The 275247-nt window shown below is 36.5% G+C and overlaps 4 protein-coding genes across 9 annotated transcripts; 3 read left to right on the forward strand and 1 right to left on the reverse strand.

Moving 5' to 3' along the window:
- The first annotated feature begins 7470 nt into the window (after positions 1-7470).
- LOC149775297 (replication factor C subunit 2-like) lies at positions 7471-73878 on the forward strand. 2 transcript variants are annotated; one of them, XM_089944396.1, is made up of 9 exons: positions 7471-8829; positions 22146-22257; positions 25757-25863; positions 31263-31364; positions 33381-33481; positions 39154-39311; positions 41413-41478; positions 57114-57308; positions 63606-73878. In XM_089944396.1, the coding sequence occupies exons 1-9, from the start codon at positions 8765-8767 to the stop codon at positions 63720-63722; spliced, it is 1023 nt and encodes a 340-aa protein (XP_089800522.1). In that variant the 5' UTR covers positions 7471-8764; the 3' UTR covers positions 63723-73878. The 2 variants fall into 2 exon arrangements, with proteins under 2 accessions (XP_089800522.1, XP_089800521.1); XM_089944395.1 differs by lacking the exon at positions 7471-8829 and adding an exon at positions 18971-19097.
- A 5112-nt stretch (positions 73879-78990) lies between these two features.
- Positions 78991-125588, reverse strand: LOC149775298 (coiled-coil domain-containing protein 74A-like). Of its 3 annotated transcripts, none has more exons than XM_089944407.1 (9): positions 125429-125588; positions 119819-119962; positions 118246-118505; positions 115458-115562; positions 114931-114990; positions 99793-99931; positions 94825-95005; positions 89244-89419; positions 78991-86373 (listed from the first exon to the last, which is right to left on the reverse strand). In XM_089944407.1, the coding sequence occupies exons 2-9, from the start codon at positions 119887-119889 to the stop codon at positions 86238-86240; spliced, it is 1128 nt and encodes a 375-aa protein (XP_089800533.1). In that variant the 5' UTR covers positions 119890-119962; positions 125429-125588; the 3' UTR covers positions 78991-86237. The 3 variants fall into 3 exon arrangements, with proteins under 3 accessions (XP_089800533.1, XP_089800532.1, XP_089800534.1); XM_089944406.1 differs by lacking the exon at positions 125429-125588 and adding an exon at positions 125224-125380; XM_089944408.1 differs by lacking the exons at positions 114931-114990; positions 125429-125588 and adding an exon at positions 125224-125380.
- Positions 125589-125752: 164 nt separating this feature from the next.
- Positions 125753-205970, forward strand: LOC149775299 (FACT complex subunit SSRP1-like). 2 transcript variants are annotated; one of them, XM_089944281.1, is made up of 18 exons: positions 125753-125773; positions 159518-159621; positions 162232-162417; positions 166472-166577; positions 166889-167076; positions 173169-173263; positions 175598-175733; positions 176480-176583; positions 177535-177663; positions 179196-179417; positions 181875-181950; positions 182707-182842; positions 185106-185154; positions 190845-191004; positions 193539-193736; positions 198896-198990; positions 200493-200697; positions 201908-205970. In XM_089944281.1, the coding sequence occupies exons 2-18, from the start codon at positions 159568-159570 to the stop codon at positions 202004-202006; spliced, it is 2238 nt and encodes a 745-aa protein (XP_089800407.1). In that variant the 5' UTR covers positions 125753-125773; positions 159518-159567; the 3' UTR covers positions 202007-205970. The 2 variants fall into 2 exon arrangements, with proteins under 2 accessions (XP_089800407.1, XP_089800406.1); XM_089944280.1 differs by lacking the exon at positions 125753-125773 and adding an exon at positions 155661-155695.
- Positions 205971-209396: 3426 nt separating this feature from the next.
- LOC149775300 (uncharacterized) lies at positions 209397-221249 on the forward strand. Of its 2 annotated transcripts, XR_016416625.1 has the most exons (3): positions 209397-210354; positions 217616-217706; positions 218393-221249. XR_016416625.1 is itself a non-coding variant. In XM_089944493.1 (2 exons), the coding sequence occupies exon 1, from the start codon at positions 211569-211571 to the stop codon at positions 211947-211949; it is 381 nt and encodes a 126-aa protein (XP_089800619.1). In that variant the 5' UTR covers positions 210361-211568; the 3' UTR covers positions 211950-217706; positions 218393-221249. The 2 variants fall into 2 exon arrangements, 1 of the variants encoding a protein (XP_089800619.1); XM_089944493.1 differs by lacking the exon at positions 209397-210354 and having other exon boundaries at positions 210361-217706.
- Positions 221250-275247: the final 53998 nt, after the last annotated feature.

Below are 275247 nucleotides of genomic sequence, written 5' to 3' on the forward strand. Positions count from 1 at the left end.
TGAAGCTGACGTAAGCAGTGTACTATATAAAGCCCAATCAGATAGGTTCAGCATTTAAAATATTTTAGACGTTGTGCGAGACAGTTCAAGCTACTGTTACATAAAACTTATTATTTTATCCATTTACGTACAATAAAGAACAGTAATGCCTCGAAAGTGTGTTAATACCGCGGACAATTTTTGTTATATTTGTGGGGAAGTGACATTTGCCAACCAGAAGAAAAGTATCAATTCTCAAGTGAAGAAGGCATATCATCTTTACTTCGGATGCAAGGTTGGTGACCAAGACAAGCCTTGGGCTCCGCATATATGCTGTGCTACATGTACAACACAGCTTTCACAGTGGTTGAATTGCAAAAGGTCATCAATGCCGTTTGCAGTCCCAATGGTGTGGAGAGAGCCAAGCAACCACCTAAATGACTGTTACTTCTGCTTGGTTCCTCCTCTTTCCGGCGGAATAACGAAGCGAAAGAAGTCGAGAATAGTCTACCCAAACATTCCGTCTGCATTGAGACCAGTTCCACATGGTGAGGGACTTCCTATTCCAGAACCTCCAGCAGAATATTCTCTTGATTCATCTGACGAAGACAAAGGTGAGTCGACCTGTTCTTCTCCTGGTCCATCAGCATGCAGTGATCCAGATTTTCACTGTGGTGCATCATCAACCCCACACAGAATAACACAGGAAGAACTAAATGACCTGATTCGTGATTTGGACTTATCAAAGAACAAGGCAGAATTGCTAGGATCAAGACTCCAACAATGGAATCTTCTAGAAGAAGATGTCACAATTACTGCATATCGAAAGCGCCACCAGCAATTGGAGCCTTTCTTCAGAAAGGAAAGTAATCTGATATTCTGTTCCGATATTGAGGGCCTCATGAATGCTTTAAAAATCACTCATGACCCACAAGAATGGAGACTATTTGTGGACTCTTCGAAACTGAGTCTCAAGGCTGTGCTTTTGCACAATGGAAACATTCTTCCATCTATTCCAGTAGCGTATGCTGTCCACATGAAAGAGACATACGATAACTTAAGGCAGCTACTGAATTCCATTGAGTATAACAAGTACAGCTGGCACCTCTGTGGTGATTTGAAGGTAGTTGCCCTTTTAATGGGACTGCAGCAAGGATATATAAAATACATGTGTTTCTTATGCGAGTGGGATAGCCGAGCAAGGGAAATGCACTACATGAGGAAGGAATGGACTCACAGGCAGAATGTAGCCATTGGAGAGAAGAATATCCAACACCCAGCTCTGGTTGAGGCTCAGAAAATCTTGCTACCACCCCTTCACATCAAACTAGGTTTGATGAAGAACTTCGTGAAAGCCATTGACCGGACTTTGCCAGCATTCCGATACCTGCATGAAAAATTCCCTCGACTCAGCGAAGCAAAGATTAAAGAGGGAGTTTTTGTGGGTCCTCAGATTCGAGAGCTTTTCAAAGATGACCGGTTCAACAACTTGCTGGAAGGTGACGCGAAACAAGCATGGAATGCTTTTCGCCTAGTTTCTACAAACTTCCTCGGAAATGTTAGGGCAGAAAACTATAAGGAACTAGTAGAAGACATGTTGATGAAGTATAAGAAACTTGGCTGCAATATGTCTCTAAAGATTCACTTCCTTCATTCCCATTTGGATTTCTTTCCTAGCAACTGTGGTATTGTTAGTGATGAACACGGCGAATGTTTTCATCAAGATATCGCAACAATGGAACAAAGATACCAGGGAAAATGGTCCACTACAATGCTGGCTGACTACTGCTGGACACTCCTCAGAGATGCTCCCGAACAGCTGTACAAGAGACAGGCGAAGAAATCTAAGATGTAGTCAATGACTTGATTTTTTATAGGTAGGCTATTACAGTTGACCTTTTACTATTGGAATGCATTTCGTTATGTAAACATTAATTTCTTGCAGATTACAAAAAAACTAGAGCCAATTTTGCAATTTGACTGTCATATTCGTGTTCAGCACATAAAAATTGATAAGAATTGACTAATTTTTTTTCAGTAACATGACTTTTGTAAAAATTTGTTGTCCAGTGACATCTACAAGTCGAACGGCACTTTTTAGAGCCACCTATATGTCAAAAAAAGAAGAAATATTAATCGTATTTGCTAACACAATTTGTGTTTGTACGTTTGTGTTTGTGTTTGTAAATGTTCTCGTCTTTTCGCACACAAAAGCAAAATAAAACCTAGAATGTCTTTATGCTTTCTCTTGTGGATGTATCTATGACAAGGTATAGTAGTATCTACAAACACTTCATACCCTGTATTTGATGGTATGTTTATGTGCATAGTGTGCGTGTATCAATACTCCAACCCTTTTCATTCGATAGTAATGGTGTGCTTGCATAGTAATCAAAAAATGGGTGCTGGATTGTAATAAAAACGTTGGTGCTGGATAGTATATATGGTATGCTGGATTATGATCAAACATCGGGCGACGGATACTATATATAGTGTACTGAATTGTAACTAAAAATTCGGGTGCTTTGTAGTATGGATCGTAATCAAAAAGTAGTAGATGAATTGTAGGGTACGTGTTGGATTGTAAGTTAAAAAAAATGTATTCAACATTACCGTTATATATATATATATATATATATATATATATATATATATATATATATATATATATATATATATATATATATATACATACATAATGATTAAATAACGTAAGAATGTTAACTTTCATCGTCCATTTAGTAATTAAATAATTTTAAAGCATCTCATTCACTTTTGTGCAAAATTTAACTAGTTTATTGTATTGATAAGTAATAAAATTATTAACACTGAAATAATTCGTTAAATCAGGTCTTATGCAGTAAATTTGTGTCTCTCTTTTCTCTCTTTCTTTCTTTCACGTACACACACACAAACACACACACACACACTACATATATGCAAATGTTGATGTGACTTTGGTGGTCTGTGTAGTGGTGATGTGCCATTAGTCTTTTGTTGTTGTTGTTGTGAGGTTTAACGCCATTTTTCAGCACACGATAGGCTATACATGGCGGCCAGTATTAATGGTGGAGGAAGATCCCGGGAAAACCCCGGAAAGAACCACCGACCCTCGAGAAGCTACTGGCAAGCTTTCTCACATACCCACATTGGCTGAATCTTAGACTCGAACCGCCGCAGACAGAGGTGAGATGGCAGTGATCCGTAACGAAGAGCGCTTTAGACCACTCGGCCACTCGGGGCCCCCCATTAGTCTTTTGTAAGATCACAATAACAAAAGAATATGTCTGTATTTGAAATTACACTATGAATTCAAGTTTCTATTTCTTAAAATTGTTTTTTTTTATGAGCACTTTGTATATCAAGTGTATAGAATTTATTCTGAATACATGAAATTCAAGCCCCAATGAAACTATGGGCACAGCCATAATACAATCAATTTTTCTCAGATCTCAAAGCACATATGAATAAAAAAGCAGCATGATATAGTTCACTACTTGACCTTCGTTCACAAGTAGCAGTTTCTTTTTTTTTTAAACAACAACAGAAAATAACATTCTAGAAGGTTTCTAAGTTTTGAAGAAAAACAACGTAGTTATAATGGGAAGTCTATTACTAAAATTATAGTATAAAATATAGTAAACAATATGCAGACCCGGCAATTTATTGGTAATTTCCTAAGGTCTGGACTTCGAGTGAGATAAACATGTTTACATCCTCGATATCCAAATAATTTCACTGGTGCTTGTTTAATTTCTTAGAAAAATTGCATACTGGATCATTTACACCATTTTTGTTTTCTTGAATCAATTCTGCACCAACCCGAACATCACTTGTATCAACAGACATTTCAAATGAATGACTGATATTTGGAACTGAAAGAACTTACTCTTAAGCATGGGTTTAACTTATCAAAAGCCCCCGGACATTTTTTCAGGCCAATTTAACTTTGTTTTCTTACTCAATAAATTTGTCAGGGGTTCAGAAATTATGGAAAAAAATTGGAGATAATGTCAAACGGTATCTAGCCACACCCCAAAATCTCATCTGTTGCTTTTTACTGATAGGTACATGGAATTCAGAGATAGCCTTGACCTTAGAAACTATAGGTTTAACTTGTACATGTCCCACAATATGGCCCAGAAATGTAACACAAGAATGGTAAAGTTCACTTTTGGATAAATTAGTTGTTAAATTTTCATTAGTGAGTATATCAAATAATTTCTGAATTGCCTCTAAGCGATATTTCCATGTGTCTTTATAGGTGATGACATCACCAACATTGCATCACAATTATCTAGAGCAGATGTAATCATGTTCATTAAACATTGAAAAGTACAAGACGAACTTTTCATCTCAAACGGCATCATTTTATATTGACAAAGTCCATCTGGAGTCACTACTGCCGAAATTTTCTTTGCCCTTTCCGCCAGTGGAAATTGTCAGAAGTCTTTCAAAAGGTCAAATTTGGTGACATATTTTGCATTTCCAATTTTATCAATGCAGTCATCTATTCTCGGCAATGAAAATGTACCTGTTTGGTTAACACTGTTAACCTTTCTATATAATCTCTGCACGTGCGCATTCGCAAAGTATTATCTGGTTTCGATACAAGTATACATGGTGAACTCGAATCAGTTTTACTTAGTTTAGGAAGCCATTCTCTAGCAAATGCGGTATATCTTTCTTTCCCCCCAAACGTTTCTGTTTGCGAGGATTCATCCTGTACGGATGTTGTTTCACAGGTGTGGTCTCGACAATTTCAAGGTCATGGTAGATCTTCTTTGTTCGTGTAGGAACATCTGGAATCCAGCGCTCATATTCAAACAATAGCTGTTTTAGTTATTCATTTGTTGCTGCTGAAGATGTGAAAGATTCTGGACCAGAATATTCATAATTTCTGAATTCCGAAGACTGGTTATACCAGAGTCACAACAGTCCGATTGCATTCCATCGCTTAAATCCTCGCTGTGTGGGACGTGTACAACTAACTTGATTGCATGATTAACCTGGCTATCTCTATCAAAATACTGGTACTCCTTTACAATATTTACATCCCAGGAGCGTAACAAGATCCAAAGTATTTACAAATGTCACTTTTACTTTTGGTATATTAAAGGGATGCAAGATCTTGTGATAAGTCTTATTGAACCCTAAATCACCAGACAAAGGTGTTTCATTGGCTAAAGTAGAATTTCCTGTATATACGATTTTGGAATTCACAGTTTAATAGTTAACCGACCATTCGGCACCAGCAGGCACCTCAGTGATCTACATTTTCTAACCAATAACCCTATTTTTAACAACAACAAAAACAAACAGTTACTTCTGTGACTTCAGTTTCTCTAATAACCCTTTGAAACAAACAGGAGATTTCAGAATCTTGTTCCTGCTCGAAGACAATTGTTTTCGTTTGTCTTACTGATTAGAATAAAGAGAACGATTAGTTAAAAGAGGGTCACTTTGATCAATACCCGTCGATAGATCCAGACGAGAAATAAGAATGACCACATAAACAACCTGACCAATACATGTGTCAGCTAAAGGAATAATTTCCTGATTAACATCATTCTTAAGAGCTTTCTTCGACATAACTCTAGTAATTGCACAACCTGTGTATAACTCAGGGATTTCTTTTCAACAGGATCGACTTTTTGTTTTTATCCAAACAAGGCTTGTTATTTACAAGTGAATTAACCACAACCTTATCTACAGCCAGGTGATTGCCAAGTAATAAATGAATACCTCAATGGGTAAAGAAATTAATGTTCCGACTGTCACGGATCCTGAGGCTATGTCTGATGGCAACTTTACACAATGAAGAGGAATATTAACGAAGCCGAACTCTGCTCGCTGAATAAGAACACTCTCATTAGTAGATGACTTCTCAGAAAAAGGCAACGTACCTGATAAGAAAAGACTCTGAGAATCTCCTATGTCCCCTAAAATTTTAATTGGGATAGGATTGGAAGAATCACTCATGAATGATATGGAACCGTTCTACATGGTTCATAATTCTCCATAATAAAATCAGACAGGGGTTTGTTTAAACCAACAAATGTATTGCTTTCGATACAAAGCCGTGACCCTAACCTCTTAGAAATAAAATCATTTGAAATATGTTTATTTTGAATCTGCTGCTTATTTTTCAATTAAAATTTGCTTACAGTGCACAACTTAGATTCTGAACTAGTTTCAGTCATTATACTACTTACGCCAGTGGCTGGAAATGCTGGTGTTAATCGTAACCTCATACTTGTAACGTATTTGTTAGTTACGTGTAAGACTTAAGAAATATATCTACTGATGATTTTTTACAATAATATACTGATAGACTTTATTAAGGTATACATATTAGAATCACATAATATGAAAAGTTATAACAATAAATTTCTTCATTACACAAATTATATTTATCGTACAAATGTAAATTACAATTCCGAAAATTACGCTTTCTAAAAATTCTTTTTAGAAAAATTACATTTAGCAATCTCAAAAAATTAGATCGCAACATAGCTATCTTATATAAATTTAAAAGCTGAAAATCAGCATTTTACGTTTTCTTATTATGTTTGCGCAAACAGGTGTGTGTGTTCCATTGTTTTTCTTTTAATGGTGCACGCGGTCCGAATCAGCTTGGCATTTGGGCCTAATCATCCCATAATTTGAGCCGACTCATTCACGGTCCGAATCAGGCAGCTTTCATGTTAATTCCCATGTGACCTCACAGAGGCCCATACAGCTAAATAGCCGATAGTCTCCTATGTGGTCCATAATGTAAATCTAGCGGTTAATGTTAAATCCTTTATGTCCCAGTAGAGGCCTATACGGCTTTTTCCTATCACCGATGTAAGGTCACCGACGATCTGCCAGTCAGAGTGTGCTGATGGTAAGGTCTGTCTGATATCTTTAGTTTGTTGTGGCAGCATGATGTGTCTCTCTACGGCTTCCAGGTAGCATTTTGAGTGCTGATGTTTCTTGAACTTTGTCGTTGCAGTTGCAGAAGCCTTTTGATATGAAGCATTTGTCCGCCTTGGAATTGGAGATCTTCCTTTATGCTATTGCCGATATGCATATGAAAGCAAAACACAAGGTCTTTAGAATTCAGGTATATATACACGGCAAATTAACAACAATAAACAATAAAGACTAAATGAAAATCTTATGTATGAAATAGTATTTAATTAAATGAAGACGACGATAAGGACGCATGTAAACATTTTACAGCTTGTCGATACGGGTTCAAACATCATAACAAGCGTTTTTTATTTTTTATTATTTAATTTGTGTTCTAAATTGGAACCTATTTTAATAGATATCAGAATCATAGATTTGGCCAGGCCGAACACGACAAAATAGTTATATTTGCCATGCCATGCATATATATATATATATATATATATATATATATATATATATATATATATATATATATATATATATAGAGAGAGAGAGAGAGAGAGAGAGAGAGAGAGAGAGAGAGAAGAGAGAGAGAGAGAGAGAGAGAGAGAGAGAGAGAGAGAGTAAATATAATTATCCCGGCTTAACTATTCTGATTTAAATTAACACTGTTCTATATGTTCTGTGTTCTTTATCCCAAAAGATCGCTAAGGGAAATTGAAGTTGAAAGGTCGATACGGACTACCCATGTAAACAAAGCAAGTGCAATTTACAGAATTGGTCTTAATTTTATATTGTCCTATCAAGTAATGCAAGATCAAAGTAATGCAAAGACTTTTATTCAAGGATGGTACTATTTTCTTTTTGTCTCCAAAACAATGGGCAGGTGGTCGCCAGTTTAGCAGAACACCTTACCAATTGGCGCTCTAAGTTATTTACTCGTGGGCATTACTCACTTACAATTATCCAATAATTAGTGATTGACTGTTTGACATGTCCCGCATGCACAAGCCGTTTTCCAATATCAATCGTGATCGCCAAGATGACAAATAACATGTCATATTTATGCATATTTCTTGTTTATTCGTACAAGATAATAGTGGATTTTAAGCATAGATTTTTTTTTTTTTTGTCCTGCCGAACCGCCGCCCCAGAATAACTTGGACTTTCTGAACATACAAGTGTAGCTCTCCAGTTTTTTCTTTTTGTTGCGCAATACTGGTGTAGGTTCCTTGATTATTGCTTTTTCCCCGGCGATATAAAATCACCAAATGGTAGTGCGGGTTCTGATCCTTTTTGGCGTACAATATACCATTTGAATCCGCTTGGGCTGATTGAGTAGATTTTGTTTAGGCACTCTGGGTTCTGTACTTTGATTGCTATCATGACTGCAGATACTCCCTTCACTCCAGAAATGATCCTTCATTGGTCTATATTCTGCTTGTGTTGAAATATTTCTCTAGTTCCCTTACTTCTCTATTTGCTCGTTCAGTCGCCATCTTTTCTCGTGCGTTTCGTGCTGCTTGCGGAAATTGTTCCATATTATATATGTTCGGTAGATTTTCTACTCGTGTTGATGATGTTTGTATCTGTTTGATTCTTAACTCGTAAGTGAGGTATCAGTAAGTTATCTTGCATAGTTTCTGCTTCAAAACATCTGTCCGGTGGACTTTCTTGCGGTTTGCTTTGTACATGCCATTGCCGAGACTTTACTTCTCAAGAAGGAGTATCAGAATCTATACATTATTTACATTCAACGTCTTTTCTCTCTTAAGTTCAACTTATCCAGCCTAAAGAATTTGAATTGAATTCAATTGTCAGTGGGTCTTCAGCAAAATAACAGTAGTAAACCAGTCAGTCATCGCGGGAAATCGAAAAAGGACAAATGGAAGTAGACAATCCCTCTTCTCAAAAGCAAGAAATCAGCAAATTTGACTTTGAATCTCCGTGGTAAGGGAAATGTCTGTTAAATGGAAACAATGCTAAACGATAATGGTTACATGTTGTATAATAATGTGTATCGTATGAACTGTCGAGTCACCCATTTGTCAGCGTCACGTAAATTGGAGTCATAGCTATGCGCATGGTATTTTGAAAACGAGTTTTCAAGCTGTGTCATTAGTTTCTTTGGGTTTATCATGGTCTCATAATTACCTATTTATATTTTTTTGTATATAAACTCTTAGATATTACGCCGGGAGCTGTAAAAAAATTGGAAATGTAAAAAATAACTGGTCGTCAAACATTTCGACTTTTGGAGATCAAGATCAACAGTTCTTTCCTTAGTCCTACAAAGTAAGACACATCACCCGGTATTTTTGTTCTTGGGGGTGATGGGTATTACTGCCATACTAACTGCGCTGTGTGTAACGAAAGTAAAATTTTCAGGAATATCACACAAAACTGGCAACCTAGTCCTATAATGTAAAACATAGCACATTATTTTTGTTTTAGTACTGTCTTACTTTCCAAATAATGGCCTTGTATAGCCTGTTCCGATATCCATTGACATTGGAATGAGTAGTCAGAGTTTCAGGAATGTCTCACACACTTGGCTGTCTATATTTACAATCTTCCACTAATTTGTGTGTAATTATTATACTTGAGTTACTGTGCTTCTTTATCCTGGTGGAATGAAAATATGACACTAGCAAATGGACATATTTTCATGTTCCATTGACATACATTTGAATTTCTTGCAATGTGACGGTAGTCGAGGTTCGCTAAAGTATGTTTAAGTAGGTTCATGTGTTGGATATGCTTCTTGAACGAAAAGAAACTTTCATTACAGTTCGAATAGGCATAATGTATTTTTATTCATTTCATTAAAGAATTTCAACTTAACCTGATTTCAGCATTATCAGCTTTCATGGCTTTCCAGCCAACTGAAATGTAGACCAACGAAACTTGAAAACAGGTCCATTTCTTTTGTGAGAATTTGAGTCTATTAGTAAAAAGACATAAGGGTAAGTAAAGTCTGGCAAAATGTTATGACTTTGTAGAACAGCATTGTTATTGGTTGCCAGTAGTGTGTGTCTTATGTTATAGGTCTACTGGCAACCAATAACGACACTTTTCTGGCATGCTCTTTTCTTACCCAATTTTGTACCTGGCCACGATTGTAAAGTCCTTAGTGATGAAAAATTTTCATCTGGAAGTTTCTTGATGACATTTACAGTGCCAAGTGTTCAATAATCAGGATTGAATAGATTTTGTTTAAACTATATTGGTATTAAATTTTAGAACAACTAATATTTTATTTGAATAAATGTGCCTTCATAACTACATTAACATACATTATAATATCCATGGTTTGTGCCCTTGATGTGAAATTGTAACTCTTATGTAGTGTGACTCTACTGAAGCACGCACTGTTATAACATGAATTCGGATATGACGTGATCATGGCATGTCCCCCAAAATTACGTATACATATATTTTTCTCATACATGAAGAAAATTCTTTAAGAGCCCGAAAAAAATCATGTGAAAAGTTATCATTTTTGGGTAGAGATAGTTTATGATTATAATACATTAAGATGCCAGTGGATAATAACCTGGTAATAAAATGGACAACTGGGTACTCCTTTAAAAAACACAAAAAGAACCCCATGTTTTCTGGTTTGATTGTGACAAAGAATAATGATTACAATTCGAAACTCAAGTCATGTGTATATTTATTCATTATTGCAGGGGCTCGTAGTGTTACCTATAATTTACTTGTCATATGTGTACCACATAATAATACAAAGAAGAGCATTTCTCTCCTTTCTTGTGTGACCTATTTAAGAATCAAAGATGACATTTCAAACTAGAATTTGCTTAGCGTAATAAATTTGGTACCAATGCAAAGCTCAGGTATTTGACTTTGCTAATACAAAGTTTGGTTTGCTATCATACCTTTAAGGAATGTCAGACCATTTTCCCATGCTACCGCTCAACATTGCCATGATTGCGCCTGTTTAGTATGCAAGCACAACTTGGTGAATGGAATATTGCCCTCTCATTGGCCAAAGGAAAATGACTGAGTGTTAAATTGGAAACAATGATACGGGCCCCTGTGTTCATTGGTAGACCTTTGTCATGTTTCCTTATTTTCTATTTTTAGTATGTACTTCAAACAGAACCAAGAAAACAGATGGGTTTCTTGAATGTGAAACCACGTCACTCTATTTTGATACCACATACATAGTGGACAATTCTAAACTGAAAATAAATGGCACCAGATATCCAAATAAATGGGCTCTATCAATCTGACTGGTGGATGTTATATTGCTGAAAAATATTAGAGAGGGATTTTGTTAAACTTAAAAATATGTTACATCTGGAAAATGACAAATCAATAGCACTTAAAAAATTTGAAATAAGAATTCAACAGTGATATAATAAAACAGTCATCATTTGTGGGCTTTACGACTATTTGCAAAAGTTACTGTTGACATGTAGACTAATTAAAGTGGATGTTATATATCAGTTTTCCTTTTTTGTCTATACTCTTGTGCTAACTACTAATCCACATGGATTTAGCCTATTTGTGACAAAAAATGTAACTGTAGATCCAGGTAAGTAGCAAAAATAGATTTACTTTTTCATAGTTTTTCGGTTACTGTGGCAAATAATATATAGATTGTTCTTTTTATGCTCAGATTTCTCATTTTTGTCATATATTACTAATAATTCTGCTTATACTGCTCTTGGGAATTGGCATGTGTGAACCTACCACAAAGTAGTTTAGGTTTCATATTTAATACAAGTTCCCTTTGATTGTATACCTGGGTAACCGATCATTAGGATCAGCAGGTACCTGGTAGAAGTTTCCTAAAATGTTGACATCTCTACTCGTCTTGTGGCTTGGATCCTGACATTTCATATACATGTATTTTTCTTGTACATGAAAAAATAGTTTTACTAAAAGTATGAAAAATAACGTGTAAAATGATTATTCATGGATTGCATTGGGCATTGTCATTGGCAAGAAAAGATAATATCTCGTGATTTGTTTTGCAACATTGTTGGCTGTTTAAAGTTATATATATGATCTTAGGTTTGGATTGGAGAAATTCAGATGCACCATAAAAGGAAGCCACAAACTTTATATAGAATGCACTGAAATCTGTCTATTGTTACATAAAAAATTCTTTGTTGATATTAACAAATGATCTTAACAGTGTATTGTTGTATCATAATCCACTTATGCTGATATCTTTCCCGAGTACTGGTACTGGTACTGGTACTGTGTGATCTCAGCATTGCGTTTTTGTGTGGTTTTGTTGCCATTTTTGGTAGCAGAGATCAACCAGATGAGGCACTATCTCATATTTAAACTTTCGGATGAAATAGGATTGGACTGTCCACCGCTTGTTAATAATTTATATATTTATTTAGATTGACCTTTGTATGTGGATGGTAAGTAAAATTCCTCTTTTCACTTGTAGAATTAAATCGTTCAGAATGCTCACATTTTCTCTACTAATTCTGTCAGTACAGAACACCTGTGTATCCATTGTCTGTTGACCTTTTTAAATTTCTGACATATATGCAAGGCAGCATTATTCCAATGTCAGAAATGTTGATTAAAAAAAAGAAGAAAAAATCTTGATCTATCCAATAGTTATGGTTTTGGGACTAGCTACATTTGAAAGCAGAACAGTAACTGCTACAATTGACCAAACAGCTGCTAATCTTGTTTTTAAAAATGTACCCAGAAAAAATATTTTTGCTGAAACTTTAAATAAAACTGATTACTTTTAAAGCACTGATCATTCTGTGCATATACTAAGCAAATGAGAAAATAAAATTCAGTCTCAGTTAATGCTATCAATGTTTGATCCTCTGAAGCTGTCCTTCATTGGTGACTTCAATAACACATGCACCCTTCATCAAAGAAAGCTGACTGCACTCTTCAATAAAAGCAATGGAATCTGATGTATTGGTACATTTTCTAAAGTGACAGTTACTGTGCTGTGAAAGTTTCCTTTTTGCAGGAAAAAAAAGTTTGTTTTCCAATCTTTTGAAACCAGCAGTATCTGGCTGTCAAGTTGCCTGAAGATGGATTATCTCACGATGTTAAACTTTTTAATTTGTTCACGTTTTCATTTCCCTATGAATAGCATTTTCCCCAGGGTATCCTCAGCAAGATGATTGCTGTCTCCAGCTGATCAAATTCTAGGCCAATTTAAGTACAAGTAAACGTAGCATGTAACCAACTATATCCATGTGCTAATTGTGATAATAAAGTGAACTGTTAGTGAAAATCGTATATAGGTAAAGCAAGGACTGCCATTTGTTTTAAATATATGTATTTGTTTTCTAATTGGATGTGACAGATACACGAAATTTTGGCTAGCTCCTGGTATAATACAGGGCCTCTTCTAAGCTTCGCATTTGGCGACAGATGCGAAAGAATTTTTTACTGACTGGCAAAGGTTGCTGGAGAATTTTTTTTAAAGTAAATTTTTTTTCCTTCATTGATATAAGTGACTCAACCTACTTAATACCTGTTTTCACAATTGACTGCAGTCAGTGGATCTTGTCAATAGACAATGAATAGGACGAAGAAGTAATTAAAAGTGATTATTAGGAAAAAGGAATGACCATCTGATATACTCGATTGTTGAACAGGTTGGCAAAATGATTCGGTGTCATTTGCACTTGTTAAATTATGTTTATTGCAAACTGAGTGTGTGAGACACACTTGGAACTGCTTAGTGTTTTTAGGATTATTTACTTCGATAACATGTTTTTGTGGTGTGAACTTGACTGATTTACACAGGATGCTGCTACAAGGATGCCAGTAAAGGGTCTGAGTCTCTTATATCAGTGACAAATTAAAAATCTACTTTCTGTCAAATATTGCTAATCTATCTCAGAAAAACAAAGATTTATAGCCATCTGCATCTGACACAGCTACCAAGTTATTGTTGCCCTTATTTCAATTCCAGACTGAGAGGGGGTTCAGTCACTAGAATCTGTCATCAAAACAAACTTCAGAAATTCTATGGGTATATCTACTCTGAAAAATTTTATGAGAATTTCTGTTGATGGGCTCAGTGTTGAGAATGTTGATTTCAGGATGGCATTTAAGAAATGGTCTTGGAAAAAAATGAGGCAGATATTGATGAAGTGTCAGTGACATTGTTCATAAAGACTAAGCAGTATTTTGTATTATCAGTTATAAAGAAAGATTATTCATTCTTGCTTTTCATATGCTATATATTGAACTTCACGTGTATATAATGGTTTTATATTTATTAATAATTATTCTTGTGCTTTGAAATGTAATTAAAACATGTAAGAACTATTTTATTGTCCTGTTTATATAGATTAAAAATAGGGCCAATATAATATTAAGCACAAGTCCCTGCATCATTGCATAAAATGGCTCCTATGGATAAAAAGTGGTTAAATTTTTAAATTTTGCAAATTTCATGGAGCGAAGAAAAATATATCAAAGGAAGGCCCTGTAATGTCTGAGGGTGTATGGGGGAAAGAAATATATGTATAATATTATGATGCCATATTAAATCAAAAAAGTTAACATTATTTTTTGAAAATGCATCTTTCAAAATACCAGGAGTACTGCTAATGACGGTCTGTATTGACACTGCTGTACAATTAATTAGTCAGACATGACTTACTCTAATGTCTTTTTCCTGATGGAATCAAATTCTGGAACAAATAAGTTTTCTAGTACTGTTGTCACACATTCAGTTAGTTGACATTTGATGCTAAAAGAGGACTGCCAAAGTCAGCTGAAGTGCAACTAAGATTCTCTAATGAAATGAATCTGATCACGGAGAAAGCTTGCCAGTAGCTTCTCGAGGGTCGGTGGTTCTTTCCGGGGTTTTCTCAGGTTCTTCCTCCACCATTAATACTGGCCACCATGTATAGCCTATCGTGTGCTGAAAAATGGCGTTAAACCCTATAACAACAACAACAACTGTCTGATCACATTCAGTATTACTGGCTTACATTCTGCAGCAATGTCAGTATGGGCTGCCATGTACATGAGATATTCTTGAAAACTGGCTCTGTAGTTGTGAGGCTGACTGACCTCAACATTCTGCAGAGCAAGGCTTCCCTTGCAGTAAGACATTGTCCCTTTCCTATCATAAATGTCATAGCTGACATCTTTCATTCAGACATGGCTTTTCTCCATTTTAATTGTAAATCTGCTTTTCTCCATATGAGAAGAAAAAGATTCTCGATGTAGTCTGCGTTTTATAGTCTCCAATCCAGGTTTTTAAAAATGGCCATTCCATCCCATTTCGCAGTGATAGTTGCAAAGAGTATTTTGATTGGTCAAAGGTTTCTACTTCTCCAGTGAATCTTCATGAATAGAAACTGAAGGAAATAGAAAGAATGAAGCGTGCTTGCAAAACATGGCATCTTTGAGAGAGAACAGGATGCCAAAAGGTTTGGATAAAGGTTTGAAAATGTGTGGGAATTGGATGGCTGAAATAGAAATTTCATAATAAAACTGAACACCAGAGGACTAGCATTATGTGATCTTTGCAAGAAAGATTTGATTTATGCTAATCATGGTTGTTAGATACTGGTGCAGCTAGCTGTGATGTCGCAGCCTCAACATGGTAGTAGTAGGTATTAGTATTTCAGAAGCTGCATACAGAGAAGTTGAATATCAGAAGCACAGTTTACAGCCAATACAATGAGGTGTTTGAAAGGGGGAAAAAAATCCATGTTGAGAAAATAAAGACAGTTGAACACTGAGCTAAGAACATCATTGGTGACAAAAAGGAAACGAAAAGAAATTTTTATTGAGGCTGCAAACAGAGCATGGCTGGCATATTAATATCAACAGATTATGTCCAGTGGGGGAAAAGACAAGTGAATTTATGTGATTATTTGTATATAGTTGATGTATTTTGGTGTTTCACAAATATTTTCTGAAAGGAGGAAAATTGTAATATAATATTTGTAGCAAAAATTGACAAATCATTGTGACTGAATTACTGTGTGAACACTGAAATGCACATGAAATAACATACCACTAATATTATTGGAGAAGAATTTGGTGTTACAATGAATATTGTGGAATTCAAGTAAAGTTGAAATATTTTGGTAAGTTTATTAATTTTTCAAATGATTATTTACCATATATATTGGGACAGTATAGAATCATTTTTTCCTGTCCCCTTATTTAGGGTGAAACTTTCTTTTATCCAAGTCATGTTTCCCAAGACTTGAGAAATGAAATAAAATTTTGTTGAATTTGCACCTCCCCCCACTGCATGTTGCAAGAAAATAAACAAAACACTTATTTGATAAGAAAATGAAAGAAACTATATCATCATATATTATTCTTCATTCATCATGAGCAATTTATTAAAGAAAAAAAATATATCCACAAACTCCACATGTATCGCATAAGCATCCATACTGCAATGCATATCACTTAAACTCAGATGACACAACATATTATTCATGGACTTGAATATAGAGAAATGAATTGTATTTGCTTGAATATGTTATCAGACTGAAAACTATCCAACAAAATTGCAAATGAGAGATAAACCTATTGCTTGAGGCACCTGTCATTCATGCATGTCACAATGTAAGGTGCAAAATAGCCAAGTTTTTATGATGTCCAGGTTAACTACAGTATGTGACAGTATCTCGCAAATAAATGCAAGTGCAGATGATAATCTTTTTGTTAGCACAGGTTATAAAAGTATTATTAAAGCAAGTTATTGCTGTGTATACTATTTACCCTGCAGACATTGATGCCTGTTTGTATCAGGTATAATTACAGACAGCAAGCAAATAGAAACCCAGGTGGTAAATAAACATAATTGGCAGAGATGCAGTAAACTCATTGTTTGAACTTACTGACGGGATATCAGATACAAAGGTTATTTTATTACAAAGCAAGTGGACCTTGTTAGATGACTTTAGATTCTTTTAAGCATGCTGATTATTTTTATCACTTGAATTTTGAAAATAACTTGAAACAGTGGAAAAGTTTTTAAAGTGACACAATCTGGTGCTTCATGCATGGACATTGATTCCCAGTGTAAAAATTAAATTATTCGATGAATTTGTGAAGGCCAGAAGAGAAGCTGATTTCACCGACGTTATGATCATTAACATGGATGAAACTCTGGTGTACTTTGATCTGGATGGACTGTCACTAAGAAGGTGGCTAAAGTGTAACAATTTGCATGGCTGGTGCAGATAAAAAATCTTACTTTAGTCCTTGCAGTTTTTGCTTCAAGAGATGTGTCTCCAATGATAATTTTTAACTGCTTGAGGAAGCTTAAAAAATATTCATGCACCCAAAGTATGGATCATATGTGTGCAGTAGAACGGTTGGGTTGATGAGAAGATGCTGCAGTGGATTAAAATGTATCTTAAGTACACGCTTTAATATTTTTAAAAAAATGAAATTTAAGTTTTAAAGCAATTTTTGGTATGTTATTTTTGAATGAATTAAAAGGTGTGTTACAACTTACGAGTAAACAAAAAAGACATGTCCCAGTACATACAGTGCACAAAAAAAATTGCTTGAACAGTTAATTTATGGTGACCCAATATACGGTAAATATGGTAGTTAATAGTATGATAATAAGGTCCACCAGGAGCAGTTTTTTTAAATTGTAATATGCTTTTTTGGCAGAGAAGGACCAAAATCATATCTGTTCATTGTAGGACTAGTTTTGGTAGTGAAACAAGAATCACATATAGCAGGAAGGATAGCAGTAGTCTGCTCAAGTGAAACAAGAATCACACACAGCAGGAATCATAGCAATAGTCTGCTTGAGTGAAACTAGAATCACACATAGCACGAATCATAGTTAGCAATAGTCTGAGTGAAACAAGAATCACAAAAAGCAGGAATCATAGCAATAGTCTGCTTGAGTGAAACTAGAATCACACATAGCACGAATCGTAGTTAGCAATAGTCTACTTGAGTGAAACAAGAATCACACATAGCAGGAATCATAGCAATAGTCTGCTTGAGTGAAACAAGATTTTTTTTTAGTGCCATTTAAGATGAAGACTGGTTTTAACAGAGGAGTACCATAGTTGGCAGAACTAGGGTTTAATTCTTTTTAATGAAATGAATATATCTAATTACATTTCACTTAAGTCCCCGCTCAAATTTGTTCAATACCGACCGACTCATTTATACTTAAGCAATATACTAGTCATTACAAGCGATGTGAAGTCCAAATGCCTTGGCCTTAATCCAGTTGCAGCTTAAACAAAACTGTTATATAATATTGGTCAGAATTACACTGGATAAGGCATTGGCGGCTTGCTTGTGAAATTCTGTGAAACTACAAAATATACATCAACATTTTCATTTTATTCCACTCATGAGAACCAATCTATCCAAGAACATGGGAAGTAACAAACAGGCTTTGTACTCTTGCATTCCTCATCATTGAAAATTTTTTTTTGACTATGCCTTTTGGTTCAGCGGCTTTTCGGCAATTGAATCACCCCTAACCAGAAACCTCCATATTTGATGATTGAACTTAAACAATTACTTTTCATATTATCATTAATATATTATTATGTGTAACTGATCTCTCTGGCGTCAGTCAACTTGTCCACGTGGGAATTGTCTTTATATGGTAGCCATTGCCCCACATGCTGATAACATCAACAATTGCATTTGGTTCAGTTTAAAACTTGACATTGTCATTTAGCTAACATCAGCGAAGAAAAATAACTGTCAGATGCTCTACATCAAAACAGCCATGTCTTTGACAGACCAGTAAGTGTACTACTAGATCAGAACTTCAACAAGCCACGTTGAAGATCAAAGGAACTGCTGTCATGTCGGTGTGTTGACAAAAGGAAAACATTTGTGAGTCTTGTTTCTTTAATGGAGTCACCCTAATGTGATATTCTACTATTGACTGATTCATTAATAGGTAATGCACATTCAAAATTTTTGAATTAGTATTGTCTTTTATCGATAACAATCACCCAGCATGCCTATTGAATGGAAATAATTGACGTATCTTGCAGTATGCAAGTAAATATCTTGAGGACATCAACATTAAATGTTCACTGTAACACTTCACATTATTGGTTTTTAATATATTTTTAGGTTTCCAGATGGGCTTTCATATTGGGGAAAATGTTTGCCCAACATTACTTTGTAGTTGTCCTAGTTTCCTTGGATTTTCTGTCCTGGCATGGGATAAAAAGGTCATGTTCAGTTCAAAATGCTTTGTTTTATACACCGTGAGTACACCATGAACTCGCCATTGTACATGTATCTGCACCTTTATTTCATGTTTATATGCTTCATTTACATAAACACCTTCAATTTCAATCATCTGTTGATCCTTTATTTTCTAATAAATAAAAGTCCACCACTTTCATCTTCTAGTAATGTTAAAGACACATGTATTTTCTCATGCAGATAATGTTTGTACTTACTGTTTTGAAGTATTTTTTACAAATAGGGAATACATATTTATATTTTAATTTGTCAATTAAAACTGGTACTAACAGCTGCCTCGCTAGGTGCTCAACATTAAGAGGTTAGTGTTAGGACTGGTCGGACTGGTGTCAAGATAATGTGACCAAATGCTAAATGTCTGTGGCATGATGCCCCAGTGCTAGACAGTACTATAAACTGCCACACTTCAGACATCGTAGCAATTATGAATGACTTTTTAAAAAATCTGCGTTAAAAATCCTAATCACATGCATACATACATACATACGTACGTACATACATACATACATACATACATACATACATACAGTTTATCAATTAAATATTTTTCATAGTATTTGTAAGTATACAGGATTTGGCAACTTTCAACACAGGCAGCCACTGAATTGATTCCTCTCTATGCATTATCAAGGGTTGACAAATTTTCAGAGGACTACTTGTCGGAAGTTGTCCTGCTTGGCAAATGACTTAAACTTTTACTTGTCCTGCATCAGTTTCCCTCGTATACTGTATATAATACTGAATCTGCCTACAGTGCTACTGTCCAGTAGGATGAACATCTTGAAAAAGGGACTTATCCTTTCTCAGCCACTGCTTTTAAATACAATTGGATGAGTGGAAGTTTTTGGAGTCCTATTTATGCTGGCAGTGAGACCGCCTTTCAACTTTCTACCCCAATGAAATATGCTGAGCTTGCGGACTCAAATGTTGGCTTGGGAAAGGTTGTTTTGCTGCATCAATCCAGTTTAAAAGTTCTTAATTGCAAATGACACAGACTGTGAAATCTATGTTACAGATGTGTTTGGAAATAAGATGGATTTGTTTCTAGTGATTTTGCCACATGATAAAAATATATCAAAGTATCAACCATGTATGATGGTGTTGATGATCAATTATTTTTTCAGTTGAAATTAAATGAGACTGATACATTCTGTGTTGCTTACAATTATATGGATAAAAATAGATTTTCTTCATTTTGGTGTCTAAATAAATAATTACAAAACCATTAATTTCCACGTCACCCTTTCATTATTGTTCATGTAGTTCAAGAGATGAGTTTTTTTTGGGCATATTAAGGCAAAAGATATGAAACATCATGAAGTTTCCACCAACAAATGAGGGTATATAATGTTCAGTCATACTGGGGTAATTAGTCTGGACTGAGATTCCATTGTCTTTTTTATATATGGTTATTATTATTCTCTTGAGAGAAGCAATATTTTATAATCTTTGTCCAGTATTGTGCTGTAAAACTCATCATCTTGAAAAGTGACACTTGCATTGTAGAAACACCAAGAAACAGTAGTATAGGCATTTACATATCTTGGAAATGGGTAGACTAGAGCCATCTTTAGAAGGTATTTTACATGTAGAGACAATAGCACTGAATCCTTAAGCTATCATTCCAGTGTTGTGCAGCTTCATAAAATACAGATACAAAAGTCAAAATGATGTTGTATAAAACAGACCAACAAGATAAGTACTTGATTCAGTCCAGAAAACTGCCTCATGTACACATAAATATGTGCCATTGACTTTTTGTCACATTAAACATGCACTAGATTTCCACTGCTGCTGGTACCTTGTATTAGCAAGGATGGAAAAAGTCATTACAAGGACATATTTTACTTGTAGAAATGCAAATCATCCTGTCTAGTCAATGCATGTTGTATCATTTGCATAAAAGAGGGAAATACTTTGGAGAAAGAAAATGAAATGAAGATTTTTTTATACCTTTTCAGGAGGTGTGTTGATAAGGCATTGTTTCTGTCACTAACGAACTTAATCCACACAAAATTCAACATGGCTTATAGATCACATGATTTATGGTCATCCTATAATAGAATGTGGCAAAATCCAAGCTGTTCTGGTCTCACAGCAAACAAATGTGGTTATTGTTCTAAACAAGAAGAAATTAGAACTTGGAATAACAACTTTGAAGCAGAAAGAGAAGTGCAGCAAGTAATCACACAAAATACTGGAAGGAGGGTTGGCTTGTCACTTTGATGGCTTCAGGCATTGTTTTGACAATAACTACACATGATGAAACTCGAAGCTTCCAATTTGATTAGCTGCAGCAGCACTTCAATACTATATTTTATTTATTTGATAGCCATTGGAGTGACAGCCCAAACTGTAAGTTGTCCATTTCAACAGATTAGTGAGGTAGGATATACCTTATATATGTACCATTATACCACCTGAAGCCGTCAAAGAAATAAGCTGACTCTCCTTCTGGTGCTGTGTTGTTGCTGTCAATCATTGATCAAAGTTGGCAGGTATATAGAACTACATTTGTATGAAAAGGATAAGTCAGCTTCTGACAGACTTTGATATTGAGACATTTAACTGTCAGGACTTCAAACACATTTTACAGTTTATCAATACATGAATACATTCTTCTTTTTTCAGGATGAGGTCAGTTTTATTGGTCAGAATCCCAGCCTGTACGAGCGTAACAGAATCTCAGACTTTCACTTCCCCTTTGTCCATTTTAAACCTCTAAGGCCTGCCCCCATGTAATGGATCAAAATGAACCTCTAAGGCCTGCCCCCATGTAATGGATCAAGATGAACCTCCAAGGCCTGCCCCATGTAATGGATCAAGATGAACCTCTAAGGCCTGCCCCCATGTAATGGATCAAAAATAAAGCTCTAAGGCCTGCCCCCAAATAATGGATCAAAATGATATTTGGGTCATAAAGTGGTTTTGGTAGATTGTTGGCAAATGATAAGAGAGAAAACAGATTGGATATGCTGCTTTATAGCCACGTTTTACATGTAATTGAAATGAAATTACGATAACTATTGTTCTGATACTGCTTTCAGGGTTGAGAAATACAGACCCACAAAGCTGAATGACATCGTTGGCAATGAGGAGACCATAACTAGACTGGAAGTATTTTCCAGAGAAGGAAATGTACCTAATGTCATTATTGCAGTAAGTATTGCTTACTCTTATTTGGTTCAAGATTTTTTTTGATTTTGCATGAGTTTTCTCTGTTTCAAATGATCCAAGATGTTTACACAGTTAAGCCCTGTGGAAAACTCAACCCACCAGCTTAGAATCATCTTCGCTAGCCAAGGTTCTGATAACCTGTCTACACTTTGGCATATCGAGCAGATATTTCTGAGCTTTTGGTCTGTGAATTTCATTGGATGTGGCAGCAAGCCACTGCATCCAATCAAAATCAAGTTGTTCAAATTTTAACACTTTTCCTACCTGATCGAGACAAGGGGAACACTCAACTTGAATGTACTGATAGAAAAGCAATTTTCCAGAGTTGGTCCTTTTTAGGTCAGTTGTAACCACTGTTTTCAGCAGATGTACAATATACCACACTATTGGTTAGTTGTCATTACATACTAAGGGAGTTAACACATGAAATCCAATAGATGTCGCTAGGACAAGCACCAGTATAGCTATTCGATCCGCCAAGGTGTAGATAGGGTTATCGGAACCTTGGCTAGTGAAGATGGCTTAGAATGCACAGTTTCCCAATTTGTTGTCTTTGGTCTGACGAGGTGTGGGACTTTATATAAAGATGCCACATGATTAAAAGGAGGAGGACAGGCTCCTCTTCATTCTTGTCTTCAGTGGATGACTCCCTGTTCCCAGGATGGGTATGGATTCCTTCCCATGTTGGGAAAGACTACAGCCCCCATTGGGCAAGAACATTCTTTGACCTCCAAGATTTAGAGATCTCCTAGGGACCAAGGATGATTGATGATTGTTAAGAAGCTATCAGTGGAGGTGAAAGTTCCATCATTGGCAGTTTCCTAGGGAGTAAAAACACTTAAGAGCAAGTTGTACCCCCATCCCCCCTTTATGACTGAGATTATCCAATTGCACCTTCCTAAGAGGGAATACCAACGATCTTGTTCAGATAAATCTGATGTGTGCAGGTCCATCAGACTGTCACAGTCCGACTGGGCACAGGTCATCAGAACCAGTCATCCATCTATCACTGACCAGGTTTTTCATTATTGGTTTTGGAAAAGAGATTGTGTAGATACCTCCCCATTCCTGTGTTATTATTTAAGCCAGATAGGGAGTCATGTTGGACTCGCCTAAATAGTGCGGGAGATTGGATTGGCATCCCTCACCCCTGTGTTCCCTTTTAGTCCTTTTGCAAAGTGGGTCTTCCCTCCCTGTATAGCACCCTGAATGTCTCCCTTGGTTCCAAAAGGTTGCAGGAGCATGGTGATTTGTTGACATGCACATCTTCATTTGATGACCATGGTACTGACCAAGTTTCACAGCAATCCATCAGAGCTATTGCATTCACAGGATGGAAAGATAAATGACCACAGGAATCCTATTTACAGGGTATCCATGCTACTAGGTAATCAGGAACAAGCTGTAAGAAAGATTAGGTTTGTTTCGAAGACAAAAAAGTCCATTATTTTGCAAATAGTAGAGAAAAATGGGTAAATTCAGCGGTAACTAGATGGCAGATTTTCTTTTCTACATAAATGACTTACAATTGAACTGATCCCAGATTAAATTGTATGGAGTTCTTACCCAAATTTACAGAGGTTGCAGAACTCTTCAGTCATTTGAGATACAATTGCTTTATGGATGATGCTTAGCATAAACATATTTGTATAGTTAATCCAAGTACTCATGTGATTGGATTGGTCACATAGACTACTTATCCCTTAATGTGCTCCTTATAGGTATCTTTTATTATGTGGAAGAAAAGAAGACCAGTCTCGCATCAAAGTGTGCTAATAGTTTGTCTGCAATTTGTGATCTCCGTAAATGTTGGAGAAAACTTGTAAAGCTCATCTTCCCCAGTTTTCTTTTAATCTGAAAATGTATTGTGATAAATCATTGCTTATTATTTTGTAGTTCACACTGGGAACAAGGTGTTCAGCATTGTCATCAGTAGTAACCTTTGACAAACTTTCCTTTGTGGTGCATTTTAGTATCAGATCTTGTTACGTCATAGAAATATACTGACTTTTGGGGCAATCACTTGCTCTGGATGTGCATGACATTGCATTCATTATACAGTCTATATTGAGTAGATGGAAGGGCACCAATCAGACAAAAGCAGGCTAAGGGAAACCACTGTTCTTCTTGCTCTTAAATAGTAAAAATTGGTTGTGCCAAGGAAAAATTTACTACCTATTTGGCCCCGTGCCAAGTCGATGCAAATTCACACCTTTAGAAAATTGGTATACATTTTGTAACTTGAACAAGCTCTGAAGCTCAGCATTTCTTAACATCTAACAGCCATCAATTATCGATTGTCAATTTTTTCCTGCTTGTTGTCAATAGTTCAGTATTTGTTTTAGCTGTACTGGTCATAGACCAGACGAGCTTACAGGATGGTCTGTTGTCCATCTATCTGTTAGTGCAAGTTTGTTATTGCTGCTCCTCCTGAGCTACTTGGAGGATTGTCATGAAACTTTACACACACATTCATCCATTGGTCGGGTTGTTCCAACATGAAAACAGTGCCCCTTGGGCATCCAAATATGGTGGTCACCAGATTTTCTTGAAAATCTTATCTCAACTCCTCCTAAACTATCATATTAAGATATGGTTTTCAGTCATGATGACTAAGTTGGTTTTAAAGAAAATGGGGTAGATCTTAATTACATTATGACTGCCACAATGACCATCTGTACAAATTTGTTATTGCTACTCCATTTGAATGAAAAGTTTTCACCAGAAGACTTTTTATGATGTGTAGTTGGTCCAGAATGAAAATGGTGTCCGTCAGATGTTCAGCATGGCAACCACAGCGGCCATCATGAAAATATTGTTGTCCCTTCTCCTGAATGAATGGTCATATGAAAATGGAGACTTTACTTAACTTCTTATGATATTTAATTGGTCTTAATTGTGTCATTCAGACATTCATTGTGCCTGCCACAGTGATCATCTAGAAAATCTTGTTATCACTACTTTTCATAGATGGTTGGTCGTATTGCCATCAAGTTTTTACCAAAATACTTATGATGTCTTGTTTTTATGAAATAGAAATTATGTCAGTTTGATAACTCCAGACAAACATGACAGCTAATTTGCCATGAGTGGTCACCTAACTCAAAATTTCTGGTTTTGCTGCCTTTAATTTTCATTGAAAAATACATAATTTAATTATCTTTAATTCCATTCATTTTGGACATTTGCAACTTTTTTTTATTTTAGACAAATAGTTTCCTTATTTTTTAGAGTTCACAAATTTTTTTTTATATAAAGAAAAAGGTCATACATGTACAATGCAAATTTTGCCGAAGTCACCATCTTGTAGATCAGTGGATACCTGTACTTGGTTTTGTTGCATTTCTCCTCTTTGCACCACTTTCCAAATGGAAATCTATAACCAGTTTTTCTTAAAGTCGTTTCATATTAGTTAAGGTGACTGACATTGAACTCAAATGTTGTTTACTACATACAGTTTTGACATTTTTATGTTTGACAGGGTCCACCAGGTACAGGCAAGACCACAAGTATTTTATGTCTCGCTCGAGCATTACTGGGAGCCTCATACAGAGATGCTGTCTTGGAATTAAATGCTTCAAATGATAGGTAAGTGTTAAATATAGATTTTAAAGATATTCTTGTGGTGATTGTTGATTCTGAATGACATGTATGAAACTAATTTATTATGCAGCAATAAATCTTAATAAAACATTTTATGAAATATGTACAGATTTCTTTGCTCTCTAGAGTAAATTCTGTCATCCAAGCTAACATGAGGCTCCCAGGGTGCACAATCATGTGATTCACACAAAATTTGTGCAAATTCAGTGATTCGTGAGAACTCCCACAAATTAATTCAAATTAATTCAGTATGCGCATATGAAAATGTACTTGATGCTGTGTTCAACTTTGTTCAGCCACTCACCCTTAAAGTGCTTGTAGAAATATTGTAGCACTTTCCAAGTGTAATTTTTTGTAACAGTTACTGTTTACACATCTGGTTTCTTTGGCTTGACATGAATGGTTGTTAAAGTAAATTTGATTTGATTGGCACATTGGGACCCATAACAAACATTGTGTCGAGGTTCGAACCTTGCATCAAAGCTATCAAGAAGACCAAAAATGGCTAATTTCCAGCTTTGTTCATCTTTATACGATGATTTAGTTGAGGAAATATTGGCTGATCTTAGTAATTAAGGCAGTTTATTTTTAAAGTTAGAAAATACATCAGATTATAGGAGCAGGGGAAAGTGTTAATGGAGATACCAGTGGCTAATTTTGTACCAAACGATGGTATTAAATATGATTCCAATGTACATACTGGATGGACAAAAACAGATGTCAAGGTAAACCCTTCATTTTTGTGGTATTTCAAAATTAAATGTAGCAAAGACAAATCAGATATACAGACAATTTAAAAGTATAGTTTACTTTTCATTTTATTTCTTTTCTTGTCATAATTTAGCCCTGTGGGATCATGTGCTACAAAACCTTATGGCCCTAGCATAAAGATTATAACATTTAATAAATAAGAGTCTAAAATGAAGTTAAAAAGTAAAGATATTCATTTGATCAAAACCCCTCGGTTTGAACAAGTAGACTAGGGTATTAATGGACTCAAAATCCTAATACAGCATTGTGAAATAGTAACTCTGGCATAGTCAGTAGAGTACTAATTCAAGAAAGTTCAACTTTAGCAAAGCTTATATTTGTGAAAATCTTGTTTTGAAACAGAATTATACAAAAGACAGCACCTGTAACATAAAAAAAGGGGGTGTTCACTTTGCATTACAGAGCAGTATTCATCCACAGATAAGAAACAGGTTAAGCTGAGAAACTATGAACAGATTAATGCTTATCCAACTAGAGGCAACATCTCAGTGGATGAGGAAGAAAGAGAGATGGAAATTGAAGTGTTATTAAATTTGAACCATTGCTATTTCTCCCACCCTCATTCATTTTTGTTTTTATCCCCACTTATTTTTGTGACAATGGGGGACCCCCCCCCCCCCCATGATAAAATCCTTGGAACATCTCTGATGAGTAATATCAGACCCACTTGGTCTTCGGTTATAGAAGTGGAATCTTTTACTACAAGAATTTCACATCACATAGATTCGGATGTCATGCAGGATGGTCCATGTGACTTTTTGTGGAGCCTGTTTGCAGGAAAAGATTCCAGTGTTGCCTTCCTCAACAGATAGTGAATAACATGTTCCCCATGACATGTACCTTAACACAACTTTTCTTGCATCCTTGTTAGCAGGAAAGTGAGACATAACAGTTTCTTCACCACCTAACAGTGGCATCTACATTTTCTTAAAATTTGGGTCAAAGTTGTGTGTTTGCATATGTTTCCCAGACCTGCTGATAGATTCTCATCATACTTGGCATGAATCATTATAAAGCTACGACAATTCTTTCTGTGATATACTCACTTGCTCCTTTTTGACCTTGGGTTCAAAGTCAGCCCATCATAAGGAAAAACATAATGCTGTGATTTTTGCACAATAGCTCGAGTTTGCCATAAAGTGCTATTACCAAACTTAAAAGAAGTTGGCATTGGTAACAAGGAAGAAACAATTTCTAGCTGAAAAGTTCAAATTTCATGGTCACATGGACAGTGTTATGTATATTTAATTTTTATTATTTGTTGGCCTTTCTTAATGATTAAATGTTACATACATCTGTATTTGGTACTCGACCTTTTCCATAATCAAGTTCTGACTAGGGACATTTATTTTGTAAACAATTGAGTTCATGACGCAGAGGTCTTGGAAATGCATATTTGGATGCATATTTTTTTATCTGGAATGCAGAAAATCACTTACGCAGGAGCCCTCCATACGCTTGCAATAGCTGGGCAGCAAATTCAATGACTTGCCATATATGCCAACCATTATGCTTTTGGCATAATTCTTATGCTTTTTTTCCCTAAATTATGCCTTTCACATAAATGTATTCGGATTATGCGTTTTTGATATATCCCCCTCCAAATTAATAATTTGTTTTCTCATTTTTATTAACATCCCATTAATACACAGACAGAAAAGACGGCTTCTAACTACGACATAAGAGTATTCTTGTCTGTAGACTCACATGCACTTTCCTAACAGTATTATGTTCTATTTATAGCAGCTGCCTTATTTCAAAGAAACAGGCTGGTTCTACTTTCACACCTTTGACCTCGGTTTCTATTTATAGCAGCTGTATGGCTTAGGGGAGAACAGACTGGTTTTCTAACTTGTAATCTTTGTTTGCAGATTCTTTGTTCAAATTAATATCTGGTACAGAACCAGTCTGTATGTATTTGGTCCTAAAAGTCAAGTCGGATGTATTGTTGTTGATGCATGTGTTAGAGCAAAAATGTTTTCAGATAATTTCACAGATGGAGTAGAAAAGACGAAAAATCTATTCAGAGATGAATACATGAATTACATATTACAGTGTTCCATTCTAGGGTAGCTTCAAGCCCCTTGTAGGCTGTGTGGAAAGGATTTTAATATTGGTCATGGTAAAACAAAGAAACTTGAATTAGCTCATTTTACTAACTCCAATACTAAGGTAACTTCTTCTTTTTTTTACAGCAGAACTAAATTGTGGACATGAATTTTATAAATGTAGAGTTGTTATATACAGAGTTCTTAATAGAACACGGACTACCCCTAACGGTAGAAGACTACATTGGTCCTTTGTTCAAATGGATGTTTCCTGAAAATATGCATGTGCAAGAACAAAATCATCTAACATTGTTAGGTGTTAGCAGAAGATACTTAACTTAAAATTGCAGAAGCCATGAAAATTGGGTCGTTTAATATTGCAACAGACAGGAGCAGTGATTATGACAAAAGTTGTACCCAGTCTGTGTAAGAAAGTGACAACGAAAAGGGCAAAGTCAGAGTGCTCTTCCTTCATTACCAGAATGAACAGTTGATTCCACTGGAAAAAACAATTTTTTATTTGCTTGATAATGCTTTGAATAAATATAAGTAGGCAGAACTGTATGGGGTTTTCAGCTGATGCTGCATCAGTGATGACTGGAATTCATAAAGGAGTTGCTTTCTATATTTTGAAAATTGTCTCCATCATTGTTCTTATCAGGTTGTCTCTGTCATATGATGCACCATGCTGCAGGGAAGGCTGCTGATAAATTAGAAGGAGAACTCTGGAAGTATCAAGTTGGCATGCTACCTAACAATGTACTTCATGTGGACAGAGTTAATTTTTTTCATCTTATTTCCCAGCTAAAAGACCCAGTAAATGGAAGATGTAAATTTCCTCTTCTATGTCAGGTTATGAAAGGAATATTGGTTCTTTATCTTTCTAATGCTGACTGAGAGATTGTTTGGAATTGTAGTGAATTCAGACCAGAACATTTTTGGACTATATTGTGATACATCAAAAGACAGTACATCATTACACTTAAGGCCATTGGCATATTACCACATTCAAGACTACAGGCTCATCAACAAATTCAATATTGGAAGTTATTTAGAATGCCACTGAATTTTTAAATTAGAACTTCATTGGTTTGGACTTGGGATTGAACTTTTCGGACTATTGGGGATTTAATCACAATACTACAAGTTCATTTTAAGTTTTTCACTTTGTATTCTAGAGAAGTAAATTATTTGTTGAATTTTACAAAACTTTTTGTTTTTAGTTCTTTTCTGTTACTTAGTTTATGACCATTGAGTCATAACAACTGAAAGAAGGAAACCTATCCACAGAATAACTCAATCTCTACATCAGGTACAATAATGGAAATTTAGAAATAGTTGGCAATTGATGTAAGAAAGATGCATTGATTTGGTTACAATAATTCTTTGAAGAAATATGGCTTATGTACAGTGTCTTGAGTTCATTATAACCTATCTTGCCCAGATTTTATGGCTGGTTTGAATTTGAGACATAGAAGATACATATTCATTCTGGGGTCAAAAGTTGAGGTAACAGAATTAATGAAGAAATAAAAGATTTCCACAAAGCTACATGATTTTTTGCACCAAATGCATCGACTAAACTTTTCAAATGGCTTGCATTTGAGATGAAGACACCTATTGATTTTATTCTTTAAAGGTCAAAGGCCAATGTCAGATGTACTCCAGAAATTAAAATGGTTTTCACAAAATTACTTATTCATTCTGGGGTCAAAAGTTGAGGTAACAGAATTAATGAAGAAATAAAAAGATTTCCACAAAGCTACGTAATTTTTTGCACCAAATGCATCGACTTAACTTTTCAAATGGCTTGCATTTGAGATGAAGACACCTATTGATTTTGGTCTTTAAAGGTCAAAGGCCAATGTCAGTTGTACTCCAGGAAGTAAAATGGTTTCCACAAAATTACTCAAGTCCTTTTCCAACAACCATAAACAAACTTTGTGGATAGCTGCATTTGAGACATAATAGACACTTATTGATTATGGGCTAAATATGTCAAAGATCAAGGTCGCTGAGACTAAATAATAAAATAGCTTCTGTAATATAACTTGTGTTGGTCAGAATATAATGTAGCATTTGTGGTACTTTTGTTTTATTTGCCTGCATTTCATAAACCAATTCTTAGTGAATTTTGTTCATACCTATGGTTAATCATTATGAAACTGCAACATGTTGGCATAACCTTGTGATCATTGAGTCATGGTTGTAGAGAAATGCTTTGATTTATAGCTCAGTGCACAGGCCTTCTTGTTTGGATAATCACTTCGCTCATTTGTAAGTCAAGTTAAACTGCAAACGAGAATGATCAGGCTCTGTCATAGCATAATGCACTTGCAAATCAGGGTCTGTGTTGTTTGTTCTACTGACTTCTCCTAAATGCACACACCATAATCTGTCAGCACATTATGCAACAGCAGATCTATATGCAGTTTGCAGTTGGACTCATCTTATAAGTGAGTACATATATAGTATATTTCTGTCACTTGTGTATATAAGATAGAAAATGCAATGATCATGAAATGATTGCATTATTGTTACAGTACATGATCTTTTGTTTTCCAGAGGTATTGATGTGGTAAGAAACAAGATCAAGATGTTTGCTCAGCAGAAAGTAACCTTGCCGAAAGGTCGCCATAAGATTATCATCCTAGATGAAGCAGACAGGTTTGCATTTTTTTAAAACCTGGATTTTAAAAAAGTATCCATTTAAAACGAAGAAGCTAAAGTGTTCATACAGCTTGTTGAAAATGAAAGCAGACTCAAATACTGAAATGATTGCCATGAATCATTATAACTATTGCCGTTATGAGTTGTTAAAATGCAGTTTACTCATTGAGACATATGTGCCCCATCTAGTCATAAAGTAGTAGCGTAATTATCACAGGCACGTATGATGCAGAGTTGCTAATTTATTTACTTTTTCCATCATTATATATGTAAAGTCAGTTGTTGAGTCAGACTGTGGCATTTTTTCTGTTTACATGGCTATTGTTCTAGACACAATTATTTTAGCAGACAATGAAATTGTAGAAAACAGTGGTACAGTCTGACTATGCAGCAACTAATTTAGATTATAGAATGTTGGAAGTGAATATTTAATGCAGAAATTATTAAATCCACTGCCAGAGCACCTGTGTTCATTATAAGCCTTCCCTTAATTTCTCATGCTCATATACCAGTCTTTGAACCCAGGCAGAGTATACCAAAGAGTTATAAAAATGATACTAACAGCTGCCTTGCTAGGCGCTCAGCATTAAGAGGTTTGTGTTAGGACTGGTTGGCCTGGTGTCAGGATAATGTGACTGGGTGGGACATAATGCACATGTCTGCGGCATGATGCCTCAGTGCTAGACATCACTATAAACTGCCACACTGCAGACATCATAATAATATGATAGAAAAATTGTTAAAGCGATGTTAAAAATCCAAATCACACATAAACACACACACACACACACCAGTCCTCTCTTCAACATTTTTATAAAACAGTTGAGTCTGCATTTTTTTCCTTCTTGTAAGCTGCTATAGAATTAAGATGGAAGTGATTTTTGCTGAATAAATATCTTCATAGCATTTCTCTTCCTGACTATATGCTTTACCTAGTGCCCGTCAATGAGCAATGGTGTTCATATCATCCCATGAAATTGATCCTCTTGTGCATATTTTGCTAAAAGTGCACACTATTCAGCATGCACAAGTCATTCAGACTAAAATAAACCCTTATGATTTTTATCTTATTCTCTGAGGGGGGAAGGCAGGTTTAAGTACTGGTGCCATGGGGGAAACTTTCTTGTACCAAACATAACCAATATGGATCAATGCTTCAAAGACACAGCAAAACAAGGAACTCTGATGTTTGGTGTTAAAGATCAAAGGCCGAAATCACAATGATTAAAGAAGAAAAATGGTTTCTACACAATAACACAGTTCTACATCACATACCTATATCAACCTGGCAAGGAAGAAAAATGTCAGATTTCAAAGTCATAGGTCAGTGCCACTTTGGATAGAAAATTGTTTCTGCACAAAATGTCAGTTCTTAACCAGTACCTTCACCAAAGGTTCATTGTTGACTTGACACATTGTGTAAGAAAATAGCCTACCGATTTTTGGGTGAACAAGTCAGAAGTCAAGAACACTTTGACTTCGAAGACATGGCTTTTGCATAATAAGTTTTAGAATGTGTATTTTGACATAGTTTGTTTAATTCTTACAATTAAGACATGAAAAAGAGGTCTGTTGATTTTGGGGTCCAAAGGCAAAGATCAGTGTGGCTCAGAGAAAAATGGAGTTTACAGAGTAATCTTTGTTTTAGAGAAAGTTTCTTGACCAAACTTTGTGAAGGGGTTTATCCTTAGGGTTGTAAAGAAGTCTATAGGGTGTATTGATCAGAGAAAATAATAGTTTCTGCACTGTAGCTTTACTTGGAGACAACATTGAAACCCACTGGTTAATAATCTGTCAAAAATGTCCTGCTAGTGCATAAAAATAAGGGGAGTGTGCATTTAATGCTTGTTCACAAGCCCATTATTATGTAGTTTATGACTTTGGGTGGGGGTGGGGGTAATGTTGAGGGCATATTCAAGCTCAGATGTTGCAATAATGAAAGACAATGAACCCTTTATTATCAAATTGACTCGAGTCACTTTTGTAAAACAAAATTTATTCATATTTTTTCAGTATGACAGATGGTGCACAGCAGGCCCTGAGGAGAACTATGGAAATTTACTCCAAAACTACACGTTTTGCTTTGGCATGTAATGCATCAGATAAAATCATAGGTGAGGGATTAAGTCTTTTTTGTCAAAGATATACTTGCCTGATAGAAAGTTAATTCCTAATTCTCTGATGCTTACTTTATAGGTTTGATCAGTTGTTTCATTTCTCACATACATTATCGGATGACATTAACATTAGGAAAAAATATTCTCATCTACCTCCAAATCCAGCCATCCATGAAAGACAAAAATACTTTCTATCTGCATATGATATAAGTGAGCAAAAGTAACTTTTTCTGATTAACTCCGTTTGTTCCTGCTAGATAACCATCTATATCCTGGATGTAGGAAGTTTAAAATTTCATTTGCAATAGTTTCATCATAGGTAACTTCCTCTTAAAACAAGGGGGAGGAAATCATCGGACAAGAAGTTGTCCAACACGTACAAAATCGTCTGCTGCCCAACATGTCAGCTTGCCACTAGAACAAGATTCTCACAAAATTTCCCAGTGTATAGTCTGTTTCTAAATTCTTTAGTATTTTTTCCCCATAAACAAGACGTTGTAAACACATTACACCCTATTAATTGTTGTTTCTCTTCCACTTAATAGTTCATTTTTTAAAATATAAAATATTGAATTTTACTAATTTTTTTTACAAGATTGGTTTAGTTGGCTTAATATCGTTTGCCATTTATTGGCATTATGGTTCATTTTTGTAAAACTAGCTATAAACCTGATCAAATTACTCGACTGAACTGCTGACAGAAACGGTCCAAAGTAATGTATTTCATTTCTATAGCCCGATGGATAAACATTACATCTTTTCAAAGCTGTGCGCAGTATTGGCCGACAGATCGTGAGTCATGAAAACACGGTGGTGGTATCCTGTGTGTCCAAAAATAATATCATTTTGAACAGAATATTGTGGTGACAATTGCCTCTTTTTAAATGGTGAACATTACAGTATTTTATTTTTGTCAATTGGTCGAATTCGGTATGTTTTACTGCAGTATTGGAGACAGAAACCTTAGGTGAGCAGAAATGCCCGACAGCATTGTATATATTAATAAACGATATGAGCTCCTGTATCATTACATGTTTGGGAACTGGTTTAACGAATTACAAGAAAAGTTGATTTTACAGAAAATTCAGTCCTTGTTTATACAACAAGCATCTGACTTAAAATAATCGACTCATTCTTAACTGTAATCAAGTTAGCAATGCAACCAAGGAAAACGTGTACTTCAAAAAATAAAGAGCTTGGTTTCACAGATGTGGACCATTGTGGGCAAGCGAGTTTCAGAGAATTCCTAACTGGCACTTAAGAGATATCCTTGAGGATGACAACATCAGTATTTTTACTAAAAGAACAATACAAAAATTGAGTTTTGACAGAGACGATTGTGAAGAAAGAAAGGGAATCTTGTTTGGTGCTGTATCAACAGTTAGTCTAGTTACCTGCTACTTTGACTCCCAACTGGCACTGTAAGTACCATTCCGCGAACCAGGCTAATCAACAAAACAAAAAGCAGTGACGTAATACACAGATATTTTCACATACACGAGAAGGTTGTTGAAACCAGTTGGAACGATCTTTCATATTTGATCTTTCATATTTGAACATTTTGAAAATAAATGCTATTTATACAGAATAACGAACAACTTCAAAAAGTTCAAAACACAGCTGCTTGGATCATACTTAGAGTACCACGATTAGAGCACACCTCCCCGCTGCTCTGTACCCTACACTGGCTATCCATTCGATCCAGAAACAAACACAAAATTTGTTCTCTGTGCTACGTTTCACTGTCGGACTCTAGTCCAACATACCTATCCGACCTCACCTGTGTGTACAGACCAGCAAGATACTTACATTCCTCTTCTGACAATCATATACTCATTATTCCCACTATGAAAACAAAGTCATATGGACAGCGTTCTTTTGCATACCAGGGCCCAGCAACGTGGAATGAATTGCCAACTGAACTTAGACACAAAGACACAGTGATCACATTCAAGAGTGCTCTCAAAACTCACTTATTTCGACTGCAAGAACAAACTTAAAAACCTAATGTTTCCTACCTTAAATATTCTCAGCATGTTTTTTTCTATGTTTTCTAATTTCATGCTGTTTGTGTTTGTAATCACATTATGTTTTTTTTATCTTATTAGTGTTGTCTCATGTTGTAAAGCGCTTAGAGCTTCTAAAAATTAGGCGCTATACAAAGTCCTCATTTTTTTATTATTATTAGAAAAAGCACGTTATTAACAGTTATTATCGATGTGATTGTAAAACGAGTATTTGGTCATTAAATAGACCAGTTCCCTATCCTTATCTCCCCCCCACCAGTTTTCTCGATATCTAAGTGGAAGTTTTTCAATTCTTTTGAGGTCTCTCAGTAACTCATGCCCTTGCTTATAGTGCCATCTATGTTTGTGTACCCCATTGTGCATGAATTATCAAGGGAAAGGTGTAATAATCTGTTTGATTTATTATATTCTACCATGCAATCACACTAAAACAGAAACTTTTTCAAAAAAATAAAATAGCAACATTTTCAAAATTATACATGCATCAAAGGGAAACATCACCAATTGTGAACCACAAATAAAAATGTAAGAATGTGCAAGGAATCTGATTTAGATAATCATGGCATTATCTAGATAATAACAATGTACAGTATTGTTTATTCATTCTGTGTTTTAATCAGCACAGTTAAACCATGTCTTTTTAAGATGTACTGGTAATTATTTCTCTACTGAACAACAAATAACTATAACACTACCTTTATGCAGTGACTAATCACTATATGTAAATGACAAAATATTTGATGTTTTTAAGAAAAGTTTAAGGTTTGAGAAGAAATAAGTTTGAGCATGTATGTATATGTATATATATAGACATGCACACAAGATAACTCTAGTCAACAAACTAAAGGACATCTTCCTATCCACAGGTGACACACTGGTAACATCATTAAATACCATATACACTTGCTTACAAGAAAAGTCAAACTGCAAAAAAAAAAAAATATTTAGCTTTCGCACTTAATCTACAATTGTCTAGCCAAGATATCTGAATTTGTGTGGATAGAGCTAATATGTGAGTGATCTATTAAGGCAAGCACCCTAGACTACTGGAGGCCCTCAAACATTTTACAAAAGCCTATTCATTTCCCTTTCTTTCTCTGACACTGGCCTGTTTGTTATATGACCTGTCATAACTGAAATTGTCCTACAATTATTATTGAAAGCATAGGTACAAGTTTGATTCAGTTATTTCATCATCAGCATTCCAAACTGATTCATGCTCATCAGGGCGAAGCTTGCTATTCAGTATAACTGGAAAGTTGCGGGTCCAGTGTAACACTAAATTCTTGCTTTCTGTAACTGCCATTTTTCATTATTTTGCTAGAAGCATCTTTGTTTTTACAACATACTGTAAACACCTAACAAGCTGCTCCTAAGGACTAAATATGCTGAGACTTATTAATTCTTAAAGAAAAACCCATCAGACTGCATTCAGGGGTTGCTAGAATTTAGTATGTAGGATTTGCATGCCTTTTAACTTTTCTTTTATTCAGCTTTCTTTATTTGATTCAAAGACGTAATAATAATGATAATGCAAAGGAGGCCAGCTTTTAATTCAGTGCAACAATAAAACAAGTACTTCTGCAAGTCAGTTATCAAAACACAGCACTTAATTAGGTTATAGCTGTTACGGTAGAATTACACATTTTAGGTTTAAATACACATTGCATTTATAATGATTACACTTAAGAGGAACTAAAGATAGAATTAAAACACAAATTTCATCATATGAAGATTATTTGATTGGCATTTTAATATTGATGTACTGCATACACTAGGTGTAAGTGACATTTTCATTGATGAAAATTTCCTTGAATATCTTGAATTATGGTGTTCAAAGAATGTCGTTTAGAAAGAAAATGTAGCCAGTTATATGCTTTCTTATTAAAAGTTGATAATTAAAAAAGTTTGATTAAAATTTTCAGGTCCTATCTACCGTTTTCAACCATAAAACGAGTAATATATTGATGTTTCAGTTACCAATTTTGATTAAAATTTTCTTCAGGTTCAGGAAATAGGGATAAATGTTTTTGGTATTTCATGGTTTGAAAAATGGGATCCTCACCTGACCCCATGTTATAAGTGGGTTCACAAGTTTTCAGGGTGCATGTTATCGAGGGAGTGGTTATTATGATTACCCTTAATTTCAGAATATACAGATGAAATTTCACATTTACTGAAATAAATCTTTAAAAACTCATCAAAAGTATTACGGATATTAAGAAATGTTGGAAATATTTACATTTTCTCCATCCTTTCTTTCTTCATCTGTCATCAAAACTCCAAAGAGTTGGTGTAAATAATTAAAGGACAGAATGCTCCCACCATGCTTTGGGTTTATTACATAGTTGAATTAGTTTCAAAAGTCCAAAAGTTGTATTCTTCCTTTGTGATAGAAACTATTCTTTACCAGTAACATGTTTTGAGACTACCATGCTCGTGTCAGTTTGCTTTTGTATTTCAAAATGGGGAAAATGCAATGTTTTATGATTGATGATAAACCAATGTGCATATTTGCTAATCTATGATTATCCCATTGCTTTAAGTGGAGATATTGTGATAACCTCCATCTGGTCTTCCATCCATCTGTCTATCCATTATTTCACAAGTGCTGGGTAGAACTTCACTCAGCTTTGTTGCTATATTGTCTTTGTGCTTATAGTTACCATTAGCTAGCATAGTATCATTTTGGTTCTTGTATGTGGAATTCCATTGAAGAGGTTAATGCTAAAACGTATTTTAAACAATTCTGGTGCGCAGACATTTTTAAATAAGTTCTGGCCAACTTTAATATGCAGTCGCAGCAGATAGATGCACTGTACATGTAATGAATGTTGTTTTATAACCCCTCAGTCACCATCTTGTAATATTGGGGTGTACCAAAAGAGGGAGTTGGAATAAAATGCATGCATATTTGCAGTAGCATACCATTGCAGTTGTTCTTGCATTTAGTTAGCATGTGTAAACAAATAGTAAGACATAGTTATGAACTATTCCTACAGTGATGACTGGATGCAACATTTTTTAAGAATATGTGCAATGGTGAGAGCTATTTTCATACTGATAAAGCACAAACTATATTTGAGTTCCTTTTTTGCAAAATCACCAAACATCAGAGCATGTTATGTTACAATGGTCGTTGTGCATCTGCTGCCAGTTTCGCTTCTGCTCTGTAACTTGGTTTTCAACCATCAATAGTTACCAAACTTTGTGATCAGAAGGTCAAAGGTCAGTGTCACTGACTGAAAAAAATGAAAATGGTTTCAACACATCATAATTTTTACATCACATACCTGGACCAAACTGGATGGTTTACATTTGGGCAGAACTCCTGGTTATGGAAATCAAGTAAGAAAACATGGTTGTGCTACAGCATACATCTACTTCAAGGCTACATACTTTAACCAAAGATCTTGGTCATTAAGACCTGTTGATTAGTACAGATACCTACATAGAGGACAAATAAACACAGGGGTGGAGTTTAATATGCTATTTTTGGTGCTTTTGTTATTTAAAAAAAATTTGAAAGAAGAGTTTTTTCATATTCATGTTCTTTATTGAGTTACAAAACATCCTTGCCTCCACTTTTTATACCATGATCAAAGTTCCTGGAACACATGTTAAATTTTGTTTCTGAGTCAGAACCTATACAGTCCCGTTGTGCAGTGCTACGATATTCCAAGCTGACAGATGGACAGGTTTTGAAGCGGCTCTTGGAGGTGTGTGAAGCTGAAAATGTCAGTTACACAGATGATGGTTTGGAGGCCATTGTTTTCACAGCACAAGGAGATATGAGACAGGTAAAGATGCAATCAGTTTTGATAAATAGAGACTTATTGGCCTATTTTAAAAAAGCTAAATGTTTTTTTTAAAAAAATTTTTAAAACCAGTTCTAACAAACAATTTCAAGCTCTATATGTGATCTAGATGGTGGGGAAAAAGTGGTTTCTTATATTGAGGAGACCGGAGGACCTGGAGTAAAGCACTGATCTTGCATAGGTAACAGGTAATCCTCACATGTACATTGGATTAAACCTGGATTCAGAGTTGAAGAGCCGGTTAAACACAATACAAAGTGACCAGTCTCCCCTAAAACTTGTGACTAAAAGGGGTCAGTGATTTGATGTTAGCTAAATAGACATCAGAATTTTTAATTGATTCTGAATTTGAAAGTGTTTTTTCTTATAAATATTTCATGACCACATTGTCATTGCAATGTTTTTGTGATTAATAATAATAATAATAATAACTTTATTTAAAGAGGGTAACACTATTAGCTGAAGAGCTAATCTACCATGAGGCCCTCATACAAAGGAATTTTAGCAATTTTAAATGTATCTCTGAAGTCATAGGATGTATTGGGTTCGGAAGAAGGAAATAGACTGAGCATTTCTAATGTCAGCTGGAATACTATTCCAGAGCAAAGTTCCAGAGTATTGGAAACTTTTTGAATATTTCCTTATTTGGTTTGGGAATTTTATACTGTTTGGTAGACATGGATCGCTGTTAGGAGCATTACCAGGTAGCCTCTACTGGAATAGTGATTGTAATTATTCAGTAGCACCATTATTGGATATCCTGTACATTAATTTGGCTTTTCTCATCCAGATTCAGTCTTTAATACGTAATATTTTTAACTTGGCAGCTAAATTTTCTTTGCTGTCTTTCTGAATCAATTTTATTCCAAATGCTCTTTTTTGAAGGTGCGCTAGCTTGCTACATTTTTATCATTTGATTTACCCATACTGTATTACAGTAATCTAAATAGGGTTGAATGTGACTGTTATAAAATACTTTCTGTGCCTTTCATTTTTAGACAATGTCTTATTCTGCTGAGAAGCCATAAACTTTAACTTTTTTACTGATATGTGGGATATGTTGTTGTTGTTGTAGGGTTTAATGCCATTTTTCAGCACAAGATAGGCTATACATGGTGGCCAGTATAAATGGAGGAAGAACCCGGGAAAACCCCTGAAAGAACCCCTGACCCATACAAAGCTACTGGCAAGCTTTCTCACATACCCACATCAGCCGAGCCTGAGACTTGAACCCATGCAGATAGAGGTGAGATGGCAGTGATCCGTAATGGTGAGCGCTTTAGGCCACTCGGGGGCCCTGTGTGATGTATTCAATCCATGATAGATTATTATCAACCAAAACACCAATGAGTCTATCATGACAGACCATTTGCAAATTTTTATCCTTCCATGTCAGACATAGTTCATCACTGTGAAGATTTGTTCTTTTCTGCCACGCTGAGATAAGTAATATTTTAGTTTTACCAGTATTTACCACCATGCCATTGCATGTGCACCAGTTTTCCAGTTTGTTTAGAGCATCCTGTAAAAAAAATTCCAGTTCATGCTTTGTGTTTTGGAAGTCTGACAATGAGACATTTGATCCCATCTGACGGTCAATCACAAGTGTAATAAAATTGCATGTTAACAATCAATGGTGATTCAACAGTAACTAACAAAATACATATTTGAAATCTTTTTAGTTGTAAAATGTATAAAGGTCCTTAACAAACACAAAGGCTACAAACAATGGTCTTCTTGTGTTTGTGCAGTTTTTACATTTATTTAACAACATTGCCACAGGTTTCTGCTGATTTTATTGCAGCTTTTTGTTTGTCAATCCAAGATAATTGATGCATCATTGTGAAAAATTGCATTATTCTTGTATGCATCTGCTTGTATCCACTGTCTTTGTTTGAGGCAGTTTACAATGAACAGTAATTGGATTTTTGTGCATTTTCAAATTTCTTCTCAGTATGTAGTAGGATTTCAGTTTTGATAATAAACTTAGTTTATTATTACCTTTCTAAATTTTGGCATTTAATGAAAATACTGCTCCATCTTTATACATGGTATTAGATATAAATCAAATCTCTTTTTTCAGGCATTGAACAATTTGCAGTCAACATACCAAGGATTTGAACATGTAAACAGTGAGAATGTATTCAAGGTATTTATTCCCTTTTGATTGTAGTAGACATAATAAAAAATTTGGAACCTCAGGGAAAGGCTCTTTTAATGTGTAATAGTCATCCATGGATTCAATTTAGAAATCTATATTGTTTTTATATTAACTCTGTGAGTAATCCCAATACCCTGGGATACATTTTTGGAAAGAAAGTTCCTTCCCTAGGTATTTTATGTTTATATGGAACAGTCCTTGCACAGAAAAGGCAAACAACAATCATTCTTATCACTAAAGTAATATTCGTTGTTATATATTGAATTTTTCAGTTATACTTTCCTTTCATTCCCAAATTTTTCAGTTTAAGGAGTGAAACATGGTATAATTATATATCATCACTAAATGGTATGTCACATTGTGGATCCTGTCTTCAGGGTCAAAATCACAGCAATTGCTCAGGTTGGAGTAATATTTACCCTTCTATGTTCTAACTTGACAGCTGTTCAAGAAAAATGTTTGATGCTTTTTATACTTGTATATTGCCATTCGAAAATGTGTCGCATTGCATGTTCAAGGTTATACCCAAAGGTAAAGGTCACAGGTTAATATTTCAATTTTTTTGTCTCAAATCTATAGCATTTTTGAGGTACTGTGATGAGCTATGCATTGTAGACTCATGATTCTTGTTTTGATTGCATCTCGTGTATCGTAGTCATGGTTTTATTGTTGAGGTCATTGATCAGGGCTTTTTCACCACCTTTCTGCACTTCTCCAGTGCTTTTTAAGAAAGAACTGCCCCATAACTTTGCAGCTCAGTTTTAATGCTCATTGTCAGATTTTATGGGTGTGACTGAATGATGTTAGATGGGGGACCCAAAAATACTCTGAATTTACTTGTTTTACTATTGGATTTGAATGTTTACAGCATTGCTATTTTATTTTTTTTCTTTACTTCTTTATTGATGGAAACTTTTTAGGGTAACAAGCCCTGAATTGTCTTGCAGTTGAATCTTGGGAATATAAATGTATATATGTTGTAGAATTTTACGGCACTTCAGCACAATCGCTGCTGTATGGTGCCAGGTAAAGATAAAGTTCAACAAAAAGAGAAAAAAGGAATAATTGTACCAAAACTTTTAAGAATATGATCCCTTCCAAATAAATGAAAATATGAAGAACAACAAAATAAAAATATAACAAGATGTTAAAGTTCTGTAAAATGTGTATAAAATAAAGGTAATAAGTGTAAAATCCTTAAAACATGGTCAGAGGTTTGATTTGGAATCAACTGAAACACACAGGATGACAGATAGGAGAACAGAACTCCTCAGGGGTCCAGTGTGAGAAAAAGAATGGTGAGTCATATGTATTATTTTAATGTTGGCACTGTTTGTAGTGTTGGCATCTTAATTTAGTCCATTTGTAGCTTAGTCCTTCTGCCAGTCCATCCCAAGAAGCTGTTCAGCAAAGACAGGTGAATTTGTCCAGCATACTGTAAAGACTATACAGCAGTGTTGCATGTGGGATGGGGAGGTCCTGTCGATATGTGATTGGCATATTTTTTGAGAACAATCAGCAAAGAATTTCTTTGGCAGTGAATGCAGCTAACTCGGATGTTATAAATACCTGTATCTGTTATGTGATTTTCCTAATGTATATTGTTTTGAGCCCATGATTGGCTAATGTTTTCCTCACCATTACTGTTCAGTTTAATGTGGTGTTGAACCAAAATTAAAATTATAGATGCAAATAATAAATGTATTAGTATTTCAACGTGTAGTAAATAAAACTGATTTGATCAGTTTATTTCAGATAAGGGAGGGGGATGTAATAAGTAAAATCATTGTATATAAATTATTTCCTTGACATTATAAGCATGCAGCTTTAAGTTTTATATAGCAAGAGTTGAAAAAAGGTAAATTGCCCATATTAAGATTTATTGATCTGAAATTTTCATATTCCATCATTCTATTTGGAGGAATGGTTTGCACTTAGGGCTATTCCATTTAAACATACTCGGGGGTGGGGGGACAGAGAAGGCACATTCAAAAATGGGTGACTACCCATAGAAGTGATTTTTTCCTAACCATCACCAGTCAAAGAAGAGAATTTTGGACACCCATGCCCATGCATAGAAGCAAATTTCTGAAATTCGTGACTGCATACAAATATTTATAGAAGTGTATTATACATTGATCAATTTTTATTATTGGTAACTTTAATAGAAGTATTAAATGTAAATGTCAGAAATAAAATGTAATGGATCGAATTAATATTTATAATTAAAGATAATATTATAAATATAAAATATTTTGTGAATAGAAATTAAAAAATGAGTCATTCATTTTTTATCGACTGGGTATTTGTGGTTGGTTTTCAAGTTTATGGATGAAACATTGTCTTGACAGTTTATTTGGATTAAAACCCCAATTTTTACATGGTTTAAGATCAATATGTTTAAAAGCACATAAATAATAGTACCTAGAAATTATATATGAACAAGGTAATATGTATTTTTTATGAAGGGATTAAAGAAATATTAAAAGCACAAGATGCCTGAATTACTGTTATTTTCAGTAAACAAGGAAAATGTTCCCCAACAGACTGTGCACATGCAACTTTAGTTGTCTTTTATAAAGATGAAACGTCTCTCACCTTTTTACACATAGTATCATTGGATACTCTGCCAAACCATTTGAAGTTTTTACATGTTTATATGTTCAAACAGACATTGCAAAACAAAAACATTACCATACTGGATATATATCATTTCAAATCTAAACTTTAACTCATGTGAAACATTTAGGCAGTACTTGCTGTCTTCAGATCAATAGACTGCAGAGATATTATTTTAGAGGAAATATTTCAAAACTCATGACTTTTTTATGAATGTTTACGTTAACTGGCCAGAATTGGTCTTTTATCTTACAACTTGCAGGAGATTCAAGTAACAGTGAGTTACTTATGGAGAGTACCAAACTGTATTTGGCCAGCCAATGGCAAACTCACAGTGAGTAAAAATTAGAATATCAAACACTCCAGCATCATCAAACTCATTTAGATATACATGTTTTGATGAAATCACACCTCCCTGGCTTAATGTATGGTTTTCTGCGGTGTGTACTCATTCAACACTGTAGTATTTTGAAGCACCTTCTGCCAAGCTCTGACATTTATATTTATCAAGGTCTAATAGATACCTAATTAAAACATAGCGGAATTAGGTTATTTTATTTCTTGGTCTTTCATCACCTCCATCCACAGTGACTAGAATTTGAGACACTAACTCATGGTGTTCCTCTACAAAATGGTGTTTATACCTGTTCATTTACATTAGGTGCAACATTTCATGTCTGAATGCAGTTGTGTGTTCAAAGAAATTAATTTTGACAACAGAGGCCCCGTTTCTACATAAAAACCAGTAGTTCCAGTTCTTGACTGCAGATGAAGTTCTGAATCAACTGTTGCAACTTTAACAAACTGGTAAGTCGTAATAAAAAGTGCTCTGTTTTAATCTTTCTCCCATTCATGATCACTGTACCATACTCTTATCCAAGATTTAGACGGGCGTTGGATGACTTCAGCATCTATGTGCACCATTTGCTTTGTCATCTCATGGTAAGATGCAATATTGTTGCATTGATCTGAGTGAATATTGCAAATCTGCCATGGCATAATGAATATGTATTGATAGATGAGCAGTAATATCTCTGGTAGCCTTCCGTAGAGAGATCCCTGGATTAATGCTCTTCCCTTCATGGCGTCGTTTGGCCTGTAAAGATTTAGATCTGAAGTTTTCACTGTAGGTGTGTGCTGTTGATAAGGCTGTCAGTGTAGGTGTATGCTGTTGATAAGGCTGTCAATGTAGGTGTATGCTGTTGATAAGGCTGTCACTGTAGGTGTATGCTGTTGATAAGGCTGTCCGTGTAGATGTATGCTGTTGATAAGGCTGTCAGTTGGTGTGTATGCTGTTGATAAGGCTGTCAGTGTAGGTGTATGCTGTTGATAAGGCTGTCCGTGTAGGTGTATGCTGTTGATAAGGCTGTCTGTGTAGGTGTATGCTGTTGATAAGGCTGTCAGTGTAGGTGTATGCTGTTGATAAGGCTTTCAGTGTAGGTGTATGCTGTTGATAAGGCTGTTGGAATGCTGGAAACCTGATTTCAAAATACTGACGGCTCTTGGCATATCAAGCTAGGACTTTTCTTCAATAAACATTGTCTCACAAACTAGTCTTGGATGTGACTTAAGTCCTAAACTTGTGCTATCAAATAATGATAACAAACATGATGTCAGTTCTGGATATTCTGGAATGGATGGTTGTCCTGACCCAGGCAATTTATATGGCATTTCACATTTATGCTTTTTAGCCTGATATGCAATATATGAACATTGAGTGATCTCTTCAGTTCATTTAATTTTTGCTGAGTTCTTGATAATGTTGTGCTGCAAAGTCTTCATGTCAAATTTCAGTTCACTATGCATTGAAAGATACGAAGTACCAGTAATAATAGTTAATACAAATTGTGAAAAGCTGTCTTTTTATGTGGCTGCAAACCTAAGAGCTGGCTTAATGAAATGCTGAACATGTTTCATGGTAAAGCTGTACCGATGTCACTTTTGCCGATTATGCCGATACAGCGTATAGCCGATTATTAAAAATGCCCATACCAATTATGAGGCCAGTTTTTTTTTCATTATTTATTTTATAACAATGCCTGGTTCAGAAACATAAACCTATTAGGGTAATGCAAGCAGGTATTTTGCCGTGTGAGTTATAACATGGTTGTTTATGCGGCAAGTGAATTTGAACTTCTTTACAAAAACAAACAGAAACCAGATGAGAAGTACATTGCTATTTATAGAAAACAACTATCACACAAACATAAAACTTGAAAATCTTTAAAACTAACACTGATAAAACTTACATACATGCCAACCAGTATGCTTTTGGCGTAATCATTACGCTTTTTCCGCTAAATTACACCTAAAGCGTAAACGTTTAGGGATTACGCTTTTTCAATATATCAACCTTCCAAAAGAAATCAATTATTTGTTTTCTTCTTTTTATTAACATCCCATTAATCCCACAAACCGTATTTTAGAAAAGACGTCTTCTACGTAACTACAATATAAGTGTATGCTTGTCCGTGGACTTGGTTGCACTTTCCTAACAGTATTGTTATTATTATATTATCCATTACCAAGAAACATGCTGGTTCTACTTTCAAACTTTCGTCCTCGTATTCTGTTTATAGCAGCTGTACGGCTTAGTGAGGAGATAAGACTGGTTTTCTAATGTTTAATCTTTACTCGCTTATTCTTTGTTTTAATTCATATTTAGTACAGAACCAGTCTAAAAAGTGGCACTAAAAAGTATTTTATTTTAGTCGATGCATGTATGAGAGCAAAAATATCTCCTTTCAAATAATTTCACAGATGGATTAGAAAAGGCAAAAATAAACGTAACAAAAATAACAATCCTCCAATTATGAAGACATGATGGCAGCATCACGTGATGTCTATTGCAGGCCATGTGGAAAGAATTTTACTGTTTGGCGCTAAAAGTCTTCAGATGTATTCTAGTCGTTGTGTGAGTTAGAGCACATATTTTTTCCAAGAATTTCACAGATGGAAAGACAAAAAACAAGATAAAACGGATCCTCCAAAGATTCAAAGATGAATACATGAATGGCATAATACAGTGTTCCATTCTGAGGCAGCATCATGCTCATTGCAGTCTGCGGAAATGATTTTAGTATTGGGCATGGTGGTAAATTTTATGTAGAGAAACACTTGAAAACATAGAAACACATCGAATTAGCTCGTCTTACGAACTCCAGTACTAAGGTAACTTCTTATTTACATCAGAACTCAAGTGCGGACATGAATGTTATAAATGCAGAGGTGTTATTTACTGAGTTCTTAATAGAAAGATAATGAAGATTTTGCTATTGGTGCAGTTACTTATGGTTTGCCAATTCAAGATAAAAATGAATGAAAATGTATTAAGCTAGTCTTTTAACTAGCATCCAGTGTTGCAGGTCACCATTACTAGATTTCAATAAATGACTAAAAAAATATTAATAACGATAGCCCAATAATAATTGAAATTAATAATACACATGCTTCAAGACTTGGAAACTGAAACCTGTGAGCGTTCCAGCAGCCAGATATGTCTTCTCATGGGAACAGAGGGCTGGCCAGATACAATTCAAGTATCTTGTCAATGGCGTCATCCATGTGGGTTGTTTCTTTGACAGTACGGACATTTTCGTCACAGGCCACAGAAAACAAAGCCCAGAGACGCGACATTGATAGTCCAGTGGCGTTTGTTTCGATTTTTCTTTTTTGGGTCGGGGGTTTCTCCTGCTTGTCAGTTGATGCAACTATGATGCATTCTGCTCTAAGCCATTCTTTGGATCTGGTCACAAGTAATTCTTTGCTGAATAGGCGATGTTTGAGTCCTGGATCCAAGATGGTGGCCAAGACAAGCTTCTTGTTGTTGGCAACATCAGCAGAGTGCAGTGCATCCCCTAGGGGTGCAAGACTGAGAGTCAAAAATCTCCTTGGTGTCAAAACTGTGAGTCGGACTGAGTAAAAAGCAAACTTTGGTATCAAAACTAGGGGTCAAATTACAAATTTGGGGGTCTCTGAAGTGCAAATGAGGGTAAAGGGAAACACTGAGAGTGTGTTCAGTGATGTCAGCGTATCACGGCGCACTGTCTGAATACGTTGACTCGCTTCATGCTCTAGAGCCAGCAACTTTCAGAGCATTTTCAGCATAGGAAGAATGACATATGTTGATGTTTGGCTATCACTTACTTCCTTGGTAATGTCCGCAAATGGGCCTAACGTGTTCACAATATTTTTAATCAAAACCCACTGTTATGCTGTTAGACTATCCAGGTCATAGAGAGTAGCCTAAGCTTCCAAGACTTTTTATTATTCATATAAAGAAACCAACATATTGTATGCAGAATTCCAGCGTGTCTGGACATCTTGGACGAGTTTCTTATGGGTAACGCCAAATTTTTCCTACTGCTGTTTGAGCTGCAGTGTGTGTGCAAGACAGCTGAAGCTGTAGATTTCAGCCAGAAACATTGCTTTAACCAAGTTTGCACTTTGTCACGCAGAAGAACATGGATATGAGTTTTGGGAATGTTGTATTCCTTGCATAATTTTTCCAGTTTGCTCGCCAAATATTCTCCTGTGTGATTCATCAAGAGGCGTTGCTGCAAAAATCACGTTTGCGCCATTGTGCTGCAAGACTCAATAAGGCTACGTTGATGGACAGGTCTGGCCATGCATCAAGGTCAAACTAAGGTCATATTGGGCAGAAAGTAAATCATGGACCTTGCTTAGTATTGCCTTATGCGTGCAGGTATCAAAGATGTGGAAAAGTACTTCAGAGTTGGAATTTTATAGCGCGGTTCTGCCTTGGACATCAGATGTAGAATTCATTGTCTTCAACAATGGAAATTGGTTGCACATCTACTGCTGTGAACTCTGCAATAGCTTTGTGGCAACTAATAGCTCTTGAGTTGTCAAATGCAAATGGTTGCTTCTGGTCCAGCATGGCATCAATAGTCAGAGTACGAGGAGTTGCTGAGGTTAACTGCACAGCATCCTTTTCTTTTTTATCTGCCAGAAACAGGCCATGTTTGGCAGTGTGCTTGCAGTGCAAGTGCTAGAGAAGATTTGATGTATAGTTTTTAGAATCCTTTCCACCTCTGGAAAGGCATGCTTTGCGAAGTGTGCAATTTGCTTTGGACTCGTCAACTGCATTTACTTTGAAGTAATTCCAGACCAAACTCTAGTGTTTCGAGTTCAGCGTTATGCATAAGCTTGGTAGTATATTTAAAAGTGTACAGTCACTTGTCAATATTAATAATCCGATCAATTTGCACTCTTGAAACAATGTTTTAAATCAAGTAGGTTACTACTAAGTTGTCCACGTGCCTGGATGGATGCACACAGCTCAGCAGGTGGGGTAACATTGCTGGTATGCCAATATCTATGCTGCATAATATTTGTTTGTCAGCGTTATGCTGCTTCAACGTCCGACCACTATTCGTTGATTAGCAGCATTGCAGGACTGGCTAATGAACAGATTAATTATAGAGAGTCATAGTTTCATATTAGTTGGAAATTTCGCTAGCTATATAATCTGCCTGGCTATCTGTTAATCTGTATGCTGGAAGTTCAACAGCCACATGAAGCCTGATTGGCTGGTTGGCTGTTGTGATTGGGATGAGTGCATGAATGGTATTGATAATTTGTTGTGTGCAGACAATCAGCAGTAGTTCACAGTAAGTGTGTTTAAAAGTATTTACTTTTAAGAATATACTCTTTCAATTAACCCCCAAATCAAATGTTTATTCCTTAATTTCCACTATTTAATTCTGATTTAAAATTTCGAGCCAACTCTAGATGAATGTTATGATTGAATTTATCTTTTGGAAATTTGTTTACGTTGGCACCTATTATTTCTGCCAATACTGATTATACCGATTGTTCTAATAATCGACCTGATTATGAGTATGGCCAATTAATCGGTACAGCTTTATCTCATGGTTTGTTCTTTGAAATGAATTTACCGGAGGCAATATTTATAAAACTCATAACGGCACAAAAACCTGAACTCAGCTCAACTGCTTAATAAAGGAATTATTTATTTAAAGTCAGGTCATTAGTAAGTATTTAAAGCACCATAGACTGTTTTTAGGCATTAACAGGTACATTCTGTGATTAGTGTTCAAGAACTCTTTTTAAAACTTTACAGCAACACTTTGCTGTTTTCAAAAGATGATTTAGAAAAGATGGTACTTCATTCTAGTCCAAGTTTTATGTTCAATAGACTGATTAGCCCATAACCTGCTAAGCACAGTTACTATGGCCTTTGTGACCATTGTAAACCCAGACCAGTCTGCATGTAGCTCAGATGGTGAACAGGGTTTACACTGCTTGGCCACTCATCAGTAATTTCTCCAATGCAGCTGTTTGTAACATATATGGAATGGTCCAGATTCAAAGAAAGAATAGTCCATTATTGAAATAGAGGTTCAGTGTTAATATGATCTCATAAGTATAAGCAATTACACACACATATTTAGAGGAAAATTGCGATTAAGTTCTGATATCAGAGATTTATTCCTTTTTTAAATACCTTGAGTTTTACAACGGACACCGGAAACCTAGCTCTTTTTCCAAGGCTGGGAAAAAGGCTTTCAACTTCATATCATGCAAGGCCAGTAATGACAGTAAAAACAAATCTGATATTAAAAATTTTATTTGCAGTTCTCAATCACACATTCAAAACACTACTATGTAAAATATGTAAATTATTTTTAACAGTGCTCCAGATAGCATTCAGACTATTCAGGATGGTACAGGTCAACATTGTAAGAAATCATTAATGGTATGGTACAGGTCAACATTGTAAGAAATCATTAATAGTATGGTACAGGTCAACATTGTAAGAAATCATTAATAGTACGGTACATGTCAACATTGTAAGAAATCATTAACAGTATGGTACAGGTCAACATTGTAAGAAATCATTAACAGTATGGTACAGGTCAACACTGTAAGAAATCATTAATAGTATGGTACAGGTCAACATTGTAAGAAATCATTAATAGTATGGTACAGGTCAACACTAAGAAATCATTAATAGTATGGTACAGGTCAACATTGTAAGAAATCATTAATAGTACAGTACATGTCAACATTGTAAGAAATCATTAATAGTACGGTACATGTCAACATTGTAAGAAATCATTAATAGTATGGTACAGGTCAACATTGTAAGAAATCATTAATAGTACGGTACATGTCAACATTGTAAGAAATCATTAATAGTATGGTACAGGTCAACATTGTAAGAAATCATTAATAGTATGGTTCAGGTCAACATTGTAAGAAATCATTAATATTATGGTACAGGTCAACATTGTAAGAAATCATTAATAGTATGGTACATGTCAACATTGTAAGGAATCATTAATAGTATGGTACATGTCAACATTGTAAGAAATCATTAATAATATGGTACAGGTCAACCTTGTAAGAAATCATTAATACTATGGTACAGGTCAACATTGTAAGAAATCATTAATAGTATGGTACATGTCAGCATTGTAAGGAATCATTAATAGTATAGTACATGTCAACATTGTAAGAAATCATTAATAGTACGGTACATGTCAACATTGTAAGAAATCATTAATAGTACGGTACAGGTCAAGATTGTAAGAAATCATTAATAGTACGGTACAGGTCAACATTGTAAGAAATCATTAATAGTATGGTACAGGTCAACACTGTAAAAAATCATTAATAGTATGGTACAGGTCAGCCTTGTAAGAAATCATTAATAGTATGGTACAGGTCAACATTGTAAGAAATCATTAATAGTATGGTACAGGTCAACACACAACTGAAAAGTTTAAAGTATAAGTTGTAACTGTGAATATGTGATCAGACGATGTTCAAAATACTAGTCTAAAATTTGTATTTTATTTAGCAGCTGTATCAGTAAACTCATGTCAATCCTTTATTTGACCCTTACCTGCTGTAAATGAGGACGATGACTTCTGCCACCAGTGTAGACCTGGATCGGTTTGCAACTCAGTCAATAAATTCTCCGAAATGCCACTATGAGCCAATAACAGACTGATCCATTTTCAAAGAAAGAACTTATTGTTAAAATACAGTAGGATAAGAGATAAGGGTTAATATTTGGAAACGCTCAATGGAGTTTTTCCAAACTAACACTATCTTAAACATTCTTTTAATTTTGCTTTTAGTTAAACTCTGAATAAAATGTTTATTTCATGTTGATAGAGTGAATATCCTAACATATCTACACAGAAATGTATCGACTATGAGTTCAAACAGTGAGATAAAATGAGCATGCTAATATGCTTAATAGAACCAAGTATACATTGATTTTTTTAAAAATCCCCCAACATTTACTTTTTTTTTAGAAACTTGATTGGACAACCACTTAAAAATATACTTGTTGAGCAAAAATCAATATCTTCAGTTTCACTTACCTTTTCATCACCAAGAACTTTACGATGATGAAAGATTTCAAGATGAAAGATTTGGAAAGAAAACAATATATAGAAACATATATACTTTTTAGAGAGAGAAAGAGAGAGAGAGAGATGATTTATTTACTGAAGACCAGTTGAAACATTTTTACATTCAACCCATTTCCATGGTGACAAGTCGAGATTTTTAATAAAGTATCTCAACAAATGAGGTTTTTAATAAAGTAACTCAACAGACAAATTTGGGCATAGTAACACCTAGGGGCATGAGCCAGTTAATTTTATATCTCTCCGATTTTATGCCCTGGTCAGTATGAATATTTGGGACAGAAACAGCAAGATTTCATTTATATCCACATGAAGTATTTTCATTCTGTACTAATTAACAGAAATGTTAAATATGTACAAGTCAAGGCTTTTAATAAAGTAACTAAACAACAAAAAATTTGGGAGTCGGTAGACAGTACCAATCAACAGATAAAATTGGCACACAGTCGTAAATATTAATAAACCCATAAGTGAAAAAGCCATGTAATGCAACCATTTGGATCACAGTGCCAATTTTCCCTAGTTGATACGGAGATAGTCGAGTAGTTACGATTGGTATGACCGAATCGCGTACATTCAATGAAGAGTCAGTGGTACGCATAGTTGCTTACATTTTAATTATCAGTCATACATGCACTATAAAATACTACAAGGGAGGATACTTCTTTGCCTTCTCACGCTACCTTTTGAAGAATCATCGCTGATATTTTAAGCTAAACTGTGCATAGTGTAATACATTTGGTACCAATGTTTAGCTCAGGCATTCAACTTCATATACCTACTAAAACTTTTACTTAGTATTTATAAATTTACGGAATGCCAGACCATTTTTCTATGCTATCGCTCAACATGACCATGATTGCACACATTTAATATGCTAGTGCAATGCAACAAATTGAATACTGTCCCCATTATAGTCAACTGAAAATCAGTTTATCCCTAGGTTCAGTGCCTCATTTTCGGTCAACCAGTGAGAAGACAGCATTCCATTCTGTATGTTGCCCTTGCATATTAAGTGGGCGCAATCATGGCCATGTCGAGTTATAGCATGGGGAAATGGCCTGGCATTCAAAAAATGAATAATAGTATGTCATAGTTTTAGTATGCATACAAAGTCAAATGCCTGAACTAAACATCGGTACTAAATTTGTTACACTATGCTCAGTTTAGCTTAAAAGGTCACGTGAGAAAGCGCATAATACGGTTTTTCGGAAGCTCGTGCTTGTCATAAAAAAGTTCTAACCAATCACATGGAAGCTAAGAGAATGGGACTTTTTCTAAGTTTGCGGAGTTTCAAATGTACGATTTTCAAACTTAATTCTGAGACTGAAGAATGTCTCAACCTTGTATCTGTCTATGGTCAAGTTCTCACCTCTAAAATTATCCACAGCTGACTCCAAGTCAACCAAGGTCAGCCATATCCCCACATCTTCGACAGACCACATGTATTGTCTTTCATGTTCTAAATATTCTGCTGCAGCATCCATACCATATAAGGCTACATCCGAAAACTTCGGAGATCCACATTCAGATTGTTTTCGTATTCCCATTACAATTCACTGGAAATTGGTGGTTTAGTTTTTCTTTTCCCTGAAATTCCGTGAATTACAATGAGTAATCCGCAATAACATTTTTTGGGGTAAAAAAACGGGGGATAAAAGAAAACAAACAACGGTGGCATGACAGAAGCACTTTAAAATAAAATAGGCACCACTGATAGAAGCATTTTTTGGTTTGATATGACATGGCACAGAAGTGATTGTTTATTGATGACCATGCATGGAAGTTTATTTTGCCGTCTGTGGGCTAGTGGTATGTTTAAATGGAATACCCTTAGGGTAGGAAAGAACCCTATAGATGCTAGAGTCTTAAGAGATCAAGTTCATGGTGAGTCTGATACACACTTTGGGTGAAGATTGCATCTTAGTCCATTGGTCTGTAATCTCCAGCCAACCATGCCCTAACTATGTGTATATCATACCATTCCATTGGTCTGTAATCTCCAGCCAACCATGCCCTAACTATGTGTATATCATACCATTCCATTGGTCTGTAATCTCCAGCCAACCATGCCCTAACTATGTGTATATCATATCATTCCATTGGTCTGTAATCTCCAGCCAACCATGCCCTAACTTTGTGTATATCATACCATTCCACTGGTCTGTAATCTCCAGCCAACCATGCCCTAACTATGTGTATATCATACCATTCCAGTGGTCTGTAATCTCCTGCCAACCATGCCCTAACTATGTGTCTATCATGCCATTTATGGTATTCTTGTTTATGCATTTTAACTTTTTGGACTTGACAAAACCTAGTTTGCACAATTAAGTATAAACCACATGACAAAATCCTAGTTGGTTACTGTTAAATATACAGGCACTTGACAAAAACCTAGTTGCCACAATTAAGTATAAACCACTTTACAAAAACCTACTTGGCACTAGGGGTGAAACAATACATCTGTACCACATTTTGAGACTATTCACAATAAGCAGCCTGTGAAACGATACATATTGATACACATAAGAACTTGATGGTCTTTCCATCTTTGGAAGGTAGGTGGTGCCCTTTCATGTATATTGACATTCTGGTCCTATTTCCATTATGCAAACTACAGACGGACATATAGTTATCATATATTTACATGCAATTATCTTTGATGAGATGATAACAGTACTTTCAAACAGACTACCTGTTGGTTGAGTGAGTTTTATTGAGCGTTTTAGGCCATTTAATGGTGGCTTCATTTAACTCTTTTGTACAACATGAATGATTTGAAAACATTACCAATTTCGTTGTCTATATTTTAATTAGGCTCAGTATTCTGCCCTTTGTACTTTTAATTTTGAAATACCACTGAAAGGGTCATGCTGTCTATTTTTATCCATCCAGCATGTACATCTGACTCGTATTTAACACCATTTTGGGCTCATAATCATTCATTGGTATCTCCATTTATGGTTTCCCAGCTCCAATAATCTGATATACTTCACAACTTTTATAAAAAAATTTACTGTCATCATCACTATCATCAGCAAGTATTTGCCGCACAGAATTGTAATGAACCTCACCAGGAAACAGATATTTTGGGTTTCTTAGGTAGCCCATATTTTAAACACACATTTGTAAAACTTTCTTCATGAATGGTTTTAAACTACGCCATAATGCTTATTCCTGGGCATGTTGTACCAATCAAATTTGGTTTCACAACCATTCAAGTCATGCTTGAAGAACCCAGATGTGGAACAGTTGCTATCCAAAAAACAGATACTGTGACAAGAACAGTTATATAAAAAACGGTATACTTTGCCAAGCACATTTTCATATGTGGGGCTATCAATGATTTTGCAGGAGTTCTCGCATTTCACTGTTCTTCAAGTGCGCAAATTCATACAAATTTTGCATGATTCACAGAATGATACATCCTGACAGCATCTCCACATAAGTACTTAACATTATCTAATGACTTTTCAGCGAAGGCTATGTTGATTTCTGATTGGTGGTTATTGTTTGACCTGGACTGGAACAAGCAATAACCACAAATGAGAATTCAGTGTAACATATTTCACCATGCAATGAATCGGTAGCGTAGCTTTCAAATCCACCACATGAGTCAAGATACAATTCAAAGTAGAAACTTTGCATGAATGATGAGTAAAGTATTTCATTATATGTGTGTAACATGTTTGGAATGTATGCTAAATATACTTCTGGGTTAAGGTGATTAGCATTGGGGGGCCAGATTACAAACTGTCATTTTGTGTTAAGTTGTAGACAGTGAATTGGTATTCTTAGTCTTTTTTATATTTTATTAATAAACATGAGTGCCTGTGACTGCAAATGCTGTTTCAGATGGATCATAATTTTACAGAATAACAAGGCAACTAATAATAATTATTCATGACTGCTGAAGACTAAAATAACATGCATGCAGTATCGTTTTGTATCGATATGTGTATTGTTTCAGCAAAAGTATCGATATATCAATGAATAGTTTCACCCCTTGTTGGCACAATTAAGTATAGACCACTTGTCAAAAGCCTAGTTGGCACAATTAAGTGTAAAGCACATGACAAAAGCCTAGTTGGCACAATTAAGTGTAAAGCACATAATGTTAAGAAATGAAATTTTGGATTCATGGTTGAATGTATCTGTCAAGAACCTCATTAGATTTTCATGTCGTTACAGCAGATTCTCTTAATTTTTTCTGAAGTTTTGGTTTGGCAGTAGGACAATCATGTTTTACAGACTCGAATCTGGTGTTTCCGTCAGTTTCAAAGACAATTTTATTATTACATGTAAATGTTTTTGAAAGTCACATAAGAAGATTTATGTTCTACCGACAATAGCACAAAGCAATCATAGTGCTGTTTATGTGTTCTGCAGAGATAGAGTTTTTAGCTTGTGCTGAAGATTAGCCAATCAAAAGTAATGATGCACAAGTTAGGTCCCTTACACTCAGTACAAAATCTAAAGTTCAAACTTCAGCTCATCAGTAATGTTTAACTTGCAGAACAAAGTATATATTTTGTCTGATATACTTCATTTCATGGACCTTTTGTATTGTAGGTTTGTGATGAGCCCCACCCAGAGCTGGTTAAAGGCATGCTACAGCATTGTGTAGAGGGGAACATTGACGAGGCATACAAAGTGATGGCACACCTTTGGAAGTTGGGATACTCACCAGAAGATATCATCAGCATTGTTTTCAGAGTGTGCAAAAACCACAATATGCCAGAGTTTCTAAAGCTTGAATTTATTAAGGCAAGTTATTGTGTATAACAGTCTCACTCTAGTTTAGGATTTCATTCCCAGTTCTTGCATGTTTGCAAGGGAAAAACCCACATGACAGTATAGCTCTGCATTGTGATAGTGCAGTTATCAGGGTCCATAAATGCTTGCCATATTGTGCTGAACTGCATTAGAAAGATCCAGAGATAAAGAACTTCTTGTGTGTGTATGTGAAAGGAAGGATGTGGCAGTAAAAATGTTAAAAAACATGTAAAAAAAATAAATGTCACATAGTGCCTTCAAACCAGTCAGTAATCTTGTACGAAAATAACCAATTGTTACTGAAACTGATTGAATATAGACTCCTTTTACATCAGGAATCCTGATCATTCAGAAGACAATGGCAGTTTGCCACATTAAGTTTTGGCAATTCTATACTCGAATAAAACAGGTTTATAAATCTTGAAGTGAATGAATATTGGCAAGAGGACTTTCTCTTTGAATTTTTTTAATGTAGTTCAAGCCATGACTGCATTACATCCATATAATGAAGGGCAGTATGTTGAAGGAGAACTGTATTTATCTCCAGGCAAATCAATTTCACTGACAAAAGACCATGATCTTAAATTCAGTGGGAGTGCTTTATATTAGTTGTAAGAATGTTTTACTTATTCCACTCTGTAAAATAATTGAAATTTATACGATTCAAAAACATTCAGTTACAGTTGTGACCAAATATATTTATATGTGGTGTAATAAATTTAGGAAAGTAACATGTTGGAATTTGAGGAAAACTGTCTTGAATTCATGGATTAAGGGATGTTATTAATGGTGGTTTCACTGTTGCAAATGAGTTTTACTAGACAGGTGCTTCAGTAGAGCTGGTTAAATATTGGAAACTTAAACTACCACTAGAGTCCTCAAATCAGCAAGCACCGATAGCTATCCCCATTCTTGTACACTTGGGAAGTTTTTGTCAAAATTGGCTGAACGTGTTATTTTAATAGGAGCAATATATTACCTGCAATTTATATATTTTTTCTAAGAGTCTTATGCCATCAGTTTGTTCAATAATATCCTTTTGCAAAAGTTGGCATGTATGGTCAAAGAAGGCATAATTGGACACCCTCACCACCAGTTTAGTGTTCACCAGGTGTGAGCACTTTGACTGATGCTCCTTTCTTTGCTTTGTGTGCAGACAATATATGAGATTTAGCTGAGAATCATCACCATTACAAAAGTAGGAAGATTGAAGTATCTTCTTTGTCTTGACAAATTGTACCAACATACATACACCACTCCTTTCCTTCAGGAAAGATTATTGGCACTCCTGGGAACAAAAAATTAAACTAATTGATATCAGCAGAAATTGTGATCCAGAGAGGGAACAAGTAACCTACAATGCAAAGTGAGTTCTAACCTTTCAGCGCAAGGAAGGGGTTGTCTCTTTTTCGACCAGCTTAACTTGGCATTCTTGATCATCTGTTGTTTCTAGTTTGGGTACCAGGTGTTGGGATAGAAACTTTTCTCATTATCTGCTTGACTGGTCCTAGACCAGTGACTAGACTGCAATCACTGGATGCTGTGTTGAGACACCATTAACCAGTCACCAGTCACAAAGTAAAACTACAAATACCAGATTTTAGATACTGATCATTGAGCAAAGCTTAAGATACTAAGCACCAGTCACAGATCAAAGGGACAGAAACCAGGACCAGGCACCAAGCTCAAGTTACTTAGTAGGTCATATACCAGGCATTAGTTACTGGGGAATATGATTTTCCCCCTGACACAATGGATGAGTTTTCCTTATCCCCTTTGGCTGGCAGATGGGGTGACCATGTGACCATTTCTTCAAGGAGAGTGGACCAGATAGTCTAGACTTGCCCTAACAGCAGAAAAAGAATGATGAAAGGTCCGTTTTAGGATAAGACACAAGTTGAATAGGCCCTTCCCTCCAGTTTGTGTTCTGTCTCCACCCTTTGTCTGTGAAGTGATGAAAGATGAGGTTATTTGGACTTTTTACAAGACCGCGAAATTAACTACCTTTTTTTTTTCTGGATCTTTGTCAGAAACCTTGTGGGTTATTGGGCATGAAAATTCTTTGAAGTTTAGAGACTCTTGAGTTCAAAAGAAAGCTGATCTGATGTTGCTTTGCTTTCGAAGACAGTAAAGGATATTGCTCAGAGATAAGCAGAAGGCCAAGAGGCAGCCAGACAACAGAGGCATTAGTTAGTCCCTTAGGCTGCCTAGCAGCCACTGGCGTCAGCGAGGAGTACAAGGTTCACTCATCCACTTAGCCACTTAAACCTCCTGGTCTGGATCGTCTCGGATAGGTATTTCCTTGCAGGCCTTGCATTGCATAACTGTTAAGACACTGAAGGCTATGGAGCTTAAGCCACTTTGGTCAATATAGTCATACATGCCACTTTGGTCAGTATAGTCATACATGCCACTTTGGTCAGTATAGTCGTACATGCCACTTTGGTCAATACAGTCATACATGCCACTTTGGTCAATTTAGTCGTACATGCCACTTTGGTCAATATAGTCGTACATGCCACTTTGGTCAGTATAGTCGTACATGCCACTTTGGTCAATACAGTCATACATGCCACTTTGGTCAGTATAGTCGTACATGCCACTTTGGTCAATACAGTCATACATGCCACTTTGGTCAGTATAGTCATACATGCCACTTTGGTCAATACAGTCATACATGCCACTTTGGTCAGTATAATCATACATGCCACTTTGGTCAATATAGTCATACATCCCACTTTGGTCAGTATAATCATACATGCCACTTTGGTCAATATAGTCATACATGCCACTTTGGTCAATACAGTCATACATGCCACTTTGGTCAGTATAATCATACATGCCACTTTGGTCAATATAGTCATACATGCCACTTTGGTCAGTATAGTCGTACATGCCACTTTGGTCAATACAGTCATACATGCCACTTTGGTCAGTATAGTCGTACATACCACTTTGGTCAATACAGTCATACATGCCACTTTGGTCAGTATAATCATACATGCCACTTTGGTCAATATAGTCATACATCCCACTTTGGTCAGTATAATCATACATGCCACTTTGGTCAATACAGTCATACATGCCACTTTGGTCAGTATAATCATACATGCCACTTTGGTCAATACAGTCATACATGCCACTTTGGTCAGTATAGTCGTACATGCCACTTTGGTCAATACAGTCATACATGCCACTTTGGTCAGTATAGTTGTACATGCCACTTTGGTCAATATAGTCGTACATGCCAGTTTGGTCAATATAGTCGTACATGCCAGTTTGGTCAGTATAGTCGTACATGCCACATTGGTCAGTATAGTTGTACATGCCACTTTGGTCAATATAGTCATACATGCCACTTTGGTCACTATAGTCATACATGCCACTGTGGTCAATATAGTTGTACATGCCACTTTGGTCAATATAGTCGTACATGCCAACCTTTTCTGTGCAGCCTCCATTAACCTTCCAGGGGATTAGTTTGAACAGTAAGACACTTGGCTCTCACTACTTAGTCACCATTGTGGATTGTTCTTGGGTCCTGCTTGACCACAACAAACAGGGCAGCCTAAAGGATGCAGAGTCATGTTTAGCTGATTAATCACATAGGTGGTATTTTGGGATCTGGGAGATCAGCAGCACTGATCCTTTGCCACAGATCCAGGCCCAACTAAGTCGGCAAAGAAACACCCTCCACCTGAGAGGTCAGTGTGTCTTCTGACTATGCTTTCTAAGTAGGGGTTCCATCAGAACCACCAGACTCCTGTTAGACCTCCCTCTTGCCCCTCCTTTGCTTAGCAGGGTGGTTGTAAGTACTTTCACCTTCAAAGAGGGAGGCAGTTGACCATAGAAAGTCACTCCATCTCCTTACAAGTATCCATCTTCTCAATATCCCAGCAGGTACCAGACTGGGCCACTTTTCAGAGACATAGTCGGACCTAACAGACATTGCATGGGTCCTTTAAATGTTAAGAGAGGGTTATCTGTTTTGCTTCTTGGACACTCCACATCTGTCAAAATACCCAATGTATTTTCATCAGACCAATCTGGAATCTTCAAGGAAGTAGGTGTACACGCTTCAAAAGAGTGAGACTCTCCATAGAATGGGGACTAGCACCAGGAAAAGAGATAGAAAAGCAAAAATAAGGAACTAAAATTAGTTTTGCACCCCAAGACTACCATTATTGTGTCAGAATTTCCACATGTTGTTTTTAATTACTGTATATTGCTGTCACAAGATGTCATGTTGAGCTATTTGAATGAGCCACAATGGCTTAGTGGAATGGTACAGGTTTGAATCCTGCCAACCGATCAGCTAGGTCAGCTGCAATGATGTATTCCTGAACAAGGTACTTTTTCACCATAAAACACCAACTTAACAAACAAACCAGTCAAAAAAAGCGTAGTATATTTCCTGGAGTGTTAAAATACAATTTACTAAGTGGACTTGAAATAGATATATTAATTTTCATGAAGTATATTCTTGTATATACTTGCTCCCACCCCACCTGCAGCAGTTTGCACCCAACTACCAATATTAAAAATGAAAATGTTCAATTAATATAAAATATGCACAAAACTTGGTCCTATCATTAATTTATATTTTTTAACCAAAATATTGCCAGATGATCCATAGCAGTCATGTTCTTTTGCTTCAAATCTAATGGGAGTTTCTTTACCAGCAGAGCATCCACAACAGAATTGAAGTAGTTCATTGTCTTTGTAAGCTCCAAATAAATCTGTAAATTTCCATAACTTTGGAGGGTTACATCCTTTTTGAACCCAAGTAAATAAGATTTAAACCACTTGCCCTTTTTTTATTGTGTTCAATTTGTTTTGTCAAATCCTGAAACTATGCATTGCAAATATTGAATGCAGACTTCACATTGTATCTTCCATATATATGTAGTCATAGGAACCTCACCCCTTCACTGAAAATAGACTTTTCCAAGAACTGGTCTATTGTTTACGCTAAAAAGTCCCATTTGGTTTGAAACATAAACAAGATGACAGTTTTTCAAAACCCCCCTGGTGAAAAACTTTAAATTAATGAAATAACTTTTGTTTGCATTTTTTTTATCCTTGATACTTTTTGTTTTTTAAATCACAAATGGATACAGCCTTCTGGGGATAGGGATAGGCAGATACTACAAATATACTTTAGAATTTTGCCTATCAGATTTTATTCTTACACAGGGAAGATGAGACATAAAAGTTGGTTGGATCATAATCTCAAACCTACAGTTGTGTCAGGCCACAATAAATTATATTTTTTCGTCATTTCACCTTAGATCTCAAAAAGTTAAATGCACAAGTCATCATTTAATTTTGTGTCTGTTTTAATCTGTATCATATGGTCCTATGCTGTTTTCCATTTATATGTACACATGTCCATCCATTGACATTTGCTTGTCCAGCCTGTAACTTTGTAATGGTTGGGGAGATTTTCCTGAAGATGTGCAGATGGTGTGTTAGGCCCCAAGACCAAGGCCATAGCAAGGGAAAATATAATTTTGAGAATTGTATCCTTGACTGGAGTGACTTTTATGTATAGACAATGTCAGATACTACCGCCATGCCCTCACTTCATGAACAAGGTCATGGAAAGGGAAAAAGCAGTTCTGTGACTTTTATTGTTTTATGGAATTAAAACTTAAACCACTTTATAGGTTATTTTAATGAAACATTGGATCATTACATATCATGTAAAGATAATTGATGTGACAGATACAACAGCTATACTTCCTGCTTCAAGGTCACAATAACAGCAAGGAAAATGTAATTCTTTGACCCATATATAAAAGTTGAACTTTTCAATATTACATATCATGTATACATTATTTAGCAAATACTCTAGCCATGCCCCCTTCATCAAGGTGTCAGTCACAGCAAGTGAAAATGGAACTACTTTCCTTGTCTGGAGTAAAATGTTGAAAGATATTTTAATTTCACTTTGATATTTTATTTAAACTTTGGCCTTTTTTATATGGTCATGCCCTCAGCACCAGGGTCAAGGTCATTACACCAGTTAATGCAAATCAGTACCCTGTTTTCTTATCCACTGACACTTTTTAACCTATGCAGATATTTTGATTAAACTAGGTCACACCTTGTCATACAGTATTCCAGTCCTTAGTTTTAAAGTCAAGGTCATTAGAGGGAAAAGGTCATGGGATGGCCATATCATGTGCTGTTTGAAGTAGTCTTGTTTCATTAAAAGTATTGAAATAATAATAATAATAATAATAATCATAATAATAATAATACCATAATGTTGTCTATTTACAGGAAATAGGATGCACTCATATGAGAATTGCAGAAGGTGTGAATTCTCTCCTACAGATGTCAGCTTTGTTGGCAAGACTATGTAAAAAGTCAGCAGAACCGAACATTCTCAATTCATAAGAGGACAGTACTAATGGCATTGATTCTTATTCATATGTCAGCTGGTTATTTGATATTCTCTCTCAAACATCTGTGGTGCATGGAGTTTCTTGATGCAACAAACAGCTTCACTGAAACCCAGGATATGGTTTCATGTGTAAAAGATTCCATAATAATGGATGTCCTGTTAAGAAACGTGTTTATTATCTGTACAATCCCAAGAGACCATTATTCTGTATGAATTTATAATAGTGGGGTCATTGTATTGAGGGATAATTGCACATCATATTCAGGAAGACTGGAACATGTTTGAATAATATGACTGCATATAATGTGTTTTGCTCATATCCTGTGGTTTTCATATTATGATGAATTTTGCCTGTTAAATTGTGCTACGACTATAACCGTATACACTCGTATACAAGTGGGATCCAACTGCAAACAGCTAAGAGCCAGCTTTGTTGTCATATAATGCACTGGGAGATAATGATCCATGCAGTTTATTGGGATTAATAAATAGAACAAACAACAGAGGTCATGGTTTCCTGGTACATTACATAATGGCAGTGTCTATTTTGTTTGCAGCTTTCTTCAACTTGTATTCAAGCATGTATAGAAAAAATGTTTTCTGCTCTACTGGCCATAGACCAGAAGAGCGTGTAGGATGGCCTGTTGTTCATCATCCACTATCCATTGCCCTTTGTTCATCCTCTAATGTTTGTCCATCCATTATTAAAAATGTTATTGCTACTCTTGATAAACTACTCTGCTGTTTTGGGTTTAATGCCATTTATCAGCACAAGATAGGCTATACATGTTGGCTGGTATAACTGCTGGAGGACGAACGGGGGAAAGTCCTGGTAAGAACCATTGACCCACAGGAAACTACTGGCAGCTTCTCAAATACCCACACGGCTGAGCACAAGACTCGAACATATGCAAATAATGGTAAGTTGACAGTGATCATTCAGTATTGCCATGAAACATTTAAGCACACTTTTATCCCACAATCTAGTTGGTCTCAAATAAATATGGTGCTGCTCAGACATACCATATGGAAATCTACTTGTCATTCCTCCTTAATCAATGGTTATATCAATATGGGTTCTTTGCTAAAAGACTTACTACAATATCCGGCTGGTTCTAAATAAGAGTGGTGCTGATCTGACTTCCAGTATTTCCACAATCATAGGCATCTTTTTAAAAAAATTGTTGCTTCCATTCCTTATCTTAGTTTTATTGATGTGGAGTTTTCACTTATGTTGGTCTTAATGAAAATGGTGCTGCCTGGACATGCAGTCATGCTATCGCAACATAGGGCTTTCAGGAAAGGACTTCTTATAAGCAGCCATCTTGAAAATCTTGTTATTGCTACTCCTGAAAAGTCACATAAGTATGGGGTTTTCATTGAAGACTTCTTATGCTATATAATTGATCTTGAATATTGTGACATGATATTCAGTATGGCCACCACTGTGGCTGTGTCAAAATCTTGCCACTATCCTAAGTGGAGAGTTTTCATGAAAACAGTGCCAATCTGACCTCAGATATAGCTGCAACAGTGAAATATTGAAAATATCTAACTAGTTCTCTCTAATAGGATGGTCATATCAGCATGATCTAATCTTGTTTGTCCTAAATAAAAGAACTGTGCCAATCATAGATCCAATTCTAGATGCCAAATTGGCCAATTTAAAAATCATATTTTCAAAAATATCTGACGGTTTCTACACTCTGCAGCTAAAAAGATGAAATGCACTTCTGTTTCCAGAAATTCTCTTTAGATGGTAAAATGTTGGTTCCTTCAGTGGCCATTGTGTTATCCATTGACTGATCAATTCTACATTTAAACATTTAAAGCATGGCAGAGAAAGAGCAAAATGCATTATCAGTGAAATATTGAATGTTTTCATTGCCGTTGTATTTTTGCAAATAACTAGAAGGATTGATAGATTCATAATTAATAAAATTATTAAAATCAAGATGACCAAAGTGTATTTCACTTGTCTATGCCTCATCCCATTTTAACTGAGTTATGTCCCCATTTTGTAATGGTACTATATTGAGGCTTGCATGTCTTTGGAGATGATTTTTATTTGTCACATTGGTAGGAACAACCAATGTTTGACCTGGTCAGTCATTCCAGTTAAGTTTTACATTTACTTTTATGTTAAAATAGTGTGGTTGAGCATCAGTTTTTCCATTAACACTTCTGATCTGGGTAAGATATTTTATGTTTTAAGAAAGCTGTAGGGTCTCCACTAACTGAAAGAAAACAAATCACTCAAATATATTTAAAGCAGAGCCAAAAAGGTGGAAGATGAGAAGTGATCCTTATAACATATATTAGCCCATAACTCGTAAAGAGTATTCTGATTGGTCAAAAGTTTAAATCCATCCAATGAATCTTCATGTAATGGAAACTTATGGCAATGGAAAGAAGAAGCGTGCTTGCAATAAATGGCATACCTAGTTGTTGAGAGAGACCATGATACAAGAAGTGTAGATAAAGGTTTAAAAAATGCATGGAAATGGGAATGGCTGGAGCAAAAAGTCTATGGAAATTTAGTTGGTCAGTTTATAAGAAAACTGAATGCTAGAGGACTGGTGACCTCTGCTCTACGGTAATTGCTGTTGGAAGTATTTGGAACACCACCCACAAAAGAAGCTGCATATGGAAAAATTGAAGCTCAAACTGCATCTGGAAAAGTGCAGTTAATTACTACAAGAGGAAAGATTTCTTGCATGAGAGAACAGATGTAGCTCTTTGTCAGAATAGGCGCACTGCCTGTTGCCAATACAAGCACCAGCTTGAAAGGCTTTCATTGAGAAGCAAAAGAAACAATTGCACATTGAGCCATAAAAGTCAGTCAAAAAGGAAGGCTGAAGAAATCTTTGCCAAAGCTGCAAAAAGAGCTTGACCTGCATATCAACAGGTTATGTCCATTAGAGATAAAGACACGCGAATGTATGGGATTATTTTTATATAGCTGATGTTCTTGGGTGTTTATTTTACAGATTTGTTATGAAAAGAGAGAAGTATAATATATTTGCTGCAAAAATTGAGGAATTATTGTATTTTAATTACGATGTGAACATTGACATGCACATGAAATAAGTTAAGCACCAATAGTATTGGAGAACAAATTCAGGTGACAATAAATATTGTGAAGATATTCAAATCAAGTTGAATTTTTTTGGTAAGTTTGTTAGTTTTTCAAATGATTGTTTTGTTATATATTATGATCTTTAGTTGCTCCAGGAGCAGTTTTTTATGATTGTAAAATGCATTTTTAAACAAGGGGCCTTTGGCCCCTTTGACCTCGGCAAAAATTGAGAAATTATTGTGATTTAATTATGATGTGAACACTGATATGCACATGAAACAAGTAAAGCACCAATAGTATTGGAGAACAAATTCATCTGACAATAAATATTGTGAAATTATTCAATTGACTTCTGGATCGGGGGTGCTGCCCCTCGAGACCCTGTTGGGGGAAGGCCAACAAACCCCCTTTCAAATTTTTAGCTTTTTTGTGGAATACCAAACTCATGTCTGAAGTTGACACACAAAGATGCAATCATAAAAAAGGGGTTGGGATTAAGTAAGAAAAGCCAGAAAGATTGGTTTGGTTTTGGGTTTTACTGCACAGCAACATGAGTAGGTTAATTACTGCCAAGGCAACTGGAGTAAAGTGCATCACCTTGGCAAGAAACACAGGTTGGACCATTGGTAGCATACAAATACACATCATACAGATTGTGTTGTGGTGTCTAAACACTTGCAAGTGAATTGGGTAGAGGCATCCATTAGCACTTCCATGTGAATGAGTTAGGTGTCCTAAAGTGTGTACACAAGCCAACGGTGAAAACTTTATTACTGATCTTAATAGAGTGTGTGAACGGACATGGATTGTATAGATGGATGGACAGTTTAACACACATGGATGCACAAGTAACCACAATGCCATGCTTCCATTACATTGTTTGATAATTATTGAAAGGAATTCATGCGTGGAAACTTTATCAAATTTGCTCCAATTCTGTTCAGCAGTTTTTTTTAAAGCCATTTTAAGGTTGCTTTATTTTTTTGAATATTCAGTGTGGGCCACCATACTTGATAACACAACAGCATTACCGTATAAATCTGAAAGGCTTTCATGCCCAGCTGATGCCTGTCAAATTTGGTTAAAAGTGGTTTAATGGTTTTGGAACAGAAGGTGAAAACAGCAGTTGATGGATGGACATTGAATGACAAATAACACATAATGCATGCAGGGCTATGCTATAGCCAGGTGAGGTAAAACCTAGTGGAAATAATGGGAGGACCAACCTTTTGTGCATCTTGAGTAGATGTATGGGCAACCCCTACAACCATTAGCAGCAGCTTGTTTAGGTACTTGTGCACCAGAAAACTTCCCATGCAGTCACTAAGCACCTAAATGATGCAGAACAAATTGGTACTGCAAAAGTCGAGAACAAGAGCTTTCACGTCATCTTATAAAAGTGAAAATAGCATAAAATTCAAAACACCACATTGAATTTATAACAAAATATAACTGCATTAAATATTTCTTTTTATTCCATTTCATTTCAATAATACCATTCCAGTGGCATAGTGGTTAGAGCGTCTGTCTCGTATGCAGGAGGTCATGGGTTAAAACCCTGGCTGAGTCATACCAAAGACTTTAATTTTTTTTTTACTAACAGCTGAATCATTAGGTGCTCAGCATTGAGGTTAGTGATAGGACTGGTCGGCCTGGTTTCAGGATAATGTGAAAAGATGGGACATCATGCCACATGTCTGTGGCATGATACCCCTGTGCTTGACATTACTCTTAACTGGTCCCATTGCAGACATAGCGAAATGACTGAAAAATTGCTAAAGCCATGTTAAAAATCTAATTCCAATAAAGATTGTACAGATACAACCACTATTGATGATGTCATCACATTGACATTGTTAGTTATAGCATGTCAGCCCCTACAGGAATAAATGTCATATCCTGTATAGATCAATTACATTGCAGAAAATAAATAAATGAAGAAATAAACTATTATTTCAGCAAACATATCATGTGGATAGAAACTTTTATCCTCTCCAAGCACACGTTCCACTTCTCGTCTCCCATATTATCTACCTGGTAATCAGAGAGGGAAATATAATTATTGTATTTTCTGCATTTATTCAGATTTAAAAAATAATTTTTCTTCCAGACTAAGATCACACTAAAATATTTAAATGTCTCAAAAATAAAATTTTCAGGCTTTGGAGGGGTAGTTGTGATGTCTTGGATGCATCTTGCTGTTTTTCATTTATGGTCTCAAAGATACATTATGATTTGCATTTAGAATTTTCATTCAGCATTTTTGTTCATAACTCTTAATTTAGAACGCATTAACCAGTCAGAAGTCAGATTGCATCTTAATTGAAGTGAGCTATGAAATCACAACTAAATAAAATGCATTACAGCAATAAATTTACAATAAATAAAATAAAATCACAACTGCCGTAAATGTAAAATACAGTTGTAGAGTATTTGCAAGTAAAGATTTCTTTCTTATTTCATTATGTCAAATAAATAGCTTCATCTACCAGGCTGTAAGTAGTACAAAATTGTTGGCCTAATTATTATGCTTCATTTCTAATGTAGATTTTAAAGGAAAGAAACTAATTGTGACAAACCATTTTATTAAATGTAAAATGTGTAGAATATTTTCTTTCCTGTTGATAAGATATACAGTTGACACATTTTGGGGTTTATGGTGCCCTCTGTAATTTAACGCCTCTTTACTTGAGGGCTGTTCCATTTAAACATACATGGTACCCAGGGAAGACAGTTTTAAAGTGGGGTACTCACCATAGATGCAATTTAGAATTTTCTTATCATTTTAATGTTAACTCTGTGAAATCAAAGTACCCTGGCCTATTGTCTTGTTTTAAGCTGCCTTCTCTAGGTACCATGTATGTTTAAATGGAACAGCCCTGAGTGATGTGGTTCTCCAAACCAGCAATACTATCCCTATGCACACTTTAAGATAAACATTAAAAATATGCATAAAACTACCCAAATCAAGAACAGTGAAAAAGTCATTTACAGATAGTGTCTATTGACTTGAATCACCCACCAGCGAAAGCACGCTGGCAATCATTTGATGTTCAAAGCAGGCTGTTTCAACTATCTAATATTTCCCACACTATTCAAGCAGTTTCTCTTTTGTTCTTTTTTGTATTTAGTTATAATTATATCAAATATGTAATATGTCGCAAGTTGATGCATTATTGTCTTTAATAAATATTGCTTTCTCTGAGGGACTCGTTAGAGACTAACATTTAGCTAAATGATTTGTACCCTTTGATAATTTGTTATTATTATTGCAGTATATACAATATGTCATAAAATGAACAAATGAATACCGTAAATGAGACAATATCATACAGATGTTGTCAATAACAACACATTACTGCAACAGTTATATAAACTTGTGACATTTCCAACTATCCAGATATGTAGATTAACAAAGCATGTTTACAAAATTAGTACTGTACGTATATTAACAAAGTATGTTTACAAAATCAGTATTGTACATGTAAAAATATATAGTGCATTGCTATCAATACATATCTTAAAATTAGATTAAATGGATGTTAGACTGGCAATGGCTTAAACTGTTTAAAAGCATCTAGCAACACTAATGTACATTGCAACCCTGCTATTACGTGAATTCGGTTATAATGCGGTCATGGCATGGCTCCTGAAATTTCTTATATTCATTTGCACATGAAAAAATATTTTTTCTTCTTCAAAGTACATGAAATAGTGTATAAAATTGTATTATCATTACGGGGAAGAGATTGTTTATCAATTTGAATTTAATATCGTGGCGTGTTTCCTGAAATTTTAAATACATGTATGTGTATTTTTCTCTTACCAGGAAAGAACTTTTTTTTAAGTACGAGAAATAGTGTGCAAAAAGTTTAATATCATTTTGGGGAAGAGTTCGCAAATGAATTATAATATAATATGATCGTGGCATTGCTTCTGAAATTTAACAATATCACCAGGTTCTTGAAGTGTTATGCCAAAATAAACATTATCAGAAATGTTACTTATTACTGGTCCATGAGTAAAGTCAGTAAGTCGTCATTGTGATTGTCTTCAATTAATTCTTTATACAATTGTTGCTCAAACAATAGCTAACATGTGTTTCTTCTTTAACTGCATACACAACCAAGTAGCAGTCAATGCAGTGATTGATAAAAGATTCTCACAGTTTAATAAAGATAAAAAAAAATCAAAAGCTGCCAAGATGTTTGCTGGGCTTGGTGGTGTTATTAGACGCAATCAGTTGACCAGTAAATAATGTCCGCTTTATTTGCTGGAAATTGAAAGGTATAAAATTGTACACGTGTTCACCTGTAAAAAATTTTTTATAAAAGTGACTTGTGACCATTGCAGGCCTACTGCACTTCTCGGGTTTTACATGTTTATGGGGTTTTCTTATGAACTCGTTATTAATTTCCTATTTTTTATTTTAAAAATTTACCGTTGGGGAAAAGCCAGTTCACAAATGCAATTTGTTCTCTGCACTTTGCGCAAAAAAATGTGTAGTCATTTTTGGGAAGAGATCGTGTATGAATTCGAATATAATACGATCATGGTGTGGTTCCTGAAATTTTAAATACATGTACGTGTATTTTTCTCATACCTGGAAAAATACTTTTTTTAAAGTACGAGAAATAGTGTGTACAATGTTTATTAGCATTTTGGGAAAGAGTTCACGTACAAATTCAAATCTAATACGATCGTGGCTTGGCTTCTGAAATTTAACAATTTCACCAGGTTCTTGAAGTGTTATGCCAAAATAAACATTATCAAATATGTTACTTATTACCCATGAGTAAAGCCAGTAAGTCATCTTTGTGATTGTCTTCAATTCATTCTGTATACAATCATTGCTCAAACAATAGCCGACATGTGTTTCTTTAACTGCATACACAGCCAAGCAGCAAACAATGTGGTGGTTGATAATCACAGTTTAATAAACATTAAAAGAAAACGAAAGCCACCAAGATGTTTGCTGGGCTTGGCGGTGATATTAGACACAATCAGTTGACCAGTAAATAATGTTGTCTTTGTTAGCAGGAAATTGAAAGGGTATGAAATTGTTCATGCGTTAAGATTAAAATTTTTTATAAACGTGACTCGTGACCATCGCAGGCCCTACTGCACTTAGTTCTCGGGTATAACATGGGTATGGTGTTTGTTTATGAACTCGTTATTAATTTCCTACTTTTTATAAAAATATTTTACAGTTATGGAAAAGCAAGTTCACAAGTGCAAGTCGTTCTCTGCACTTTGCGCAGTGATTACTATTGTAGTTTTCACGTTTTTTTTTTGATATTCACAAAATCTGAAGTAAAAGTTATATGCACGTTGAAAGCATGTGTTGATTGGTAATTATTCTTGCTGTAGTTGTTCAAATGAATAGGCGTACAAGCGTTAATTATTGGAAATTTGCAATGAATAAATGTACACGGAAATGCATATGAGAACATTTTAGCAGTATGAAATTTGTACAGACACCGTTCATAGACCCTGGAACGTAATGAACTGTACATGTGCTTTGTCTTTCTTAACCTAATTTTGCTGTTAATTTTTCCTATTGAATTCAGACACATAATGATGTGTGACAAAATTATTGAATAGTTTAAATATGTATGCAAATTTGGCCATGGAATTACATTTATTATGGATTAATTGCAAGCCCCGACAGTATATCAGATGGCAAGTAAACGGTGCTGATACTCTGTTCATGCTGTGTATTAGATTTTGAATTCAGACACAATTATCTGGGATATTTTGTATTAAATATTTTAAATATGTGTGCAAGTTTCCATGGAATTACATGCATTATAGATGAACTGCATGCCATGAGGGCATGATAGTAAATGGTGTTGATACCCTATTTATTCATCATACACATTAGACATGAATTCATGTATATGTGCCAATGAATTGTTCTCTGAAAAAAGTAAAATACTGTAAAACCCCGCATTAATGCGACCCCGATATTAACGCAATCCAATTTTTTTGGCCTCCAATTATCGCGTTATGGCAGGGTTCCACTGTATCTTGAAAGTCACCCTTGGAAATGACAGACAAACAAGACCCCTCTTTATATATTTACTGGAACTGATTATTGGTGTGGTCCCTCTCAGACTCCGTCATGGAGTACCCTCTAGTGCTGAAAGTTTTTATGGGTTTTTCAGTATAGAAGTTTCCCCCATAGTGTAATGTGTTTGTGAAAAATGTAGTAAGAATTCTGTGAAAAAGTTTATGAATTTTGATTAGGGTTTTGTACACCATCCTACTCTAATGTTATAATGGCTCTTCAACCATGGCTAGTGTTGGAGCTTTAGTTATAGAAAGTGATCCTTGCCAGGGATCTTTGGTGTCCAATGTATGTTATATGTGTGTATTGTTTGTTATCCTTGTGGATTTGTGTGGACTGGCTTATAATCAAGTCACATTCACAAGTTGTCTTTAATTATAAGGGCTAGTTACTAAAAATAAAGTTCAGCTAAAAAGGTCAGGGTTGGCATGTGATGGTGGCAGGAGACTTTTAGCCCCCCTGCTTTCATCAGACTGGCCATTTCTTTCATGCTTATGCCTTAATCCCTATCTAATTTCAGTGGAGTGCATTTAATAGGAAAAATGAAAGAATGAATAAAAAACACCAAGAAGAAAATATATCTAATTTATTGTTTAGTGTGTGCATACATGGTATACCTTGTAGTGTTAGTATGGTACATGTATCTTTGTAACCCCGTGTTTTTGTAATGTTATTATTCGTCCTACCCTTTGGGGAGCTGTGGTATGATCCATGCTACCTTGTTTTAGCCACGTAGCTTTGGCATCATACCATGATTTGCTTTTTAGTAATTAAGATGATCCCTGTCCATCTGTATTGTTGCATATATGTGAGTTCGTTATTTTCTATGCGATTATTTTAGTTAATGTAATATGTTATTAGTATAAATAAAAAATCTTTTCTTGAGGATCTCTAAATTAGAACCAATTTGTTTTCATGATTGTATTGATGTATGTGATTAAGTCCATATATGTTGTCTTATCTGTAATGTCTTTTGTGTATAATAAATTGTTGGCATCTACCCCTCCATTTTCACATATTTTGTTTATTATTCTATACCTTTCCTTATCGGTGTTTGAACATATCAGTATGTAGCAGAGTGGGATTGTTCTTATATAGGTTCTTTATAAAGGCTAACTCCCCTGTCATCCATATATCATTTAAATATAGGTACGTTTTACTTTGAATTGATGTACCGGTATAATAATATTAATAATGAGGACTTTATATAGCGCCTAATCTTTAGAAGCTCTAAGCGCTTTACAACATAGACAACACCTATAAGAAAAGAAAACCCATATATAATGATATGATTACAAACACAAACCCCATGAAATTAGAAAAAAAGAAGAAAAAACATGCTGAGAATATTTCAGGTAGGAAACATTATTAGGTCTTTAATTTTGTTCTTGCAGTCGAAATAAGTGAGTTTTGAGAGCACTCTTGAATGTGATCACTGTGTCTTTGTGGCTAAGTGGGCAATTCATTCCACGTTGCTGGGCCCTGGAATGCAAAAGAACGCTGTCCATATGACTTTGTTTTCATAGTGGGAATAATGAATTTATGACTGTCAGAAGAGGAGGATAAGTATCTTGCTGGTGTGTACACATGGGTGAGGTCAGATAGGTATGTTGGACTAGAGTCCATCAGTGAAACATAGCACAAAGAACAAATTTTGTGTTTGATTCTGGGTTGAATGGATAGCCAGTGTAGGGTACAGAGCAGTGGGGAGGTGTGCTCTGATCGTGGTACTCTAAGTATGATTCGAGCAGCTGTGTTTTGAAGTTTTTGGAGTAGATGAAACGGACAGAATTGAGTTAGAATAGTCCAGTCTTGAAAGAAGTAATGAACACACAAGTGTTTTAGTGGCATCAACTGAAAGATATTTGCGAATTGAGCTGATGCGTCTCAGCTCAAGATATGCAGCCTTGCATATGTTCATGACATGTTGGTGCAGTGAGAGAGTACTGTCCAGAGTAACACCTAGGTTTTGTACTGATTGTGTGAATTTGATGTTGGTGTTGCTGATATTTATTGTTTGAGGTAAAGGATGTGAATGAGAAAGTCTTTGTGTTGTAATCAGAATGGCCTCAGTTTTATCATCATTCATCTGCAGCTTGTTACATGTCATCCATGATTTCACATCAGAAATGCACCTCTCTACACTTTAAATGGTAGCATCAACTTCAGTTGGGAGGCTAGGTTTGTATGTTTGGGTGTCAACCAGCATACAGTTGGTGAGACACCGGATGATGATATATGACACTTGAGAGTGGATGAGTGTATAGAATGAAGAGAACACATCAAAGAACAGACCCCTGTGGAACACCACAGTATAGATCAACTGGGCTGGAGTGTATTCCATTTGTAGACACAGTTTGTGTCCTGTTGACCAAGTAGGACTTGAACCACAGTAATAATAATAATAATAATGAGGACTTTGTATAGCGCCTAATCTTTAGAAGCTCTAAATGCTTTACAACATAGACAACACCTATACGCTAAAAAACAATATTATTACAAAAACAAACCTCATGAAATTAGAAAAACATTAAAAAATAATTAAAAAAAAACATGCTGAGAGTATTTCAGGTAGGAAACATCATTAGGTCTTTAAGTTTGTTCTTACAGTCGAAATAAGTGAGTTTTGAGAGCCCTCTTGAATGTGATTACTGTGTCTTTGTGTCTAAGTTCAGTGGGCAATTCATTCCACGTTGCTGGGCCCTGGTATGCAAAATAATGCTGTCCATATGACTTTGTTTTCATAGTGGGAATAATGAGTATACGATTGTCAGAAGAGGAGCGTATCTTGCTGGTGTGTACACATGGGTGAGGTTGGATAGGTATGTTGGACTAGAGTCAGACAGTGAAACGTAGCACAGAGAACAGATTTTGTGTTTGATTCTGGATCGAATAGATCGTGTAGGGTACAGAGCAGTGGGGAGGTGTGCTCTTATCATGGTACTCTAAGTATGATCCGAGCAGCCATGTTTTGAACTTTTTGAAGTTTCTGGAGTAGGTATTGAGATGAACCAGACAGAATTGAGTTACAATAGTCCAGTCTTGAAAGTACTAATGAACACACAAGTGTTTTAGTGGCATCAACTGAAAGATATTTGCGAATTGAGCTGATGCGTCTCAGTTTTATCATCATTCGTCTGCAGCTTGTTACATGTCATCCATGATTTCACATCAGTAATGCACTTCTCTACACCTTGGATGGTAGCATCAACTTCAGTTGGGTGGCTAGATTTGTATATTTGGGTGTCATCAGCGTACAATTGGTGAGGCACTGGATGATCATCTATGACACTTGAGAGCGACTCGAGTGTACAGAATGAAAAGAACAGACCCCTGTGGAACACCGCAACACAGATCAACTGGGCTGGAGTGTATTCCATTTGCAGATACAATCTGTTTCCTGTTGACCAATTAGGACTTGAACCACAGTAAGGCTGTATCATGAATGCCAAATACATGCTGGATTATTGTGTCAGATGCTGCAGACAAATCAAGGAAGGTGAGGACTGCAATCTTCCTGCTATCCAACGCAGAGAGAATGTCATTAACTACTTTTAGAAGAGTAGTTTCAGTACTGTGGCAAGGGCGATATGCAGATTGTACATTGCTAAAAAGACTGTTTGAATTTAGATGAGATACAAGCTGGGATAGAACAACCTTTTCTAAGATTTTTGATATGAAAGGGAGATTAGAAACTGGGCGGTAGTTTTTAAATCATTATGGTCTAGTGTTGGTTTCTTCAGCAGAGGCTTTACAATGGCAGTTTTGAAAAATGATGGGAATTCCCCTTTCACAGGAAGGCTGTATCATGAATGCCAAATACATGCTGGAGACTGTGAAAGTAATATATCATGGTCTATTGGATTCTTCGTAAGGACTCTATCTTTAACCCATTAGAACATTTGATTATTAGGACTTATAAAATTTCATTCTTGGATTAGTTTTGGATTTGATTCTTAAAACCGCAAGTTCTTATTTTTTTCTTCATTTTTACAGCTTTTTTTCCAGGGAAATAAATTATTTGTTAAATTTTTCAAAGCTTGTTGTTTTCACTCTTTCTTTTATAACTGTTTATTTAAGTCTAAACATGTAACATAAGACTTGGGCTAGTGAATTTGTTTGGCAGCATGAATGCTGGTTTGACAGGACATGTCAGCATGTAGTAACAACACATTCAGCTAAACATCAATTTTATATGCTCACTATAAGGCAGGAGCATATCATGTTATGCTGTACATCCATCAGTTACCAATTTGGTTTCTTTACCATAACTAGAATTGTTGACCATCTGCAGTTACCGGACTTTGAGGATAGCTGCACTTGGGTTAAGGTAGAATTTCCAGGTCAAAAGGTGAAAGGCCATTATTAATAATAATTGAAAGAGAAATATGGTTTTCACACGATGACTTATACAATGTTCTCCACCAACTACACTTACCAAGCTGTCAGCGGTTTGTACTTGGGATAAGGAATAATCCTTTTCTTTTGGGGCTCAGAAGGTCATTCTGACTCAAAGAAGATGGCTTTTGCATGATGACTTGAGTTCTCAATCATCTATGGTTACTTAAATGACGTCCTGCTGATTTTAGGGTCACAATGTCAAAATCAAGATCACTGTTACTGAAAGAAGAAAAATGGTTTCTTCACAGTAGCATTAATTCCATATCAGAATACCTCAACCAAACAGTAATATAACGTTTTTCAAAATGGATGAAATGGTGGCCATATTGATTATCAGATTAACACCTTTTTTGTTTACTTGACATTGTAATAAGGTTTTTGGTAAAAACCCAATGTTGATGTGACCATCCAACCAGAAAGAGTAGTGATAAGATTTTCAAGATGGTGGCCATATTGGAGGTCAGATCTTCATAACTTTCATTTAGGATAAACTATACATTATAAGAAGTCTTTTGGTGAAAACTCCATGTCAGTATGACTTTCCATTCAGAAGTAGTAGTTATAAAAAGAAAATTTCAAGATGGCCAAATTGGATATGACTCAGTTTTCATTTAGAACCAACTTGATGTTAAAGGACATTTTTTAAAAGGGAAAAACGTCTGTTGATATGCCCATTCATGTAAGAAGGGTAATGACAATATTTTCAAGCTGGCTGCTGTGGTAGCCATATTGGATGTCACATCAACTTTTTTTATTTACGATCAACTAGACATCATAAAAATCTTTCAGTGAAAATGTCATGTTGATATGACCATCCATTCTGGGGTAAAGATAATCTGATTTTGAAGATAGCTGCCATGGTGGCCATAACCAAATTTCTGATCAGTACCTTTTTATTTAGAACCAACTAGACATTACAAATTGTCTTTTAGTGAAATCCTATATTAATATGACTATGAAGGAGCAATAATAACAAACTTTACAAGATGGCTGTTCTGGTGGCCATATTGTATTTCCAAGTGGCACCATTTTCATTTGAGACCAACTAGACACTGGGATGAATATATGTGTGTAGTTTCATAGCAATCTTTATTTTTAGGAGTAGTGACAACAAACTCGTACTAATGGATGACTGATGAATGGACAATATACCATCTCATAAGCATTTCTGGTGAGTGACTCGTAGAGTAGAAAATGTGCCAGTTTTTCCGAGTTTTTAACTTGTAGCTTTCGGCATAAGCACATTCAGAGTTTTATCGAAATCCTTGTTATGGCCACCTGTGTTAATCGGATATTAATCGCCCTATGAATATGGATAGGTGCTTGCATATTCTTGTTTTAGATTTTGTTAATGCAAGATTACATGGGAAGTTTCATGAAGTTCATACCAAGTTAGCCTTTAATGCAGCAAAAATCAAATGCTGACATCCATGGTCATCACAGTGGGTGGTTATATCGGTGAACTCGGGGGCCCCAAGCTAGAGCGGGGGAGGAGGGAATTCAAAGAGTTTGTGGTATTCTTTCCTAGTAAGGGGACTGCTGAAAGCTATTCTCACATAGGTCATCATTTCATCCAGTGCAAACTTGTGATGATCCTGCAGACAGCAGATAATGGCTTGAGGTTGAAGGATGAAATAGAAGCACAACTGATTCAGAACTTTTATCAATGATAAATGACCTTTAGTTAAATGATACATAAGCAATAAAAGTCTTTATTGTAGGTCTTTTGAATTGCGTCTTTTATTAAATATTTTTATGTTTTTATGACATAAATAAACAACAGCTCAGTACTCATAAACATGTGATGGCAGAAAATGAAAATTTTACAAGATATGAAAAATTTCACAAATAGTTAAGTTGACAATATCAGTACAAAAAACTGATAAATATGTGAGAACTGGAATGCTTATATGACCATGCTGGTGAACAATATGCAGGTCTAAGGTATGTAATAAAATGCATTATGGTGGATGGAAAGTACAAAAATAATTAATGTCTACCTCAACAGCACTTCTCATACCTTGATAGCACTTATAAATCATGGATGGAGTTGCAAATTAATTTACCAGTAGATTTTAACATCTGTTCATTCGATTCAAAATTTTTAAATCGATACAACAATATTATCTAACCATTTCAAAAAGAGATAATCCTGATATTGCTCCCTTGGCATAAACTGATCTAAAAGGCAAATGTAGGGTTAGGCAGGTGCCTTGACTTAAAATTTAGTGATGCAAGGATAACTTCCTGCTACCTGGCAGAAATTGGTGTGTGTCTGTTATGTTGATAAAGTTTGTTTTTGCTTTAAGTAACTTCAACTGAACTAGTTAGTATACTGATATCTCTTTTATTATTGTGAAAGGTGTTCATCCTAGACCACATCTGGTCTGATTTGGTAAAGCAATTTGGAGAGAAAGTTGTTCAATGATAGCATTTTTGTATATTATTAACAATAGCCTTACTTGATGTATCGTATCAATGTTTTCCATCTGGTTGCTATGGAAACCAGACCACTGCAAATGAGGCTACCCTAAACCAACTTCAATAAAGCATGTTCTATGAAACAATTGTACCAAATTGATCAAAACTGGTAAGGCCATTCTGTAGGTTTCCAATGTTTGTGATAAGGCATGTCCTATGAAACAATTGTACCAAATTGGTAAGGCATTTCTGTAGGTTTCCAATGTTTGTGATAAGGCATGTCCTATGAAACAATTGTACCAAATTGATACGGCCATTCTGTAGGTTTCCAATGTTTGTGATAAGGCATGTCCTATGAAACATTCTTACCAAATTGATAAGGCCATTCTGTAGGTTTCCAATGTTTGTGATAAGGCATGTCCTATGAAACAATTGTACCAAATTGATAAGGCCATTCTGTAGGTTTCCAATGTTTGTGATAAGGCATGTCCTATGAAACAATTGTACCAAATTGATAAGGCCATTCTGTAGGTTTCCAATGTTTGTGATAAGGCATGTCCTATGAAACATTCTTACCAAGTTTGGCCAAAATTGTCTTGACTGTTTCAGCGAAGTAAAAAATACGAGTTCTAAAAAGTTGCAAAGAAAGCCACGTTTTTGTTAGGCGAGCAACTCCAAACATATGTTAAATACAGCATATCCTAAGAAAATTCCTACAAAGTCTGAACACTGGTTCATCTACTCTGAAGAAACTGAAAACAGGCTTTCGATATGGCTGCTATGGAAGCAACAACAATGTTGCAGTCAAGCCACCCACAACAAAATTTTCATAAAGCACATCTTACAAAACAGTCCTACCAAATATGATCAAAACTGGCTCAGCCATTCTAGAGAAACAATAAAAAAAAGGTTCTCTGACCTAGTTTTGCTATGGAAGACACCATTGTTATGGCAACCACCCAGGCACTCCTACAAATTCCCTTTTTTCAATCACTCAGTCATTCTAGAGAAGTCACAAATTGATTTTCCACCAAATTAAGGATTACCCAATTATTACTTAGGAAGCCATCCAGTTTCGATAGAGTATATCCTAACAACATTCTTACGATGTTTCATCAAAATTGGCTCTATTGTTCTGAAGATGTTGACAACAGATTCCATCTATTTGCTATGGGAGCCACTTCAGAAGCAATTTTGATAGATTATGTGCCAGGAAATACAATGGAGAAAATTTGATCAAAATTGGCTCATCTATTCCCAAGAAGAAAATAAAGCTTTTCATCTTGTTGCTATGGAATCCACATAATTGCTAGTGTAGCCACCTCAAAATATAATTTCATAGTACATATTAATATTCTTATAAAGTTTCATCAAAACTTAGTTCAGCCATTCCAGAGATGTTGAAAATAGGTTTTTAAATGTTTGCTGAAGAGGTCACACCGCTCCTAGGGGAATCACCTAGGATATAATTTTGATGTATCTATTCACAAATATTCCAAAGAAGTTTGGTCAACACTGGCTCAGCGACCTAGAGACGAAACAAAAAATTGGTTCAGAACGATACCACACCACTGATAAAGGAGGTACCCAAAATTAAATTTTAATATAGTGTGTCCATAATATTAATATTCCAAGCAAGTCTGATTGAAATTGACTTTGCTGTTTTGCAGATGTTGAAAATAGGTTCTCCATATTAAATGCTATGGAAGCTGGCCCATTGCAATGGAGCCACCACTGACAATTTTGAGAGAATTTCTTGTGAAACATTCATACAAAGTTTTACCTAAATTGGCTCAGCTGTTCTAGAAATGAAGACAAAAATAGGTATTCTATATGATTATGTGGCAAGTTGCACTGTTGCTAGAGAAGCCATCCCAAACACAAGTTGATAAAGCATGTCCTAAGAATCATTCTTACCAAGTTTGAAAATGCCTTAGGTTTGATTTAAACTGTCTTAGCCAGTTGTGATGGAAACCATATTATTGCTAGGGAAGTTGGCATGTCCAAAGAAACACTTTTACCAAGCTTGGTCAAAACTAAGTTGGCTATTCTAAAGACGTCATAAATTGGTTTTCCAACTGGTTGCTAAGAAAGCAATACCATTGCCAGTTGACCAATCCAGACAATTTTAATATAGCATGTCCTAACCAACATTCCTACTAAGTTTTACTGAACTTATTACAGCTGTGCATAAGATCTTAAAAATGTTAGTATTCCTACCAGCTATTCCAGAGAAGCTCAAAATTGGTTTTCCAATTAATTGCTAGGAACCCACATCACTGCTAGGGGAGTCACTCTAGTTGTTCTGGAGAAGTTAAATATGTTCTTTATTTTTGGCTGCTATGAAAGCTTTCCCATTACTAGCAGCCTCCCTAAAAAATGTTGGCACTGAAAATGGCTAAATGTTTTTTGAGAAGAGGTAAAACAAATGGCAATGTTGAGAGATGATGCATGCATGACAGATACAGGGTTGTACCATAAGCTCACTTGGCTTTACAGCCAGGTAAACTAACAACAAAAGACCGTGAGTTTTACACTTTTAACAATAATAATCTGAAGGAAACAAGTCTGAACACTGAACTTACAAATGAGAACACCGTTTCATATTTTCTTGAAATGTTAAGATACAATAAATTCACTATTTTTCATAGAGTATCAACTTTCATGGATTCAGCGATTGCAAAAAACCACAAATTTAAAGACCAAATGGACAATCATTTTTCAGTGCAAACAGGACTCTTCTCTAATCCATAACTTTACACAATATACCTATTTAAAGACTCAATGAACAATGATCTTTTAGTGCAAACTATAGGACTCTTCAGTCCATAAATTTACACATTATACATATCTTCGTTTTTAGAACTTGTTATTGAACCTAGACTTGAATCAACATGCAAGACAAATAAATAAATTGGATTTCTTTTTGTGAAACATGTATGCCTCCAGTGCAGACCAGAAAAGTCCCAGTTACAAAACCCAGACAAATATGAAAAGCTGTAGTATGAAAACGGTCATGTATTTTCAAATTTGAACAAAAAACTTGAGCTCAAGCCCAAAACCTTAAAATCTGATCTGATAATTATGGTACACCTACATAATGGAAATTCTTGAGTCTAATACAGGAACCAAAGCTAAGAAAAATGTTAAAGCTCTGCAACTTTATAAGATTAATTAGAATAAAGCTAAGTTAAGTTTGGGAATTCTGACTTTGAGTTACCAAAGTAAAAAAATTTTAAGACAAAACTGAGCCATTTATTTATGCATACAAACATGCATATCAAATTTAACTGATGTATCTCTCGAAGATTATTAAACTGCAAAAAAAATTCTGTTTGAAAAAAACTTTCAAAAAATTTAAAATACCAACCAATAGCATCCCAAAATTTTCATAAGGGTTTCTATTAGAAAAGTACTTCTGTATGTACATGCAGCTAATAAAGTAGGAAAAAATGTGAAATCATTTCATACAGCATCCAATCAATATGGTGCAGTTGTTACATTAGTACCATATTAATTTACTCTGATTTTCAATAAATTTCATACAAAAAATGTTCTTTGTAATTTTGACCACCAGTGATGCGAATTTAAATCTTGACAGATTATTACTATATGAGAAATGGTCATACATTAAATGGTAAATACCATAACCTTCGTATAATTCAATATATATATATATAATCCATTTCATCCAAAGCACATGTACACATTTTAATTAAATTTGTCAAATCAATTTAAACAACCATAAATTCACCTAAACAGTTCAAACGTAAAATCCAAAATACATGCTATCAGATACACGTATGTTAGTAACGTGTAACTCTGCAAAAAGGCTAATTATATCATGAATAGAAATTTCTGATTAGGTAAGTTGTACACTGTAAAATACTAATTAATTCATTAATAGAAATTTCTGATTAGGTAAGTTGAACACTGTAAAATTGCAAACAACAGAAATAAAAGGTATATCATAAATTTTCTATTTTGATAAAAAGTTGCTTTTTTATCCTGAAAAAAAATATCTGGTGATCCGGGGAAAGTGAGTGATGGCATCAAGTTTAAGACAACTGTCATATATGGTTTGTGAGTGGAAAAATAAAAGGTACAAACATGCATCATACATCATTTAAATAACAAATCCATACTAACTTGAGATCATAAATGCAGTACACTCTGTATATCAAAATGAAAAAAATACACCTCTGACTTCAGAGTTGGTCACTAAATTGAACAGAACAATTTCAAAAGCTATTATCATTTATTGTGCCCATGTTAAGACTTGGGAACACAAAACCATTTTTCTTCAAATTGCAGCTAATACACACTCCTGGCATAGTGGAAATGCAATTTAAAATGGTCATAAAATTTTATGGAAAACAAAAGCATCTCCAAATTTTTATGCATGCCAGGGCATCAATCTGGAAACTCTATCAAGTTTTTAGAGTATCACAGTATGAATTACATGTCAAAATTATACTTCTTACAGGAACATGAAATACAAAACTCTAGTATAAAATTTTGATTCTGAACAATACCTTTTTGTGCACATGATGAGCTTCTCAAGTGTTATCACATATATAACTTTTATACTCTATTACAAAGTTAGCTTTATAATAAAATGATTCACATGGAAGCACTGTAGTCCCAAATCTACCATCTTATAATGACATATTAGACTCCATGCCAGTTCCATAATGCCACAAACATGTATTTTTAAAGGAGAAATGTACACTGTGATCCAGTATGTTCTGAAAGGTTAAGGTCTAAGCCATGTGAAGTTGCTTGCATTCGGTTAACAAGAGCATGCTGGATATAGACAGCATTTAAACTGTTTGCACCAGCTCCCTAAAACTTTGCACTTTGATCCGACAAGGTTGAGAACCTTAAGGTCCTGCAATTTTCTTTATACATCTGTGTACAAAATTTCGTCATGATCAGATGTTTTCAGTTGTTTGTTTTTTCTTCTTCAAATCTGCCTTTACTAGAATTCCACCTACTTTTAGGTCAACTGTCTATGCAATTCTGCAGTGTTCCAGAAATTACAATTCTTTACTGTTTGTTTGCTTTACACAAACTGAATATACTCTTATTCAAGACTGGAACACATCTGCCAATCTAATTCTGCCATATGCTCCCCAAGGAACTTTTACCAGTATGATAGCAAAGAGTGAATACAAGGGAGATAATACTGAAATGTATCCAGTGATTCTGTTAGGAATTAGGTGGAGAGGGGGATCCACCCACCTTTCCTCTGTGAAATATAGGAGGGGAATTATGAAACTTACAGAGTAGTATAAATCTTATCTTTAATACCTGAACACATGCCATTCCTTTTTGCCCTTTGATGTATCCAGTGCTCCACTGAATTCAAATCTTAATGCAAACCAACTGGAAGCTATTTAGCAATATTTTATTTAAATTATTCACAAGTTAATCTGTTCAGATTTGTTGTGTGAACGTGAATCACAATTTTGTAAGTACTTCATTTATTTTTTTTTAATTGGATGATCTCGGAGATGCAGTCCAAAGTATTAACAGGCTCCAAATTATCTTTGTTGTATTCAGTATCCTGATCAGCCAGAAATCTCAGCGGAAGGAACAAGAAAAGTAATTCAATATGCATTCAGAACCTGCCACTGTCTTTGGAATAGATATCCAATCATGTGTATTCAGGCAGTGTAAATAAACCATCAGACACAATTAAGACCACCATGGTGATCAAGCTTAAAGCATAAAATCCAACATGGCCAGCCTTATTTGGATCATTTGTGCACTATTGATTTTTACCTGCAAAATCTAGGTTTCACTGTGTACGTTTTGTGCACAGCTATTTTCAAACTGCAAGAAAGATGGTCAATTTTGTGTGATTTGTGCACTCACACAGCCTGACAAAATCACTGCTTATGACATCAAGAAAACCAAACATACAAAAGAGGAAATAGAGCAAATTTTACACTACTAAATAATGAAAACTTTTGGAAGAGAAGAAATAGTGTGAATAATTTAAATAAACCTTTGGAAATGCAGCAATTTATATCAAAGTAATTATAATCTAATTATATCTTTGCTACAACAAAAACTGTAATGATAGAAAAAGAAATGATCACATTTCTAGTCACATAATTCAGAGAATAACTACAATAAGACAGTCAATGACATATATATTCATGAAAAATTTTATTTTAGGTTTTTTGAACTTTTGAATTTATTGCATTAACAATAATTCTGAGACCAGTGGAACAGTGATATATATTTCTGTCTTGTGAAGAACATTAATTCTGTGACCAGTGGAACAGTTAAACATATTTCTGTCTTGTGGAGGAAACACCTCTTTAAACAAACATAAACAATTCATCTTTTCACTGACCTGATGCAGTTTTAAAAATCCTTCATTCATTATTTTTTTAAACTGACTCAACTTTGATATCAGTTTATGAAATTTGTATTTCAAGAAGAAAAAGTCAACATTGAAATTAAATTCTGAATATCAAGAACATGTGACAAGTGACAAGAACACAAGTGGATTATGCAATACATTTATGTCACTTCCTTTTTCAGTCGAGCTTTTTGTAAAATCTGGGTTCTTTTCCTTCTCTCCATAGCTTTGTTGCTAACTGTCTGTTTCAGAGCAGGGAGAGTCAATGCATCTTGCTGTATGTAGGCTACCTCTGGCCTGCAACAAGACATTTCAAATGTTATTCATTTTGTTACGATATAAAAGAAAATATAGAAATTAACCTTATTTTTACTATGAACAGTTTTAAGGACAAAAATACAGTGAAACCTTTTACAAAGGCCACTTTTATTCTGTATTTTGTGGACATGCAATTATTTTATAGTAAGCAAATATACAATTAAACTGAGAAAGAGGTTAATAAGTAATGTCCTTAATGAACTAATTTTGTAAGGACAGATTCAGGTGCCCCCTAAGTTGGCTGGTGTTAAAAGCGTAGTTATTTAATCATGTGTTAATTACCTGCTATTATTGCATTGCTATACCTTTTCAAGCTGCCAGTCCCCAATTCAAAGACACTGTTCCCTCCTCCAATTAGTAATGGAGGTCTAGAATAAAAAGCAACACAATCCCAGTCATACCTTAGTCCACTCCCACATTAACTATCAGTTTTAGGAGACAGAGAAAATCTGTATTTCCTTCTTTACCAATTACAGAAAATTCTCCAGTTGGCATCATAAACTCTAGAAGTTGTTTGTCTTCTAGCCTGAGTGATGCATTTAGCAACCTTGCTTGAAAACTGGTCCAGGTGAACCAATTGTTTGAGATCATACAAGCATGAAGGTAGAGGATTTGAAGAGTGCTGTGCATCAGGGACCTTCTGTGCTTGATAGCAGATGCCTCCTTAGAGGTCATTTGCTGGGATCACTGACCAAAATGTAGAGGAAATCAAAGAACCAAGATGCCAGGTGCCACTTGGGAGCTATCAGGATGAGCTGTGACTTGGAAGTCTTGACTTGGTGAAGAACCTGGGGACTATTCTAAAAGATGGGAATGCATAGGTGTACAGCCAACACCTCTGACTGAGGGCATCCATTGTCCACACCCTTTGGACTGTTGGTAATAGAGGGACATACTGAGGAAGATTTTGCTAGTCTTCATTTTGTACAAGTCTACCATCAGCCTTCTCTGCAGATAAAATGTGTCTCTGCTACCAACTGGTGATGCAATCACTGTTGTCCAAAGGAGTAGGTTCCAAACTTATGAAGTGAAGGGGCATGTGTGCCCCATTAGTGTCTGAGTTATGCTATGATCTATGTGCTGTCTGTAGTAACCATGACACAGTGATGCCCTTCATGGCTGATGAACTCATTAAGTACTGGAAACCCAGCCCACATTTCTTGACTACTGATGCAGAGGGAACCTTCTTTTCAAGACCACTAGCCCTGCAATACTGTAACCTTGGGCTCTTAGTCAGCCTAACCCCCTAACCTGAATATGAGTCATCAGTGTGACGGAACGAGCAAGGTTCTGGAGTATGAATCAGAACTCTGGTCTGATACCTGTCCTGATATTTCCATGAACTCAGATGGAGGTGAAATTTGGATCATAAGGGAATCTAAGCAGATACAGGATTTTAGCGAGGTCTCCAATTTGTTATAAGCCAGAACTGGAGTAGCTGCACATAAAGCCTTCCAAATCAAGTCTGCTGCCATGTAAGGAGTCCCACAGAGAGGGAGAGAGGTAGAAATGAGCCAACAATTATGTCTTCTCATTCAGTGTTCCAAACAGAGCAACATCTGAGATTCTGCTGCTCCTTGACAGGTAAGAATATTCATTCCCTAATATATAAAATTCTGAGAAGGGATAAGATCTTACTTCAGATTGCGGATTAAACCATGCTGACTCTTGGTCTACCAACTTTAAGACAGAATCCTATAGAGATTCTTCAAAGTACTGGAGGACTGAAAACATTAAGCAGCTTAACCAAGCCCCTATTATACCCATTACCTTGGTCAAGGCTCTAAAAATGGAAACTAGGTTGAAACGAAGAGTCCAAAATTGAAAGATCTACTGTTCCTTACAAAACAATATAAATTTCCTTTGGGCTGGAGTTACGACTCTATGGTCTTAAACAGTAACAGAAAGAAACAAAACCAACAAGTTTTGTAAAACTTAACAAATAATTTAATTATCAAAGTTATAAAATTTAAATTTAAGAGGAACTTATGGTATTATGAATCCAAAATAATCCTCAAAAGCTCTATCCAAGACCAAAAATAATCAAATGTTCCAAATGAATTTCAGATCCTTGAATATATGCATCACAACAGCATTGTTCAGAACTCCTCTGAATAATTCACAATAGTCCTAGAATAATTTTCTAGTCGAATGAGCACTTTGTAATTCCAATGAATAATCTTAGCAAATGTTTCCCCTCAAATTATCTGAACACAACATTAAACACATGTGAAGACTGACTTTAATATTTGAAATAAGAATCCAAAATAGCAATGAATCCAAAATAGGAATAAATCTGATTTTGTTCTCCACTTATAAACACCTTTAAAAGTCTATTATTTAATTAATAATGAAAGTTCTATACTCCTTCAAGCTTTCCTTACCGCAGAAAGCCATTTCCTTTTCGAATTAAATGTTTTTTTAATGTAATGCTTAAACATTCATCCTGTCTGCCCCCTATGTATTCTTTCTCACACTGATCATAACTGATCTTATAATGTTTTCCTCAGGGTAAGGGTCCTCAAGATGTACAGACTGGGAATTTAAAGGTTTTGAGAGGCTTGTGATATATTTTATGATCGTATGGATACAGACACTGATGTGATAAAGATCATAACCCAGGGTCCTTTTTGCAATAGAAACCATCAAAGAAATCATGCATCATAATAATGATAACTAGACAAAGTTATCTTCTTTTTAACATTGGTACTAAATGGCTGAATCCTGAATCAATCTTAAATCCATACACACCATAATGTCCCATATCATAACTAGTCATTTACAACACCATATTTTAATAGCCTCACTGCCAAATTTCACAGGTCTATTGATTACATCTTAAAACCTACAGTTTCCTTGTCATTGGGTTCTTTAAAGGCAGTCTGGGAAGATTTTTCTCTGAGCCTCCTTCTACATGCTCCTTTGCATCGTCGTCTGCAATGTAAGCTCTGGCAAGAAGGTAGGCATCAGGCGTCCATTTGTGAGAATACAATACATCCCGCAAGTCCGACTTCAGCTGGTCCAGCTTTAAAAAGGAAACAGTTTAACTACTATTTGTTTTGCATCAACTATACAGCTTGTTTCAACTTCTACTGTGTACAGAAATGTCATTCTCTAATAGTGTAAAATAAGAAGACAATGTCAATCTCTACAATATGAAATAAGAATGGGGGGTGTAAAAAAAATCAGAATGTGAAACATAAAAATACAAATATTTCAAATCTGTATCCAAGCATTAAAGCTTAACTAATTCAAATTAATTCTATTTTAAACATGATTTCTACAGCTGTTATTCCAACTATGTGCTACACTTAAGCCCGCTGAGAAAAGACTGCAAAGGCATGGTATTCTTCCAGTGTTGCCTTGCACATCTGTTTTGAATTTCTGTTACTTATTATTTTTACCTGGGTATAATCTTTACTGGTCGCGTTTTGTTTCAAGTCCTTTCATGAACTTAGGTTAATCAGAGCACTTTTGATAATTTTGTTTAGTTGATATTTAGTTGCTTTTGTGAGGCAAGTGCTTAAGTACACTTTCACAAATGAATCATAATTTGCCATTACAAGCATGTAAGTAAATACTGGTTTATCTACATATACTTGTGTTTCAAATTGAGCTAGTCTATTTAAAATTGGAATCTGACAGAACTTAGAAGGGATCATAATGCCATAATCTGAGGTCAAAAACTGGAACAATTCTGCTAAAAATCATAAAGGCTGGTCTCTTGGCATGTAATCTCATAGGTTTTGTTGATGATGCAAAGTGGCCTTTGAGATGGCGGAAACCACAAGCACCACTTAGCTAGCAAGCATACCCATAAACCCCCCAGGAATTCAATCAGTGTTATTGATCTGCCACTGACATGTAATTATGAGTAAAAATAAATTTGCGCTATCACTGTAAATAGTTTTTGAGACTGAATTTAAGAACTAATTTTATAACGAATTACACACACCCTGTAAATGAGCTAAAAGTTAGCAGCTATTTCAGATTTATTAATGCAAGTTATATATTTCACAGATAAATGTGTAAAACATTATCAGTGAAAATATATTTGCCAAAAATGACCAAATGACCATTTGTGAACTTGACATATTGGACAATACATATAAGGTACAATTGTTTGGTCATTATGTTGTCCCAACTGTTTAATCAATCTTTAGCAAGAAAGCACAAAACAAAAGTGTGAAAGCTGATCTGGATTACAATAGAACAACTGCCCCTGTACTACAGATATTAGATCAGTCCCTTACACCATGTAATTTTCAACTATATCATGCAATGGTATCATCAAATACAAGACATTTTGAACTCTGTGTGTGTGTGTGTGTGTGTGTGTATGTATGTATGTATATATGTATGAAGCATTTTAAAGCAGCTCAATACAACAGTAACAATATGGTGTGAATAGAAGGTAAAGTTATTAAAAAAATGAATTGTACAAAATTTTAGGAAGATAAACCCATTAAAAGAATGTAAACACAAAGGACAACAACTTAAAAGATAACAAGAAATCTGTTAAAATCATCCAAAAGTTTCTTCATTGATTTCACATTATGATACTTTTGTCTCAGGAAAGAAGTTGACACACTAATCAAGAACATTGTGTACTCTTTGACCAATATTTAATCCTCAGGAGGTATGCACGAGTAAGATGTCCAATATAGCCACAATACCACTTAATCTCAGTGATTTGTTTTCTATCATGGATGACAAAAGTCGGTTTGATGCTGCTCCGAAGTATATTTGTGACGTTTTCATTCCACATATTTTCCCAAGTAACAAATATGCTGGCTTATGCAATATTTGCATCAGTGTATGGGATTTTTATTCAGAAATGGGTCACCATAGGGCAGCTTTGGCTGGTTTTTCTGCTAACAGAGTGTATGAGCATGTTATGTTTCTTTAATATCTTGAATAGTAACAGCTTGTCAGATTTAAGGTTTTTCATAACCTTCATTGTTTAAAAGGATCTGAAAAGATGAAATTTGTTTATTTTTTTTAGAGGTTTCAGTGTAATTCAAAGTTTTTAATATGGCTGTGATTTCTTCTGTACAAAATGAGGCTTTACACACTAACTGACTCAAGATTGTGCTATGGGTTGTTGCAATGAAGCTCCAGCTCTGTCTCAACCTTTCAAACCCATCTGTATGCAGGGACATATGGCTAGATGCTGTGATTTCATTGAATTGTTTCTTAATATTAAAGGATTTGTTCAGGACTTTTTGAATTTGCCAAGGGTCAAATAATAACTTGGCAGATTTTGATAATTACTACAAGCTGGGAATACAGAATTTTGAAATATCTGCAACACTGTTTTTTTTTGCTTTTTCAAGGTGAGGACAGATATGTATGCTAAATGGGGGAATGAAACTTGGTCTCTAAGTGTCTAAGGTTTGGTATTTAGACCTAAAGATGACATCATATCTAGGTTTTGATGGATTACAAGATAGTTTGGTAATTTTGTTTCTCTGAGATAAAGCAATTGTTCATTTCCTTCAAACAGTGGCTTGTGAAGGGGAAGTTCTAAATGCACCCAGACAAAATCTACATTTCTGACAGGAATAGTGGATCAAACATCTGCAGGTAAGATTTAATGGTACTGAGCTATATTGAAGTTTAGATCTTACTTATGACCTGTATAACTTTCCAATCTTCTCCCCAATCTGTGTCTGCCACACCACATATCAAATCCATGTTTTTTTTACATTTATCTTTTAGGTATCTAATACATGGAAGAAAACAAGAATAAGATAACCATCAACATAGAGTTTGGGTCATCATCAATATGATATAATTGACAGAAGTGCATATTAACAGTTTTTTAATTAAAAAATTTGAATCAGTTTTCTTCTGCCCATTTCTAACCTCTATTTAAGTTTATCTGTAGTTGACATTCAAAAGTATGACTACTCTTTGATCTATAGCTGATCAAAACATCATCAACATATAATGAGCAATCAGTACCCATATTAAGGTATTTCACTATATTGTTACTTTTGATATTGAATAGGGTGAGTGACAATATGCTGCCCTGAGGTACACTGATAGCCTGAGGATAGCTTTCAGAAGGTGCTGCCCATCTTAACTATAAAATTTCTGTCAGAAACTTGGAGATAATGCTAGGTAGGATTCATTCAGACCTAGGTTGAATAGACCATTCATAATGCTGTTCTTCCAAGTGATATCATAAGTTTTCTCCAAGCTGAAAAAGACATCAATTACATATTCTTTCTATATGAAAGCTAATAAAAGTATGATGAGATGGTCTATTCTGCTTATCTGTGATCTGAACCCACACTGAGTGTTTGATACAGTGTAGTAATTTGCTGGATTCAAGATAACAGAAGTCTATTATTTATCATTCATTTCATGGTTTTATGTCCTTTCCATTTTTAGGTACAGCATTCTTTCCAGCAATCCTCTGTGAAAAAGTAGAGATATGGTAGGGCTAATTTCAAAAAATAAGTTCGGGACTATGCATATTTTCTAAAGAAAAATAGTATGAAATTTATGTCAATTAGTGACATACTCATATACTAATTGTCTCTTACTCACATACTAGCTGTCTCTTACTCACATGCTAGCTGTCTCTCACTCACAAACTAGATGTCTCTTACTTGCATACTAGCTGTCTCTTACTCTCATACTAGCTGTCTCTTACATACTAGCTGTCTCTCACTCACATACTAGCTGTCTTTTACTCACATACTAGCTGTCTCTATTCACATACTAGCTGTCTCTTAATTGCATACTAGCTGTCTCTTACTCTCATACTAGCTGTCTCTTGCATACGAGTTGTCTCTTACTCTCATACTAGCTGTCTCTTACATACTAGCTGTCTCTTACTCACATACTAGCTGTCTCTTACATACTAGCTGTCTCTTATTCACTTACTAGCTGTCTCTTATTCACATACTAGCTGTCTCTTACTTGCATACTAGCTGTCTCTCACTCACATACTAGCTGTCTTTTACTCACATACTAGCTGTCTCTATTCACATACTAGCTGTCTCTTAATTGCATACTAGTTGTCTCTTACTCTCATACTAGATGTCTCTTGCATACTAGTTGTCTCTTACTCTCATACTAGCTGTCTCTTACATACTAGCTGTCTCTTACTCACATACTAGCTGTCTCTTACATACTAGCTGTCTCTTATTCACTTAACAGCTGTCTCTTATTCACATACTAGCTGTCTCTTACTTGCATACTAGCTGTCTCTTACTCTCATACTAGCTGTCTCTTACTCACGTACTATCTGTCTCTTACTCGCATACTAGCTGTCTCTTACATACTAGCTGTCTCTTACTCACAAACTAGCTGTCGCTTACTAGCTCTTACTCACATAATAGCTGTTTCTTACATGCTGTTTCTTACATACTAGCTGTTTCTTAAATACTAGCTGTTTCTTACATACTAGCCGTCTCATACTCACATACTAGCTGTCTCTTATTCACATACTAGCCAGCTGTCTCTTACATACTAGCTGTCTCTTATTCACATACTAGCTGTCTCTTACTCACATACTAGCTGTCTCTTACTAGCTCTTACTCACATACTAGCTGTTTCTTACATACTAGCTGTTTCTTACATGCTGTTTCTTACATACTAGCTGTTTCTTAAATACTAGCTGTTTCTTACATACTAGGTGTCTCATACTCACATACTAGCTGTCTCTTATTCATATACTAGCCAGCTGTCTCTTACATACTAGCTGTCTCTTATTCACATACTAGCTGTCTCTTACTCACATACTAGCTGTCTCTTATTCACATACTAGCCAGCTGTCTCTTACATACTAGCTGTCTCTTATTCACATACTAGCTGTCTCTTACTCACATACTAGCTGTCTCATACTCACATGCATGTGCTAACAGTTATGTATTTTGCATAGGGTTAGAATTTTAAAGGAAAATAATTTCCCTGGTTTTTCACAATGGTTATACTGGCTATTAAAAAAACACCTTGTAAATCTTAGGCATTGTTCAAAGAACCTTTAATTTATTTTGGTGTATGATTGATGGGTGTAATATGGATTACAGAATATACAGCTTGGCCTTATTCAAGATGTTCACCTTTCAAAAATGTGCTAGCTCCACTTGGTAATTTTCATTTCCTGAACTTCAGAGGTAAATTGTAAAAATCACTTGCCATTTGATCCTCATGGGCCAGAAGGAATCTTCTGCTTTGCCTACAAGTGTTTATCTGAAAATTGCTTTATCCTCCATAAATAAAATACATGTTTCAATTTACCTCATATTGTTGTAAATGTTGCAATTTACCTCGTGCTGTTGTAAATGTTGTAATTTATGTCATGCTGTTGTAAATGTTGCAATTTACATCATGCTGTTGTAAATGTTGCAATTTACCTCATGCTGTTGAAAATGTTGCAATTTACCTCATGCTGTTGAAAATGTTGCAATTTACCTCATGCTGTTGCTTCTCATTGATCTGTTGTAAATGTCTAATGATTGCTTCACACTCAGCCAGGGTGGGTGGGGGACGTCCAGGCTGATTGAAAATATTATTCCCTGATACAATCTGCTCTGCTACAGAGGCAGCATTCCCTTGAGACAATTGGTACTTCAGTGCATCGATAGTGTGTTGTCTGAAATGGGAAGTATGTATTCCACTGTATGTAATTCTTACTGTAAACTAACTGAATCCTGTAATAGCCTGAGACAGTTGGTACTTCAGTGCTTTGATAGTGTGTTGTCTGAATGAGAAGTATGTATTCCACTGTATGTAATTCTTACTGTAAACTAAATGAATCCTGTAATAGCTCGAGACAATTGGTACTTCAGTGCTTCAATAGTGTGTTGTCTGAAATAAGAAGTATGTATTCCACTGTATGCAATTCTTACTGTAAACTAACTGAATCCTGTACTAGCTTGAGACAATTGGTACTTCAGTGCTTTGACAGTGTGTTGTCTGAAATGGGAAGTATGTATTCCACTGTATGTAATTCTTATTGCAAACTAACGGAATCCTGTAATAGCTTTAACATTTTTCTAATCACATATTAGTAAAATTTACAGTGTATACATGTACTTGAAAATCCTGGAAATTGGTGGCATGCACTTCCAAAGATTACAAAATGTTATTATGAATGCTCCAGCCAATGAGACGAAACTGAAAAGCAAAGTTCTAACAAAAACACAAGGCCATAACTCCGTAATATTTTAGGGAAATTGGTTGAAAATAAAACTTGACCTAAATCCTGTTCATTTAAAGTCAAATTCTGTTTTTAATCCTTCAAAAGCTATTGACAGGTAACAATAATAATAATATTAATAATAATAATAATAATAATTTGTAACAGGTAACTCATTTTCTGTACAAAATTATTTTCCCTTTAGGCCTCCTCTACAAATTTCTTATATAGATAATATATAATATTAACAGAAGTTGAAGAAAAAATTCTTCTTTTTCTTCTTTAACATTGAGTTAAAGCAATTACTGTTCAAAGCACTGATCAAATTAGCTTGTTATTACTGTTCCAAACAAGAATCCCATGAAAGTCTAAAGTTCTTCTTAAATTGTGTTCTTAGATTTTGGTACTAATTATTTCCAGCTTTTATAGAGAATAGTACACAACCTCATAGATCTGGTTAAACAATGTCTTGTTCATATTGTGAAGTTTCCATTTAGGGTTTAATATGAAAAAACAGCGTTACTGTTACTTAGTTTAAGACCACAGTCAAAACATTGTCTTGGTGATATTGTGGTGCTATATCATTTAGAGTTTAATATACCAAAACAGAGTTACTGTTACTTAGTTTAAGACCACAGTCATAACATTGTCTTGGTGATACTGTGTTGCTGTTCCATTTATAGTTTTATTTACCAAGAACAGCATTACTGTTTCCAGTTCTTTTGTCAATTTATGGGGTTTTTAAAAACATTTTCAGATAGTGTTGATAAGATTAAACTTGGCCTACAGTTACTTAAATCTCCATGTAAGCAACGTTGGTGATATATTTTTCAACATCTTTAGATATTGTTGGAAAGACTGTAGTTACGGAAATCATCTTTACTCCACTCTTAACTGGTGCTACTTTAGCGTATTTAAAAAGGTCTGGATATTCTGTTTTAATACTTAGGTTAACTATATATCTTACAGACTACAATTTTACTGATTCTAAAACTTCCAGTAACTTTGGTCCAATACCATCCAAGCCTTCAGCTATACTGACATTTTGGACTAATCAATTTCATATACTTCTGTTTATTTGGACTAATCAATTTCATATACTTCTGTATATTTGGACTAATCAATTTCATATACTTCTGTTTATTTGGACTAATCAATTTCATATACTTCTGTTTATTCAGACTAATCAATTTCATATACTTCTGTTTCTGATATAAGCTGATAAATGAGGTTTGCCAGATTTCTAGACAGTCAAAAGTTCCTGAAAATTTTAAGAATAGTTCACAAAAGTATTTGTTTAAAAAAATATGCAATTACTTTCACTGATTTTGCATTAGTACCTTCATCCTGTATTTGAAATGGAGCAATTAACTGATTTTGATGCTTCTTTATCTGACCCCTAGCCTGGGTATCTTTTTGTTTGCTTGTAGTAATTCTTTTTTGCATTCGAAATCAAGCTTTATTTTGATTCTCTCGTGTTTATAAATTCACTAATCTTTGTGCTGATGAAACTTGTATAGCAAATGTCTGGCATCATTTATTTAAGAAGTAAGCCAATTTTATTGCTTGCACATTTGTTTTATGGGGGGGTGCATGAGTATTTCAAACTTTATGGAAAAGACTACCATTTCTCAAGAACAGAATTACATACTCAAAATTATTATAATTTTTTTTCCAAAACTTAAATTCTTCTGGATTTTTCTTGCATCCTGTGTAGTATATTTACATAAAGGCATTTTGTGATGCCTACAGAGGAAACCTGAATCTAGTAATAACATATAATCTCCTGGTATCAACAATGATGAGGACTGCTCCAAATAAAAATGTTTGTGCCACATATAAGGACGGTATGATTGGCAATAAGTTGCTGTAAAAGGACTGATGTGATTGATGAGATGATTTGTATATTTTAATAAAGAAAAAGGAAATTTGGTTGTAATTTCTGTCCACATTCATGCTATTTATCAGTTCAATGAAAATGCTATTTGTCGAAAAGCCAAAATCGTGACTAAATTTTGCAAATCTCATGATCTGTCCTAAGGAGACCTCTCTGTTCTGTCACATTTATGAATATGGTCTATTGGTGTCTGAGATTCAGAAGTGACTCAAGCTGCACACTAAATTATTTGTCCCAAATTTTAAAGTTCAAAGCTCAAAGGTGATTTCCTGGAAGGGTCATGAAAAAGTCAGTACCATTCTTACTCACTTATAAGAGTCCAACTGCAAACTGTACACACCCAGATATGCTGTCTCATAATGTGCTGGCAGATTTGGGTCTGTGCAGCTTGTTAGGAGTAATCAGTAGAACAAACAACATACACTCTGATCTGCATGTGCATTATGTTAGAGCAGTTAGAATCTTTGTTGTTTGCAGTTTGACGACTTACAAGCGAGTGCAGATGGTAATTAGGTTACCATTCATATTAACTTCAGTATCCTGATCAATACTTATGAGCTTAATCAATGTACTGTTCAAATTGAATTTCAAGGTTTGTATACAGAACAATACAAAATGGGTTCTTAACATTGAACAGAGATTTCAATCCACCTGCCTTCATCATCTCCAATTTCAAGATCAACTTGTATAAAAACCTTGAAAGAATTGGAAAGTGAGATCATCACACCTCTTCCTTCCCAATTTTGTTTATCACATCTTTCTAACTAAAACTGACTGAGTGAATCCTCACGAATAACCAGATCGAAAGTTTCATAGATGCCTGATATGTGAACTAACCCTTTCTCATACATAAACTTCATTTCATCTTGTTCTGCAATGATATATGTATTATTATTTCAATAAATAACTTACATCTGAAAGGGGTGTTGCTATTTACAGTAATGGCTGTATCCATTCCAGGATACTCCATCATCTGGGATATGGAACCATTACATATAATAAAATGGCAGGATAATGAACATATTAGCTTCTGCATTGTCTTGGAAATTATTGTTTGTGAGGCAGGTATTCATTCAGTACCAGCAAAACTGTACCTAAACTGTTAAATTTTCTCTAAGTATTTTGGATTGATAATGTGCCACATGCAGGCAGATGGACTGATTTAGATGACATAACATGAATGCTAATAACTTGATCAACCTTGTCACCTTGTCTGTAAACCTTCTCAAGTGTACATGTATTTACTGTCTTCTTTACACAAGCTTTATCTGTAATCTTAAAACTTATATTTCACTGTCTTTCTTGTACGTGCATCTTTTGCCTCGACACTAACATCAGCATGATGCTCGTTTACATTACAACAACATGGTACCAAAGAGAAGTTATCACACAGTAATAAACCATGAGAAGGAAAGAAGAAAAATGTAATTATATATAGAAACATGAATGATTTAGTGGCTTTACCCTCTTTAGTGTCCCTTCAGCTGCATAATGAACAGGACTTTTGTTTTTGTCCATCTTGTTCACAGTGAAAACATTTCAATGGTTTTCCATGTCTGCATACACTAAATACAAGGTTGTCTTTCCAGATAGATGTGACATGATGTGATGTTATGGATGGGCAGATATAGATGATAAAGGACTGTACCCATGGCTTGCAATGATGGATGAAACTTTGTTTTCCCTGATGGATGTGAAAAGATGTGATGGAATGGAATGGATGGAAGACATTTGTGATAAAGAATCATGCCCATGGTTTGTGATGATGGATGTAAGGTTGTCTTCCTGGATGGCTGTGATATGATGTAACAGGATGAATGGCTCACAATGATAGATGTAAGGTTATCTTCCTTGATTAATTTGCAGACATGCATAACTTGAAATACCTTTCTGTACACTTGACTGGCGATGGGATCTCTACTCATTTAGATTAAGCAATCTCTGCTCTATTGAAAGGTTGATTTAAAAGAGATATAAGGTCTGATATCTAATTAAACCTGCTGCTACTACTGTATATATGTCTGATGCACCTAAATGATGCAATCTGTAGGGGGCTCAAACTCTTCCAGCTCTCATCCCTTGTATACTATGATTTCACAAATATACATATTAATTCAACTTTATTTCCATTTTCTCCAAGATATCTGTATTATCAGTGTTACATTCTATATGCACTGACTTTGAGCGATCCTAATAACAAGGGAGATACACCATACCAACACCTTAAATGTCACATTAACAATTTTGATTTTTACTGGCTTTCAATACATTATCCAATTTATTAAGTATTAAAAAATAGTGCACTAAGAAAAGTCTGCATGGAAATTACTTATAAACTACTCACTGTTTTTTCTTGGCATCTTCTGCCTGTTCTAGGACTTGTGTGAGGTACGTGTTCCTGTTCCTAGTTTCCCGTAATGCATGCTTTAGCTCCTTAATTTCCTCCTCTAGAAATATGATCTTCAATTCATCTAGTTTGTCCTCTGAAAAACAATTATATCCTTCAGTTTAAAATATAATGAAAGATTCTACATGTATCTCAAGTTTGTTCAATGAACTCTCTGAGGAATGTAATCCAATTTGGTGTCTCACTTAGGTTCCTAATGTGTTGTGAACAAGATTTGTGAAGATATCAAAGCAAATTCCCAAGTTTCCAACCATTCATACACTTCCGTGCACAACATGTTAAAAGTGGCCCTTAAGTACTTCAAATACATGTGATATAAAAACTACAAAGAACAAAGAAAATATCCAGACTGAGCCATATGTGTATTAAGACATACCTAGTGAAAGAAATTATAGCTAACATACTTACATGGTCAGTTGGCAAACATAAGCCAAATAAAACAATCCTTTTTGTTAACATTTAACAACTGTGATAATATATCCAGAATTTTCTGCAGTATCTAAGGCCCATACCACTGCTCATGAACTGTATTATTATTATTATTATTATTATTATTATTATTATTATTTTAAGGATCTATTGTGTCCATACTCAAGAAAGGTCTTTACTTACTTTTCAGCATTATGCTTTCCTTGGTGACAAGTAATGTGGTAAGTTAAAATTTGGCAATAAAATACTTAAATCTCAAATAATGCAGTAACTTGAAACTTGGGACTTGCCTGCAAAAGCAAAGCCAGCATCAGCGCTTGAAAACACTGCCATAGCAAAGTTAACCCATTCAACTAAGCTTGCTGGGATATTAAGTCCACCATATTGGTGGCATCAACAATGTCAAAAACATTTGCACGTTTTGTTTTCCTCTGTTTGTCAGACATTATTGATGAATCAAAGCTCTTGGCCAAAGAATGACCAATAAGAAAAAATGTTAATGTCAGAAAAAAAAACATTTTGCGCATATCGTTTTTTTTACTTAAACATTTCTGTCACATCTATATTGATAATTGTCTCTAATTCTCATGATGTCATTTTAAATCCTGTGAGAAACCCTGTGCCACAAGCTGCTGAACTAATAATGGATACATAGTAACTGTAAAATTAGAAATTTTCAAATTTGTAATTGGAATCACTCAATGGGACTGATCCTCTGCTGGCTGGAAAGAATTTCTAGGGAGTCAAGATAAAGACTATTTCTTCTTTTAACTGTGCAGTCTTGAAAACATCTTTGATATTCTTCAGTGATAACAAAATTTTCAAATCAGATAATGTGGTGGACATACTGAATGTCAACTTGGCACCACATTTATTTAGGATCAACAATGCATTAAAAGAGGTCTTCAGCTAGAAATCCCATGTTGATATGACTTTCCATTTTGGAAAAGAAGTGATAACCAGATTTTCAGGATGAATGCAATGGTGGCCATATTCAATATCAGATTCTCACCCATTTTTAGTTAGTACCAAACAACATCATAAGAAGTCTTTTGGTGGAAGCACAATGTCTGTATGAGAAACCATCTAGAAGTAACAATAACAAGATTTTTAAGATGACCACTGTGACAGTCATAATAGAAGTCAGATCAGCACCATTTTTATTTATGACCTACTAAGAATAAAATTAAGTCTTTCAATGAAACTTCCATTCTGATATGACCACTCTTTCAGAAGAAATAGTGATAGCAATATTTTCAAGATAGACATGAGACATTGTGGTGGCCATACTGGACATGATATCTGCACCATTTTCATTTTGGACCAACCAAACATCATATGAAGTCTTCTGGTGAAAACATCAAGGCCATATTGCTTTTATACAAGGGGATTAGCAAAAACAATATTTTCAGGAAGGCCATTGTGGAAGTTATATTGGACATCAGATCAATTTCATTTAGGACCAACTAGACATCATAAGAAGTCTTTAAGTAAAAAGCCCATGCTGATATAACCATCCATTAAGGACAAGATGATTTTCAAGTTGGTCACTGTGTACAGCCATAGGGGATACCAGATTGGCACCATTTTCATTTAGGACCAACTAAATATTGTAAAAAGTCTTCTGGCATAAATACCACATCAATATGACTTTCCACTCAGGAGCAACAAGATTTTCAAGATGACCATTCAAACTTTAAAAGGTTCTGCTGTTTTTTAAAACTGATCATGTCTAGTTAGGCACTATGAGATTACAGTCTACATGCAAGATTTACTTTACTTCCAAAATTGAAGAGTTTTACAACATACAAAACCACGTACCTCTGAAACCAAAGATTCAACAAATGAAGTGCTCCAGTAAGCTTGGGTTATTTTCCATTTTTTTGAAACATGTATCAACACATTTTTTATATAAAAATTATACTTACTTTAAATTACAACCAAGACATATATTAGACTGAACTTACCAAGTCATGAAAACAAAGTAAAGTGTCAAAGTGGTTAGAACTATTTTGTTACTGTTACCTCACAGACATGTCCTCTGAGTTGATCGATGGTGAGATAATAACCAAAACTGAATTTTAAATTGCCACATAGTAGAAGCAGAGTGGACAGACCCTGAGGTGATCAAGATGTCCTAGTGGCACCATTTTCATGAGTAGCAATAACAAATTTGTGCTAATGGACAAAAAGGCAATGGGTGATGGAGAATAGACCATTCCCTATGCTCTTCTGGACTATGTCTGGATGAGGTAAAACTTGTATTCCTATTTGTAAAAGATGCACAATTAGTGTGTGAGTGTGTATGTATGTGTATATATATATATATATATATATATATATATATATATATATATATATATATATATATACATATATACATATATATATATATATATATATATATATATATATATATATATATATATATATATATATATATATATATATATATATATATATACTATCATACAGGTTAGAGAATTTTTAATTTGTACTCTACGGAGATTCAAACCCAGTCTATCTGTCTGGTGTGTGTGTGTGTATATATATATATATATATATATATATATATATATATATATATATATATATATATATATATAACTATCAGCTGTCACATAATGCACCAGGTGGACTGATATGTATGGAAGTTTATACTGTACATTACAATCAATCCTGGTAAATCCACTTGATTAATTGTAGGACCTGTTAACTTGAACAAAAAATAGTGGATAATGAAAAATAAGTGTCTTTAAGGATTCTTTTTTGTTATTATTTTTAGAAGTAGTAAAAAATATACATTTTTTGTCCAAGAAGAGCAGCTTTCAGACATACATCTGATAAATGATTGCTAAAAATTCATTTCAAGCGTAACTAATTCTAGTTACCATATTTGGGAAAATGAGGACTGGTATTGAAGGAATTTCATCCAATCAAATCCAATACTGGCTTTATCATGCACAGGAAATGGGACCTAAATACATTTCCCTAAGACACACCACAATGCATCCAACATGGGCTGGCCTGGGTGAGTATCAAACTTGTAACCCTTTGATCAAGAATCAAACACTCTACCAATTTAGTTACTGCAGATAAACTCCAATTTTCTACCCAAGTAACAGATACCATCAGCTTCTGGGTACCTGAAGATGATTACACCTGCTGTAAACACAAGTGGATTATAAACACTGGTGCCAGTCCAGGACAATGTGTATAAATGCATTAGCTGTGATAAGAAGAGCGGTGAAACAAGCAAACAAAGACTGATTATCCTTTCATTATTCATTTCACAATCATATAATATGTTCAGATGTGTGAATCAGTCAGTATACAGTCTCTCTCTCACCCTCAAAAAACACAAACATGGGCATGAGGTCACAATTTTCTCTCAGCAAAAGATTAACAAAAGCTTCAGGCAATATAAGGCAATTATATATATATATATATATATATATATATATATATATATATATATATATATATATATATATATATATATATATATGAGAGCTAAATCTACTCTTGAGTATTACAGACTGGTGAAAATTTTATATAATACCAAGCATCTGTAAATGGTCATGTAGAAAGCTTTGACTAACCAATATAATTGTTTCCGTTATTTTCCTCCCACAGAATTTATTCCAAATGTGAATTAGAACTGACCAGGAGCTACATACCATGGTGGGTCCATAATACCCTGGGGCTAATGTAAACTGCACATATAATATTTGCCATTTTATGTCCATTACGTGAATATACACGGATTTGCAAATCCACTTGTCTGATGACAGGGAGAAGCTCAAATTTGGTTCAGGCAAAGCTCAAGTTATAAATGTATTTGTCAGCAGGCAAATAAGAAAAAAACTGAGCGGAAGAAAGAGGTCATTTTCTGTTTGTAATATTTTATGCTCTGCAAGTTTTATCTCCTATGATCTCACCACAGTACATATATCAGCACCTTTATTTAGTATTTATATGTACCATATATTCTACTATTACACAACTGGCTACAGTTTTTATCGTCTATAATATTTTCTAAAGTGTCATTTCCATCTTTTAGTCATTATCAAGGTTAGTCTCACATTTTCCCATGCAGACATGAGAATGTGAATATTTACTATTTAAAGCAAGTCCTGACAAATAAAGAATCAATATTTATACTGTAACATATCAGTTACATTTTGATCATAAGATATGCATGTATCCATGATTCGATGACTTTTTAACCAAGGCTCTGGCAATTTGTGAGCTTGCAGACTCCAAATAATCAGCTTGTCAAAGATTGTTTTTAGGCATGCCACAGACTTTAAGATGAGGTGTTAATTGTTAATAACATGTGTTTTGGGAAGTAAAAGGCAGTCATCTCTAACAATTAACCACCATGAGGATTTAATTCAAAATTTTACTGATGTACACAAAATTTAGCACCTGCAAACAACGTTTATGATCTGCTGCTTACTTCATAATTACAGGAGATCAATAAATAATTACTACCTGGCAAACAATGTAATGGATATTGTGATAACTTTAACTACTGGCATCTGGGATTACGGTACCAACAAAGACAGAAGGACTGCAATTTCCTTAAAATAATCCTATTTTATTCCTGTTGGGACATTATATTTGGGGTAAGCCCAAATTTCCATAAGGCAAGTGAAATTTTTAAAAAATTGACTTATACAATTTGTTAATTCGTGATAATTACAGCTAAAGCATTAAGATCCCAATCATTGTCCAAGTTATGACCAAAAGGCTAAGTCACTGGGGTTAAGGATAGATGTAGAGGTCATTATGATGTCCTAATATAATCTTTTTTTCATGCCCCTCCAATGTATGTATGGTTACAAGGTTGATATTCTAATAATTTCGATGTTTAGACCCTGAGGCTATGTCCCTGAGGATAAGGAAAGACCCCAGTATTACCACTTTGTTATCAATCACATGTGCCAGTGAGATACACAACTTCTTCAGGTGTTGGCACAAAATACACTATAGGCCTATAATTGACCAGCATTTCATGTGTCTAGCTTGAATGGAAACTGAGTATTTATATGCTATTACACACATATCTGTGCCAATATTCTATAAATGGGGAAGGAAGGACAGAATGTATCACTGTATCTCTCTACGTTTTCAACAGCAAAGGAAATAAATATTAGATATGTCTAGAATTTGACCTCTAATCTTTAGATCCAATGTTAAGTGGCATTGATGGCAATATAAGTGGCATTGATGGCAATATGTTATTTGTTAAAATTTGATGTTGGAATCATGAATGCCTTACACCTATGCTAATGCAGTGGACAGTAGAAAACCACAAAAAATGTGATTCAATTCAATGTGGTTTCTTACTATGTTTAAGATGAAAAATCAGATGCACTGCTCAACTAAGTCAGTTACTATAATTCAGTCATAGTCAAGTACAGAACATACTGACCATATGAGTTCATATGGAAAGCAATAGAATGAAAATACTAACCATCTGAATTAATATTCATATCAACAGTATAAAAATACTGACCATCTGAGTTCATATCTATATCAATAGCATAAAAATACATGCCATTTGAGTTCATATTGATAGTGACAGTATAAAAATATTGGCCATTTAAATTCATACTGATAGTGACTATAAAAAATACTGACCATCTGAGTTCATATTGATATTAAGAGTACTGACCATCTGAGTTCATATTGATATAAATAGTATAAAAATACTGACCATTTGAGTTCATATTGATATTAAGAGTACTGACCATTTGAGTTCATATTGATAGTGACGGTATACAAATACTGACCATTTAAGTTCATACTGATAGTGACTATAAAAATACAGACCACAAGAGTTCATATTGTAGTGAAAGTATCAACATACTGACCCTCTGAGTTCATATTGATAGCAACAGTATAAAGAAAAAGGGCAAAGTTGCTGATATCCTTGGAGTTCTTTGGTAGCTGATGACAACAGACAAAATACATGAGAGATAGGTACAGAAATAATAAAATGAATAAACTTTATGTCCCCCACCTTCTTCTAGAATAAAAGCTGAAATTAAAATATCAGGCTTTCTACAGGTGTATTTGACTACAATAAGCATGCATGAAGCAGTAAATGGAAATAACAATCGCCCGAGTATGTCATTGATACACAGTAAATAGAAATATCAACTATTGTCTGAGTATATCTTTGATACATAGTAAATAGAAATATCAAGTACTGACTGACCATGCCTATGATATAGAGTAAAATAGAAATATCAAATAATGTCTGAGTATGCCTCTGATATACAGTAAATAGAAATATCAACTAGTGATAGTATGCCTTTGATATGCAGTAAATAGAAATATCAACTAGTGACAGTATGTCTTTGATATACAGTAAATAGAAATATCAACTACTGTCTGAGTATGCCTTTGATATACAGTATATAGAAATATCAACTAGTGATAGTATGCCTTTGATATAAACAGAAATATCAACTACGGTCTGAGTATGCCTTTGATATACAGTTAATAGAAATAACAAATAATGTTTGATAAACAACTATTCTTTCAAAATTTCAAGTTAATACTTAGCAACAGACTCTCCTCCCCATTTCTTTTAGAAAATGAGTATTCAATAAACAAATTTTTAAATATGAGATACACATAAAAGAATGTTTTGTTTCTAACTACTTAGGATGAAATACACTACTGAATATCTCATTTAGGCGATCATCCATCCCAATGAAAGCTGATACTCCAACAGTATTTAATATCTTCCACAAAGGTAATATTTATATCCTAACACAAAAGAAAGATAAATCCATAATGTGATCAAAAAGGTAAAAGTAATATTCCTTCATTGGTCAAATTAATAAATCCCTAGAAAAATTCTGTCAGTGCCTTTCCCCATTTCATACAATTAGGATCGAAAAACAAATTATATTTTCTAGTAAATTATGTTTCTTCACAAATACTTACACAATCATAATAGCTTAGGAGAACTACCACTACCTCACACTACTACTGGAGTGCAAGGCATATTCTCTATATGGATGTCACTGCTAGGAGGCTGGGAGGGTATATGCATTTTATGACTGGTTAAGTATTCTCTATATGGATGTCACTGCTAGGAGGCTGGGAGGGTATATGCATTTTATGACTGGTTAAGTATTCTCTATATGGATGTCACTGCTAGGAGGCTGGGAGGGTATATGCATTTTATGACTGGTTAAGTATTCTCTATATGGATGTCACTGCTAGGAGGCTGGGAGGGTATATGCATTTTATGACTTGTTAAGTATTCTCTATATGGATGTCACTGCTAGGAGGCTGGGAGGGTATATGCATTTTATGACTTGTTAAGTATTCTCTATATGGATGTCACTGCTAGGAGGCTGGGAGGGTATATGCATTTTATGACTTGTTAAGTATTCTCTATATGGATGTCATTGCTAGGAGGCTGGGAGGGTAGGTGCATTTTATGACTGGTTAAGTATTCTCCATATGGATGTCACTGCTAGGAGGCTGGGAGGGTATATGCATTTTATGACTGGTTAAGTATTCTCTATATGGATGTCACTGCTAGGAGGCTGGGAGGGTATATGCATTTTATGACTGGTTAAGTATTCTCCATATGGATGTCATTGCTAGGAGGCTGGGAGGGTATATGCATTTTATGACTGGTTAAGTATTCTCTATATGGATGTCACTGCTAGGAGGCTGGGAGGGTATATGCATTTTATGACTGGTTAAGTATTCTCTATATGGATGTCACTGCTAGAAGGCTGGGAGGGTATATGCATTTTATGACTGGTTAAGTATTCTCTATATGGATGTCACTGCTAGGAGGCTGGGAGGGTATATGCATTTTATGACTTGTTAAGTATTCTCTATATGGATGTCATTGCTAGGAGGCTGGGAGGGTATATGCATTTTATGACTGGTTAAGTATTCTCTATATGGATGTCACTGCTAGGAGGCTGGGAGGGTATATGCATTTTATGACTGGTTAAGTATTCTCTATATGGATGTCACTGCTAGGAGGCTGGGAGGGTATATGCATTTTATGACTGGTTAAGTATTCTCTATATGGATGTCACTGCTAGGAGGCTGGGAGGGTATATGCATTTTATGACTGGTTAAGTATTCTCTATATGGATGTCACTGCTAGGAGGCTGGGAGGGTATATGCATTTTATGACTGGTTAAGTATTCTCAAATAAATGTTTTACTAGAAAAAAAATTAATTTCTTCTTTAAATACGTTACCTCATTATAATACCTTTGGAGAATAGGTAAGAGGTGGAGGGAGATACATCCCCTTACTCCAGAGGTGCCATCTCCAGTCCCCTAAGGCATGTGAGACAGGTTATAGGTAATCCAACTGGAGAAGACTCCATCTGTTGAGGAGCGACTTTGTAAAGGGAAAATTGTCCCTCCCACAAATTCAGCAGAAGTTGTGAAGCCACATCTTATAAAGACATTGAACGATTTGGAAAGGTGACCTGCTGTGCCACAACTATTGGTCCCACCAGACTGAGTTCAGCCCTTTGATCTCTGAAGTAAAAACTGGAGAATATTGACTCAGTTCTCCATCTCATGGCATGGATGATATCAGTTAAAGAACAGTTCTGGTCCAAGGCAATTCTTCTGGCAACTGCTCTAACCTTATGAGCCAAAATGCGTTACAGATTCATCTGATTTGGAGTTGTTTCTCTATATGTAAACCAAATGATCCACTTAATCCAGGACAAATGGGTCCTGGATTAATGGGTCTGTGCAGTTACAACTTCTTGTCCCTGTTGAGAGGTAAAAATAGGTGTGACCCCCCTCGATGCAACAGCTTAGTCTCTTTAAGATACTATTCAGGTCCCCTGATAGGGCATGTATTTTGCTGATTCTGCCTGTCATCACTAATGTGATAAGGAAGCAGGTCTTGTATGACAGGTGAGCTAAAGATGCCCTTGAAAGTGGTTCAAATGGTGTTTTGTTCAACCAGGTCAGTACCCATGATAGGTTCCACTTTGGGCACAAAGCCAATGTTTTGGCTATGTAAAATCAAAGTTGGAGAGGAGGTAGGATAAGTCTTTGGTTTGTCTGATATCCTCTCTTCCATGATGACGAAAGGTGTCAGTGATCATGGAGTGGTAACCTTTCATTATGTCTGGTGCTAACCTTTTCTTGTCAATGAGCCAGAGGAGGAAGTTAGCTATCAGGTATAGTTAGGTATAATGTATTCTTGTGTACACCACTGTGTATGTGAGAAAGCTTGCAAGTAGCTTCTTGTGGGTCGGTGGTTCTTTCCAAGGTTTCCCGGGTTCTTCCTCCATCATTAATACTGGCTGCCATGTATAACCTATCATGTGCTGAAAAATGGTGTTAAACCCTACAACAACAACAACATCTGCAACACCTTTGGAATCAGAGGTGTTGGGGGGTCGGCATATGCATCGATACCATTCCAATCTATTGGATACAGCATCAACTGCCCAGGCTTTGGGATCTGGGATTGGTGCAACAAAGATTGGGAGGTTGGTATTCCACCCATTGGGTGCATTATCTGAGTGAAAACCAAGGGATGGACAGACCATTTTGTCTGTATAAGCTGATTGTCCCAGGGCCATCTGCTATTACATTCAGACATCCAGGAATATGATGAACTTGGATGTGGATTTGTTGTTAATGACCCCACATTAGAAAGTCCCACACTAGTATGTAACAGACTGGGGACTTGGTTCCGCTTTGCCATTTGAGATAAGTCACTACTAAGTTTGTCAGAGAGAAGGAGGACTTCCCTTTCCAGTAAAAAAATCCTGCCACCAGTAAAAGGCTTCCAAGATGGCCTTCATATCAAGGATATTGATATGTAGATGCCAGTCCTGGGGAGACCACACTCCAATGGCTTCCCAAAAAGATGGTAGTACATGTGCCCCCCACAGATTTCTGTACTTGCATCCATACAGACTGTGATCTCTGGCAGTTGTACTTGCAGAAGTATACAGAGGTATAAATGCTATGAGCCAAGATAAGTTGTTCCAAATCTGCAGATAGTACCTTATATTTGTGCAAATGGAAAGAAATCTGTCCACTTGGCAAACATTTGGCCTCTTATTAGGATAAAGGAATCATTTGTAATGGGTGCATATAAAGGTGACCTAGGATGGGTGAGGTCTGCTGCCACATTGAGCAAGCCTAGAGGGTGAAGGAATTCCCATGAGAATAATGAAGCCACCATGGGCCTGACTTTCAATGCTCATTCCCGAGTATGATGTACTCAGTTTACCTGTGTGCTGAATTCTTTACCTAAGTGAAACAAATTGTTGAGATGGTACTAGGTCAGATTTGTCCTTGCTGACATGGAAACCTGGAATGCAAACAGTATAACAAGGGTTATTACATCGTGTTCTAATATAAAACTCATCTGATGTTTTTGCAGAATGTCATCCAGGTAACTTTAAGTCACCACCTTGGAATCGGTCCAGACATGAGCCGTAACACAGTTCATCAGAGAAGTGAAGACCCAGAGACTGATGATGGAAGTGCTCGGAACTGATAAGCAATGTCATTGTAGGCAAATCATAGGAACATCCTGGAAGCCTTGTGAATTGGGATGTGAAGATTTGTGTCTGCTAAATCCACACTGATTGCAAAGTCTCCCTCTTGAGTGGTATTCAAAATGTACTATTGAGAACCAAGGAACATGAATGAATTGATTGAGGGTGCTTAAGTTGATGCCAATTTTCCTTTGGGACCAAGAAAAGTATGGAATAAAATCCCAGAAATGTATTATTTTGAATGATTTCTACCTCCCTTTTCTGAAGAAGGTCGTTTATTGCTTGCTGCAAGGTTGTGGCTTTGAATGGGTCTGTTGGAATGTTTGTAGCTGATGGGACTCTGGACAATGGTGTTTAGAAAGTGATGCTGAGTCCCTTGGAAACCACTTGTCAGGTCTAATGATCATCATGGCAAATCTTGTCCCATTTAGCAACAAAGAATTGAAGCTTTTCTCCTACTGGGATCTGTGGGAAGTGCGGTGTGAAGATGATGTCATTTTGAAGAGATGGAGGTGGTCATGTAGGGAAACTCTGGCATTAAGCCATTGCAACTTCTGTCTTTTGTCCACTTTGGTTTGCAGGAACCATTGTTTTCAGTTCGAGGAACTATGATAGGATAACTGGTCAGAGGTTTGTGTTCGTGTCATGTCCCTTGGTTCCTTTGTTGGTTTTCCAAAATGTTCTATATCAGTGTTGCAGCTGAGGGATGGTAAAATATGCCTCCTTAGTGACTTGTTTTGCATACTTCATTGAGATGGCCAATAAAAATAAGGTGGAGGATTATGGTTGTGATCACAGACTGGCCCTATGCTGATTCTTAAGGATGGTGGAGGTGGAGATCAGTGCATCTCAAATTTATAGCTGCTGTGATGACACTGGTTAAACATGTTGAGCAGCTCTGTTCAAGACCCAGGCCATTCTAGAGACTGACTCCCATACATGTACCATGGAATACACAGAAAGATGTGATGAGCTCTGTTCTGACTGTTTGAATATAGCCATTGATACCAAGTCTAACACAGAACACATGGCTACTACAATGCGGACCAATTAGTGAGTGTCAGTGGAATATAGCCATTGATACCAAGTCCAACATAGAATACATGGCTACTACATTGCAGACCAGTTGGTGAGTGTCAGTGAAAGATGTTCAATCCATACGAATATAGTACGTTTTGTCATCCCCAAGGCTGCATTGTCCTGGTCAACTTTCTGGGTTTCCAAATGAAAGGCTGGTGTATTGCAATAGTGGAACTGCTGACGAAAACTTGATGAAAGGCGTTTTGTAATTGATGATGTTAAACAGTTCAAAGTGTCTGTGAGTCTGCAAGACTATGGAAATAATTAAAGTTGGATTCTTCCTTTTTTGTGATAAACTCAACAGATACTAGCTTTGGTCCAGGTGGTTGATAAGGTAGGAGGAGGCAAAAGGCAGAACTCTGGAGCAAAAGGCAGAAAACTTCTTCAGTGGAAAATCTGAAGTGGAGGAGCCTGAGAGAAAGCATCATTGTCTTTGCTTGCATGATGTACTGTTGTTGCCTGATTGAAGGAGCTGGCATAGAGTATCGAGGTCTACCACTGACAAAACTGTGTGGAGTGCCCTGAAGTAGAAACAGTGATTTCCAATCAGTCACCAATTAAATAGTCCCTTCTATTGTACCAAGGGTTGAGTGAATTGAAAGGTGGCAGGTACTAGGCCCAGCATTGTAAATGCAGAGTACATTGAGGCCTTATTTGGGTTAGACTGGTTTTCATAATTGCCTGTATACACTGGGTTTAACAGACTTGATGACAGATTGATTCCCGGGAGCTTACTGTGCTGAGGTTCATGTTCCTGCAGATCCCTTGTAGTAGGCCTAGGCTGGTCAAAATGGCCATTTTAGTAGGGAGGATGTCATCCAAGTCATAATACTGGGATGGGTTAAGATATGTCTGATCCATGTGACCAGTCTGTGTATCGGTGGAGTGAAAGGACACTTTATTTTGTTCATTCACTCACTGTTTATTATCAAGAGCGGTAGAGTGGAACCCTGAGAAGACAAGGCCTAAATGTATTACCAGCAATGAGGAGTCCTTTGGTGGTGACATAGGTGCAGAGGCTGTCTCTGTGTAGATTTCGGACATTTTGTAACTGGAGAGTCCTTTGTTGATTAACTCCCTCATTCGCCCAAAATTCCTGCACTGAGGACATGTCAGTATGTAAGCTTATAGTGTCTATGTTGTGTATTTCTGAGCTTTACCAATGTTCTAATCTGTAAGACAAACAGATTAGAACATATAAAACTGTAACTGTTGTACTTCTGCACCTGACTCTTATTAGTGAACACAAAGATGGTGCAGACCTATGCCTTATAGTGTTACCTGGAAATAGCAGACGAATTTAATAAAGCTATTAATCATCCAGGTAAAAACCAAAATAATTCACCATACTACCTTTGAGAGGTTCAAGGATGACCCATACAGGTTAATGCAATGAAGCATGCTGTCCAGACACCAAAAGTATTAGCAGAAAACACACTACTATGTAGCCAGTCATTGTGGGATTCTACAAATACTTTTCTACAGGTGTCAGGGATTTGCACGATAACATACAATAAAGGTACAGCCCGAACATATTTGTGAAACTGCATAGGCTATCTGTGCATGTACCTAAGTATGAATATTTGTGTAAAAATGAAAGAAAAAAATGTGTAGTAAAATTGTAGAGGCAGAACTTTGCTGACACAGAAAGAAAGAAAAGAAACACTGGAGATATAGCTAGAGTATACTTTCCTTGTGAAGTGAGAACTCGTCCAACTTGTATCAACGTTGATTCTGGCTTCTGTGAGGTCTCTCAAGGTGACAGCATGCTTCTTGGCATAAGTGGAAGTACTAACTGGAATAGTCATGGTTTTGCTGATAATCCCTATATCAAGGGGAGATCACTCTGTCCAACCACCACCTAGGTGGGCTAGCTTTTGTTTGGCTAAAAGTTTTATCGGAGTGGGGGATGGATTTGTGAGGTAATAGTAGTTCTCCTATGGTATATGATTGTGTTACATATTTAAAGAAAAGATGCATAATCTTCCTTCAAGGCTGATATTACTTCTGTACATATGTTGGCAGTGACTCCCCCATTTAACAAAGTTATGATAGAAATATGTGTATAATTCTTGACTACCTATATCCAAATTACTGTGATTTCATTTATTTTTTTGGGAATCAATTTTTGTGGGTTTTGCTTCCACATAACCTTTTGGGTTCTGGAAACAGTCATATTGCTACCACAGTATGAAGACTGTCATGATTTGCTTAAATTCATGGTTTGCAGCCACCATGAAATCAACAAATATTGTACTCCATGAAAACTGGCACCCTATGAAAATTGATACCCCATGCAAATTAGTACCCTATCAAAAACAGTAACCTATCAAAATTGGTACCCCATGAAAACTGGTACACTATGGAAACTGGTAACCTATGAAAATTGTTACCCCATGGAAACCAGTACCCTGTGGAAATTGATATCCCATAAAAAAAAAAAGTGAATTTACAGTATTTAACAATTAATCATTTTTGTGGTGTCAAAACATTACAATTGTCTTGAACTGCATAGCTAATTTCTCTGATATCTTTTTTTCTCTCTAACATGTATCGCCAACTAATGGAAATTTTAATGAGTTTAGACTTGGTCATTTTGCAATAAAATAATCCTACCACAAAGTCATGAATAATAATATTACAATTCAATCCTTCTTTGTAAAGAGCAGTGTTTGTGCATCTCTCACATGCTTAGTTATACCAATCCCGTTAACTCAACTTGCAACATTCACATATATTTACCATACAATAGATTTCATAAAAATATGAAACTTGACTTATGATTTCCTTTCTTGCAAACGCTCAAAGCATTGAGTGCAGAAAAGTCTGTAGCACACAAACACCCCACTTCCAACACCAAGTGCTTTTCTGGGGAGGTAACTCTCTGACACCCTGAATCATTCATTCCATTGCTTTTTTTCCCTGTCTATGTCCTGCCTTGAATCACTAACAATTCAGGACAGGACATGGTACTTAGGTTTTAAGACCAGGATTAGAGATCCAGGGTGTATGACAGACTTTACAAACCTCTGGAGGAAGTTCTCCTAAACCCATTGTACCCTGACTGCAATGACAGGGATGAAAACTCTGCAAGAAAATCACATTCCCATTTAATTTAAATTGAAAGAAAAATGACACAAAACAAATAATTTGCTGCACATAGTTGTAAAAACCATTTAAAAAATGTAATTTGGTATAAATATAGAAGATATGCAAGTAAAATAATCATCCCTAGTAATCCAAGGCACTATAGAAAGTCAGAATGGTTTTTCTCTGGGGTCAGCTCTTCCTGAGGGTGATAAAAAATAATTATTATGTAAGCAAAAGTCTTCCTGCCTATTATTCTCTATATATCATGGCTTGTTCTCCATAGCAGTACAAACAAACTCCTGGCACAGCCTAAAATACACCTCACATTATGTCTGGTCCTGTACTGAAGCTATGTTAAACCTGCAATAATACACTTATTCTAATTTTGAAAACTTTAAAATGCTGCAACAACAACTTACATTATTTTTACATCTAAAGAAAGTCATTTAAAAAAAAAAAATTACCTTTGTCTAAGAGACGAGAATCTTTGCCACTTTTTCTACTACCGGCACTACCTTGTGCACCTTGCTGCTGCTGTTTTTGACTCATCACGATCTTAAACTGAAGATCTGAGGAATACAAACATGAGACCAAAAATGGCAGTTATGAACAGTTTGGTGAAGAAAAATATAAAAAAAACAGAGGCTTACATCATCTGTATCTAAATGTTCAACTTATAATCTGAAGAATAAAAGTTCAAAAGAGATTGCAGACATGGGCACAATTATCAATCTCCAGGAAATAAAACTGAACTGCTACATTTACACTTAAGCTGAAGTCAAACCTCAAACTTCAATTTGTACCTGTCACTCAGAGAAATTCATAATATCTGTACAGTACTCCTAAATGTAAAATCCACCAACAGAACATTGGTGGATTTTACATTTAGGAGTGCTCTACAGATATTATGAATTTCTCCGAGAGTGACAGGTACAAATTGAAGTTGTTTGCATTTGCAACATACACATTGCAGAGAATGTTGGCATATCTCTATGTTACTTTTATGTTCTGTGGCTGAAATGTCTTTGCATATTGTACTTATGGAAACTGTACATGATCTGAGCACACAGCTAACTAAAATGACTGTGGCCATGCATTTGAAAAAAATCAGCCTGAATTAGTCTAAATTACACTATTTTTAGCAAGTATTAAAATAGGGAAACTGAATTTTGTCAGACTAGACAATACAAGCTTCTGAAATTGTTTTGAATGAATTACAATTACAAAATATATTTTTAAAAATTAAAAAGTTAGATCTTGTTACCCCTGAAGTCCGAGATGTGAAAAAGAGCAATCAGAGCTAGCAGTTTCTGTCATAAATGCACAGCTGTATACTCTATAACCCAAACTACATCATCACTCATATACCTAAATAACAGGAAACAAGTTATTTCATAATACCTAGCATAGTCTTTTTTTAACCAGTGTATAAGCAAACCCTGACAATTCTTTTTCTTTAAAAAATCTAACCCTATTCAAAATATGAAACTGTAGAGTGCCATGTTAAGACTTATTCTACTGATGAAATATGGGTTTCTAATGTGGCTTTAAAATGTACACGATACTGCCAAAATGTGATGTAAGTATAAGAGTGATTTATGTGTAAGCATTATGCAAGTGTAACTATGATGTAAGTTTAAGCATGATACTAGTATAAGTGTGATGTAAGTACAAGAGTGGTTTAAGTATGAATGTGATTTAAGTGTAAATGTGATGTAAGTGCAACTTAAGTGACACAAGTGTAAATGATGTTACTAAACTTTTACAAACCTGTAATGATTTTCAAAATTAGAAACAGTAGATTTTCGAACATCATAGCATAGTACAGCAAAATCTATTTTCATCATGCCCATTTTCTAATATATTGTTTCTACCACTGAAAAAATCAGAGGAAATGATGCTGTGCATTTTGTGTGGCAGTAGCATAGCACTAAATGCTGACCTTTGACCTTTTGTTTTTGGACAGTCAACTATAGCACTAAGGTCCATAATGCTATAAAATTTAGATCACATAAATCTTGAAGAGTATCAGATACAATCTTTAAAATAAAACCTACCAACAAGAAACTTCACACCTATGTTCTGCAACCATTATCCAATAAAAAATTTGCAATTTAAAAAATATGCTCCAAAAGCATTTTTAACAATGCCACAGAAAATGTCTTATCTCCATTGTTAAATCAACTCTGAAATTCACCAGATGTATTAATTTTCCAAAATAACTCAAGTTTCAAATATAATCTCTAACTTAACACAAAAAAGATTCCAAAATAATATTTTTAAAAACTATGAATTTGTTTTTCTCTTTTTTTCTTTCTGTACCAAATGTTTTCATGTACTGAAATTTGGAAATTTACAAAACAAAATAAATTTAAAAATAATCATTTACAATGCCATAAATATGTTTCTTTATACTGTTTGTAATTTTCTTCATTTAATTCTGTAGAAACTAGCACTACTGTGTATTGACAACAGCAGGGACAGGTGCCAGTTGTAAAGCACATTCCTTTTTACTGTGATTTACTTAAATAAATGAACAGCTTTTTCATTAAAGTAGCCACGTTTAATTATTCTTGTGATTATTAATACATTTATAAAATGGACAATTTGCAGTGTTTTTTTCTCAGAGTGGGGGGCACCGAAGGTGATGCTTGCCTGGGGCACCATTTTGTTGAATGCAAATTTGCTAAAGCCCATCTCATGGCTTCACAATCATTTAAATAGATACAAATTAGTGTTTTCAATCACAAAAGCTGGCTTGTCAAATATTTTGATGCATGTTGTCAATCTCAAGGTGACTAGACGATAATTGTTAATTCAACTGATTAAACAGGTATTTACAAATCCTTCAGTTGTGAGTATAAATAAATCATTACAGTCTAGCTTTCATTGTAGTTATGTAGTTGATGACATATCTAGGTAAATAAATTTAATTTCCAAAAATATCCCATATTTTTATCTTATTTTATTTTTTACTCATGTTGATATATTGTTTTGGACAAGCTCAAACTTCCCAAGGTCAAATTCAATTTTCCATGAGCTTGCCCTAGACAAGCTGATTTTTTAAAACAAAAACTAAATCCTTGCATATAGGCAATATACCCTGGTAAATTTCCACCCAGCTGTTTAGAAGATGACAGCAAGTTACATATTGACAGACAGGTAAGCACTGGGATCATTCATTTATTTACTACATTCACTTCTAAAAGGTAAATGTGTTTATGTTGTTTCTATTATTAGCAGTTTACCAACCTTTATTTTCTTTCTTGAGACCTTCTATTTCATCATGGAGACTTTTGAGGACCTCCTGGTGCTGCTGTTTCAGAAAAATAATGCTACGCTCTAAGTGATGGATACGTTGTGCAGGATTCAGTTGTGACAAATCAATCTGTTTGTCATCCTCCTCCCCCGTGTCTGGGCGGTCCTGAATTGTCTGCAGCTTGTCCTTGACAAACGGTTTGGGGTAGCGTCCCCGATCCAGTGTGCTGACTCTTGACCACTGAGGCAATGTACTGAGGATGGAAAGAATGAGTGAGTGCAGATTACAACTTAGAGACGACACCCAGTTGATTCTAGCTGGTTTAGTGCTGCAAACTGCTCAAATACTGAAATTTCCATTTCAACAATTTTATTGCCTTAATTTTCAAGAGGGATGGCAAGTAGGACTAACTAAAAGACATCTTTTGAGTTATCAAAGGTACACTCCTTTGTAATAATCAATTATTATCATCAACCAGCACAAGTCATACATTTTTACCAACATGGTATCAATAATGCTGAATGCATAATAAGACAAATATATGGGAAAAGATTGCTAGAAATAGAAGAAAAAATGCGTAAATGTCTCAGAATTACGGTGAAAGGAAAACAGCAACAAATTCTACATAAAACTTAATTAAAAAGACAAGTGGCCTGCCAATACAAATTCTACCTAAAACTTAATAAAAAACACAGGTGAACTGCCAATACAAATTCTATGTTAAACTTAATTAAAATTATGGGTGCCCTGCCAATACAAATTATATAAAACATAATTAAAAATATGGGTGCCCTGACAATACAAATTCTATGTATAACTTAATTAAAAACACGGGTGCCCTGCCAATACAATTTCTATGTAAAACCTAGTTAAAAACACAGGTGCCCTGCCAATACAAATTCTATGCAAAACTTAAAAAAAAAAACACGAGTGCCTTGCCAATACAAATTCTATGTACAACTTAATTAAAAACACGGATGCCCTGCCAATATGGAATAAATGTAGAAACCTAGCTTCAGTATGCAAGGACAAGCTTCCAAGTGAAAATAAAAAAACTTTACTTTGATCTTCATAATATTAAATTTGTTTAAGTGTAGAAAATCCCGTCAAAAATCTTAATGGAGAAGAAATTTACCATTCAAGGTCAAGGTTCAAGTTTAAACAGGGGCCAAAACTCCACTCAAATTTAAGAATTTACTGAGACTAAATTTTATTCCAATCCATGGGGTCCTTCAAAAGTTACTGAGTGGATACAAAATTTTTAATGCAAAGGAGAACCTCTAAACCAAATAACTCAGTAAAAAAAAAATGAATATTTTGGTTCTACCTCATGTGTAGTTATGGTGTGTGTCTGTCTGTGTGATTGGGATTTTTAATATACCTTTAAACAATTTTCAGTCATATCGCTTAGATGTCAGCAGTGTGACAGTTTTCTAATGATGTCTAGCACTGGGGCATGATAAATGTGATTTGACATGCATTTAATATGAAAAATATTAGCATCTGAAAAGTAAAAGTAATTATTAAATGAAGTCAAATGATTCAGAGTAGTAATTATTTACTGACCTCAGCGGTGGAAGCTGATTCATTGCCGTAAGGTCAGATATCTTCTCCTGTACAACACCTTGTTTCAACATGACTCAAGTAGACAACAATAACTGTAACTTCATCTCATGACTGGTTAAAGACAGAATAGTACTTTATTTTATCCTGAAAAATGAAAATCATAATGATACAACTTGCTTTGAAAATTCTTAGACCAGTACATGTGAACATGAAACTAAAATTTTGCTTACATAAATGAATATATATATATATAGAGAGAGAGAGAGAGAGAGAGAGAGAGAGAGAGAGAGAGAGAGAGATTGAGATATTGTATGTGTCTAATTTATATTATATTGACATAACCAGTTTTTTTCTGTAAAATATTAACATTTACTTTCATCATTATCTTCTGTTACTTGGTCGCATAACATGTAAAAAAGAAAAAAACATTTTTACTGCTATTTTATAATTTCATTAAATTGTGATGCTATGGGATAAAAAATCCTAAATTTATAACACATAGGATTATTTAGATAACTTGTCAAGACTGTTTTTTCAATAGAATACCAGTGAATCACAGATAAAGGATGAATATAAGATACTGATCCACTGGTTTTATTTTTCCATCTCATTTCCTCAAAGATGAGGAGAAAAAGCATAAAAACTTCCATATACTATGTAAGGTTAGACAATCATACCACAGCTAGTAAATTTAAATCATGTATGAGGTCCACATATACACTCAAGTAGGACCATGCTAATCTGATTGCAAGCACAATCAGCTGATTTAGAAAGCACCTGCCTGATGCATTTCAATTGAACAATCTTCAAGGTCAATAAAATGAAATAAACACTCCATTTCCACATGCTTCTCAAGTGGACAAAATGATCACAAGTTTAATATCATGTTTTGACTGTTAAAGAATTCAAAGCAAAAACAATACTTCATATTCTTTCACTTCCCGTGGGTGGATGATTCTTCCCGGCATTAAATCCACGAAACCACAAACAATGTTAGTACCGAATAATGAAATGGGATCCATACTCATCTTCAAACCATGTTATAATGAAGGGCTTTATAGAGAGGGAGTGTTGTAAATTGAAACATAGAGCTTCTACTTGTAAAAAGCAGTGACAAATACTAAACTTTCTTCACCAGGTTTCAGAAATGTATGAAAAACTTACCTGCGTCAGAATAATTTAATTTCTTTCAAGTTTACACAAAGTCATTTAAAGCACTTTTGGCATCTTGAGGTAAACTGAACAAAATGAGTTCATGTCAAACCAATTATAACTATTTCCAGCACAAAGGAACCATACACAGTTAAAGAGTTCACTGCATGTATTGATTATTAGACTATGTTTGCTGACTGTATACAGCCACAAAAAGAGAGTTCCGAAATTATCCTATCTGTATAAATTTACTGATAAACAGTTCCTATGTAAATAGCCAAAACTAATATTTGTCATGTTTCCTAACATTATCATACTTCAAAATGTCCCAGCAAAGGTCCAAAATACAATATTTCTACAAAGCATTTTATCCCCATTCTATAATGTCAACCATGTGGACAATGTGATCCCTTCATGTGCTCCTCTATGCTTGTTGCACGGAAATTCATAAAAGTTTAAGAGGGGTATAAGATCAATTGTACAAAAATTACTATCACATAGTGTTTCACATGGTTCAGACTAAGTCCATAATATAAGTGCCATGAAGCTGTCTGAAATTTAGGACAATCCAGATAATGTAAACAAAGTAGTACATGACCACATCATCTAGATGAATGGTTCTTACACATTTTTTTGGTACTGTAACTGTGAAACAAATGCAATTTTGTCACTATTTACCTAAATTAATTCAAATACAATTTTAATTTTGTATTGTATTGTTTCAAAATAAAAAAAATGAGAAAGAAAGTAACGATTCTTTTAATCAGTGATATAAAAACAGGATTCAGGAGGCATGTTATCTCAGTTAGTAGTGTCAGGCTCTTATTCCAAGGGTCACAGGTTCAATATATGTCCAGGCCAAATCAGTTTGGCTGCCTGTTATGTCCAAGGGTAAGATACTTAACTCTCTTTTCCTTTGCATTATATAGCCAATAATGCGTTTCACTTAAAACAGTATAACATTTCTTACAGTTTATAAAATATACATTAATACAATCAAAACCAGTTCTTATTCAAAATATTAAAATTCTGAACTTAACTACTAATGGTGCTTACTTATAAGTATTAAAAAGACTGAATCATTTTCCTTCATGGATTTTGTAGTCAATCCATAAAATTACTTAGTAGAACTTATACTGACCAAATACTTTTTGTTTTTTTCAGAAAGACAATTTGAAAATAATATTTTCTAACAGTTTAAATGGAAAGCAAATACTAACAATATTGACTTTCCATTTACAGTTTTAAAACTTTCCATTTACAGTATAAAACAATTACTCTGTTTGAATCCAATAAGATGAAAATTAATAGATTGATAATATTTACTGATTTTCCATGCTTGGAATTTACTGTATGCTGATAAAAACTTTCAGAGAAAAATTAAAATATTTCATTAATAATTTGAATACTTAATTTGAATGTTTACAAACATACCTGTTCATCTGTGGTAGAGACATGTAAAAATATCTTTGAAATATGAACTAATAGTACATTGGATGAATATGGAATATTTAAATATTAACAAAATGAAAGTTCATATTGTAAAGCCAAAATAAAAAATGAGTAATTTTGTTAATGGTATGGAATAAATTAGGACAGAATGTTGACACTAATTATTGTTTTTATTACTTCTTTTTACAGGCCAGGTTAGTTCATGTAACAGTCTGTAATACATTTTTTTATCTTTTGTGCCTCTGCAATAAAAACTTATAGGGTCAAGACCATTAAAATAAAGTAGACTGGTTATCAGAAGCATGCATAATTTTGTTCTCTGGCTTAAGTCAATAATTATAACCAGTGTATTGTTTTCAATAACCAGACAATAAGACCATAAAATGTTCCAAAAGAAAATTACTCATAACCCTGTAATATTGATTATTTCAGCATCAAAATCCATTTGACATATTTTACAGCAAGAATAAATGCTACCCATAGTTAAAAAAAAATTCAACTGACTGAGCTGAAATTTTACATTTCATAGCAGACAATGTTGCAACCAACACATATTTTCAGAACACTCTAGAGCAGGGGTGTGCAACCTTTTTTAGCATGTGCCATATGAGCAAGAACAGTTACAAAATTTAATATGAAAACCCAACACAATTATTACGTGACACGAATAATATTCTTATTACATGGTTGTAATAATAATGTCAAATACAATAGTTGTATATTGTGATAAATACATAAAACATCATCAGAAAGAAATACAGAATAATGGAATAAATATTAACTAAAATGCATATTTTCAAAAGAACTGCCAACATGGCCACGTGCCATAGAAAGTGAAGGACTGGGTTGCATGTGGCCTGTGGGCTGGACACACCTGCTCCAGAGTTCAGCAACATTTATACAAGACAGATTTTACATTTACTTATTCATTATTCTTAATAAAATTGCTGTGCCTTTTTGATTCAGACAAGGACACTGTGCAATGCACTAGTCGACAAGTTGCCTTGCTTGTAAAGTGCACTGCCACTGATCAGCGGGTAATGATTCAGGGAATCAAAAGAAGTTTCAGTAACAAATCAAAGATGTCAAACAAGCACTGGAGGCATTAGCTTGCACCACAACAAATTGACACATGAATCTTATCAATTAAATGAAATTTTCAATATCTGCCAATCTGTCCAAACTGCCCACTGAAAAAGTGTTACTGTCTGAGAACCAATACATATCTGAAACACTAAATACATAATTTCTGCATAAATTTTTTATTTACACTAGAAATTAAAATAGCATAAATGATTAACAGAAACATATAATACTGATATATTTAATAAGTTGAAAATCAATATTTTATCAATATTACTGAATAAACATGCAATTTTTATATACTGTAGTCTGTCTAATACAGTGGATTGAAACATCATCACTAAATCATCCCAGGCAGAACTGGTTTTTGGACAAAATGACCAATAACCATTTGAGGTTTGGGCACTGACCTCTTAAAGGTTATCATGTAAAATTTTCAGTAAGGGAAATAAAGCAACTCTCATTAGCATCATCTGCTGGAAGTATTGTGCTATCCATCAGTTGGGAATATTAAATGCCAGTCCACTGAAATAAACACCATGTGCAAGTACATAATCGATAAAAAAAATTATGCTTTGAAATGTTGAAGGTATCCACCACTGCTACAAAGATTTTACACCTGACCATTACTCCTACAATGTAAGACATAGCACATATTATTTTTGTTTTAATGATATGTCTTACTACCCAAATAATGGGCTTATATAGCGTGTTCCGATGTCGGTTGACATCAGAACGAGTAGTCAAAGTTTCAGTAATATCTCACACACTTGGCAGCCCATATCAACACTCTTCCACAAATTAATATATAATTAATATACTTACTGTGCTGTTTTTATCCTAGTGGAATCAAAATCTGACACAAGCAAATGGTCACATTTTCATGTTCCATTAACATATATTTGAAATTGCTGAAATGTGACTGTAGTCAAGGTATGCTGAGGTATGTTCAAGTAGGTTCATGTGGGTGATATGTTTCTTGAACCAAATGAAACATTGATTACAGTTCCAATAGGCATATATTTTTATTCATTTCCTTAAAGAATAATATTTCAACTTAACTCAATTTTGGCATTACCAGCTTTCATCGCTTTCCAGACAACTGAAATGTAAGCCAACGAAACTTGAAAACAGGTCCATTACTTCTGTGAAAATTTAAATTTATTAGAGAAAAGGCATCAGATTAAGTCTGACTAAAACATTATGACTTTACTTTGTAGACAAACGTCATTATTTTAGTGCCAGTTGTGTGAAATATTCCTGAAAAATTTACTTTTGTTACGATGTTAGTCGACATCAAAACATGCTACACAGCGCTGTTAGTTAGGCAGTAAGACCCTGATGCTCAAAACAAATATCATCATCAAGTTCTTACATGTAGGACTAAGCTGACCTACACCTCATCCTATGCGGAAATACTTTTGCCATTATTTTATATGAAAATCTGAAAACGAGCCACAATAAATATGTTGTCATTTGGCAAGAGCAAGCAAACTTTTTTATTATAGACATAAAAAAAGTTAAACTTTATATGTATTTCCCATTTCACAAGAGTGAATGTTATAATAGGTACAACAGGATACTAAACGTTCAGCAATATCACAAAATTCATTACATAAACAGAAACAATAAAATTACTTAACTTCACACAAACATGAACCTACAACTAAGGGGTTGGGGTAAGTGTAAAATATAAATCATTGCTCAAAATTGCTTACCAGATTGAAGTACTTTGTCCTTGATTAACAAAATTTATTATGAAAAAATCTACATTTTACTTTTCCAGCTTAAATGACAACTCCTAAAAACGTCTAATTCATTCAGTTTAGTAAGAAGAACATCATGTGCTGTGGTTCATTCCTGGCATGTCAAAACTATTTCTTATGCAAATAAGCGATGTAAACGTTTCTATTGGTCACTAACCTGGATTTCAAGGCCATTTCCGGTTAAAAATCGAGGTTGATTTTCCGCAATATTGCAGCCAGATATAACTTGATACACTTCCGCCGTTTTCTCCTTTTGTAATCATCAACAATGCAAACTGTATATATTGTTCTGAAATCGCATTTCTAGTGAAGGCCCGCCATAGGTCATCTTTCAATGATGATTTAATGTCGCCTTGGTTACTCAGATGCTTATTCAAACAGGGTAGGTAATTCAACATGGACAAATTTTGCAAGGTTTCTTCCCTTTACACAGAAGTACATTTTATCGGTACCGTTCGATCAGTGTTGGCTGAATGGGTCTAAAATTGAAAGTCATATACTGGTAAGAAATACTTTCTATGTCTCCCGATCGTTTTGTAAGTGACGTCGTTCGCACAACTTAAATTATATGTTGGATGTATGTTTGCTGAGCAAATTGCAGAAAAATCATTTAAGGAGAACAACCAATCCACGGGAAGCTTACTGGCAACTTCTGTACATGCCTACACCGGTCGAGCTGCGAATAGAACCAATAACTTATTTCCAATATATTGATTTTATTAGCTTCATGGACATCCTTCTTCGGTCAAGCATGGATTTGATTGAGTTTATGTTTTAAAATTGACGTGTGCAAGTTTTCAATAGTAGTATTACGAGCTAATGTTGCTATAAATTTGTTTTCTCAATCAGAATCAAAATGTCAAAAATTTGTGAAGATTGTGTTCAAAGTAATGGGTTCCAAAATAATTCGCAAATTTGAACAGGCTGACAATGGCGTTGAAAGATGATTATGCTTTAGCTGATGAAATTTAATGCATATTATTCTCCAAGGAGTAAAGCAATCTTGATCCGTGATAGATAAAGAAACTCATTTTTGTGTAATGTGTAATCATGGGGGTCATTCAGTGTCTTAACGAGTGTAATGTGTGATCATGGGGGTCATTCAGTGTCTTAACGAGTGTAATGTGTGATCATGGGGGTCATTCAGTGTCTCTTAACGAGTGTAATGTGTGATCATGGGGGTCATTCAGTGTCTCTTAACGAGTGTAATGTGTGATTATGGGGGTCATTCAATGTCTTAACCAGTGAAAGTTTACGCTCTCCCCACCCTCTTATATATTGTATTTTGATATACACATATATACATCAATTATGATACACGTTTCATCGAATGTAGCTCACTTTTCTCAATACTGTTGAATGTATGGTCACGCAGTTTCATGTACGTGTTCATACTTATCACCGATGTACTGCTCGGGAAAAAAAACGGGAAGACCTTCACACTTTTATCCAATTATAAGCGTTAAATAAAAGAAACACGTTTCATTTGGTTTAAATTTGTTTCGTGCAATATTTTTCCAGGGCCCTCTTTAATACTTTTCTCGATTACCAATTCTAAAAGGGATTTTAATAGTAAGTTACCATTTTGAAATGCATATTTTAACAGTATAAACGTAAGGGATATGTCAAACTTCTTAAGTCCCATTGTTTTTCAAAGCCAATCAGTTCCATTTAGGCACTATAGGATTGCAGACTACATGCAGAGTTACTTTCCTCTTAAATTAAAGAGCTTGGGAACGTGCAAAAAATTACGCAACTCCGAAAGTGAGTACTGATAGTATTATAATCTGGGTTTTGTATTTATGCTCCTGATCATAGTAAAAATCTTCACCACCACCACCACCACCCCCACCATCTTAAAAAACTGTGTCCTCATCACACAAGTACGCATGCGAACGCGCTATATTGTAATTCGCGAACGTTACTATGAGACAGCACAAGTTCTTCCGCATCTTTACGTCTCTGTTCTCGTGGTCTGGATTTCTTGCCTTTCTTGACGGAATGAATTCTTCATTTTCAGACGACATTTCCTCTTCTTCCTGTTAATTTTGCTTGTTCTTTTTTCTTTTTCTTTGGGCAATCTGAAAACCAATGTCCTTTCTCCTGACAATAATAACAGGTATCTTGACACCTGTCTTTCTTTTCTCTTGTCTTTCTTATGTTTCGACAGTAGTGAAGGGGGGCACCCTACGGACAATGGGAATTAGCATTACAAAACCCCTTGGGCAAATCTACGGACAATGGAAATTTAACATGGAGAAAAATCGTGGGCAAATCTACGGACAAGGGGAATTAACATGGGAATAAATCGTGGGCCACTTTACGGACAAGGGGAATTTAACATGGCGATAAATCGTGGGTCACTCTACGGACAAGGGGAATTTAACATGGGATTTTTTTAAAAAATTTTTAAAAAAAAAGGGGTAGGCAATTCAAAGACTATCTCTTTTCGAGAAATATGGCTGGCCCTGAAAAGGGCCTTTGGTTTATGTTAATATGCCCTTAACATAAAGGGCATTTGCGACATCTTCTTTTCCTCAAACTTCGTCTTACAGCAGGGCCATACATCAGAGTCCGCTTGAGGCAACCTTATCTCTCTATATAGACTCTTCTTATCCACAGGCTGCTGTTGGTCCTGTGGACAACGGTCCACTTGGATCGGACATACATGAGCATGTCCGTCCTGAACATCATCGTTGACACAAGGGTTGAAGATTCAACGTCGGTCCACATGTTGAGGCTCCGAGAATAGGTGAATCAATGCAGTGAACGGCGCTTATTTATAGGGACAGGAAGGATTGAAACGGATTGAGTTCATTCACCAATCCTAACACGCGTTACAGAATTCAGTCAGCCCGCATCCAATCCGAAGAGAGCAGTCTGTGACGTCACGTAGTCTATATAGATTCGCTAGCGCTTGTGTGCAGTCAATCTATGCGACAGTGATTCAACATGACGGAAACTCAGAAAACGATCCATTGGGGTGCACCAGCAGGGGAGACTGCCCAAGGGAACTCGGACTTACTTTCAGAAGAGGTGAATTGGGATTTTGTGGATTTTCTCTCCTCGCAAGAATTTGTTCCTGAACCTTCGTTACCTTCTTCATTACCGCAAGTGGAAAATTTTAGACAGAGACAGAAAGAAGAATTGGAGAAATTTATACAACGACAAAAGGAAGCGGAACAGGCTTTTCTCCTACAGCAACAGCAACAAGAAGAAGAGGTAAGAAAAAAACAACAACAGCAACAGCAAGAAGAAGTAGCAGCAAAGAAACAAGAGGGTGAAAATCAAACGGTCACGGTACTGTTGGACATTTTAGCAGAGTTAAGAAGTCTGAAACAAATGTATCAGACTTCTTTATCACGACCGAAGAGAATACGACCTTCCCGAGCTAAACACGTCAACCCTGTGACTAAGCCTACCGTACCACCCTTAGTGATTTCAACCCAATCATCATCAACATTACGCAGTCCAGAAGTAGGCCTTGGCCGTGGCAAAGGCATAAGGCAGTTAAAGTTGATTGCTTAAACTCACCCCTACACCATGAAGAAAAAAGGCCCTTTTCAGGGCCACCCACATTTCTCGAAAAGAAATACAATTTCAATTTGCCAATAACTCAAAAAAAACCACCCATTTTACCCTTATAGTACGTGTCTGTGTATGAGTGCGTGAGTGTAGCTTCTTATTTTAAAATCAAAACTCAAAGACTCTTACCTTATATCATTCATTTATTCTTTTCTCCATTTTTTACAATCCAATTCACAATTCACAACTCAACACTTTAATTAAAAGTTCATTGATTTCTTCTTTTCTCCTTGTTTAGTCTCTCTGTTTTTTGAATTTCTTCACCGTCACACTCTTTTCCTCTTCTTCCTCCTCGCTTTCTTCCCTTCTTCTTTTTTTCTCCTGTTTCTTTTTCTTCACCTGTCTTCTTTCTTCCTCAGAAGAATCCCTCTCTTCCTCCGAAGAATCCCTCTCTTCTTCTGAAGAATTCCTCTTTTCTTCTGACTCCTCTTGTTTCTTTTTTGGGCAATCTGGAGACCAATGTCCCTTTTCTTGACAATAATAACAGGTATCTTGACTTTTGTCTTTTTTAGTCCCTGTTTTTGTTCGTTTTTGACGGTCTGGACACTCTGAAGACCAATGCCCTTTCTTCTGACAGATATAGCAAGTATCTTGACTTTTATCTCTAAAGGAAGGAGAGTAGTCCGTAGGCTGGTCTGAAGAGAATTTTCTAATGACCCCTCGCAAAGCTCTGACGAAACGTTCCATCTGGTTAGTCTCTTCCATCGTTGTGCTCGGCTTGAGAGTGAAATGAATAGTGAAAGGACAAGACACACACCCTTTTATATACGCTGGTCTGCTATGACTATAAAGTAGTTTATGGTGTTTGAACTTGAGTCATTTGACTTTTTGCTTTCAAGATGAAACGATCCCATTCATTCGAGAAGAAAGAAGAAGAAGAAAGTAAGAGGCAGAAACGTGATCTATCGCCTCGTACCAGGGCTGAAATCTTGGCACAAATTCATGCCAGTGATTTTGAAGAGGACATGAGTGAACCAGAATCCGAAACCTCTAAACCAAGTTCACCACCCTTAGTTAACCCTGAAAAGTACTATTCCATTCGAGAGACGGAAAAGCGCTCCTCTAGAAAATTTAGAACCACGGCTTACAAATACACGGTGAAGTTTAAAGATTTCAAGGCTGAAGTGCCGTTAGAGAAAGCAGAAGTGTTCATCACCGAGGTGTGGGATTCTTTGCTCACCGCACTCAAGCGACAATGTCAACCCAAAGAAGACGATCGCTTGAGACTTTCCATACAACACGACGGTTTGAAATCCCCTGTTTGGATCGAGTTTAGCACCCCTGCAGAATTGACTGCTTCCAAAGTCATGGACAAGATTCAACACGTACAACAATCTAATGATCAGTTTGACATCACCGATGGTAAAGCCACACTGGACATGACCCACGTCTCTCCTCCTCAAGGGACAGGACGCAAAAAGATGTTATTGGTGGACGACCTTCGCAACACCAAAACAAGTCTCGTCCGAATTGACAACCCTCATGACCAGATGTGCTTAGCCCGTGCCATCGTGGTGGGACGAACCTATGCCAACAAGAACGACACGGTAGAATGGAAAAGAACCTGGGACACTATTCAACGTTCCGACCGAGCCAAACAACGAAATGAAGCAGAACTCCTGTTACAACAAGCCGGACTGCCCAAAGACACACCCTGCGGCATTCCTGAGATGCAAAAATTGCAAGATGTCCTAGCTCCACGATACACCTTGAAAGTGCACCCTCAAGAAGTGCGCGGACCTCTATTGTTTCGAGGGCAAGACTTTAAGGACGGAAAATACATTCATGTCTATTATCACGATGACCATTTCGATACGATTACCACTATCACTGGATTCCTGGGATACAGTTATTACTGTGAGAAATGTGACCATGGTTATAACAATCGAGAGCAACACAAGCATTGTGGATCGAAATGCACAGGATGTTTGGCCTCTTCACCCTGTCTGAGCGAAGAACCAGTGCCTTGTTCAACTTGTCTGCGCACGTTTGTCAGCCCTACCTGTTACCAACAACATTTGATGACGCAAGGTTCACAGAAGAAATGCGCTTGTCAACTGCTGAGATTGTGCTCTACGTGTGAACAAGTCATACGTACCAATAATACCAAGGCACACGTATGTTCAGGAAAGAAAAAATGTCACATTTGTCACCACATCGTGGACTTGGAACACCAATGTTACGTGCAAAAATACCAACCCCCACCAGAGAAAGAGGACGGTCACAAGAAGAAAGGCAATTTCATCTTTTTCGATTTCGAATGCATGCAAGAGACCGGCATTCACATTCCTAATTTCTGCGTGGCTCATCGAGCGTGCGAGAAGTGCATTCAAGAACCTATCTTTAGTCATTGCCCTCACTGCAGCAAGATTCCTGGAGGACGTGAAAAAATCTTTCGGGGACCTAACACGCTAGCCGATTTCGCTCGATGGGTCTTAGACCCCATCGACAAGACGTGGAGCCAAGAGGACATCGAACGTTACGGAGATTGTCATCGTCATGCCACGGTGATGGCTCACAATTTCTCCGGATACGATGGACAGTTTCTTTTGAGGCACTATACGGAACAAGGCACCGAGCGTCCTAAAGTGACTTTGAACGGAGCCAAAATCATTTTCATGCAAGTGGGACAAGTGCAGTTTAAAGATTCGATGAGTTACTTGGCCATGCCTTTGAGTCGAATGCCTAAAACGTTTGGAATGACAGAAATGACTAAAGGGTACTTTCCACACTTTTTCAATACGGAAGCCAATCAACACGCCGTTCTACCCCATTTGCCTGAGGCTCACTATTACGACCCCGACAACATGCGTACCGAACAACGAGAAGCTTTCTACGCTTGGTACCAGGCTCACGCCTCGGACCCTTTCGACTTTCAGGAAGAAATGCTAAAGTATTGTCGTTCCGACGTGGACATTTTACGGCGTTGCTGTGGAAAATTTCGAGAACTGTTCATGGAACACGGAGGGGTCGATCCTTTGAAAGAAGCTTGCACCATTGCCAAAGCGTGTTCCTTAGTGTATCGACAACGATTCATGCCTGAAAACACCGTGGCTGTCATCAGTCCTCAAACGACCCACTTTGTCAAGCGTCAATACTCGGTCAAAGCCCTACGTTGGTTACATTACTTGTGCGACAAGGAAGACAAGTGGATTCAGCATGCTCGCAACGGAGGGGGCGAAAAGACCATCGGAACGTATTCGGTCGATGGTTGGGACTTAGAAAACCCCAAGATCGTGTACGAGTTTAACGGTTGCTTATTTCACGGATGTCCCGTCTGTTACCCTGACCGTGGCACCAAGAATCAGTTTTTGCAACGAACCATGGAAGACTTGTACCAGGACACTTGTCAGCGACGCCTAAAGTTAGAACAGCAAGGATACCAAGTGGTGGAAATGTGGGAACACGAGTACGATCACCGTATGAAAACCGATCCCGAGTTTAAACGCCTCGTGGAAAGTTACCAGTTCATGGACCCGCTGAACCCGAGGGATAGTTTGTACGGAGGAAGGACCAATGCCACCTGTTTGCTGTACCAAGCCGACGAAGAGAAAGGAGAAGAAATCAAATACTTGGACGTGTGTTCGCTGTATCCCTACGTGTGCAAATATTGTCGCTTTCCTGTAGGGCACCCGCAATTGTTCACGGAACACATCGACCTGAAAAACATTCGACAATACGAAGGCTTGATCAAGTGTAAAGTTTTGCCTCCCACGAACCTATACCATCCCGTCTTACCTCACCATTGTCAAGGCAAACTGATGTTTCCCTTGTGCCGAAACGTGCAACCAAGACCAACCTTGTCAGCACACCCAGGAAGAACGTGCCTTGACGGGAACCTGGGTCAGCGTAGAATTGTTCAAAGCTCTGGACATGGGATACCAACTGTTAGAAGTGTACGAAATTTGCCACTTTCCCAAGACACAACAATACCACAAGGGTGATCCCAGTCAGAAAGGCATTTTCGCTGACTACGTGGATGCCTTTTTGAAACTGAAGCAAGAAGCCAGCGGCTATCCTTCCTGGTGTCACACTCCCGAAGACCAAATACAATTCAAAGAGAAATACTACGAACAAGAAGGCATCACTTTAGACCACATCGAGAAAAACGAAGGCAGGCGATCGTTTGCCAAAGTGATGTTAAATTGCTTGTGGGGTAAAATGGCACAACGACCGTGTTTACCCAAGACGGAATATTTGACAGAACCTTCCCGTTACTTCCAGATGATTCACGACAAAACCAAATACATGAAACACGTGGACGTCGTTCGAGAGAATTTGATCTTGGTCAATTACGAAGAAGATCTGGACTTTGTGCAAGACGACCCTTTTGGAAATGTCATCATTGCGGCTTACGTGACAGCCCATGCTCGCTTAAAATTGTACGAGGCTTTAGAACTGTTAGGGGAACGCGTCCTGTACTTTGACACGGACAGTTGCATTTACATCCATCACCCGATTCAACATCACCCTAACATCGAAGGAGACCGTTTAGGAGCCTGGACAGACGAGCATCCCGACGACAAGATTTTAAGTTTCGTCAGTGGCGGTCCCAAAAATTACGGCTACGAATACCGGGACAAACAAGGAGAAGTGCACACGACGTGCAAAGTGAAAGGACTGACTCTGAATTATCGTACCAGTCGAGTGGTCAACTTTGGGGTATTGAAAGAAGCCTTGCAATCGGGAGAGGATGGAAACTTTAAAGTGACCACCTATCAACCGAAGAAGATTGTACGTTTACCCACTCACCACATCGTCAGTCGACCCTTGGAAAAAATCTATCAAATTGTATACCAGAAGCGAGTTCGACTTCCCAATCATTTCACCTTACCGTACGGTCACGTCGGTATTGGTCTGTATATAAAAAGGAACCCTAGGCAAAATCGATAGTTCATTGTGACTACCAAGACCGAGCGAACAAGATGAATACTTTCAGAGAAACACAGAACAAGTTGTTTAGAAGGGCACAATTCAAGTGTGAGGCTTCGGAAGTGGAATGCGAGATGTGAGCCTTGCGATGGGTACGATGCTGTACCTTGTGACCTGAGCGATGCCGTAAAGCATCATTGGAACTTTAGTGCCCCTACCCCTATCATGGAAAGTGATGCTGTGCGTGTCAAACCTGTGGGATGCGAAAGTGATGCCGCTCGTCCTCTTGGACATTTTACTGGGTTTCGTTTTAAAGGGGAATGTTCACCTTCACGTCTACCCCCCTACGGATGTCATCCAGCCCTGAGCAAACTCCTACCCATGTCACTCAACCCTCATCGAAACGAACCTGTGAAAGACGAATATTCGTTCCCTGTGCGTTTGTCGGAATACTGCGACTTTGAAAATCGTCTTCAATCGTTCAAAGGAAAATGGCCTAAGTATCTGGGAGGACCGACCCCCGAAGAATTAGCCAGAGCCGGATTTTTCTACTTGGGCGAAGGAGATAAAGTCAAGTGCTTCAGTTGCGGTGTGTCACTTCACCACTGGGAACCGCAAGATTCGGCCTACGTAGAACATGCTCGATGGTCACCGAATTGTCATTACTTACCCTTAGTGGGACCGAGACATTGAAGTAACTTCTTACCATAATAATCTGTTCATGGATACTTTACAAGAGAACATTCGTGCTTTGCCTGTGGAGTTGAGAGAACGCATTTATCGAGAACTGGTTAAAATACAAGTGAAACGTAAAGAACAATTGCATCCGTTACGTCACCGGTGTTTGAACCACTGGTACCTGAAAGCTATACAAGGATTGATTCAATTGAAAGTGTTCCATCGAACAGACATTGATCAACGATCCTCTAGTTTTCAAAAGGATTGGTTTGGTATGGACGATTGTAGTTACATCATTGTAAACGTACTGCATCGAATTCCAGAGGAAGAGTTAACGAATTACCAACATCTTGAACACAATGTCAACTTAGTGAAAGAGGAAACTTCTGAACGAATTGTAATGTGTAGATTAGTGACTCAACGATTTAAATTCGACACTGAAGTAAAACCATGTTTGTGCAAAGAGTACATTTCTTGTGTCAGACCAAAGAGAATTTAGTATGACCTATTCATGGATACTTTACAAGAGAACATTCGTGCTTTGCCTGTGGAGTTGTGAGAACGCATTTACCGAGAGCTGGTCAAAATACAAGTGAAACGTAAAGAACAATTGCATCCGTTACGTCACCAGATCTTTAACCACTGGTACCTGAAGGGTATAAGAGAACTGATTCGTCAGAAATTGTTTCAGTGGTCAGACCTTGTTCAATACTTCCAGGCCCCCGATGATTCACGTGTTGATCATTTTGGTTACTTCGAGATTCACCTAGAGCAACCCATTGAGGAAGACGAGGTAAAGGATTACCAACATATTTTACGTGGAATCTACTTAGCGGAAGAGGAAACTTCTAATCGAACTCTGACGTTTCGGTTACAGTATGCAAGATTTACATTACCCACTGGAAAACGAACATCACTGGCTAGAAAGTACGTGTATTCTTTTCGAAACAAAGAGACTATAAAAACAGGCAGCTATGCCACGACTTATGTCGAATGTAATCCAACAGATTCCGTGGAAGGAACTCAATGACCATATTCAAACCGTGGATCGTTACCATCGATTATTGCAAGAACTGTATCCATTCAATTTGGGACGACAAGTGGTGTGTGTCTTAGTGACTTGTTTTCTGGGATTTCGTTTACCAGCCGATTCTTTGTGGACTCTTTACGATCAGTACTTACCACCTCCATGGCCTTAAATGGTCACGAAAAACTCCTTTTGCTCAAAGCCTTGCGGTTTCATCTGGATACTTCTCGACCTCAACAGGAAAAAAAGATTCGTCAACTTTTAGCTACCCAAGACGTGTATGACGATGTGTGTGTAGCTTGTGACTTACACCCTCATTGGACAGATGTTCGTGACTGGAAAAAGGGGGGTTTTGAGGTTTGGACCCAAGAAGTGGCCCAGTATGCACAAGAGTTGTTCAAGGAAAAAAGTTACTTTTCAACCTGTGTTAGTGACGGTGCCAGAAGAACCCGTCACCGAGAACAACCACTCGCTTCAGGACAGGACTGTCATGGACATGCCTGAAAGGTCATTCCGGGAGGACACTTGTGTGACAATACCTCATGTAGAGACTGTAAGAACATTACACACTGTCCCTAGGACATCTTGGTTACCCAAAACATGTTGTACAGACACTTGTTTATATTCCACTTTGATCGCTTTGCTGTGTTTTATATTCCTGTACATCACTATTTGGGTTGTATGTATTTTTGTCTTTCGTGTTCATATTTGAAACATTCAATAAACGTGTTCTGAAAAAGTATATAAACTCTTGTCTTGTTTGTTTTTCGTGTCACAAGTGACATTTCTCACACCATGGCTACCTCTGCTCCCTCTTCCTCTACTGTCAAAGTCATCGACGAACACTTAGATCGTGCCAGTTGGGAGGCTTTGTATCTTCGCCATCCCTTTAACATGCTCATTGCTGGACCTAGCGGTTCAGGCAAAACCGAATTCGTCAAACGTTTGATCGAGCATAAACATCATTTGATCGATCGGCCCCCTCAACGGATCGTGTGGTGTTACAAAGAGTGGCAATCGGCGTACAGCCTTTTGCGAGAAAGTCAAGGCGATTCCATCGTGTTTGTGGAAGGCATTCCTAAAGAAGACGACGGCATCGTCTCTGACTCCCGTCTAACCCATTTGGTCATTTTCGACGACATGTTAGGAGAAGACGAAGAAGAAATTAAATTGTGGTTCACGCGCAAAGGGCATCACCGTAATGCCAGTGTCGTTTACATCACCCAAAATTTGTTTCAACAAAGTAAAGCCCATCGCACCATCAGTCTCAATGCGCATTACGTGGTCTTGTTTAAAAGCCCTCGAGATAAATCGCAAGTGCAAGTCTTAGCCAAACAGTTAGGAACGCCTTGGCTGACTCAGGCGTACGACGATGCCACTCAAACGCCACACGCCTATTTACTCGTCGATTTGAAACCTACCACTCCCGAGGATTTGCGATTTCGTACCCACTTGTTTCACCACTGGTGCCAAGACGGAGGGCCTGTCCTGTACACGTCTCCGTCCTCGACTTCATTTCACTCCCCATGAAAAAAAATCTATAAAAACCTCAGACCCTTTTTCGTCTGTCTCACACTCAGTGCGAACATGACGTCCCTTCAGTCGCATCTGACCGTCAAATTGATTCGTGCCTTGTATGGCATCAGTCGAGAAAAGGATCCACAAACACGAGCTCGTGTCTTAGAAGCTAGCCTCAAAGAAGTCTTACGATGGTTCACGGTGACGGCACGTCAATTACTCCAAGGAATCATTCAGATTCCTCATCAAACCCAACGCTTTTTCGATCGAAACAAAGTCGCTTTGGTCCAACTGGCCGATCCCCGCATCGACACTCAAACCAAAAAACAAATCATTTTGAAACCTGGAGGGAGCGGTACTCTAGGAGGGGTCATCATTCGCTCACTCTTAAGATGGGATCCTAATGCCCCCAAAGTTATCCCTAAGACAAAAGTTCAACGAAGCCCCAAGAAGAAAAAGAAAAAGACCAGGTCCCCAAGAAGAATAACTTCTCCAGTGGCGGGACCCTCCTCTTACCAGACACCACCCCGAAAAAAGAAAAGAAGCCCCCAGAAAAAGAAACAGAGAAAAAGTCCTCAGAAAAAGAAAAGTCCACAGAAAAAGAAAACTAGTCGCAAGAGAGGCACTGCGGCCAGGACGCAGCCTTACACTCGCAAACCACGACCTGCCACAGCGTCTCCGACAGCCTCACGTTTGTCCACTTCTCCGTTGATGTCACCAGGAACTGAAGAGTACTTGGAGACGTTGATCACACCAAGAACTTCTCCGTTGATGACCCCCAAAAGAACTTCCCCAGTGGCAGGACCTTCCAATTTAGCGGCAGTGGCTGCTGCTCACAAAGTACCTTCTCCCAAAATCAAAGTCCATGAAAGATCGGGCATGTTACAAAGTTTACTGGATTTGTCCAAGCAAGAACTGGCTCGATTTAGTCCGTTACGTACCCCTGCACGACGTGTCATGCCTGTCCTCAAACTGATACGACGTAAAGACAATCAATGGCGACGCGTTCCAGTATAAAAAAGGCCTGTGACCGAGTAGGATATCAGTGTTTTTTGGTGCTCCTGAAGACTCAAAGATGTCACCCTCCAGAAAACCCCAAGGAAAGAAAAGGAAAGGACTGCCACCACGTTTAGCCAAACATGGGGACATGTTATCTGTCCTGTCCAAAGCTTCTCCACCCCTACGAAAAAAACTCATTCAAACGGCCTCCAAAGAGGTCATCGATACCGTGTGCGAATGTTGTTTGAACGTCTTGAAAGGCACGATCCCTTTGTCCAAACACCAGAAACAATGCTTAGGCAAACATCGTCACGTTCTTCGGAAAATGGTTCAAAAGAAAATTCCCATTCGTCAAAAAAAGAAGATGTTGGTCCAACGTGGAGGCATTTTACCTCTCTTGTTAGGCCCCATACTGAAAGGAGTCTTGGGAACCATGTTGGGAGGACTGGTGGGAGCAAGATAAAAAAGCCCTCGGAAGTCCCAAGATCTCAGAATCGACCCCTGACAACCCCATGGAAGGACGAAAACTAGCTTTAGTGCCTTACAAACGATGGATGGAATACCATCGGTGGCAAGAACAACGCACCCCGCATTTACCTCCCAATCCCAATTTGAGCGAGATGTCCCAGTTACAACACGAATTGCAATCCTTGATGGATCGCCAAGATTTGTCCGAAACAGAAAAATCGCAAAAGTACGGTCAACTCTTGCAAAGACTGCAACTCTTTCACCAGAAAGCTTTAGACGAAACAGCTTTACCCACTCTGAAAGATTTTAAGACCTTGATGAAAAGTCCAGCACCATCATCATCATTACCACCACCACCACCACTACTGTCATCCCCAACCGTCACCAGAGATGCTACCCCACGAAGACCTGAGGAAGAAGAGACGCGCGAAGTGTTTCAAACACCGTCAGCAGCTCCCATTTCGAGTAAGATTGCAGCATCCTTATTGACCCCGTCCCCCACACCCCAACGAGAAGAAATGAAAGCTTGGGTTAAAAAGATGATGTCCACACCTCCTTCGACAGAAGTGAAAAAGAAAGAAGAGAAACCAGAAGCGAAAAAAGAAAAGAAAACCAAAGCCATTCCATTGCCACCTCCACCACCACCACTACCTTCGACTTCTACTCCCGTAGCCCATCGGACACGTAAATCCGTTTCCAAACCACCCTTTCGACCCACCCAAAGTAGCATCACCGAAGAGTGGGTAACTTATTAACACACCAACCAACACAAAAAAATGGAAAAAGTCTTAGCCAGCATTTACTACGATCCCTCCCATCCTGCAGGTTACGCAGGAGTTCAAAAATTGTATCGTGCTGCCAAAACGCGACTGAAAAGTCTCCGTTTACCTCAAGTGCAACGATGGTTACAAGAACAAGCTACCTACACTTTGCACAAACCCATTCGACGCAAGTTTGCCAGAAGTCGCACCCGAGTGGAAGGCATCGATCATCAATGGCAAGCCGATTTAGCCGATGTCTCTCATTTGGCCAGCTACAATCGTGGCTACAAATATTTGTTTTGTGTCATCGACGTCTTTTCCAAATTTGCCTGGATCGTGCCCTTGACTTCCAAATCGAGCAGCGAGTTAGTGCGAGCCCTGCAACGGGTGTTGAAACAAAGCGGTCGTCGCCCTCTTCGATGGCAAACGGACAAAGGCACCGAATTTCTGAACCAAGCTTTCCAAAAAGAATTAAAGAAACGTGACATTCATTTTTTTACCACCGAGAATCCCGAAACCAAAGCCAGCATCGTGGAACGTTTTCAACGTACTTTGAAAGAACGCATGTGGAAATATTTTACGCATCACCACACTCTGAAGTACATCGACATCTTACCGCACCTGGTGCAAGCGTACAACCAATCTTACCATCGAAGCATCGGACGTGCCCCGCAAGACGTGACTCCTGACAACGAAGTGCTGGTGTTTGAGCGCCTGTTTGGTACGTCCCCGACGAGGGCTGTCCCCAAGAAAAGTGGAGAGTTGACCGTAGGAGATTGGGTGCGCATTGGCAAAACCAAACGCACTTTTGACAAAGGTTACTTACCTAACTGGACGACCGAACTGTTTCGCGTCACTGGACGAGTGCATGGCCGTCATCCTGCCGTCTATAAATTGGAAGACATGAACGGAGAAGTACTCAAAGGAACGTTTTATTTGAACGAGTTACAACGTGTCACCAAAAAAGAAGACGACGTGTACGACATCGAAAGCATTCTCGAACGCAGAACCCGTAAAGTGGGCAAACGACGTGTCAAAGAAGTCAAAGTACGTTGGAAAGGATATCCACCCAGTTTCGATTCTTGGATCGACGCTTCGCAAGTCATCGACTATAAAAAGAAGAAGTGACCATCATGCCCTTTCACACATCAGACGCAGCTACGTCGACCACTCCTTCTTCCCCTAGTTCTTCTGTGCAAGATTTACAAAAACAACCCTTGTGGGTGTGGTGTGGAGAACGTGTGCCTAAAACGCAAATCGTCTTTTTCTGCCAAATCTTCGTGGTGTATTGTGTCATCGGGGCAGCCATTGCCAATTTGAGTTTGCAACAAGGAGACAAACAATTGTGGACCATTTTATTGAGCAGTTGCATCGGTTACCTGCTTCCCAATCCCTCCCTGAAATTCTCCTCGAACGGGAACGTTGTGTCCAGTGCCAGTGCCAGTCACCACTCCAACAACAACCACAACCAGAACCCCATTTTGGGCGGAGACACGCCTCTGACATCCACTAATATTCCCTCGGACAGCCACAGAACTCTGGAATTATGAGTCACCAAAACCAATTTTACTTAACCTTACCCAGTGACAGTTCCATGGAGGTGTTTCCCAACAACACGTTGTGCTGTTACACGGCCAAATTACCTCAGGCCATCCCCTTAGATCACGAAGCCCATTGGGAAGTGGCTTTAGTGGAAATGATTTACCCTACACAAATCAAAAACATCACTGAAACTCAAAACACTTTTGACATCGAAATTTTGGACCCAGCACTGCAGCAAACCATGACGGGCAGTCCTCAACATAACTCACATCTTGCAAAGGACCTATTACCCCGCAGCAGTGACTCTTCTCCTCTTTTCGTTTATCACTTTAAAATTAACTCAGGCCATTATTTTAGTGGTCAACATCTGGTGGAAGCCATCGCTGACAAATTCTATGCAACCTTTGACAAAGTTCTGACCACAGCAAAAAAACGTGTCACCATCGAGTACCACAAACTGTCTCACCGTCTACTCATTAAATTTCAAAGTGAGGAAAAAAGTATACGTATTAAATTTTGCCCTGAATTGTATGACATTTTGGGTGGAGACCTCAATATGATCACGGATAAGCAGACCAAAAAAATTATTAAAATGGCAGAGATTGACAACGACATGCATTTTGCAAGGTATTTTCGTTTCCCGGTAGAACTGAACCAAGGACTGAATTTGATCTTCGTGTACTCCGATGTGGTGGAGTATAACGTGGTGGGACACACCTCCGTACCGTTACTACGTGTCATTCCTTTCAAAGTAAATTCTGCCACGGTCACTGACGAGGAAGGTGGAAACACTTACCACGTCCACCGCGAATTTGTCCATCCTCACTATTTGCCGGTCAGCAAGTCGTATTTGGACACGGTCAACATTGCTATAAAAGGAGATCTGGGACAAAATATTCCATTCACCAAAGGAAAAGTCACGGTGAAACTCCATTTTCGAAAACGGTTCTCTCACGACTCGTAAGTAAGTCATGTATCCAGTGTACCGAGGGGTGGCTCGACAGCGAGGACACGGTTTAGGAGACATGTTAAAATCGGCCTTTCGTTCGGTGGCCCCAGTCTTGAAACCGATGGTGACACGCGGATTGCACGCCTTGAAAGATGCGGCACTGACGCAAGGCAAAGAATTTCTCCAAAATGTCATCATCGACAAACAAAACCCTAAAGAAGCCTTCATGAGGGCTGGCAAAAATGTCTTGCTGCAAACGGGCAAAGACATTTTAGGCCGACGAGACACACCTATAAATGCCCTGCACGTTACCGAGTCAGGCATTCAGCAAGGACAAGGCAGAAAGAGACGACGAAGAAAACACCCTTTCACCAGACTTCAAGCGAGAAAGGCCAAGAAAAGAAGAACCGTTCGAGACTTAGACGTTTTCGATTATTGAAACACAGAACAAAATGATGCACCGAGAGTCTTGCGCCTGTTCCAAGACGGAACTGGATCTGTTTGCCATGCCCCCCACCATGATGACCATGCAAGAATCCTAATGGGTGGAATTTAATCCCATCTCCTCACTGACCGATTCTGCTCCCATTGAGTTTGAAATCAAAGGACAGCCCGAAGATTACATCGATTTGAATAGCAGTTACTTGTACTTAAAAGTCAAAGTTCTAGATAAGGAAAATAAAACAGTAGATGTCGCTGAGAATATAGCTCCCGTCAACAATTTCATGCATTCCTTGTTCAGCTCAGTGGACTTGTACTTGAATAACAAACTAGTCAGCAGTAGCATGGATACTTACCCTTACCGTGCCTACCTGGAAAATCTCTTGACGTACGGAATAGATGCCAAGGATACTCATCTCAATGCTTGTGTGCTGTGGGAACCTGACGAAGCGAAGGAGTTTGACGACACAGATAAAGACAATAACGGCTTCGGGGAAAGACAAAAGAAAATCGTAGATGGAAAGAGTTTAGAACTGATGGATCGTTTGCATTTGGACATGTGGTTGCAAGAGAAATATTTGCTGAACGGGGTCAATGTCCGCTTGAGACTGAATCGTAGCAGTACCGCTTTCCATTTGTTGGCTGATGAGGATGCTACTAAGACTGGCAATCCCAAAAGCCAAATCGATGAGGCCAAACTCTACGTACGACGCGTGGAAGTGTTACCTAAAGTGGGAAACGACATCAGTCAAACGTTGAGCAGAACCACCGCCAAGTATCCCATACGACGTGTGGAAGTGAAAACGTTCACCATTCCCGCTAACCAGCAATCCATAACCCAAGATCATCTGTTCCAAGGACAGTTACCCAAACGTTTGATCCTTGGTATGGTCGAGAATGAAGCCTTCAACGGAGCCTTCAAAAAAAATCCTTTCAACTTTCAACACTTCAACGTGAAGAAAGTCGAAGTCAGTCGTGATGGCAAGACCTTGTGTACCCGACCTTTCGAAACTGACTTTGAACCCACAAAGATGAATTACTTGAGATCGTACTTGTCCCTGTACGAAGCCACCGGCCAGTTATGAACCAACACCAGTCACGGCATTACGTACGACGATTACGCAGGAGGCTATGCTTTGTGGGCTTTCGATTTCACTCCAGACCAAGGCAGTGACGAGGGACATTTCCACCCTATAAAATCTGGCCAGATTCGTGTGGAACTTCAGTTTGCAAAAGAACTGGCAGCGACAGTGAACGTCATCCTGTATGCAGAATTCGATAATACCATAGAAATCAACAGTTTGAGAGAAGTCATTCTAGACTATTAGAAGCCATGGAAGACTGTTATCCCTCTTTACTTAGTGGAGAAACTTTGGAGATGGAATGTGAGGAGACCGTGGAAAAAGAAGAAGTTATCATGATGAAGTCAAGATGGCCAGAACAAGAAGCCCATTTAGTCTCCTGTTTTGCCAAACACTTGGTCGAAAAAATGACGGAATTGATCAAGAAAGATTGCTATGGATGTCAAAACGATCATCCCAGTCAAATTCAACACGATAAATGCCTGATGTTGAGTCAAGAAGAAAAATTGGACGAGTATCTGGACGAAGCTTGGAGTCTCATCTCGAACAAAGACGTGTTGCACCAGTGGTATAAAGACTTGCGTGAACATTCTTGTCCACCATTAACCACTCAAGAGATCCATCGTATCGAAGCTCTCCTGAATCAGAGTGAGGAAACAGAACGAATAACCGTTTATTCGTCAGACATTTTCAAGCAAAAAGTCAGGATCGAATTGACGACGTATTATTACCTGTGAAGAAGAAGAAAAAAAAACAACACAGAAAACAATGGATACCTGGGAACTTTATTACCTTTTGAACCACAGTTCGTATACGTCTTCTTGGAATCCTGTCGTCTGTGCTAAAGATGAACTCCCTCATCGCAAACCTAAAGACCATCAAGCTTACGTGATCAACACGGACGACAGTCATCTCCCAGGAACCCACTGGGTAGCCGTCTACTTTCCTCAAGAAGGATGTGTGGAATATTTCGATTCGTACGGATTGCCCCCTTTGGAAGACGATATCATCGACTTTATGAGAAGAAATGCTCAAACCACCCGATTCAATAACGTGAAATTACAAGGCACAGATTCCTTGGTGTGTGGACAGTACTGTGTGTATTTTCTGCATCATCGCAGCCTGGGCTATTCCTTAGAACATTTAGTGACTCATTTCGATCCTCGTTCTTCTGCTAGAAACGATGTGAAAGTAGATCGATGGTTCTGTGACCATTATGCTTATCTTTTGTCTCAAGCTAGGAAACGTAGTGTCCATCAATGGCCTAATGATTTCCAACAGTGGAAATCACAATTTCATTCACAACGTTGTCAGCCCTGTTTAAAGTAGATTGAAAATTGAAAAAAAATGTTTGTGATTTGAAAAAAATTGTTAGATGTTATAGTGATGGATTATTGTTAAAAAATGTTAGAGTTGTTGTTGTTTAGTGTTAAGTGATTTATGAATAAAAATGTTGTGTCTTGAAAAAAATGCCTTTGTGGTTTGTTTAGCTATAAGACTGTTGGATTGATGCTCTTTGATTTCTTACTATCCCTCTCATGACATTCACTGAACGTTGCGGCTCGAAAACCGTGTGGGGGATGTTTTCCTTCACGTCCGCGCTTTCACTTTAAGAACCGGTTTGTTTCCAGTCTAACCATCCATTGTCGACTCATCCTCCTACGAAGATGTGCTCCAAACTAGCTAAGCTCAACGAAGCCTACGTGAATTTGCATAGGGTCAGACACAGTCTGATACCGAAGCCAGAAGAAATAGAGAATGTGAGAATGTTAAAAATCACTGAAGACCTGATAGAAGAGCTCTTCAGAGAAGAAATGAACAGGGAGAAAGAAGAATGGACAGAGAAGTACAGACTTCAGAGACAGCAGCAACAGCAGCAACAGCAGCAACAACAGCAGCAACCTGAACCTGACAGAGGCTTTGTCGATTGTCGTATCGACACCAAAGAGTTCTTCTTCTCTTTCCGAAGAAGCAGACCTATCGCCAGAAAGTCTATCCTCAGAGGACATCGCATTCTTAGAAACTAAAAAAAGAATGCCATAGCAAAACAAAAAAACAGCCCTTTTCAGGGCTACCCCAATACTCTAGAAAAGAAATAACCATAGATTTGCCAATGTGTGTAGGTAGAGTAGTGTGTATATAAACACTAACTCTTTTATAAAAAATGTGAGAGTATGTGTTTGTGTGTTTGTGTGTTTGTAAGAGCTCACGTAAGTTGGTGTGGATAGTAGATTAAAATGGTGTATTTTTTGGTGTCTGAGGTGTATATTTGGGGTTAGATTGGATTGCTTTGCGTATGTGGATAGTCTATTGAAGTGATTTATAAAAAATTTTAAAATAGTGATGGGTAGCATAAAAAGTGAGTGTTTCTTTTAGGTCCGCGCGTTGTTGTTTTTTTTGGTCATGATCTAGGTAAGATGAATTTTATGTTATTAGGGGATGTTTTCCATCACGTCCGCGCTTTCAGTATAAATTGAAACTCGTTCGGCAGTCCAGCTACCCTTGTTGATTGATCAACACAGCCAGAAGAATGATTAGCAGAATAGTGAAACTGTTAGAACTCCAGATGCACCTGGAATATGCCAGGCGCATAGTAAACGAACTATCAGCGGAGGCTATAGTAGAAGAAGCAAGAGTAAAGAAGGAAGAGGAGGAGAGAAGAGAGAGGGAAGAAGAGGAAAAGAAAAGAGAAGAGAGGATGTCGTTCAATATTCCCGAGACAGAGGATTGGGGTGTTGAAGCGAATCATCCTCCCTCTGCGCTCCCCAGAAGAAAGGTGAAAGAAGACTGGGGAAGAAGATGCGTGTGTGGCGCAAGGCCAGGACGGTGCAACCATTAGATAGGTGCATCAGGAGTTCAAAAAACAGCCCTTTTCAGGGCTACCCAATACTCTAGAAAAGAAATAACGATCAATTTGCCAATGTGTGTAGGTAGAGTAGTGTGTATATAAACACTAACTCTTTTTTAAGATAGTGTGAGGGTATGAGTTTGTGTGTTTGTGTGTTAGTGTTTGTAAGAGCTAAGGTATGTTTGTGTGAATAGTAGATTATGGGTTTCTTAGCGTGTCTGAAGAGTATAGTTAGGGTTATATTATATGAAATGAGAAAAGTAGGGGATGTTTTCCTTCACGTACGCGCGTTGATGGGTCATGATCTAGGTAAGATGAATTTTATGTTTTTAGGGGATGTTTTCCATCACGTCCGCGCTTTCACTATAATAACCCACAGTATTCGTCGTTCAAACCATTCTGCAAAGAATAAAAAGAAGATGGCGTCAAACCAAATGGACAAAATACAAACCTTGCAAGACGTTTTAGACAACTTAGGAATAATGGAACAGATGCTATTAAGACTGGTTGAAGACCATTATTCCTATAGTCCCCATCGTGTGAAGATGGAAATTAATAATTTAAGGAAAGCAAAGGACAAGATTAGTGGTGTAATGAAAGAGATCAAGGAGGAGAAGGAGGATGAAGAGGAAAGAATAAGAATACGCAATTGGAACGAAAAAATTGAAAAAGAAGAAGAAAATGAAAAGAGGAAGAAAGAAGAGGAGGAAGAGAAGAAGAAAGAAGAGGAGGAGGAGAAGAAAAAAAAGAAAGAGAAGAAGAGTGTAGGAGATAAAATAAGAACTTGGTGGAGGAAAAGAAGAAATTAGAAGAAGAAAACCCAAAGGCCCTTTTCAGGGCCAGCCATATTTCTCGAAAAGAGATAGTCTTTGAATTGCCTACCCCTTTTTTTAAAAAAATTTTTAAAAAAAATCCCATGTTAAATTCCCCTTGTCCGTAGAGTGACCCACGATTTATCGCCATGTTAAATTCCCCTTGTCCGTAAAGTGGCCCACGATTTATTCCCATGTTAATTCCCCTTGTCCGTAGATTTGCCCACGATTTTTCTCCATGTTAAATTTCCATTGTCCGTAGATTTGCCCAAGGGGTTTTGTAATGCTAATTCCCATTGTCCGTAGGGTGCCCCCCTTCACTACTTTCGACGTTTTGGGCATTCTGGAACCCCAATGTCCTTTTTCTTCGTTCTTATGCCCTACACGTCTTCCCCAAGATAAAGAGAGTCTACCTCCAACGAAAGTCAGTCAGGAGCTCCCAAAATTATTATAACATTCGAGTGACGCAAAATCGCATATCCAGAAAATTTTGAACCACGGCTTTCGCCTACACAGTGAAATTTAAGTCTGAAATACTGCCCCAGAAAGGAGAACGTTTCATCGCTGATTTGTGGGATTCCTTGTTAGCGACACTGAACGCCAATTCCAAGCCAAAGAATACGATAGTTTAAGACTTTCCATTCATCAAGACAGTTTGAAATCGCCCGTCTGGATATAGTCTGCCACCCAGGCAGAATTAACACCCTTCAAAGTCATTGACAAAATCAACACGTTTAGCAATCCAACGGTAAGTTTCACATTTTCACATCACCGACGGAAAAGCTGCACCTTACATGACGCAAGTATTCCCTCGAAAAGGGACCCGGCAGGACCAGGGGATTTAACAGTCGAGTGCAACACATTCGTTGCGGAGCGAGAGACGGCGGTGTTGTTTAGCTCCTAAACCATGTATTCCCGAAGGAAAAGCACGAATTCATTGTTCTTCTATCTATCGAACCTTTGTCAGTCCTACGTGCTACGAAGAATATTGCATTACACAAGGTCAACAACAGAAACGTGTTTGTTAACCATCATCGATACAAAGCAGATGTTAGTCACTACGTCGATGATTTCAACTTTGCGACGAGGTTGTGAATAACTAAGGCCATTCAGAAGTTGTCTGACGTGGATATACAAGCTTATCAGGCCACGATGTTTACCAATAGTGTTGCAACAGATTCCGTGGAAGGAAGTCAATGAAAGTATCCAGACCTTGAAATTTTTTTTCAACATCTTTGTCCATTGAATTTAGGACATCATGTTGTGGTGCGTGCTAGTGACTACGTTTTTGGGATTTAGTTTACCAACAGATATATTGTGGACTTTTTACGAACAGTTCCAGCATTGATATCATGGCCACTACACCTTCAGATGTGCACTAGAGACTCATTCTATTACAGCGTTGCTTTATTGACTTTTGTTGCTTACAAAGGAGTATGTGTAGCCTGTTTGTTACACAAACACTGGAATTATGTGCCTAACTGGGAAAGTTTTGGCTTCGATGTTTGGACACAAGAAGTTGCTGACTTTGCTAAAGATTTGTGCAAATGATTCGGGACAAAACGTGGACTTAAAACCAAAAGTGAACATGACATTCAAGTCCGTGTTAGAAACAGTGGTAGAAGAAGCATACACAGAGAAAAACCAAATTCAGGACAGTACCATGGTCCGACATGAACGAAAACCCATTGTTGGAGGAAGAATTATACACTGTGAAAGAAAATTTGAGCGTGTCCGTAAAACTCCAGAGGCACACATTGATGAAAACTATCATTTATATTTCACTTTGGTTATTTTGATTGGTATTTTATTGATGTATTTAGCCATTGGCTCTTACCTCTTTTTGTATTTAATGTACAATTGTTGAGTTTGAACATCCAATAAAAGTGTCTGCAAAGTGTGAAGTTTCTTGTGTTGTCCATGTTATTATGAGAATTCTGAACACTTTGGTTATGGCTACATCTTTCTCCTTGTCTCCAAGTCATTGACTAAATATTAGATAGTCCAGTTTGGGAGGCACTGTTTCTTCGCTATTCCATTAAAATGGTGATTTTCGGACCAAGTGGTTGAGGCGAAACCGAATTCGTCAAACGCGTGATCAAACACAAAACTAATTTGTTCGGTTTTCCACCCCAGCGCATCTTGTAGTGTTACATAGAGTGGGAATCAGCTTACACCATATTTAGAGAAAGTCAAGGAGAATGCATTTTCTATATTGAAGACATTCCTCGCGAAGACGACGGGATCGTGTCTGACTTGAGTCAAACACATCTTGTCATCTTCGTTAGGAGAAGACGGAGAAGAAATTAAACTTTGGTTTAAACGCAGAGGGCATAATCCTAAGGTCAATATCATTTACATTACCCAAAATTTGTTTCTACAAAATGAAAGCCATCGTACCATTAGTCTGCGTGCCCATTACGTGGTCTTGTGTAAAAGTCCCAGAGATAAATTTCAAGTGCAATTGTTAGTCAAAGAGTTAGGAACTCCTTGACTGGCTTATGCGTTCAACGATATCACTCGAACACATCATGCCTATTTACTCATCGATTTAAAACCCACCACATTCGATTATACTAGATTTTGTGCCCATCTGTTTCACGACTGATGCCAAGAATGAGGGACCGTCATTTACACGTCCCCGTCGGCGTGAAGAAAAAAAAACCCATTAAAACCTCTGACACTTCTGTTTCACAGTCGTCGACATGACTTCCTTTCAATCTAATTTCCCTGCCAAATTGACTCGCGCTCTGTACGGAATCTGCACAAGTTCTATTCCATGTATTAGAAGCCAGTTTCAGAGAATGTCTTACGGTGACTTTCGCTTAGAGCACGTCAGTTACTTCAAGGCATCCTCCAATCCTTCATCAAACCAGACGATTTTTTTTACAAATATGAAATGGCATTGCCACAACTGGCAGATCCAAGAATCGATTCTCAAACAAAACATTCATTTTGAAAAGGGGGGGGGGGGCTCTCTAGGCGGTGTCATCATTCTTTCCCTCTTAAAATGGGATACGAATGCCCCAGTGACCACCAGAAAAGATCCTCTCCTAAAAGACGATCCACTGTGAAAAACGGTGGTGCCACGGACAGGGCACATCCGAAGAAAAAGAAAAGTCCCAAGAAGAAGAAAGACCCCAGAAGAAAAAAGCTTCAACTAGAAAGACAGGCACTGCTGCTCGGAAGCAACCGTACTCCCCAAAACCTTGTTCTTCAGTGACCGTGTCTCTAGTTTCGTTGTTATCCATTCTGTCGGCCAAACCCGATTTAACACGCATCATTCCTAATATGATTGAAGAATGGAAACTCATTTTTAAAGAAACTTCTCCTCCGGTGACAACCTCTTCTTCTTTAACGGCAGTGGCTTCCTCTTAGAAAGTGAACTCGCCCATGACCAAAGTCCAAGACAGAACAGGGCTATTACAAAGTTAACTGGATTTATACGAACAAGAACTGTTAGGATTTAGTAACACCTTCAACGTCGAGTGATGCCCATCTTGAGGATGATACGACGTTTCGATAATCAGTGGAGAAGAGTTCAGTATAAAAAAGACGGGTGCAAGGCAATTTACTTCAGTGTATTTGCTCTGAAAGGAAACGATGTCAACCCTTAGAAGTGCACACCACAACTCTCCTCTCAGACAAAGAATAAAGAAAGGGACTACCTCCTAGTTTTGCCAGAGATTGGGATTTGTTGTTGGTACTAACAAAATACAGTCAAACGGCCACCAAAGAAATCACTGATACCGTTTGTGAATATTCCTTGAATGTCTTAAAGGGAAAGGTACCTTTGTCCAAGCACTAGACAGAACGCTTAGGATGGCATCGGAACGTTCTTCGACAAATGGTCAGAAAGAAAATTCTTTATTGCCTCACGACTTGTTGGCTTAACTAAATAGCACACCTTGTGTGCATAAATGCCCTGAAGGAAGAGGCTCTTTTTCCGTACCCCGCGAGTAATTAATTAGCCCGCGGTGCGGTCATTAACCCGTCGCGCATGCCATATGGCGAATGCGACATTAATTTCAACAGTTAGTCAGTCACTTGGGTCTAGTCTCGACAAGCAAAGGAAAAAGCAACACATAATCAATACAAGAGTTAAAGATGGAAGTCCTAATACCAGAGCAAGCCATGAAGACAATCCTAGGCCTTGGTCTACGATTGAAAACTGGCTGGAGCCTTATTTCTTAAGTTAAAAGAACCACGTTGTTATTAATCTGGTAAGCAAACGACACAAATTGGAGAGAAAACGCCCCAGGATGTAAAACGAAGACTAGTAAATAACAGGAGAGTACCAAAACCCCGGAGTCCTCAGACAATGGACAGTACTACTACTACAACTCATCCAGTTATAACTTCTGCTCCTACATTGTCAACACAAGCTACGTAGTTAAGCATGGAAATGGGAACCAATCAACTTCGCCTAAGGAGATTCGAAGAGGTGTTGGAGCTGTGTTAGCTATATTAAGAAGAGAGGAAACTTAGGCACTTGTAATGAAAAACAAAAGGAATTAACAACAATATTCCCTAAAACAACTACCCGGACATCAACACAAGTGGAAGGGCCAAAAACTACCACCAAGCAACCAACAAAATAACGACAACATTCAGGGAAATATCGAAAAAACAAACAGAAACAAAATTCAGTAACAACCGCAACTACGGTCACAACAGAAACACTGGCGACTAATCTCAAGCGGATGTATACAACAACAACAAAACTTAACTACAACAAATCCATAATTAGACCAGTAGTACAACATCAAATGGCTCCACAAATGTCAAACTTATCTAATATAGCAGCGGCAACCAAAGAAACGAGAGACTCGTGTTTCTCTACCAGCGAAAAGGAAAGTGAAACTCACTTAATTGAGGAAGAAGAAATTATAAAGGAAGAGGAGTGGGACCCTGACAGACAGCGTCTACTGGATATGGGATTAGAAAATGCGCTTGATGATGAAAAAAAAAAGCTAACCATTTCATCAGTGGGGTTAAATACCTAGGACCGAGGTCCTTGAAAATGCGAAAACCCAGGCCTTAACAGTGGCAATTCGGAATCAGGAGCCTAAGTCAGTATTACCGAGAGGCATATAAAAACCGGCCATTTACCAGTTTAATCTCAGCAGCAGAACATTTCACAGAGCTGTATTGACTTGAGACATTCCCGATACAACATTATGAAGGAAAACGTACTGCGACCCAATGTAAAGAAGATGAAGATCACCGCAGAACCTTTTAGTTGCGTAATTAAAACAGCCCTATTTAGGGCTCTGTCCAAGTGCCTATTATGATAGGGTTTCCATTTTGGATTGGAAATCCCGTTCGACTAAACCAAAACACAAAGCTTGATCCTTTACCCACCGTTCCAAATTAATAGCCAACTGTCCTAACATGGTTCTACAAAAATGCAGCTGGTCTCATAGACCTATTAATATTTAATTCTAAATTGAATGGTTATGCATACACTATGTATTTTTGGATTAAAAATTTAATAATAAGAAAATTCACAACTAACTAGCGTGACTCTAATTACAAATGTCGCTTACACAAAATTAATAATAGGATTCACCTGTTATGTAGACAACTGGGTATAATTTGATAGTAATATATGGCATTTCAGAAACATTCCGGCTGATGTTTGGTGTCACCCTCCGAGTCAATTTCCTCCTCCTTCCATCTCGGAAATCAAAAGACGAGTGTGTGGGCCGATTCTCACTCGTCTATAAATCAGGTGCCCAAAAGAGAGTGTACGCATGGGACCCGGGTGACGTCATACGAGCAGTGTCCAATCCAACTTGACGTATCATACCTCAGCAGACATTAATTTAAACTGAGCGTGTGTTGGATCATTCCCACTCATTTTAGCCACAAGACAATTCGTTTTGGACCGTATTGCCCACGACTTGCTGGCCTAATTAAAAAGCACACTTTATTTGGGCAGAAAAGCTTTGAGAGGAGTGGCTGTAATTCCCCTTTCACAAACAATTAAAGAGCCCGCTTTGCGGGCATAAACCAGTCGCATACGTCCAATGGGCGAAAGCGATTTAAATTTAAATTCATCGTCATCAATTGAGTCCCCATCGATGACGCATCAACAATAAATGAGCAGGCTGAAAAATTTCTTGGAATTTCTGGTACAACTGGAATATGCTCTCCTCCTGTACGAACTGGTTAAAGAGACAATACGTGAAGCGGCATTTTTTAAGGATCAAAATAAGAAATTAGAAGAGGAAAAGAAAAAGGTTGTTGTTGTTGTTGTTGTTGGGTTTAACGCCATTTTCAGCACACGATAGGCTATGCATCGCGGCCAGTATTAATAGTGGAGGACGAACCCCGGAAAACCCCGGGAAGAACTTCCGACCCAAGAGAAGCTACTGGCAGCCTTTCTCACATACCCACATTGGCCGAATCCTAGACTCGAACCCACGCAGACAGAGGTGAGATGGCAGTGATCCGTAACGGAGAGCGCTTTAGACCACTGGGCCACTCGGGGCCCCAAAAAGGTGGTACGGCCCCATCTGTTGATACGTATGACCTGTGAGGTGAAGTCTGCGACAATGACACCACTGCATCGCCAACCACAACAACAGAGTGTGATATTACCACAGATAGAAAACTGGGTTCTGGAGCTACCAACACAGCAGCCAATACCTCAGCGGCTACATTCACCACAATATCATCCACATGTACAGTTTCGACGAGCGAGGACTCCCTCGAATTCCCAATCTCTATCAATCCACGGGTTGTAGATAGATGGAGTTAATGCTGTATGTGTGTGGCGCTCGGCCTGGGAGGTGTGGACATTAACCAGGTGCGCAGAAGGAAACAAAAGGCCCCTTTCAGAACCAGTGATCTCTAGAAAAGAAACTAATCATTTTGCAGTAATTGCGTTTGTATGTGTTTGTTTGTGTATATCTTTGTCTTTCCCCAAAATAATCCCTTTCCCTTCACCGATATATGTTTGTATGTAAGGATTTAGTGGTGTGTCTATAAACACTTACTATCTTCCTCGGGTGATAGTGTTAGTTTTGTAGATTTGGTGTATGTAGGAGTTTGTCTTTACTAAAAAAAATCTTTTCAAAATGTATGTTTTGTGGGTGTATGGATGTATGTATGGATGGATGGATGCATACGTGCATGTAGGTATGTGTTTGTTTTTGTCTTTCCTCACAAAAAATATCCTTATCGAATGTGTTTTGGTAACGAGTATAGTGTGTTTATATGTATAAAAAGTAGATTTTCTATTGGATCCGTGCAATAATATTTCTTTTCGGATATTTTAGTGTTTTATGTAATGCGTATTTTGTATGAGAAATGTTTTACTTAATGTTAGTACATCAAGCAAATAAATCACTTTGTTCTTAAGTCGTACCATACGTCGTCAATCAGAGAAGAAAAACTATGAAGAACAACACGACCGAAAAGTTGCAGGAAGCGGTAGATATCATGGTTATTTTTATTGCTACTACTAGAGCAAATTGCAAGTCAAGTTAGAAGAGATATGATTGAATTTCAAAGGGTCCATAACCTCATCAAATAAGTTATAGAAGAGGAAGAGGAGAATATTCCGATTCAAGAACAAAAGAAGAGAACATCCAAAAGAAAGAACGGGATTTTTAACGCTTAAATGTCAAATGTATGAAAGGTCCATGACAAATTAAAAAAGAATGATCATCTCGGCTGGATCCCTGAAGAAGAAAAGAAAGTCAGAGAAAGTCCACAAGCAAATGTCTTCTTGGAAGACCTGGCGGAAAAAATGGTGGCCAGGGAAGAAGTAGTAGAAATCTCTACGTGAATTTTCAGGGCCAATTACATGCCTAGGAAAGATACTATTTCACTATTGCCAAAAATGTGTGTTTTGTCTCTATGTTGTGTATGTATTTGTGTTTGTTTATGTCTGTGTTTTCAAATCAAACTTAAAACCGTTTACCATTACCCTTTCCGTTTTTCCTTTTACTCCCTGTTTATCCCCATAAACCGTTTTGTCCCCAAGTGTCCAATTTTGTCCCTAAGTATCCCAACTGCTGAAAGTGGCCAATTTTCTCCAAGTGTCCCAACTGCCCCCCCCCCCCAGTAGGCCCAACTATCCCAAAATGGGGCGCTTGTGATAATTTTTCCTTGTCTTAAATGTCCCATGTTAATTTCTCTTGTCTCTGAAGCGCTCATTTTCCTTTTGGACTAATACATTACTTTGGGATTATTGAGAATTCGGTCAATGACATTCTGGAATGTATCATTGTGGTACATCAGGACATTAAATACTATTATACACTAGGACATTCAAGACTTTTGGGACATCAAGACATTCAGGAGTTGTGGAATTCAATCAGAACATTATTTCTTTCTGAAGGAGAAAGAAATGATGAAAACGGAAATTCCGAGAGTGTAAAAGGGAGACAGATCGAGATATAAGAGAACATAACGAAATGCAAATTCATACAGACAGAGAGGGGAAGCATCTGCAAATGCATATATAAATATTGCTATATGTATAACTTGAAGCACAAACTGTACTTTTGTAGCATATCTTTTCGTGACAACGGCAACATTAAAACTTAGCGTACATATTACAGAACGTGTTCTCGCCAAAAAAAATATATGAACTGATAAAAGAGATCGCAGAATTCGGGCCAGTTTCTACTAAAATAGACCCTTTCTTGTGAAATGTAGTTTTAGCATTACAATAACACAAAGTCTCTTTCTTGTCGCCATCACAAAACACACCGATTTCCTTGTTTTTCTGTACGTCGATTAAGTCCGTAACGAATATTGAGCACACTGCTTGAATTTTTACGTCGACAACCCGACAATACCCTATGGAGTTTCCGGTTTTGGAAAGGTATAACATGCGTAAATGTTTACTTAACAAAGCAACCGTTCCTATCTAGTTTAATTTTATTTAACATTTTTTAAAATTTTAAATATTCACTATTTATATTACAACGGTGGGTCTTTTCAGTCAATACCGAAAGAGGCGAAGAAATTTACTTTAACATCCTTTTGCCAATTAAGAATCACGTTGTTAGACTTTCTTTCCCGCCATATCTGTTGGATATTATGTGGTGAAAATAGCAGTATTCATTTCGTAAAATCAACATGTAATACATAACAAGTCCTATTAAAAGCTTACAATAATCGACATGAAAAAACAGTATAGGAGGCACTGATAACATTTTAGATTGTCGGGTACGTTCTTAGTCCCACCACAGGAGTCTGACTAGTCCTACAATGTAAGACAGCACATGTTGTTTTTGTTTTAGTGCTATGTCCAGCTATCCAAATAACGGCTTTGTGTAGTGTGTTCCGATGTCGTTGACATAGGAATGAGTAATCAAAGTTTTAGGAACATCTCACACACTTGGCGGCCTATATCAACACTCTTCCACTAATTTTTGTGTAATTAATAAACTGTGCTGTCTTTATCCTGGCGGAATGAAGATATGATACTAGCAAATGGACGCATTTTAACATTCCATTGACATACATTTGAATTTGTTGCAATGCAATGGTAGTTTAGGTATGCCGAAGTAAGTTCAAGTAGGTTCATATTGGGGATATATTTCTTGAATGAAATGAACCATTGCTTACAGTAACAATAGCATAATATATTTTTATTCATTTTGTTAAAGAATAATATATGAACTTAACCTGATTTCGACATTCCCGGCTTTGATCGCTTTCCAGGCCAACGAAACTTGAAAACAGGTCCATTTCTTTTGTGAAAATTTGAATTTATTTGAGAAAATACATTCGAGTCAGTACGTCTGACTAAAACATTAGAACATTACTGTGTAGAAAAGCTTCATTATTAGTTGCCAGTTATGTGAGATATTCTTGAAAACTTGACTTTCATTACGACGTTAGTTGACATCAAAACGTGCTAAACAGCTCCATTACTTAGGCAGTGAGACCCAGATGCCCAATACATAAATATAAGCATCGAGGTCTTACAGGTAGCACTAATGTTATTTATGTTTTAGTGCTGTGTCTTACTTCCCAAATAACAGCTTTTTATAGTGTGTTCCGATGTTGATTGACATCGGAATGAGTAGTCACAGTTTCAGGAATATCTCACACAATTGGCAGCCCATATCAACCCTCTTCTACAAATTGATGTGTAATTAATATACTTACTATGCTGTTTTTATCCTCTTGGAATCAAAATCTGATGTTCATTGACATACATTTGAATTTGTTGAAATGTGACAGTCTTCAAGGTTTGTGGAAGTAGGTTCATGTGGGGGAATATCTTTCTTGAATGAAATGAAACGTTGCTTACAGTTCTAATAGATATTATTAGTATTCATTTTGTTAAAGAATCATCCTTCAACTTAACCCAAATTCCACATTCCTGGCTTCCATCGTTTTCCAGCCAACTGAAATGTAGACCAACAAAACTTGAAAACAGGTTCATTTGCTTGTGTGAGAATTTTGATTTCTTAGGAAAAAGACAGTAAAGTCTCACTAATACATATTACTTTAATTTGTAGAAAAGTTCCAATATGGGCTGCCAAGTGTGTGAGATATTCTTGAAAATTTGACTTTCATTATGATGTCAGTCGACATGAAAACATACTATACAGTGCAGTAATTTAGGTAGTAAGACCTAGACATCCAAAACATATATATCAAGGACAAGGTCTTACATTATAGACATCCAAAACAAAAATATCAAGGACAAGGTCTTACATTATAGACATCCAAAACATAAATATCAAGGACAAGGTCTTACATTATAGACATCCAAAACATAAATATCAAGGACGAGGTCTTACATTATAGAACTAGTTATAGTCCATCAGCGTTGTTTTGGTGCTACGTCTTACTGCATAAATAACGGCCTTATGTAGCATGTTCCCAAGTCGACTGACAGGAGAACAAGAGATAAAACTTTCAGGAATATCTCATACTTTTGGCAGTCCATATTGACATTCTTCCACAGATTTAAATCTAATTGATTATACTTACTTTGCCATCTTTATCCTGATGGAATCAATATCTGACAGTAGCAAATGAGTGCATTTTCATGTTCCATTCAGCTGGTTGGAATGCGTCAACCTGGCAATACTGAAATCAGATTAGTTCAAGAATGTTTCTTTTATGAAACAAATAAAAATATACTAATATTGAAGAGACCGCTCCAGTGGTCTAGTGGTTAGAGCGTCCGCCTCGGATGCAGGAGGTCGTGGGTTCGATCCCCGGCCGAGTCATACCAAAGACTTACAAAAATGGTACTAACAGGTGCCTCGCTTGGCGCTCAGCATTAAGAGGTTAGTGTTAGGACTGGTCGGCCCGGTGTCAGGATAATGTGACTGGGTGGGACATCAGGCTACATGTCTGCGGCATGATGCCCCAGTGCTAGACATCACTATAAACTGCCACATTGCAGACATCGTAGCGATATGACTGAAAAATTGTTAAAGCTAATTTAAAAATCCAAATCACATCACATCATTAATATTGAAGAAATTGTTTAGATAGCTTAATTTTTTCATGAGACTTATCATAGTTTTAAACAATTGCTATATTTCTGGCTTCCATCACATTCCAACCAACTGAAATGTAGGTCAAATGAACTTGAAAATGCGTCTGTTTGCTAGTGCAAGAGTGTGACTTCTTTTTTTTTTAAAGACAGTAAATACGGTCCACCTAAATCTAGATTATTTTGTTGAAAAGCTTCAATATATGCTTCCAGCTGTTTGAGATATTCTTGAAAATTTGGTCATTCATTCTGATGTAAGTCAACATCAGAACACACTGCACAAGTTGTTATTTAGGCAGTAAGACATAGCACCAAAACATAAATAGCCTGTCTTAAATCTTACATTGTAGTACTAGGGCTCATTGCAAAGAAAATTAAGATTGTCCTTGAATGAATAGAGGGCATGGTGTGTGTGTCCAACCTGTAACTATATCACAAGGGAAGCCAGGTCTGCATCCCTCAGTATTGCCAATCCTTCTAGATTGTCCTAATTACATCTGTTAATTTCCAACTTATGCCAGACGTTATCAAGAATAGTTTAATTTCCAAAGAGCAAAACATGTTTAATTTAGCTTGTGACATAATGGAGAAAAGTCAACAACTGTTAGCTGAGTTTGAGTAAACAACAGAAAAGTCAACAACTGTTAGCTGAGTTTGACTAAATGACAAATACAAGGAAGCTGTCCTTAGCATACAGATAGTCTCAGATTTCACCATTGACTGAAAAGTAAGAGAGGTGGAGGTTGTCTGGACCTTGCCTTTCAGTCAGCGGTAAAATCTTAAGACTGAATGCTAACAATATTTTCCTTCCATGTACTTGTCATTTTGTCAGAATCAGCTAACAATTGTTGACTTTTCTCCAATGTGTCACAAACTGAATGAAGTGTGTTTTGCTGTTTTTAAAATTGAAATTCTTATTGTTCTGGAATATCAGAGATTGTTTTAACACTTGGCAATTAAAAAGAAGAAATAGTCTTATCTTAAATTCCTGAAATATAGTTTTGAACAGCAGAGTTGATAGTCGAGTCGAGGGACTCTTGTTGTAATGTCTTTATTTCTTAACTTTAGCATGACTTTCGACTTTCTAAGTGTTCTGTCAGCATTCCATTATTTTTCTGATTTCTCATAAGACCAACTTGAAAAAGAATCATTTTACTTTGTTTACTTCCTCCTTCTCAGGTTTGCATTTACATCACCAAATAGACTCCAAGGAAGTTTAATTTGAAGAGATGAGTGACTATCAAGAATACCCTGATGTAGTTCAGGAGGTTAGAGGAGCAATGGTATGTATCAGAAAGTAATTATTGCATGATTGATAACTTCACACTTATCATCTTGTACACCACATCTATCTCTCAATAATTTACTCACAGCAGGGTCCATAATTACAGTTTGCAGTATAGACAAGGGCACAAGTTACTGAGGGACTGCAAGATATCTGGAGAACACATTTTTCACCCAAGACATTCTTTCACAACAAAGAAATCGGTACACATGCAGAGACAAATGCATTATTTGGATTGCAAAGTCTGTGGGTCATTGCAGATTTTTTTAGTTTTTAACTTTGCTGCAATAAAAGAAAGATCTTAAAGTTCAAGTGTAACTTATTAGAAAGAAGATGAATCATTAGCCTCTTTGATTTTGGATAAATGTGTTCTAGGATGAAGTACAATGAAACCATTGATAGTACACATTTTATGACAGGCAGTAAATTAACTGACATTTGGTTAAAAAGATTTATTTGGCTTTTTGTATTGGCTTATATGTAATGTGTTGGTCTATAATATTGCTAGAAAAAGATGTGTGACTTTAAACTAAAAGAAAATTAAACTAATAAAATAATTCTTTGACAATACATTTGTTAATTGTGCAGGCTAGTTTATTTGTATGTTTAGGGAGAAAGATAGTATGTTGTATGTCTTGCAATATCCTATTTTAAGCTGAAAAAGTATGGGTGAGATGAAAATTTGTCAGTACATTTTTGGTCCCCACATTTTTATTTGACCCCCAGTTCTGACACCAAGGTGTTTTTTTTAACCCTCAATTTTACTCCCTGGGGGATACACTGTTCAATATTGTGTATGTTGTTTTGTTTTAAATTTTTAATGTAGCTTTAACAAATTGAGTCATATAGTGATGCATACATGCCAACCATTACACTTTTTCCCCAACTGTATTATGCCTTATGTGTAACTGTATTTGGGATACACGTTTTTGGTATATCCCCCTCCCAAAAATTAAAAATTTGTTTTCTCATTTTTATTAACATCCCATTAATCCCACCGACCGTATTTTAGAAAAGACGGCTTCAATGTGACTACGACATAAGAGTACATTTGTCCGAAGACGCATGTACTTTCCTAACAGTATTATGTTCTATCTATAGCAGTTGCCCTACTTCAAGAAACGTGCTGGTTTCTACTTTCAACTTTTAACCTCGGTTTCTACTTATAGCAGCTGTATGGCTTAGGAGAGAACAGATTGGTTTTCTAACTTTTAATCTTTGTTCGCAGATTCTTTGTTCTAATTCAAAACAGAACCAGTCTGTAGGTATTTGGCACTAAAAGTCAAGAAGATTTATTTTAGCTGATGTGTGTTAGAACAAAAATATTGTAAAAATGATTTCACAGATGGATTAGGAAAAGACGAAAAACCAGTTCAGAGATGAATACATAATTACACAATACAGCATTCCATTCTAGGGATCTTCATGCCCCTTGCATGCTGCATGGAAAGGATTTTAATACTGGTAAAACAAGAGACCTTGAATTAGCTCATTTATTAACTACAGTACTGATGTAATTTCTTTTTATACAGCAGAACTAAATTGTGGACACAAATTTTATAAATGCAGATGTGTTATCTACCAAGTTCTTAATAAAACACCGACAACCTCTAGCAGTAGAAGACTACATTGGTCCTTTGTTCAGATAGATGTTTCTGGATTCCAAAATTGCAGAAAATATGCATGTGCAAGAACAAAATCATCTAATATTGTTTTGCTTCTTTTCCTATCATTGATCACATTTGCTGATTAGTAGGATAAACAACTAACCTATGTTAGATCCTTTAATTATATTACCTACATAGTAATATTTATAACAACAATAATAATTTTAAATTGTCTGTTGATCTGACACGATACAATGGAACATTTCTCATTATTGATGATTATACTGAAACTGAATTAGAAGATATAACTAAAACATGACTGTCACTTCACAAAACTTTTTCATTGTTTATTTCTGAAAGTGCTGCCACCAGTAGGTGTTACTGGCACTTTGATGGATTGAAATATCTAAAAGGGTTATTTACACCATGATGAGAAATTTGTATGGGAAAGGAATTGTATCAAAATTTAAACTTCCACGCACAAACTGCTATTTTTGATGATAAAGCAAGCAATATATCAATGTTTAATTTAGTGTTGTTGTGATTTTTGTCATGTTGGACAGGTATGGGGTTAATTTTTTTCATGTTTTCTGGAGCCTGACCCCATGATATAAGTGTGTGAGTTACTGCAGACACAAGTTATCAAGGGTGGGGTGTACTATTTGGGGCTTTACCAGAGCTATATTTGATGTTTCATAGTTTCAGAGTTAAGCACACTACAGCTTGGTATGAAAGCTATATTTTTCCTTTTTAACACATTAAACCAAAGTCATATGTGAGAAATAGTTTTCACTGACAGCTCTTGACCATAATATATGATGTTCACCACAATAACTGGAAATACAGAAATATTTGTAAATTTACCGCATGTATCCTTATATCTCAGATGGATAATTCTTTCCACAGTTCATCTATAATCAGCAAATTCTTTTGATATATTTATTTTTGGTCCTCTATTTCATTTATGTCCTCTTGATTTGCTTGTTTAATTCTTTTCACAGAATCCTGGACGTTTAAAACTACAGAGCAATGGTGTCATTTTCAAAAACAGTAAAACTGGGAAGGTGGATCATTTTGAAAGCTCTGATGTGCAGAAGGTTCAGTGGCTTAAGAGATCCCGGGGATATTGCCTAAAGCTAATAATGCAAAATGGCAACATACATAGATACGATGGCTTTAAAGACACGGTAAAACCCTATTACTTTCAGATCCAGATAAATTGTGATATTATTGTAAATCCGTGATTCTTTAACTTGAATTTTTCTTACCCTGCATGTCTGTCCATGATTGTCACACTAGAACCTCCTGGGCAATCAGTGTTTGATAATATTAGTTTTAGAATGCATTGAAAACTTACGTTTTTCAGTCTGGTTGCTTAGCCAATCAAATCGCACTTAAATGATGCTTTGTATTCCACTAAAAGGTTTAAACTGGCAGATCTTTTTTGTTGGCCTGTAACAACAGGAACTTTAGTAACCAGGCCAATGCAAATATATTTTGGCTGCTTTTTCCTGTATATATTACTAGAAAATTACTTGTGACCTATTTTTTACTTGTTCAGGTTTTTTTTAAGATTCAGGAGCTTTATAATAGTCTTCTGTCTGTCCATCCATTGATTCTTCTTGTAATTGTTAGAGCTTGGTACATTTTTGGATTCCGTTTGATAGATTTGCTTTTAAAAAGTTTCATCTTTTGAGAGCCCATTTTGACAAGAGTTGTTGCCTAGATTGGATGATTTTAAATTTCCACTACATCGGATGGTTATGGTCAGTGTACCTTTTGAACAATTGGACATTTTCTGAAACAATGTGGTGAATACCTTGAGTTATAGTATGTTACAGTTAACTTTATTTCTTGAGATGGGTTGTTGTTGTTTGTGACTGGCATACCTCGATAAACATTCAGTATATTATTCCATGATGGACAGAGTTATGGCCCTTGTTATGCAAATTTTTTTCTTCACATGGATACTTGGTTTCTGTCAGTATAACTTAATAACCATTAAGCTATTTGAATGAAGTTTGGTAAGAATATGATATACCTATTAATGGTTTTATAAATTTTTCTGAAGTATTCTGGTCAGTGAATGCTGTTTCTGTTAACTTTAGAAAAGTTGCTCTCTTTTAAAGCCCTACCCATCAAATTATTGTAAGCTAATTGTTTTTGGTCCCTTTTAGCTCTAAGGTTATTTTTGTGATTGTGTTTTCTTAATTTTGCGAAAAATTTAACTTTCTGAAATAAAAGTGGATCACTTGTTATACTTTCTATCATACCATTCTTACATGATATCATTTTGCAATCAAGAGAGTTTTATTTATTTGTAATTGTTCTGATAAAAATTGCTCCTATACCAATTAATTTTCATACATTTAGAAAAGAAAAGAAAGAAAACTAATCTATGATGAGCATTAAAAATTACGTGTAACATTTACCAAAAGTGGAGAAAAAATGATTTGGTGAAATGTTTCTGATTTGAATGGATTGTGTGCAAAAGATAAATCTGACCTTGAACACGAGTTAATTATTAGCTGCTGTATATATATTGTGGCATACATTTTTTATTCCTGATTTAATACAGTCATTGTGCATGCCATGTTACAGGTTGTCACCTGGGACTAATTGAAATCATTGTCGGGCATATGTCTGATGGCAAGAATTTCATCATAAACAAGTGCAGTTTTCAAAAATGTCAAATCCCTATTTCATTTGTAAGATCAACACATTCCTATTTTGGTACTCTTCTATTTTGGCTTGGCATTTTCTCTTGAAACCATGTTGGTAGTAACATGTGCTCTGTTGTTGACTTTTAAATTATGCTAGTATATGAATGTGACTTTCAAAATTGTTGATGAAAGAAAGTTAAACTTGCCTTTGTTAATTGAGATTGGAATTTTAAAAAATGTTTCACAAAGTCTAGATAAGTTGGACAATAATTAACGATGTTTCATAGATTGTTTAGATACAACAGATGGTACACAAGATCCAGACATGATTTTTCTCTATTTTAAAGTGGAATCCATCTTTTCTCCTGATTTGAATCAGATTTTTCTTGATATAGTTTGTTTTTTATATCATCTCCAATCTGGTTTTTTAAAAACAGTCTGTCTGCTCCCATTTTGCAATGACCCTTGTAAATTATTTGTTCCATGTATTAGTTAGCACATGACTCTTGTAAAGGGTATTTTGATTGGTCAAAGGTTTAAATTCTTCCAATGAATCTTCATGTAATGAAAACTGATGGCAGTTAAAAGAAGAAGCATGCTTGCAAAACAGGGTGTCCTGAGTTGTTGAGAGAGACCCTGACACGAAAAGTTTAGATAAAGGTTTTAAATACTGTATGGAAATGGGAATGGTTGGAGCAAAAACTTGATGGAAATTTAGTTGATCAGTTTATAAGAAAACTAAACGCTAGAGGACTGCCATTTTGTGACCTCTGTAATAAAGATCTGAATTATGGTAATCGCGGTTGGAAGAGTTTGGAACAGCATCTACAAAAGAAGCTGCATACAGATAAATTGAAGCTCAGAAGGCATCTGGAAAAAGTGTAGTTAATTACTATAAGAAGAAAGATTTCTTTGCATGAGAGAACAGATGTAGCCCTCAGAATATGTGGACTGCATGTCGCCAAGCACCAGAGAAAAAGTCTTTCATTGAGAAGGAAAAGAAACAATTGCACTATGAGCCAAAAAAGTCTGTGGTGACAAAAAAGAAGGCTAAAGAAATCTTTGCCAAAGTTGCAAAAAGAGCTTAACTGGCACATCAACAGGTTGTGTCCATTGGAGAAAATGACAAGTCAGTGTATGGGATTATTTGTATATAGTTGATGTACTTTGGTGTTTATTTTACAGATTTGTTATGAAAAGAGAGAAGTATAATATATTTGCTGCAAAAATTGAAAAATTGTTGTGACTTAATTACGATGTGAACACTGACATGTACATGAAATAACTTCAGCATCAATAGTATTGGAGAACAAATTCATGTGACTGTAAATATTGTGAAATTATTGAAGTAAAGTTGAACATTTTTGGTAAGTTTATTAGTGACCACTTAGTGGTCATGTGCTAATGACCTTTGACTTAGCCATGGTAATGCAGCTCTGCACATATTGATGCACTTAGTCATACTGCTCAATCTCCCAAACATGAAGAAATAAAACTTTATCTGATTGGCTGATAAAATTAGTACTTATGGTAATAACATAGGTCATCAGAACATAATCCCTAAGCAGTCACTGTCAGATCTTCATGTCGGACACTGAGATAAGATTTTAATGAGATTGAGCCTATCATATTTCTGGAAAATGGTGTAAAAACTCAGCAAACAAACAAAGCATACATCCCAGATGGGTAATTTGTTAGTTATGCAGAGTATAAACAGGGAAACTTTTTTCAAGTTTATGGAAGGTCTGGATTCCTGAGTAATTTCTAAAGTCCTTATGATGGGGTGATTTTAGAGAAACATAATTTATTTTTTTTAAAATGATTTTTTACAGAAATACTTCTTGCAGTGTTTAGTTGGTTCTAAATGAAAATGCAGCGTCACAGACATTCAGTGGGGCCACCATTGGTCATATTGAAAATCTTATTATCACTACGTCCTTATCACCATGGCCATCTTGACAATCATGTTATCACTGCTAGTGCTACTCTGTTGACTGTGCCAGTTTTATTGTTAGGATGCTTTGGTGAAAAATGGAAGAAATGTGTTATCTTGCCTGACTGGATGTGTGTGTGTGCATTGATAGCGACCTGCATCTTTCATTATTGAGACTTCACAGTTCGGGATATGTTTTGTGTTGTCTTTAAATGTGCACAACAGTTTTAGAATGTTAGTTTACTTACTTCAGTACTTAAGTACCAATATTGTCATACATTTGATGAACCAGTGTAAATATAATGTTTAATTTTGGTCATGGAATCCATGTAGGTACCAAGTTATATCCTGATTCACATTTCGACAAAGTACATAGTAATGAAGAGTGATATGTATAAGAAACTAAGGACAACTGAGAAAAGTGGTGGACAATTCTGCTCTGCAGCAGAAGTTAGTTTGTTTTTATAGAAGAAAGTCACTAATGGGTTTAATTATCATAGTGTAAGGAATGTATATTACTCCTTTCAGAAAATTGTACCTTGATTTCTTTGGATATTATAACTTTTTTAAGTGTCTGTAGAATAATTGTTGGTATAACTATGGCTTAACCTTTAAAACTACAAATATCCTTTTTTTTTCCTTCAGGAATATGACAAGTTGGCCACATTTGTCTCCAAGAATTACAACACCTCAATGGAGAAAGTTGACCTATCAACTAAAGGATGGAATTGGGGATTGGCAAAGTTTGAAGGTATGAAAGAAGATGTGGAGTTGAACATGGGTGTTAATGAAAGATACATCAAGGCAGTATAATATAAACAATAATTTTTTCCTTTTGCAATTATCTTAATGTATTGCCACACATTTTCATACAAATTCATTATTTGAGTGATTTATTATTTGGGCTAATTGATGTGGTACATAGAGAGAAACAGATTACTTGAATACACATGTTGGATTATTTGATCATTTTGTAAGTGTATCCATATATACAACTAGTGATTATAAAAATATATGTATGTCTCTTTATTTCTGTGTTTTGTAAACTTTTTCTTCTTCCAGGAAATTCTCTAAACTTCTTGGTGGACAATGTGTGTGCTTTTGAAATTCCTCTCAATAATGTGTCACATTCTGTTACTGCAAAAAATGAAGTGACAATAGAGTTTCATCAGAATGACGACGCAGCTGTCTCTCTGACAGAACTTAGGTTTCATATACCTTCAGACAACACCGATAAGGATCCAGTCCAGGTAATACAGATTTAATCCATTGTTGATTTGCAGTTGTGTATGATTATATTTGCTATTTAATGTCTGCAGAATTTGAATTGCATGCAGTAGTGATTGTACAAATAGTCCTTTTCATTTCATAGTTACATAGCTTGACCAGATCAGTTCTCAAGTATTGAACCACTTCACTCATGTTGTATTAAATTGCGCCAAATTCAAGTATATGTATTATCATAAGCGAAACCAATCATTACACTTGGCAATCTGGGGACATTTGTATTGTAAACTTCTGTTTTCATTGAGCTTCATATGCAGCTTTGCTGCACATGTCTTTAGTGGATACATATCTAATTGCTAAGTTTGTAATGACAGTTCTTTAGTGGATACACACCTAATTGCTAAGTTTGTAATGACAGTTCTTTAGTGGATACACACCTAATTGCTAAGTTTGTAATGACAGTTCTTTAGTGGATACATACCTAATTGCTAAGTTTGTAATGACAGTTCTTTAGTGGATACATACCTAATTGCTAAGTTTGTAATGACAGTTCTTTAGTGGATACACGCCTAATTGCTAAGTTTGTAATGACAGTTCTTTAGTGGATACACACCTAATTGCTAAGTTTGTAATGACAGTTCTTTAGTGGATACACACCTAATTGCTAAGTTTGTAATGACAGTTCTTTAATGGATACATATCTAATTGCTATGTTTGTAATGACAGTTCTTTAGTGGATACACACCTAATTGCTAAGTTTGTAATGACAGTTCTTTAGTGGATACATACCTGACTGCTAAGTTTGTAATGACAGTTCTTTAGTGGATACACACCTGATTGCTAAATTTGTAATGACAGTTCTTTAGTGGATACATACCTAATTGCTAAGTTTGTAATGACAGTTCTTTAGTGGATACACACCTAATTGCTAAGTTTGTAATGACAGTTCTTTAGTGGATACACACCTAATTGCTAAGTTTGTAATGACAGTTCTTTAGTGGATACATATCTAATTGCTAAGTTTATACAGTAATGTTGCTAAGGCGTGGGACAGTTTGCCAAGTAAGAACACTAAGGTGGTTTGAGTAGCAGTGATAACAGTTGAAACAATGTCGCCAAAGTGAGTCAATTCTGGTACAGCCAAGGTTTAAATGTAATCATCTAAATAGTTCTGAGTGAAATAATTCCTGACATACAAGACAGTAGACAGAGATTTTATCAGCTATTGACAAGTAACTAAAACATAATGAATTTTATATCACTTTCTTTCTTTGAATTTTTGATTTGCCATGAATTAAATATTATTTCCATGATAGTCATGTAATTTGTGTTGTCAAACCAAAGTATGGTTAAATGAGACAACTGAGGCAGTTAGCTGGGGGCTGTCAAACTCAGATTTGACTTTCTGTACTATTAGCAGCTTTTTGCAGGTGGAGGGGAAAAAATCAGCTTGCAAATTTTAATTTCTACATGCATTTGTGGGAATGAGTTACTCCAGGAATTTGAGAATAGGAAAGAACTACAATACAATATATAGTTGTTTTAACATGTTGAAAAAGTAAAACAAATACACGTACAGTTGAATTGTTTTTCTTATTTATTATGAAGTCTGTTTTATACACTTCCAAGTTTGTATTTGTGGACCATGAAAAGTTCATGAACAATCAGTCCCAGGATTGAAAAAGAACATATTAGTGATAACCATTTTGTTAATAGATAATAGGCGGGAAGATTATGATGCAGATATTTACAATTGGTCATTCTACCCACACACCAAAAATAGAAGAACATGTCGCCAGAGATTTGTCCATAACAGTATCCAATCTGGACTCCAGTTTTGGGGCAGAGAGACTTTTCTCCCCCATCTGACTGTGGCAAAGTGATTTCAAAATAGCTAGAAGAATAGAATTTTAGACTGTTTGCAGCAGGTGCTTACCTAACTAAACCTTTTTGGCAAATAATATCAGAACAAAGAAATACTCAGTAGACTTTATGAACATTAAAATTCTAGTTTGATTCAGTAAAATTGTTGAATGACTTCGTTTTTGCAAAAGACGGGAAGCTTAAAAATAGATTACTGTCAAAATCTAGTGACAGATACATGGTATAACTACATTCTTCCTACATTTATCGATTGAAATATGAAATAAACTTCTTTACATTTTTTTAGTGATCATCATATAAACCTCCCCAGAGTAATATTTGCTAATGATTGGGATACAAATGAATGAGAGTATGTGATTTGGATTTTTAACGTAGCTTTAAAAATATTCAGTCATAGATACAATGTCTGCAGTGTGGCAGTTGATAGGGATGTTGTGCATTGGGGCATCATGCTGTAGACACATAGCATCATGTCCCACCCAGTCACATTATCCTGGCATCAGGCGCACCAGTCCTGATATACACCTCTTAATGCTGAGCACCTAGCAAGGCAGCTGTTAGTACCATTTTTATAAATCTTTGGTATGACTTGGTGGTGGTTTGATTCTGCAGCCTCCCGCATCCAAGATGGATGCTCTAACCACTAGGCCACCGGAGTATTCTACAAATGCATAGAATTTCAGGCATATCTTTAGGCATTTTGTATATATTTTTGGCATTAATCTTGTTGATTGAAACAAAATGGCAGACATAACTATCTTTTATTTGGCACCAAAGTTTATGAAAAGTACAGAATATGATGTTCAAGTTCTTTACTTTGCTCAAAGAAGAAAGGAAAGACACAATTTGATATTATACTTAGCATATGTAAACATTCAGCTGGAAAGAAATGAGGGAGGAGGGGCACAGGCTAAGAAAAAGGGGACATCAGCTTTTCTTGTTCTGTGTATTTATGCAAAATGACAGGTACTGGAGCAGCTGTTTCACCTGACTCGCACCCTAGCTTGGACCCTACCGAATAAAGAAATCAGAGAGATATATCCATATTTGTGAATTAAATGGTTGGGTACAAAATATATTCTATTTTGTTTTTGAATCATGCATGTAATTTTGCTGCATTTGTGTGTTTTAACCAGATTTACTAAAGATTTACTTTATATCTTTGAAAAAAGTATAATTTGCTAAAAGACGCAAGAGCCAGAAATCTCCACTCGCATTTTCCACAACTGACTCGGATTATGCAATCATGTGAGAGTTAAATTTGAGCCCTGGCTGTTCCAGAATTGGATGGGATGGGGCATGGGTGTGGAAGGCACTTAAAATTAAGTGTACCTGTTGCATTGTTTACTTCTTTCTGGTTCAGGAGTTGAAAAACCTCAAACAATGTACTCACCCTGTCAGGCAAATACTAAAAATATTTTCAGATTATAATCTTAATTATCCGGCTATTACAGAAATATAAAAACTGATAATGTTAATAACCTGAATTCATTTGCTTGAAAGGTTCTTTTGCAGAACCTGCTGTGATCTGTTTGTACTAGTAAATAAACCCATTCACGTATAAGCTAATCCATCCACCATCTGAATAGAAAACATTTTAAAGTGCATGACCCACACGTAAGTCAAACTACTTGTCCAAGAAGACATTATGAGATGCAGTAAGTTAGGAATACCAGGGTTCCCACCGGAAAATCTGAAGAAAAGTCGGGAGAAATTATAATTATTTTATGACCATGAAAAGTCCTTGAAATTTGCAAATATTGATGTAAGTCGGGGAAAAAAAACGGGAATTTTCTGCCACCACTTGATGCCCGAAACAATTACATAATTGAGTTGTAACTGAACTAATTGTGAGTTAAATTTATCGAGTTCTGACCAGAATATTTGGAGTTTGCAGTATATATCATTTGGGTGCTTACCATGAACATATTTGTTGAGTCAATCCAAACGCTCAGTGGATTAGATTCATCTAGTATACTTTTTTCCCATAGTGCGATATCTGTATCTTTTCTTACATGGAAGATATGAAAACCAGTCTAGCATCACAAGAGGCCAACAAGGTGGCAGAAAAGCGTATCCGTTTACCAGATGGTCTAGCAAACTTAAATGTTGTTAAATCTAGCCAAACCCACATTAAATCAATATGAAAATTATTTATTTTCTCATAAATTGTGAGTATTAATATCATTATATCTTTAATCTGCTGAATTAAAATAAAACTAGGACGTTGATGAAATTTGACCTGGTACTCGGAATTTGCATTGGTTGTCATACAAGTACACAAATTTAACAACCCACATGTTCATGACCTCATAGATACCGTAGTCACGTGATATCAGTAATATTCCATTTCAAATTTTGTAGAAAAAATATTAAATAAAAGTCATATGCTGTTTGTAATAAAAATACAAAATTGAAAGAACCCAAAATTATATATATTTATTCATAGAACATCTGCCAGGGTTTGGTGTATCACGTGACTACCTTGTTAATTTGTGCTCTGTTCTTGATGAATCTGACTGGCCAGATTGCAGCGACAGTGACAGGTTTCTTGTTGTTCTTCTTCAAAAAAATATGTTGTAAATTATAGGTTCTTTTTACAAAAGGTATCTGACTTTCATTTAATATAATTGAATTTTATACAATAACATTAAAAAGGAGTGTGCTGTTGATATCACGTGACTGTTGAGATTTGTGAAGTCATGTGACTAGTAATGCATATGGTGAATACTGGATCAGGTTTCATATATGCTGTAGTTTCGTCTAGACTGTCAGCGGATTAAAGTCATAACAATTATAATACTTGCCATTTCTGAGAAAATAAATCATTTTCCTATTGATTTCATGCAGGTTATGAGTCAATATAACACTGCTTAAAGTTGCTAGGCCTGCTAGTAAGCGATTACCATATGTCGCATGTATCCATAGTAACCTAAAGGTCAGTATCAATAGAGTTTTAAAGATGTATCCAAGTATTTGCTGACTGACCAGGTCTGTATCAGTTGTTTAACTTGTTGTACATATTCTATTAAATCAGTATTTCCCTTTACCCTCATTTGTGTTCAGGGACTCCAAAATTTTTACTTGACCCCCTGTTTTGATACCAAAGTTTTTTTAATACTTGGCCTGACCCCCAGTTCTGACACCAAGGAGATTTTTGGCTCTTAGTCTTTCACCACTAGGGGATACATGGGTTAAATCCATTGTTATTACTGTTTAACTTGTTGTACATATTCTATTAAATCAGTGTTTCCCTTTACCATCATTTGTGCTTCAGGGACCCCAAAATTTTTATTTGACCCCCTGTTTTGTTTCCAAAGTTTTTTTAATACTTGGTCTGACACCAAGGAGATTTTTGACTCTTAGTCTTTCACCACTAGGGGATACACAGGTTAAATCCATTGTTATTACTGTATGCACATGAGTATGGAGTCAAATTCATTCGTCGTTCAGTTACGTGATAAATAAACATCTCATTCATGAAATTACTTTATTGTCTTCGCTAAATCCAATCCCAGCCTGGCCCATCTTGTTACACCACCCCACTCCTAATTTTGGAATGGCCTAAATTGGATTAGAGTATCTGAAACAGTTATCTGCACTGATTATCGTAAGACCTTCAAGATTGTGTGAGGTTCAGGCATTATGGACAGATTTGGATAGCTCTATATAATGTAAACTGATTTGGATAGCCTTTTCATATGGTAAGCCAATATAGATCACCCTTTGTTACAATGAATTAATATGGATAACCCTTCCACATGGTAAATTGATTAATCCATAAGACCAAAGTTACAAGCTAGTTTTGTATATTAGAGTAGCAACAGAAAATACCTGCTAGGATTGTTTCCCTTTTTAGAATTTAAAAAAAAGTTAATTTTCCTCTTTTTTGTGTCACAGAAGTTTAACATAGAATAATATTATATAAAAATCAGAGTAAATTTTTTTATAAAAAAACCCAACATTTATTCAGCTTGAACCACAGCTGGGAGCATATTTTGTGTTTGAAATTGGTAAGTGTTGTAACACAGTCGTAAATATACCACTCCCCAACAGTTCTCATGTAGACCAGATGTTCTATAGATAAGATGACACTTACAAATTGCAAGCATATACATCTTTCTATGAGTGTAATGAATGTCATAACTCGTAATTACAGGTGTTGGCTGTAGTAGAACAGTTTCTGTTTTTCACATTTATATCAGTAGAGCTTTTTTCTATTTTATTGCAGGAATTTTATAATAATGTCATACAAAAAGCAGATATTATTCAGGCAACTGGAGATGCTATCACGATATTCAATGAAGTACAGTGTCTCACCCCAAGGTAAGAGTTTTGTTTTGTAATTACCCGATAGGAAAAACACTGCAACAAACTTCATTACAACATAAATTCAAATATGTGGTCATGTCATTGCTACTGATAATAGCCAAGCCCACTTGAGTAATAAGTGAAACATTGTATTCACTGTTCCATCAGTGGCAGCTCTGTCATCAGTTAAGGTGTTGGTTAAAGCTTGTAATTTGCATATAAACCCCTTTATATATTCTCATCCTATATGGCATGAATCATTATGAAGCTAAAACAATTCTATTATACACTGTATTTTAAAAATGCAATGCAAACTTGGTTAAGATGTATGATTTTGCCCCATGACAATTGGGATATGTCATCTTTTGTTAAATTAATCGTTTTATAGAAATTTATCTCGTATATATCATAATGCTATTTCATGAACCCCCAGTGCTCCAAGTTGTGACTAAAATGATCAAATATAATACTAAACATTTAGAATGGGCAAGGGAAAATTGTCATCTGCACTCCCTCTGGTGACCTTGAGAATCATAATGTAGCAACTAAAAAGTGATAAGCTCTTCTTATTAAAAGTATGTACCATGTTTTATGCTTAAAACATTTGGCAGGTGAAATTTAATTCACAATAATATGATCCCATTACGTTTGGAAGACAACCGTTTTCTTTATCAAGTTGCAATCTTTACATGTGATTAGTCTAGCTGAGAGCTTATAAGTTATCCCCCTCCATTCCAGTATTTGGTTGAGAGTTACACATTGGCATGATGCATGATTGGTAAAATGGGTAAAAGTTTGTGTACCTTTTTCAGAGTTGTAGTTATGGGTTATCTGTGGAATCTGCTAGCTGACATGTGACATAGTTGTCAGCAAATACCATAGTCATATATAACCAGGCAGTCAACCTCAGTAGTGATATATAACCAGGCAGTCAACCTCAGTAGTGATATATAACCAGGCAGTCAACCTCAGTAGTAATGTATAACCAGGCAGTCAACCTCAGTCAGTGTTAAGGATCTGAAAAAATCAGGACAAGGAGTTAAATATATTTAAAAAATCTGGTCTGTAGTAATATTATTGTCTGTCAAATTGCCATAAATGCAGATATGGCTTTATTAATATAAATTATCATTTGAAAGAGTAAGTTAAGGCCCTTTGTGAATTTGAGGCCAGGCAGTATGCAGACTTAAGGCCCATTATTGGAATTTGAGGCCAAGCAAAATGTAGAGTTGTCAATCTTTATCAGTGAATATGAGGCCAGGCAACATGTCGAGATTGTTTACAAAACTGCAATTAGTTAATTTTAATGGCTGGTTTGGGTTTGAAGCAGATGATGAATGATGGTAGTTCTGTCAAACGGAGCAGATTACAGTTAGAAACAACCTTACATGTTACTTGAATTGATCTTTAATTTGCCTTGACAAGAATCATTAACAAAAATTTTTAATCTTCTAACATTCATTTTCATCTTAAGTGATTCAGCTCAAAGTATCCAAACCAGCCAAGTTAGGGCTTGACATCCTAAACATTTATGGCCACAAACCTTTGAGTTATTTTGCCTGATCACTACTAATGTTTGAAAAGTACTTGTAGTGCTGACCCAGACCATCATGTTATAACTAAGTTTAATGAATTGTAAATTGCAATGGTTGATAGTTTTATGACAAAGTTAATTGTCTACACTTGTTTGTAGAATTATCAGCAGAGGAGGAATAAGTGATTTCTGCACACAAATTAGCTATCTACTTTGAGAACTATTAAACCCAGGTTACAAATATAATATCCTGATCATTAAACCCTGGTGATGTGTGCAATGTACTGTTCATTAAACCCAGGTCATGTGTGTAATGTACTGTTCATTAAACCCAGGTCATGTGTGCAATGTACTGTTCATGAAACCCAGGTCATGCGTGCAATGTACTGTTCATTAAACCCAGGTCATGTGTGTAATGTACGTTTCATTAAACCCTGGTGATGTGTGCAGTGTACTGTTCATTAAACCCAGGTCATGTGTGTAATGTACTGTTCATTAAACCAGAGGTCTCGGAAGTGCTTAATCACGCGTATTTAGACTCAATTTTTTAAATCTGGGATGCAGAAAATCATTTAGATGGGAGTCATCCGTACGCATGTAATAGGTGGGCAGCAAAATTCATGATGCCCCAGTACTAGACATCACTATGAACTGCCACACTGCAGACATATATTGATGTGACAGTAAAATTGTTAAAGCTACATTAAAAATCCAAATCAACACAAACACACAGATAGATTGTTGTGTATGTACTTATGCTTTTTTACTTATTTAAAACTTAACACAGTTTTAGGGAAATCTGTAATATATTTCAGAGGTCGATATGACATCAAGATGTACCCGACATTCTTACAGCTTCATGGTAAAACATTTGACTACAAGATCCCATATACAACTGTTTTACGACTTTTTCTTCTGCCCCATAAAGATGGAAGACAGATATTCTTTGTGGTAAGTAAGTTGGGAGATTCTTGACATTTATTAACTTACATTTTTGTTGGAATAAAAAGTATGATAATCAAGTCTAAAGGAGATTGGGCATTTAGTTGATGATTTGTGTTAAATATTGCAGCATATACTTCATTATTTAAATTGTGTTGCTAGGCAGCAAGCAACTGTTTTCATGTTCTTTGAAAAGAATGTTTTGAAAATAATCTGCAAAGCAGTCCATAAATTTTATTTATAAGGATTGAATATTCATGAATTTAGCAAGAAAAATGAATTTTCAAAAAAATGTAAATGTGAACAGCTGCATTGTTAGTTAGCATATCACCAAAGTTTTATTTATGACAATGCTGAATTACTTGAATTCAGGAAAACTTTATGACACTTAAATAATAATGATGTCCTAAACCTTTTCTAGTAATAAGTGTAGGAACAATAACAAGGACATATTGTCACACTCAAAAATGTTGGTCTGAAAAATAAAGTACTAGCATAGATGGCAGTGCCAGCAGGCAATTAAGACTTATAATTGGGAAGCAGTTGGTCAAATAATATGTTAATCATAGTATTTGAACAGATTAATAGAATCTGTATTTGGGTGGGACTGAAACATGCTGTTAATTTAGATCAGTATCTTCCTTCCACATATTTTGATGTCAATTTCAGGTCAGCATGGATCCTCCTATCAGTATTTTGATGTCAATTTCAGGTCAGCTTGGATCCTTCTATCAATATTTTGATGTCAATTTCAGGTCAGCTTGGATCCTCCTATCAAACAGGGTCAGACCAGATACCACTTCCTGATCTTGCTGTTCTCTAAGGACGATGAAATCACCATGGAACTTGGACTGTCAGAGTAAGTACACTTTTTGTTTCAGCTGCATTAACATGATCTTCACTTTAAGGATAAGCAACTGTATTTGTTTTTCACCAGTAATTTTGCTTTTTCTTCTCATTTTTGTGGACCATGACATTTTTTTGTGTTGCATTCCATAATTACATCTGAATTATATGTGTTGTTCTTCACATTATTTAGTAATATTTAGGTCACCTCCACATGGTTGAGAACTATTGTTTTATCCCCCTCATCAGTGTTGGAGCCTGTTTCAACATCTGCATCTGCACATACACATGTGTAAAGTAGAATTGTTTTTCAACCATTTATTCATCCTGGGTCCTAACAAAAGTTTTTGGTGGGTTTTGTAGCGCTTTCCCCACAGCGAAAGGGTTGAGAATACTAATGTTGTGCATACATTATTTGTACATTCATTTTCAAGTCATTGTATTTAAGTCTGTTTGTTTTTACGCATTGTATGTACTGTTATAACAGGAATCATCCAACTTGGCAAGGGAATGCATCAAGATTAGTACCACACTGTCTACCAGTTTGACCTACCAGTACCATATTATTGTTAGTTATATTGATTTTAATGACCATTTTGTGACATTACGTTATAGCTCTCAACAGGCTTACAATCTCAGGTGTTTCAGTTGGCTTTATAACTGGATGAATGGAAGCAACCCTTAACATCTTTTCGGCAAGAATTCTTTAAATAGTTAAGAGATAGTTTCAGTATCAGCATATCTCTGGAGTCGAAAATATACCATCGAATATTCAGTCACTGTTTGAAAAATATGAGGTTTCAAATTAGAAGATATCACTATTGGATATACACCTGTGACACCGGGAAGATCCTTGAATAAAACCCCATAAATTGATATTGTGAGCCCTCTACCTCCCACTTGATAAGCACAGTTTGTATCTCCTGCAAAACTAATGTCAGCAAATATTTTTCTCTTATTTCAGGGATGATCTACAGAAAAAGTATGAAGGAAAACTGGAAAAAGAAATGTCTGGGCCAGAATACGAAGTTGTGAGTCGTATATTCAAATCTGTCACCAACAGAAAAATTACAGTGCCTGGATCTTTCAAAGGGTAATTGTCATTATTTTACTAGTTAACTTCTGCTGAAATTCAATAAGTTATAATTGATTTAATGTTCTGATGGTATTTCTCACCTAATCATTAGTTTAGGTAATTGTTGATTATTTGGACTTTGTTGTTCTGCCTTAGGTAAGAGGAGATAAAAGGATTTGTTGAAAATAACATGCTATGGATAACATCTTTAAATTTGTACAATTATTTCACAAGGTACAAATTACAAGAGTTTTTTTTTAATGTCAGTAACATAAAAAGTACAAGCTGTAGACAGGCAGTTTTAAAGATGGAACATAAATAAAGCATTACAGTATTGCAAGAAAAAGTTGGGTTTTGTTTAAGTTATATTTTTGAAAGAAGTTGAGATGCAAGACTTAGACCAAATGAAAGATGGTATAATTAGACAAACATGCAGTTAATTGGCATTCACAGTATGAACTGAAAGGTGAAAAGCACATTTACACAATGACACCTAAAGCAGATTTGAATCGTGCAGAATTTGTTCTCATTTGATCAAGCTGGCTGTTACAGCTTCTGGTGGCATTAAATTTAAAAGAAAGCTTACTGGTCTGAATGATGTATGTTTCATACAAAACTGTCAGAATAGTGTATGTTACCTACAAAACTGTCAGAATAGTGTATGTTACCTACAAAACTGTCAGAATAGTGTATGTCACCTACAAAACTGTCAGAATAGTGTATGTTACCTACAAAACCGTGTCTGAATAGTGTATGTTACATACAACCCTCAGAATAGTGTATGTTACATATAAAACTATGAATGATATGTTCCAAAACTGTATCTGAATGATGTATGTTACATATAAAACTATCTGGATGATGTATGTTTAATGCAAAACTGTGAGTGATATACGTTACATACAAAACTGTCTGAATGATGTATGTTACATACTAACTGTCCAAATAAAACTGTGTCCAAAGATGTACATTTGAATACAAAAACTCTAAAATAGTTCTTTTCATTAGTCAGAAAACAGATCAAGTGAAATAAATGGGGTAGCAGTGAAAAACTTTGGCCAATTTAATTGTCTCGTGACCACTTCATCATATACTGGGGTTGTAAAGTTTACTTATACGATTTATTTGGTAAGGGACCATTTTGTAAACAAATAATGCTGCCAGTGAAGATCACTGATTGGAATGGAAAGAGATAGACCAAACTGTAGTTAGTATTTTCTAAGATAAATGTTGTATATAATAAAATAGAAAAAGACCCGATTTATTATTTTTGAGTGGTTTGAGATTCTTAAAAGGAGAGTTCACATGAATACATGTTTAACTATATGGTTTTGAAGAATAAATCTTCCTGTATGTTTATCAATTTCATCAACATTACCATTAAATATGCACACTTCATACCAGTGGTCTAATATGCTCTGAGTAAATCACCTGAAATTTTATATCATTTTTTAATCACAGCAACTCCGGCACACCTGAAATTTTATATCATTTTTTTAATCACAGCAATTCAGGCACACCTGAAATTTTATATCCTTTTTTATTCACAGCAACTCAGGCACACCTGCAATTAGTTGTTCATACAGAGCAGCTACTGGCCTTCTGTACCCACTAGAGAGGGGTTTCATCTTTGTCCATAAGCCCCCTGTACACATACGATTTGATGAAATTTCTACTGTCAATTTTGCAAGAAGTGCTGGAAGTACCAGGTCTTTTGACTTTGATGTGGAGACTAAAACGGGAACCGTCTACACGTTCAGCAGCATTGAAAAGTAAGTTCATTGTATCTCTTCAAAGTTGAAGTAAAATTCATTTGATACAGTTTAAAATAGTATGAAACTGTGTTAGAAAATTCATTAAAATGAAAATAATCAGGAAAGCATTGGAAACTTTATTTACATGTAAGAAAATGTGCAAAGTGTTGTGGCATTATTCATGATCATATCTATCATTCTTTTCAACAGAAGTTTAGATCATGGTCACAAGATCATACTTTTTCATTAGTCCAGGAAGTTTTAATTTTTTTATTGAAAATATCAAAAAGTAAATTTTCTTGAGAAAATAATGCAGGAACTTTTGTGATGTTCACAATTTGCATATACCATTTTACACTTGCTTATAAGTTTGGCCCAACTTAGACCAACATAGACCCTCATCTGTGACTCAGTGCATAGAGTGTCCACAAATCCAGGTCTGTTTTTTTTTTGTTCTACTGATCGCTCCTAGCTAACTGCATACACCCAGATCTCCCAGTGCATTATGAGATGGCTAATATGGTTTTCACTAGTTGGACTCCACTTGAAAGCAAGTAAAAATGATATTTCCCAAACCCTTTAATGTATTCTCAACACACTTGGCCAGAATAATTAGAAGTTAAGACAGTTCATTCTCTGACTTGCTTGTTTGCCACTTTGGCATTGCAACGAAAGATACATAGAAAATTTGTGTTCGTTGCTTACATTGCTTAAACTCTTTGAGAAATTTGATGAGTCATTCTTGCCTTTTTGACCATGGGTCAAAGTCACAAAAAATGTGCATTAATGTTTTGGATAAATTTTCCATTTGCTTATATTTCCAAAATTTCATTGTAAGTTCTCATCATACTTTGCACGTATCAATATGGAACTGAGATAATTCATTCTATGAGAGACTTGCTCACCCCATTGACCTTGGGGTCAAGGTCAGTTATAACATAATTTCACCAAGATTTTGATACAAGTATTTGGGTTTTTTTCTTTCTTCTTTTCATTTGGTTATATTTCCTAGACCCTTTGATTAATTATAGTTAGGACAAATGATAATGAAGTTAAGACATCTGGTTCTTGGACACACTTACTCCTTTGACCTTATGTTTTATCATTTGCTTGACATGTGATTCTTGGTCTTCAAGTTGAATATAGAGTAGGTCATGCATCCCTGTTTTGGCACCAGAAATAATTCACTAATTGTGGCTTTATTTGGACAGATTGATAATTATATCACAGGACTTTATGTAAAATGGAGGAAGAGGTTATCCTAATATTCAGCTTTTGTTGGTTCAGAATTTTGAATTATCAAGGAAAGCCTGTGGGACAAAACATTTTATCATCTTGATGTATTGAAGTATATTTTACTATCATGGATCATTTGGATCATTATTGTCTTACTATTCCAACTGTCCCTGATCATGCATATAGAATATAATGTTGTAACACAGATGGTGACATACCATATGGCATCATGATTTGAATGCTTAGAAAAAATTTAATTTTGAAACAGTGGCATCAAAGGGTTAAGGAGAATAACATTTGTGTTAAAGTCATAAATTCATTAATGTAGTCTAGTACAGTATAATTACAGGGATTGGAAAATAAGATACTCCTATAGAACCATTTGATTTGCAGTTCTTTTTCTTGTTTTATTTATGAAACTGTAATGATGTCACTGGACCTCAATGTCACATTTATTCCATGAGTACCAGTGCAAGGGATTCACATTTATTCCTGGAGTACCAATGCATGGGATTCACATATATTCCTGGAGTACCAATGCATGGGATTCACATTTATTCCTGGAGTACCAATGCATGAGAGTCACATTTAATGCCTGGAGTACCAATGCATGGGATTCACATTTAATGCCTGGAGTACCAATATACAGGATTTTCTGCTAGCTAAATGCAATGAACTTAATTTTCTTCTCATATGTTGCAGTATCTCAAGATAATAATAGACAAAAAAGAATAAACAAATCCAAAGTTGTTGTTGTGGCTTTTAACGCCATTTTTCAGCACACGATAGGCTATGCATGGCAACCAGTATTAATGGTGGATGAAGAACCTGAGAAGAACCACCGACCCACGAGAAGCTGCTGGCAAGCTTTCTCACATACCCACATTGGCCGAATCCTAGACTCGAACCCACGCAGACAGAGGTGAGATGGCAGTGATCCGAAATGGAGAGCGCTTTAGACCACTCGGCCACTTGTGACCCCCCAAATCCAAAGTATTAACATTCCTGTAATAAATTGTAAATAGTGGTAAGTGTCATGCTAGCAGAAAATTTTACTTACAAAATGATTTTATTTTTTAGAGATGAATGTGGGAAACTCTTTGAATTTGCAAAAATCACATTTATTCATGCAGTACCAGTTTGGGGGATTTCATTAATGTAATTTTCTTTTTTGATTTTGTTTTTTCATTTTCTTTTTTTGCAGAAAATTATGCTTACATAATTTTTTTATTTTTTTAGAGATGAATATGGGAAGCTCTTTGATTTTGTATCAGGCAAGAAGTTGAGAGTGAAGAACATTGGTGGCAAGGGAGGAGTAAGTCCATTAGACATTGTATAGCAGTTTATACTTTAGTGGTTTTTCTGTTGTAAAGTTGCAAAATACCTCATAGCCACAGTTGAGTATACAACTTCTTAGATGCTCATTGGTTTGTTTACTGCAACTGACAGTGACATTAGAGTAATCTGTGTGAAGCAGCAAATGAACCTATTGGGCTGTTTAATTTAGTTTAAATTATTTACTAAAATGTTGAATTTTATTTTGCCGTCTTTATACATCTTCATTATTTCATTTAAAAGTTGCATTGCAACAGTTTTGTTCAAACCAACATATACTTTCATGCAAGCAGGGTCAAAGTTGAAGGTCAAGAAGTATATAGAGATAATCTCTTCATCATCACTCAATTGCATCACAACAGGTGAATTTTAAAGGGACCGTAATCATGGTATTTTCTCTTCCTAAAACCTCGAGCTTAAATAATTATTTCTTATTGTAGTTCTCTTTTAATAATGCAGATCTCATGCACACCTAAAGGTCATTTTTTCAGATACTGCTTGATATTCATGGTGCCTGGTAATTAATGTCAATAAATAAATTTTAGTGCACTAAGGACAAATATATCAAAATGTAGAGAGAGGTAGTGGATGGTTGCTTCTTGTAGAAGAGCTTGTATGTTGAGAGAGAGAGAGAGAGCCAGCCAGTACAAATTCTTAGTGGTTGTTTGCTTGTTGTAGATGCACTTGAATGCAGAGACGTAGATACACATTTGTATTGGTTATTTGTTTATTATAGATGACCTCGTATGCAGAAGACATGATGGACAGTGATGAGGACGACAACCATGATGCATACATGGTGCGAATGAAAGCTGAGGGCAAAGAGAGGGAAGAGGAGGAAGACATGGACTTTGATAGTGATGACAGTTCAGGTGAGATACAGAAAGATCTTTTCTCATTCAAAATTGAAAGTAAACTGCGTAATGAAAACAGCAGATACTTCACTATGTTCTAAGATTGACTGAACATCATAGTGGTTCATAGGGTTGTAGCTTATAGGTTTCTCTGGTGTGCAGTGAATAAAAGAACATAACTCCCTCATAATTGGATGTTTGCAGGTTAGTCTTAAAGCAAAGTCTCTTTTGGTTTTCAGAGTAGAGGGGTTATATTTTCTCTTTTAGGGAAAATTCTGGACCAGAGAAACATTTAGTTTTGAGAGGATTTCACTTGACTGTGATTTTATGTTGAAAGGTTTCATTGTATATCACTTGGTAAATTATAATATATAAACATCAGTATTGTTTTATATTTTCATTTATAACATAATAAAGTGTATTGAGTTCAGTGACATTTATCATTACCAGACTGTATGGCTGGCTTGCTCTAGGACTAAAGAAGAGCCTATTGATTTGCAGGTCCAAACGTCAAGATCACCGCATGAAAGTAGAAAAATGAAAAATATTTTGTGCACAATTGTATTAGTTCTACACAATAAACCTGGACCAGAGTTTGTGGATAGCTAGCATAGGGACAAAGGAAGAAGCCTGTTGATTTTGGGCACAGAAGTCAAGTGGCTGAAAATGATTTCTTTACAGAACTTCAGTAGCTTGCCAGTAGCTTTTCATGGGTCAGTGGTTCTTTTAGGGGTTTTCCTGGGTTCTTCCTCCACCATTGATACTGGCCACCATGTATAGCCTATCTTGGGCTGAAAAATGTCATTAAACCCTACAACAACAATAACAACAACAGCATACCTTGTCCAGATGTCAGGATGGATGGTCATATCAACTTAAGGTTATCATTAATACACTATAGCAATAATTTTGCTGGTTTAGAATGAAAATGGGATTCTTCTGACCTCCAGCATGGTACCATAAAGCCTGCAAGAATCTTATCACTACTTCTTTTGAATGAATGGTATTATAAAGCACTTGTTTCAAAATACAGTTGGTTCTGACTGAAACTGGTCTGACTACCAGCATGCCCACATTTTTGTGGAGTTGGACATAATTTGTTGTTACGGTACTTCATTGAGTTTATTGACCACAGTAACTGTACATATACAAATGAATTTTTTTGACTAGACTTTGTACTTAGTTCCAGTAAACAAGTTCATAATCAGATCTCCTATTTTATGTTTTTTATCAACGGCCTGACTCTGGTTTTTAGTTCTTTTTAGGATTACAGATAACTAGGAATGGATTTCTATGTAAATCAGTTTGTGGATGTATCTAAACAACACCTGGAATGATGTCAGATCACTAACTTGGCTTTTTAAAAAAAAAGTTATTGAATTAGACAAATTTTGCATGTGGGTATAGTTTAACAGTTTGAGATGAGTGCATTGGTCTTCTATCCATCATATCTGGTTCCGAGTCATTAAGGCCATGACAACGTATTATGTTCACACATTCAGTTTTAATGTAGGCATGTTAACTTTGACATATAGATTCTGTGAGCCTTGTCAAGCAAAAGAGTTTCATATATTTCATTTTAAATTAGCACAAATGTAAGATTCTGTTTAGTGCATGATTTTAAAAAATGGTTTTAATTTACCGAACCACAGAATAGTATAGTGAAAAATGACTGAAATAATCTAGATGTTTCATTCATTTCACAATTTCCTTGCATGACAATATGACATCATCTCTGGTATCATAAGATATTATTTTATGTGTTACATGTATAAAAATTATGATATAGGTATAATAATGTAAACAATACAGCAGTCATAAGGTCAAAGAAAATATTTTGGTTGCCAATTTTGGTATGCTGGAATTCCTCAAGAATATTTGAAATGGTTTCAATAATTAGCAGTTAAAAAGAATTAAAGGACACAAGAAATGTACTTACTGTGGGTTTCTGGAAATTCCTTTCAGCCAGTAGAAGGCTAGTCGTTTTGAGTGGCTTATGTTATCTCATGATTTTCTTTGATGTACAATGATTATACAGTCACCTTATGTGTGAGTATTATATGATATGGACATGTTTCTCATTTTATAGCCTAGTCTCAACAATTCATTTTTTGCGCCATAGTTGAAATTCCTAATTAATGGAATATTGAATATCAAATAGTAATATTCACAGTTATGTAACTGTGTAATGGAATATTGAATATCAGATAGTTAAGAAATGTACAACTTCAGCCAAAGACAGAGTGCTGATGAGCCTAAAATTATAATTGTTTTGTTTCAGATGTGTCATTTAATCCTGGTTCCTTAACTGGTAGTGAAGTAGCTGAAGAGTAAGTGAGCTGATCTATCATTTTTTATATTAACATAATCCTCAGTCTAACACTGTCTGTAAGAACCATAGGGTATGCTGTCTTATAGAGAGAGGTTGTCTTACAATGAAATACATGATACAGAATTGACTCATAATGCTGTCCCGTAGGAGCCATAGAGTATACTGCCCTATAATCATTTATCTGATACAGTACTCACTCATTATAATGCTGCCCATGGAGCCATAGTGTATTTAACCTTATAGAGAGACTGTCTTAGAATGAAGTACATTACACAGTACTTCCTCATTTTAGTGTTCTCCATAAGATTTGAAGAATATACTACATTATAGTGAGACTGCCTGATAATGAAGTATATGATACAGTACTCCCTTATTGTAATGCTGATATTAGTTTAAGGGCACGCAGTTTTGCATCATACTGACTGGGTCTAATTTTAGACTGCAAAAGGACATCAAGCGTAGTCCTTTAGTTGAAATCAAACTAAGTTTGGTTAAGTTATGCTGTGGAAACCTAACTTGGGAGGATGGGCAGTCAGGGGCCACAACTCTATTTAATATGGCCTTCAAATACTAGAAATCAAACTTACTCATTTTCTTGTTAATATAATGCAGTCTATCAAATTTGGTTGAAATCCAACAAAGCTTAAAAAAGTTATGCTGTGGAAACCCACCAAGAAAGGTGAACTCGGAACCATAACACCTGTAAATTATGTTGTTGAATGCTGGAAATGTAACTGATGCAAAAACTCTTCAGTAAAAAGCTGCATTGCCAAATTAGATTGAAATCAAACAAAGCTTGGTAAAGTTAGACTGCAGAAACCAAGGTCATGATGATATATAATCAAGGGCAATAACTCCTGTCAAGTATGCTTTGGAATATTGGGGGAAAAATTCTCATTGATCTTGAGCCAAATGCCATATTTTGTTGAAATCTAATAAAATTGGCGAAATTATCTTGTGAAACGAAAAGCCGAGGATAAACTATCCGGGGCCATAACTCTTCCAAACATAACTAAGCCCATACCAGTGTTAAGCCTATGAGATAATGTTCATATTAGCTAGCATCAAAACATTTAGAATGGTTCTTGAGCTACATGTACATTAAAGCTGTACCGATGTCACTTTTTGCCAATTATGCTGATACCATGTATAGCCGATTATTAAAATTGCCGATACCAATTATGACACCGATTATTTCAAGGAACCGCCTGTTCTACAGTTAGTGAAAGCACTAGCATTTGATTGACAAGTAAACCATGCCCTATTTTTGCCTAAAATGGGTGCACATTTATGTTAACAATTCAAATGTGGTCTCAAGCTACCATAGATGTGATAACTATTTCCCACATTTTATATCCCACCTTATTTCTTATTGTTAACCCATATATGCAAATGAGAACCCCCAATTTCCAAAAACACTAGCCACAGCCTATCGAGCCTTCCATTACAACAACCTGGATGTGATTTTCATTGTGTGCAATGCACCAGGGCACTCTGCCTACAACACCATTGAACAACGCATGGCTCCTCTGTCACACGACCTAACAAGATTGATCCTGCCTCACAGTCATTATGGATCTCATTTGGACAGCAATGGCAAGACATGTGATGTAGAGTTGGAAAGGACCAATTTCGAGAAGGCCAGTAAAGTGTTGGCAGAAATCTGGAGCTCGACAGTTACTGATGGATTTGATGTGGTAGCATCTTTTGTATCATGTAATGCAGGAAAACTGGACATCAGTCCACCGTCAGATGAGTGGTCAAGTCAGCACATTGAACTGTCACAGTATTGCTTGCATATTGTGAAGTGCGACACTCATTCATGCTGTGGTCAGCGTCACACTAACTACAGTGATATATCTCCTGGACGATTTTTACCTCCACCTGTTCACACTACAGCACAGATAAATAGGTTATCTATGCACCAGTTGGCAGCAACAGTGGAACGTTTGGATAGCAACAACTGGCTCTTCTACATCTGCAACCTTCACATGACTTCCTGAGGATGCCATTTGATTTCTACTGTCCATCGGTGACTGCTGATCTTGAGAAGTGAGTTTGTAATCAGTGTGGCCTGCACTTTCTATCTCAGGCTGCGAAGTGCAATCATGCCCATATTCAGAGGCATGCAGCAGTGAGCACACAAGCGGAAGTGTCAGACGTCAGCGCTGTGGAGCCTGGATCTGTTAGCGCTATTCTGTCAACTGCATCATCAACTTCCGCAACTGAAAGTGGTAATGATGATCTGCCAGTTGTTCGCAACTTATTTGGCTGGCTACAGTCTTTGTTTTTTTTAAGTGGAGTAAGACATTGGCAGTCTGTTGAATTTAGCTGTCTGTGAGATGACAAGTTCAATGTCCTGAATAAAGACTTTTTTAAAGAAGGAACTTATTTTTTAATTTGTGTTGAGCTACATGTTGTTATGAGATCAGTGTTGTATTTTGAGAGCACCAGCTATTACACTGCCAGGACACAGAGCAGTGTATAATACATGATGGGTATGTCCGCAGCCGGAAGGGGGTGTGTGTAAGCCGCATGCAGACAAAAGCGAACAAGGGGTAGGGGTAGGAAAACAGATATTATCTGCAGACGTCCTTTATGGACAACCCCATAGCAATGTAATCTTTGATTACACTCTGGTTTAAGACTTATATATTTGAATTGTTTCCTTTACAAAATATTCTATATGGCAAGTAATTGAAGAATATATCAGCTTGAGAACACACTCAGGTTGTGGAGTTTCTTTGATACAAAGTATGTTTACTATATTTGGGTAGTTTCTAAATCTTTCTACATACAATTAAACCTGTCTACAGCAGCCACCAATGTGAAAAGGCAAATGAAGCCTTTGTAGACATGTGACTTCTGAACTCAGGTTCAGTTCTTAATCTTGGTTCATGACAAATTAATGTACTATGAACCCAACATAATTAGCTTTATTATTAGTAGTAATATTATTATTATTATTTCACATGTATTGTTATTAGTAGTATAGTTTCATTATTATTTCACATGTATTGTTATTAGTACTATAGTATTATTATTATTTCACATGTATTGTTATTAGTACTATAGTATCATTATTATTTTACATGTATTGTTATTAGTAGTATTGTATAATTATTATTTCACATGTGTTATTAGTAGTATTGTATAATTATTATTTCACATGTATTTTTATTAATAGTATAGTATCATTATTTCACATATATTGTTATTAGTAGTATTGTATCATTATATCACATGTATTGTTATTAGTACTATAGTATCATTATTTCATATGTATTATTAGTAGTAAAGTATCATTATTATTTCACATGTATTGTTATTAGTAGTATAGTATCATTATTTCACATGTATTACTATTAGTAGTATTGTATCATTATTTCACTTGTATTGTTATTAGTAGTGTAGTATCATCATTATTTCACATGTATTATTACTAGTAGTAAAGTATCATTATTACATCTACATGCATTTATACATCACTGTCGCTCACACAAACACAATTAATCTCATAGTCTGTAGAAATGGCTCCCAAATAAAATTATTGACAGCTTATCTATAATTGTGAAATACATGACTGAATTTTTGTCAAGACAGTTGGTATAATTGGCATTAAAACAGGTGTTCACACTTTAAACAACTGATTAAGTAGTTGCTCAAACTTCCCAAGATCAAAAACAGTAAGCTTTTGTTTGTGACTTTTGATGGTTAGATAATAAAAAGAAGCTTCCTGGGGCTATTGTTAATACTACATTCACCATTAGTCAGTTTCCTCTAATGCTTCCCACCCCATTTTTGATATTTTGGCATTTATATTGGGGTGTAGGGTTAGAGTCAATTGCCTTCCAGAAAGTTGGAATTTGCCATTACCATGTGGTGGCAGTATATGATAGCTGCTTACCAGCAGGCCAAGCAAACTTAAACGATTTTATGTCAAGTCAGTCTGTATGAAATTAACAGGAAAATCATTTTTTGAGAAATTGTGAGTGTTATAATTGTTATGTATTTAATTTGCTGACAGATGGAACCTCAGCATTGATGAAATCTGTTCTGGTACTCATGAAATGCATTTCTAGACGCATGACTACTCAAATCTAGCAACCTACATTTCAGTGATATCAGTGGTCCAATAGTCACATGATGTCAATAATACATCCCCATTTCCAATGTTGTACAAAAATACGAAAATATTAAATTCAAGTCCCATACTGTTTGTGAAAGGATATATAATTCTCAATAGATTATTCTTAGAACAGCCAGAAACCTGTTACTGTCACAGCAACTTGAAGAGCAATTCATCAAGAATAGAGCATGTGTCAGTGATGGTTTTGTAGTATCATGTGACTACCATGTTGTCATGTGCTTTCTGCTTGAGGAATCTGGGTTTTTTCAGAAGAGTTTGAGTTTCACTGGATTACGTTAAGTACAATAGAAATATAAAATGTTTAAGCACTGAATAATATACCTTATATATACCATGACTTGCTTATCAAACAAAAGAAGTTTAATTTGCATACTTGGAGTAGTCACTGCTGATATGCTTCAGTGACAGTGGAATTTTAAAATAATTAAGGTATGTGTTGCTATGGAATATTCTACATTACATATGACACATAGTATTTATGTATTGAATATGCTGTACACTATATGCTAACATAGTATTTATGTGTACAATATTCTGCAGTGCAGAAGCCCAAAGGTATAGTATTTATGTGTACAATACACAGCATATGGCCTGCCAGACTCATTAGTGTGGCTCGCAGACCCAGTCTCTTGTTAGTGTCAGATTTGTATGCTTATCATACATAGTGCATGACTCAGGTGAAGTACATTTATATCAGATCAGTCCTGCCATTGCAAATTAGTTTGACATCCCTGCTGTATGTGTAGAATATGTTGCACTGCATATGCCCTGGCATACAGTATTTATGTGTAGAATATGTTGCACTGCATATGCCCTGGCATACAGTATTTATGTGTGGAATATGTTGCACTGCACATGCCCTGGCATACAGTATTTATGTGCAGAATATGTTGCACTGCATATGCCCTGGCATACAGTATTTATGTGCAGAATATGTTGCACTGCATATGCCCAGACATACAATATTTATGTGTACAGTATGTTGCACTGCATATGCCCCAGCATACAGTATTTGTGTGTACAGTATGTTGCACTGCATATGCCCTGGCATACAGTATCTGTGTACAATATATTGCACTGCATATGCCCTGGCATACAGTATGTATGTGTTCAATATGTTGCACTGCATATGCCCTGACATACAGTATTTATGTACAGAATATGTTGCATACAGTATTTATTTATAGAATATGTACATAAATGCGAAGAGCACAGACCTACTTGTGCTAGTATTGCATAATGCACATGCAGATGAGGGTCTAGATGCAGGTCACTTAAAATCATAGCTGTAGGGTGAAGCATACAGTGTTTATACTGTTTATTAATTTGTTTTCAGATATGATATGAATCCTCCCTCCACATATTCTAGATATGTCTTTTTTTTTCATTGCACGAATTCAAGCTATGTTGTCATTAATTTGTTTTCAGATGACAGTAATTCTCATTACATGAATTCCAGCTATGCTGTTAATTTGTTTTCAGATAAGACAGTAATCCTCCCTCCACAGATTCTAGCTATACCGTTAATTTGTTTTCAGATACGACAGTAATCCTCCCTCCACAGATTCTAGCTACTCCATAGGTGATTACTCTGGAGGATCAGGATCAGAATCTGACTCGGGCTCCGATGCAGGGGAGAGACAGAAACGGAGAGAGAAAGATAAGGAAAAGAGAAAATCCAAATCGGCTAAGACTGTGGTAAATAGTTCTTTGCTAGCTATAAATATATATACAGTATACCGTATTATGAATTTACAATTACACTACAGCTGCCGTCTTGAAATTTTATAGCTACTTCTCCTGGTCTTATCAACATGATGCTTTCATCCTATGGTGACTAGATGGTCCTAAATATAAATGGTACCAAGTTGATGGACAGGGTGGCAGCCGTCTTTAAAATCTTGTTACTGCATCTTCTAAATGGAAAGTCATTTAAGCATGAGGTTTCAAGAGGACAATTTTTATGGTGTCTTCTTGATACTAAAAGAAAATTATTCAATCTGAACCTCCATATGGCCACAACTTCATATGGATGGCTCTGTCAGCATGTGGTTTTCCCAGAAGATTTATTGCAGTTTCTAGTCAGTCCTAAATGTCTTGCAGTGTCTAGTCAGTCCTAAATGTCTTTCAGTGTCTAGTCAGTCCTAAATGTCTTGCAGTTTCTAGTCAGTCCTAATGTCTTGCAGTTTCTAGTCTGTCCTGAATGTCTTGCAGCGTCTAGTCAGTCCTAAATGTCTTGCAGTTTCTAGTCAGTCCTAATGTCTTGCAGTTTCTAGTCTGTCCTGAATGTCTTGCAGCGTCTAGTCAGTCCTAGATGTCTTGCAGTGTCTAGTCAGTCCTAGATGTCTTGCAGTTTCTAGTCAGTCCTAGATGTCTTGCACTGTCTAGTCAGTACTAGATGTCTTGCAGTGTCTAGTCAGTCCTAGATGTCTTGCAGTGACTAGTTAGTCCTGACTGAATATTGTGCAGGTCTTTCTTCCAATATGGCCATCTTGAAAATCTTGATATTGCAACTTTTCCTAAAGGAAAATAATTTTGCCACTGGATTTCATCAGAACACTTCTCACGGTATGTACCTGGTCATAAATGAAAATGCTACAATCTGATCCTCAGTGTGATTCCATCTTGAAAATGTTGTTACTCGTCTCAGATCATTGGCCATATTAACATGGGCTTTTCACCACAAAACTTACAATACTTTGTTGGTCTTTAAAAAGAATTAGTGCCACCCTTATGACTGCCATGATGACTGGCTTAAAAATCTTGCTGTTACTCCTCATGAATGGCCGATCAAACTGGCATGGGGTTTTCACTAAATAGTTTGTAATAGTGTTGTACAGCACCACAACACTGAAGTGGCATTGTAGTAACGAAAGACTTCTAATGGTGTCCTAAATAAAAATTGCACCATTTCTGCATCCAGAGTGGCTATCACATCAGCTAATTTGAATATCAGAGATAGTTTCAACAGTAAACAGTTAAAGGAAAGAAATAGTCTTATCTTGAAATTCCAGGAAATTCTTTGGAGAGCATCATTCCTTCGAGTGACTCTTGTTATTTACCTTTTTATAACATGCAAACACATTGCATTTCCTTCAGCTGATAGCTGATGCATACATACCATTATGCTTTTTTCCACCAAATTAAGCATTACGCTTCGCTGTATATGGATTATACCTTTTTGGAAAATAAAAATAATAAACATAAAGTAAAATATAAACATAAAGTAATAAAAACATGTTTTTGTCATTTTTATTATCTCTTTTATTCCACTGATATAAATTTGATAATATTCTTAACAAAGTGACTGCTGCATGAGAACAGCATAAAAATACCATCCTAATTTGCTATTTATAGCAATTGTATATATTACCCATTTCCTAGAAAACTGACAGGTTTCTTCAAATGCGAACTTTGTCTCAGAGTTTCATTTTATTGATAAGCTCGGGAAGTTGTGAACCAGTCTGTACTTTAAAGAAAGTGTGCCAGATATTAAGTAAAATGCTTTACTGTGTGAGTTGTGGATGTTATATGATGGAAAATGTTAGAGCAGATGGATCTTTTCAAACCTCAAAACATATCAGGTCAGAAAATATGGCAAATCAACACTGCTTTACAAACTTTAAAAGAATTATATGAGAATAATGGAATACAGCTATCAGAGCACCTGAGCATTGCAGATTTTCCAGTTCACAATCATTCAGTGAAATTTACATATGTAGAATAGTTAATGAGTGCTAAATATAAATAATCTTTTCTGTATATTTTGTCCTTACATTCTTGTTCTAATCCATATGGAGTTTGCCCTTTGTTGGAATAATTTTGACCAGCTGCAGAACCAGGTTTGTAGTACAAATGTATCTTACAAACATGCTGTAATTCATGCATGTAATACATGTATTGATGCCCAAATTATTTATAATAGCAACAGTTATGCTTGTAACTCTTGTTATTGTGGTTCGGACTCTTTGATTGTTATTCCACAAACAATGGTTTTTCTTTTTAATTTAAAAAAAGCATAATTTTTTAATTTCTAATATAAATTACAAAAAGAGCGTGATTACAGTTAGATCTCAGTCTAGTATGTAAAAGTGGTAAACATGATAACCAGACTTTATTCTTACAATTCTATGGACCTGTGTCAATTACGACTGACAGGCATGGTCCTGAATCCTTCTACATGCTGCATAGACTCTCTCAATGTTTCAGCTGCTTGCACACGTTTATTTCAGCATGAAGGTCCAAGAAAACCTCGTAAAAAGAAGAAAGATGTTGATCCAGACAAGCCCAAACGTCCAGCTACAGCATATTTCCTGTGGTTTATGGAGAGCAGAGAAAACATCAAAAAAGAGAACCCTGAACTGTCCATCACTGAGTTATCCAAGAAAGCTGGGGCCATGTGGAAGGAATTGAATGAAGAAACAAAAAGCGTAAGTTTTAACACTTCAAGAAGGCACGTGTAACCTATTAACCCATATATGACATTTCCAACAATGAACAGGACAGGTCAAGATTTTCAGGAATATAATGCATTAGGAGGTCAAGGTATACACTGTGTACTATTAGGATTTCAAATACATAATTTGAACCCAGTCTGCCATAAGTCTGCTTCTGCACTGTTGTTTTTTACTTATAAGTTCTTCATGTAAAAGCAGTACTTGGATGCATTGGGTCCCCATTTTGAGGGGTACCTTTCAAAACCCTCTTTTCAGAGGTCACCTCATGAACAGAGGCGGGGCCCCGAGTGGTCTAAAGCGCTCTCCGTTACGGATCACTGCCATCTCACCTCTGTCTGTGTGGGTTTGAGTCCAAGGCTCGGCTAACGGTGGTACGTGGGAAAGCCTGCCGGTAGCTTCTTGTGGGTCGGTGGTTCTTCTCTGGGTTTTCCAGGGTTCTTCCTCCACCAGTTATACTGGCCGCCATGTATAGCCTATCTTGTGCTGAAAAATGGCGTTAAACCCTAGAACAACAACAACAATGAACAGAGGCCTGACACAGAATTATCTGTTTAAACTACTTTGTCCCTTTTAAATGTGTACTTCTTCTTTATAAGGTATAAGGAGTGGCCTTACAAGAGGGGACAATTAATTTTAAGTTTAACTGAAGGAAGTGATATTCATAAAGTTTCCAAAAATCTCACATTTCTACCCTTATTGCGTATGAAAATGTGATTTCTAAATGTCACCATGAAGACCTACTCCATGGCCGTCTTTAACTTGTAACCCAGAAAATCCTATTTACTATGTATCTTTTAGAATAATAAAATAAATACATTATGTAAAAGATGGAAATGTATACCTTAAAACAATACTGCATTTTAATCCAAGTTTCCAATTTTTGCAAGACTTTGTCCCACATGCAGTTTTATCGTCTGCTATACAACTTGTAAACTTGCTGCTAGAACGGGATTCTCCAGAAATTCTCCAGCATATAGTCAGTTTCTAAATTCTTTAGCAATTTTTCCCCATAAAGAAGATGTTATAAACACATTACATCCTATTCATTGTTGGTTCTCATCAGTATAATAGCTTTTTATTTATGTATTAAATGCTGAACTCTACTAAAAATTTATATGATCAGTTTAGTTTGCTTAGTATTTCTTGCTATTTATTGGCATTGTTGCGTTATATTGAATTTTGTAAAACCGGCTATAAACCTGACCTAATTACTTAACTGAAATGCTGACAGAAACAGTCCAAAGTAATGTATTTTATTTCCATAGCCCGATTAATAAACATTACATCTTTTCAAAGCTATGCGCTGAATAGGCCGACATATAGCAAGTCACAAAAACACAGGGGTGGTATCTGGTGTGTCCAAAATTATTATTATTTTGAACAGAATATTCTGGTGACAATTCCATCTTTCAAATGGCAAGCATTGCAGTATTTTATTTTCATCAATCGGTCAGATTCTTTATGCGTTTTGCTTCAGTATTGGTGACGGAAACCTTAGGTGCACAGAAATGCCCAACAGCATTGGATGCATACTGGGGTTTTTTTAATTACAAAAATCAGTTAGGCTAAACCTCGGCCATCATTTATGGACAAAGGTAAAGCACACAATACAGATTAAAAATACCACGAGTCATTTGCAGGATTTAATAAAGCTTGATTGAAAGCTTACTTCATAAGATCTTTAAAATGTTCAAACTAATGCAGTCCACTATCAGATATGGCCACTGTTGCTTAAGAAGAGAAACTTTCAATAACATTTCAAAAACTGCATTGTAGAATTAGACCAAATATTAAAGATAGATTTCTGGCATGAAGGTCTTTCAAAATTTATTCAAAGATGCCTTTCATTATAAAGATATTACCACTGTTACAAAAGTAGAAACCCCTTAATGACATTTCAAAATACTTCCAAATGAATTTGGCCAAATTTAACAGAAAGCATCCTGGTTTGAACCTCTTCAAAATTTATTCAAATGGTGGCAATACAGTATAAAAAAATGGCTCCTGTTACTAAAAATAGACAAAACTTTAAATGACTTCAACCCATGAACCACTCAACAGAATTTGACCAAATTTAAATGAAAGTAACATGGCATGTAGCTTTCATATTTGTTAAAATGATGCTGGCTACCATGATTATAATATGATCCTCGAGTACCTGACCCATGCATACCTTCAGAATTGAGAACCTCATTCATAGTGCATGCCTTTCTAGTATCAAGTGTCATTGGAACACATTTTTGTCAAGTGTGATATTTTGGTTATTATTTAGACTTAATTGGGAAACTTTTTGATAATTTGACGCCTGAGAAAATCTTCTACCAAACTGGAGACCTCAAAAGGACCTCTTGTTTGATCAGATCCTCCTAGGATTCAAATTGTATTACTGTCTGAGTTTGAGGAAAAATCAGGACAGGTTTCTGACAAGATTTCCAATACATGCTTTTGAGGTTATTTTTTTCACCACCCCAAAACATGTTCTTGAAATTTTATGATGGATGCATCTTGATGCGTAGTTTGCCCTGATTGCAAATGTGTGTCATTGTGACATTTCATGCTTTGCTGTCTTCGCTTAACTTTTGTTCACACTCGAATCACCAAACTAGTTGGTTTTATCAATCTAATTGAGTATACCCTTGCTGTATGAATCGAATTGAGTATATCCTTGCTGTATGAATCTAATTGAGTATACCCTTGCCACAAAAGAATGTCTTGGTGATCTACATTTTTCATTTTACTGGCTTGGTTTAAGTTTTGCATTTATCTCTTCTTAAATAGCTTGTTTGCAACTTTTATATATTCTGTTATACCTTGATTCACTTGGTGAGGAATGCATATTGATGAGTACTACACCAACATCACAAAAGAAGGTAAATATAACCAATCTTTTGCACTTAACTGATGTTAGTCAAATTTTGTTTTATTTCTTGAACTCTGTTCATGCTAAAAATCATCAAATTGGATGATAGTATGCATCATGTATAGCCTATCTTGTACTGAAAAATGACATTAAATTTGATATTATTGTACTAATTTGCTGGCCGCTGGTCGCGTTAGCTGGGTGGTCTTTCGTGAGGGGTACTTTTGAACACAAACTCGTTGGTGCCAACGATTCTGGCCGTAAGGAGCGGGTGGCCGCTGGTGGGGGGGGGGCATTCAGGAGGGGGACTACTGTACATAGTTACACCTAATATATTAAATTTGTTAAGGAGATCCTTCTTACTGAGCAGCACACCCATGTGATAAAAGTAGGTCACAGAGACCCATATTTCATGCTTCACTGCCTAGGGTTCTTTCTCATGCACTTTTCATACCAAAATCATCAAATTATGCAGTTGTGTGCATTCATTTTAGTGCCACACCCTTACATGAAAAGAAGATCATTTTGATCTTCATTTACCATCATATGGACCTATGTCAGTTAGGTTTGTGCAATTAGCTGATGACCACATTGGTGTTTTGTCACTGGTGTAGTACTGTTATAGCTGCAGTCTTGAACCTGGTCTGATGAGTACTCCAACCTTATCTTAAAAGTAGGTCACAGAGACCCATACTTCATGCTTCACTGACTTTAATTTAGTGTGGCATTTTAACTAATCACTCTTTAATTGTTAAACTAGACATAAATATTTCACCCATACCAGAAAAGGACAATGTGATCTATATTTCCTATTTTACTGGCATAGGATAAGTTTTGGTATTAACCTGATGACAATATAGATTTGTGAAAGCTCGTGGTGGGTAGTACTCGTTCATTTCAGTAGTAGGTCATCTGGGTCTATATTTTATGCTTGACTGTAGTGGGTTAAATTTTATGTGTGGTGTTCATTTCAAAGGCACCTATCATGTTATAATCCTGAAGTAGATGATATGCATCTCTGTCACTACCACAACCTTGCAACATGACCTATATTTCATCTATTACTGACTTTGGTTAAGTATTTGCTTGTAGTTCATGACCATGAGTTTTTGGCATTGACTTTGTTGAAATTTTGTGTTAAAGGTTTCTTTTATTACATAGTGTTTATGTTTCAGTCATGAAATTTGATAATTGTATGCCTTTGTATGACCAACACTGTATGCTTTAATAACATGGCCCAAGCATTTCTGCTTATGATCCCATTGATTGTTCCATGTTAGCAATCAGTGTGATGATAAACACAAATGCATGTCCCATGTTAGTAAAGCATAAAACTGTTCCATGTTAGGGACCCTGAGTGGCAGATTGGTCTGAGGTGCTTGCCTTTACAGTTCACCCAAACATCTTACCTCTGTCCATGTGAGTTTGAATCCCACCTTAACCGGCATGTTTATGTGAGACAGCTTGCCAGTAGCTTCCCATTCCATGGTTCTTTCAGGGTTCTTCTTTCACTATATATCATGGCCACCATGTATAGCCAGCCTATAATGTGCTGGAAAATGGCATTAAATCCTAAAGACAAGATCAAACTGCTTCCAGGGGTGGCAAAGTGGTCTAAGGTGCTCACCTTCATTGACAACTCACACATCTCACCTCTGCCCACCCCCGTTTGAGACTTGGCTTAGTCAATGTGGGTATGTGAGAAAGCTTGTCAGTAGCTTCCAGTGGGTTGTTGGTTCTTCCTCCACCAAATACACTGGCTGCCTTATGTATAGCCTATCATGTGCTGAAAATGACCTTGAAACCACAAGAACGGTTATTATTAATCTGTACTGCTGGCTATCACTCCAGTGTCACTCGGGGCACACAACTTTTACCAAGTAAAATCTGGCCTGAAGGGGTAGACAATGACAGTGGCTTATTAAGCTGGTTTTAAGAAATGTTACAAAGTATCATTAATCTGTTATTGTGTATAACCCATTCTAATATCTCTCAATTATTGAATGGATATTGTTCTTGTTTTTTTTTTGTATTTTATACCAAGTCGTTGTAGGTGGTACTTGGTTGTGGGCAGGTGATTTCATAATGTCAGTGCAGTACTGGCTATATAGTGTTGATTAATAATTCTAATGTAAAAGTAAAAGATTGTAAAAGGGGCCATGATCACTGTAGCCTGAGTTTATTTTCTGCATGATACTGTTGCTATGGCCCCTTTAGACAGCAAACATAGAGATGGGTTTTATAATTATTGATTATACTCTGATTCTTGCAGGAATATGAAAAGAAGGCAGAGGAGGCAAAGAAAGAATACCAACTTGCTATGGAAGAGTATAAAAAGAAATTGAAGGAAGAGGGCAAAGAAGTGGGGTAGGTGTCTTTATTATAGACTTTGAAAAGTAATTGTTTGTGTTCGTCATGTGGCACTGGTTATTATTACAAAGGTGTGCTCTTATCTTTAAGAATTGTACTTAAAAAAAGAAACAAAGGCAGCAGCTTTGTATATGTTTTAGTAGAACTAAATATGGAATAGCAGCAAAAAATAAAATCGCAGTTAATTTCCAGGTCTTTATCATGGCATTGGTTGACCTTTGGGATTAAAGTATCTGGAGATATACCAGCATGAATGTTTTATTCTTCATACTTTGTCAAATGTAGAACAGCTGTGTTAAGATGTCATCGTCTTGTCTCAGAATATGCCTTTCCTGGAAGAAGGTGAGGGAAGGACAGCTGTATCTTCACTCTTGACATATAAAGGTCATTATATACGATGAGAAAATGTTAATATGATTGATAGCTGTATGAAGAGGGCTGTAAATTATAAGGTTGTAAGGGCATCGCAGAAATCCTTGTCAGAAAAAAACTATAAAAAAATGTCTTTGTCCAGGTCAATTGTTTTGCATTTGCATGAAGCACAGTGTGGAAGATTTGGTTGTTAATTATCTCTTCTCTGCTCCCATACCCAGACTTGTTCAAGATAAGATTTTCCTTGCAAGAAGAAATTGCACTATTTCTTCTGTTTTGTAGATAATGTAATACCTTCCAGATTTAAGTGAAGAAATTAAATTTTAATAAAAAGTGTTTAAAAGCATTCATGTAGTGCAAAACAAAGTGTGTGTTGGCCAAGGTGAGCACTACACCTGATCAAATGGAGCAGCCTGAAATGGCCTAAAAGGTTGAATAAATATCACTGAAACCTAACTGGTAGTCTGTTTGGAAGCAAAGATGAGAACAGAGTAGGAACAGATAACAAGTCCATGTCAGTCTGTTTGTAATCTGCATTCTTGAAAGACAACTAGTCTGTCAACACACATAAAATGACACCAAGCAACTACTGAGAGACCTTTTAAAGATGAAAAGACCATCAAGTTGATATGTATATCAATAATGTATTATATTGTCGGCTGTGTATCATGATTTATATCTATATGTGGCAGAGGTTTATCATTTCTCCCCGAGGGTTAAGGGACTATTTTAATCTATATTATCTAAATTTTATTGTAATCATTCAGTTGTAAGCATTAGATAAATTCAGAAAATAAGATTTCATACCTCCTTTGTATTGTGCTTTGTAGCTATAGTGTTTAAACAGTTTGAAAAACATGACAGTTGGATGGGATAATCATTTGCAATGTCCAAATGTCAAGTTAGCCATTGGTCATGAAAGCTTATTTGTCTGTCATGTTCAGAAATAAAGCCAAGTTTGGATATCTAGTCAATCCATGGGTCGAACCTGTCTTCATTATTCTGTGTATGGGTCAATTTCAGACATTGCAGTGGGGCATCATTGTTTTATCTTTATCCATGTTTCTAGTTCCTATGTCAGATGTAGTTTAGAGATTCATAGGTTTTGTCTGTTTTTCCTTCTGTAGTGGTGGTGATAGTAGTGGAAGCAAGAAGAGAAGTCCCAAAAAGTCAGTCAGTGATAGTCGAGCTGGGGCAGGTTCTGACTACAAGAGTAAAGAGTTCATTTCCAGTTCTGAGGATACCTCTGAGGATGATGATAAGCCACTGAAGAAGAAGGCTAAAGACAAAGATGAGGATGAGGAAGATGAAAATTCCGATGAAGAGGCAGAGGTACTGTATAGTTTCTAATTATCTCTACCCTTTTAGACCATAGAAGCCTATGAGATGTTCTTTCTAGTTGGACCTAAATGAAAATGGTGCAGATCTGATGTCTAATATGGCTACCATTGTGGCCATCTTGAAAATCTTGTTATTATTGCTACACCTGATTGGGTGGTTGTATCATCATATTTTTTTTAAATAAAAGACATGATGTCTGATTTGGCCTATCTGAAAATGGTGCAGATCAGAGGTTAAATATGGCCACCACGACATAATTTTTTTCAATTTTTGGACCTGCCAGCCTTTATGCTTTGTCATTAAGTCTTACAAAATGACCCTTGAATTACAGACTTAGAAAATAGTTGCTAAAATGTGCTAGGTATGTAAATACAACCATTGCTTTCAAAATATGTTACTGGCTTGTCCAGGTTAGGTCTCAGTCCAGGTTTCCATATTTGATCATTAGGTTCAGTAGAGTTGGTCAGGGAACCAGACTATTTGACAGGAGTACCCGAGATGCTTTAATTATCACATGCTTGTCATGCAAAATGCTTTCCTGATAAAGCTTTGCTGAGAGCATTATCTACAAATGTCCTTTAAGCAAAACTATGTTGCAGGTGAAAGGGACGGTCAGCCTCATAAAAAGTTAAGATAATCATTATCAATGTACACTTAAGGAGCATTCAGAATATTGGAAACATCTGGAAAGGCAATACTTTTGTTTATTGGACATCACATGTCATTTTGAATATGTCTCATGACTGGGGTGATAATTGCTGTCACCAAGTTAAGAGGTCCAGCAAGAAGCATTTAACTCCATGTGGTTGGGAACTGTACCCAGGCTGTGCTCTGTATAACAGCCTGAATCTGAGTTTTACAGAAGTTTAAACTGGCTGCTATTTTTTGAGTGATTTCCCCCATTTTCACTTATTCATTGATGTTAATTCCTTCCACCAGTGATAGAATTGTTCTTATATGTTAGAGGTTCGGCCATTGTTATTAATATGCTTGGTGTTAACATGATCAGTGATCATTTGTAATAAGAACTGTAGTTTTTTTGATGAGGCTTTTTGGGAAATGTATATTGTGTATGTACCAAAATGAATGAAATAAAAGACAACTCATCCAGATTAACTTCATTGTTCCTCTCATTGGTTTTAACATTGTTTTCAGTACATACATCTTTGTAGATATTGAGGAATTATTATTATTATTTCAGTTGCCAGAGGATGAGGAAATATTGAGCACACCACCCTCATCTGGGAAGGAAGATTCAGAATCTGAAGACGGTTCAGGGGGAGGATCAGAGTCAGATTAAACATCAGTTGAAAGATGAAAAGATCAAAAACATTGTTCAACCTTTTTCCAGTTCCATGATTGATCACTTTGTAGGTAAAGGAAACGATCACGGAAATATTAAAATACCAAATTTTAACATTCAAGAGGCATTTTTTGTTAGTGGGTCTCTCTAGGGCAGTTTAGACATTTTGAATAAAGAAAATGCTTATCTCCAGACTATATTTACATATTAAGGGTCCAGTATTCAGTGATCACATGCACCATGTGACCCCTTTTGTTTTTGTTGTGAAGAGTGGTTTTAAATGCCTTGACAGTTTTACAGTTTCTTATTGGTACAGCATATTCTGCTTAAATAGTTTATCCCATTGTCTCACCTTACTGACCTCTCTCTGTACTGACCTATACAATCTTGATTGGTGCAGTGTGAAAACCTAGAAAAGTGGGTAATAGGTTGTTCTTTTTCTTGCTAGAACTGTCCACTTCAAATGCAACAAAGTGGACTAAAGGGTTTTGTCCAAATTTTGAACTTCATATTGTTGTTCTAAAGTATGACTTGTTTCAGAATCATATCCATGTCTATATCCTGAATGGATACATCAGATTAATAATGTATGACTTGAGAAAATTGTATGCATATGCATTTCAAACCATTAACTTTATTTTAAACTATGCTTTGATCCATCTAGTTTATGTAGTTTAAAGCTGTTGTGAAGTTCAGGTTTGAAACACAATATATATTTGTATGTCACTTTGATGTCAAATTTTAATGCTAAATACACAAAATACATTTTGGTTACAGCAATGTTGGATTCAGCAGGTACAGCTTATCTTCCTGATATTTTTTACCAACTTTTAGCCAAAAAAACTGCCTCTTAAATAAACAAAATCAACTGACAAATATATATTGCTATTGAGCAGACATTCAAAATCTTAATTTGTTTCTGTCATGACATTGCATAGTGATTTAACTCCAGATTTCTGTCATGACATTGCATAGTGATTTATCTCCAGATTTCTGTTATGACATTGCATAGTGATTTAACTCCAGATTTCTGTCATGACATTGCATAGTGATTTGTCTCCAGATTTCGGTCATGACATTGCATTGTGATTTAACTCCAGATTTCTGTCATGACATTGCATAGTGATTTATCTCCAGATTTCTGTCATGGCATTGCATAGTGATTTAACTCCAGATTTCTGTCATGACATTGCATAGTGATTTATCTCCAGATACTATATTAATACACTTTCCTGGAGAAAAATGGAAAAATGGATGCCACTGATTCCTTACTCATAAAAATTGCTTATGTAAAAAAATTGATCATGTTACCACCAGTTTTCAAGGAGAAAATAGTTTTCGAGTTAAATTGTTTAGTTATGGCATAAATTGTTTACTTTCTTCAGACGTAAAATCTCAGGTGTGTGTATGTTTTCCTTCTTTAATCAGATTTCTTATAATGGCTTATAATGTATAAATTTCAGATGCCATGTTGACAGCTGTTGATGCCTGCATTTAAAAATATGTAAGAGTTTTTTTAATTTGAAGGACAATGTGTGCTGAAAATAAACGACCTAAAAATTTGGGGTTTTTTTGAAGGTCACATTATCAGCAAAATTGTATGAAAAGCACTTTCCACTTTTTCACTTTTGATCAAAATGTCGTTATAATGTTAAAATTATAAATATAAGTGTTTTTTGTTTCGACTGACTGATTTTCACGAGTATGAACTCATGTCTTTTTCTCTTTCATTCAGAATTCTACACTTTACATTTTTTTTTGTTGGCTGTTGGTTGACATTCAGATAATCTAGTATCATTTATTTTCTTGGGTACTTAAATTCGTGGTTTTGCCTGTTAAAGTTTGCCTATTTGTAGGTATTTATTTTTGTGGATTAGCCTCTACAGATACCCAAACTAGAGAATACAGAAGAGCAAACAAAAGTCCCTTCTGGTTAAAACAGTACTACCATCTGTACAAATCATGCACTGTTAAGATCAGTCACTTCCACCAGTGGTTCTTAACCTGTGGGTCGTGACTCAAAATTTTGTCATCATGCAGTTTTGAGGGAGCTGCCAAGTTCAACCTTAATTATTTGACATTTCCAACCGAGGTGGTGTTTTTAGCATTTGATGTTAAGGTTAAGAACCACTGACTTAAATTGAACATGTAAGAGAGCCAATGCAACCAACAACACTGAGCTAATTAGTTATTAAAGATCTCTTAATGCTGTCCTAGGTTGCACCATCAATACATTCTAATGACTATGGTATTAACACAGTGGGCTAAAGAGTATTAAAATCAACACAGATGCCCATCACATTGGATAGTGTTATTTATTCCATGTGAACCAAATACAGGATCAGCTGCCCCATGCTTAGCAAGGAGTGTTAACATTTCACATGTTCAGAATGTGAAGATGCGAACTAAATTAAAAAATTTGGAACAACTTTGTTTGAGCCTGCCTCATGTTCAAATCAACTTTTAACCAATAGACTTACAATCAATAAAGACTACAAAGAAGAATTAAAATCACATTTCTAAAACTGGAAATAGGTCGTGGAGACCTTAAAACCTCATTAATCAAGGCAATTCAAGCTGAATGGACAAATAAGGATCTCGTGAAAATGTGTGGAAGATCAGACCTAATTATCTGTTGTGAATGCTGAGCTTATTGAATTCATCAACTTCAGGATTAATAACCAGACAAACCTGGCTAACATGATGATGGTGTAATTAATATATATGCAGAGTTTCATTGTTAATTGTGCTTTAGGCAGTAGCTTTGGTATTTTACAGGCAAGCTTTGACAAGGATTAAAATTGTATGGCAACAACTATTAACAGTGTAAGAGTATGTGCAATGAAGTAATATAAATTGCTTCATAAATCTTATTTTCAAAGGGTTAAAATAAAACAAATGTGTGTAAGAGCTAATATTTAATTACCACATGACATAAATGAAGTTGATTTATAAAAAAAAAAGTTTTGTTGATCTTTAGGAATGAAGTGAATTAAGTAAATGGCAGGACAATGATTTTTTTAAAAATCATATGTGGTTAATTTTTAGTTGGGTCTTTAAATTCATCTTTCAGGCAAATTCCACGAAAATTGGTACTATAGTATACAACATTTAGCATATAATATCCGTTTGTTACACTCATTTCACTCATATTACCCTCACGGGACTGTCATATTACCCGCATATGACTGTCATTTTACCCTCATGTGACTTGTACTTACATGACACGTATTACCAGGCATTTACCTGATCATTCAGGCTATAAGTACCAGCAGCTTTTTTGCTGAAAATTGACCAGCTCTACTTGTATTAGTCCAGAAGGGATTTCACCAAACATGGGGGTGGTAGGTATTAAGGAATTTCATAAGTATAAAAACGGCATTTGTTACCAATGTCTTGAGGTGTGTCCACCCATTTTTTGATTTACCTCTGTTGAACACTTTTTTGTATGTCCTCAAAAGATTTGCAACTGTTGTATAATATTGTGGCTCACCACTGGTACTTTATTTTAAAAACTATATAATGCACTCTTCCGATCTTGATGTCATACAGTTCAAATATATTATTTACTTACAGTTGAAATGATGCATATAACCAGTCTTCATCCATAATTTCATATGAATTCATACAGTTTAAGTTCCCAAATAGGCATAAATGCTTTTGTTGCTCATACATATGTATTGTAAATATAAAAAATATATGCATGTACAAATGTGGTACAGTGTTTATATTAGTCCATTCTTATGGAATATAAAAAAGCATTACTTTTAACATTGTGAATTCAATCATACATAACAGTATTTCAGTGATGCATGTATCTGTTATATGTGTTCATTCAGTTTTATGAAAGATTGACAGAAGCATTACACAAAATATTTATGTTGTGTATTTTATAAATAGTGTAAATGCTATGAAACATGCAATCATTAGTTCATTTCAATAAAAGTGGTATAATGCAAAATTGTTTTTGATTTTTATTTAACTTTTAAACCCATGTTGTACTGTCAGAAATATTTTTTCATTCTCTCACATGATTTTGTCATTCTGCAACTTTGGAGCCTATGGTGATCTTGACAATCATGGTATCACTACTCCAGTACAGAAAGTCATATCAATGAAGTGTTTTCACCAGAAGATTTCTTATGATGTCTGGTTAGTTATAAGTGAAAGTAGTGCTGATCTGACATCCTTTATGTCCGCCACAGCAACGATCTTGATATTCTTCATATTGGTATTCCTCCTAAACAATCATATTGACATGAAATGTTCACCAAAAGATTTCTTATTATCTGGGTTGATCATAAAAGAAAATAGTGCTAATCTCACATCCAATATGTCTGCCTTGGTAGCCATGTTGAAAATCTTGTTATCAATACTTTACCTTCATGGATGGTCATATATAAATGGAATTTTCACCAAGAGACTTCATGTGATGTCTAGTTGGTCCTGCATAATGGTGCTGATCTGACCAGACATATCAGTATGCAGCCCTACCATCTCTTACTATTTTGCAGTAAGCCTTACGAAAATTACCTTCAAAATACGAACTTATGGGATACAAGCAAAAACTATGGGAAAAATGATCGTTGCCGAAATATCCAGATAAAGTGTGATCCCGCTATAACACGGTATTTGGGAGCCGTCGAATCCGATCGTGTTATAGACCGAACCGTGTTATAAACAGCCAGGTCAGTTAGCTGAAGAAAATGATGCATGTACCCCAAACAAATTGCGGGGGGTAATAAATGCAGGCGAAAAAATACGTGCTTCATAGGCATAGTTACCATCTTAAATCAATGCATGTTAATGAGAAATACACCTGTAGGGAAAACAGAGAAGGCATATATACTAGTTTACTTTATTTAGAGAACCACGAATTGGGATATATACGTGAATACTGTTTATATATACATGTCTAATGTATAGTATGAATAGAGTATCAACACCGTATACTCACCCGTGAATCTCATCGTATGCATTAAATCCACAATACAAGCGATTCCATCAGAAATATGCACACACATTTAAAATATTCAATAATTTTGTCACAGGTCATATTGGTCTGAATTCAGTGGAAAAACAGCACAATCACGTAACGAATGACTAAATTACTAAACACATTTTCTTTCAGTACGTCCCAAGTCAGATGAAGTTAGCGTTTTAAGTCGCCGTCGGTAGCGTTCGTAAGCATAAACGTTTTCCCTGCTAAAAGGAAACTTTCATGTCGGTTAACTTGTTCCAGTCACGTTGGAAAATGCAAAAATCCATCAGATTCCTTTACTTTTAGTGTGGTACTGACTTCATTTGAAGAAAAGTTCTTTGTTTTTATTGAAGATTGTAGTCGGCTTTCTTTGATGAAGGGTGCATGCGTTATTGAAGTCACCGCTGAAGGACATCTTTGGAGAACCAAACAAAAGCCCATTTCAGATTGTGGCAGCAACATCAATAATTGTATTGCATGATTGCGACTGATTTTTTTCCATTTGCCAAGTACGTTTTCATAACAAGCGATGCTTCAAAATTAATGTTTCCTTTGAAATTTCTGCAAACTATTTTATCTGGGTACATTTATAAAAAGGAATTGACCGTCGTTTGGTCTATTGTAGTTACTGTTCCTCCCTGCCTATTGAATAAACCAATAAGTAAGATGTTTGTTTGTTGTTGAGTTTTTTATTTTGTTTTTTTTTGTTTTTTTTTTACATTTGTGTTACCAACGTGATGCTGCCTTCCTTATACGAATGCGTCAGAAATTTAACAATCGGGTGTTCTAAAAGATTTAATTCTGACTGAAAAAAGGAATTTTACCATCTACATACAAATGTCAATGTAAATATATTAATTACTAGCGAGTGCCCGAAAATCCGACGAAAGATAGATTACGAGATAATGCCTCGTCCGGTTGGTCTCCGTTACCAGAAATGCCAACAACAAAAAAGCGGATATCTCAGATCATAAAGTACTCATGCTAGATGTCAAGATAAGTGGATTATGATATAACAATGCACTGTTTAGATGGTTTGTCAATATGGACAAAGAATTTGTTTATGTAACAATAGATAAATTTCAGTGCATTTTATATTCTGTTTGCGGTTTCCTTTCATGGGGCCTCCGAATTTCTCCACTCCAAACCAATGGTTTTATATACAAGTTTAAAACAGCCAACAATGTCGCCAATATAAAAAAATCGCCAGATGGTAAATTTTGTCGCCAATAAGGAAACATATCCAAGTTTGTGACATTGGCGAAGCCCTACGCGATCCAAGAATAAACTTTTTACACATTATTTTTCGCACTTTTAAGAAGAAGAAACTACTTTTTCCATTACGAGAAAAATACATATAAAATTGCAGGAGCCACGCAACGATCGTCTTGTATTATTCAAACGCGATCTCTTCCACAAAATGATAATAAACCTTTAACTGTTATTTTTTTGGTGCTTTTAAGAAAGTTTTTTCTTTCTTTTCTGTATGAGCAAAATACATGTATATGAAATTTCGGGAGCCACACCACGACCGTGTTATGTCGGAATTCGTGTTATAACAGCGTGCTATAGGTGGCGCTCAGCAGATAATATGTAGTTTTGAGAGAGTGACGTATGTAAGGTGAAGTAGTTCGCATTTAAAACATGCACAGTGGAGAGAATGTTTGCATACCTCTATGCTTCATTAATGTAATGTGGATGATATTTCTTTTGGATATTGTACTTTTGGAAATTTTACATGATTTAAGCACACTGCTAACTAAAATGACTGCTCCCTTGTGTTAAAAAATCAGTCTGAATTAGTCTAAAGTACACTATACATAGCAGTTATTAAAATAGGGAAAATGAATTTTGCCAGACTAGACAATACCAGCTTCTGAAAGTGCAATGAATGAATTACCAAATATATAAAATGTAAAAAGGTTATCGCTCTTTTTTTATACAATTTACCTCTGAAGTTCAGGAAGTGAAAATGACCAAGTAGAGCTAGCACTTTTTTGAAAGGTGCACATTTGAAGTAAGGTCAAGCTGTATACTCTATAACCCATAGTACACCCATCAATCATACACCAAAATAAAGGAAATTAAAGGTTCTTTGCATTATACCTAAGATATACAAGGTCTTTTTTAAATAGCCAGTATAACCAGTGAGGAAAGCCGGGGAAATTCTTTCTCTTTAAAATCCTAAACCTATGGAAAATACGAAACTGTAGAGCGCCACCACAGCGGGGACATGCTGTTATTGGTTCGTCCGTATTTGATTTGCATCCGGATTTCATATTGGAATTAGTAAAGTTAGTCAGGGAACCAGACTAACTTTACAGCAGCACACAGACGCTTTAAACTGCACATATTTGTTCATGCGAAGCGTCTGCATGATCAAAATGTTGATCATATTTTAACAAAATAAAATAAAAATGGCGTCTAGAAAGAGACGCAATGTTAAAGACGAAAGGGAAAATAAACTTCTAGAAAAGTGTTAATAATCAACACAAAAGAATAAAAAGGAGTTTTCGGATTCTTGTGAATAAAAGCTGGAAAGAACACAATTACGTTTATTGGACATCACATGCCAATTTGAGTATGTCTCGTGGCAGGAGATATGATTGCCGTCGTCAAGTGAAATGGAAAAAGAATTTCCAAGAATTACGTCAAGTTGAAATATAGCAACAAGCCATTGAGTTGCATAGGGTTTGGAACTAAAGTTTGTGCAACTGTACCAGCGGTAAATAAAGTCTACGCGTACTTTACACTCTACGCGTACTTTACAACATTTTCAGTTGAACAAAATGATTATCGTTGCTGCGTCGAACTTTTAATTACGTTTTCCAGCTTTACAGTGGCAGTTATTGATATTTTGTTGCACCTTACTGAAAACTGGTAAATCTTACGGAAAAAAATCAACTGCCTTACTGAGACGGACTCATCAGGGTTGGCAAGTCTGGCACTGTTTGTAAAGGAGCTTTGAAAACCACACAAAGGTCTTAGTTGTACTGGTTTGTGAAAATGATAAAACCAGGACTGTCCAAGTATGAATAGATTTTTATAATATCCAGTTGGCTGACACGTCTGATGAAAACCTTGACACTTGCCACTTAAATTGCTGTAAAGAAAGGAAAAAGATGTCTTTCTATTCGCCCTCGATGTTCAGGCAAAGCTTTGAGCTGCCTCCATTACTTGTGTGAAACTACAAAACGTGGAACATCAATCTAGAAACGGCAGAAAAAGAAAACTTTAGACCCTTTAAGAAAGAAAAAAAAAATACTGGACGCCAAACAGTCAACACGTGTATTTTGTCGCTCTTAAGAAGGGAAAGCAATTGGCAACCAAGGCAGCTCGTAAGAGCTCACAATAAGAAGAAAGGGTAATCTAGAATTGCATTTCATTCCACCTTTCATTTTTCACTTACATATTTGTTTTTTAGATCACCATTGTGAACCTTTTTCATTTAGTTTTCATTTTATATCACTGTTGTGATCTTTTTTTCATTTAGTTATCCTTTTGCATTAATTTGAATTTTCTTGCTTTACATTAATGGTAATCTATTGCAGTCTGAAATCTTTTGTTTCAGTATGCTTTTGATAAATTAAATTTGATAAATTAATGACTTAATGCTTTTGTGAGTATACAAATAGTACATTGTCTTACGCAGTGGCGCGAGGCACTGTGAGCTAAATCTATTTGAGTGGGAGTTCACCATAGTGGTCTTTTGGTAAATTAACAATCCCTGTCATTAATTGAATCTTCCTCGTGTATTTATTTGATAAACTTTATAGTAATCTGATCTCTTTGCTAAAGAATATTTATGCTTAGTTAATTTGCATAGTTTACGCAGTGGCGTAAGCTGTAGAAACCTTTAAATCATAGATACTGTAACTATCCTTGAACAGCCAACATACATATAGGTACAAAGAAAACATACAGAGGTGATTAGAACAGTGCTTCGAAGTCAGAATAGAGAAGGGGGATGGTAGAGACAGATTAGTGGCATCCCACCCCCAAGGATGTCAACTGTTAGACTTCGGGGCAGTAAATGACTGTCCCAGACAGTCTGACATAATTACGACTCTCAAAGTAAAGGGAATCCCAATAGAGAAAATAGAAGGGATACAAAACGGGGGTCGAAACAAATTCGTATTATATACGAAAGATTTTGATACCCCCCTGCTAGACGCCACCCAAATAGAAGTGAAGGGGTTAACGGCATACGTGTCTGATGCACCACTCATCACCAGAGGGGTAGATCTCGGGGCTCCCCCTCGAAGTAGACGCAGAGGTGCTGGTGGAAAAAAATACTGCACAAATTCCAAGTTAAAATACAGAACCAAAAAATGGCAAGAGTATGGGGTTATCAGGAATAAAAACTGGAATCAGAAATATCAGTGTGGCCAAGCAAGATACAGTAAAAATACCAACCTTTTTCTATGTGCTTGGGTTCTTGCGAAAGTCATGGTAAAGAGGCTGTGAGCAGGAAAGACCGTGCTCAAGATGTAGAATAGTGGTCATGCACCTTGAGATTGAAAGAACCCAGATGCACAAAAGACATACGCAAATGTAGCCGCGACAAATGATAATCAAATGGATGAGGAAATGGCAAAAGATATAGAGATCCAAAATGAGATCGAAATTGGAAAGAATTCCCTTCAGTGCAAAGGAAATGTAACAAATACACCGTCGGTGAATGAAAATACAACATCAACAATCAATACAACAGGTTGCAAAGACTCCCAAGAAAACTTGTCACCCAGAGCCTCCATAATACGCAGTAGAAACACTGGAATCCAACCCGTATTTTCTCTTGCATATAGCGAGGACGAAAATGACCAAGAGAATGTGAAAAAGCGAGAGGAGGAAGGAACGGTAGATGTACAGGAGATCACACCCCTGACTTCAACACCGGCCCAGAAAAAAGAAAACATGGCACGTCATCTCACAGTTCCTCCGCTGAAAAGGAGTTGAGCTTTGACGACCATGGACAAAATATGGACACGAAAACGAGTAAAGGAAACCACATAACTGACGGAAATTAATTATAAAAAAAAATAACGGAGTGTCAGGATATTACCCAGAGCCCCACACCAACAGATAGTAGTCAGCCAAACGAAGCTCTGGGGTCTACCCGGAGCCACACACGAATATAAAATATTATAAATTTGAATAATACGTTAACCAAAAAGAATATTACAAATAAAAGTGATGCAGCACCTGGAGTAGTGGAGGAAAAAAATATGGAACAAACTTCCGAATCGCTACTATTAATAATAATGGAATAGACAAAACGAAAGCAGACAAAATAACCAAAGAAACAAACTTTGATGTTATTTTGTTACAAGAAACACATAATGGAATCACGCCAGAACTCAAATACTTAATAGAGGACAAACTAAATGCAATAGTTATATGTAATGATTTTATAAATAATGACATGGGGTGGGGGGGTTTGCAACAATTATAAAAAATAAAGAGGGAGCAAGTTGGGAAAGGTTTGATGAGGGAGTGTTTTTTAAGGGACGCCTACTACACATAAAATTACAAAACTGGCACATAATAAACGTATATATGCCAGCAAGTAGAAGCAAGAAATTCAATTTTATTGATAATTTATTTAAGTATCTGCAAGAATTTTCAATGGAAAACCTCATTTTGGGAGGTGATTTTAACTGGGTAGGGGATGAAATCGACAGAACAACAGATCTAACAACAAGTGATAAGAGATATAGGACAGAAATTATAAATCTAATAAACAAACATAAACTACATGACATATATAGAAAACTCAACATTTTGAAAAGGGAATTTACTTTCGATTATAAACATGAAGATTGAAGTAGACGTTTATTATATCCTTTAACTTATATAAATGCAGCCATCACAGACATGAAATTATCCGACCACAAAATGGTTACTTTGGACTTGAAAATAAAAGAGGTAAATGGGGCTTAGGACAATGGAAATTGAACAACCAATATTAAATGAACAAGAATATATAGGCATAATACAAAACGAAATTGAAGCTTTCAAAAATGAAGAAACCTTTAACATAATAAATGAGTGGGATGCACTAAAAGATATAATAAAACGAAACTCAATTGAATATTCGAACAGGGACCGGAAAAAAAACAACAAAAAAGATAAAAATGAAATTAAATTAATCTTAAGTAAGACAACAGATGAAGAAGAAGAAAAAGCAACTAATAAATAAAATAAATTTGATTGAAGAAGACGAAAATCAGGACAGAATAATTATAGCGGGAAAATTTACAGAAATCCTTAAAAAAGCGAACAGTTTATATAAACGGGAAGAATTTAGGAAAGGGGGTGAAAAACTACTAAATAAAATAAAAAATAAACAATGCAACTCATAGGATAAAAGAAGAAATTTTAAATAGTATTTATTTATATTACAAAGAGTTATACACCACAAAATAGATCCGACAATTATCTAAAAAATATTGACTGCGAGATGATATAAACAGAACACAGAGACAAGTGTGACGATGTCATCTCAGATGAAAAGATTAAAGGAAACATTGCTACACTTACGAAAAGAAACTCGCCAGGGAAAGATGGACTCACCGTGGAATTCTACCTAAAATACCACGGTAAACTAACGCCGATCTTGAATGCTCTATACAATAATATATTATTAAGTAAGAAACAAATGTCTAAATCCACGAGAGAAAGAATCATTATCATTATATACAAAGGGAAAGGCGACAAGGATGATATTAAAAATGGCGACAAATATCGCTTCTGAATACGGATTACAAAATCTTGAGTAGGATTTTAACAAATAGAATAAAGGGTGGGATAAATAAAACAATTAATGAAAATCAAACGTGGGGAAAAGGACGGGATATTCAAAGCAACATTTTAAATATTAAAACAATAATAGATTACATAAATGAAACAGGCACGAAGGGTGGTATGGTACTCTTCGACCAGGAAAAAGCTTTCGATCGATTAGAACAAAACTATATACAGAATTTACTATAAAAAAATTGGCTTCGGACCGAACTTCCGAAAATGGACCGAAATCCTATACACAGGAGTATCCTCATGTGTTCAGGTAAATGGTAAATGCACGGAAGAATTCGATATACAAAGATCAGTGAGGCAAGGGTGCCCGCTATCAATGCTATTATACGTAATGGCAATTGAAATTCTAAGTCATAAGATAAGAAACAACCCAGGAATACAAGGTATACAAATACCAAATTTAAAAGAATTTAAAATGCTCCAACATTCTGACGATTGTACAGACTTTATAAGAGAGGGAAATTCTTATAAATGCCTAGAAGAAGAATTCGAAAAATTTGGCAAACCGTCAGGTTAAAAAATAAACCACGACAAGACTGAAATTCTTAAAACAGGCAACTGGAGAGGCAACCACCCGGGTTTACCTCCTCACCTACTGAGAGACACGGTGAAATCTCTAGGGGTGTATTTTGGAAAAAAAGAAACTATAGAAAACTGCAAACATGTAATCAACAAAATAAGAGAAAATGCGAAAATCTGGGCCCTAACGCCACAATGCATCATGGAGCGGGCCCAAGTGGCCAAAACATATTTATATTCAAATATCAATTATATAATAAAATCTATTGACATGGACAAGAACATTCTAAACAAACTTGATAATGAAATTATGAACTATATATGGAACTATAAAATACATTATATCAAAACAGAGAGTCTATAGAGAGGAAAAAGTAGAGGGAGATTGGGCCTGCCAAGCCCACTACTACTAAAATTAACCAATATAATAAATAGATTTAAAAAAGTGTGACCTAAGCCTTTTTACGGCGTGGGAGGCACTGTATATCTACTGGTTCGGCTTTTGTGTGAGAAGCCGACCGGATATATACAGAAATAATAAAATCACTAAAAAAATCTTGAAGTGCCACGTAAATTTAGATATACTTTCAAAATATAAGGATATGACAGAGTTATGGCAGATAGATAAAGAAAAGAGTTATGATTGGATCATAGAAGATGTAACTAAAAGAATCAGATGTAGAGTAGAACAAGACAACTGGGGGCTAACTAGGCAAGAACTTGGAAAAACTGGTAGAAAATAAGATCTGTAAAAACACAAAGTATTATTTTTAAATATCTACACAACGCCTGGCTTACAGGCGAAGACGCTGTTAAACGTTGTATGATTAGGATAATACTGAAATGCCCTCTATGCAAAACAGCAAATTTTACCAAACTATATACGATTGCCCAATGTGATAAAACAAAAAATAATAGGATACTACTGATTATGAAAATATGTATTAAAAAAAAAATACAAATATCAGAGGAACAATATATTATATATAGATGTGGATTATGAAAATAAAGTGGTTTTAAAAATAATTGATTATATAATAATAACAATGCTTTCCTGTGACCAGGTGATAAAAATTATCAAATAATGAATACTATTAAAAATACTTTTGTCTAAAGGACTTTTTATATAAGGTGAAGCTTCGACACGGAGGGAGAGATGGGGGAGGATAATCGGTAATACCGCCCACTAGGGGTGAGTAACGCAAAAGCGAGCTGGAGCCCAGCCCCCAACTCTCTCCTCATAGTATAAAAAAAATGAAACTCAAACATAGAACTGAATAATAATATTTTTTAAATATTGTTATTATTATTATTATTATTATTATTATTATTTTCCCCTCACTAAATAACATAGATTAAGGGTAACAGGGAACCACCATATGGGTGAAGCAAGTTGCACAGACGTCGCAGGGCTATGTCACAAGGCGCTACGCGAAGTGAACTCACCTGCGAAAGAGCAACATAAAAACCCATACGGTGGAAAGGGACAAACAGAACAAATAACAAGGGGAGTTGTATAAAAAAAATAAAAAAATCACAATAATATAAGGACCTAACCATACTAACCTGTAGGGACTAATACCATAACAAGAAGAAAAATTAAAATATACTTTTGAAAATTTTATAACTTTTCTATAAATAAAAGAGAAGACTATATTCTGGAAAAACATTAACAAATAAAAGAAAAAAATGTGGATCCTTATTCAGACGTAGCCTCTCAGTCTGAAGTACTTAAGAAATAGCGAGAAAACGTCACACAATTATCACTCATCTAAAACAAGAAGTTTCTTTTTAAAACTATATATTACACCGTTTTCTGCCGTCTCAACATAGAAATATATAACATACACACAATATAGCAAACACATATATAGCATACACGAGACGAAGGAGATCTCTGGCTAAGATCACCAAACAGAAAGGGGAAGAACTCCGACATAAGGGACTAAAGCCCGGAGTCGGATGAACAACCCTATAGTTCACACTAAGGATGCAAATACCCCATCAAAAATTATAAATTTGAAATTTTTTGATCAAAATTCTATAATAAAATATACAACATACATACCTTTGGGGGATACACAAACATATAACAACACTTTTAATTTGTTTGGGAAATGGGGTGGGGGGAGTATCTGTCTGGTGCCCCCCCCCCCACATTTTTTATATATTAAATTGCTGTTTTGGTGGGATATTTTACAAAATGATATTAATTTTAGATGTATCCAAATTAAGCACATATGTATTTCTTGACATTGTCCAAGACAAGTTAAATTATCGGTGATAATCAGGTTCATGGCCATTTGCCATGGCAAAAAGAATTTGTTGTAAACATTGTTATTTCATACATGTAAGAAAATAAATTTGTACCAAGCTTGGTACATTGGAGTTTCTCAAGGATATCAGAGATACTTTCGATACCAGTTGGGAAAAGAAAAACTAGTATTGGATTCATGGAAATTCTTCAGTTGAGCATATGTGCCTTCAGTGGACCCATGTTTTTGCAAGTTGTTGCCCAGTTTGGGTTACATCTGGATGCAATATATTAGACAATTTTGTGACTACTACTAAATCTAACAGCATATAGTTCAGTGATTCTATTTACCTACAGTGTTGTAGTCGTCATATGGAGACGTACGTATTCCAAAATTTTGTTTCCTCAGTTTCTGGAAAAGTTATTGTTCTTTTCAACCAAGAACTGGATGTAACATGGGACAATCTTGTGACTGCTTCAAGTCGCACAGTGTGATGGTGCAAAATTTAGTAGATATTTTTCGCAGTAAATTCTGTCATAGCCAGTGTGACACATAACAATTATGACTGACATATGGGCTAGGCTCGCAATGACGTGGCATCTCGTGGTAGTTAACCTCACGTTTTGTTTGTGAAGGCATAACTGAATTTTAATTATAGTCCGTTCAATAACGGTGAGACAGATATGTTAATGTTAGGTCACGTAGTGGGAAATGACAAAGCTAAGACAAAATTTTGGATAATCTTGGGCCATTTGAAACAGGTGCAATAAAAAATGATATTTTCCAGAAAAGTTATTAATAAAGGCGGTCTAGAGAGAATTATTCTAACTTCAGTTGGAAAATGTTAAAAAAGTTAGCGGTTAGAAAAAGTAGAACCTGATTGGTAAGCTGAACGAGAGGGTTTGTGCTCCCAGCTGAAAGTCAAGGTTTAAGAAATCTCCCTTGCGAAATTTTAGTCTAAGTTTCTATGGGAAGCCGAAATTTAGCCTCAAGGAAAATTAATAAGTAATTTCTTTCATTAAATTGTCCAAGGAACGTGGATCGGGAAGAATTTGAGAGACTTGGAACCAGAGAGAGATTTGGCTTCATAGAAAAGGGAGCGTGTCTCGGAGAAGGCACAAAGGTATTGTCTAAATCACATACAATATCTTCATTGATGTAAGTTTGTAATGATTTGTTGAATTTATTCGTTTTAAATTCATATTTTAATTTTCATTCAGTTCAGAAAATAATCGTGCCTTCATCTGTCTTTAGTTTAATAGAAATCATGTAATGTGGGAATTTCATGCTTTGTTTTGATACGGATTGTGAGAATTAATTTGCCTGTCCTAAATGATCTATCATGCATGCTATGAATTATTTTTTCTGTGTCTGGAAATGTATGCCAATGAGCACCAATTAGCAAGGAACTTATTATAAAGAGTGAAGCTCATTAATTCATCTGTGTAATTAAGTTGTGAATTCTTTTCAAGCAATAATCGACGGTGTTAGCATTAGGAACACGTGTTGACTGACATAGCTAGTAATTTTCAGCCCACGGGGGGTGGGGGATGCGTGATGGTTTATTTACGAGGTCTAGTTATGTCATGGTTCCAGTAGGAATGTGAGTAGTCGCTAGAAAATACATACATTCACGTTAATAGGCTGCTTGTGTATCAGATCATGTTGCGAACTGGCATTGGCTTAGTTCTGTTGAATTCCGATAAGACAAGATCTGATGTAAAAAAAGAATGGGAAATAGTATTATGATCCCAGAAGATAAAAAAAGACCTGACACGTGTTTAGATTGGGTAATTTATTTATTTGAAGGAAAATCGCTCCATACCAGCACTGCACAGTGGAAAAGAGCGCAGTATTCAACCAAGATGGTTGATGACCTGAAGAGGCTAGAGAAGAAAAAGAAGGAAAGGGAACACGGCAACACCAACCTATCACCAACAATGATTTGGAAAGGACTGGAAGCAACAAAGTGATGCATACATGACAGCAATTTGACTTCGATCAGTCAGTCGATTATATGATGAAATTTGTTTTATTAATGTGACAGGGCGGATGATTCAATTGAGCATACATATTTTTTAACTCTATTTCTAAGTGACTCATTAAAATGCCATGTTCAGTTTCATTTTATGTAATTCATGATATTATTATATTTTACATACGGGTACTCGAGTTGTCCTATTCTATATCTATGCTCAGATCTCAGTTATTCCACCCATTAATTTCATATTTTACTTTATTGTTTACTCGATCTGGGCAATAACACCGTGGTTGATCATCTCCTAGAATACGATAACGAAAGCATCATAATGAGTGGGAGATCACACATCTTCCACCTCTGACAAACAGCTTGCACTTCATTTTTATGGAACTTTGATAAGTGATCCATCCTCACTATAAAGCCACTCTATATACTCCTACCCCTCAGGCATTATCATGGAGCTCGTTGCAAGTATGTTTGCTTCACCATAGGATCTTAATTTCATTGTTCTTGGCTAAGGAGGGCAAATTATAACACGGTTTCACATAAGTTTATGTGATAATTTTGCGTTTATATGTATTATTATGTCGCATCTGTGTTTGAACATCCCTTATTATAATGCTCCCTCGCCTATAATGAGACTGAGTAAGTGTTATGGCTGCAATGAATGACGCTATAGGAGGAATAACTGTATTGAGTCATTAATTATCAGAGTTGCCAAAGGTCCTATTAAAGTGTAGGGTGTGAAATCATCTCCAGTGGGCGAAAGCTTCCCGGTCGGTGACTTGGCGCCTAAGCCCTGCGGATGCAGGGTTTAAGAGACGGAATAGACATTAATGCTTCTAAGTAAATATCACGTCAAGCTCTTTTTATGAATTATATTACGCATACGTGAAAATTTAATTGAGTTAGGATTCAAATAAATCATTAGGTTACAAATACATGTCATACATTTTTACGAATGCATGAGATAATAGGTGTATGACACAATCTATTGACCACAACTAGACTCGCAGTTATTAATAGATTTCTGTGATGCTTAGTTTCTATGTTGATCATCAGGAGATGAGCGCATTATTCGATCTATGTGTATCTGATGTGTTTTAAAGAGATATTCCCAATTATCATATTCGATGAGTGTGTTCATGATGCGTTTTAAAGAGATATTCCCAATTATCATATTCAATCAGTGTGTTCATGATGCGTTTTAAAGAGTTATACCCATTGATCATATTCGATCAGTGTATTCATGATGCGTTTTAAAGAGATATTCCCAATGATCATATTCGATTAGTGTGTTCCTGGTGCGTTTTAAAAGAGTTATTCCCAATTATCATATTCTGTCCGTGTGTTCATGATGCGTTTTAAAGAGTTATACCAAATGATCATATTCGATTAGTATGTTCCTGGTGCGTTTTAAAGAGATATTCCAAATGCGTTTTGAAGAATTATACCCAATGGTCATATTCGATCAGTGTGTTCCTGGTGTGTTTTAAAGAGTTATACCCAATGATCACATTCGATCAGTGTGTTCTTGATGCGTTTTAAAGAGTTATACCCAATGATCACATTCGATCAGTGTGTTCCTGATGCGTTTTAAAAGAGTTATACCCATTCAACTTAAAGCTGGATATTCTTTATGATACTGCCCTGTGTCTTTAAGTAGTCGTACAGTTACGAATATATTTGTATGGTACATGAACATAGTACGGACATCTTGTGACAAAATGCATATTGACCAATCAATAGGCTTCTGTAATTTCTTATGATTTCACATGCAACTGCTCGCAGCTTGAGATGGAGACTTATTTAGATTTATTTACATCAATGATATTCAGTGGGATTCATGAGAAAAGGGGTTGTTATTAAGTGAGCGTTTTGCTGGCCATTTCACTAGTTTACCAAAGTTATGTTTTTGGTGGCTTTCCTAGCAACCAGCTGGTATCTACAGCAGATAAAAGTGTTATTCGTATCTAAAACTAATTAGCCACGTTTGGTCAAACTTTGTTCAAATATATCTTAGGAAATATTCTACCAAAATCGTCCTTTTTATGGCTTTTGTGTCAACCATTTGATTGATGTAGCAAACGCGTTGAAAAATGTACTTTTGAAATCACTTCCAGAATTACTTGGCCACCTCATAGAATTTTTTGGGGAAATGTATCTTACAGTATGTTAGTCCAAAACTGAGGTTTGGGTGACTTCCGTGTAAATCGTGTGGTTTCTGTAGCAAATAGGTCCAATTGTTTTTAAAGCCTCGTCTAAAACGAATATTTTCGATCAATCTTTACGAATTTTTTTCTTCTAATAACATGGGTTTTTTTCATTTATGGTGGCATCATTTGCATTGTTTTTATCCTATGAGTAATCTAATTTGAAAATATGATTTTATATCTATAATACTTAATGACAAACTGAAATTCAAGTACTTCGTATGACAAGTTCTACCCATATTCTTCGAATAATGATGGACATTTAGTTATTCCCTAGCAACCATTTGGCATCTAGAGCAAGTGGCCAGCTGGAATTATATTTGGCTTGCAGGCTAGTGTGATTTAAGGGAATGATCTCATGCCCACTTTGGCCTCTTCCTTCTATTTTTATCACAACCAAACGCTCTGCCATTTATCTTTGTTATTGTTGAAAAATACCAGACAGCAATAATAAATTCATCGTTGGTCGTCACCTGATGTCTGTTTTTTTCAGAACTGGTTAACATAATTTGACCACTTCACCAAATCATTTTACTCCAGTTATCTATGTAATCACAACTGTATAACAAGAATTTTAATTTCCCTATTTTATATATATATATATATATATATATATATATATATATATATATATATATATATATATATATATATATATATATATATATATATATATATATATATATATATATATATATATATATATATTTGGAATAAACAGTAACTAGGCTTGCCATGTAGTCTGATCCAAATCTGTACTAATCTATTTTTATTTTTATTGATCTTTAACCAACTAAGTAGGCCACATCTATCCTAACTAATCAGGCCTGGACTGGATATTGGACAACTTTTACATCTGAATTAGAGCATGCAGTCTCGTTTAAACCAGCCCAAAGGAACTTTAATTTTATAAGGTCAGTTTAGACGTTTGAGAGTGAACACCTAATCTCAAACAAGGAGCTTTACATCCTTACGACGGGTGTCTATCCGGAATAAATAGGTGTCTGACCTAACCCAGTTTCTGCCGTCATATTGAAAAAACCTCCGATAGTTAGTGTGAGATGAGCACCTTTTAACTCTTGCCCAACGACATGTCAAGTGACATACAATAAGATTTCAGCACGGTTGCATAGTCTTCACGTGTAAGAAAATCGCTAGCCCCAATTTTGCGTATTTAACTTTGGGGTTGGAGTGGAGTGGCGATTCGCGTTTGGATATAGGTCACAAGAAAAAAATCATTATATACAGCATGTCTTCAGTTCTGCGTCTGGATTTGTCCGTACAAGTGAGTATCTGAGAGTAATAGACAAATGATGAATCCCAAAGAAGGTCTTCTGAGGAATCCCAAAGAAGGTTTTCATATGGCATGTTTCCAAATATATGCGCTCTCGTGTGTGAGTGACTGTCTTCGTGTTGCATGGTTTCTAGCTATGGTGACCAGCATGTACAAAAGACCAAAAAGGTAACAAGCTGATAGTAATTATAACATTACTCGTGAAAGGTCTGACATACTAACGTCTTAATTGATTGATTGTGCGGCTAACGTATTTATGGAAATAATTCCTCTTCTATGGCTGACGTGCAACGAAAGTAGTTCTTCGTGTGCATTGTGGTCAATTACATAAACTGCCAAATTATGGTTTAAAAGAAAACATGACCATGAGCTTGAGTCGTTTGTTTAATCCAATCAAACGCGATGTTTTCAAAAGTAAAGTCCTCTATGATTAGTTGACATAAAAATGTTTTATTATTTCTAGACTAAAACGTTTATTTCGCCATGGTGTATCCTGGTTTCGAAACCTTGATCTTCACTCCCAAAAATTTAAATAATTACTGTGACAATGGAAGCTAGAAAATATCCATTGCAACCTGTTAAAAAATACAAGACCATTAGTATGGTAAAATAGTATCCAAACTTAGAAAAAGAAAATTAATTTCGTATATGATATTACTGGTTGTACAAATAAATTGTCAAGGTGTAGTTTATAAAAGTCATCGGAGACAGAACCACAAAATTAAGGATAATTAAAGTGTCATTAAATCCCTTTTATATGAGGGATATATATATGTGTGTGTGTGTGTGTGTGTATTAGTCTTAAGGCTGATACACTGTAAACAAAGTCCTTTATTAGTAAGCATTACGTCAGTGCAACCTCGTAAAGTACTTCCTATGCTCCTCTACAAAGATACTCACTCTGATTATCCAAGTTTTAAAGTTACATTTTGTATTCACTTTCTGGTATGTTGTTCATACACATGGAAGCTTCACTTCCAATCGTATGACAGCTTTCAGCTCGTCTGCCCCACAACGAATCGTTAATAATGGTTTCAGACAAAAATAACTTGAATCTGTACGGTGGATGAGGCAAAGCGTGGATGTTTGATGATGTGCTCCCACAAGAACTCTATCGAGATGGCGGATCTATGCGCCGTTGTATTGTCATGAGGTTGATGGATACCACGGGTACCGTTGTGCAGACGGGTGGTTCGGTAGTGTTCCACAACTTTTGAAAACACTTTGGAGGCATAAAAATTCCAGCGACATTAGAAGAGTCAGGCAGAGGTACCTGGACGATAGGGCCTTTTTTCTTTTTTGCATCGAAACACTATTTTTATAAAACTCTCTTGACAGCCTCACTACGTCGAGTGATTTGTGCTCTCTGCTCGTTTCCTCCAAAACAAATATTTTTATTTTCTCATAAGTTTGGATCAAAAACACAAGAGCACGTTTCATCACCTGAACGTCTGTGATCACTTTTTTTAAAGCTGTTTGGCAGTTTCAAGTCTCTTTTTGATCAACCGTCAAAAATGCAGGACCCATCTCGCAAAAGTCGTTTTGAGCTTTGAATGATTCTTTAAAATAAAAACAGCCGGATATTAATGCCAGTCGGATATTAATGCCAGTAATAATGCAACAATTATCTTCAAATGTATATCGAGCATTGCTCACCTTCACAGTAACCGCTTTCCGCTCGCCAATCGCAGATAATGGTCTTCCAGGACCTTGGTCATCTTCCATTGATTCTGGACCCTCTTTGAAACGATAAAACCACCTCAGAATTTTGTGACAGAGAATTGCATCCGCATTCTTTATCTGAGTCTGCAATGATATCATTCGGAAAGTACCCAACGCGCTCCCGTGTTTTATCGTATGGTCTTTCCACAGTAGCAGAATGTTGTTCTCCTATTCCGACATTTTTACACGAATCATTTGCATATGTTACGACACACGCAGATATCTGCACGTGATCGGCGTATTCTACATACACCTGCAGATCCTTTTAGTGAATGTAATTTTGTCTTTCGAATGGCATTAAAGTTATTGACAGGTTCAAATAAACAAGAAAAGTTATAACAAAATATTCAGAACACTTCAGATCTCCCTCGTATCGCTTGCAAATAGTTTTACATGCCTCCTTTTCGAAAATCAATTTGTATTATCGATATTTTGAGATAGAACTGTTGAAGAAAATGTATGACAAATATGTCGAGTACTTGTTTTTACTAGGAAATCATGTTGTGCTACCGATTTGATTGGTATAGAATGCTTACCCTGCTGCGAAAAGCAGTTGACCCATAATTCACCGGCAGATTAGGGTATACACTCAAGGCTTGAAATCATGTTTAGAACAAACAACCTTGACCCTAATGTGTTATCACACTATGTCATGACTAAACTGCAGCATTTGACACAATATACCATGATATATTACTTCACCGTCTCCAGCATGAATTTGGCATTCATGATACAGCCTTACTGTGGTTCAAGTCCTACTTGGTCAACAGGACACAAATTGTATCTGCAAATGGAATACACTCCAGCCCAGTTAATCTATGTTGTGGTGTTCCACAGAGGTCTGTTCTTGGACCTGTTATCTTCATTCTATACACTCGGCCGCTCTCAAGTGTCATAGATCATCATCCAGTGTCTCACCAATTGTACGCTGACGACACCCAAATATACAAATCTAGCCTCCCAACTGAAGTTGATGCTACCATCCAATTCTGTCGTTCTGTAACTCAATTCTGTCTGGTTCATCTCAATATCTACTTCAGAAACTTCAAAAAGTTCAAAACACAGCTGCTCGGATCATACTTAGAGTACCACGATCAGAGCACACCTCCCCGCTGCTCTGTACCTTACACTAACTATCCATTCGATCCAGAATCAAACACAAAATTTGTTCTCTGTGCTACGTTTCACTGACGGACTCCAGTCCAACATACCTATCCGACCTCACCCATGTGTACACACCAGCAAGGTACTTACGCTGCTCTTCTGACAATCGTATACTCATTATTCCCACTACGAAAACGGAGTCATATGGACAACGTACTTTTGCATACCAGGGCCCAGCAACGCGAAACGAATTGCCCACTGAACTTAAACACAAAGCCACAGTGATCCCATTCAAGAGTGCTCTTAAAACTCACTTATTTCGACTGCAAGAACAAACTTAAAGATCTAACAATGTTCCCTACCTTAAATATTTTCAGCATGTTTTTTTAATGTTGTTTAATTTCATGGTGTTTTCTTGTTGCTGTTGTTGTAATAATATCATTATATATGGGTTTTTTATGTTATAGGTGTTGTCTAATGTTGTAAAGCGCTTAGAGCTTCTAAAGACTAGGCGCTATACAAAGTCCCCATTATTATTATTACTATTATTATTATTATTATTATTCTAGGTCAGTGCTGTTTATGGTTATATGCGTTTTATACACAGGCAAGCTTATAGTAAGAGACCTTTCAAAGTAATTATTGATAAATGAACTATTTTTTATTTGTCATAGGTGATAAATTAATTATTTATAAATAATGTAGCAGCAGAGAGGGCGATCAGACCACTTAACGCGTCACGTACGTTTTTTAGACAAAAAAAATAGTGACCCTTCATAGAGGTCATTAACATTACCGCGTCATTGATTGACCCAGACAAACAATGGATGCGGTCCACACCCTCTCTGCTGCTATATTATTCTGAATAACATCAGAGTACAATCATTCTGAATCTTCATCAGAGTAATCTTGAATACGTTTATCGTTCTTCAAGTAATATTCAAGTTCTGATGGTGGTTTTTCTATTTTTGGATTTATGTTCTTTCTTTTTCTGTAATATATCATTAAACTTCTATATCGATCTCCACCGCAATTTTTACAAATCTGATATAATCCTCTGACGCCATTGTTACATCCAACACAATGTCGTGAACCAGCATGAGAATGTTTTGATAAAATATAATTATGTCTCCTGCAATATTCTCCATGGCACCTTTTGTTGCGTTTATTTGTTGTTCCTTGAATTAACCACGTACAATTGTACATATATTAATGATAACTGTTTCATTAAATTTATTAATTAAAAAATTGTTATATTAAAAATAATGGTACATCCAGACTCTCATACTGCAAGAATAGCACGAGAGAGACTAGAAGCAATTCAAAAAATTTCTTCCCGTGCGAGATTCATTCAGAAAAAATCTACAAGCGCAGCAAGAAGCACAAGTTGAATACGAAGAGGACACAAAAAAACTGTTTAAACCCGTCACTGCAGCTACTGAAAAAGTTACAGCTGTTATCAAAGAAGATCTTCTTCCGGTATCAAAACAAACAGCAGAACAGACTGAAAAAATAGCAAGAAGAACTAAACAGACAAAGAAGATTTTACGAGATCTTCCAATTGATATAGCTGCGGCTCAACCTCCACCCGCTGATGAGGAAATACTTGAAAGTATTGAAAAACTTCGTACTGAAGTCACCAACGTAAAAAGAGCATTTGAATCTGAACCCAAGCCAGTAAAAGAAAATATAAAATTAATTGCAAGATTTAAGGAAGGGTTTGCCGAAGATATCAGAAACACTGAAAGAGAAAAATTACCTGAAAAAATATTATATTGTATATTTAATAAATCCGATATTTTAAACTCCCCTCATGAGAGGACAAATGATGATAATCTTATTAAATGGATATATCGCATATATGCAAACAAAAGACAGGTTAAAAGTAATGATTTGAAATACAAATCTCTTTATAAAGAAGTAAAAACACTTTATGGAGATAGAATAAGACAACTAGAACAAGAAGAACTCTCCCAGTATCAACTTCCTCCACCTCTGCAACGAACAGAACAAAAACAACATTTTTCACCGCTGTCGAAAATTAAAAATATATTTGGAATGACATCACCTGAGAAATCAGGAGAAGGAGCTACTGGCAGTGGTCTGGGAAATGATTTTGTTTGTCCTGATAATATCATTAATGATGTGTCACGGTTAGAAGTTCTCATAGGAGGAAAACGTGCCGGAAATAATTCACCAGAAATAATTAATGAAGCAGCTGATATTTGTCGGCGATTATTTCAAGGTGGTATCATGGATATCGGAGTTTACCGAGAACTTATCGATGAACTTGTTGATGATTATAGTGACTAATTGTTAAATAAATAGCAAATAAAATAGGATGATCATACATAATAATCATCGTAAACCCGTGCAGGTCAGAGCGGTAAACTCACGATTACCAATCTACAGAGCTACTTACGGAGATGGACTTGGTGATGTTGTACAGGGATTATTTACAAGGATAGCTCCAAAAGTAGCACCTATTGCAAAACAATTATCGATGAAAGCTATTGATATTGTTCGTGATAAAGCTCCTGGAGTAATTGTCAATGTTGCTGGTAAGGCGTTATCGGCGATCAAAGATAGACTAACACGATTAATGCGACGAAAACGACAACCATCAGTGAAACTGGCACGTACTGAAGTGATGCCCGCTGACGTAAGTAAAATAATAAATCAGGCTGCAAATCAAAAACTAGCGGAATTATCTGAAGAAGCAGAAAGAAATATAACATCAAATTTAATAGCAGGAAGCGGTCTTCGTCGACGATGATTTAGATCACCATTTGGAAAAATGGTAATTATAATAAAAATGTTCAAGCGCGAATCCGACTTAGCATTTGATATGGAGGCACCTGTCATTAAATATGAATCGGTACGTGATTATCAATTTTATTCCTATGACGCAAGACAACCAAATCAGCGGGGGAGAATCGAATTACAGGTTCATGATACAAGTAGATATTTCTTACCCGCTGAGGCGTTTATTGAAGTAGAAGGTAGACTTGTAACGAATGTTGCAGCTAATACGCCATATGGTGCCAATTTGCGTGTTGGTTTTATCAACAACGGGATTATGGCGTTGTTTGATAGCGCCACATACATGATTGATGGAAAAAATACTGAATCAGTTCAGAAGGATGTTGATGTTGCTACAACAATAATTGGTCTAGCGAGATATTCTGATGATTACACATGATCAGCCGGTCCAACAATGATGTTTGCTAAGGATATTATTAACCACGCTGATCATGTTCAGTATACTAAAATACTGACAGCACAGGGTACTGCAGTTGATCCACAACCAGTTGATTTTGAACATGAAGCAAGACCAGCTGCTGCTTTTGATATTATAGGAAAAATTAATACGACTTACAACTTAGGGTTTGCAACACACCGAGCAGCGCTGTCAGGAAATGATAGAAATTTCTCATGTGCAATTCCATTATCTCACATCTTTGGATTTTGCAGAAATGTCAGAAAGGTCATCTTTGGAGCTAAACACACAGTTGTGCTCGTAAGAAAAGGTGATGATAATGATGCAGTCTGGCGAGGTGATGGTGTTGCTGATGGTAAAGTAAATATATCAAAGCTTTCATTGTGGATGCCAGTAATGACTCCATCTATTACTGAAGAACAAAAATTAATATCTTTCATGGATCAAGGCGGTAAATCATTGCTATCATGGTTAACAGTAACCACAGATGCTATTCAAAGTAATGTTAATGGTTTATTTACATGGCATATAGCAGCACAACAAGGTGTTTCTGCACCACGGCATATTTTTATTGCGCTGCAAGATAATGCTCGGACGAATAGTCAAGAACATTCACATATGATATTTGACAACCTTGGAGTTAATGAAGTTTCCTTGCGGATAAATGGACATCAAGAACCAACTGAAGATATATTGTTAAATTTTGATCAAAATCACGTAGCGCGTGTATATCATCGTTTAATGTCATTCATGGGACGTGATCAAAATATAGATACTGGTTTACAAATATCACAACTAGATTTTACAAATCTATATCCGATTTATTATTTTTCAATGGAACATCTTGATTTGTCCAAACAATCTGTCGTTGATATACACTTTCGGGCTCTTGTTACTAACCCGCCAGGTGGTGGTGCCTTCTACAGAGCAATCACGGTTATACTCAGCGATAAAGCCATGTTACTTGAAGGTGGTAGTGGTCGAATGAGAGTCGTTGATGCACCAGTGGAAAATCTTTGATCGTGTTATTTAGAAAAATATTATTTATATAAAAATGTCGTATAGTCATGTTAATGTTACTCTGACTCCCGGTCAGGTCAAAAAGCTTCAATCAAAAACCGCCAGCAAATGCGGAACTAAAATATCACTAAAACGAGATCAGATTGGTGGTGGTCCAAACAAATTATCGTTGACAAATAATCAGATTAAACATTTCAATAAAGCCCTAGAATCAAAAACCGGAGTTCAATTACATCTTTCTCCGAGCGCCATCAAGGATATGGTTAAAATAGGTGGTATATTTCCACTTCTTGCGGCTATTCCAGCGTTAATAGCTGCTGCCGCTCCAGCCGTAACAAAAGCATCCGCGTTAGGTGCTGTTGGAACAGCTGCTGGAATGGCTCTAAAGAAAGCAACAGGAAATGGGTACAAAAAAGGGACTCGGTCTAAGATTACCGGGATCTCGTTGGGGAAAGGGTCTGAGGCTTCCACGTTAGATGTTCAAGCATCAAATTTTGATTTACTTGATGCTGCTAAACGATTAAAAATAAAAGCCTTTAGAGGTGTTTTTATGCGAGATCAATTACCAAAACAACCGAACAAACTCGAAACAGGTATTATTAATCTTGACTTGAATTCAGGACCTGGTACTCATTGGGTATCATACGCGGTTGATCCACGTGGAATCGTTTATTTTGATCCATACGGGTTAGCTCCACCTGTTGAATTTATCAAGTATGTTGCACCACTTCACGCGCAAGTTTGGTATTCAACGCTACCCACACAAACAATGACAGATCCGCCAATATCCGGCCATGAAGTAATTAATGTACTTAACGCTATATCAAAATCATCCAAACCACCACATAAAGTTGTGCATGATTATACAAGCAACCGATTCGTTGCGCGTAAAGCGTTTTAAACAGATCTTTAGATCTTATATAATGGTTGATATTTACGGAAGAAGATCTTCACGCGTTAAGAAAAAGTCCGGCGACGTTGATCTGTCAAAGTACGCGACTAAAGATGAACTTGCTGATATTATGAACCTGGCTGGAGTTGATCCAGATGAGGTTGTTATTTTTCAGGACCGATACGGAAAACTAAAAACGAGCAACATCAAATAGAATGATATCGTTCGACGAGTACTCGGTGCGGTCACGGATAATATTCCTGTGTTTACTGACAGCGGCAGAATCAGGGATTCAAGTATATCGTTTACAACCATCAGAGATGAAATTGCAAAAAGTGTTGCTAATCGTGTAAGAAACACCGGCGACACAGTGACAGGTGAACTTAGCATGAACGGAAACAAGATAGTAGTTTTGAGAGATCCAACATCCGACGAAGACTCAGCAACAAAAAATATGTCGATGTCAACTACAACACCGTAGATGGTAAATTATCCACGTTGCGGGCCGAGTATGACGTTCACGTGGGCGCTTTTGGAAGATTTCGAAGAAATTTTCAAAAAACCGATGAATCTATAGATAAATTCTTCGGCACTCCGCACTCCGTTGACATAAATCTCGTTGATATCAAGACGAACATAGGCACGATCAAACGAACACAGCAAGACATCGTAGCGGAGATTCCTGAGATCGTTAATAAAACCAATTTGATTAAAATCCCAGCCAGAATAACTCCCGGGCATATCACAAACATCGTATACACTGTATCATCGGGATTCGCAACATGGTCGCAGCAAAATAAAACTATTAAATATACCGCAACAGTCACTGGCGTGTACAGGCTGTCTGTGTTCAGTGCTGCAAAATTTGAAATATTTGCAACGTATCCATGGCGTCATTCAACTGATAAGTTTTCCGGGGTTGTATCTGTTATATTAAATAGCGGAACCGAAGAAATATTTATTCTGGAACCAGCTGATAAGAAATTAACCGCAACATCTTACTGGTGGTGTTTGGAATTTGTAGCTGAAACACCTCAATTGGTTACTGCTTAAAAATATAATGAGTACCTCAATCAGCGATGCATCTCAATACAGATACAATCAAGCGCGTGAATGGTAGGCAGCATTAAGAGATCGAGTCGAACAGTATACAGTAAAAGTAAAGAAATATCGACGACGATTAGTTATCGTTGATGTGATTGTTTATTCAGTATCCGCTGTTGTTGCTGGAACGGGTGTTATATTATTAGCGGTGATAATGATGGCACCAGTAGCCGTAACTATTTGTATTTCAGCAGCAACAACTATTGCAGGTGTGCTTAATATCATTGCAAAAAAAATATGCACTTGCATTAATGAAAAATTATCCGATTACATAATAAAATTACACACAACGACGGTAGCATACTCGAAATTGTCCTCGTTGTTATCAGCAAGTCTCAGTGATGGAATTATATCTGATTTCGAGTTTTCAATGATGACTAAAATATATGACGAAGGTATCGGTATTAAAGATACAAGTACTAATAATGACAGAATTACTCCAGCAGATCGTGACAAACACAACTCCATCAAAGATAACGATGATCTCGGTAAGTTCAACTAATCCTGAATTTAGTATTAACTTTCCTACTGCAATTCCAGTGAAGGAAATAGCATTAGCTCAATTACGGGTATATTACAGCTGGCCAAATATCAGATCAAAATCATTTAATGGTACACCAGCAAATAATTCGCTTGTATTTGCTGACAAAAACAAACCAGATGGTACTCCTGACTGGATTGTTGTTGGAATACCCACTGGTAGTTATGAGATTGAACAAATTAATGAGGAATTTCAACGTAGAATAAAATCAATAACCGGAAAAGAAGCGAAAATATCAATTAACGTTCATGAACCGACGCTATCTTCTGCGGTTGAGATACATTCTCCTGATTACGCCGTTGATATTTATCAATCCACGATAAGATCCGTACTAGGTTGGCCGGATGTTCCCCCAGTGCATGAAGGACTACCTGAACCAAAACGAGCTGATTTTACGTCAAAAAATAGCTCTCGTCACGAAGTTACAATGAATTCAGATTGGTTAGATTATATAGAAATAAAACTAAAGGCGATAGATGAAGGATTTTATTATGATCCTACGGATGTTTTTTTATAATCTTAATAGACTTGTTATTGCCTTGAATATCGAGTCTATATTTTCTTCAATAAACTCAGACCATAAAATACAGTTAAATAGTTTACGTGATAGTTTTCAGGAGTATTCATCTGATTTAACATCTGCGCGCGATAATATCATTAAGTACATAGAAATTTTAAATTATATAGTTGGTTCTTCTAAATATATTTATAATAAAATTAGAGATATAGTTCTTAAGTCATCAAACGATTACAAAAAATCCTTCGGAACCAAGTACAATATATCCGAAGCTGACATTGCAACGTTTAAGTTCCCTGATTATAACCCGGACGCTTGGAGAAAATCTGTCAATTGTGTTATTGATGAATATTTTCCTAAAATACTCGATGCGTGGAAAAAACTAGCACCACCTCCAACTGTTCTCACATATAATAATGATCCACACGGCGGCGGCAGACACGCATCTCCGGGAATCGTTAATATAACCAGCACGATCGTGGTCAATCTGGTTTGTGACGTAATCGATGGCAGCTATCAAATAGGTCTCTGAAAATCAAATCAGGCTCAACAGGGATATATTTTATATACATTTACACCACAAGTATCCCCTGGAAGTTTAATCGTGCAAGAACCAACTAATCCTGTGTATTTGCGGTGTCACAATAATATGTTAACACGAATAAATTTTAAACTCACAGACCACCTTAATCGCTTAATTGACATACGTGGAGAAGAGCTTGTAATAAATCTGTATGTGAAATCTTAATTAATCATGTAAATATTATATAATGTAACAGCACCTAAAGGTTTTTATACATGACAAAGAAGTACTTGAAAGCGCCATCAGAACAGCGTTTTCACAAAACACAGAGCAATTTAACGTTAATTTAGTTACTGATGAACAGGGAAACGAGGATTTCTTATTAACACGAGAACAGTTAGATGAGCTCCGTCGAGAACATATTATCGCGATCATTTGTAACAGAGATCAGATTCTAAATTATACACACTCCTGTATTAAACTCGATCAACTTAAAAAAATAATATTTCAGAATAAATAAATAAATGTAAGGGTTAATTAATCACTGATGGGGTAAATTACACAAATTAATAAGTTTTGTATAATCTGAAACAATTTATTATTATTCTGAAATATTTTATTTTTTATGAATCAATCTGATGGGTGTCGTTGGTACAAATCAATCTGATGGGGTGATTGCTACTCAAAAGCACACAAATCAATCAGTTTTCTAAAAAAAATACTACAAAAAAATATTTTATTATTATTCTGAAATATTTTAATTATTTATGTAAATCAATTAATCTATTAATTCTGATGGGGTGGTTGGTACTGAAAATTATACAAATCAATTAATTTATTAATTCTGATGGGGTGGTTGGTACTGAAAATTATACAAATCAATTAATTTATTAATTCTGATAGGGTAATTGCTACTCAAAAGCATATAAATCAATCAGTTTATTAATTCTGATGGGGTAATTGGTACTGAAAATTGTACAAATCAATCAGTTTTCCCAAAAATACTACAAAAAAAATATTCTGAAATATTTTATTATTATTCTGAAATTATTTATTATTTATGCAAATCAATCTGATGGGGTGGTTGGTACTGAAAATTATGCAAATCAATCAGTTTGCTAATTCTGATGGGGTTATTGGTCATTAAAATTATACAAATCAATCAGTTTGCTAATTCTGATGGGGTTATTGGTACTTGAAATTATGAAAATCAATCAGTTTATTAATTCTGATGGGGTAATTGGTACTGAAAAGTATGCAAATCAATCAGTTTTCCAAAACATATTCTGAAATATTTTATTATTATTCTGAAATATTTTATTATTTATGTAAATTAATTATTTTATTAATTCTGATGGGGTGATTAGTACTTAAAATTATACAAATCAATCAGTTTGCTAATTCTGATGGGGTTATTGGTACTTAAAATTATACAAATCAATTAATTTATTAATTCTGATGGGGTGGTTGGTACTTACAATTATGTAAAATAATCAGTTTTCCAAAAAATACTACCAAAAAAAAATATTCTGAAATATCTTATTATTTGTATAAATCAATCAATTTATTAATTCTGATGTGATTATACATGACAATGGGTGAAGTATCATTTTCTTAATAATATTATATATTTATGAGAGTTCAACCATCATGTGGTTGGAATTATACCAATTAATCAGATTTTATATTTCAGACAGGGTTGCTTTGGTCGTTACCTGCTGACATAATTTTTCTTAAGTATCTTATGCGGGTACTGATTGTTTTTTTCGTTTCGTTCTTGCTGGATAATCCCGATCTGACCTTTTCTACTGCAACAGAAAGAGGAATAAATTTATTTACTTGATCATCGTTCACCATAGCTAGTGACTGAAACATAGCTGCCTGAATCCGCTTTATGAACTTATATTGAGATGATAGAACATACTTATTTTCATTTTTAAGTTCTTCTAGCGTTTCAAAATCAAATATTATTTTTTCAGGATTTAGTTCATCAGATATATTAATTCCGTTTTCTTCTAGTTTTTTAATAGCAGAAATAATGTCTTTGATATTTTCATGGTTCATTATATAATATATAAATATTTAAAATAAAAAAAATTATCCCTATCGAGTGTTTAGCGACTTCGTCGGGATGTTTCAAGGACGGCACAACACGTAGTATTTACACATTTACAGCCTCATTAAACTCGTAGCTTGCCACCGCATTCTACTAAGTTTAGAGGATACACAGAACACAACATATATTATGAAAGACGAGCCCCTATCGAGTGTTCTAGCGAGCTCAGATTATATGCAATGAATGAAGGACGGCACAACATATATTATGAAATGAACTTGTATTCGAGTGTTTTAGCAAGTTCATTAAGTATGAAATGAAATATATACAATGAAATGAATATATACAATGGAATAGGTATATGCAATGAAATGGGTATATACAATGAAATGGGTATATACAATGAATGAAGGACGGTACAAACATACAATGAATGAAGGACGGTACAAACATATAATGAATGAAGGACAGTACAAAGATACAATGAATGAAGGACAGTACAAACATATACGCTCAGCAGAGCCCCCCCCCCCCCCAATAATCAGCCCATGGGTGATACAAAACATGTATCAACCACCAGTTGATATGTGGTTGAGGGTTCTTCTGAGCGGAGGGGTTTTGCGGTACCCCCCAATTATTATGAAAAGCGCAATTATGCGTAACCATCGACCAGTTGTCAGCCATGGGGGTTCGATCCTGGACTGCGAGCGTCACAGTCCAATGCGATACCGATTGAGCTATCGAACCTTCTTACAAACATATGTTTCGGAAATTAATATATAGTTACGGTACATATATTTGCAATAAAACAACGGTTTCTGAATAACAATGATTTCTATATTTAAATAACTGTTTTTACATTAAAACAACGGTTTCTGAATATATCTGTATTATAACAGCAGTTTCTGAATATATCTGTATTATAACAGCGTTTTTCGTAACAGACTGCAAATACAAACCTGCGAAATCAATAGCGGATTGTGAATACAGCGTGTTCCACCTGCAGATCGATTTGTACCATGACAACGGTTTCTAAGCAGATTGTAAATGCATTGTGTTCTGCCTATATACAACTGCCTGCGGATCAATAACAGCGGTCAAGCAGATTGCAAATTACCTTGATTTCTCGTAACAGATCTAAAAATAACTCCGCTATGCTGTATGATGGGAATATTTAAAAAACCATAAATATACTTCTACGAGTAATTAATTAAGACGTAATTAGTTAAACTGACTAATTACGACCATAAAAAATCAGAAATCTACGAATACAAAAGTAATCTCCCTTTCGTGAGTCAAAAAATAAGTAATGTATGGAGGAAATACTGTGACAAATTAAAAAAATTAATTCGAGGTGGTGATAATAGTTAACAATACTGAAAGGTGATTTTTTGTTTATATTTTTTGAGAAAGCGGTTTTATATATATTTTCTGCTATTTTTGTACTGAATACGGGTGAATATCAAAGTATTTCGCAGCAGCACATATCGAACGAAATATTATTTCTTCACCGGTTTCTATGTTTGTAGAATTTACCACCCTTCTAGAAACTGTCTTCCATCTTCCAGTATTACCACATGCAGAGTTTTCGCTTTGTGTGACAATTCGAAGGTTGGATAAACTATTGTTCTGAGGATCTCCATCAATATGATCAGTAACAAAACCATCTTTGATCACTCCGAAGAAACATTCGTACGTAAATCGATGACAAAGATATCTTTTCTTCCCAACAGTAAATCTAAGATAACCAGAATTACTAACAATACCAACTGGTCTCTTCAACCTGCAATTTCTAATAACACCATTATGATCCGATTCGTAATTCTTGATGACAGGATGTGGGACAAATTTATTTTGCTCCATTATATAATAATAGTATTTATTTAAATCATAATTTGTCTGGAAACTTAGTAAGATAATCATCCACGGATTTTATAGCGTTTTCACTGTTATTTTTTTTTGTTGTCATAATATCTTTTAAGCTCTCTGAACCGTTTTCCAGCGAACTTTCCACATAATTCTGTTTTTCCTCGCACTCCAACACCACATCGCAGACATGGTATTGGTCCTAAGCTTCCACGGTGAACGTTTTGCATGTGTTGTCCGCAGAATTCCTATCTGCAGGGTTTATTACAACGACTTAATAATCCGATCATGAGCCAAGTACAATGATATATCATGTATTTATAATATTCCTTATTTAAATACTTGTCTGAAATATAATATGAACGAATTCGAGAGATTATCCCAAACTAGGCCTTCTAAATATAAATTTAATCTCGACAGATTATCTCCAGACTTACCAGTACGAGATCTGGTTGATCCGAAAAATAAAAGTTTGATCTCGAAAATTCATGACGCCAAGAAAGAATTTTACACGGATGGTGCATCTCATGTATGGTCAACGTTCAAGATTATTCGCAATACTGTCAAGGACGCTACAATGGATGACAAACGAGCGGCAACTATCATTAACTACATCACGGAGTACGAGGGCAATCAAAAATATTTCTTCAGAGTAAAATTTATTGTACTAACAGAAACAGGTAGTTGGATTATCCGTGATAAATATGATCCTGTCCTTGGTAATAATGAAACTGTCATATTAAGTAAAAATTCCAAACCGGGTCTATTGACGGGTATTGACAAACCGTATTATGAGCGAGCGTACCCTGTAACAGCAGTTATTTATGGAATCTATGAGATAAATAAAAAAAACCAACGTTGATAAACTGACACCCATGAAATTTTCAAAAATAAATTGTGTAGCCGAACGAATAATAGAACACTTTACAAACGCAATGCGTGGAAACGGATTAAGTGATTTAAGACGTGCAAAAATAAACGCGTGGGCTGATTCAGTTAAGGATACCGATGCTACAATAAAAGATGTTGCTGAACTAGGAAAAATATTAAAATTTCCAATAAAAGTATCAACGATAACCGGAGAAATATTATATGAATCAAAATATAAATCGAAAGGAGCTCCAATAAATATTATTGATCATAACGCGCATGCATGGACTAGCGCAGTAACAATATTTCCACGTGATCGAACTGTTAGATTTTACCCCTCAGATATGGGGAGAGGCATGTTTGATTTTATTAACGAAATAAGTAAAAACGATCCTGTATCGGTATGGTTATTTAAAAGTGATGAGGAAGGTGGATTTGATGAGTTTGTTAGACCGAACGGTGAAATATATCGAACAGAATATCTCCACGACGAGATCAAAAATCTCGCGGAGAAGTTTTTAGAGTGCAAGCACTCCACGGAAAATACTGACAAATTACTAACTAATTGCTTTACCGTTCCATCTGTTGCGGCTCATTTTGCTACAGAAAAAAATTTATGGAAACCAACACGATTTGATTTACTCGAGGACGTACGTGCAAGTTGCGTCGAATACGGACATGGTGTAATTATGGAATACCAAATATAATTACAATGATGTTATTTCGGTTGATATGGCTGCATGTTATCCGGGAAGTTTTCTAGGATACGGAGATTGTTCTGTGTACTTTAAAAGATTTGGTCACCCCACAAACGAGATGACGCGAGTGGCAATTAATGGACCATTACCTGATTTTGATCTGACTGGATTCGCTTGTGTTGAATCATTCGAGTTTAACGAAAATCTCCACCAAATTTGTTATGTTTGGTTTGGTAGACATTTTTGTGAAAAACGTGGGGTGCCTATAGTTTTATTACGATATATGCTAGATTGTGCGGTACTGACATCGTTGGTTGTCAGTGAGGCAATTATATCATATCACGCGCAGACCGAAGTTTGGTTGCCCATGCCAGATTCTATCAGTCTCGATGAAGTTATTAAGGAATTTAACGAAAAATGTCCTGGTGTTTCCGAAGATGATATTATCAAAGAAGCTCCTAAAATTCTCGAGATTAAACTTAAAACCGCAAAAGATCTCGGTAGAAAAATTATAGGTAAATTTACTCAGGGTGGTGCATATGATCATAAAAGACATCACGCACGATTAATTCTAGATGATGCCGAGTACGATTTTATAATTGCTGATACAACAGCGAGAAATATATTTGTAAATCGAGAAAGTGTTTATTTATCCGACGGAACAAAATTGGGTACGATCGTTAGTTACATAAATGATGTATCCCCACAGTATACTCATCTAAGATCTTCTATGTTGGCTTATGTTTCTATAAATTTATTATCGATGATTAATAGATTTCCTGAGACCGCAGTCAGAGTCGCAACAGATTCGTTTTATATTTCGAGTAAATATCTAGAGTCTGTTATGAAATTTACAAGTAATGATGAACGATGGAGTTCGTGGAGAATAAAAAAGGAAATATTGCACAATTATACAGAATCAGCAGATGTTCCGATGAGAAATTTTTATCGTAAGGGTAATAAAATATCAGAAATGTCAAAAGCGCCGTCAGTGAGTGATCCAATAACTAGATATAAGACAGTATATCTCAATGGACCTGGTGGATGCGGCAAGACGACTCGAGCAATTAATGTTTTTAGAAATTCAGATATGATCGTGCTGACACCCACACATACACTTGCACGGGAGATGAAACAACGGCAAGTACAATCGTGCACGTATCATAGTTTCTTTCGGTGGCGCGGGGATACATGGACTCCTGAACGAATGGGAGAAAAATATATACCCAGAATAATTATTTGGGACGAGATATGTATGGTGTCATTGGATACATTAAAAACGTTTCTTGATTGGTTGTTGCCAAAAAAATACCGCTATAATAAGGATTTGCCGATGATGGTCAGCCGCCGCCTTTTGTTGGACCATCTTCACATGATTGGTTAAAAAATTTCGTTGATTATTACGAAGAAATAGATGATGATCATACAGCTCTTGATGCAAATTTAAAAGAGTTTAAAAAATTAATCAGATTACAATCAAACAAAATTCAGTGTGAAATAATACGCGGAGTGATCTCAGAGACCTCAATGAGTAATTTTTTAAAACTATGGAGACCCAGCGATTTGATAGTAGCAAGCAAAAAAATAATCAGAGATGCTTTACAACAGCAGTTATTTCAGCTGCATAAAGAAAAATACTCAGAATTGCCCGTACCTTTATGTTACAGACCATCCGATACACGAAAACAGAATATTAATGTTGATATTCCAGGACAGACTGAGAAGCAAAATCTCGTATTAAATGATATTGTCGCTGTTGATATCAGTGTGGTCGAAGATGCATTACGCACTGACAAGTCTCCATGGGTATTGGGATACGCCATGACGATCCACTCGTCTCAGGGATTAACTATTTCTGATACACAAGTTTGGATCGTAGACGATCGTATCGAGTGGTCAAATTTAGTCTATTTAGCGGTATCAAGGGTTAGAAAAATGTCTCAGTTACGGAGAATTATAATTCCTGAAATCGTTAATAAATTTAACATCATCGATGATGATATAATAAGAAAAAAATTAATCGGATACAAACAATCTGATAAAAAAAATAAACGCGACTTTGATCTTCATGCTGAATTTATTATTGAGTTAAAACAACAGCAGAATAATCATTGCGCAAGTTGTAATTGTATAATGCTGTGGAGGTATTCGAGTAATGATTCAAGACAATTTACCGTAGACAGAAAAGATAATAGTCGCGGTCATACACGAGAAAATGTGATGTTGACCTGTCTCGAGTGTAATCGGTGTCGCGGCGCTAGTTAAGTGATTGCGGTGGTACTTGTGTATCCTCGGGAATTACTTGTAATTGTTCACGTGTAAATCCACGTTGAGGAGCAGCCGAATCTAATCTGTAGATTGCAGGTCTACCTGAGGATCTTGTCACGGTGGATATTTTGTGTGTGGTAACACTCCAGATAGGATCAGTAGCTCTTTTTTTGCCACCTTCAAGTTCACCCGGTTCATATAAGTATCTAACTGTAACATCATCCAGTATTTTTGTTTTTTATTATCTTTTCGTTGTATTGGTATATTTTTTTTTATAATTGCATTAATGGGTTTCATGTTGGTTGTTCGTGTAATCTCATTATTTAATGCAACCATCACGCTTGGTAATCTTGCAACCCATTCACGAGATCTCGTATCCTGAATAAATTTCCTCGCGTATTGATATCCAAATAACCGCTCAGCGAATGTTCGATTAAATCGTTCAACAATTGCCTGATCACGATGAATTGCAGTATGCCCTCGTCGTATTTTGATATTATGTTGCTTCATCAACGATGATACTGGACCAAGAAATTCCTTGCCAGGATCAACCTGCAGCAGCTGTGGCCATCGTAATGGTCCTCGTTGATAAATTCGTTCAAACGCATCGGCTACTTCAGATGATGTTTTCGCTGATAGCGGTTCTGCATCTTTATATCTACTTACAACATCTACAACAGTTAACGCGTACTTGTGTGTTTTTCTACGCACAGTATCATGTGGTAAAAATAAAATATCTGCCTGATGAACTTCATTAGGAACACTAACATCGAAATAAGCATACTGAATTCGTTTCGGTGGTGGTAGGTAAATTTGCCATATTGCTTGTTTGGATAACCACGCTTTAGCAGTAGAATGTTTAACCGCTGCTGCATCAGCAAGTTTACCAATTGCTGCTTTACCTTTCCAGTATCCTCTTGGACTATAATAAATCGATTCCATTATATATTACTAGACCCAAACGCTAATTTACCTTTCATTGCAGATCTTACTAACCAATTAGCTAATTTTTCTTTAATATTTTTATTTTTTATAGAATCTAGCGAGTGAATTAATTTCACATATGCAATATACCTGTCTTGTAGATTTTTACTTTTATACCCAACATCATGAGCGTGACATGCTCGATCAATAGTGTTTACTGGTTCCTCGCCTGGTTTTGGCTGATCCTGATTATCAAGTCTGATATCAAGTCTGGTACCAGGACCGCAATAATTATATCCTGGTAGATGTTTTTCTCCTGAGTATTTAGCCCATGGAGTACCTGGAAACTTTGACATCAAATTAGCAATATCACCACCGCGCTTATTAGGTAAAAACGAAAATTTCTTTCTACCACATACAGAACATTTTCCACCATACGCTATATTTTTATTTTTTGTTGTAACCGTAACTAAATCAGTAGTTGGAGTTTTAGATCTGCAACGTAAACAATATAGATTCATGATATAAAATATATGGATATAATTGATTTCTCAGCAACTCGGCGACGAGAGCCAGTTAAACACCACCCCGCGTTACCCAATTCCATCAGAATGATTATCATAGGACCATCTGGATCGGGTAAGACGCAATTATTACTTAATTTGATAATGAGATGGTTGAAATGGGATAGATTATATTTGGTAGCACCATCCGTTGATGATCAGAGGTGTTATGAAGTATTAAAAGAAAACGCAAGATTAATAAATGACGGTGAAAATATTATTAATTTTATAACAGATATCGAAGAAGCACCGTCCGTAGATGATCTTAATGGGTTTATTAATAATCTAGTTGTATACGACGATGTAATGCTAGACAAACAAGCAAACCCAGCTAGAATATTTTCTCGTGGCAGACATAAAAATACAGATGTGATCTATGTTACTCAGCGGTATACACAAATTCCGAAAGTAATCAGGCATAACTGTAATATTTTAGTTGCGTTTAATGGCGTAGACACACACACACTTAGAAATATTCCTCAAACCTGGTGCAGCGGTGACATGGATATAATTAAATTCAGAAATTTCTTTTCACGAGCGCAAACTACTCTGCATGGATTTATAACAATAAATTTACATGATCCAAGAACAAGATATCGCGTGGGTCTTGAAAAAATATTTGGATAAATTAATAAATTTAATTAAACAGATATCATTAATATATGCACAATTGTACATGGTTAATTCAAGGAACAACAAATAAATGCAACAAAAGGTGCCATGGAGAATATTGCAGGAGACATAATTATATTTTATCAAAAAATTCTCATGCTGGTTCACGACATGTGTTGGATGTAACAACGGCGTCAGAGGATTATATCAGATTTGTAAAAATTGCGGTGGAGATCGATATAGAAGTTTAATGATATATTACAGAAAAAGAAAGAACATAAATCCAAAAATAGAAAAACCACCATCAGAACTTGAATATTACTTGAAGAACGATAAACGTATTCAAGATTACTCTGATGAAGATTCAGAATGATTGTACTCTGATGTTATTCAGAATAATATAGCAGCAGAGAGGGTGTGGACCGCATCCATTGTTTGTCTGGGTCAATCAATGACGCGGTAATGTTAATGACCTCTATGAAGGGTCACTATTTTTTTTGTCTAAAAAACGTACGTGACGCGTTAAGTGGTCTGATCGCCCTCTCTGCTGCTAATGTTATGTATTAGGAATTGAGAATTTCTTTATACAGATCTGATGCCCCCTCACCAAGTATATTTTTTTTTATAGTTTTAGGCAGTAGTTGGCCGGATATAACGTTTGCAACGTCGTTCGTCATCTTCATCCTTCCGCCGCAATGGTAGCACTTGAAGTTATCTCACATCGGGGTGTACATAAAGCAATAAATGGAAAGAAATAGAGCTAATTAGTCAAGGAACAAAAATCAGATTTAGTTTTGCCAATTTTAATAAACCAAACATTAGTAACTCTTCAGATCTGTCAATTGATGTACATTATAAATTGATGGTGATCAAATGCTCTTGACTGAGGGAGTATTGTTCTATTCACATTCCTGGAATAACGAATTCAGTTCGTACTCCTTGTCTTAATCAGTCCTTTCTTTGTCTTAGCGAATTAAATGGTCTAAAACGGGACTTTGACATAAGTAAGACTCCATTATGCGGAATATTCAATTAAATATTATCCTAGTTTAATATCGTACCGATCTACGATGTGGGCTAAACGTAACACACTGCCCCCTTATGTCGTAGTTTATAGAGACCTGCAACATTTCTCTCCGATTATCCATAAATATTCCTGTCAATCCTTCATTTCTGAGACAGTTAATGTCAAAGGTTTCTTGTAAGGCAAATTACTATATATTCAAAGCACACGATATATTATAAATTTCATGATATATTTGATAAACAGTATAAGAGATGTCACGTACATTAATAGGTATTTCGTAAACGTTATATAGTATAAACTTTATAAGATACCGTATATACTTGATAATAAATTTTATAGATGGTTTTAATTCAGATATCTTATAAACATTATAAGAAATCTTATTTGGAATTTAAAGAAAACAACAACCAAACAAAAACACAAACGCCGAAAATTATGTGCAACTAGTTTCGCATTTGTGCTTCTTCAGGCACGAAATGTTTAGAATGAAAACTGATGACGTATTTATGGAGACCTGCCTAGAGAAAGTACTTCTTTCAGTAGCGCTAATATAAAAGAGGTATTTTCTCTACGTGATAACACTAACTGCATATCAACTGATTTGATTTATTTGATAACCTGTAAAAGAAATGTAGCATGCAACATGTTGTACAAACACTTCAATGAGTTTCTAAGAGAACGAATAATCATCGCTTTCATATAAAAATTATAGAGATCTTCAGTTTTCCTCTAATATTTCAACACACTTTAACACCAGTAATCACTCTCTACTCGATTTTCCTTTCTTGTCAATAGATATTATGCATGGTGACATGAATAGACTCATAAAAGAAGCTTACTCGATTCATAAGTTAGATACTTTGTATCCTAATGGCCTTAATGCCAATGCACAATATAAAATTGTATAATTTATTAAAAAAATTGATTATATGTATGACTGTTTGTCTCTATTTTATTCTATTATTTTAAGAAATCTTAAGAAGTTTATATAATATCTTAAAATGTTTATGAGATATCTTATAAACTTTATTGGATAATTTAATTTGTGAGATATATCACTTATAAGCTATCAGTAGTTATGTGGGGCTGTATAGGGACAATGGGATTTACCATTAAAATATGCCCTGGGGCAAAAAAAATATTGGGCCTGTATAGGGATAATATGAATTGAATAGGTGAGGTGACGTAACGGTACCAGACATTGGCAACAATGTGGCAACGAGCTGACCTCAATCTGGCTAAACAGCAAACAGTGACATGGGGTAGCGGTACGTTCAGCTAGTTCAGCGGGTGGCGGGTAAGTTCAGCGAGTGGTGATAGCGGGTGGCGGGTAAGTTCAGCTAGTTAAGCAGGTTGCGGGTGACGGGTAAGTTCAGCCAGTTCATAAACTATACCAATAAAATAACGCTTTGTGGGGACGGGACTGGCGGGATATAGACGTAGTCGTAGAAATATAAAACATATTCAACACCTAATCTATAAAATCGACTAAAAATTATTTTAAGCAAAGAGAATACATATCTTTCTGTAGCCCTATGCCCTTTCTTCTTACAGATAAAGCAAGTATCTTGACTTTTATCGCGAAAGGAGTGGTAGTAGTCCGTCAGCTTGTCTGAAGAAAACTTTCGTTTGAGACCTCGCAAAGCTCTGATCAGACGTTCGATCCGTGTTTGCTCTTCCATCGTTCTGGTCGGTTTGAGAGTGAAATGAATACTGGAAGGGAAAACACTGACCCTTTATATATACACTGGTCTGACATGGATATAAAGGAAGCCATGGCATTTAAAATGTAGTTTGACCTTTTGCAGTCAAGATAAAACGATCGCATCAGGAGAAGAAAGTAAGAGTCAGAAATGTGGCTTATCACCTCGCACATTAGCTGAAGTCTTGGCTCAAATCCATGTCAGCGATTTTGAAGATGACATGAGTGAGCCAGAATCCAGACCCAGAGAGTATACACCAAACCAAAGTCTACCACTAGTAAACCCTCAAAAGTACTACCACTCGAGAGACGGAAAATCGCTCCTCTAGAAAATTTAGAACTACGGCCTACACCTACACAGTGAAGTTTAAAGATTTCAAGTCCGAAATGCCATTGGAGAAAGCTGAGGGGTTCATCACCGAGGTGTGGGATTCTTTCTTAACCACACTGAAACGGCAATGTCAAGCCAAAGAAGACGATCGCTTGAGACTTTCCATTCATCACGACAGTCTGAAGTCCCCCGTTTGGATCTAGTTTAGTAGCCCAGCAGAATTGACACCTTCAAAAGTCATCGACAAGATCCAACACATGTAACAATCCAACGACACGTTTCACATCACATAGTATATTTGGGATTTGTATGCGCGATCGTACGTTATGTGAATATTATATTTGGGGCTGTGTGGATAGTAGAGTGTGTGTTTGTGTGGACAGTAAAGTGTGTGTGGCTTTTTTCCCTCTTCCCTCTGTGTGGATAGTATATTTGGGGTTTGTTTTTTCTTCTTCCCGTGTGTGGATAGTATATTTGGGGTTTGTATGCGTGCTCGTACGTTGTGTGAATATTACATTTTGGTTTGTGTGGATAGTAGAGTGTGTGTTTGTATGCGTGCGCGTACGTTTGTGTGGATAGTAGATTTTGGGGTTGTACGCGTTCGCGTACGTTTGTGTGGATAGTATATACTGTGTTTTTTATAGTAAATGTCGGGGTATGTCTGATAGTATATATTGGGTTTTTTACCCTTCCGTTCTGTGTGAATAGTATATTTGTGGGTTTTTTTTCTCCTTTTCCCGTGAGTGAATATTTTTTATTTTTTTCATTTTTTTTATATTTTTCTTCTCTTCCCGTGTGTGGATAGTATATTTGTGGTTTGTTAAGAAAGTAGGAGAAAGAATAAGAAGTTGGTGGAGAAAAAAAAGAAAAGAACAAGAAGAAGAGAATGAAAAGCCCTTTTTCAGGACCACTCATACGCCTCGAAAAGATATTTATTCTATTTGCCTACAACTATTTTAAGTCGATTTTATAGATTAGATTACTATTAGACTGATTGGTAGTAGACTGGCCATATTAGGAGTAGCATTAGGGTGACCCGTTTGAGATTAGTATTACACTCGCCATTCTGTGATTAGTAGTAGAGTTGCCCTGTTGGTTTTGAAATTAGACTGGTTCTATTGGGATTAGTATTAGACTGGTCCTATTGGGATTACTACTAGACTGATCCTATGGGGATGAGTATTAGACTGATCCTACCAACAGGCAGACTGGGACCAATTCCAATTGTTACTAGCTAGAGCAAATCCAGATAACTTAGAAAACCCAAGTATTGACATGTATTATGATAACATAACAGACACAATTATAGAGGCAGCTAACCGATGCATCCCAAAGACAACTAATATCCAAAATAAAAACCCTGTACCATGGTGGACTAAACAGTGCACTATAGCACATAAAGACAAAAAAGGGCCTTAAATAAATATAAACGCACCAAAAATTCTATCTACTTCCAGCAATATCAAGATAAAGAAAAAACAAACTATAAAAACTGCTAAAATTAATCTATGGCAAACCTTTTGCTCTAAACTGAGTCTAAAATCAAACTCAAAACAAATATGGGACAAGATAAAAGCCATAAAAGGGAAAACAACTACCTCAGCCACAAAAATTAAAAATCCCATAACAAATAAAGATAAGGCAGACCTCCTAGCGAAGCATTTTTCGAACATGAGTAGCAACAATAATCACACCAGAAACTCTCAAGAACACAAAAAACTAATGGAGGAAACCCAACCTCAAATGTTTCAAGACCAAGGAGCAAAAGAATCTCATCTAAATAGCGACATCACAGTACATGAATGGGAGATAGCCCTAAGATCCAAAAACGAAACATCCCCTGGTAAGGATCAGTTAGGTTACATTATCTACAAAAAAATACCTATCAATATAACAATAGCCATAATCAAACTCTTTAATAGGATATGGGATAAAGGCCAACTACCCACCAAATGAAAACAGGCCATAGTAATACCAATCCCCAAGCTAGGTAAAGATCCTAACAACATAAATTCGTACCGACCCATCTCCCTTACAAACAATATTTGCAAAATAATGGAGATAATAATCGCAAATAGGTAAAAACACCACCTAGAAACCAATAACCTACTCTCCATAAATCAATGTGGCTTTCGGAACAAACGGTCCACCACTGACCAACTTCTCAGATTGGAAACAGACATCAAACTCGCTTTTAACGCACATAGGAAAACCGATCGCAACCTCATAGCGGTTTTTCTAGACCTAGAAAAAGCGTTTGACCTAGTATGGACCAATGGACTAATGGCCAAATTAAACCAATTTGGAATAACTGGACGCTTGTTGAACTGGATTGGCGATTTCCTCACAGGCCGGAAAATTACCACAAGAATAGGCAACACCCATTCGGAAGAATTTTCACTTGAAAATGGAACACCGCAAGGCAGTGTAATAAGTCCCCTACTATTTAACCTAATGATAAACGACCTTGACCTCAATGCAGCCTCCGGAAAAATAAACTTGTCAAAATTTGCAGATGATAGTGGCATATGGACGAATGGAAATCCTGTCAATAACACAGTAGTTAAAGAAATCCAACAGAGCCGAGACAACATAGGGAGATGGGCGGACAGACGGGGTTTCAAAATATCTCATAAAAAAAACTGTGGCAATCATATTTACCCTTAAACGAAATAACAACCTAGTCTATCCAAACTTCTATATACAAAATCAATTAATCAAATACATAACAGTAGTAAAATTCCTTGGAATGTTCTTTGACAACCACCTCAATTGGAAACAGGACATTGAACAACTCACCCAGCATTGTAACAAAGATCTCAATTTACTCAGGAACATCACAGGGACTGACTGGGGATCCAACCAGGAAACCCTCCTCACGATGTATAAAACCCTAATTAGATCAAAACTGGATTACGGTTGCCAAGCATTTAACTCGGCTAAGCAACCTGTACTACAAAAACTTGACACTATCCAAAGAAAAACCTTACTTTTATGCACAGGAACACTCCCCTCAACATCATTAGAAGAACTACAAACACTAACAGGAGAACTACCCTTAAAATTACGTAGGCAAAAACTGCTCCTCCGATACTCCATTCTATTAGATACCCACCCAGACAACCTTCCCACCAAAATACTATAAATGAGTGTAAAGTTGTTTTCAAACCCAAAATCATTCCCACCACACCAAGTGGCAAAGTAATCCTTGAACTAAGAGAAAAGATACCTCTACTAAAAAAAAAAGGTAACAAACAATATAGACCAGAACAAATCACCATGGTTACAAAAACCACCAAGGATTAACTTTGAAGCTACCAAATTAGGCAATAAAGAAGGACAAGAAAACTTGCTAAAACCTGTACTGGTAAACGAAATCAACCAAAAATACCCGGACTATGTTAAAATATATACCGATGGATCAAAAACAAACAACCCACCAAGAACAGCAGCAGCAATAGTCATCCCTGAATTCAATATACAAACGGGATCCAGATTACCTGACTATTACTCAATTTACACCACTGAATTCTGGGCTATACTTGAATCACTACAATGAATCAAAGACAACCAAATACCTAAAGCAGTCATTATAAGCGATTCCCTAAGCGTTATCAAATCGATCCAAAATCGCAATACACACTCAATTCCTCGACAGAGCATGCCAATTAATCGACGATATCACCACAGCACATCATTTAGTCGAGCTCATGTGGATACCGTCGCACACTGGAATCTCTGGCAACGAAACAGCAGACAAAGTTGCACAAACCAAACTAGGAGATCAAAACTCTATCAAGCTTTACAGAAGCACTAAGCTTCGCACAAACATATATAGACCAAACATGGCAAGATTTTTGGAACTCCTCCACAAACATATATAGACCAAAGATGGCAAGATTTTTGGAACTCCTCCACAAACATATATAGACCAAACATGGCAAGATTTTTGGAACTCCTCCACAAACATATATAGACCAAACATGGCAAGATTTTTGGAACTCCTCCACAAAAGGTAAAAAGCACCATGAAACCCAAAAAACGTAGATAGGAACATACAGCTACCTAAGGGTACCTATTTAGAACAGAAAACCATAAACAGGATAATAACTGGAAAAACTAAACTAGCAAGCAGTTTTGGAAGGTTTTTAGGACCCAAACCAGCAACCATTGACTGCTTTAACTGCAAGACCACCGAAGATCTACACCACGAATTCAATATATGCCCAAAATATCAACCCGCTCGGAAAATATTTATCAAAAACCAAAAAGAGATTGGATCACCACACGCATACCCAGAGTTACTTATGGACTCTAATAAAAATAAACAATCAGCATATAAAAATATAAATAAATTCATAGACTCAGCAGGACTTAGGAACAAAATATAATTACTATCCCCACAAAACCAAAAGACCCAGTAACTAGCTAAATAAATTTAGAAGCCACCACATAAAAAACCATAACACATCATTCAATTTTATAAAAGTATTAATAAATAATTCACTTACGAAGCACCTACAAAAACCTAAGGAAACCGCAAAATCGGATGTCCTAGATGTCCTTAACGAACCGAGTAATCAGCTAGGACTCTTCTAGATGTCCTTAACGAACCGTGTAATCGGCTAGGACTCCGGTCTATTGCTAAATAAAGTATAAATAACATTCAATCTCTAAAAACATTAATAAATAAATAACTTAAAGAGGCAATATCTAAAAACTTATAAATAACATAACGTAGGAAGCACACCCTAAACACATCGACTAGTAATACCATAATAACCTTGAAAATCTCTCTTCATACATGATTTCTACTAAGAACCTCTATAAACAGCATAGAACATTCCCCCACCCTTTTTAGAACATTCTGAAGAAGAAAAAAATTCGAAAAAATAAATCGAAAAAAAAGAAAAATAAATCGCAAGAAACACCAGGCAAATGCAACAAGAAGCCAGCGATGTTAAGCAAGCAGGACCGTTCCCGAGCTCTCCTTCCTACTACTCACTGCCAACCATTCAACTGTAAGGGACCTTTATGGACCCACAGATTGAGGCCAAACTATCAGGGTTCCTTGAATCCATAAAAGCCTGGGGGAGGTGGCACCATTCCCTTCCCCAGGAACAACTAGCAGGCTGCGGTGCAGTCAGAAAAAGTGGCACATGCACAATTACGTGCACGCCACTATAATTAAACTTAACAACAACAACTGATCCTATTGTGATTAATATTAAACTAGTCCTATTGGGATGATTAGTAGACTGGTGTTATTGGCATTACTATTAGACTGGTAAATTATATAAGATATCTTATAAAGTTTTATAAGAGATATTAATTTTATTTGTTTTTCTTTTATAGATATTTTTTAAATTTATTAAGAAATTTTATTTATTATAAAAAATATCTATAAAATTTAAAGATATTTTATAAAGTTTATACGATGTCTTATGACACAAGTCAGATATCTAATACCATTTTTAACACCTTTGATTATTTTTATAATATTAAAAAGTATTAAAGCATATATTGTGCATTTTGGTGTCTTAACGTATAATGTTTTGAAGATCATTTATACAGTTTATGGAATACCTATTTTTCTAAAACAAATAAAATGTTGGCTTGCCACAGAGGTTATATCGTACACGGATGTACACTTTAGACAACTCGGACAATATACTCCGTTTTCCTAATTCTATCAGTGTATTTAATTGTATATTATTCTAGTTTAATATTGCACTGATCTACGGTTTGGGCCAACCTGTAACACGTTCCATATCATGTCATAATTTATGGAGTCCTGCAACGTTCCTCTCTCCTTATCCATAAATCCATCATTTCCAAGGCAGTTAATGTCAAAGGTATATTGCAAGCCAAAATATTATTTATTCAAAGGACTAGGTATATTATAAATTTTATGGGATATTTTATAAATAGTATAAGAGATGTCATGTACATTGACAGGTATCTCGTAAACGTTATGTGTATAAACTTTATCGTATATACTTTATAAATCAGACATAAAGATTATAAGATATATTAGGAAGTTTATAAACTATTTTAAAAAAGGTTTACGAGATCACATTGTTATTAACTTTATTGGGTAGTTTAATTTGGTTTGTGAATATCTTACATCAGTTGTAAATTACTTTTTAAAGCTTTATGAGATGTCTTATAACTGTATTAGATAATTTAATTTGGTTTGTGAGATTTATCAGTTAGAAGACATATTTTAAAGTTCATAAGGTATTTTATAAATTTTACAAAATGTCCTATATACTTGCTGAATTAAATATTTTTAAAAGTGTCATTAATGATGAACATATAAAGCAAAACGTATATAAATTGGACACTTTATGAAACGTTTTAACCATTTTATGGAAGTGTCCCTTATACAGAGGTTTGATAAGTATATGATTGTCCCTATTAGGATTTCGAGTAGAATTGTCCTATTTGGCGATGAACCCAAGTGTGCGGATCTAACACCCACTGGTTACTCCATCAAGTCGTTCCCCCGTAAATCTCGCGGAGGTGGAATTGCTGTCATCTCAAAGAACTCCATGATAAAACGTCTTAACTACACCACAACATTCAATTTCGACCACATATCGTTTGAACTAGTCCAAACCACACTCACACTGGAGCAAAGGTCAGTCCATTTTTTTCTGCCTATACCGCCCTCCTCCTAGTAGGAAAAACAAGCTGGCTAACTCTCTCTTTTTGGAGCAGTTTCCGAATCTCCTGGACTATGGAAATTCGATAGGTTGTTGTTGTTGTTGTGGGGTTTAACGCCATTTTTCAGCACGATAGGCTATACATGGCGGCCAGTATTAATGGTGGAGGAAGAACCCGGAAAACCCTAGAAAGAACCACCGACCCACGAGAAGCTACTGACAAGCTTTCTCACATGCCCACATTGGCTGAATCTTAGACTCGAACCGCCGCAGACAGAGGTGAGATGGCAGTGATCCGTAACGAAGAGCGCTTTAGACCACTCGGCCACTCGGGGCCCCGTAAAATTCGATAGGTGGCAACCTGATTATTCTTGGAGTTTTCAACTTTCACTTTGACTGTCCCGGAACCTCAAATACATCAAAACTCATAGATTCCATTAATGTTTTCATCCTCAAACAGTCAGTTAACCAACCCACCCATAAACATGGTCACATTTTAGACTGGATTCTTCATAGACCTGATGATAACATTCTACGGTCCTCCCTGGTATCCCATGACCTTGCATCAGATCACCTCTGCATTATATGCCATCTTGACGTATCAGTCCCTAACCCTCCACCTTTATGTGCTACTAAGAGAAACCTCCGTATGATAAATAGAACCAAACTGATGCACGACATCCAAGCTAACATAACAACTTGCTTACCTCCTACCGCAGAACAACTCGATAACTGTTTGCGTTCATTGCTTGACAAACATGCCCCAGCTACCAAGTGCAGAGTATCAATTAAAAAGTGTTCTCCATGGTATAGCAGTGCTAAAAGAGACCGCCGTAAAGATGAGAGGCTCTGGCTTTCCACCAGACTCAATATTCATAAGCAAATCTATGAAGTCGCTAAGAAGAATGTCACAAATATAGTCCATGCAGCGAAATCAGCCCACTACACTACTAACATCATGGAAAGTTCCAGCTGCAAAGAGCTCTTCGAGATTACTAACAAGCTAATGTCAAGGAACAAATCAACACCACTTCCAACTACCTTATCTCCAGTCGTCCTTCCGGACATGTTTGCAAATTTCTTCCGTGACAAAGTACAAACCATTAGAGATAAGCTTGACACCACAATTTCAATGGACTCGTCGTCACCATACAGTTGGGACACAGAATTTGAGCGGCAACCATTATCAGCATTTGAACCTGTCTCTATGGATTTTGTACGTACAATCCTGATGAAGAGTGCACCAAAGTCATGTGAACTTGATCCAATTGAAACATCACTGCTGCTTGAGTGCTTAGATCCAGTATTGCCTTCACTAACTGATGCTATTAATACCTCTCTCTCATTCGGGGAATTCCCATCATTTTTCAAAACTGCCATTGTAAAGCCTCTGCTGAAGAAACCAACACTAGACCATAACGATTTAAAGAACTACCGCCCAGTTTCTAATCTCCCATTCATATAAAAAATCTTAGAAAAGGTTCTTCTATCCCATCTTGTATCTCATCTAAATTGAAACAGTCTTTTTAGTAATGTACAATCTGCATATCGCCCTTGCCACAGTACTGAAACTACTCTTCTAAAAGTAGTTAATGACATTCTCTCTGCGTTGGATAGCGGAAAGATTACAGTCCGCACCCTCCTTGATTTGTCTGCAGCATTTGACACAATAGACCAAGATATATTACTTCACCGTCTCCAGCATGAATTTGGCATTCATGATACAGCCTTACTGTGATTCAAGTCCTACTTGGTCAACAGGACACAAATTGTATCTGCAAATGGAATACACTCCAGCCCAGTTGATCTATGTTGTGGTGTTCCACAGGGGTCTGTTCTTGGACATGTTCTCTTCATTCTGTACACTCAGCCGCTCTCAAGTGTCATAGATGATCATCCAGTGTCTCACCAATTGTACGCTGATGACACCCAAATATACAAATCTAGCCACCCAACTGAAGTTGATGCTACCATCCAAGGTGTAAAGAGGTGCATCTCTGATGTGAAATCATGGATGACATGGAACAAGCTGCAGATGAATGATGATAAAACTGAGGCCATTCTGATCACAACACAAAGGCTTTCTCATTCACATCCGTTACCTCAAACAATAAATGTCAGCAACACCAACATTAAATTCACACAATCAGTACGAAACCTAGGTGTTACTCTGGACAGTACTCTCACATTGCACCAACATGTCATGAACATATGCAAGGCTGCATATCTTGAGCTGAGACGCATCAGCTCAATTCGCAAATATCTTTCAGTTGATGCCACTAAAACATTTGTGTGTTCATTAGTACTTTCAAGACTGGACTATTGTAACTCAATTCTGTCTGGTTCATCTCAATATCTACTCCAGAAACTTCAAAAAGTTCAAAACACAGCTGCTCAGATCATACTTAGAGTACCACGACCAGAGCACACCTCCCCGCTGATCTGTACCCTACACTGGCTATCCATTCGATCCAGAATCAAACACAAAATTTGTTTTCTGTGCTACGTTTCACTGTCTGACTCTAGTCCAACATACCTATCCGACCTCACCCACGTGTACACACCAGCAAGATACTTACGCTCCTCTTCTGACAATCGTATACTCATTATTCCCACTATGAAAACAAAGTCATATGGACAGCGTTCTTTTGCATACCAAGGCCCAGCAACGTGGAATGAATTGCCCACTGAACTTAGACACAAAGACACAGTGATCACATTCAAGAGGGCTCTCAAAACTCACTTATTTAGACTGCAAGAACAAACTTAAAGACCTAATAATGTTTCCTACCTGAAATATTCTCAGCATGTTTTTTTTTTATTTTTTAATGATTTTCTAATTTCATGGTGTTTGTTTTTGCAATAATATTTTTATATGCTTTTTATCTTATAGGTGTTGTCTAATGTTGTAAAGCGCTTAGAGCTTCTAAAGATTAGGCGCTATGCAAAGTCCTCATTATTCTTATTATTTGCATTAGAATTAGACTGGTCATATTGGGATTAGTTTCTGAGTTGCCCTATTGGAGTATTATTAGATTGGTTCTGTGATGGGTATTATTAGGCTGGTTCTATCGGGATTAGTATTAAACTGGTCCTATAGGGTTAGTGTTAGAATGTGGTTATTGTGAGCATTATTAAACAGATCCTATTGGGATTAGTATTAGACTGATCCTATTGAGAAAAGTATTAGAATGGCTCTATTGGTACTAGTATATACTGGTCCTCCTATAAATAGTATTAGACTGGCAATTAAGGCTTATCGTTCGACTGTCTTATTGGGATCAGTATTAGATTGGTCCTATTGGGATTAGTATTAGATTGGCTCTACTCGGATTACTATGAGTATGGTCCTATTGGTATTTGCATTAGGTTGGCCATGTTGGGCTTAGTATTAGAGTGGCCCTATTGGATTCGTATAAGACTGTCCATACAATAGTTAGTATTAGATGGGCTCCACTGGGATTAGTATTCGATTGCTTCTTTTTTTATTAGTACTAGGCTGGCCCTATTGGGATTAATATTAGACCGGTCCTGCTGGGATTAATGTTCGACAAGCCCTGTGTAGATTAGTATTAGACTAGCTACTCCTATCGATTTTAGTAATATACTGGCTCTGTTGGGATTAGAATTAAACTGGTTCTATCAAGATTACTATTGGACTGATCTTACTTGGATTAGTATTAGACTTTCCTTTTTGGATTAGGATTAGACTGGTGCTATCGGGATTACTATTAAAATGATCATATTGTGATTAGTATTAGACTGGACCTATTAGGATTATAATTAAACTGGTGCAATCGGAATTTGCATTATAAAAGATGTACTCGGTTTAGTATTAAACTGATCCTATTGGGATTATTATTAGACTGGGACTAATACTAGGCAGACTCTATTGGAATTCGTATCAAACTGATCCACTTGGGACTAGCATTAGGCTAGTCGTATTAGAAACAGCAATAGACTGACCCGAATGTGATTAATATTAGATTGTATTAGTATTTGTATTAGAATGGTCCTGTTGGGGTTAGTATTAGACTAGACATATTTGGATTTGGATTTGGTTGGTCCAGTTGTGATTGATATAAAACCGGTCGTATTGGGGTTAGTAGACTTGCCCTACTGGCATTAATATTAGATTGATCCATTGGGTTTATCATTAAATTGGCCCTATTGCGGTGTGTGTGTGTGTGTGTGTGTGTGTGACTTGGATTTTTAAGGTACCTTTAACAATATTTCAGTCTTATCGCTACGATCTCTGCAGTGTGACAGTTTATAGTGATGCCTAGCACTGGGGCATCATGCTACAGGTATATAGCATGATGTCCCACCCAGTCACATTATCCTGACACCAGGCCAACCAGTCCTAACACTTACCTTGGTATGACTCGGCCGGGGATCGAACCCACGACCTCCCGCACCCGAGGCGAACGCTGTAACCACTAGGCCACCGGAGTGGTTCCTATTGGGTTTAGTATTAGACTGGTCGTATTGGGACTAGTATAAGAGTGATCCTGTTTGGATTAGTATTAGATTGTCCATAATGGGATTGTCATTAGATTGGCCCTATTTGGATTGGTATTCGACTGGCCCAATTGGGATTGATATTAGACCGGTCGTATTGGGGTAATATAAGACGCATTAATATTTGACTGGTCCTATTGGGTTAGCATTAGACTGGACCTATTGGGATTAGTTTTAGACCCGTCCTAATGAGACCAAAATATGTATCCAGCCTGCAGAGAATATATATATATATATATATATATATATATATATATATATATATATATATATATATATATATATATATATATATATATATATATATATATATATTATTTAGTATAAAAATATATATAAAGTTTTCATATTTTATAAAGATTACGCGATATATTATAACATACGGCAGATATTCTATGACATTTATAACATAATATCAGTTTGGCTTGCCACATAGATTAAATCTTACACTGAAATGTCCTTTAGGCAAATGGGGGCACCCTAGCCTCAGTGGGAATTAGCATTACAGACAGGGTCCCGGCACTCTAGCCTCAGTGGAAATTTAACATGGGGAATACAAGTCCCTCACTCTAGCCTTTAGGGAATTTAACATGGGAAAAAGTCTTGGGCAACTCTAGCCTCAAGGGGAATCGAACATGGGAATAGATGGTGGGATTATAAACATAGATACAACATTTTTTTTTAAAAAAAAATTTTTTTTTTGAAAGGCAATGAAAGTCAAGGTCTTTTCGAGGCATGGGAGTGGCCCTGAAAAGGGCCTTTGGTTTTCTTCTTCTTCTTCTAATTTATTCTATTCCTCCACCAGCTTCTTATTTTCTCTCCTACACTTTTTCTTTTCTTTTCTTTTCTTTCTTCCTCCTTTTTCTTTTTTTTTCTCCTCTTTCTGCTTCTCCTCCTCCTCTTTCTTCCTCTTCTCATTTTCTTCTTCCTTTTCAATTTTTTCATTCCAAGCTCTCATCCTTATCCTTTCCTCTTCATCCTCCTTTATTTCTTTCAACAGATCACTTATTATTTCCTTTAGCTTTTTGATGTTGTTGATCTCCATCTTCACTCGATGGGGACTATAAAAATAGTGATCCTCGTTTAAGTTAACTAACATTTGCTCAATCATGCCCAAATTGTCAAGGACGTCTTGCAATTTTTTCATTTTGTCAAGGTGGTTCGAAGCCATCTTCTTTTTTATTCTTTGTAGAATGGTGCGAACGACGAACGTTGTGGGTTTTTATATAAAAACCCAATAAACTACTATCCACACAAACGTACGTGAGCGCTTACAAACACAAACACATACACTCACACTAGGAAAGGAGTGAGTGTTTATATTCACTTTACTCCACATACAAACATTGGCAAATCGATTACTATATCTTTTCTAGAGTATGGGGGTAGCCCTGAAAAGGGCTGTTTTTTTTTAAAACTCCACAGACACCTGTTAGTGGTTGCACCTCCCCGGCCTGGCACCGCACACGCATCTCCTAATCCATCTCCTACACCAGTCTCATTTTACTCTTTTCGCTGGGAGTGCAGAGGCGGGATGAGTGGCTTCAGAATCCCAATCCTCTGTCTCTGGGATTCTGAAATTTCCTTGTTGTGGCTTTGGTACAGCCATTCCTCTCTCCTTTTCCTCCTCTTCTTTTTTTTCTTTTCTCCTCCTCTTTTATCCTTCCTTCTTCCACTATAGCCTCTGCGGCCATCTCATTCAGTATGAGCCTGGCATATTCCAGGTGCACATGGAGTTCAAGAAGCTTCGCTAGCCTTCTGCTCATTTTGTAGTGTTGATCAATCAACAAGGGTAGCTAGATTGCCGAGCGGTTTTCAATTTATACGAAAAGCGCGGACGTGAAGGAAAACATCTCCCTAAGACCCAAAACTTACTTATATTACTTATATTGAATTATAGTGATGTGCGTCCTAATGGACATGTATCACTGTTTAGGTCACATAATGTGATTTTTAATTACTCCTGGGGGAAGGAATGGTGCCACATCCCCCAGGCTTTATTGTACTCAAAGAGTACTTTTTAATTATAGCCGTTAGGTTGTAGGACTAGTTAGTCCTTAACAACCTAAATGAAAGGCTTTTACTGAGTGGGAATTGGAACACGCACTCATGTTAGTTCAGTTGGATCGAAATTTCCCAGGTGTCAACCCAAGCAGTATGTGACGTCCGCTACGATTGGTCGGCAGCGATGACGTCACATTAGGACACCTGGGCTAGTGGCAGGTGGAAATCGTTCCACATTCTGCCACTTGTACGATGTCCGAGCGTGGAAATGGAGGAAAAGGTGCTCGGCCATGGATGTTGTGTACCTCCTGAAAAGCTAGCCAGTACTTATTTAAAATCAAGTCCAGTTTTCCTAATGGACAATGATAATGATACCAATAATGTGTAAGCCACCTCTGCAATTAATCAAATTAAAAAGTTATCAATTTTGAATAAATTTTTACGAGCAAGTTAGAATTTAGTGTACAAAGTGTACATAAAATATAAAACAAAAACCAGTCAGTGTAGTCTGAACAACTTAAATCAGTTTGTATCACGCATGGTAAAGTTCAAGAGTAAAAAATTTTGACGGCGGTACCAAAACCGGTCAAATTAAGTTGAATTAAAATAGGTATTGTCAAATGAGTTCTCAAGCCAGAATGAGAACAAGATTTAACCGACCAGGCAACTTGAAAGCTTTTCTCTGCAGTAAAGCCGCTGGGTAAGTTTCTACAAAGAGGCTAGTGCGTTTCTTCTTTCAACAGGAACGTCACAACTAAACCGGATGGAACTAGTGGTACCTGGTCAGGCTATACCTCCATGAGTAGACTCTAATGTGGCCGCCATCGGTTTTTCCCATCTAGTTGATTTGTCCAAATACAGCAAAAAAGGCAGATCTTACATTGCGAGTGCTGCATTTTGGTTTCACTGTCACCATTAAGACCCCGGCTCGTAGTCCGTCAAGTACCTGTTGAGATAAGTAGGAGTGTTTAACAGCGAGCGGCTCGCACATATATTGCCTAGCCCCCTTTTCTTCTATTTTATTGGTTAGTCATGGTCATGAGGAGCACGCTTTCTCCGCTACATGCCTCTTTCCCTAACACTGGTAGGCGGTGATCCAGTTATTTGCTGTTAATTCCTAGGGTGTTCTTGCAGTCGTCTTCCTTGCTGTCCTCAAGGTGCCCTTCGCAGCCGCCACGTGGTCAGCAGGAGAGAGTGCTCCACGATGTTGCCTGGTCGACGTCCCGTTGACCCAAAACTTATGTTACCTTGATCATGACCAAAAACTCGCGGACCTAAAAGAAACACTCACTCTCTCCTTATACTACCCATCACTATTGTAAAAAAATTTGACAAGCCACTTAAAGAAAATACTTACACACACACACACACACACACACACTTTCCAAGCAAGATAAATAATTCATGTGCTTATACACGTACTTCTATTTTTTGAACTTATAGGCAATCGATTGTTATTTCTTTTCTAGAGGTTGGGGTAGCCCTGAAAAGGGCTGTTTTGTTGTGTGAGCTTGAAGCTAGGGCAATCTTTTAGGTTTTAAGATTGCGGCCTCCTCTGACGATAGGCTTTCTCCCAGGATAAGGTCTGCTTCTTCGGAAAGAGAAGAAGAACTCTTTGGTATCGATACGACAGTCGACAAAGCCTCTGTCAGGTTCAGGTTGCTGCTGGTGCTGTTGTTGCTGTTGCTGCTCTCTCTGCTGTTTCTGAAGTCTGTACTTCTCTGTCCAGTCTTTTTTCTCCCTGTTAATTTCTTCTCTGAAGAGCTCTTCTATCAGGTCTTCAGTGACTTTTAACATTCTAACATTCTCTATCTCTTCAGGCTTTGGTATCAGACTGTGTCTGACCCTTGCAAATTCAAGTAGGCTTCGTTAAGCTTAGCTATTCTGGAGCACATCTTCGTAGGAGACTGAGTCGACAATGGTTATTGTTAAAGCGCGGACGTGAAGGAAAACATCCCTACACGGTTTTCGAGTCAGAACGTTCAATGAGTGTCATGGGGGGGATAGTAAGAAGTCAAAGAGCATGAATCAGGATACCTATAGCATAACAAACAACAAAGGCATTGTTTTTCAAAACACAACAGTTTTATTAAAAATCTCTTAACACTAACAATTAACCATAAAATTTTAACAATAACCATTCAATTTAACATTAAACATTTTTTCAAATAACAAACATTTTTTCTCAAACTCTGTTTTGGACAGGGCTGACAACGTTGTGAATGAAATTGTGATTTTCACTGTTGGAAGTCATTGGGCCATTGATGGACACTACGCTTCCTAGCTTGAGACAAAAGATAAGTATAATGGTCACAAAACCATCGATCTACTTTCACATCGTTTCTAGAAGAAGAACGAGGATCAAAATGAGTCACTAAATGTTCTAAATAATAGTCCAGACTGCGATGATGCAGAAAATACACACAATACTGTCCACACACCAAGGAATCTGTGCCTTGTGATTTCACATTATTGAATCGTGTGGTTTGAGCATTTCTTCTCATAAAGTCAATGATATCGTCTTCCAAAGGAGGCAATCCATACGAATCGAAATATTCCACACATCCTTCTTGAGGAAAGTAGACGGCTACCCAGTGGGTTCCTGGGAGATGACTGTCGTCCGTGTTGATCACATAAGCTTGATGGTCTTGAGGTTTGCGATGAGGGAGTTCATCTTTAGCACATACGATAGGATTCCAAGAAGCATTATACGAACTGTGGTTCAAAATATAATAAAGTTCCCAGGTATCCATTTATTTGCGTTGTTGTTTTTTTTTCTTCACAGGTAATGATAAGTGATCAATTCGATCCTGACTTTCTCTTGGAAAATGTCTGACAAGTAAAAGGCGTTTAGCTCTGACTTGGGACCCTGGTTCATGAGAGTTTCGATGCGACGGATCTCCAGAGGCGTTAATGGTGGACAAGAATGTTCACGCAAGCCTTTATACCACTAATGCAACACGACTTCTTTCGAGATGAGACCCCAAGCTTCGTCCAGATACTCGTCCAATTTTTCTTCTTGACTCAACATCAGACATTTATCGTGTTGAATTTGACTAGGATGATCGTTGTGACATCCATATCAATCTTCCTTGATCAATTCCTTCATTTTTTCTGCCAGGACTGTAGCAAAACAGGAGACTAAATAGGCTTCTTGTTCTGGCCATCTCGACTTCATCATGACTTCTTCGTCTTTGTCTTGGGATTCTTCTTCCATGGTCTCCTCACATTCCATGTCCAAAGTTTCTCCACTAGGTAAAGAGGGATAACAGTCTTCCATGGCTTCTAATAGTCTAGAATGACTTCTCTCAAACTGCTGATTTCTATGGTATTATCGAATTCTGCGTACAGGATAACGTTGACCGTCTTGGGTAGAGGTTCTGCAAACTGAAGTTCCACACGAATCTGGCCGGATTTTATAGGGTCGAAATGTCCCTCGTCACTGCTCTGGTCAGGGGTGAAATCAAAAGCCCACAAAGCATAGCCTCCTGCATAATCTTCGTACGTAATACCGCGACTGGTGTTGGTTCCTAACTGACCGGTGGTTTCGTACAGGGAAAGTACGATCTCTTCTTGTCAAAGTTAGGTTCGAAGGGTCTGGTACAAGGTTTTGCCATCGCGACTAAGTTTCGATTTTCTTCACGTCGAAGTGTTGAAAGTGGAAAGGATTTTCAGTGAAGGCTCCGTTGAAGGCTAAATTCTCGACCATACCAAGGATTAAACGCTTGGGTAACTGTCCTTGGAACAGATGATCTTCGATCATGGAATGATGGTTAGCGGGAATGGTGAACGTTTTCACTTCCACGCGTCGTATCGGATACTTGGCGGTCGTTCTGCTCAAAGTGTGACTGATGTCATTTCCCACTTTAGGTAATACTTCCACGCGTCGTACGTAGAGTTTGACGTCCTCGATTTTTCTTTTGGGATTGCCACCAGTAGTAGCCTCAGTTTCGGCCAACAAATGGAAAGCGGTACTGCTGAGATTCAGTCTCAAGCGAACATTTACCCCGTTCAGCAAATATTTCTCTTGCAACCACATGTCCAAATGCAAACGATCCATCAGTTCTAGACTCTGTCCGTTTAATATTTTCTCTCTTCGTTCTACAAATCCCTCATTGTATGCTTTTTTTTAAATCAATTTCGGTTTCGTCAAACTCGCCCGCTTCTTTAGGTTCCCATAGCACGCAAGCATTGAGATGGGTGTTCTTGGCGTCTATTCCGTACGTCAAGAAATTTCCCAGGTAGGCACGGTAAGGGTACGTATCCATGCTGCTACTGACTAGTTTGTTATTCAAGTACAAATCCACTGAGCTAAACAAGGAATGCATGAAATTGTTGACGGGAGCTACTTTCTCATCTACTATAGGATCTCCTCCCTTATCTAGAACTTTGACTTTCAAGTACAAGTAACTGCTATTCAGATCGATGTAATCTTCGGGCTGTCCTTTCATTTTAAACTCGATGGGAGCGGAATCTGTCAAAGAGATGACGGGATGAAATTCCACCCATTGGGATTCTTAGATCATCATCATGGTAGGTGGCATGGCAAACAGATCCAGTTCCGACTTGGAACAAGCGCATGACTCTGGGTGCATAATTTTTCTGTTTCTCAATATTTTAATAATCAAAAACGTCTAAGTCTCGGACGGTTCTTCTTTTCTTAGTCTTTCTAGCTTTAAACGTGTGAAGTCTTTTAAAAGGGTGTTTTCTTCGTTGTCTCTTTCTGCCTTGTCCTTGCTGTGGCTTCAGGGAAGCGGGAATGCGTGACTCGGTAGCGTTCAGGGCATTTATAGGTGTGTCTCGTCGACCCAAAATGTCTTTGCCCGTTTGCAACAAGACGTTTTTGCCTGCTCTCAAGAAGGCTTCTTTGTTTTTTTTTTGTCAATGATGACATTTTGGAGAAATTCTTTGCCGTGCGTCAACGCGGCATCTTTCAAGGCGTGCAATCCGAGTGTCACCATCGGTTTTAACACCGGGGCCACCGAACGAAAGGCCGATTTCAGCATCTCTCCTAAACCGTGTCCTCGCTGTCGAGCAACCCCTCGGTACACTGGATACATGACTTACGAGTCGTTAGAGAACCGTTTTCGAAAATGGAGCTTCACCCTGACTTTACCTTTGGTGAATGCAATATTTTGTCCCAGATCTCCTTTTATAGCAATGTTGACAGTGTCCAAATAAGACTTACTGACGGGCAAATAGTGAGGATGTACAAATTCGCGGCGAACGTGATAAGTGTTTCCACCTTCCTGGTCATTGGTCGTGGCAGAATTCACTTTGATAGGAATGACACGCAGTAACGGTACGGAGGTGTGTCCCACCACGTTATACTCCACCACATCGGAGTACACAAAGATCAAATTCAGTCCCTGGTTCAGTTCTACCGGGAAACGAAAATGCCTCGAAAAATGCCCGTTGTTGTCAATGTCTGCTATGTTAATCCTTTTGGTCTGCTTATCCGTGACCATATTGAGGTCTCCACCCAAAATGTCATACAATTCAGGGCAAAATTTAATACGTATACTTTTTTCCTCACTTTCAAATTTTGATTAGTAGACGATGAGACACTTTATGGTACCCAATGGTGACACTTTTTTTAGTGTGGTCAGAACTTTGTCAAATGCTGCATTGAATTTGTCAGCGCTTGCCTCCACCAGATGTTGACCACTAAAATAATGGCCTGAGTTAATTTTAAAGTGATAAATGTAAAAAGGAGGAGAAGTGTCACTGCTGCTGCGGGGTACTGTGTCCTTCGGAAGTAATTTATGTTGATTAGTGGTAATCATGGTTTGCTGCACTGTTTGGTCTAGAATTTCGACGTCAAAAGTGTTTTGAGTTTCAGTGAATTTTTTGATTTGTGTTGGGTAAATCATTTCTACCAAAGCCACTTCCCAATGGGCTTCGTGATCTAATTGCATGGCATGAGGTAATTTGGCCATGTAACAGCACAAAGTGTTGTTGGGAAACACCTCCATGGAACTGTCACTGGGTAAGGTTAAGTAAAATTGGTTGTTATTGTTCATAGTTCCAGAGTTCTGTGGCTGTCCGAGGGGTTACTGGAAGTCAGAGGAGTGTCTCCGCCCAAAATGGGGCTGTTGTTGTTGAAGTCGTGACTGGCACTGACACTGGACACAAGGTTCCCGTGGTTCCCGTTCGAGGAGAATTTCAGGGAGGGATTGGGAAGCAGATAACCTATGCAACTGCTCAATAAAATGGTCCACAATTGTTTGTCTCCTTGTTGCAAACTCAAATTGGCAATGGCTGCACCGATGACACAATGCACCACAAAGATTTGGCAGAAAAAGACGATTTGCGTTTTAAGCACAAGTTCTCCACACCACACCCACAAGGGTTGTTTCTGTAAATCTTGCAGAGAAGAACTGGGTGAAGGAGTGGTAGCAGTAGCTGAGTGAAAGGGCATGATGGTCACTTCTTTTTATAGTCGATGACTTGCGAAGCGTCGATCCAAGAATCAAAACTGGGTGGATATCCTTTCCAACGTACTTTGACTTCTTTCAAACGTCGTTTGCCCACTTTACGGGTTCTGCGTTCGAGAATGCTTTCGATGTCGTACACGTCGTCTTCTGTTTTGGTGACACGTTGTAACTCGGGCAAATAAAACGTTCCTTTTAACACTTCTCCGTTCATGTCTTCCAATTCATAGACGGCAGGATCACGGCCATGCACTCGTCCAGTGACAGAAACAATTCGGTCGTCCAGTTAGGTAAGTAACCTTTGTCGAAAGTGCGTTTGGTTTTGCCAATGCGCACCCAATCTACTACGGCCAACACTCCACTTTTCTTGGGGACAGCCCTCGTCGGGGACGTACCAAACAGGCGATCAGACACCAGCACGTCGTTGTCGGGAGTCACCTCTTGAGGAGCACGTCCAATGCTTCGATGGTAAGATTGGTTGTCGCTTGCACCAGGTGCGGCAAGATGTCGATGTACTTCAGAGTGTGGTGATGCGTAAAATATTTCCACATGCGTTCTTTCAAAGTGCGTTGAAAACGTTCAACGATGCTGGCTTTGGTTTCAGGATTCTCGGTGGTAAACAATGAATGTCACGTTTCTTTAATTCTTTTTGGAAAGCTTGGTTCAGAAATTCGGTACCTTTGTCCGTTTGCCATCGAAGAGGGTGACGACCGCTTTGTTTCAACACCCGTTGCAGGGCTCGCACTAACTCACTTCTCGATTTGGAAGTCAATGGTACGACCCAGGCAAATTTGGAAAAGACGTCGATGACTCAAAACAAATATTTGTATCTGCGATTGTAGCTGGCCAAATGAGAGACATCGGCTAAATCAGCTTGCCATTGATGATCGATGCCTTCCACTCGGGTGCGACGTCTGGAAAACTTGCGTCGAATGGGTTTTTGTAAAGTGTAGGTAGCTTGTTCTTTTAACTATCGTTGCACTTGAGGTAAACGGAGACTTTTCAGTCGAGTTTTGTCAGCACGATACAGTTTTTGAACACCTCCGTAACCTGAAGGATAGGATGGATCGTAGTAATGCTGGCTAACTCTTCTCCAATTTTTTGTTTGTTAATAAGGCACCCACTCTTCGAGGATGCTACTTTGTGCGGCACGAAAGGGTGGTTTGGAGACGGATTTACGTGTCCGATGGGCTACGGGAGTACAAGTCGAAGGTAGTGTTGGAGGTGGCAATGGAATGACTTTGGTCTTCTTTTCTTTTTTCACCTCTGGTTTCCCTTCTTTCTTTTTCACTTCTGTCGAAGGAGGAGTGGACATTATCTTTTTAACCCAAGCTTTCATTACTTCTCGTTGGGGTGTGGGATAAGGGTGAACAAGGATGCTGCAATCTTACTAGAAATGGGAGCTGCTGACGGTGTTTGAAAAACTTCTCGTATCTCTTCTTCCTCGGGTCTTCGTGGGGTAGCATCTTTGGTGACCCCTGGGGATGGTAGTAGTGGTGGTGGTGATGGTGTGGGGGATAGAGTTTTCATCAAGGTCTTAAAATCTTTCAGAGTGGGAAGAGCTGTTTCGTCTAAAGCTTTTTGTTGAAAGAGTTGCAGTCGTTGCAAGAGTTGACCGTACTTTTGCGATTTTTCTGTTTCGGACAAATCTTGGCGATCCATCAAGGACTGCAATTCGTGTTATAACTGGGACATTTCGCTCAAATTGGGATTGGGAGGTAAATGAGGGGTCCGTTGTTCTTGCTAACGATGGTATTCCATCCATCGTTTGTAAGGCACTGAAGCTAGTTTTCGTCCTTCCATTGGATGTCAAGGGTCAATTCTGAGATCTAGGGTCTCCAGAGGTCCTTTTTATCTTGCTCCCACCAGTCCTCCCAACATGGTTCCCAAGACTCCTTTCAGCAAGGGGCCTAACAAGAGGGGTACAATTCCTCCACGTTGGACCAACATCTTCTTTTGACGAATGGGGATTTTCTTTTGAACCATTTGGCGAAGAACGTGACGATGTTTGCCTAAGCATTGTTTCTGGTGTTTGGAAACGTTCAAACAACATTCGCACACGGTATCGATGACCTCTTTGGAGGCTGTTTGATTGAGTTTTTTTCGTAGGGGCGGAGAAGCTTTGGACAGGACAGATAACATGTCCCCATGTTTGACTAAACGTGGTGGCAGTCCTTTCCTTTTCTTTCCTTGGGGTTTAGAAGAGGGATGTTTTCTGGAGGGTGACATCTTTGAGTCTTCAGGAGTACCAAAACACTGATAGCCTACTTGGTCACACACCTTTTTATACTGGAACGCGTCGCCACTGATTGTCTTTACGTCGTATTAACTTGAGGACAGGCATGACACATAGTGCAGGGGTACGCAACGGACTAAATCGAGCCAGTTCTTGCTTGGACAAATCCAGTAAACTTTGTAACATACCCGAACTCTCTTGGACTTTGATTTTGGGAGAAGGTACTTTGTGAGCAGCGGCCACTGCCGCTAAAGAGGAGGGTCCTTCCACTGGAGAAGTTCTTGGTGTCATCAACAGAGAAGTTCTTGTTGTTATCAACGTCTCCAAGTACTTCTCAGTTCTTGGTGTCATCAACGGAGAAGTGAATTAACCTGAGGCTACAGAGACGCGGTCACCGTCCTTGCAGGTCGTGGTTTGCGAGTGTAAGATTGTGTCCTGGCCGAAATGCCTCTCTTGCGACTAGTTTTCTGTGGGCTTTTCTTTTTCTGGGGACTTTTTCTCTGTTTCTTTTTTTGTGGGCTTTTCTTTTTCCGGGGTGGTGACCGGTAAGAGGAGGGTCCCGCCACTGGAGAAGTTCTTGAAGACACGGGTCTCCTTGGGGACCTGGTCTTGACACCATGGCTCTTTTTCTTCTTGGAGCTTCGTTTGGCTTTTTCTTGGGGAGAACTTTGGGAGCATTAGGATCCCATCTTAAGAGAGAGCGAATGATGACACCTCCTAGAGTACCGCTCATTCCAGGTTTCAAAATGATTTGTTTTTTGGTTTGAGTGTCGATGCGGGGATCGGCCAGTTGGGTCAAAGCGACTTTGTTTCGATCAAAAAGCGTTTGGTTTGATGAGGAATCTGAATGATCCCTTGTAGTAATTGACATGCCGTCACCGTGAACCATCGTAAGACTTCTTTGAGACTGGCTTCTAAGACACGAGCCCGTATTTGTGGATTTTTTTCGCGACTGATGCCATACAAGGCATCAATTTGACGGGAAGATGCGACTGAAGGGACGTCATGTTCAAACTGTGTGAGACAGATGAAAAGTGTCTAAGGTTTTTATGGATTTTTTGTGGGGTTAAGTCGAGGACGGAGACGTGTACAGGACAGGCCCTCCATCTTGGCACCAGTGGTGAAACAAGTGGGTACGAAATCGCAAATCCTCGGGGGTCGTAGGTTTCAAATCGACGAGTAAATAGGCGTGTGGAGTGTGAGTGGCATCGTCGTACGCCTGAGTGAGCCAAGGCGTTCCTAACTGTTTGGCTAAGACTTGCACTTGCGATTTATCTCGAGGGCTTTTAAACAAGACCACGTAATGAGCATTGAGACTGATGGTTCCATGGGCTTTACTTTGTTGAAACAAATTTTGAGTGATGTAAACGACACTGGCATTACGATGACGCCCTTTGCGCGTAAACCAAAGTTTAATTTCTTCTTCGTCTTCTCCTAACATGTCGTCGAAAATGACCAAATGGGTTTGACGGGAGTCAGACACGATTCCGTCGTCTTCTTTAGGAATGCCTTCCACAAACACGATGAATCGGGTTGACTTTCTCGCAAGAGACTGCCGATTGCCACTCTTTGTAATACCACACGATGCGTTGAGGTGGACGATCGATCAAATGATGTTTATGTTCGATCAAACGTTTGACAAATTCAGTTTTGCCTGAACCGTTAGGTCCAGCAATGAGCATGTTAAAGGGATGGCAAATATACAAAGCCTCCCAACTGGCACTTGTGACACGAAAACAGACAAGACAAGAGTTTTTTTAATTTTTTCAGGACATGTTTATTGAGGTTTTTAAACATGAGCACGAAAGACAAAAGTACATAAAAGGCAAAGGCTTAAGTACAACGATAAAAGGCACATGAAAACGATCAACGTGGAATAGAAACAAGTTTCTGTACAACATGTTTTGGGTAATGTTCTGACCAGTTCTATAGGGGGTAAGGTCACACAAGTGTCCTCCAAGAAGGGTCTTTCAGGAATGTCCACGACAGTTCTGTCCTGAGTGACGAGTTCTTCTTCTGGTACTGTCACTAGCACAGGTTGAAAAGTGACTTTTTTTCTTTGGACGTTGAAAGGAAGGATCACAACTCTCGAACATACTGGGCCACTTCTTGGGTCCAAGCCTCAAAACCCCATTTTTTCCAGGCACGTACATCTGTCCAATGGGGGTGTAAGTCACAAGCTACACACACATCGTCATACACGTCTTCGGTACCTAAAAGTTGACGAATCTTTTTTCTCCCGTAGAGGTCGAGAAGTATCCAGATGAAAACGCAAGGCTTTGAGCAAAAGGAGTCTTTCGTGACTATTTAAAGGCACCATTTTCATGTTGAATTGCATGTTAAGTACTGTTCGTAAAGAGTCCACAAGGAATCGGCTGGTAAACGAAATCCCAGAAAACAAGTCACTAAGACACTATGCGTCGACCCAAATTGAAGGGATACAGTTCTTGTACTAAGTGTTGGTAATCTTCCACGGTTTGAATATGGACATTGAGTTCCTTCCACGGAATCTGTTCAATCACATGTGATAAAATCCTTGGCATGGCAGCCTGTTTTTATATTCTCTTTTTTTCGGATGCAATACACGTACTTTCTACCCAGAGAGCTTCGTTCTCCAGTTGGAAATTTAAATGCTCCAAACTGTAGCCTACAGTTCAGAGTTCGTTTAGAAGTTTCTTCTTCCATTAAGCAGATTCCACGTAAAATATGTTGGTAATCCTTTAACTCTTCTTCCTCAATTCGTTGCGCTAGGTGAATCTCGAAGTAACCAAAATTATGAACATGTCGATCATTGGTGACCTCGAAGTTTTGAACAAGGTCTGACTCACTGGAACAATTTCTGACGAATCAATTCTCTTATAGCATTCAGGTACCAGTGGTTCAAACACCTGTACGTAACGGATGCAATTGTTCTTTACGTTTCACATGTATTTTGACCAGTTCTCGGTAAATGCGTTCTCTCAACCCCACAGGCAAAGCACGAATGTTCTCTTGTAAATTATCCATGAAAAGGTCATACTAAAATACTTTTTTGTTGTAGTAGACAATAAGTGTACTGCCTGGTCAGAGATAGTTTTATTCCAGTAGCAAATCTAAATGGTTTAGTCACTAACTTGCACTTTACAGTTCGTTTAGAAGTTTCCTCTTCCACTAAGGTGACATTCTGTAAAAGATGTTGGTATTCCTTTAACTCTTCTTCCTCTGAAATTTGTTGCATTAAGTCTACCTGGTAGCAAATAGAATCATCAGTAACAAAACATTTCTTTGAACGACGGGTTAGTTGATGAAGGTCTGACCAATGAAACACTTTCAGACGAATCATTCCTTTTATAGCATTCAGGTACCAGTGGTTTAAATACCGGTGACGTAACGGATGCAGTTGTTCTTTACGTTTCACTTGTATTTTGACCAGTTCTCGGTAAATGCGTTCTCTCAATTCCACAGGCAAGCCACGAATGTTATCTTGTAAAGTATCCATGAATAGGTCAGTCCGTACAATTGAATTTACAATCTTCTCAAAGAGCAAAAGTAATCCACATAGTAAGTAATTTCTGACCACTGCCACTCAGGGTAACGTCCAAGAATGTCATTGAAATCTTGTGATGTAAACGGTCTAAAGCGGTATAATAGGATGAATGCACCCTTGATCAAGAGAATTCTAACACATTGGTTGACTTTTTTCACTTTCCTCTCGTGAATTTCTCGGCACAAAAGTTCTACAGTTACCCATTGAGATTTCACTCTGGCAAGTCCCTGCCAAACTTCCTTGTAAATCTTCTCTTGCAGTTCTTTAGGTAATGATTCAATATCATTTTTGAAATGAAGTTTAAATATTGGTCTCGGTGATGTCCAACATTTGACTCCTAGCCAATCTGGTTTCTTCAACGACATGGTAAATTACTTCAATGTCTCGGTCCCACTAAGGGTAAGTAATGACAATTCAGTGACCATCGAGCATGTTCCTGGTAGGCCGAATCTTGTGGTTCCCAGTGGTGAAGTGACACACAACAACTGAAGCACTTGACTTTATCCCCTTCGCCCAAGTAACAAAATCCGGCTCTGGCTAATTCTTCTGGGGTCGGTCCTCCCAGATACTTAGGCCATTTTCCTCTGAACGATTGAAGACGATTTTCAAAGTCGCATTATTCAGGCAAACGCACAGGAAACGAATATTCGTCTTTCACAGGATCTCGATGAGGGTAGGGTGACATCAATAGGAGTTTGCTCAGGGCTGGGTGACATCCGTAGGGTGATAGACGTGAAGGTTGACATCCACACTTAAAATGAAACCCAGTAAAGTGTCCAAGAGGACGAGTGGCACCGCTTTCGCATCCATCAGGTTTGACACGCACAGCATCACTTTCCATGATAGGGGTAGTGAGAACAAAGTTCCCATGATGCTTTACGGCATCGCTAAGGTCACAACGTACAGCATCGTTCCCATCGCAAGGCTCACAATCGCACTCGTCTGCAAACTCCGTTACACAATTTCAATGGTAACCGCATGGACACTTGCAGTTTCCTTGCGGACATTTTCCGTCGCAATGCATGGGTCTTATCCATCCAATATTAGTCGCACTAGGGGAAGATACAACTTTTTTACAATCCCCAAACTGGAATGTTGTCTCTTTCAAAGGATGCATCTTCTTCGCTTGGTCTTGGTAGTTACAATGAACTATCGATCTTGGGCATTGTCCCTTTTTATATACAGACCAATACCAACATGTCCATACGGCAATGTAAAGTGATTGGGAAGTCGCACTCGCTTCTGGTACACGATCTGATAGACTTTTTCCAAGGGTCGACTGACGATGTGGTGAGTGGGTAAACGTACAATCTTGTTTGGCTGATAGGTGATCACTTTAAAGTGTTCATCTTTTCCAGACTGCGAGGTTTCTTTCAATACGCCAAAGATCACCGCTTGACTGGTAATTCAGAGTCAATCCTTTCACTTTACACTTCATGTGCACTTCTCCTTGTTTGTCCCGGTATTCGTGGCCGTAATTTTTAGGACCGCCACTCGCGAAACTTAAAATTTTCTCGTCGGGGTGCTCGTCTGTCCAGGCTCCTAAACGGTCTCCTTCGATGTCAGGGTGCTGTTGACTTGGGTGATGGATGTAAATGCAACTGTCCGTGTCAAAGTACAGGACGCGTTCCCCTAACAGTTCTAAAGCTTCGTACAATTTTAAGCGAGCATGGGTTGTCACGTAAGCCGCAATGATGGCATTTCCAAATTCGTCGGCTTCTACAAAGTCCAGATCTTCTTCGTAATTCACTAAGATCAAATCCTCACGAACGACGTCCACGTGTTTCATGTATTTGGTTTTGTCGTGAATCATCTGGAAGTAGCGGGAAGGTTCTGTCAAATATTCCGTCTTGGGTAAACACGGTCGTTGTGCCATTTTACCCCACAAGCAATTTAACATCACTTTGGCAAACGATCGCCTGCCTTCGTTTTTCTCGATGTGATCTAAAGTAATGCCTTCTTGTGCCCAGTATTTCTCTTTGAATGTCTTTTGGTCTTCGGGAGTGTGACACCAGGAAGGATAGCCACTGGCTTCTTGTTTCGGTTTCAAAAAAGCATCCACGTAGTCGGCGAAAATGCCTTTTTGAGTGGGGTCACCCTTGTGGTATTGTTGTGTCTTGGGAAAGTGGTAAATTTCGTACACTTCTAACAGTTGGTATCCCATGTCCAGAGCTTTGAACAATTCTACGCTGACCCACGTCCCCGTCAAGGCACGTTCTTCCTGGGTGTGCTGACAAGGCTGGTCTTGGGTGCACGTTTCGACACGGCACAAAGGAAACATCAGTTTGTCTTGACAATGGTGAGGTAACACGGGATGGTACAAGTCCGTCGGAGGCAAAACTTTACATTTGATCAAGCCTTCGTATTGTCGAATGTTTTTCAGGTCGATGTGTTCCGTTAACAATTGCGGGTGCCCTGCAGGAAAGCGACAATATTTGCCTCCTCCGTTGCGGGCATGCTGAATCCATTTGTCTTCCTTGTCGCACAAGTAATGTAACCAGCGTAGGGCTTTGACCGAGTATTGACGTTTGACATAGTTGGTCGTTTGAGGACTGATGACAGCCACGGTGTTTTCAGGTATGAATCGTTGTCGGTAGACTAAGGAATATGCTTTGGCAATGGTGCAAGCTTCTTTCAAAGGATCGACCCCTCCGTGTTCCATGAACAGTTCTCGAAATTTTCCACAGCAACGCCGTAAAATGTCCACGTCGGAACGACAATACTTTAGCATTTCTTCCTGAAAGTCAAAAGGGTCCGAGGCGTGAGCCTGGTACCAAGCGTAGAAATCTTCTCGTTGTTTTGGTACGCATGTTGTCAGGGTCGTAATAGTGAGCCTCAGGCAAATGGGGTAGAACAGCGTGTTGATTAGCTTCGGTATTGAAAAAGTGTGGAAAATACCCTTTAGCCGTTTCTGTCATTCCAAACGTTTTAGGCATTCGACTCAAAGGCATGGCCAAGAAACTCATCGAATCTTTAAACTGCACTTGTCCCACTTGCATGAAAAAGATTTTGGCTCCGTTCAAAGTGACTTTAGGACGCTCGGTACCATGTTCCGTATAGTATAGTATCTGAGAAGAAACTGTCCATCGTATCCGGAGAAATTGTGAGCCATCACCGTGGCATGACGATGACAATCTCCGTAACGTTCGATGTCCTCTTGGCTCCATCTTTCGTCGATGGGGTCTAAGATCCATTGAGCGAAATCGGCTAGCGTGTTCGGTCCTCGAAAGATTTTTTCACGTCCTCCAGGAATCTTGCTGCAGTGAGGGCAATGATTAAAGATAGGTTCTTGAATACACTTCGTTTCTTGAATACACTTCTCACACGCTCGATGAGCCACGCAGAAATTAGGAATGTGAATATCAGTCTCTTGCATGCATTAAAAATCGAAAAAGATGAAATTCCCTTTCTTCTTGTGGTCCTCATTTTCCTCTTGTTGTGGTTGGTATTTTTGCATGTAGCATTCGTGTTCCAAGTCCACGATGTGGTGACAAATGTGACATCGTTTCTTTCCTCGGCATACGTGAAACTTGGCACTATTGGTACGTATGCCTTGTCCGCACGTAGGGCACGATCTCAGGAGTTGACATGCACTTTTCTGCTGTGAAGCTTGCGTCTTCAGATGTTGTAGGTAACAGGCTGTACTGACAAAAGTGCGCTGACAAGTAGGGCAATGCACTTGTTCTTGTCCTTAATCCAGACAGGGTTGAGAGGCCAAACATCCTGAGCATTTCCATCCACAATGCTTGTGTTGCTCTCGATTGTTATAGCCATAGTCACATTTCTCACAGTAATAACTGTATCCCAGGAATCCAGGGACACTGGTAATGGTATCGAAATGTTCATCGTGATGATAGACATGAGTGTATTTTCCATCCTTAAAGTCTTTACCTCGAAACAACAGAGGTCCGCGCACTTCTTGAGGGTGAACTTTCAAGGTGTAGCGTGGAGCTTGGACAGCTTGCAAATTTTGCATTTCAGGAGTACCACAGGGTGTGTCTTTGGACAGGCCGGCTTGTTCTAACAGGAGTTCTGCTTCACTTCGTTGTTTGGCTCGGTCCGATTGTTGAATAGTTTTCCAGGCTCTTTTCCATTCTGCCGTGTCGTTCTTATTGGCATAGGTTCGTCCCACCACGATAGCCCTGGCTAAACACATCTGGTCTTGAGGGTTGTTAATTCGGACGAGACTCTTTTTGGTGCTGCGAAGCTCGTCAACCAATAACATCT

This window comes from Sinohyriopsis cumingii, chromosome 19, assembly GCF_028554795.1.
Source record: "Sinohyriopsis cumingii isolate HCF-2022 chromosome 19, ASM2855479v2, whole genome shotgun sequence".
Lineage (NCBI taxonomy): Eukaryota > Metazoa > Mollusca > Bivalvia > Unionida > Unionidae > Sinohyriopsis > Sinohyriopsis cumingii.

Coding starts and splice junctions, on each gene's coding strand:
- LOC149775300 (XM_089944493.1), top strand. CDS start 211,569: ATGGATGAGGAAATGGCAAAAGATATAGAGATCCAAAATGAGATCGAA.
- LOC149775298 (XM_089944407.1), bottom strand. CDS start 119,889: ATGTTGAAACAAGGTGTTGTACAGGAGAAGATATCTGACCTTACGGCA. Junction 118,506..119,818: donor AATCAGCTTCCACCGCTGAG/GTCAGTAAATAA, acceptor TTCCATCCTCAG/TACATTGCCTCAGTGGTCAA. Junction 115,563..118,245: donor TCTCAAGAAAGAAAATAAAG/GTTGGTAAACTG, acceptor TGTATTCCTCAG/ATCTTCAGTTTAAGATCGTG.
- LOC149775297 (XM_089944395.1), top strand. CDS start 18,991: ATGTTTGCCCAACATTACTTTGTAGTTGTCCTAGTTTCCTTGGATTTT. Junction 22,258..25,756: donor TACCTAATGTCATTATTGCA/GTAAGTATTGCT, acceptor TATGTTTGACAG/GGTCCACCAGGTACAGGCAA. Junction 41,479..57,113: donor ACAGTGAGAATGTATTCAAG/GTATTTATTCCC, acceptor TTTGTATTGTAG/GTTTGTGATGAGCCCCACCC.
- LOC149775299 (XM_089944281.1), top strand. CDS start 159,568: ATGAGTGACTATCAAGAATACCCTGATGTAGTTCAGGAGGTTAGAGGA. Junction 175,734..176,479: donor GAAGACAGATATTCTTTGTG/GTAAGTAAGTTG, acceptor TGTCAATTTCAG/GTCAGCTTGGATCCTCCTAT. Junction 179,418..181,874: donor ACGTTCAGCAGCATTGAAAA/GTAAGTTCATTG, acceptor TTATTTTTTTAG/AGATGAATATGGGAAGCTCT.